The following is a 288,358-nucleotide window of genomic DNA, read 5'->3' on the forward strand; positions in this document are numbered from 1 at the left end:
GGGAGATTCCCTCATACACCGGTTCCATCAGAGGAATTTGATGGTCTATCTGGATCCCAATGAATCTCCAGGTGTGAGATTGAAAGACAGTGTGAATGCTATACATTAATTTTCTGTGAATTCAGATTATGAACAATGTTTTATAAGAAGTTTTAAGGATGGTTTGGAACGCTTGAAAAGTCACCATCACTTGTTCAAGATTAGACCAGGTTCTAATGTTCTGTTAAAGGTAAAGGATGACATGGTGCGAGAGTTGGAGAACCTGAAGCAAGATGAAATAATTGAAGAAGTGGAAGGTCCAATTGATTATTGGAAAAAAGCCGCTAGGAAGAAGGACATAGGTAACGGGCGCTCACAGTAAGTCCATGCAGTCGAGTTCACAGATTATTTATGTCATGGTGCTCATGACAGGAGGATCTTCCTAACTCCTCCAATGTTTCAAAGGAAACTGACAGTAACAACAAACAGCTGTCAGAGCACTCACAAGAGTAAAGTTTTAAGAGTATGGTGATGTAATAAATCCTCTGTGTGAAAGGCAATCACGCCAGGCTCTGGTTCAGGATAAATTTATTTCTTGAAGTAGTTCAATCATAATAGGGAAATGTCCTTGAAATCATGTACAATTAGCCTCCACAGCCAACGTCACCAGAATGAGAGATGTAAGGAATGTAGAACAAAGCATATGTATATATAGAATGAGAGAAAGAAGGAAAGAGAGAGAAAGACCTATTATCCCACAAATATACATTATCAAAGTATCAGGAAGATCAACAAATAAACATAGATAGATATAGATATAAAGTGCCAGTCCTATAATAATAGATATCCCGATCTAATATTGCGCGAAAATGTGTCCCATCAGAGTTTAGACATACCTTAAAGTCAGGTACGGCCTGTGTTCAACGGTACTATTATCGTGGTCTAGGAAATCTATAAAGGCAATAAGTGCGAGTGACTATTGTGATGACTAATAATAATATGATGTCTAGTAGAGTTATTCGTGCCACCACGTCTAATAATAACCAATCTGGTCTAACACTGACCTCGTGTGATGAACGCAGTTAATTATCACATCCCAGTTTAATACTGCAGGAATCCTAATATGTTATCTGGAAACGAAATAGAGGAAACGAATGCCATCATTCCGAATATAGTAGGAAACAACTCAATAGAAAAACTACTCCACGTTGTGCTCGAGTAATTGAGTACACAACACCCCTCAGGAACGCTCACCTTAATCAAATATGCTAGTACCTTTATGGGAAAATCGTAGCCGTGGTCAGATCATTGCACGGCGTTCCCTGTGACCGAGATCTATCATCGTAGAACGGGCGTCTGAGAACCGGCGCTTTTGTTTGTGATCACGTTCTTAATGATAACATAGAAGAGGGACTACAGTCAGCGCGCTGGTAAAAGAACAGGCGCCATCTTGAAAGGGAGTTGATATAAAGTAAATATATAAATTATATGTAAGCGAACAGGTAAAACCTATTTCTGAGCCCAAAATTAGTATCTATCACTTGCAGAATAGTAAAGATACGACTATTAGTCATTGACACCAGCAAATAACTATAAACAATCTAAAAGAAGAAAGACTACCTGCTTAAACAAATACTAATCTATTTGGGACATCGTTAACGTTGGAGCACACTAAAACCATTAAAGCAGACTCCGGGTTTGCCTAGCCTTAAGAGCGGCTGATAGTGACTTCAGCCCAATATCTAGCCCAGAAATGAAAAGAAAGTGTAATGATATAATAACCACTACCTAATACGGCACGAGAATAATGAAGGAAAATCAGAGACAAGATATTACAACAAATGAATAAAATGTCAAAATCGTTGGTTGCAAGGGACACACAATAATCAAGAATCACAAGGTGTATAACCTAAAAGTGCAAATTCTGAGAGAATACGTTACTAGTAGTCAATATATAACAGTATTATTGATAATCTACTATGATACAACCAAGTTAGTCCATAGTGTGACCCTAAAGAGAAGTTTACATATTGTTCATAGACAAATTGATGAAACATCATATATACAATGTGCCCCGTTGGGCAAAATACAACATATTTTCCAATAGATATGGACACAGTTCAGCATAGAAGAAAGTTAGTGAGGAAATCAACATAAAAAGAACAAAATTGGGGAATATGATATACAGAGCAGTGAATAAATATATATGTACAACTTTAATCAATATCCTATTCACCCAGAAAGTACTCCATCTCAAAATTTGTATTCAGTCCATCTTCTACCGCTCTGAGTTTTAAGATCCATTGGCATTCCCTTTTTCTGAGGGCTAACTCTCTGTTGCCTCCTCTAGGATCTTTATTGATACGGTCAAAGCCAAAAAATTCGAAACTACATATATCATTCTGTTTGCGGCAATGCCTAATATGGCTTACTATAGGGTATCTCTCGTCTTCATGTCGTAAGGCTCTGAAATGTTCACTCGCCCTAATTCGCAGAGGTCTGATGGTGCTACCTATATAATAAAGCCCACATTTACAGATGATCATGTAGATGACAAAATTGGTGTCACATGTGATATTATAGTCAATGTTGTATTGTACCCCAGTAGAGCTTGTGAATGTGGTGATCCCAGACCTGGTCCATCTACACATTCCACAATGGCCACATTTGAAGAAGCCTTTTCCACGGCTAATAAGCCAATTAATTGGATTGGGTTTATTGCGATAATTGTAACATAGAAAATTCTTGAGAGTTCTGCCCCTTCTATAAGTGAACACCGGGGTATCCGGAACCACTCTTTTGAGAGTAGGGTCTGCTGTTAGGATGTACCAATGTCTATTCATACATTTACGTAACAGATTGGCAGTTTTGGTGTAACTGGTGACACAGCGGATTGTAGAGTCTCTAGTTCTAGATTTTTTACCCAATGTATCAGACCTCTTTACACGCTTGGCTCTAGTACGGGCTCTGTCAATCACTCGGGTGGAGTAACCCCGTACTTTAAATCTCATGGCCATGTCTTCTATACATGCGACAAAATCCTCATCTAGACTACAATTCCGTCTGGCTCTTATCATTTCGCCAAACTGTATAGAGTTGATTTGATGGACTGGATGTGCACTCCTTGCATGTAAGATAGAATTGCAAGAGGTACTTTTTCTGTAAAGTCTACTCTCAATCTTGTTGTTAAAAATAAAAAGTTCTACGTCCAGAAACGAAATGCTGGAATCACTATGTTCTGAAGTGAATCGAATATTGTAGTCATTGTTATTAAGATAGTTTATGAAGTTATCCAGTTCATGTGGGTCACCTGTCCAGATCATAAGGCAGTCATCGATGTATCTACCCCAATATAGTATATCTGAGACCCATTTACTCCCTTCGGTGCTCCAGATCTTTTTTTATTCAAAAAATCCCATAAATAGATTAGCGTAGGATGGTGCAAATTTAGATCCCATGGCTACACCACGTTTTTGGCGGTACCAGTCATTTTTAAAAAGGAAAAAATTGTTGTTTAAGATCAAATCAACCATATCGATCAACATTTGTGTATGGCCATATAGACCTGCTGATCTCTTGTAAAGAAAATGACGTAGCGCTTCTTTGCCTTGTTCATGAATAATACTAGTATATAAGGAGGTTACATCAAGTGTAACTAGAATCATACCTGGCTCCCAGGTAACGTCTGTTAGTATGCTAAGAATATGTTTCGTATCCCTAATATATGATGGTAAGTTCCCCACAATAGTTTGTAAAAAAATGTCAACATATTCTGACATTTTTTCAGTTGGTCCACCAATCCCTGATACAATAGGTCTCCCTGGGTGGGAAGTGGGGTTTTTATGAATTTTGGGTAATATGTATATACATTGATTTCTGGGTCTGTGTACCCGTAAGTACAAGTATTCCTCTTCTTTGAGCAGTGATCGATCCAAACCATCGTGTATAAGCTTATTAATTTTATTGGCGAGAGCAGGGATAGGGTCAAATGCTATCTTTTCATAGCAGGAAGCATCTGTGAGTTGGGTATATATTTCTTGGTCATAATCTGCGGTGTTCATAATCACAATATTGCCTCCTTTGTCTGCCTCTCTGATGGTAATCTCCTCATTATTCTGTAAAGATTTTAAGTACTGCATTTCTATTTGAGTGAGGTTTTGATGCCAAACATGTTGGCGAGATTTATTGTGTAACTCTAATTTATTTAAATCATGCCAGACCAATTTAAAGAAAGTATCCACACAGTTGTCCTTAGTTAATGTCGGTATCCAATCTGATTTCCTCCTCAAACCACTCGGGAGTGAGTCAGATGGGATATCCAGATCTGATAAAATACGTGTTATAGTGTTAGGATCCTGTTCACTATCCGCAATAGACAGGAGAGTGGCCGTATCTTGTACATCCATAATGGACAAATGTTGGTCGTCATTATGACCAACAAAGACGGTGCTAGTGTCTGTGCGGTCAGGGTGATTGGCAAAAAACTTTCTCAGTTTGAGACGTCGAATAAACTTGAAAAAGTCAATTTTAGTTCTCTGGAAATCACCAAAATCTCCTGGGCAAAAACCTAATCCTTTACTGAGAAGTGACAGACCGTCGGTTGTGAGTACCAGATTAGAGAGATTAATCACATTGATGGAGTCACTGTTGGGTACTCCTATTTCCCCCTGTTCCAAGACCTTGTTCTCATTCCTTTCGTTGAATCTGTATGCTCTACCTCTGCCCCTCCGTATGGTTTTTCTGGTTCTGCTCTGCGTCGACTTCCTTCCCATTGTCCCTGTCTTATTCGTTGGACCTCCGCTAAAAAAGAGGGAGTGCCCTGTTGTTCTATCCTGTCCTGTCTAGAGATGTTCGAATTAGAACTTGTATCACTAATGTTGGTAGATACACTGTTTAGTGAAGATGAGGAGCCAGCATCATAGTTTTTTGGAGGTTCACACTTTTTAACTAGGTGATCATATTTCCGGGAAAATGTAAAAATCCTTCCATTTTTATAATCTAACTCATCCCGCTTTAATTTGCGTGCTTTTCTTTGTGTGATCTCATTTTGATGAAGTTCAATAATCTCATGTAGAATTCTATAATTTTTGGCAGTTGGTTCTTCCAAATTCATATTTTTAATTTCTAGTTCTAAAGCCGAGATTTCTGTTTGCAATCTAGTCACTTTTCTCTCCGAGTTTTCTATAAGAATGTTCATTAGTCTAAGTGAACTAGACAACAGTTCCTGTTCCCAGCTGTCCAGTAAATCTGGGTCAAGGTCGTCAAAAGTGGGAAAAATATGTGAACGTAGCCCTCTCGGTATCCTGTTAAGTTTTACATACTGTTTCAAGGTGGCCCCATCCCACCATTTAGACACTTCTTGCTTCATTAGTTTTTCTAGTTTGAAAAATTTATCTCGGAGTCCCTCTTTCTTCGATTGTTGGGCACCTAATGAGTATGACTTAGGTATAGTTCCTGTCTGCTCTAAACTGCCAAAGATATCTGCAGCTAATTTATCCCGATCCATGTTTACAATATCAGTTACAAACACACACTACAAACAGTATAATAGTACAAATGGTCTGGAGCAGCACCCCTATGTGCAAGAATACAAAATTAGAAAAAAGCCGCTAGGAAGAAGGACATAGGTAACGGGCGCTCACAGTAAGTCCATGCAGTCGAGTTCACAGATTATTTATGTCATGGTGCTCATGACAGGAGGATCTTCCTAACTCCTCCAATGTTTCAAAGGAAACTGACAGTAACAACAAACAGCTGTCAGAGCACTCACAAGAGTAAAGTTTTAAGAGTATGGTGATGTAATAAATCCTCTGTGTGAAAGGCAATCACGCCAGGCTCTGGTTCAGGATAAATTTATTTCTTGAAGTAGTTCAATCATAATAGGGAAATGTCCTTGAAATCATGTACAATTAGCCTCCACAGCCAACGTCACCAGAATGAGAGATGTAAGGAATGTAGAACAAAGCATATGTATATATAGAATGAGAGAAAGAAGGAAAGAGAGAGAAAGACCTATTATCCCACAAATATACATTATCAAAGTATCAGGAAGATCAACAAATAAACATAGATAGATATAGATATAAAGTGCCAGTCCTATAATAATAGATATCCCGATCTAATATTGCGCGAAAATGTGTCCCATCAGAGTTTAGACATACCTTAAAGTCAGGTACGGCCTGTGTTCAACGGTACTATTATAGTGGTCTAGGAAATCTATAAAGGCAATAAGTGCGAGTGACTATTGTGATGACTAATAATAATATGATGTCTAGTAGAGTTATTCGTGCCACCACGTCTAATAATAACCAATCCGGTCTAACACTGACCTCGTGTGATGAACGCAGTTAATTATCACATCCCAGTTTAATACTGCAGGAATCCTAATATGTTATCTGGAAACGAAATAGAGGAAACGAATGCCATCATTCCGAATATAGTAGGAAACAACTCAATAGAAAAACTACTCCACGTTGTGCTCGAGTAATTGAGTACACAACACCCCTCAGGAACGCTCACCTTAATCAAATATGCTAGTACCTTTATGGGAACATCGTAGCCGTGGTCAGATCATTGCACGGCGTTCCCTGTGACCGAGATCTATCATCGTAGAACGGGCGTCTGAGAACCGGCGCTTTTGTTTGTGATCACGTTCTTAATGATAACATAGAAGAGGGACTACAGTCAGCGCGCTGGTAAAAGAACAGGCGCCATCTTGAAAGGGAGTTGATATAAAGTAAATATATAAATTATATGTAAGCGAACAGGTAAAACCTATTTCTGAGCCCAAAATTAGTATCTATCACTTGCAGAATAGTAAAGATACGACTATTAGTCATTGACACCAGCAAATAACTATAAACAATCTAAAAGAAGAAAGACTACCTGCTTAAACAAATACTAATCTATTTGGGACATCGTTAACGTTGGAGCACACTAAAACCATTAAAGCAGACTCCGGGTTTGCCTAGCCTTAAGAGCGGCTGATAGTGACTTCAGCCCAATATCTAGCCCAGAAATGAAAAGAAAGTGTAATGATATAATAACCACTACCTAATACGGCACGAGAATAATGAAGGAAAATCAGAGACAAGATATTACAACAAATGAATAAAATGTCAAAATCGTTGGTTGCAAGGGACACACAATAATCAAGAATCACAAGGTGTATAACCTAAAAGTGCAAATTCTGAGAGAATACGTTACTAGTAGTCAATATATAACAGTATTATTGATAATCTACTATGATACAACCAAGTTAGTCCATAGTGTGACCCTAAAGAGAAGTTTACATATTGTTCATAGACAAATTGATGAAACATCATATATACAATGTGCCCCGTTGGGCAAAATACAACATATTTTCCAATAGATATGGACACAGTTCAGCATAGAAGAAAGTTAGTGAGGAAATCAACATAAAAAGAACAAAATTGGGGAATATGATATACAGAGCAGTGAATAAATATATATGTACAACTTTAATCAATATCCTATTCACCCAGAAAGTACTCCATCTCAAAATTTGTATTCAGTCCATCTTCTACCGCTCTGAGTTTTAAGATCCATTGGCATTCCCTTTTTCTGAGGGCTAACTCTCTGTTGCCTCCTCTAGGATCTTTATTGATACGGTCAAAGCCAAAAAATTCGAAACTACATATATCATTCTGTTTGCGGCAATGCCTAATATGGCTTACTATAGGGTATCTCTCGTCTTCATGTCGTAAGGCTCTGAAATGTTCACTCGCCCTAATTCGCAGAGGTCTGATGGTGCTACCTATATAATAAAGCCCACATTTACAGATGATCATGTAGATGACAAAATTGGTGTCACATGTGATATTATAGTCAATGTTGTATTGTACCCCAGTAGAGCTTGTGAATGTGGTGATCCCAGACCTGGTCCATCTACACATTCCACAATGGCCACATTTGAAGAAGCCTTTTCCACGGCTAATAAGCCAATTAATTGGATTGGGTTTATTGCGATAATTGTAACATAGAAAATTCTTGAGAGTTCTGCCCCTTCTATAAGTGAACACCGGGGTATCCGGAACCACTCTTTTGAGAGTAGGGTCTGCTGTTAGGATGTACCAATGTCTATTCATACATTTACGTAACAGATTGGCAGTTTTGGTGTAACTGGTGACACAGCGGATTGTAGAGTCTCTAGTTCTAGATTTTTTACCCAATGTATCAGACCTCTTTACACGCTTGGCTCTTGTACGGGCTCTGTCAATCACTCGGGTGTAACCCCGTACTTTAAATCTCATGGCCATGTCTTCTATACATGCGACAAAATCCTCATCTAGACTACAATTCCGTCTGGCTCTTATCATTTCGCCAAACGGTATAGAGTTGATTTGATGGACTGGATGTGCACTCCTTGCATGTAAGATAGAATTGCAAGAGGTACTTTTTCTGTAAAGTCTACTCTCAATCTTGTTGTTAAAAATAAAAAGTTCTACGTCCAGAAACGAAATGCTGGAATCACTATGTTCTGAAGTGAATCGAATATTGTAGTCATTGTTATTAAGATAGTTTATGAAGTTATCCAGTTCATGTGGGTCACCTGTCCAGATCATAAGGCAGTCATCGATGTATCTACCCCAATATAGTATATCTGAGACCCATTTACTCCCTTCGGTGCTCCAGATCTTTTTATGTTGAAAAAATCCCATAAATAGATTAGCGTAGGATGGTGCAAATTTAGATCCCATGGCTACACCACGTTTTTGGCGGTACCAGTCATTTTTAAAAAGGAAAAAATTGTTGTTTAAGATCAAATCAACCATATCGATCAACATTTGTGTATGGCCATATAGACCTGCTGATCTCTTGTAAAGAAAATGACGTAGCGTCATGGCAAGAAAAGTGAATGGGAGGTGAGAGTGTGTCTTGATCTTCCGGAGCACAACAAATATGTAATTGTGGATCATTATCCATGTCCTAACTTAAATTAAATATTGAGGTTGTTAGAAAATGCAACCTATTTTTCCTATCTGGATTTTATATCTGTATACCACTAGATTAAGTTGCACCCTTTGGGACAAGGATTACCTTCTTTTATTACTCCATTTGGTACTTTTGAATATGTGTGGATGCTTTTTGGATTAATTTCAGCTTCATCTCTTTTCCTAAGGGCAAGGAAGGATGTATTGGCAGGTATTCCTGGGGTATGGATTTGTCAGGATGATGCTTTATTTTTCAGCAGTACTCCACATAAACATGATCAATAGTTACAGGAAGTCCTTGGTAAGTTAGATGTTAGTGTTGTAACTCTCAAGTTACAGAAGTGTAAGTTTAATGTGTCAGGTATTGAATACCTATGCCACTATGTCACTTTGGGTTGGAGTCAACCCAAGCAGGACTTGTTCAATATCATAAGAATATGAGAGCTTTACTGAAGAAAGATAAGGAGTTTTTCTGGAGTTTTGTATGTGATAGTGAGTATACAAGACTGAAATCATATTTAGAGTGCTCTATGCTTGAGTGAGTTTGAACCTGTTCAAGAAACTATACTGATGACTGTTGTCAGCTTAAAAGGAATGGATGCTGTGTGGATGCAAATAATAGATGGTTAGGAGAAAACCATTCTATTTATTTTCAGAGATTTGAATGGTGTGGAAATAAGTTATTCCATTATCGTGAACAAGGATTTGGCTATTTATTGGGATGTGCTTTAGCAAAAAAATTCTTTGTGGGGATGTGCCTTTGAAATTAAGATGGATCATAATCATCTGAAAGATATTCATGAGCAAAGGCATTGATTTTGTTTTGTGTAGAATTCGGAAGAGGGTAGTAGCTTTGCAGGAGTTCAAATTTAATTTGACATATGACCCCAGGGCGGGGAATGCTGTAGGTAATAGTTTTCTGAGATTATGTGGTCTGGATGATGAAGATTAACCATAGGATGTTTTTGATGGAGAATGTTATGGGAGTGAGTTGAAGATTTGTGAAGTTATGGATGGTGTCATAGAAAAAGATGAGTGGTTGCATGAATTGGAGACTTATATAACTGTGCAAAGTGTGGTGCCATTAGTGGATAGAGATTGGATGCAGAGGAAGGTGTCTGATAATAACTTCAGAGGGTTTTGGAATGTCAATGAGGAATTATCTGTGAAAGATGGACTTCTATTGAGAGAAAGTAGGTTGGTTTCTTCAGCGAGTTTGAAAGATCACATTATTTCAGTGGTGCATGAGAACCATTTAGTTATATCCAAAATTAAAGAACATATTGGTGCTGAATATTGATCATCAGGCATGGAGATGTTGACTGAAATAAAGGTGAGGGATTACACTGAATGATTGAGCAGTGATAAAATATTAAAATGTAGGATGCAACCTATATGTTTTCACAAGCTACCTTCTGGACCATGGGAAAAGATAGCTTTGTACATAGTTAGTCCAATTCACGTGTCCAATGTGTCATGTGTTGCGTTGTATGGATTTGTATTATAGGTGGCCAGACACCAAGAGAGTAAGTTCCATAGAGGCCCAAGTTGTCATTTCCTTTTTGCATGAGATATTTGATTGGGAGGGTTATTCTTCTGTTTTACTAACAGAAAATGGTGTTGAAATCATGTCTAGAGAGATTGAACATTTCTTGAGGAATAAATGCATAGTATACAATAAAACAGCACTGAAGCACATGGTATGACTGAGTGCTTCAGCAAGGTTTTGAAAGAAAGTATTTAATGTGCAATAACTTATGGCAAGGGCTGGAAGGAAGAGTAAAGGGATAAAGTAAAGATGTATAGGTGGACCCCACATACCATGGCGGGTATGACTTCCTTTGAACTGTTTAGAGTGAGGAAGCCAATCTCTATGATGTGGCCCAGTTGGATAAATAGGAAGAAGGGATATGTGGATCGTGTGGCAAGAAGGACTGAATGGATAGGGGAGAAATAACATTTTGTGGACTAAAAGTGAATTTCATAACCAAAAGAAAGCAAAAGTGACCAAAGTGCATATAGGTGATTGGGTGAGGCTAAAACTTCAAAGTGGGAAATGTAAATAACACATTGAGGCCAAAGGCTAAAAGGGGCTGAATTAAAGCACTCTCTGGCTCTGTATTTCATAGTGCACCTGTTGGAAGAACTGATGACATGTGGTCCTCCACACAGTCAAAGACCAAAACAGATAGATGATGAATGGGAGACAATATAATCTGCCCAGGTAATCCAAGGGGGAATATCTGTGCCTCCCCATGCCCTTGACCTCTGTCTACTACATGTGATTATAACATGAAACTGTAACAAGGATATTTAAATACAGTGGAAAACTTGTTATTCAACCTCAGATGACTGTATTCCAATCTCAGGACTATACACCCAGAACTAATTTTGCTCAGAATTGACCTTCAGTGAAGATAAGTGAAAACTGATTCATGGTAAGTTCAATAAAAACCTCTTCATCCCTGACAAAAATGAAAATATACCCACAGAAAATCAATGCTCCAACTATACCCCAAGTTAAACCTATTACCAACACTGAAGCAAGCTAAGTGTAACAGGGAAGACATTACACGATTGCTGCCGGCAACAACATTTGCCGGGGAAACCACAAGAGACAATACATGAAGGTGCCCAGGGGGAACCTTCAGGATGGGAGACTCAGAAACCTCAGAACACTTCTGGGGCCGTGGAGACGCACATGAAAAAAACAAGAGAGACACAGACGGCATGCGTGCGGATGACCGAGAGGGAGAGAGAGAAATTGAGGGACGGCAAGAGGAGACTCAGAAACAGGAGGAGGAGAAAAACTAGGAGAGGCAGAGAGGAAGAGACACTGAGGAGCAGCAAAAGGATGAGAGAGGAGATGTGAGGCAGCAGAAGGACAGACGGTGCAAAGGTGACAGAGGAGGATGGAAAGTGCCATTAGAAGAAGGAAGAGAGGAGCCTGACTGCCAACAACCCAGCCACGTTACTGGAGGGACATGGCTGCACAAGGTACAGGCATATTTGGGGTCAAAATCTCCCACTGGGGGAAAAGGGGAATGGGTGAGAGCAATCCGAGGACTTAACCATATAGAGACATGGGGGAGCGTAAAGAAGAAAAAAGGAGCAATACACTGTCATGGGCACCTATGCATGTTTAATATTTGTGACTCCAGTGTGATCCCTCCTTCACTTCCACACCCACTCCCTTCCCTGGTGAACCTATCCCATACTACAGTATCCCACTTACTTGAAAACAGGATTTGTTTCTTTTCCACCCAGGCATGCTGATACCAGCAGGAAGCTACGGCCGAGGAGCAGAGACATCCCCTATAGAGGAAGGGAAAAGAAGACAAAGACAAAAGAACCTTAAAAAAACATAGTAACTACCCTAATCATAATATAACCAAGAAATAAACACAATAAGCAAATAATGAACCTGTAAAGTGACTTCTACACTAAGTATTAGAGGTTTTATCCTAGAGACAATCTGCTTTATCCCAACGGATCATCATTCATCGAACATATAAAAACACATTTTCTTCTTCAAAAACATATAACACAGACTTGGTGCTTCAGCCTTCAGAATCTCAATTTGAGTCTCTAAATGTTTAAATAACAAAGAAAAGAAAATAATTATCTACTGATCTTTTGTGACAGATAAAAATTAGTGCAGAGATGGTCTGGTCATCCTATTGAAGGTCACACTAGAGTTATGGGCAGAGGAAGCAAAGTCATATATATTACCAAACTAAAGCATAATAAAGTTGAATCAAGATGCATTCTTTGCGATGGAGCCTACAGTAGTTGCCTCAATTTCATGTCACATCCTAAATGCAAAGTTTAGACAATGGAGAATTCTCTTACCTAATAATAAGGGATCATCTAAGTTGCTGTCTACACAGATACATCCATAGAATATTAATACACTTTCTTACCTGGTGTCTTTCCCGCTGTCCTTTTTAATGGTGCTGTCCAGAAAATTATGAGCAGAGATGCACTGAAAGAGCACAGACCATCCCTCCTTCCTCACATGGCCTTCCTTTGTATTGGTGACTCTACAATGAATTCAAACCAGCACTGGAAAAAATAAATGCATCTGTAAAACATTATATATGTACCACTTGAAAATGAGATCAATAGCTCATTCCTGGCCTGCAGGGTCCATCTAGCAACGTGCACGTAATTTTGAGAGTCCAAAACCACCCTTAAGAGTCTCTAATGTGCATCAAACTCCTGAGACACCTGTCAGATTGATGAAGGCTGATATGTGTACACAAGCAGTGCCCATTCAGAATCAATGGGCTGCTCCTTGGGGAATGAGGAGCACATACAAGTCTGGTTGCCCCATCAAATGCTAGAACAAAGTGTGCTGGATATGTGTGGAGTTTTATCCTTCATATCAAACTCCGAAACAAAAATTACTTTACATGAAGGCAATGTGTAGGTACCCATGTGTAAATGTGGATATTTTATTTCAGCCCTGCTGTGGATGGACAAAACTTAGCACATACAAAAACGCTGAAAACCTTGCTTCCTTATCATTGGCAACTGATCCTTAGTGCATATATTATCACCCTGGTTCAGAGCTAAATGAGGAGCTACAGTTATAAGAGAGGAAATGGATGGTAACAATGTTGTCAGACATTGTGAGTAGAGTAGTTCATACCATCCATCCATCAAAATTGTCAGATAAAAACTCTTTACTCTATTTAGGTCTTTCTATCAGATTGACCTGTGTGGCAATCTGAACACATTCCTAAGCTACAGAATAACGTGTAGTGATAGCTCAGCCTTCATGGCCCAAGTAGAAGGCCTTCAGCAACGTTTATCTGAAAGATGAACCCAATTGAAGACATTCAGCAAGCGTACAAAAGAACATTTAACACCCCATGCTCATCACTTGTTGACCCAAAACAAAAATGAAAGAGGGCACCATAATGTTTTGCTCCATGTACGACTCCCCAGTCTACAGAGCTTTGCAATATTATCATGAGAAACTGGTCTTGCGCACAGGGGAAAGAGGCAGGCCCAGACGACACTTGGAATATAAAAGATTTAAAAGAGCTAGCAAGATGAATATGTTGAGAGAGAATCAGCACACACGAGAATTGTCTTAACTCTCTTTATTGCACCAACCATGTCCAAGCACTGTCACAGCTCGGCAACCTTCTCTTCAACTGTCTTTTTGTTCCAAGGGCATAATATTCCAGGTGATGCCCACAAAATTCCAAGAGTTCCATCACCTTTAAAGGAATATCTACAAATATACATAGGCCATAACAGAAAACAAGACTTGTACATTTAAGATCGCTCTCATCTCCTCATCCACAACTATTTTTTCACTACCAAGGGAAAGCACAGCTTTTAGAAATTGAAATGTAATCAATTAAACAAAGCCAGCAAATAAATAACCTTCTTCAGTAGACAATGAATGATACAAGACAGCTTCACTAATTGCAACACGGCCTCTGTCATTTACAATTTCAAATGTAAATGTAATCTATTTCATTTAAGTATGAACATGGAAGTGATCAACTTAAGAACTCAAGAGGACATGAGCACCATCAAAAAGATAAAGATCACTGCTTCTTTAATGTCTCATTTTCATGACGTACAGCATATACCTACAGATTTCTCATGGACATTTCTGAAACATGTTCCACAGACACGCCTCCGGACTCAGGCCCTCATAACAACTTCAGTGGACTTTTGGAAAGACTGCAGTCATCGTGGGCACCCAAAGACCGCCAGTTTTGGTGGTTTGATGACCACCGTATTAGGACTCACCCAAATATTTCAGCCCATTTAAGGGTGGATATCTGACACTGTCGGCGGGTGAGAGGTGGTTCAACCACCAGCATCACCATGCAAAAGGACTCTGCCTGCGGTATTGTAAGGTATAATACGGCACAGTAGTTCCTGCACTGCAGCGCTAGTGGTGGAAACGCAAACACCCATCCCCTCCCAGACGACCACCTCACCCAGACAGATAGGTGGACCGCCCGAGGTGGTGGGGATGTTGTGTGCATTTGTGTGGTGTGTGCATGCATTTGTATGTGTAGTGGTATGGGTGTGCGTGTGCGTGAGTGCATGTATGTGCATGGAGGGTGTGTGTGGGTGAATAGAAGTGAAGGGGATGGCCGTGTGTCCGGGTGCGAGTGAGTAGGTGTGTGTATTAGGATGCATGCGAGTAGGGGTGTATGGATGGGTGCGTGTGAGCGAATGGGGGTGTATGTCAGGGAGTGTGTTCATGAATGGGGGTGCATGTATGAAGGTGTGTTGATGAGTGGGGGTGCCTATCTGTGTGCAAGCTAGTGGGGATGCATGTCTGTGTTTGGTTGGGTGGGGGTGTCTGTATGTATGCGTGTGGTTGGGTTGGGGGGGTCCTGATGTATGAGGTCAGGTGGCGGTGTCTGCAAGTGTGGTGGTGTGTGTCTGCAAGTGTGTGGACATGTGGGGATGCATTTGCCGGTGACAGGAATGTGGATTCCTGTCTCTCAGTGCATTACTGCCAGGGTTTTTTTGGCGGTGCGACCGCTGCAAAAGCCTGGCGGTTTGCTGCCTCCTAATTCGGCCGGTGATCTTAGGCATGCCGCCGACCTGGAGGAGCTCACCGCCAGCCGCACCAGTTCGACAGCGAAACTTTTAATGCAGGACCACATCCATAAGACCGCCAGCGTGAGTGTGGCAGTCTTAAGACCACCACACCCGTAATTAGGGCCTAAGCATTTGCTCCCAAAAAAAGAAGTGAGACTGTATTTCTTACAATTCGTGAAAAACTATGGCATCCATGATGTATAATGCAAGTGACTTTTGAAAGGGAGTTGCTCAGAATAGACATTTGTTCTACCTTGACTTCTATGATTAATATATAGCACACTTCAGTCTGTCATCAAATAATTAACTTTTTGAAATGGTCTTTTTTGATTACTCGCAGAAAACTCATTATGTAGCTTGAGCCTCAGGCCTCATTTAGAGTTTGGCAGGGGACCAGCCATCTGCAAGGGTGGCAGAAAGTATTACCTCTACACCTCTGGAAGAATACTTCCCTACATATTCAGAGAGTTCCACGGGTCTGGCAGAGATCTCTGTGGCTTGAAATATCCACTGCCACGGTGCTCCTCTGAAGGCACTAAGGCCCATATTTAAGAAAAAGTGGCACATCAGAACTGATACACCACTTTGTTTGCACCCTCCTACCGGCACCTAACGACACCATGGTTACACAGTATTTATAATACACAGCACAGCACAATAGCGGCAAAAGTTTTGATGCCAATTTGGCACTTTGCTACACTACCATCAAAAATGTTGATACTAATGTAGCAAAGTGCAAGGAGCCATTTTAGCCATGGGAGCATCCTTTTAATGGGTTTTATGCGGCTGCTCAGTAAACATACATGTTTTGCAAAAACAATCTCCAAAAGTGGGAGCTTTTTGTGTATAACAAAATATTTAAAAAATAGTTAATGACCTTGTCACCCTGGGAGTTTTCTTCCAGGGTGTGAGGGTCACTTTGTTCTGTTTGGAACCACCCAGGTTCCCTTAGCGGCCCTGAAGAATACAAAAAGCATCAGGCCATCTGCTCTAAATATGGCAGACAGTCTGATGTACTAACACCTAAATCCATTGGGCCAATAGTGCAATTTTCTGCAAATGAGGCTAGCTGGGGCACCAAAACCATGGCAGTCCATTCACCTCTTTTTGAAGAGGATATACAGTCAATTTGGTTTCTTGGGATCCTCTACCACACTTGTGGTGAAGTATCCTGTCCACCAAACTTTAAGTAACCCTGTTAGTTATTAGTACTCACACAAATGTTTCACACTCTTCTAGAATGGTGCTTTGTTACAAACACATTACAACTTTATCAAAGGTGTGTTCATGCTCCATGAGAAAAATGCAACACCATTTTCAAGCTACACAGTACACTTCAGCCATCAGTCATAAAGATGAGCTGTCTAGTTAATACTACCCCATGACTACTGTACTCCTGTTACATATATGTCTTTTCTGAAATCAGCAGTGATTAGTTACAATCATGCAGCAAAAAACACAAGCTTACTGCGTCTGGAGGTTTATTTTTTTAATATGATTTTATTCATTTTAAATATAATCAACAAAAAAGTGCACATTGGATGTAAACCATCAATAGATAAACAGATAATAAGTATAAAATTTTAAATCCAATCTTCCCACACCTCAGCATATATATATGGGCAACCTCAACCCTTAAATTCTGCCTTCTCTAGTATGGCACAACACTCCATTCCCTGTTACCATCTATGCACAGTTGGCAACATCCAGGATCTGATTCACAAAAGTAACTTACACCTTTGAGTAATTTACAATTTTAAGTAAGTTTACTACCTTTTGCTAGTCACAAAATCTAAATGTAAATTTACTCCAAGAGTGTAACTTACATTTATCCACCAAAATACAGGGCCTGGGGGCTGTTCTTAAACATTGGGCCTGATTCACAATGTTAACTTACACTTCAGGGTAATTTACACTCCGATTTTGGGAATAGAAAAAAGTAGTAAATTTAATCTAAAGTGGATAGCCCTAGGCACTTCAACTTGGTGGAGACACATAAATTACACTTTTGTAGTAAATTTACACATGCATTATGTGAATTGCCAAAAAGTAATAAACATTCTCAATCGCATAAACTACTCAAAAGTGTAAATTACCATAGTGAATCAGGTCCTATGTGTCTGGAATTAAATAATTAAATTCTATCAAAGTTTTAATATGCCTTGGAAATCCCTCCTCAGGACTTAATTAGAGTTGGTGGTTGCCAGTGGCAGCAACTGTTATTCATCTCATTTTTGGGGATCAGGACATATTTGTCCTCTCATGACATTGAAAGTAGGAAGAGAAAGGCAGAAAAAATGTTGCAACGAGAGACAGCAAGAAGCTACAAGAGTAAGGTAAAGGGCAGGGAAAGTCTGGTGTTGGGTGGAAGAGCCGTGATGTTGACTCAAGATTGCATAGTCTTGGAATTTGGTGCGTTGATGCTCAAAAAGCACTGGCCGCAGGTTTCTCAGCATAGCTTTGGGCACTGCCACTTATTATATTACAAATTAAGCTTTATCCTTCCTCATTTGTTATCCCACATAACATTACTTTCCGACGTGTGGTGACCTGTAACTGTTATCTTGGCTAGGATTCTCACAGCAGAGGATCAACGCCTTTGCATCTCTAACCAAGTCCAAGTGATATTATGAAAATCCTACTGGTCAATCTTACATCTGGAGCATATTTGGGAGGTTCTGCTGCCGATCTTGCTGTGGCTTTTAGGAGAATAATACGCCTGATGTATGTAATTACATTTTATTAGCCTAAATTTAGCAAACATTGCTAACGTACATACCACCATTTCAAATTATCTTTACATAACTTCGTCCAAAGGACCTTTGTCTGCTTCCCATGTTCATTTGACTATTGCTAATCTGTTGGGTCGTTACTAAGCAAGGTACAGTATATTTGAGAGATAAGCTTGCCTCCTTCAATGAGGTCCTTCAGTAATTTATCATGTAATGTATTATAGTTAGGGATCTTATTGAGAGCTTTCACGTGACAATTTTATGCCTGTCTCAACTGAAGGTACTAATACAATTGAGTCTTATATACTTCAAACTCCTCCACTGGATCAGAGAAGGCTTTTACATGATTTATCAGCATAAATCCATGGAAGACTTGCAAACATTGGTTCGCAGACTATCTCTGGATTAACAGTCCAGATATCTCTAACCTTTCAACTCTTTCAACGCACGTTCGTGAATAAAGTTATACTTTTATGCCGAGGTTGGTGAAATTATTTTCTTAAGTGTTAAGCAACTATTCCTATGGGAGTTAAAATGAAACAATTTATTTTTTGACACCATTTTTTGCCTGCACCACTCCATTGAATGATCTGCAGAGAACTTGTCATGCCAGATCCAACCTTAATGAAGGATTGTTTTGAAAGTTTAGTGATGGTGCATCGAACATTGTCAACATTATAAAAAAAACAAAAAACGTTTTAATTAAATTTCTGACCTAGCTATAACTAAAAAGTCTCTATCGCCAATTGACTGTTGTGTGTGTGTGTGTGTGTGTGTGTGTGTGAGTTCGGGTGTGCGTGTGTGTGTGTGTGTGTATAGTTTGGCAGGGGGCCTGCCATCTGCCAGGGTGGCAGAAGTTATTATCTCCACAACACTGGCAGAGTATCGCCCTTCATATTAAGAGAGTTCCACTGGTTTGGCAGAGGTTTCTGTGACTTGAAATATGCACTGCCATAGCACAGTGTATATCTAATGGATAGAAGGATAGATAGATAGATAGATAGATAGATAGATAGATAGATAGATAGATAGATAGATAGATAGATAGATAGATAGATAGATAGATAGATAGATAGATAGATAGATCAGTCTATTTCTTTCATTGGTCTTGCAAAGTGTCATTCATATTTTGCTTCACAAATAGTGCCTGAAGCAATGGCAATAGGTGTGCTTATTTGAGCCATTAGCTGCCTTTACAGTGAGTAGCACAGTTATGCTTGTACACATCCACATAAAGGTAGTCCACCAAGCTGGTGGGCCTGAAAGAACTTTGTATTTATCAATCACTGGTAACATCTTTCAATAACATAATATCTTTACTCTCTTTTCATAATATACAATCAATTCACAGAAACACACATTACAATAGTATCATCATCATAAACCAGAATTAGACCTGTCAAATGAGATGTTTGAAGAGCTTACGAAACCGGCCTTTGCTGTGTGTCATGATATAATTTTGTATTATTAGTGACAAATGATGGCAGTGTATTTTAGAATATCATTGCCTTCTTTCATGACTTGCATAGAATGACACAATAATTACTTTTGTGACCATAGACCAGCATTGCCACACCTATTTAGGATATAGAAAACAAGCACTAATCATTAGAGTGAAAAAGGTGAATATGCCCTTTTATATGCTGAACCCAAGGTGCTGAAAACAAAAGTTCAGTTACGTTTTTCTGCCATTGTTCTGTCCCTCTTTCAACAAAAATAGACACTCAAGGCCATTTGATCTCTTCATAAATCACTTTTATCTTCAGATTGACTGTGCAATGGTAGATACCTCCATGGCCTATAGGGCCAAATGTACTGCTATATTGTACAAACACTTGTCACTTATGATTCGAGCGAAAACTCTAGTGACAGTTATTAATTCACATATATGTAAAACTCCAAAATGCCCTTATTTACCAAATGTGTGTGTAAGACCTATGAACCTTAGCGTAGTCTCCCTTACTTTTAGTTTTTCCCCCTTCAGTTTGCTAAAATCGGCTTTTGTTGGTCTTAGGACTTTGCAAACTTTACTGCTACTTCTAATCAGTGCTAAAGTGCTTGTGCTCACTCCTCTAAACACAACAACAGTGGCTTATACCCAATTGATACATTTCATTTACTTATAAACCCCTAGTAAAGTTACAACATGTGTCCAGGGCCAGTAAATTAAATGCTATTAGTGGGCCTGCAGAACGTGTTGTGCCAGCCACTTAAGTAGCCCTTTAAATATATCCCAGAACTGCCATTGCAGCCTATGTGCAGTTTTAAACTGCAAATTTGACCTTGCAAATAAACCTGTTGCTAGGCCTAAACCTCGCTTTCTAATACATATGCCACTCCTAGAGTAGGCCCTAAGTAGCCCAAATGGCACAGTATATTTCATTTAAAAAGTTGGACATGCACTTTTAAGTTTTACATAGCCTGGTAGGGAAAAACTCCTAAATGTGTTTTTCAGTATTTTGAGGTCAACACCTCTCATGGGGTAACATTGGGTTACCATATTATATTTGATTGAGAGCAGGTAAGAAGTTCATGTTTGGTATCTGAGGAATTGTAATTTAAAACCCCATTTAATGTTAAACTCTGATTTTAAGTCACAATAATGAAAATGACACTTTTAAAGTTAGGGTTTTCTTGTCCTAGCCATTTAATTCATGCAGCCTATTCCTGGGTCACATGGCTTGGTGTAGTTGACATTTGGCCTTTGTGTATTCCTCCTGGACAGTATCACAAAGGAGGGTCTGGGATTTGGCAGGATGGGCCAGCTCTGATATGATGGGGGTGGAGCTGTCACCTATCATACTTGCACTTCAAGCCAACTGGCTCAGGTCACAACACAGGATTTCACATTTGTCTATTGTGCCCCGAAATAACTGGAACCAGGGCAGGGAGGCAGGAAATTCCAGACACCTCTGTAGGGGGAATCTCCAGAAGCTTGTCCCTCTTCGAAGGTGGCACCGGGTATAAATATTGGACCCTTAACCCCAACTTTACAGTACACTTCTGAAACTTGTGGGTTATATGGAAGAAGGATGCTCTGCTCTAATGCAGCCTGAGGACTGCCCTGCTTGCTGAGAAAAAAAGCCGGACCTTCACCCTTCATTTCATGTTTAAGTGTCTCCAACACCCAGGTGACTACAGGGCTATAACAAGTTCTAGAGGCCTTCCTGCATCAGCCCAGCTGACCTACTTCATGGACGTGCAGCTCCAGTTGCCTGAGCTCTGCCAGACTCTGCTGGCATAAGTTCCTGATTCCCAAGAGGAACACCTCATGTTCTGACCCTTGGTGTGGCACAAGTTGAACTCCACCTCAAAGAAAAGAAGAAATCCTGAAGTTACCTCCAACATGAAGCTCCAATAAACCTAACTCTTTGTGCTACAGATACCGCCAGTGACAACTAGCACTGCAAGATTTGCACTTTGAGCCACAGCATCGGCAGCCAGCAGTAACTGCCAATGTGAATCTCCAGCAACGACCGCCTGCAATGCCCAACAGGATTTTGCGATACAGGGACAGCCTTTCATGATTCCCATCCTGCTCTTTGCGCTACGGTGACGACCATCTGCAACACTCTCTATGCTCCTCGGAGCCTCCTCCACTGTGAACACAACTCTTCAAGCTAGACTCTAGAAGGTAACTTTTCCAGTAGGACTAAGCCGATCCCTGTTTCCAACCCATGCTCCATCGGAGTCAGCCTGAACTTGTGACTTTCACCTAGTCTCTCATGACCAGATTGACGCGAGTGGCGCTTTGTGCTTTTAAGAGCTATACGTACCCTAAAATTTCAAAATTGCATATCTCCTTTTCTTCTGATTGGATTTTTTGTAATTTTGTTGTCAAATAATTTATTAAATATTACTCTATTTCTCTAAATTGGCATGGGTTTTCTACGTGTTGTGATGTGACTTTATTACTATTTGTGTGATGCATAACTACTTCACACATTGAGTTAAGTCTGACTGATTTTCTGCCAAGCTATGGGAGGATTAAAATGTAGTGACTTTTGTGGTTTACCCTGGTAGGGATTGTAGCTGTTGCTAGAGAGAGAACTAACATTTCCCTCAGCAAACAACCCAAGTTTTTTTTACAGTTTGAGTTTATTTAGACCACCTCTATTCTTCAGTCAATGTTTTCATATCTAAACTGATCTGATAACCTCCAGATTTCCTTTCCCTCAAGTTATGGACTGCAGCTAAGATCTATTATTCCTAACCAAGAATAAGCCAATTTGGTTTGGGCCATGGTTCTTGGATGAACAAGATATTAGGCTTATTTCGAGTTTGCAGTGTTATATGAAATACATTTTATTTGGTTTTGGGAATCCCATGGTTCAAATAGCTATGGTCGTTGTTTACCTTGGTTAAGTTTAGCACAATATCCATTATTAGCTTCTGTCGGAAGGATTGTTCTGGATTGTTGGTCAATTCACATTTCATAACCATAGAAATGTAATTACAGTCAGTAAGGTCTTCACCTGCTGATTTTTACTGAGGGCCTGGTTGTGTGCCATTATCTGTTCCTTATCTGGTTTGTTGTAATATAGTGTTGTTATCCTGAGAATGACTTCCTTCTACCTTTTCAACATGCTCACTTATGTGCACTTGGGCTACATGTTATAGCTATTTTACAGTATGATTTGGGGTCATTTCTTGAATGGATCTGCTTAACAAGGCTTTTTTCTGTCTTTCATCATTTTTTTACCATTGCCAGGTGCATGATTCATTTCAGTGTGAACAGTTGTATTTGACTTTGTCTATCTTGCTATTTGACTTGTTTCAATAACTAACTTGCTTTCTTCACATATTAATTGTGTTTTATGTAGGATCGCCTTGTCTGCATTGTGTCTGTGACCGTAGGCCTTTCATTATGTATTCCATTGGTTGTTTGCTTTTTTTAGCATTTTTGCTTTGTCAAGTATGAATTTGTGCTTGGTATAGCAATCTCAATTGTGCTATCTTTACGTGCTCACATTCATCAGATTTATTCTTCACTAGAGCTTTATTTTTTACTACTCACTACTGTTCAGCATTATGGCCTTTCTTGGGATGATAGTCTTATTCCTCCCCAGTGGAGGTGTTCCTGACAATCAAAGCTTTTTGTCCTAGGATGACCAGCAGAGTGCCTTTTTTTAATCTTTTATGTTCATTGGTCAGGGTATCTTGAGAATCACTAGTTCCTTAGATGTTAAGCTCACTCAGTACCCAATTTCTTTTTGGAGCCATATACATTTTACCCATAACCCCATCTTCCTTTGCTGTTATTTTCTTTCTATTATTTTGGGGGTGTTAAAGTTGCAAGTGCTCTTGGTTGCTTTATTGCAAACCATTTCATTATAAAGCTGCTAGAGATTTCAATCAAAATAAAATCTCTTTAATTAATAACCTGTATAACTGAATTGTAGTACTAACTAAATGCTGTGTTTTGAAGGTGCAATTCCCTTTCTAAACTTTACATGATCCCTATTTGCTTGACTTGCTTATTTCCATACTGCTTTAGTTCAGCAGAAATGTTTCTATTGTGACTTTTGCATGGCATTTTTCATAATGCAAACTTCCTATGCTAACAAAGAAAGGTATAATTTCTATTCATTATTAACCCCTTCTGTGCAGCGGACGTAATGGTTACATCCCGCGGCACAGCGCTCATGTGCCCAGGACGTAACCATTACGTCCTGGGCACTGAGCTCAGAGGGAGCACTAGCGCTCCCTCTGTGGGCTTCCCTCCCAACCCCCCAAGGCAGGGATGGAAGGGGAAGCCCTTCCCCTTCCACCCCCGCACACACCACCCCCTTGTAATGACATCAGCGCGCGATCCTCTTAGACACCAGGGATAGTGTGTGTGTTGGGGAGGGGGGGAGCCCCTTGGACAAGTTGCCCCCCCTTTGGGGGCACGTGTACCAAGGCCATTTCTGCCCCCTTGGGGGAAGATTGGCCTAATATTTTTATAAACCTCTAGAACACCAGAGATTTTTTTATGTTTATTTATGTGGGGGGACGTCCCCTTGGGCAAGGGGGGCATTGAGCTGTTGCCCATTTTTGCCCCCCTTGGGGGCAGATGGACCTATTTTATTTAGGCCCATCTGCCCCCAAGGGGGGGCTGAAGCCACTTAGGCACCAGGGATAGTGTGTGTGTGTGTGTGTGCGTCTTTTTTTGGGGGGTAGTCCCTTGGGCAAGGGTCGCTCCCCATGGGGACACACTACTAAGTGTATTTTCTGCCCTCCTTGGGGCAGATAGGCCTATTTTTTAGTAGGCCCATCTGCCCTTATGGCAGAATCCACTTAGGCACCAATTTCTAAATGCTTGATGGTTGGATGTTTGTCAATTGACAAAGTATTTGTGTTTGTGATTACAATTTTTTATCTTTTTTGTTCTAGTTCAAAGCTTTTGCTTTTTTTGCTGTGGCTTCTTGCAGTTTTGGCGGTGGTTGACCTGCGGTTTGCGTAGTTGCATGTTTTAGGTAAGTAAAAACAATTTACTCCAAATGAGTATTGTTGCCATGCATAAATGACATGTTTGTAGGTGGTGTACTACATGCAGGTTTGTGTGTGAAATTGTCCTTAGATTTGTGCACAATAATATTTGTGTTGTCTTATTTCTAATTTGCTTTTCTTTTTTTCTTTTTAGTGGGATATCATTGGTGATTGTTGTGTCTGTGCAGAGTAGTTGCTCGTGAGTCAAGCTTTTTCAGGCAAGTGAGCGGTATAGTTTTTGAGTTTATAACTCTTACTGATAAAGCTACACTTTATTACTTATCTTACATAGTGCTGTTTGTTGGTGGTGCATTTGTCCAGTTAATTTCCGTCGGAAAGATCATGGCTAGCTGCATTATGACCGCTCAGCAAGTGGTTAGAATACTTTTTGAGTCATTATCTGATTTAGATTATGAGAAGGACTCTGCATCTGAGGCAGAGGAGGAAGTGAGAGATTCTGGCAGTGAAGTTTCTGTCAGAGAGGAATCTTCTGATGTGGAAGCCACACTCAGTGCAGATGATGGGCCTGTTTCAGAGGAGGACACTGATGTGCCATTAGTGCAGCAACCTGGAGCTGAAAGGTTTCCCGTTAGAAGACCTGAACTCTGGGTTGCCCGAAACATGGAGCAGCCAGATTTGCCTGCCTTTACTGGTCTCCCGGGGTGTAGAGTCAATACAGAGAACTTTTTTCCTGTCAATTTCTTTGATTTATTTGTGGATGATGTGTTTTTGGAAGAGATTGTTGAGCAGACTAATTTGTATGCAGAGCAGTATTTGAGGGACAACGCTGCTAGACTTAGGCCACACTCTAGAGCTACCCAGTGGATTCCCACAAATTTGGAGGAGATGAAAAGGTTTTGGGGCTTGAATCTTTTCATGGACTTGATAAGGAAGCCGTCACTGGCTTCTTATTGGTCTACTAGTCCCTTGATGGCAACAGCTATATTTCCTGCAACCATGAGTCGTAATCGGTATCTGCTGCTTCTTAGGATGCTGCATTGTGATGACAATGCATTAGCCTTGCCATGAGATCACCCTCATTCTGACCATCTTTTTAAGATTAGGCCTGTCCTTGATCATTTTGTAGATCGGTTTTTAGAGATCTACGTTCCAGGCAAAGAAATAACTATGGATGGGTTTTTGGTCCTCTTCAAGGGTCGTTTGGTTTTTAGGCAGTACATTCCCAGTCAAGAGGGCACGATATGGAATTAAATTGTATATGCTATCTGAAAGTAGTACAGGATATGTGTATAGTTTCTGTGTCTACACTGGTAGGGATTCCAGTATTAACCCCCCTGGTTGTCCTCCCACTTTTGGAGTTACTGAGAAAATTGTGTGGGAACTTGGTAGACGACTGTTCAACAAAGGTCATCATTTGTGTTAGACCTGACAGCCTTAGGGTAGTCACCCCTAACTTTTTGCCTGCCTCCCTCCATTTTCTTGGACACTGTTTTTGCTGGTTTATAGACTCTGCGCACTTTACCACTGCTAACCAGTGCTAAAGTGCATATGCTCTCTCCCTTAAAACATGGTAACCTGGAATCATACCTGATTGGACTATTAATTTACTTATAAGTCCCTAGTAAGGTGCACTTTATGTGCATAGGGCTGGTAAATTAAATGCTACTAGTGGGCCTGCAGCACGGGTTGTGCCACCCACTTAAGTAGCCCCTTTTTCCTTGTCTCAGGCCTGCCATTGCCAAGCCTGTGAGTGCAGTTTCACTGCCACCTCGACTTGGCATTGAAAAGTACTTGCCAAGCCTAGATCTCCCCTTTTTCTACATATAAGTCACCCTTAAGGTGTGCCCTAGGTAACCCCTAGGGCAGGGTGCTGTGTAGGTAAAAGGCAGGACATGTACCTGTGTAGTTATATGTCCTGGTAGTGTAAAACTCCTAAATTCGTTTTCACACTACTGAGAGGCCTGCTCCCTTCATAGGCTAACATTAGGGCTGCCCTCATACACTGCTGAAGTGGCAGCTGCTGATCTGAAAGGAGCAGGGAGGTCATATTTAGTATGGCCAGAATGGTAATACAAAGTCCTACTGACTGGTGAAGTCGGATTTAATATTACTATTCTAGAAATGCCACTTTTAGAAAGTGAGCATTTCTTTGCACTTAAATCCTTCTGTGCCTTACAATCCACGTCTGGCTGGGCTTGGGTGACAGCTCCTTGTGCATTCACTCAGACACACCCCAAACACAGGGTACTCAGCCTCACTTGCATACATCTGCATTTTGAATGGGTCTTCCTGGGCTGGGAGGGTGGAGGGCCTGCCCTCACACAAAGGACTGCCACACCCCCTACTGGGACCCTGGCAGACAGGAGTAAACTGAAAGGGGACCTGGTGAACTTCTTAGCCACTCTTTTAAGTCTCCCCCACTTTAAAGGCACATTTGGGTATAAAACAGGGCCTCTGCCCTACCTCATCAGACACTTGCCGGAGAAGAAACCTGAACCAGAAACTACATCCTGCCAAGAAGAACTGCCTGGTTGCTCAAAGGACTCACCTGTCTGCTTTCTACAGAGGACTGCTGCCTTGCTGTTGCCCTGCTGCCTTGCTGAACTCTTGTCTGGCTGTGAAAGTGCTCTCCAAGGGCTTGGATAGAGCTTGCCTCCTGTTCCTTGAAGTCTCAGGACCAAAAAGACTTCTTCCTTTCACTTGGACGCTCCGTGCGCCGAAAATTTAGACGCACAGCTTGTTTCGCGGTGAGAAAAACGCCGCACACCGACGCTGATCAACGCGACGCCCTCGGGACGCTCGAGACTTCGACGCACAACCTCGCAAGGACAACGCCGCCCGACTTTCCAGGAGAAATCGACGCGACGCCTACCGTGAGTGCGAAACTTTGACGCACGGCCTCGCAAGGACAACGCCGCCCGACTTCCGAGGAGAAATCGACGCGACCCTGCCGTGAGACCAAAATTTCGATGCACGGCCTCGCAAGGACAACGCCGCCCGACTTCCAAGGAGAAATCGACGCGACGCCTACCGTGAGATCGAAACTTCGACGCGCAGCCCCGCAGAACGACGCGCAGCCGGAAAACAAGTCGGAGAATCCCCGCACAGACCCGGGACATCTGGTAATCCCCGCGACCCACGAAAAGAGACTGTCTGCGCGCCGGAAAACGACGCCCGACTTCCCCGCGTGGAAAAGAACGACGCAAGTCTTTGTGTGCTGAGAAGAAATCGACGCACACACCCTTTTTCCACGCATCTCTTCTCCTGTGGCCCTCTGAGGAGATTTTCCACTCCTAACCCGGTACTTGTGCTTGAAAGAGACTTTTGTTACATTCTAAAGACTTAAGACACTTTATATCACTTTCCTGTGATATTTCTACAATTTTCCATTGCATCTTTATTCTTTTTGACCTACAATTATCCTGATAAATATTATATATTTTTCTAAACACTGTGTGGTGTATTTTTGTGGTGCTATATGGTGGTATTGTATGATTTATTGCACAAATACTTTACACATTGCCTTCTAAGTTAAGCCTGACTGCTCGTGCCAAGCTACCAGAGGGTGGGCACAGGATAATCTTGGATAGTGTGTGACTTACCCTGACTAGAGTGAGGGCTTTTGCTTGGACAGAGGGTAACCTGACTGCCAACCAAAAACCCCATTTCTAACATTGGTGATCAGCGGTGAGGATAGGACTTGTATTTGTGCAGTGACATACAGTAGCTAAGTATTTCACTACCTACCCACAGTTGAAGGTCAACTTGGTTTTTATCTCTTTTTGAAAATCCGTTTTTTCCTGACAATTTTCAAAAACTAAATCCTCACTCAACATGTCTCTGACTGGGTCTCAGACAGGGGACTTTGACCTAGTCCAGTTGGATACATACACGGTCAAACAACTAAGAGGATTCTGCAGGGCATTAAGGGTACCCACCCAAGGGGCCTCCAGAAAGGAGGACTTTCAAGTGGCGCTGAGGGCCTGGGCAGAAGCCCATTTAGAGGATGATGAGGAAGGGGAGCCAGAAAATGGCCCCTCAGAAGGATTTTCACTATCTATGGATGGTGTTACCACTGCAATTGTGCACCCTTCCGGACCAGGGAGCAGTGTCTCCATGCAAAGCCTGACCGCAGAGGAAAGGAGAGAGGAAAGGGAGTTCCAATTGCAAATGGCAAAACTGAAAATTGAGGCGCAACAGGAGGAGAGGAGGGCAGAAAGAGAAGCCAAACAAGCTGAGGCTGAAAGAGCAGCCAAACAGATTGAAGCTGAAAGAACAGCCAAACAGATTCAAGCAGAAGCTGAAAGGGCAGCCAAACAAGCAGAAGCTGAAAGAGCAGCCAAACAAGTGGAAGCTGAAAGAGCTTTGGCTGAAAAGAAACTATTGTTGGCTCATGAACTGAGTCTCAAGGAGCTGGAGATCAAGGCAAGACAGTCTGAATCCAGCAATAATGGTGGCAGCATACAGACAGGACCTGCTGGAGAAAAGAAGGTTCGTATACCCAAAAATGTGGTGCCCAGTTTTGTGGTGGGAGATGACATAGATAAATGGTTAGCTGCTTATGAAGTTGCACTAAGGGCTCATGAGGTTCCTGAAGGGCAATGGGGGGTAGCTATGTGGGGGTATGTGCCGCCATTGGGGAGGGACACACTTCTCACATTGGATCCACCGGATCAAAACACATACCCACTCCAGAAAGCCACTTTACTTGCCAAGTTTGGGCTGACCCCTGAGGGATACCGTCAGAGGTTCAGGGACAGCACCAAACAAACCACACAAACATGGGTAGATTTCTTTGATTTCTCTAGTAAGGCACTGAATGGATGGGTGCGGGGCAACAAAGTAGCAGATTATAAAGGTTTATATGACTTGATCCTGAGAGAGCATATGCTTAATGTTACTTATACAGATTTGCGCCAGCACCTAGTGGATAGTAAGCTGACTGATCCGAGGAAGCTTGCTGAGGAGGCGGACCTCTGGGTTAGCACCAGAGTGTCCAAAAAGATACCTGGGGGGGACTCCCACAAAGGTGGTCAGGGTTCCCAACAGAAGAAAGAGGGGGGAGATAAACTTACAGATAAGGAACTCTCTAAAGGCCCCCAAAAGAATTCCCAGGGAGGGGGTGGCAACCCTTCCTTTTCCAAATTTGGGAAAAAGCCAGGGACATTTGACAAGTCAGGAAAATCTAGCCCCAAATGCATGGAGTGTTACCAATATGGTCACTACAAAGGCGATCCACAGTGCCCCAAGAGGGCACCGTCCACTACCGGACAGGCACCTGGGTTGACTAGTGTAGCACTCGGGGGGGAGATGGACCCAACTAGCTTTGGGGAGCAGGTAGAGATTTCCCTAGTGTCCCTGGGAGAAGGAGAAAGGGTGCCCAAGGCCCACATGCCCAGAAATACTTCCAAGTACCGGCAGTGGGTCACCATTGATGGGCAGAGGGTGGAGGCTCTGCGTGACACAGGAGCCAGTATGACTACTATCAAGAGTCAGCTGGTGTCAGCAGAGCAGATAGTACCTAATACATTCCACCAGGTCAGAGTCGCTGACAATCGCGAGAGTCACCTACCGGTGGCTCTGGTTCCCTTTGAGTGGGGGGGGTCTCTGGTACTCTGAAAGTAGCTGTGAGTCCTGCCATGCCTGTAGATTGTCTGTTAGGCAATGACCTTGAGCACACTGCTTGGAAAGAAGTGGAGCTCAGGTCTCACCTGGAGATGTTAGGGTTACCTGAGTGGGTCTGCATGACCACACGGTCCATGGCTGACCGAGAGGGAAGTCAAGGGCATCTGGAGCCTGGAACGATGGCCCAGAGAGCTGCCAGGAGGAGGGACCAGGGGTGCGGGAAACCGGCCCCAGCTGTTCCCACAGTGGCTGACGGGGCTCCTGAGGAGGATGCTTCCGAGCCTACTGGGGAAGACATTGCCGCCCTAGGTGACTTACCTGAGCTTGCTGGCTGGCAAGTTGAGGGTGGACCCACCAGGGAGGAATTCTGCAAGGCGCAGAAAGAATGTCCCACTCTAGAAGGTTTGAGGAAACAAGCCTCAAACCAGGCAGCCGGCGACGCCTCTGGCGATCACCACCTATATTGGGAGAATGATCTCCTCTACAGTGAGCCTAAGGTTCCGGGCTTTGGGGCAGCACGTGTGCTGGTGGTCCCCCAATGTTACCGAACCTTCCTACTGGGTCTGGCTCACGACATTCCCCTGGCAGGACATTTGGGGCAGGGCAAGACCTTTAACAGGCTTGTCACCCACTTTTATTGGCCCAAAATGAGGACACACTCAGACAAGTTCTGCAGGTCCTGTCCTACCTGCCAGGCCAGTGGTAAAGCAGGAAAAAGGGTTAAAACCCCCCTGATTCCACTTCCTGTCGTTGGCACCCCCTTTGAAAGGGTGGGCATCGACATTGTTGGTCCCTTGGACCCCAAAACTGCCTTAGGCAACAGGTTCATCCTGGTTTTGGTGGACCATGCCACCCGTTACCCAGAGGCAATCCCTCTGAGGACAGTAACTGCACCGGTGGTGGCCAGAACCCTGATGGGGATATTTACCCGTGTGGGATTCCCCAAGGAAATAGTGTCTGACAGAGGCACTAACTTCATGTCTGCATACATGAAGTCTCTGTGGGATGCGTGTGGTGTAACTTACAAGTTCACCACACCCTATCACCCCCAGTCGAATGGTCTTGTGGAGAGATTCAACAAGACCCTGAAAGGCATGATTGGTGGCCTCCCCGAGGCCATGAGGCGTAAGTGGGACGTCCTCTTACCATGCCTTCTCTTTGCTTACAGAGAGGTCCCCCAGAGAGGGGTAGGGTTCAGTCCCTTTGAACTTCTTTATGGGTACCCTGTCAGGGGACCCTTAAGCATTGTCCAGGAGGGATTGGAGAAAGCTCCAAAGACACCCCCTCAGGATGTGGTCAGCTATATGTTGGCCCTCTGCAACCAGATGACCCGCTTCTGGAAAGAAGCCCAAGATAACCTTGAGGCCAGTCAAGAGGTGATGAAACAATGGTATGACCAGAAGGCCACCCTGGTAGAGTTTCAACCTGGAGACAAAGTGTGGGTAATGGAGCCAGTAGAGCCCAGAGCTCTCCAGGACCGCTGGTCTGGCCCATTTGAAATAAAGGAGCGGAAAGGGGAGGCCACTTACCTAGTGGACCTCAAAACCCCTAGGAATCCCCTAAGGGTGCTCCATGTGAACCGACTAAAAGCTAATTTTGAGAGGTCGGAGATCAACATGCTTCTGGTCACAGATGAAGGAACGGAAGAGGAGAGTGAACCTCTCTCCGACCTCCTCTCTGCCCAAGAAGGTGATGGGTCAGTAAGCGGGGTCATTCTGTCTGACTCCCTGACTCTAAATCAGAAAGGAGACTGTTATGAGCTGTTGGAGCAGTTCTCCCCCCTGTTCTCCCTTACTCCTGGGCTGACCCACCTCTGTGTTCATGATATTGACACTGGTGACAGTCTCCCTGTGAAAAACAAAATTTACAGGTTGTCGGATAAGGTGAAGGCCAGCATCAAGGAGGAGGTCTCCAAGATGTTGACTCTAGGGGTCATTGAGAAATCCAGTAGTCCCTGGGCCAGCCCAGTGGTATTGGTCCCTAAGGCTACTGCCCCCGGTGCGAAGCCAGAACTCCGGTTCTGTGTGGACTACCGGGGTCTCAACTCAGTCACACGGACGGATGCTCACCCCATCCCCCGAGCTGATGAGCTCGTGGACAGGCTAGGCGCTGCCCAGTTCCTGAGTACGTTTGATCTTACTTCAGGGTACTGGCAGATCGGCCTAACTGAAGGGGCCAAGGAAAGATCCGCATTTTCAACCCCGGATGGCCATTACCATTCCGGGTGATGCCGTTTGGGTTGAAAAATGCCCCCGCTACCTTCCAACGGTTGGTTAACGGGGTCCTAGCTGGCAAGGATGCCTTCTGTGCAGCCTACCTGGATGACATAGCTGTCTACAGTTCCAGCTGGGAGGACCACCTGCTTCACCTCAAGGAGGTGCTTCAGGCCCTGCAACAGGCAGGCCTGACCATCAAGGCCAGTAAGTGCCAGATTGGGCAGGGTTCCGTGGTGTACTTAGGACACCTAGTGGGTGGTGGCAAGGTGCAGCCACTCCAGGCCAAGATTGAAACTATCAAGGCCTGGCAACCACCCCGAACACAGACGGAGGTGAGAGCCTTTCTAGGCCTCACAGGATACTACCGCCGATTTGTCAAGGGCTATGGTACCATTGTAACACCCTTGACAGAACTCACTTCCAAGAAGCAACCTAGGTTGGTGAATTGGACAGAGGCTTGTCAGAAAGCCTTTGACGCCGTGAAGGAAGCCATGTGCACGGCCCCCGTACTCATGGCCCCTGACTACTCCCAGGAATTTATTGTGCAGACAGACGCTTCAGAGCATGGCATAGGGGCAGTCCTAGCACAGCTGAATGAGGAGGGCAGAGATCAACCAGTAGTCTTTATTAGCAGGAGGCTATTACCACGGGAACAGAGGTGGAGTGCTATTGAACGAGAAGCTTTTGCTGTGGTCTGGGCACTGAAGAAGCTAAGACCCTACCTGTTTGGGACTCACTTCCGGGTTCAGACAGACCACAGGCCCCTCAGATGGCTCATGCAGATGAGAGGGGTGAGAATCCAAAACTCTTGAGGTGGTCCATTTCCCTACAGGGGATGGACTTTACGGTGGAACATCGCCCAGGGGTTGACCACGCCAATGCTGATGGTCTCTCCAGGTACTTCCGCCTTAGCGATGAGAGCTCCCAGGAGGTCGGGTAGCTCTCCCCACTTTCAGCTGGGGGGGACACATGTTAGACCTGACAGCCTTAGGGTAGTCACCCCTAACTTTTTGCCTGCCTCCCTCCATTTTCTTGGACACTGTTTTTGCTGGTTTATAGACTCTGCACACTTTACCACTGCTAACCAGTGCTAAAGTGCATATGCTCTCTCCCTTAAAACATGGTAACCTGGAATCATACCTGATTGGACTATTAATTTACTTATAAGTCCCTAGTAAGGTGCACTTTATGTGCATAGGGCTGGTAAATTAAATGCTACTAGTGGGCCTGCAGCACGGGTTGTGCCACCCACTTAAGTAGCCCCTTTTTCCTTGTCTCAGGCCTGCCATTGCCAAGCCTGTGAGTGCAGTTTCACTGCCACCTCGACTTGGCATTGAAAAGTACTTGCCAAGCCTAGAACTCCCCTTTTTCTACATATAAGTCACCCTTAAGGTATGCCCTAGGTAACCCCTAGGGCAGGGTGCTGTGTAGGTAAAAGGCAGGACATGTACCTGTGTAGTTATATGTCCTGGTAGTGTAAAACTCCTAAATTCGTTTTCACACTACTGAGAGGCCTGCTCCCTTCATAGGCTAACATTAGGGCTGCCCTCATACACTGCTGAAGTGGCAGCTGCTGATCTGAAAGGAGCAGGGAGGTCATATTTAGTATGGCCAGAATGGTAATACAAAGTCCTACTGACTGGTGAAGTCGGATTTAATATTACTATTCTAGAAATGCCACTTTTAGAAAGTGAGCATTTCTTTGCACTTAAATCCTTCTGTGCCTTACAATCCACGTCTGGCTGGGCTTGGGTGACAGCTCCTTGTGCATTCACTCAGACACACCCCAAACACAGGGTACTCAGCCTCACTTGCATACATCTGCATTTTGAATGGGTCTTCCTGGGCTGGGAGGGTGGAGGGCCTGCCCTCACACAAAGGACTGCCACACCCCCTACTGGGACCCTGGCAGACAGGAGTAAACTGAAAGGGGACCTGGTGCACTTCTTAGCCACTCTTTGAAGTCTCCCCCACTTCAAAGGCACATTTGGGTATAAAACAGGGCCTCTGCCCTACCTCATCAGACACTTGCTGGAGAAGAAACCTGAACCAGAAACTACATCCTGCCAAGAAGAACTGCCTGGTTGCTCAAAGGACTCACCTGTCTGCTTTCTACAGAGGACTGCTGCCTTGCTGTTGCCCTGCTGCCTTGCTGAACTCTTGTCTGGCTGTGAAAGTGCTCTCCAAGGGCTTGGATAGAGCTTGCCTCCTGTTCCTTGAAGTCTCAGGACCAAAAAGACTTCTTCCTTTCACTTGGACGCTCCGTGCGCCGAAAATTTCGACGCACAGCTTGTTTCGCGGCGAGAAAAACGCCGCACACCGACGCTGATCAACGCGACGCCCTCGGGACGCTCGAGACTTCGACGCACAACCTCGCAAGGACAACGCCGACTGACTTTCCAGGAGAAATCGACGCGACGCCTACCGTGAGTGCGAAACTTTGACGCACGGCCTCGCAAGGACAACGCCGCCCGACTTCCGAGGAGAAATCGACGCGACGCCTGCCGTGAGACCAAAATTTCGACGCACGGCCTCGCAAGGACAACGCCGCCCGACTTCCAAGGAGAAATCGACGTGACGCCTACCGTGAGATCGAAACTTCGACGCGCAGCCCCGCAGAACGACGCGCAGCCGGAAAACAAGTCGGAGAATCCCCGCACAGACCCGGGACATCTGGTAATCCCCGCGACCCACGAAAAGAGACTGTCTGCGCGCCGGAAAACAAAGCCCGACTTCCCCGCGTGGAAAAGAACGACTCAAGTCTTTGTGTGCTGAGAAGAAATCGACGCACACACCCTTTTTCCACGCATCTCTTCTCCTGTGGCCCTCTGAGGAGATTTTCCACTCCTAACCAGGTACTTGTGCTTGAAAGAGACTTTTGTTACATTCTAAAGACTTAAGACACTTTATATCACTTTCCTGTGATATTTCTACAATTTTCCATTGCATCTTTATTCTTTTTGACCTACAATTATCCTGATAAATATTATATATTTTTCTAAACACTGTGTGGTGTATTTTTGTGGTGCTATATGGTGGTATTGTATGATTTATTGCACAAATACTTTACACATTGCCTTCTAAGTTAAGCCTGACTGCTCGTGCCAAGCTACCAGAGGGTGGGCACAGGATAATCTTGGATAGTGTGTGACTTACCCTGACTAGAGTGAGGGCTTTTGCTTGGACAGAGGGTAACCTGACTGCCAACCAAAAACCCCATTTCTAACAATTTGTATGTAGATAACTTCTACACTGGAGTGCAATTGTTCAAGGAATTGTTCAGAGTGGACATTGTTGCTTGTGGCACAATTCATTGTAACCGGAAAGGCTATCCAAGGGAGCCTGTCTGTAAAAAACGTGAGAGGGGACAATGCAGTGCCTTGCGGAATGATGAGCTGCTAGCTTTGAAATTTTCAGGCAGGAGAGATGTCTACATGCTAAGTACCATCCATGATGAGAGTACTTCCCCCGTGACTGTTTGGGGCCAGGTTGCTGAAGTGTGAAAACCTGTGTGCATTTTAGATTATAATAAGCACATGGGAGGTGTAGATAGAGTTGATCAGAGGTTGGAACCTTATACTGGTATTCGTAAGTTTTACGTTTGGTATAAGAAGTTAGCAATTCACCTCTTCCACTAAGCAACTTTTAATGCTTTTATTGTGTTTAAAGATAGTTCTCCAGAGTCAAAGATGAGGAGTCAGTGATAGAGAGCCTTATTGTGGTGGAACAGGCCAGAGTTCCTAGAGAAGTATTGGTGGAGGATGTGGCTAGATAGAAAGATCGCCACTTTGCTGAGCACATTTCTCCCACACCCATAAAAGACTTTCCAGCTAAGAAATGTAGAGTGTGTTTTCGAAGAGGTATCCGGAGGGAGACTCGAATGTACTGCCCAGATTGTCCTTCAAAGCCTGGGCTGTGTGTGGGTGGTTGTTTCAAGAATTACTACACCCAGAAGAATTACTGGGAAAAACCATGAGTGTAAACTGCCTGTTTCGTAGTTTCATGTGTTCAGTTTCATATTTGGCATTTCTGTCATGTACTTAGTTAGAGCTATAGTGTTTGTAGTTTTGTAATTATTTCTAATTAGTCAGTGGTTTCTTTGCTTAAAAAAAAAAGTGATGCCATTGTGTGTGGAGTGGCGCTTGGCTGACAGTGTACATATTGACTTGCTGTTGGCTACAGCAACACACTGCCAGCCAAACGCCAGTCCACACACTCCCATCAGGTGGTGTGATTGCTGTATCAGGCATGTGGGCATATGTAAGTGATGGGCCCTTGAGTGGCGCTGTCTGTCGATACGAGTGTTGTAATGTGCTGGGCCCGTGGCTGGCGGCGTGAATGGTCTTGTGCATGTCATGTATGAAAGGGGTGTGAATGGACTGTAAAGCGGTTGGTGCCTTGCCGTGGCTTTACAGCTCACGAGGTGTGAGTCATTGGTTCAGTTTTTTGGCCTTTCAGTTATTAATAGTGCATTTCATTTTTGTGAAATCTCTTATTAATAAAATTTGATCCACTGAACCATCACTCACCCTTGTGCCAAATCCAACCAGTATGTGTGGTAAAAATGACAAAACCTGCTCTGCTGTAATCAGGCGTCGCAGCACACCTGCGACACACTAGGGGGGTCATTCTGACCCTGGTGGTAATTACCGCCATGGCGGAGGTCGGCGGTAGCACCGCCAACAGGCTGGCGGTGCTCCGCCGGGCATTCTGACCGCGGCGGTACAGCCGCGGCCAGAAGCGGAAAGCCGGCGGTGTACCGCCGACTTTCCGCTGCCCATGGGAATCCGCCATGGCGGCGCAGCTTGCTGCGCCGCCATGGGGATTCTGACAGCCCATACCGCCATCCTGTTCCTGGCGGTTCACCCGCCAGGAACAGGATGGCGGTATGGGGTGTCGTGGGGCCCCTGGGGGCCCCTGCAGTGCCCATGCCAATGGCAATGCCAATGGCATGGGCACTGCAGGGGCCCCCCTAAGAGGGCCCCACAAAGAATTTCAGTGTCTGCTTTGCAGACACTGAAATTCGCAACGGGTGCAACTGCACCCGTCGCACCTTCCCACTCCGCCGGCTCCATTCTGAGCCGGCTTCCTCGTGGGAAGGGTGTTTCCCGCTGGGCTGGCGGGCGGACTTTTGGCGGTCGCCCGCCAGCCCAGTGGGAAAGCCAGAATGACCGCCGCGGTCCTTTGACCGCGGAGCGGTCTTTCGGCGGGAACCGCTTGGCGGGCGGCGACCGCCGTCCGCCGCGGTCAGAATCACCCCCTAGGTGTCTTTGGTGGGACCCCGATGATGAAGCATGCCACCAACTTGGTTGGTGGGTAAGGGGTCTTTTTAACATAACCTAAGTGCGTTTCTTTTCACAGTTTTAGTGTTTGGAACATCACATAAGTATGTGGACACACCAAAATGATCCATTGCAAAACTACCTGTGTTTGGTGGAGGACCTATGTTTTTGGTCCCGGGTGAGGCCTTCATCTAGGGAAACCTACCAAACCCAGACATGTTTTAAAAAACACCCCAAGGAGGTGTGGCTTGCCTGGATCCCCCAACATTTTCTTACCCAGACTCCTCAGCAAAACTCAAAATTTGCATAAAAAATCATATTTTCCTCACTTTTCTTTGTAGGATCACCGCTGCAGCACAAATTTCCTACCACCCAGCATTCCCCTCAGTCCCCCAAGTAAAATTATATCTCACTTGAATGGGTACCCAAAGCAGAGTCAGCCTAAAAGATGTATAAAAGAAAAATATGTGCTTATCAACTTGCTGTGCTAGCCCCTCAATCTCTACAAGTTTTTGGCCTTTTTCTGTTGCAGGCACCTGGCCCACCCACACAAGTGAGGTACCATTTTTATTGGGAGACTTGGGGGAACGCTGGGTGAAAGGAAATTTGTGGCTCCTCTCAGATTCCAGAACTTTCTGTCACTGAAATTAGAGGAAAAAGTGATTTTTTTGGCCACATTTTGAGGTTTGCAAAGGATTCTGGGTAACAGAACCTGGTCAGAGCCCCACAAGTCACCCCATCTTGGATTCCCCTAGGTGTCTAGTTTTCAAAACTGTGCAGGTTTGCTAGGTTTCCCTAGGTGCCGGCAGAGCTAGAGGCCAAAATCCACAGCTAGGCACTTTGCTCAAAACATGTCAGATTTCAATGTAAAAACGTGATGTGACCATGTTGTGTTTGTGCATTAGGCCTACCCAAGCAAGTGAGGTACCATTTTTATCGGGAGACTTCGGGTAATACAGAATAACAAAACAAGTGTTATTGCCCCTTGTCTTTCTCTACATTTTTTTCCTTCCAAATGTCAGACAGTGTGTAAAAAAGACATCTATTTGAGAAATGCCCTTTAATACACATGCTAGTATGGGCACCCCGGAATTCAGAGATGTGCAAATAGCCACTGCTTCTCATCACCTTATCTTGTGCCCATTTTGAAAATACAAAGGTTTTCTTGATACCTATTTTTCACTTTTTATATTTCAGCAAATTAATTGCTGTATACCTGGGATAGAATGAAAACCCATTGCAAGGTGCAGCTAATTTATGGGCTCTGGGTACCTAGGGTTCTTGATGAACCTACAAGCCCTATATCTCCCCACAACCAGAAGAGTCCAGCAGATGTAACAGTATATTGCTTTCAAAAATCTAACATCGCAGGGAAAAGTTACAGAGTAAAATGTGGAGAAAAATTGCTGTTTTTTCTCTCCTCGATTTCAATATTTTTTTAATTCAGCTGTTATTTTCTATAGGAAACCCTTGTAGGATCTACACAAATTACCCCTTGCTGAATTTGGATTTTTGTTTACGGTTCAGAAATGTTTAGCTTTCTGGGATCCAGCATTGGTTTCATACCCATTACTGTCACTAAGTGGAAGGAGGCTGAAAGCACAAAAAATAGTAAAAATGGGGTATGTCCCAGTAAAATGCCAAAACTGTGTTGGAAAATTGGGTTTTCTGATTCAAGTCTGCCTGTTCCTGAAAGCTAGGAAGATGATGATTTTAGCACAGTAAACCCTTTGTTGATGCCATTTTCAGGGGAAAAAACTACAAACCTTAACCACCGGTGGCCCCCCTTCTTCTCAACTTCCTCGAGCCATACTGGCCTGGTAAGGTTTATCCTTGATATATCAAGTTGTGAGTCATTTTTCACCAGGAGTTTCTTTGTGCCACTGGGCAATTAGTCCCCCCTTTCACTCCGGCATGTTTCACTTTTCTCTATGTGTTAGACCTGACAGTCTTAGGGAGGTCACCCCTAATTTTTTGCCTCCTCTTTTTTGACACTGTTTTTGCTGGTTTTAGGACTCTGTGCACTTTACCACTGCTAACCAGTGCTAAAGTGCATATGCTCTCTCCCTTAAAACATGGTGACATTGGTTCATACCCAACTGGCTTATTTAATCTACTGGTAAGCCCCCAGTAAAGTGCACTACATGTGCCCAGGGCCTGTAGATTAAATGCTACCAGTGGGCCTGCAGCACTGATTGTGCCACCCACATAAGTAGCCCCTTACCCATGCTTCAGGCCTGCCATTGCAAGGCCTGTGTGTGCAGATTCCCTGCCACTTTGACTTGGCATTTAAAAGTACTTGCCAAGACTTAAACTCCCCTTTTTCTACACATATGTCACCCCTAAGGTGGGCCCTAGGTAACACATAGGGCAGGGTGCTATGTAGGTAAAATGCAGGACATGTACCAGCGTAATTTATATGTCCTGGTAGTGTAAAATTCCTAAATTCGTTTTACACTGCTGTGAGGCCTGCTCCTTTCATAGGCTAACATTAGGGCTACCCTCATATACTGTTTGAGTGGTAGATTCTGATCTGAAAGCAGTAACAAAGTCATATTTAGTATGGCCAGGATGATAATACAAAATCCTGCAGACTGGTGATGTTGAATTTAATATTACTATTTAACAAATGCCACTTTTAGAAAGTGAGCATTTCTCTGCACTTAAATCCTTCTGTGCCTTACAAACCCCATCTGCGCATTTCACTCAGACAACCCCAAACACAGGATGCTCAGTCACATCTGCACACATCCGCATATTGAATGGGTCTTCCTGGGCTGGGAGGGTGGGCAGCATGATACTGACATGTCAAAGGACAGTGGCCTTCCCTCACACAATGGACTGCCAAGCCCCCTACTGGGACCCCGGCAGACAGGATGGAACTGAAAGGGGACCTTCTACACTTTTAAGCCACTCTTTGAAGTGTCCCCCGCTTCAAAGGCATATTTGGGTATCTAAACAGGGCCTCTGACCCTACCAACTCAAACACTTCTGGACAAGATACCACTGGGGGAAAAAACTCCTAACCAGACCTGCAACCTGCCAAGAGAAGCTGCCTGGCTGCCAAAGGACTCAACTGGCTGCTTTGCTGAAAAGGACTGCTGCCTTGTGGTTGCCCTGCTGCCTTGCCCTCTGGCTCTGCTGAGAACTGCTCTCCAAAGGCCTGGATTGAGCTTGCCTCCTGTTTTCTGATGCCTCAGGGCCAAAAAGACTTTATCTCTGCAAAGAACTCCTTGTGCAGCAAAATTTTGATGCACAGCCTGCCAGAAACGAGGTACAGCCTGCATCACGGTGAGAAAATCACTGCACGCCGAACTGGAACGATGCAGCCCGGCACACCGAGTGGAGGTTGACGCAGAGCCAGCGTTGCAACCGGAATTTCGCCGCACAGCCCACTGGATCAACGCATAGCCGAGCGGAATGATGCAGCCCGACTCCCTGCAAGAATAATCAATGCAGCTGCTGCTATGCAAAATAAATTTGCCCGCATCGCCCACTGGATCGACGCAGCTCCTGTAACTTCATCATGCATGACCAAGATTTCTCTGCATCGTCCCTGGAGTGTCCAAGTACCCCGCAACCCAAACAGGATCCAAGTCTGTGCGCCGGAAATCAACACAAAGCCATTGTTGTGTGAAAAAACATTGACACATCGTCTGTGTGCGCCAAGAGAAACCGACGCACACCTCCCCATTTTCCACACATCTCGTCCTCTGCGGTCCCTTGTGGATAATTTAGAAGCAAACCAGGTAATTCGTGCTTGCAAGAGACACTCAATCGTTTTGACCTTATTTTATCCAGATAAATATTCTATATTTTTCTAAACCTGTGTGGTGTATTTGTGTGGTGTTTACTCTGTGTTATTGCATTATTTATTACACAAATACTTTACACATTGCCTTCTAAATTAAGCCTGACTGCTCAGTGTCAAGCTTCCAGAGGGTGGCACAGGATAATTTGGATTGTGTGTGATTTACCCTGACTAGAGTGAGGGTCCTTCTTTGGACAGGGGGTAACCTGACTGCCAACCAAAGACCCCATTTCTAGCACTGTGGCATCCAGATTATATGGTTTTGCAGGGGGTCCCTTGTCCACACTGCATGCTTTACTGGTCACTTTCATATTCTTATCATCTATCTTTTGGCGCATGATGATGGATTTCTATTGGTCTCCCACATTGCTTTGATTGCCATCACTCAGACACCCAGTCACCCCCCTCACTGGATGTTTTCATTTTTCTTTGTATACGACTCAATGCAATAATCTCATTTTCTCCTTGGTCCTTCTCCTCCTAATTTCCTCTCCTGTCTCGCTCTTTCTCCTGATATTTATACAGGTATTGGTTTCTTGTGCAGCATTCCTCAGTCTCTCATGCACATCTCATGTCATGATGATGGTACTAATTGTGGGATCGAAACGTCGTCAACTAAACTTCCCTGACTCACAGTGTTGCAAGTAAGTTAACGTGTATGAGCATGGGCAACATATATATGTGACATTCTATTTTCGGTTATGTCACTATGAACTTGTCTGAGGACATTTGCTTTTAATGTTTTTGGTTTCCCACATTATTTCTCTATTTAATAAATTCAAATACCATTTTCAAACAACTTTTTCATCTGTTTTCATAGATTTCATTGCAACTTTATGATTATTTAGTTCCTCTTATTTAATTCAAGGGCCATTGTTTCTTTAGAGCTACCTTACCCAAGGACCCTGCTTATTTACAGGCTCCCTTGTTTTTTGCAGCATGGTTTTTGTAGAGGCAGATCTCTTTCATATCCTGCTTCCAACAACTGTGTTTTTATACATTCAAGAGGAACGGCGTAGTCTCACCTGCAAAGAAGAATGCCAACTACTCTGACCATCTCCCTCACAAACTAAAAGGTATTTATGTCTTTAAACAAATGTCTTCTGTGATCTGCAACTTTTCATATATCCTCGGGCTAGCTATATGATCTAATGCATCTGCATTTTATATTTGTTGAAAATAATGTGTGAACCACTTTTCAAACATAGTTGCACATTTCCCTATGTTAATGCAATCACATATTCTGGGAATAAATTTATTATTATGGAGGGTTTGTGTATAGGTGTATCATTTTGTGATGTAATTTGTTCCACACTAAATATAAAATTATGATAATGCTGATCATATTGTGATCTATTGATAGTTTGGGCTTTGTATTTGAAGGGAACCACTGGTTCTCTTTCTATAGAAAGTGAACCAGTGCAATGAAGGCGAATATTACATGCGGGCTACAGTTTAGATTTACACCAGCCTCACGAGTGAATATATAGAAGCATGATTTAACAGATTGCAACTGTGTATTGTTGTGAGGAAAACTTTATCAAGCATGTGTAAAGGAAACACTTTTGAACTGTTTGAAAATCAAGGCAGTAGCTAAATCACCCAAAACTTTGGAAGTAATTTCCTATAGTATAAGCACAATCTCCACATGTTGGGTTAGCAATCACCAACAGAAATTACCTTTGCAATAGTTATATAAAAGTCATGTTCAGTGCTAAACATAGATTTTGTTTAATATGCTGCAAGTACGGTTTGATAAAAATGTGTCGATCTATGTAGAAAGCTTGAGCATTAATTTATTTATTTCTTATTAGAGTTTCTTTACCACAGTGGTTGTAAATAGCTATTTCATGTGATGTGAAATGTCTTTCTTGGAACAGAGCAAAAGGTTAGATGTACTATCTAGATTGGAGAAATGAGTTCCACTGTTTGTTTTATTAGCAAGTATGAAAGGGAAGTGGGCAGAAATATCCCATGGCATAAGGAAGACCAGACTGGTGCATCGGACGTTAAGAGTTGGAGACTGACACTGGGTTGCTGACATTTTGGAAGACTACCAGTGCAAAGGTTCTAGAGATGATTTACAGTAACACAACAGGAAGTGCTGCAAAAGAAGGCTGGTTTAGCTTGGAAAGTTTTTATGACTCGATCCGCAATTATCATCAATCATTGGTAGGTAGTCTTTGTAAGAAGAACTACTTATCCCTTGTGCTTCAGGACACAACTGGGCTTAGAGGAGAAACAAAAGGAAGAATCTGATCCCCAGTGGAAGGGCAGAGTCCTTGGATCCTTCGCCCCATTTTACCCAAATTTTGGAAGTTCTGCAAAAGAGTCAAACTTGATGGCCTTTCGTAGTCTCAGGAAACTGAAGGGCAGATGAAGAGCATTTTGGAAGATGAACCAGAAGACCGATTGAGACTGGGACCTGTGCTGGAAGCTGTAGATGGAAAAAGTGGTTCAAGCTCCTTCCCACAACTGACTATGGCGTAAGCCGCTGATGCAAAGAGGAAATGGTAAACAAGACATAGGGGACCCAAACTGCTGCCATATAAAAAATACGTATGTAAAAAAAAAAACTAATAGAGAAAGTAGCTGTGCCAGGAGTAGGACGCATTAAGTGATGAGCACAACAAAATAAGTCACATTTTGCACGCATATTTAAGGTTGAGCAATTACCTATGTGCGGCATGATGAGCGGAAATAGAATTAAAAACACTTGAAGAAAGACAATTCTACAGTTCACCAACTGGAATATCATGAGGACTTTTTCGAAAAAGCATAACTTTAGAAGCCTTTGCCCGCGTGCTGAACGTGCATCAAAACATTAACAACAAACTAGTGTTATCCAGTTAACTTACTTTTCGAGGGACTCAGAAAGCAGTACAAATGTGGATATCTAGAAGATGTTAAATGCTGTTCGCATAAGATGGATATTTCCCTGGCAGCGAGAGACACACAGTTTAGGGGTTTTCGAAAGTAACAGATAGAGGAAATAAGAAGCCCTGGGTGTCATTCTTCAGGAAATGAAGAACGTCCTGACAAAAATGTTGTCTCAATTGTTCAGCGCCTTTTCATCCACACAGGGTCAATCTGGGATAGAATATGGTTCAAGTAGGGTACAAAAATAAAATAGGACCTTATAAGAGAATCAGACGGCTACAAAAGTGGCTCATGTTTCCAAATAGGAGCAGATTTGAACTTGTAAAGACATGCTCCCTGTGTTTTCGAAAGGTGAGGGAGTCTGCGGGCATTTGTGCATGCTGTAGGCAATGTTTAGCGTTATTTAAGGGAAAAGAACTGTAAAACGGAGCCATTTTCTCATAAAAAGGCCCGCAAACAGTAAGAAAACCTTCACTACAGCTGTCAGACATCCCTGTTGGCCCTGTCAGATTGCACTACAAACCAGCACGTCCTTGCATCCTCAACCCTCTTGATATATATCCGATACAACAAAATTGCTTATTGGGCAGAATGACATTTATTCACAGGGTTGGTCATTGAGCCAGGGCTGACTGGACCTTTATAAAGTCCCAGGTGATGGGGTAACGGGGGAGAAGAAAATACTGAGCATGAAAGCTCTTCACGGGCCTATAAATCAGGACATGACCCCCTGAGTGAACGTCTGCTGAGAGAACGTTTGGTATCAAAAGAAGGACGATTGACTATTTGCCAATATGATAGTTGACAGCAAACAATTGCTAAACAATAAACATTTATAGGTCTGTAATTGATAGACTGATCATAAAAATAAACAACTTCTGAAGGAGCATCAGCAGTAAGATCCTGGTCTCTTCACAGGAATCAGCAAACTTAGGTTAAATTAGGCTGATCTAGAGGTCTCGTCCTACTTTCTTTGCATCTTAGATGAGGAGGCCTTTTTTAGCACCTTAGATCTCCACAGAGCCTTGTCCATTTACCTGGAAAGAACATCATCTATTAGGAAGGCTAACTTTCTATTTGTCACGTTTGGCCTTGCAAACACGAGCAATCAACCCACGACTGCAACTCACAATTGTTGGGTTTATGCTCTTGTTTAGGTCATGATTTTCAGGGGTGATCCACCAGCGGTGTGGCTTCTCATGAGCCGCCTTCGAGGGTTCATATGTAGAGGATATTTGCTCTACCACCACCTGAGTGACTCCCCCCCAGTTTCATCACACACTATAAATTGAGAATAGGGGAAGTCTTTTCTTCTTCGTTTGGTACAGCATATTACATTATAGTTCGTTAACGTGCTTCTGCGTGAATGTAATGAATTTCACTTTGTGCTGCAAAACACTATTGTGTTGTCGTTTTCATTGCAATTAATTATTTTTCATAGAGTACTTTGGTATACACTCTAGATATAAGGGTTAGGTCGAGGACGACGGACAAGTTATGTAATGACTCGGGGCCAGATGTAGGAAGCCTTTTGCATGTCGCAAACTGCGAAAAACGCAGTTTGCGACATGCAAAAGGCCGAACGCGATGCTCATCCTCAAATTGCGAGTTGGTACCGACTCGCAATTTGAGGATGCGACTCGCAAATAGGAAGGGGTGTTCCCTTCCTATTTGCGACCAGCAACAACAATGCTGAGTTGCTTTGTGACCGTGAATGCGGTCGCAAACCAACTCGCAGTTACCACCAGTGTCACACTGGTGGTAACTCATTCGCAAAAGGGAAGGGGTCCCCATGGGACCCCTTCCCCTTTATGAATGCCGATTTTTTTTTTTTTTCAGAGGACCACTGCCTACTCTGAAAAAAACGAAACCAAATGGTTTCGGAAGTTTTTTCTTTTTGCAACTCGTTTTCCTTTAAGGAAAACGGGCTGCACAAGAAAAAAAAAACTGCTTTATTGAAAAAGCAGTCACAGACATGGAAGTCTGCTGACTACATCAGGCCACCATCCCTGTGAGTGCAGGGACTCCCTATGGGGTCGCAAACTGCGACCCACCTCATTAATATTATTGAGGTGGGTCTTTGCGACCCCATAGCGAGTCGCAGAAGGTGTCTGACACACCTTTCTGCATCCCATTTTGCGAGTTGCAATTTGTGAGTCGTCAGACTCGCAATTTGCAAGTCGCAAAATTTTCCTTTCCTACATCTGGCCCCAGGTTACTTAATATTTATCTTCATTTCTCTAAGTCACAGTCTTCCTTGTCCCAGGCCTAGATTCCCTCCCTTCTCTCACTAGGGGATGGTAAAAACAAAAGATTTAATATTTGGCTTTCGTTGTCATTTAAGCTTGTTTTCAGGGAGTCTTCTGGCCCTATCCCTCCTATTGGTGGCACAGGACAAGGTTTCCCTTTGGTGGCCATATTGGGAGAGGCATGAGTCTGGAGTTTTAAAAACTGGGCGAATTCTGTGCAGGTGCGAGACAATGCTCTAGGTATAAGGACTGGGATGGGGGAGACTATGACTCAGAATAATGAAGATTACTAGTAAGTAAACGATTTAGTTCAGTCGCTAGGCTCTTTTATGCACAAACTTGACATATGGGGCCTACTTCAGAAAGGTAACTTATGAGTAGTAAAGTTATGAGTATGGGGTCTCCACATTTTGGGTGGACTCTGCACTCAGGGTGGAGGCTCCACATTTGAGGAGGAATCGCCTCACTGTGCACTGGAGAGAGTGCGCACTGCAGAGATTCCACCCTGAGTGTAGAGACTCTGCACCTGCACCGTACTATTTGCAAGTTACTTTTGTAACTCAGGCCCAATGTGAGCTAAGTATATCATTTTACGGTTATCATCCGTGCTTTTGGTTACACATGACTTTTCTTCCTCACATTAAGAAGTATTAAATGGTAAACTAAATATGAAGATACATGCAATGCCTGGTATGCATGCCTCCCTGTTTTAGTCATATTATATTGAAACAAATTGAAACAAATCGCTTTTGTTTTTAATGCTTCAAAACAAACCCCATATTTTCAGCAACCAATTGTACAAAGGTCCTGCCCATGGATATCAATTGGGGTTCACAAGTCCTGCCCTTTGCGAACCCTGCAGCTTTCCTTGCAACCTCTGGCTTCTGTGGATATTTGCCCCGAACATATGAATACACCACTTTCAAAGTCAAGTTGACTTAAAATAGCTGTGACTGTGTTGTCATGCAGTACAAGGTTGTGACACATGCATTAGTCGCCTCCGCATTTGTGCTCATGTACGTGGCTAGGCGGGTCCGTATCAAGTAGAGCAGCAGCTTTAGCTTGGTTTCTTAGTGCATAGTGTTCACTTCATACGCATCGGTACCTGCGAGTGCGACATGTGCTGTGGCCACCCAGGGCCCTGCATTTCGGCACCACTGACAGTTAAGCCGCGGCCCAGCGACTAAGTGGCATGTGTCCGTCCCCGTTTAGGCTCTGCAGTGACATTAGGGCTCCTTGGAGCCCCAGCGGACCGCAGAATACTGACTCCAATGAGCAAACAGATAGGCCATGAGGCTGAGGTAATAGTTAAGCTGCAGTAGTTGCACTGTGCTTTGTTACTAGTCAAAGAAGATACGTGCTTCACTGTAGTCGAATTATGATATTTTTATTTTTTATCTTGAGATGAATAACTACTTTTACGATGGTCGGTGCAGATGCATCCTTTTCTTTGGAAATTCCTGATCATTTCGTTTCGCAGAATACCGGGTACACAGTGCTTAATTTGTGCTTGTTGTTTCCAGTGCTGAGCATCGGCACTTATTTTTGAGGGCCGGCGCTTATTCTTCTGCCTTAAGCATTTCCTGCGAGCAAAAGAAACAGAAAAACGAAAAAGCTTCACAAAAGGAGAAAGCAGAAAGCTGCTATATTGAGCTGGAGGGACAGGGAGTGCCTTTCGATGGATTGAAGAGGCCCGAGGTGGCTTCAGGATTACGCCGCCTCAGTATTCTGTGTTCCCACACTTAATTGCAGCAGCCGCATGTTTAAGAGGACGGTTTTGAGCACGGCACCTTTTCATCTACAAATTAAGCACTGTGGGCACATATGCATGTAGGCCAGTGGTTCCCAACCTCTTGGATCCGCACTTTATCATTGCTGAAACTTGGGCACCCCCACTGAATCAATATTGGAATCCAGGAACCCCCCACCATTGAGTCATCACTGAAACCCGGTGACCTCGGTCGAAACATTGTTGATGATTTGAAACAAAAAACAATACACAAAAAATACATAAACAAGCATTCATCAAACATACACATCAAATGATAACACATTTTGTTTAATTTGCAAATTAATATAAGTACACAAAATTAAAAATAATTATTTTAATAAGATCTTTGGACCTTTTCCAAATTCAGTTGAAGCCACATATTGCCCATAACATATTCTGTTTGATGCACCTGCACTGCTCAATCTGAGGCTATTAATTCAATTTGTCGCCTCCAATTTCAAATTCCTTGTCCTTTAGAGTCCCTATCAACATTTCCAGTTGTACATTTAGCCACTTTATGTATGTACACTTATTGTGTTAATATTATTTAATTTTCCAAGCAGTCGCGGACATCCGGAGGAGGCTTTGTGGACCCCCCCCCTATCGTCACCGGACCACACGTTAGGAACCACTGATGTGGGTCACTGAAGGGATTGTTCTATCTAAAACCAGGAACGTCTAATTAATACTGTATCTGTTTAATTTATTGTCTTATGCAAATGGAGAGGGGGTACTTATTTAGAGGTTTAATACTGTATCTCTTTAATTTAATGTCTTATGCAAAAGGAGAGCAGCGACTTATGTAGATGTTTATAGGGTCAACTTAAAATTGCCCCTAAAATGGATTACAAAAACTGTGTTTCAACAGTATCTGAGATAAAATAATGTCAGGGAGCTTTTATTTAAAATTCAAAATCAAGTCTGTGTGATGTCATCGACCATCACGCGTGCACTGCTGCCTGAGAGAGCTGCACTGGCAGAACTTTACACCACAGCATATCCCTAGATGTCAGCACACAGCTAAATCAGATCAATATAGCATGATTAGTGAGACAGTTTGTTGAAGGTGTCATTATAGCCTGAGCCCCCACCATCGCCATTTAACTTCTGTAATATGACAAGAAAAGGAAACTCAGCAGTGAGTAAACAGGAAACTTGGTTCCTGCAACCAGGGATTGGGGTTTATTGCATCATAACAAGGGCTAGTCATTTCCGTGATCACCAGCTTTAATGTACCTAAAAGGGTCGTTATGACCTCTACACTCCAGCAGTGCCTACCTCTGGCTCTTCTCATGTACAGCCTACCACTCTCCCTTCCACACCTTTCAAATAGATTTCTCTACTGTCAGTATCGGAGGGAAACCACATAAAAAGCGCAGTCTGGGTGAAAAGAAGTAAAATTTGAAGCTGCCTCTGCACACCAAGATTTAGAGGACCTCACTGCATGCGAAAGTACGCACACCAAATACATGCAATGCATACCTCCTGTCCCTCTCCACTGACCAATCCTGTCTTCTGTATCTCCAAGCCAAATTTCCATGCATGGAGGTTAGTGGTGAATATTAGCAAGGTATATCCATTGATGAGATTGCCTTACCAGAAGCACATGGTGCTGCAATCAACTTCTGTTTGCATGCCTTATAAAAGTGCTGAAAATGTGGAGTAGGGTCTAGAAACAGACAAGACAGCGGGTATGTTTGCCTATGGTGGGAGAGGGTGGGCCTCTGTGGCATTATTGCACAAGCCATACTGGATGATGACAACATCCACTTACCACTGTGTCAGTCTCCCTCAGCTTAGTTCCATTATGTGCAATAGACAATTACCTGCTATTTTCAAAGCAGCTTTTGTTAATGAACCCACCACATGGCAATAATATGTAAGATTATTAGTCATTACAATTACGAATAATGCTACAAACTGCACTACTCAACATAATTCACAGTATTTCTATGATTCGTCACTGGGCCCTATTTCTAGATCTGGTGTCCGATGAATCTTTCCTTTTTCAGTTCTGAGGGGTGAGGAGACATACATCAAATTATTCAAAATAATTACAGTGTAACTCAATGAGCCACACATTGACTCCAGAGACCAAATTAAAATTTCAGTGGGATTTCTTACAGACTCAAAGTCAAACTTACATAAATTAGTCTCAAAACTATAGATAGTATAGATATACAAAATTACCAAAGAAGAATTAAAGCATTGCACAACATTGATTTTAATCAGCATGTGCAGAACCAATATTTCAATAGCGATAATGCAGAAAATGAGTAAAAGCGTCTGATGATTCGAATGCAAGCTCAAGTTCTCCTGCATAACCACTGAATCTAGATTCCTAACTATTGTAAATACTGAAGGGATTTAAAAGAAAAGCATCATCATGACAGAAATCTCTGTCAAGATTCTGTTCAGAGGTGTGCATAGTGTAAAGCCACTTAGAAAAATAGAGTAGGAGCGCTGCACCTAACATGGGTGCTCTTCAGTCAGGTGGCACAGGAAATCTGCATCTTCAACTTTCTAAACCATCACTTAAATCTCAATTCTTCCCAAAGCTGACATCATAGTCAAATCTTTCCACTGAAAACAAAGTTACAAATGACACGTTTTAATTGGCATCTTCGTCCTTTCAAGTTGTCTGCATTGGACCTAGGTGCACCCTCACATCAGGAATTATAGAAGAGTTATAGCTGCCAACTCAGGATACTCATTTCATACTTGGTAACACTTCTTCTCAGGCTCCCTTATCTCTACTTTACAATGAGTTCCTCATTAACCCCAAGATTCATACCATGACACCCGCAGCTTGGGAAAACATGCAATAAAACACGCTTGCACGATGAAGGTTAGTAATACAAAACGAACTCGAGCCTTCACTTTGGCCAAGCCAAAATAAATATGAAAACTTTTAGTTTGATTGATTTTTCACACGTTTCTCATGGTGAATATAAAATAATTGTGGAAATAACATTTCTCAAATACTATAACATTAAACTACTTACAAAACGATAAATACATGTGTTTTACATGAAAAGTTATATTCATACGTACACCTCACTCGTTTGAATCTCTGTGTACCACGTTTAAATGAAAAGAGAACATGTTACACAGGAACTGATTCTCCTTTACGTTTTAAAAAGCCTAATGACACAGCCGATTTATGCTTGCTCAACCCTCCCTCTGACAAAGAAATTGAGTGATCATAAACCCACTTCATTCTTGAACGAGACTCTCTGGAATCTTGTCGTTTTCACCATCCTCCCCCTGGTTTCTTCCAATTGTTTTATACCTTTGTAATATTTATACTGATTGTCTTCCAACTCAATCTCTGCTCTCTTCCTCTTTTTGTCTTTCTAGAATTTTAGTCCCTGGACAATCTTATAGCCAATCCACAAAACTATTTATGCTATCAAAATAATCAACAGTGGTCCCAACACAAAACCTACAATTCCACTTCCCAAATTCCTAATCCATCTGCCTACAGCAGAAAATCAATCTCCGGTAGCCTGCCATGCACCCGTCTCTTCCAACTCCTTCAAGTCCTTTGTCAACCCTGAAATATTCTGGATATACTTATACAATTCCTTACTCTTGTCTGGAATATAAGTACAACATTGCAGGACCTTCAGCATTTGACAGACTCTGCCCTCTTTTGAAAGCAACAAATCTAGTGCAAGTCGATCTTGTAAAACTATTGATCTTATCGCTACCATCTCTGTGTTTACCAACAACAATTAATTCACTGTGCTAATAACTAACTTATCAACTCTTGTAGACAGCTTTCTAATAGGTCATTCAGAATCACTCCTACAGATGGGTTAAATGCACCAATACATCTACCACTATTTCAGCAGCAATAACTCCTCACTGAGTTCTAGGTTTCATCTTCAACACAGCACCTTTTATGTACCTACACTTATTTTTAGGTCAAGCCTACAGGCAGCGCGCATGCACTGTCGCTATGGCGATGATCTATTGTATCTTAGGGAAAAAAAAGAAACTCTACAAAAAGGGCTTTTAGCCCACCCATCACTTACAATTTGCTACCACCATTACGACTCTTGTTTGCTGCCTTCTAATTTGTCAGTCTGTGGCATGCCGTCACTTCCTTGTCGCTGTATGGAGTATAGCCGAAGTACAGATTAATTTAATTAGTCTCCCTCCAACCCTCTCGCTGCGATTGTGGAACTAGTTCCTTTTGGTTTGTAATTTTAAGTAGCGCAAACTCAGCCCGATTAAGTGGCGGTTTACTTGTTTAATGTAGGCAACAATGTGATTTCCCTTCTATGCCCTGCAGATACAATGCATAGCTGTAAAGCTGTCTGCTCAAAGAGCGATTTCGGGTAAAATTGGTATTTTTTTCATGACATAAATACTTCCCCTAAAATCACATGCAAGTCTCGAGGCCACCCTGTCATTTCAAGCCAACACATAGGTTTCATTCAGCACAGGACATGTCAAACATTTTACAGACTTATTTCTAATTCTGAAAGTCTTGGTTATAGTTCAGGTCCATATTCCTGTTCAATTAACATATGCTTTATGTTTTACTATAGTTCTTCTTTCAAACCTTCGAGGTTACACTGAAAATGCTTAGGAGAAAACATATAAAATTAACAAACTTTTTTCCCACAGGATGTCAATTTGCTACTGTAGACAGAACCGTTTATCTGAGAACCATGTGTGAGGTTTTTGTTTCTTCAGAAGCTGCTGCAGTCAGCAATTATAGCTTTCCTGGAAATATTAGGCATTTCATTTTAGGATAGAATGCACCATCATGATAAAAATACTTATTTTAAGATAAACTGGTCCACGCAAAATTGTCACTCTGAGTAACCAACATTAACTCTGTTTTATTGTGGTGCCTTCCCATATCAGCCCCTCTGTGTTCCTCCTCAAGTAACTAAGGCAATTTAATTATTTTATGAAAACCATAGTTAAATCAGAAGTTCCATCATTTACCCTTCGACCTTAGTGATGTACCAGGAAGTGACGTTGCTAGAGCTTTGGGAGCGATACCAGGTCTTCATATATTTATCCAACCTGTCGCTACTAAGAACTAGAGTTTGGGGGTTACATCGTCTTATAAAACAGTTTACTAAATCTATAGTGCTTTACATTAGTTAGATTGGTTAAATCATAGGGCTTCAGAAAGATGAACATTCGAGTCAATGCACTGTAAAAGGCCATATTTGTAGACCACATTATACAGCTTTTTAGCGCTCCTATAACCTTTAATGAAAATGGCAATATACATTTTAACATAACAAAAAAGCAAACAAAGCCGAAATAATTGCATGGTTAGGTAAGAGGTTGCATTGAAAATAGTTATGGATATTAGATGTATTTATATGCGTTCATGCCACGCCAGTGAAAGTAAATGTGTCCAAATAAAACATGTTATTTGGAACAAGTGTACTAATACACACACCTCACTCATTTATGAATAAAGTGCTAAAGTCACACAGGATATCTTACTCTATAACATTTCCTTCATTACCTGCCAGTCAGGAAATTAAGCTCTTCTGATACCTATTGGTTTGCATTTCAAGATGTAGACACTCCAGGAAATGAGGACGCAACTTCTAAATTCTGGCAGCCAAAGCATGGAACCTTCTCCAGTTGAGTTTACACACCACACACGATCAAGCGCTTTCTAAACAATTCAGAAAAACTTTATTTTCCACTTGTTCATTTTTAGGTTTTAGTACTGGTTTTCATTTGTCTTCTACAGCATCTGGACACGTCTTTGGAGCAGATGTTGGCCTCTCAATCTCATTCATTCATTCATTCGTTCATTTCTCATTCTTGTCAGAGTACGGTATAACTAATTTAAGAAAACAATGGTGATTGTCTCACAGATTACGATCTATAATCAACTACAGCAGAAAACAGCTAGGGCCTTGCAAGTAAAGCTTTGTTATGTATTGTGATTTTATGTCACTGCATGAATTTACCCTCTTTAGCTGTGGATAAGGATGCATGACATTGTTTATAACTGCTGCACACTAACAAAGCAGCATGGCATAAACCAAACATGTGGCTAACAGAGGGGCTCTTTAGTAGCATTCTTGAGGAAGTGGAGGGGCTTAATGACTCACTCAAGGCTCTTCCTTTCATGAGTCATGGCCCCTCCCCACTCTCAACAATGTTAATAAATAGAATATTACACTTGAGCATCTGTGTGTGTGTTTGTATCAGCACCACTGGAATTATGTGACAGGAGAGGGCTAAATTATGCAGCAAGTCTGACTAAATTAAGTGGCAGGAAAATTCAAATATGCAGCATAATGCAGCACATTTTGTGATGGTATTATTTCATTGTCATTTTTAGGTCGAGCTCGCAAGTGGTCAGACATGTTGTAATCTATCGGTGGCCTTTTAAAAACGACCACCGCACACCCATCACTATCACTGGTTCATGGGCTTGCCTTTTAAAAATCCTCCTTGTGGCGATTTTGTTACTGCCTTAGCCATCTACCCTATTACATGGATAATTGCACATTTGACGATGCGTTTGACTACAAGCAAACTTACTTTTCTTTTGTGTCTCTCTTTCACTCTCATGGTGGCCCTGGCACTCTGAATTGGCTCGATTGTGTCAACTGTTCTTAATATGTTTAGGTGACCCTTGTAGTTCATTTCTCTCGTTACTCCTCCGTGGCTCTCTTGTGTCTTTTTTAGGGGGAATTGTGCTAGCCAGCCAGCAACTCTGATGGTGGGGTGGTGAAAGTGGTATTATATTGCAATCAGCATGGCAGATTTAAATTAGGATGCTAAATGGCAACATTTTAACTTTTGGCTGCAGATAGAGGAAGAAGGTAAATGTAAGTGCTTATTTATATGCAGGTAGACTAGAATTACGTGTCAGGAAAAGACAAAATTATGAGGCAGGGTTGACCAATTTACATGGCAAGAAAAGTCGAGTTAGGAATTTACAATGCCAATAGCTCTAACTCAAGCAAATGCGAGACCTATTGCATTGCAAATGATTGTTCTTATTTGACTTCATCACATCTTCAGAATCAGATCTATTATCAAATAAGCGCAGCAGCAGCAACAAATATTTCTTCATTGATTTCACCAATGTAAACAACAAAAAGAGTTCAAATGTTCAAAGTTCCTTTAGGAACAATATACACATCTTCATGAGACTTCCCTAGCCCTAGTCCGTTTTCTTCTAAATGACAACTGTTGCTCAAATGTGGATTTACCTTAAAGAAATGAAAGACAAGAGGCATTAGGCAGGAATAGTTGTTTTAATTAAATGCATCAGCAGGGAGACCACAGTACTAGGTCAGGGTCTGATGACTGTCTCTCAAGATTTCTGAGTACCATTTTATAGAATTCTTTAAGGGTTATAAAACAAGTCTATAAATTATTTGTGGAAAGGAATCCAGGCCTAGTCGTGGAGTCGTAAATCTGAACATCTGAAAAGTGCTCAGATGAGTCTCAACCTTGCAAGGACAAAATGCGGTACAGTGGGTAACATGTCCAGATGTCCGTCATGAGGAGAGTTCGATTGCTGTGTGTGTGTGTTGTGTGCTGATTGGCTGAGTGTTCCTAACTTCATTTGGCATCTAACTTTTATGGTGTTTTGGGAATGCACACCCCTCCATCAAAATGTGCTTTATTTGGGGGGCAGTCTCCTTTGACTACTGTGGTGTTGCTGCCTATTTGAGGGATCTATCTCATCTATCTGGGTTTTTCTGGTTCAGACATTTGTCTACGTGCTAAGTGTCACCCCATCTGTGATCTGTCACCCAGTAGTTTCAGGCCTAGGTCGCAGGGCTTACCTGACCACACATTTCTGACTTGGGGTTGACCAGGAGGTCACATCAGATAGAAACAACAATAATAATGCAAGGTTGTTGTGATGTGCTCTCATATTATGACGTATGTTGACATAATTTTGATCTCTATCAACATTTCTGCTCTAGTTGAATTTTCAACTACTTTATCCACCCCGTACTTCATGACAGTCATGTTATTTGAGATTTAATGTTTTTCTGTTGAGTCCATTACTGTTTTCCTGTTACTTGCATTTTACCTAATTTGAGGATGGTGTTTTTACAGCAAGAAACCTGCAGTTGTAGGAAACAACACAAAAACAGCACAGGAACGAGGATCATAAGTAGTGATATGCACAGTCTGGTCACTGACTGGGGAAGCCAGGAAAAACAATCAAATGTTTTGGCACCTCCCTCCTTCTTCATGTCGGCTTGTAGATGATGCAGTGCTTGAATGCCGAAAGTCAGTGCCCCATTGTCCAAGTCGTTACAAGTAAACATACAACAGGATGTGCAGATCTTCGCACACACCCCACCCTCCATGGTGGCAAAAAGTCCAACACATACTGATGTTGCATCATCACAAGGCAGATTAATCTTAGTTCTTCCCGAATAGCTTTTAGGCTGAGCTCACTATTGTTGATCATTTTAAACATTTCTCATCTGGCTATCTGTAACCAGCGGGCATTTGCTTTTGTCTGTAATGTGAAGAAGGGTATGAACTCTTATGCATTTACTTGAGAGTCAGTGAGTAGTCTAATTTTTTCTGCTATGTATTTGTACTGAGACCAACCCCAAATAATCAGCAGTTCTTTTTTCTCAAACCTAATGCATCAGAGTTGTTTTCTTCTGTAGTGGATGTTGGAACAACTCAAACAGGTCTTCTCCAGGGATGACCAGGGTCAGGTTGTGTATGGTAGCAGTCGTCCTGTCATCAGGAGATGAGCTGAGCATAGGCAAATTCTCCACATTGCCACCAGAAGTCCATCAGCACAGAGGTGCCCCAGTGCATGTCTGGTACGTGCAGTATTGATTCAAATTTTTCATTTGCGACAAGCGTGATCATCCCTTTTTCTCTGAAATACAAGGAATAAAGTGTAAATTTCTATACAATTAGGGGTTGCCCCATTCCCTAAAAATCACTTGTACCTATCAATCTCAGATTTCCTGACATGTGGTATCTATGCTGGTTTTCAATCCTCTCCATGAGACTCGTTTCCCCATGTATCACTAAGATGGATGGCCCTACACAGGAACTCCATGTCTGGGGTCCATTTGTTATTAAAGAAGACTGCCGAAGACATGCTGAGGGCCATCCTGGGGCCACAGAAAGAGGCAAGAGTGGATGTGTTTGACCACTGGTGTGGCGGTTTTGCTACCGCCAAGAACCACTTTTCTGGAAAGTCTTGTGGCCAAACAGTGTCTCCCATTACAGTGTCCTGCATGCACATCCTGTCTAGCTGGGTTTGAATATCGCTAGGCTCAGTGTAAAGGTACAGTCCAGTAGGATTTGTCTCCTATTGAGTGACGTTTACTACTACAATATGGGGTTTCACTCTGCTAGGTTGCAACTTGGCCCTAATTCTACAAAGGTACAGATGGACAAGGCATTTTACTTTCTCTGGGGCCACCCCCTGGGAGAAATAAAGCCTATCTGCACCTACAGGGGGTGGTATCAGGGAACAGACATAGCATGATCTGGCTGATGTCTGGGCACTCATGGCAGTCATGTGCTGACATTATGTGTTATGTAAAAGTGCTCTGTGTAGTGCGAATGCAATACTAACATTAGGTTCAGTGTAATTGTAAGTGATGTGGAAAGGTCCCTACACAAGTGCTGTAGAAGCATTGAGGTGGACTCCCTGTGACTAGGCAGATTTCTGGCTATGGATGGATGTAGCATCACCAACAACAGAGGGTAGAAAATGGTGCAAGAATACATGACGTTTGGAATTTTGCAGGTCTTGGGATGGGTTTCTGGGGAAACATTTGTGGTCTTCTGGCAATTGAGGCGTTGCTGCTCTGGCAAATGCTGATGTACCGGGGGTGTCAATGTGGTTGTCCCTAGATATTCATGCAATACTGTTTTATTGTGGTTTGCTAAAGGGGGTCAGAGAGGTGCTCCCTGGTCTCCATATGAGTTTGATGTGACAATGACTGGGAACAGACCTTTTGCTTTCCCGGATGGTGTGTGTGTTTGTGTCAGAGTCCTCGTGTGATCTGACTGACAGGCTGGGCGCGGTGGTGAGCATATCTGTGCACCTCACTTGGGGCTGTGATGGACATTTACAGAGTGCCATTTTCTCCCAGCACCCTCCTCTCCTCAGATCCAGGATGTTTTAGGCCTGCTGCCCCTGACCGTGGCTAGAGACTTCTAACCAGTGACCCGCCAAGCTCGGTGTTTTGGAAGGACATGATCAGACGAACACACTTAGGATGTTATAAAACCCTTTGGGGAGAGAGCGAGAAGCAGATCATTTGCTTATGGTGAGAGTTAGGTGTGCGGCCAGGACTCGTTGAAATGTGCCCAATACAGGTAATGAACTGGGACATCTGATTGCTCCGGTGAATTCTCTACTGACTTGGTGCCATGTTATTGCTTCATAATCCAGATTCGTGTAAACTTTGAAGTTTTTATGGGGACATTATTATCCCAAGTGCATGGAAAACGTGGCTTCTAGCACTGGAACATAGTTTTGTTTTGGAACTCAAAGGGGGCCTTCATTAGCTGGAGGCCTGTTTGTTGAAGAATGGGGCCCTTTCAACTTGGAGCCCATTAGCAAGGACTTGGTTGCAGCGACCTAGATGCCTGCTATTATGGACAGTTGGGGGGTCACTCTGTCTCCTCATCAGACTGCCCTCTACCTGAGCTGTGGCCAGCCAACATACCCTGGGGAACCAGCAGTGGCACACAAATGGCACACTCTAGTGTGGATTCCTGATTGACAGAACATACAGCACCCCTAACTTTTCCCTAACCTAAATAAAGGTATGCGTTTTCTCATAATGTTATCACTTTTCTTTATTTTTTAGATGAGTTTTGAAGTGAGTATGGTGTGAATGAAAACCTATTGGTGATTTCGGACCAACTGCGTGCTTGGACTTTGTGATTGTGTAAAGACACTGCCTTCCCAGACAGCTTCTCCTCCCTTCCATGGCTGTGGCCCCTGTCCTTGCGGGGCTGGGTTCCCTGTCTGCTGTTGCCAAATGCTTGGTCAATCACTTGGTCCCTGCTGAAGTGGTATGGTGGCTACCTGATTTCTCTGTGGCTGAATGTAGGATGCATTTGGATAGACCTGGGCTTGGTTTTGTGGATGGGGATTTTGCAGCAATGGCCAAGGCTTATCACTTTTTGCTCATGAAATGTGTTTAGGTGGCATTGATCAGCCATGTGGCCCACTCTGTGGCAATAGTAACACTCTCTAAGGTCTGGCTGCTGCAAGCCTCCCGGACCTCTGCTGCCAAGATTAGGTGGAAGCCCTCTGGGGTTCTGAAGTGGATCCGTCTTCATCGCTGGTGCCATTTGCACACTTGCAGCCAGTGGATCGTCCTCGAGGGCGGCCTTATTAACCTTTTTTATGACCAGCTTAGTGGTATCTCTCTGGGCTTGCTCCTGCTTTTCCCTGTCCTTTCCCTGTTTCTTTCTATAGTAATGTAATATGTGGGCCTGTATTTCATGCAAAGGCTTGATGTCCAACCCTACTATGCTGTCCAGCCCACTCTGCATTTCGATGGGCAGCCCCTTTTTGAGGATGTTGATAAAGAATGCAACCTGGGGGCTTGTGTCACTCCATGGCTGTCCTGTCTCTTGTCACCATCGTTCCCTCATTCTGTCTCGAAAGTCAGTCATGGTTTACCTAGGTTTCATTCTCTTTCACATTAATCCTCCTACGTTTGGGCAGTCAGAGAACATTTCCCTTAGGGCAGTCATTATCTGATGTCTGAATGAATTGAATGTGGCCCTTTCATACTTGGTGTTAGTCAGTGTGACTACTGGGATGTGGGCTTGAGAAAACAGTGTTAGTCTGCTCTCTGATGATGCTGCTGAGCAGATTATCGACATCACCAATTGCTAGGGTTATTCACTTGGTATTTTTCTCAAAACATGAGATCCATTTTCCTGCCCCATCAATCAGTAGGGATAACTTGGCCCTGAGCCCTTATTTTTCATTCTGCGCCCATGTCACATAGATTGTCCCTGACATGCCCTTCTGTAAAAATGGGCCTATAGTGGCTCAAAGTACTCTGTGGGTTTTTCCTTAACGTAAAGCTCCTATCTTCTCAAGCATTCTTGCATGCAGGGAAAGTTCCATTTGGTATCTCCTCCGCCATGCCAAATGCAGTCTTCCATCACTGCCATGTCCTCTGGTTTGAAGGATCTCTCTTCTGTCAAGGGTTTATCTTTCTGACCCTCACTTTCGGTCCATCAGGCCAGCAGTTGGCAAAATGGTCATGCAAAGACCTTGACATCTTCTTTAGATACTACCCCTCTAGGGGTCAGTCTGTCTGACCTCCACGTTTGGGGTAGCGGCGGATGGCTTCATTGCTGCTGTCCTTGTGTGTGTGTAAAGGTGCTATTTTGCTTCTCCTGTGGCTTAGTTGAGTTTGGACTAGGCTTCTCTGATCCCTCGGTAGGCCTCTCTCTTGCAAAGACAGTCTGGTTGGGTTCCCGATCAGGACCTCCCTTCTGGTTCTATTTCAGACTCCTCTTCGTGCGGAGCTCAGCACCTGGCTCCACTCCCCTCTGAGGCAGGGGCACTGCTCTATTCTCCTTTTGCACTTCCCAGACGAGAGCTTGCTCACTCTCTCCTCATCCCTGCTTTTCTTCTTACTCTTACCTGGGCTGCCTCCTTCGCTCAGTGCTGTTCATGCTTCTCCTTGGTAGAAACACACCCTCAAGCTCACTTTCTACTGTATTTTCCTGTACCTGGGAATACTTTGGGCAGTGTACTCTCTGGCTCCCTCTCTGACATCGGACACTGGAAGGCTGGGAACTTTTTCCTCCCCTCCACTATTGGTGTCACTGTCCAGGATCGCTACGAACCTCTCAGTCACCTGATAATATTCTTCTGTCCGGGTTGGTGACTATGCTCCCCGGGCTGCTGGGGTTTGAATGATGGAGCATGGCAGACAGGCGGACAAGCTTGGTATAAACTTAGCACCAACCTGGGTTGGGAATGGCATCCCGCCAGCCAGGGACCAGCAGCTTGCTGCCTGGTGGGGTGCCCTCCGGGCCCCACAACCAGTGGATTGGTGTAGCCTACTGTGGGAACAGCTGGGATAGCAGGCATCAGAGAGAGCACCCCTGTGCGTACGTATGGTGGGGGAGGTGAGAAAAACTTTCTTGTGGGTTCTGGGTTGTTACAGGTCAGGACCACCTCGAAGATGGCCCATAGTTCTTACAGTGCCTCTCTTTTAGCCTTCTTTCACCCTACAAATTTGGTCCGAATGCGTGTGTCCCTGTTTGCTCAATTGTGTTGATGTCGAAGGTTCCCCTCTCTGACCAGGAATCCCATGTCCCTTAGTAGGTATGTGCAATTCACAGCAGTATTTATCTGGCTTTTTAGCCTGCATGGGGAATCTAGTTTGCATGTGGCTTGACAGCGACTTCATGATGTGTTGGGAACCTTTTTTAGGGGACTGGTACAGTTCTATCTTTGTTAACTTGTAGATAATCCTAAATTCTACTCCCATCATGGGAAAATAAGTACACAGGATTATGCAGACAATAACTACTCGCTATGAGCTCAACTTTAGACAGGGTTGCATCAAACACACTTTTCACAATACATAAAATAACACATATGAAACAAGCACTTGCAATGCAATCGGTCTTGCATTTGCTCCAGTTAGAGCTATTGGTGCTGTAATTTCTTAACTGGACTTTTCTTGCCACATTACTTGAAAATGAAAAGTAAAACATTAGTTGGCAAAAGCGAGCGGATTCACAGCACCATGGCCGCCATGAGCATGAACACAAAGGAGCAACGTAAAAGGAAAAAGAAGTTTGCTTATAGTCAAACATATCGGCAATCGTGCAATTATCCATGTAACAGGCTCAGTCTGCAAGGCGGTAACAAAACTTCCTAAGGAGGGACAAACTTAAAGCATTTACCAATGATAACAAAGGGTTTTTGAAAGGCAAGTCCATGAACGAGTGAAAGTGATGGGAATGAGATGGGCGTGGTTAAAAGCCCACAATTTTGGCAACAGGTGAAAGCGACTGCGTGCTCGACCTAAAAATGTGTGGCAAAACTGTGACTCATTTTTCCAGCTGCAGTAAATGTAATTTTATTAACTTCAAAAATTTACTTCTCAATGCCCTGAACATGTTATATTGACAATATTTTGGTGTGGGTGGACTAGATTCTCGCCTTCCTAAAGTTTGAGCACAGCAGAGAGAGGGTTAGTGTGGGTCAGCAGTTTGAAGCTTGAAAGAAAGCACATACAGTGCTTTCTCACAGATAACGTGAAAGCAGCCTCACTGATAATCAAGCCCAAATTGGAACGTGTGGAAACTTGCGGCACTGGGAGCAGTATTGGGTGGCTTACAGTGGTGTAGGGGCAGCCGAAGGAAGTTTGCAGAAGTCGTAAATATAAAAATCTGAGTTATCCAGTTTGTTTTAAATACACACGGCTCAAAGGTAAAATGTCATAGTAAAGATTAAAAAACATACATCTGTGGCCCACAACCAAAATTGTCTGTGTCACCTGCCAAGCACCTTCGAAAGGTTCAGGAGTATGCATTTCACAAAATGGCATTCCGGCACATGTGTGCCATGTCCTGTGTGTCCAAGTGCACTAAATGCCACTGTCACTCACACTTTTGTAAGTTTTAAAGCTTAAGGTGCAGTGCAAGAATGCTGCACTTCTACTGAATCGTCCACAGAGGACAAACAGATTTTCAGGCTTTGTCACATAGCATTCAGGTTAGCAGTCTTGTAAAGGAATGAAGCAGGAATACACAGGGCAACTTATTCAGAATTCAGTCACGTCATCTTTTACAGTTGTCATTGAACTCAATGTTTCCCCTCGGGTTAGCCCATTTAAAAAAAACATCTTTCCATATTGTATTCAACCTAATGGAATTATGCGGTATGTCAACTCATTGGTGTAATAGTAAATATGTGCCACGGTTTTGCTGGGTAAAATTGCGCGTCACTCATTTGACTGTCGCTAGGTTAGGCACTACGGCTATAATTAAATGTTCAGTTTTTCGCAGCTTCTGCCAATAAAAGATTATGAGCTGGTCTTGTCACTTATCAACCAAATACTAAGAGTGATGGGAATGGCGCCACCTGATATCATGGAAACAAGTTACTGACAAAACGAAAATGCCAAGTTAAAATGCTACCTAGATTACTTCCCCGGTGAGGGCCAGTCAAATTATAAACAAAAACAAGACACAGCGAAGGAAAACAGACAACCACGTTATGACGTCATCGCCCATGACGTGCGGCCGCCATGTTCAATTGGAGAGGCGGAGGAAAACAGATGGCCACATCATGAAGTCATCGCACATGACTTGCGGCCACCATCTTCAATTGGAAAAACATATAATTTGAATATTCTATCAGTAGCGATTTTCTCTACAGATCAGCAGTGTGTAGGAAAATCAATAACAAGTGCGAGCTGGCCCTGGAAAAGTCCCCCTCTACTGTTGGTTTCAAGTTTTCAGAGGGAGCTGGTGGGGAGGAGAGATTGAACAAGCACCCAGAGTGTAAGACGAACAGGCAAATACTAAAAGAAGTCCCATATAGAAGAGATAAACAGGACATAGCGTAATTATACTGTAGTTTGTGCTGCTCCCAAAGTGAAAAGGGTAGGACAAAGAGGCAGAACTGACCACTAGTAATCAAGGATTTTCAAAGGACACTGGAACCAACAATTGAAATAGCTTTGAACCACAGTATAAGTATACTTATATTTAAAAGTATACAACACGTCAAATGCTAAGCTCGACCTAAAAATCACAGCCTGAAAGAAGGTGCAATGGTTGATATCAAAACATTATGAAACATAACATTTCAACATGAACTGTTTTCTAGCAGCGGGGTAGCAGATATAAAATAACTGTGAGAGCAAGTTAGCAATTCCTTCACACACACATTAAATCACTTAACGAGACATAACATTTCAACATGAAATACATTTGCAAAAGGTTATCAGCACCACAACATCAAGAATGCATCAATTGAAAGTCACAATGGCAATAAGGAGAAAAAAGAGGAAAAAATGACAGAGAAACAATGATGACTTTGTCCAAAAAACACCCCTTAGCCCGCTCCTAGCACATGCTGCCCGATGCCAAAGAGGGGCTCTGCATGGTACAGGTGACTATGTGAGCCAGATAGTCTGTCAATATCAGCTCGGGTACAAGAATAGCAAAAACTTACACAGAGAAGAAGGAACAACTTTGCACCAAGCTACACCTAATCTCCTAGGTACAAATCTTTCTCTATTGTCTGAAATTGCACCATGTTTCACACCAGGGGCTTAGTGCACCATCTGTGTCACACCCAGTGCTCCAAACAAATAACACCTCTCACTTCTTCTTTCAGACACCACCAGTGATTAAGAGACCAGTAGTGCTGCAAAACACATTTTAGACTAAAAAATAAGATTGAGGTTTTGGCCTTAAATCACACCCAGTGCCTATGCTTACCATCTGTGTCATCCCCAGTAGACCAAGCATTGAGGCTTCCTCCCTATGTAACCCCCCAGAGGTCAAGTGTACCAGCTGCCCACGTGGAGCCATATATCACATCCATGGTCAGGTGTACCATCTTTAGCTCACCCAGTGGTCCAAGCAGAGCCCTATATCACACCCAGGGTCAGGCGTACCATCTGTGTCTCACCCAGCGGTCCAAGCATAACCCTAGTTCACCATCCACCAAATGCTGGACTAAGGATCAGATGTGGTCTTTTACCCATTGACAGCAGCTTCGCTTCAGGATCGACCTCCACCCCGTGGATTCAACAGAACTTTTGTAGTCAATCTTAGTTTGTTTTAAAGGGATACAGGAGTTAGCTTAGCCTTTGGCTTGCAGACTTGTGCCCCATCACCTAGTGACTTTTACCCTAATTAGATTGCTCTGTTTTAGCACATTTATTTAATTAAATCTTTTAAGATGGCTGCCTTGTTAGGCCATGTTTTAGTTGTGTGTTATCAGTGCCACCGTGCTAAGGCATCAATATCAAGCGACAAAGATAAACAAACTGTAGATGTTCACATTAGGTACTTTCCCTCTTCACGCTTTCAAAGGGAATTATTTATATAAATTACCGTCCCAAGCATGTCTTGTTATCTTTTGTTTGGGAACATACCTACCTCGGGGGTCCAAGCAGATCTGTAAAAATACTCCTCACTTAAACAGATAGTCTAAGGGATTCTGACCAGATGCCATTGTTGCTATCGATGCTGCACGTCGGCTTGACGTTAACCCAGTCTTCGTGTCCCTATGGAGTCTGAGCTAGAGACCTCATTCCAAGGTAACAAGGGTTGGGGGCTCTTCTCATGGACAGGACATTGGCAGATTAGGTTTAACTTACCTAACTCTCTTTTAGGTTAGAGGTTAGGTTCATTACACTAGGGTATTAGGACATATTTCAAATCTCATGTAATTTCATGTTCCTGCAAGATGGTAAGGGTCTTTGTATTAATGGCTTTTGTCTTTACCATTGTGTTTCTTGCACTGTTCATTATCTGATCATCGCAGCCCATGCAACTTATCACAGATTGCATTTGTGTTAAATAAAACCTATTGAAACTTTACTGCATCTTCTTCATTGCCTGCATTTGATTGAGACATGTTATTCATGTGAGAAAGGGGTAATCTCAGTTTAACCAGAACACTCCCTGAGATATCACACTCTTGAGTCCATGCATAAAGGCTCCCACAAACCACCTTTTAGTGTTTGGGTTTTTGGTGAGATGCTGCTTGTGAGCCAGCAGGATTGGGACGACAGTTGTGACTTGTAGCACTGGCATAGTCACCTACAAACATAAGTACTGTCATCCTTAAACCAGCAGTCTTGCCTAGAGCAAGAGTCAAACTACGACACCTTCAACCAATTGCAGCGTCTCCTCTTCTCTCTTGTTTGCACAGATGTAAATCCCTGCGGGTGGGATCCCCTTCCTTTGGCTCCAGTCTAGGCTCAGAGGACCAATCTCTCCTGGCTGGATCACCAAAACTTTGCTTGAGTTCAGATTTACCCTAAAGAAATGAAAGACAAGAGGCGTTTGGCAAAATAGGAATTGTTGGTTTAATAAAATGCAGCAGCTGAAAGAGCACAGTACAGAGTTGGGTCTGATGACTGTCTCTCAAAGTTACATAGCTCTGAGTGCCCTTTTATAAAATTCTTGAAGGGTTATAAAAAAATGCTATATATTCTTTGTGGAAAGGAATCCGGGCCTAGTCATGGAATCGTAAATCTGGCCATCTTACAAAGTACTCAGCGGGGTCTCAATCTTGTGTGGACAAAATGCTGGCCAGTAGACAACATGTCCAGATGTGCGGCATGAGGAGGGCATGATCACTGTGTGTCATGTGTGTACTGTGTGATGTTTGGCTGAGTGTTAGTAACCTAATGTGGCATCAAGTTTTAGAATGTGCATCCTTCTGGCGAAATGTGTTTTATAAGGGGCCAGTCTCCTATGCCTATTGTGAGGTTGCTGTATATTTGAGGGATCGCTCTGAGTTTTTCCTGTTTGAGCATTTGCTACGGGCTTCTTGTCACACCACCTGTAATCTATCAATCAGTAGCTTCAGGCTTAGGTCACAGGGCTTGTCTACCCATGCATTTCTGACTTGGGGTTGATGAGAAGGTCACATCAGGTGGAATCGACAATAGTAATGCGAGTTGTTGTTATGCGCACACACATCATGGCATACATTCACATTGTTTTTATCTCTATCAAAAAACACTTCTTCTTTTTCTACTTGGGCTATTTAGCCTTTTCAATTTCCTTTCTGAGTCAATGTAAATGTCTTTAACATTTACATAAATTAATATCACCAATGGCAATGAAAATTGAAGATAGATTTCAACCAAAAGGTTCAGTTCATCGAGTTCAGCTGAATCAGTATGTTGACTCCAATATTCCCAGAACTCTATCTGTGTCATTTATGAAGTAGGTCCACTCAGTTGAAGAATACCTATGAATAGGCACTCTTGTTCTTTTAGACTTTCTCAGTACCACACTTTCATCTTCACTTTTGCTCAAGTCAGAGTTATCTGTCTCTTTAGCAATCATCAGTGGCACATGTTCTTTAAGCAGGCTCACTTTCCCCCAGTCTTGTGTTCTGGGCCAGTTGTCTCTAGCTTCCACTCACTTTTTCCAGCACTAAATACTTTGTCAAGGTCTGACTCTAAATTTGACTCATTCACCACAGGACAAGACTATGTTGTTTCTGCTTCAGCTTGATCATGTCTTGCTCAAGACCCCTTTCAGACTGATCAAGTATTTTTTCAGGCTCAGTTTGGTCCCCAACAGCTCGACCTACCGCTCCTCTCTCTAGCCACTGGTTCTTCTGAAACAGGTATCAAGGGGACATTCAACTCTGTGAGTATGGCAACCATGAATCCAGAGGGGGAGACCTCAACACTTCACAGAAGTGGTTGTGACTTGGATCACTTGGTGTGGCTCATGCCAATGGGTTCCAGACACGTGTTTCTGATGTGTTTCTTCACCAAGACCCAATAGCTGGCACTTCCTTCAGTTGTCATCATTTTTTTTTCTCCACACCAATACCGTGGGCTGTTTTTCCCAGTTTGGAGCTCTTAAAGTTCTTAGAGTAGAACAGGTAGCACCAATGTCAACCAAGAATGACTCAGTACAGCCATCCACTTCACTATCTACAAATGATCTTCTCTGGTCTACCATCAAGGCTGCGCAAATTGCGCAGTCTTTCTCCCGTCTCAGGCACTGTCAGGCTGACTGCTCTTATCTATTCCTCTCATTCGAATCAAACAAAGGGAAGTGTCAGAAAAGATTATTATCTTGTGTCACATTCACATTCATCCTCAAATCCTATTTCATATTCTGTCATTGCCCAACAGCATTATGTTGTGGATTAGGAGGTTTTGGGGCCTGCATCATTGGAGCTTGGGGCACATAAATTTTTTGACTCCTGGGTCTTTGCACACTTTGCATCTGATTGAGATTAATATTCTGTGAGGGTACAAATCATGCATTTTGAATCTGATTAGCTGGATTTAAACAACATTCCCACTTCCAATGCCCCAGCTTATTGCAGATGTCACAAGGAGTTGATCTTTTTAGAGTGTTTCCTTCCATTCCTGTACCAGAATCTGTAGGAAATCCTCAACCTATACCTTGCATTGGATTCAGTGTTTGCCGATATACACCTTGCATTGTACTTACATTGTTTACTGCTGCTGGCATCTGGCTAGTTCTTTGAGCTGCTTTCATTTGAGAAATCATCAGCTTCTCCTTAAGATTTTTCAGTTTAATTTCTATCTCATTGTGACAGTATTTAGCATAACACATTATTTATTCAATTGACTTATTCTGCCAACAAATCAAATGTTGCTGTATCATCATGATGATCTCTTGTCTCAATCCTGGCACAAATCTCAACATAAAGGCCCTCATTATGAGTCTGGCAGACACAGGCCTGCTACACCGGAGGTGACAATCCAACTGCCAACAGGCTGGCAGTGCAGACCTCCATATTACGACCGTGGCGGTGAACAGGCCAGTACACACCCAGTACAGCACCTGTAAAGCCAGTGCGGGCCGACCGCCGCCGACCGCGGATGCCATCTACAGGGCAGAGGAAAGGACCTCATTACCCATCATATTAGGGATCAGCACACCGCCACAATTTCTGGGGCGGGCCAACCTCCACTCAAAGCCTGGCAGAAAGGAACAGTATATAAGTAAACACTCACCGTAGGGACACAGAGGAGGCCGCCGGTGACATGGAGCGTGAACTGGTGATCTTCCAGATGCTGGTACTTGCAATCCACCTCTAGTAGATACATCGCTGACGAAGAAGACAATGGTGAGTACCCCGCCTACCACGTAAGGGAGAAAAGGGGACAATTACACACCCACACACCACACGCACACCGAGTAGCATGCCCACATACAAACACACCCACAGCAACGCCCCTAAACACATACGCACACATATGCACACATACAGACACACACACTAACAATAAACTCACGCACAACCAGAACACACACCACACCCTACATACACAACACTCACACACCAAACAACACCAACCATAAACATGTCACAACACTCATACCCAGCCACACCCAAACTGATCACAAAACCATGGCCAACACAGACACCAGGCAGAAGATGGCATAACAGACATACGCACACAACCACAAGTGCCATCCAATCATAAACTGGTACCATACCATGACGCCATCGTCCATACCACTCACTCCACCCACACCCTGCACAACAAGTGAACACATATCACAACCAATAACCCATACACATACCATCAACACCAACTTAGAAAACCATCACCACACAAACACCATTGCACACACAAATACAGACAGGGGCAAAAGTGAAAAATAGAAGTGATGCACCCACACAAGCATAATACACATGCACAGATGGGGACAATGTTACACATACCTGTGCACATGAGGCAGCCATAGTGAAATGCAAGACAACTTGATCAAAGTGCACCAACTGTGCAGGTTGGCCAGATATGTTAAATGTAAAATATGAAAGGGGAACCCAGAACTGTTTTCAAATCAGCCAATTGGGCATCTCTGAGGTCCATGACCATGCGGCCAAACAGTCACAACAAGGCCCCAACTTGACTCCTGACACAACTGTGTCTCCACAGAGCAGGAGCATCAATGGGGCAGGCACCTCAGGGCTCAGGGGGAGGGGCTAGTGGTGGGGACTCATGTCATGAGGGGGGGCTTCGGCTTCAGCTTTGGAGGGGTGGCTTTGGCTTCAGCTTGAGAGGGGAATCTTGACTTTAGATCTTGATGGAGAATGGTAGGTGGTAGTGGGATCAGGCCTCTTGACAGGTGTTTTCTTGGAGGGGAAGGGACATGGGAACTGGAAGGAAGGTCCAGGCAGGAACCTAAAGCAGAGGTACTGGGTTTGGGAGGAACCTAAAGCAGAGGTACTGGGTTTAGGGAGAACACAGGAATGCACAGGTACAAGACAGGGTGGGCCAGGAGGTTCAAACAGGCCAACACAGGAAAAGAAAAGATTTTTAGGGGTTTGGGGATGGGCTGTGGAAACAGGTGTGGGAGTAGAGGTAGACAGAGTGGACATAGAACGTGTAGGTCTGCTGGACGTGAATGCAGGTGGATGCTTAGTCTGCTTGTGTGTGGTGGATGATTGTGGGGTGCCTGAGTTAGTGCGTTTATGTGTGTTGCAAGGTGGGTGAAAAAGGGTGGGAGAGGACAAACAGGTTGTGTGAATGTAAGTTGTGGGGGTGCCTGAATATCTGGTGCGTGTGCTGCATGTGTCTGTTATGGTTGTTGTGGTGAGTGCGGTGTGATGTCAGGGGTGCGTATCCGGGTGGCTGTGTCAATGGGGGCAGGATCTGGGAGTGAGGATACAGTCCTTTTGGTTGCGTGTGGTGAGGTCACAGTAAGGGAGGACGGGGTGGGGGACACAGTGGAGGACGTGGCTGTTGTTGAGTTTGCATCTATATGTTGAGTGTGTGCATGGCTGCGGTGTGACTTGTGGTGCCTGTGTGTGTCCTTGTGTGGTGTGTGTGTTGTTCTGTGTGCATGCTATTTGGCTTGTGTGCCTGGGATGAGTGAGGGGAGAGGGGTGCTGGATGGGGCACAGGTGGTTGGAGTGGGGACGGAGGTACCAGGGACACTGGCTATTGTCAAAGTGGAGGCCAGTGCCTGAAATGATCTCTGAAGGCCAGACAAGGCACCGTAAATGCCTTCCAGGTAGGCAATGCTCTGCTGCATCTGGGATGCCAGCCCGTGGATGGCATTCATGATGGTTGTCTGTCCCACAGAGATGGCCATCATGAGGTCAATAGCCTCCTCATTGAGAGCAGCAGGGCTGATTGGGACAGGGGCTGAGGTGCCTGCAACAAAGGAGATGCCCACCCTCCTGGGTGAGCGGGCACAGGCAACACAGTGGGAAGCTACTGGGAGGGTGGTGCTGGTAGGGGGGCGGTGAATGATAATGTCTTTGGGGTGGTCTCAGAGGGGTCTGCCACCACCACCAGGGAGCTGCTATCGGAGGACGAACCAGAGTCTGATATTCCAGTGGTATTAAGGATACCCGGTGGTGCTTCCCTCACCCTCCAACCCACTGGTTCCCTCGGCGTCAGTGGACTGTGCCTCCTGGGTCCCGTGGGCTGCAGCATCCCCACTTGCCCGTTCCTCTGCTCCTTCGCCTGATGATGCTGATGCACAGAAGGACACAAGAAAACAGAGAGGGAGGTGGGAGACAAAGAAAGGGATGCAGGCTGTGAGCAGCTCAACTATGATGCAGGCAGGCACACATGCAGTACACTTCAGCCTCAGAGCTCACCTTACCATAGCCTTTACACTACAGGAATGTACCACTGATAGGGATTATACCTGCCTCTTTGGAGAACACTACACTGAGAGTAGCACCCTACAGCTTCAATACACATGTCCTTCAACTCCAACTGAGGTATCCATTTAATGCTCAGATGTATTGAGTACCACTACGTCACTTAGCAAGATAACAGGAACACTATCTGACTGACCGTACTAGCCAATTTCCACCTTACCTGGGAATACATGTGCTCTACGCAACAAGGTAACGTAACCCAGCCAAAAAGCTGAATACCTCCATACCCTGACACCTGTGAGTCACTGTAACAGCAACCTTTCCCCACATTGCCTACCATCCCCCAATACAGTTGGCATGCAGGACAGTGTGAGAACTCACCCCTTTGTTGCTGCTGTGATGCCTTCAAGCACACATCCAAGGCTGGGTAGGCTACCCCCAGTATGCAGGCCATTAGGAAGGTCAGGGTCCAAAGTGCACCCCTCCCTCGTTGGGAGGCCGTCCAAAGCTAGGCCTCCACTGCATTACAGGCCCAACGTCTCAGGTCCTCCCACCGTTTCCTGCAATGGGTGCTCGCCAGCAATAGACCCCCAGGGTCTGCACATCCTTGGCAATGGCCCACCATAACCCCTTCTTCTGATGGGTGCTTACCTGCATGGGAGACATATAGGAATACACATTAAGGTAGACTGACCACACGCATGCTGACATAGGGTACAATCACACTGACAGTAGACAGCCATACATTCCATCATCTTCCTACAGGTACACATTGATGGCCTATTCCACTACTCCTACATGCTTGGTGATCCTACATTCACACACATATGCACCCAAGTAATCACACTCACTGTTAATCCACTTACCTGCTCCTCTGGTCGCCCATACAACTTGGCATACAGGGGTGGGAACCCATCCACAAGCCTCATCCCGTCCTCCTGGGTGAAGGCTGGGGCCCTCACCCCTGTAACATGTGTCATCTTCACAACCAGATGCAGACACACATGCAGTACACTTCAGCCTCAGAGCTCACCTTACCATAGCCTTTACACTACAGGAATGTACCACTGATAGGGATTATACCTGCCTCTTTGGAGAACACTACACTGAGAGTAGCACTCTACAGATTCAATGCACATGTCCTTCAACTCCAACTGAGGTATCCATTTAATGCTCAGATGTATTGAGTACCACTACGTCACTTAGCAAGATAACAGGAACACTACCTGACTGACCGTACTAGCCAATTTCCAACTTACCTGGGAATACATGTGCTCTACGCAAGAAGGTAACGTAACCCAGCCAAAAAGCTGAATACCTCCATACCCTGACACCTGTGAGTCACTGTAACAGCAACCTTTCCCCACATTGCCTACCATCCCCCAATACAGTTGGCATGCAGGACAGTGTGAGAACTCACCCCTTTGTTGCTGCTGTGATGCCTTCAAGCACACATCCAAGGCTGGGTAGGCCACCCCCAGTATGCAGGCCATTAGGAAGGTCAGGGTCCAAAGTGCACCCCTCCCTCGTTGGGAGGCCGACCAAAGCTAGGCCTCCACAGCATTCCAGGCCCAACGTCTCAGGTCCTCCCACCGTTTCCTGCAATGGGCGCTCGCCAGCAATAGACCCCCAGGGTCTGCACATCCTTGGCAATGGCTCACCATAACCCCTTCTTCTGATGGGTGCTTACCTGCATGGGAGACATATAGGAATACTCATTAAGGTAGACTGACCACACGCATGCTGACATAGGGTACAATCACACTGACAGTAGACAGCCATACATTCCATCATCTTCCTACAGGTACACATTGATGGCCTATTCCACTACTCCTACATGCTTGGTGATCCTACATTCACACACATATGCACCCAAGTAATCACACTCACTGTTAATCCACTTACCTGCTCCTCTGGTCGCCCATACAACTTGGCATACAGGGGTGGGAACCCATCCACAAGCCTCATCAGCTCCTCCTGGGTGAAGGCTGGGGCCCTCACCCCTGTAACACATGTCATCTTCACAACCAGATGCAGGACACAGCAGAACATGCAGTGAAGCTGAGGTTGTGGTGATTGCAGGAGTCAAGTGCATAAGGGAAATCAAAGTGATGGTTAGGACCGGGCCCGTCTGCACCGAAACCGCCTGCGCCAATCATGATTGGCCTCTGTTCCCCATAGTCACCAATGTTAACCAATGGGATATTTCACGGCGGTACAGACCACCTAATGCAATGACGACTTACGCCAGCGGAGTCATGTCACTTCCATCTGTCCTCAGCATGTAGGACAGACGACCACCATTTGAAATGTAAAATGTAATAGATTGCAATCTCTAGGCACCCTCCATGCTGTCATATCTTCCTGTATATGTTAGGCACACCAGTCATATACAGCAATACATGCCATATGTAATGTGTGGCATCAGCTAGCTGCATTTGTAGGTTGCATAGCACCATGTTCACACGTTGATTGTCGAAGTGTTAGCTGCATACAGCCCTTCCATTATGTGAAGACTACGTTTGTGCCGTTGTGTGTGCGTTGACATCATCCGTAATGTGTAGGTGTGGTGAAATATGTGTGTTGTCCATCCCTAGGGATTGACCCCTTCAGAGACTGAGAAATGCACCAGTGTATCGGCCCCTAGTTGACCTTGCAACCATGGAGGAACGACACATCATACTGACCTACAGTCTGAACCGGATGACCATATGTGAACTGTGTTCCCAATTGGAGCCATTTCTATTGCCAGCTCTATGTTAACCCTATGCTATTCCTCCAACTGTGCACGTCCTATCTGTGCTACATTTTTTGGCCACTGGGTCATTTCAGGCGACAGTCCCCTTGGCAGCAGGTCTGTCACAGCCAGTGTTGAGTAACATCTTAAGGAATGTCCTGACTGCCTTGCTGAAACACCTCCACAGCTACATCAGTTTTCCCCAAACTGCTGACTTCCCCACTGTGAAATGTGATTTCTCTGCCACTGCACAGATTCCACATGTGATTGGGGCCATAGATGGCACACATATTTCCTTGATTCCTCACAGGGTAAATGAACAAATGTACAGAAATAGGAAAATATATCACTCAACTAATGTACAGGTGGTTTGTCTTGCAGACCAGTATATCTCCCAAGTGATTGCCAAATTCCCCGGATCTTTGCATGACTCTTACATTTTGAGGAACAGCAGTGTCCAACACCTGATGTCACAACTAAAAAGAGAGAGAGCCTGGCTTGTGGGTGAGTGAGATGTGAGAGTGCAGTATCTAACAACCTTCCTTTCGTACTCTTTACCTTCTACACAATGCTGACGTGTGCTATGTATTCCCACTCTTCCCACGTGATTCTGGCTATCCAAACATGTTCTGGCTGTTGAGACAAGTGAGGTATTCCAGGTCGGGGGTGACATTCCCTACAATGAGGCACATGGCAGGACAAGAATAATTATCAAAAGGACCTTCAGTCCACTGAAGGCAAGATTCTGGTGGCTGCATTTGTCAGGTGGATCCCTGTGCTACCACCCAAACAAGGTTTGCCAGATCATCGTGGCCTGCTGCATGCTGTACAACTTGGCACTAAGGAGACATGTACCGCTACTGGAAGAGGAGGAACAACCTTGTCCACCGGTGGCAGCTTAGAGGACAGAGGACAGCGATGAGAAGGGAAGGATGATGTTGACTCCAGAACTCAGCCCATCAGCTATACTTCCAATGAGTTGAAGGTACATTTTGCCTAATGTTTCCCATAACATTTCCTGCGTAGATTTGTGTACAATTGTAAGAATGTACAACCAGTGCTGGAGACACAGCAGTGTGTGTGTGGTGCAATGCGTGTGCTGTCACATACTGCTTCATGTGCTTGATGACTCCCAAAGGTAGTTCACATTCAGACGTTTTGTTTTTCTGGATGTGTTTCCTGCCTTCAAATATATGGACTGTTTGGACATGCTGTGTGGATAGAGGGTGTGGGTAAGTTTTGCTGACAGTACTTGTGACACCACATCTCCTCAGTACTTGCACATCAACCTGGCATCCCTCACAATGTGGGTGGAGGTCACCTCAGCTGAAGTAGATGTCCCTACAGTTGAACTAATCTGCCAAGCTGCATATATGAGTGCATAACTGGTGTGTAGTGCAACTTACAAATGGTAATGCTGGTCAGTCAAGAAGTGACAGTACTCTGGTAATGATGTCCAACTTTGGACACAAATCAGGTACATGTGTCATTGAACAAACTGTACCAAAATGTATGCTACATATCTGTTCCTACAAGGAGGATTAGGACATTCCTGGTGCAAGTGTCAGGAAGCCATTTCTCAGATTTGGAATGTTACATGCCTGCAGACATTCGCCCTAGCCAATTTCTGGTACTGTTTTAACATTTGACATTGTGAAAGTAATACGTCACATGCATGCATTATGAATAAAGCACAGATACATTGGGTGTGAATGTACAGTTTTCATTAAGTGCAGCAAAATAAGGAATGGGGAAATACAAGGGAGTGGGCAGATGGTGGGCAAAATAGTCAGTTTGGTGTTCAAAGCTGTTGGTAGCACAGGTCCAGAGTCCATGAGGCCATTGGGAAATGGAGCACGGACAGTAGATGGTCAACAAGATGTGTCAGTGGCACACAAGGTAGACAGTTCAAGAAGGGATCACTTCCTGGTGGTGCGATTGGTCATGGCTACAGTGTCTGTGATATGTCTGGATCGATGGCCATGTTTGCAAGGGGGTTCTTGGGCAGCAGAGGATGGGTTGCTGGTGTCCTTTGAGTCCCTTGGCAGGGCCACCAGTCCACTACCAGCGGCAGATGTGGAGGGCTGGGGTGTCTTGTGTCTTGTGGACGGGGTCTGCATGCAGGTGGAGATCTCAAGCATGACTCCAGTCATGTCCTGCAGCACCCCTTTGATGGAGGCCATGGTGGAATTGTGGGCCTGCAATTGCTCCATTACTCCTGATGATGTTCACTCTGCAGCCTTTGAATTTCCTGCAAAGTGGGCAGTATCTGGCCCATCCCGTGCTGGGTGTGCTGGTATGCTGACAGAATTTGGGAAATTGGCCTCCCGGCCAGTCGCTACCCTCATTTGGCTCCCCCCTTGTCCCACAGATGGCCTCTCACTGGCCCGGGCACCCTGTGCCCATGACCCCATTACAGTCACCCCACTCCCACTTGCACCAGAAGCTTCATTACCTTGCCTGGTGATGGGTGGTGACTTCAGTCCCTGTATAGGTGAGCACACAGTGGCTTAGCCAGGGACACTGGTTTTGGGGCCATTGGGCCGCAGCTGTTGGTAGTGGCTGTATAGTGGGGGTCTTTCTGGTGGGCTGGGTGGGGCTTCTGGAGGGTGACTGACCAGAGGCTCCCGATGGGCTAGGCTGCTCATCCAGATCCAGACATCCCACTGTACTGTCATAACTCAGGTCTTCTTCTGCTGTGGGACTGGCACTTCCTGGCACCTCATGGTGGCTGCCATGAACTGTGTCACCTGTGGAGTAAAACAAATAAAATTGATTGTGTGTCCTGCAGAGCATTTGACTGTGCGTTAGCTGGTTTTGCAGTAGTGTTCAACATCTTCAGGGGATCTGACATTGACTTTCAGTTAGTTGTCGATGGTGGACATTGCACATGTGCATTGCTTGCACACATTAGCAGTGGCTTGTATTTCCTTCTGTTTCTGTCCTATGATTGCCATTTCCCTGTCAGCATCTGCCACCAGTTTCTTGTGCTTACATCCCAATACATGTGCATGCAGGACTCCCATTGGGATGGATGCAGTGCATGGAATTAGTGGGATGGGTGATGCATTGTGGGATTTGTTGTGTTTCAAGCATTACATGCAGGGACTGGTGGTTGTGGGCACATTGGTTGGGTAAGTGTTAGTGCGATGCGTGGGCATGCAAGGGGTGGGTGTGGGTGGTTGATGGGGTGGATGTAAATGGGATAGGGTGTCTTGGGTTTGGTACAGGGGGAGGGGGTGACATGCTTTTCCGTTGCAGGTGGTGAGAGGGGTGTGTCATTGACTTACCAGAGCCAAGACCTCCAGTGAGTCCAGTGAGGATCTCAGAATGCAGTATAGCCATGACCTTCTCCTCTCACTCAGTCAACTCAGGGAGGAGGTGGTGGGGCACCACCACCAGTCCTCTGGATGGCATTCTGGTGTCCTGATGCCATTGCACGGACCTTCTGCCAGAGGTTTTTCCACTTCTTCCTGATGCCGTCCCTTGTACACACAAGTGGGATGGTTTCCCACTGCATTCCTGCTGTTGATCCTCTGCCGTAGCTCCTTCTTCCTCGCTATAGATGTCTGCTGGACGTGTACACCAAACAGCTGTGGCTCCACCCAGATTATTTTGGCCACCATGGTCTGCAACTCCCTGTCGGTGAAATAGGGGGCTCTTGGGGTGCCATAGATGATTGTGTGGGGCTGTGTGTGCTGTGATGTGGTGGTGTTGTTTGGAGTAGTGGAGTGTGTGAGTGAATTGTGGAAGGTGTGATGATATTTGAAGGTGCAGTTGTGGGATGCATGGTTGTGTGTTTGCGAGTTATTTGTGGCGTGGGGTGTGCAAAAACATGACGAGTTTGTGGTATCCCTTTCCAGCTGGCAGGTAGTTGTGTGGCAGCAGTTAGGAATAGCTAGGGATTGTGGGTATTGTGGGTGTTTGTTTTACAGTGGGGTATGTGGGTGTGTGAAGTGTGTGTGTATGTGTCTTAGGTGTGGGGTTTTCAAATTGACCAATGTGGGGTGTTGTTGGTGAGTCCATTTCGTGGCTGCGGTGGTCCATACTTCCAATGGCGTACCATCGTTGCTCGTGCTGATTTCTGATTAATTTTTGGGAGGGCGGTTTATTTTTTGTCATGGCGGTGGGGGATTCGGTGCAGTCTGTTTCCCACGGTCGTTCGGCCTGGCGGGCCGGATACCTTTCTCTTTTCTGGAGGATTTTGCTTTGGGATCATATTACGCTGGTGAGTTTCCCACATCCATGCCGGTCTTTTGATGGCAGACTGCACCGCGGTGGGTGGTAATTCCCGCCAAGCTCGTAATGACGGCCAAAATGTCCCATATCTTTAGCTCCATACCACTGTACAGTATGAATGCCTGTAACAACCTCTCATAGTAAGCATGGATGAATTTCTATGACTCTTGAGTTGTTCTGTCAGTCATAAAAGCTTTGTTTGTTCAAAAGAAATCATGAAAGCACACAATAAAATATACAATTTCATACACAGTATAAAAATACGTCAATAAATCAGAAATTTCAATGTCAACCTATGGACTTCACTTTTGTATACGTATACTGGTCATTGTAACTGTCTATTGTAACCCTATCAACATCTTGTGGAGGCACCTTCCCTTTAAGGAATGTCATATCCTCCTGATATTTCTTCATTTCCAATGGCGAAGGACCCTTAGTTATGGAATTTCTAGTCAGTTCCATCTCAGGCCATTGAACAGCCACTTTACATTGTGTCCACAGATCACTCGGAACAATGTCAAACAACGGATCCAAATCAATCTAAAGCACACATTTTCACAAACCTTTCAACCTCTAGATAACATTATATTGGCTTCTATCTTAACTTTGGGAAATCATTGCTAAATGATGCAAGATCACTTCTGCTCCACAGTACATGTGCATAACCTCCACCGGGCACTTCTCTCATGAGAAAGGTTGTAACCCATCCCTCTGCTTCACTTGGAGGCAGTTCACCTGCTACCTCCTTCTTTTTCGCCCATTTAGTCTCCCACTTGTCTAATTTATTTGATTTCCTAATATTATGAATTAGTTCTTTAATTTGAGTTTTCAATCCTGGAGGTCTCATGTCAGCAATTCCTCTTTCAACGAAACAAACTTGGTAACTCTTCTGTAAAGCCTTAGTTTTATTTAGGTCTACTTCATATTTCTGAGACTATTCTGCCAATGTATTGTGAACTTGGCCCACTTGCTCAGTGATACCCTACACATAAATGCGAGTTCATCTTCTTGATAAGTTTCTAACTGTTCCAGGCCAAGATTGCCTATAACTATTGCATCTAATTTTACAGTAAACATTTCCACTTCCAAAGTTCTCTCTTTTGGTGCTGATGTAGTTCTTCCCTGACTCATTTCTGTACTCATACTCTCTCTAGATGGAGTGCTTCCACTAAAAATTTCACCCAGTCATCTATTTCCTTCGCACTTATGGACTGAATCCCTGCCGGAATCTTCGGTATGGAATCATTTTATTTAGCACCCAGTCATCTATTTCTTTGGCACTTATAGGACTAGTCACTACTGGAATCTTAGGTATGGAATCATTTCATTGAGCACTATCTCCCAAATTTAAAGGTGGTTCCCATTCACGAGTTGTACGGTGAGCACTTTCTGATAAGTACATATTGATGCATCCTGACATATTCAAAGTTGCATCTGCACTTGCTCCACATGGAGTACTAGTATGTGGTAGAATCAAAGGGACAAACTCCCTATCATCTGGACAATTTGGAGCTCCGCTCTGTCCTTCAGCATTATTGGGTACAGTCATATTTTAAGTATTTTTGCAAGAATTTTTTGATTTAGATGTAGTAACTACTGGGCCAATAGTTACTGGGAATGTAGGAGCCTTAACAGTACTCACAGCACAGTCAACTGGGACACATTCTCTGAAACATTCAGTCATTCACAGGACATGTTAGCTGGAATGACTTCCATGGGATTGGGAGTCATCTTAGAAGGAGCAGTTGCAAACATAATTGGACCATTACTACCAGTACCCTGATTTCTACTCTCATTTCCGGTTTTGTTATATGGGGGTTCACGTTCAGATAGCAACACATCAAGAAGACTATCTTCAGAGTCCTTATCACTGTCTACACTCATGTCATCAGGTTCTTTTTGTTTCTTCTCTTTCTGTTTTCTAATAATTTTCCTTTCCTCTTCTTCCTCAACCACATTAGTGATCAAATCAGGTATAATCTAACTCATTCTATTATGGCTGTCCTCCATCTTTTCTGCTCAGCATCCCATCTAGCATCTGCATACGTATGTGCAGATTGTTTTGCTCTAACCTAGTACTTCACTTTTTCTCTGGCATGAGCAGTACATTCCCAAGCATTAAGTTCTTCATTATGCGCGGGTTTAGGTGGTGGCTTCATTTTATACAATATCCTCCTTAAGTTTTTAATAATTTGCAAATTAAATGGGCCATATTGTGGGAATCTCAATGGAACTTCCTTTTCTGTGTCATTGACTAAGTCAAACACATGAGTGACACACTACATTAATTACCGTATAGTGGCCTGGAGTGCCCTCAGGAGGCACTGTTTCACCTTCTGTACTGGTGGTATGAAAATCACCTCCAAACAAACCTCACATAACTTTAAAGCATTTCATTTTTCAACAATTAAATGTCAACAATGATAGTAAAATTTCAACTCAAAACAGCTTAGTATCCACCATCCCTTGCTAGGAAGCAACCACCAATCACAGTGCAACTTCTTACGCTGTACTCAACCAATAATAGCATAGCCCTAAACCAACTGATCTATAGCAGCGTGGAACACAGGGACATAGATCTCACTCCTCGCAGCAGTTCCCCTCCTTTACAATCTGCACGCACACTCGCTCGGCAATGTTACACACATAAAAAATACAATACACCAACCTTTTTCTGCTCCACTAATGAATGAATAGTTCTCAAACACACAATAAAGTTACCAAAGACTTTGGATGAAACCCTAACCTGTGGGGTATCATCTAGATCAGTACAGTTTCTCTCTGTGCATTAAGATCCTCTATACCAGTCCCTCACATTCACACAAAGTAATTCCCTATCTTAACTGTGCCGTTGATAATATCTCACAACAAACACAACCTCATAGCAGAAAATATAATATGATGTCTTCTACACCTTTTAAACTATCCCAGGATCCTAGGCCATGTCAGACCTGATAACCATTTCAACTTCTTTATAAATCAACAGACTCACTTAACATTCAAAACCTCTCTGCAAGACACCATCCAACCTCACAATCACCGCAAACCAAATATGAACTGCTGTGATCCACATCCCTATTAATACTCACACTTCCACAGCCAATTTGACTCTCTTTCACTTCTCTGTGATTTCACCGATTTTCCAAGCCTGGACATGGGCACTGTACATGGGGTTGGAATCTGGGGACTAACTACTTTAGAATATTGTTAGACCTGGCATCCTTTGCCTGATCTCCCCTGCCTTTTTTGACTCTGTGCTGGACTCTGTTTTTGCTGCTTTTGGTACTCTGCTGACCAGTGCTAAATTGCAAATGCTCCTGTTTAAAGTGTATGTGTTATTGGCTTTTCCCTTATTGGCATATTTGATTTACTAGTAAGCCTGTAGTAAAGTATACTAGAGGTGCCCAGGGCCTGTAAATCAAATGCTACTAGTGGGCATGCAGCACTTACTGTGCCACCCACATTAGTAGCCCTGTAAACATGGCTCAGACCTACCACTGCAGTGTGTGTGTGTGTGTGCAGTTTTAAACTGCCAATTCGACTTGACAAGTGTACCTGCTTGCCATGCCTAAACCTTCCCTTTTTGTACATGTAAGGCACCCCAAAGTAGGCCATAGGTAGCTCCAGGGGCAGGATGCAGTGTATGTTAAAGGTGGGACATGTACTGATGTGTTTTATATGTCCTAACAATGAAATACTGACAAATTCGGTTTTAACTGTTGCAAGGCCTATATCTCTCATAGGTTAACATGGGGTCTGCCTTTAAATATCCTAAAAGTGCAGTTTACCTTTAAGAGCAGATAGAAATGGGGAGTTTGGGGTCTATGAACTCACAACTTAAAAATACATCTCTTAGTGAAGTTGTTTGTTAGATTATTAGTTTGAAAATGCCACTTTTAGAAAGTGGGCATTTTCTTGCTCAAACACTTCTGTGACTGCCTGTTTGTGGATTCCCTGTCTGGTTCAGACTGACAGCTGGACTGTTTATGAATCCCTTCCAGACAGTGAGACAAAGGGAGCTGGGGTGTAGCCTGCATATCCTGATGAGCCATCTGAGCTAGAGTGGAGGTATGAGTGGTCACTTACACATGAATGGGCTTTGTCCGCCCTCACACAAATCAGTCTTCAACCTGTGGGGCCTGGTGTGGGCAATTTAGGATCTTTTGAATAACAGAGACTTTCCTTTGAAGTTTGCCTACTTCAAAGGTAGAAAGAAGTCTAAGTAGTGGACCCAAACCCCCAGATTTAGATCACTTCTTGAACCTAGAGGAACCTCTGCCAAGGAGAAGAGCTGAAGAGCTGAGGAGAAGTGCTACCCCTGCCAGTGAGTGTGCTTTGTTGGGCTATCCTGCAGTTGCTGATTCTGCCTGTGAAAAGGGAAAAATACTGGACTTTGTTGTACATTCCTGCTTGAGAAGAATCTCCAAGGGCTTGAACTGAGCTTGCCTCCTGTTTTGAAGTTTCAGGGCCATCAAAGACTTCCTCTGCCAGCACCTGGACTCTCTGCTGAGACTCCTGCCCTATCCAGTCCCTGCAACCTTGGAAGTGAAGTTGGCAGACCAAGGCCTGAAATCCATGCACAGAACGCCGTGCGGGGAAATTTTCGATGCACCATCTGCAATGTGGCTAATGAATGATGCACCACCCACTTTGCAGCTAAAATCGATGCTCCACCTGCAATTTGGCTTTGAGATCGATGCATCGCAACTGGAGAAAGGATGCAACAACAACTTGTGGCTGCTGATAAGGGCACAAGACCCACGCAGCGTGGTTTTCTACCACTGCGCGACCGGATTTCTCACGCATAGTCGCAGGTTGTCAAAGTCATTGTGAACCTGCGCGGATCCGAGGTGCCTTGTCTGGAAATTGATGCATTTCTCTCTTGCGAGGGAGAAAACGGAAGCATCACCTAACCGACCGGAGAACAAATGACGCACGGCCTCGCTTGCGAGTAAGGAATGGACACATTGCTGACTTTTATGATGCACATTCACCTGTGCAAATTTATTTGTGATGCAAACCAGGTACTTTGTGTAAAATCAACGTTCCCATTTATTTCAACGGAGAAAGACTCTTATTATTTTGAAAATTAATATTCTACCTTGTGTATGTTGGATTTTTGTTGTTTTGGTCTTGTTTGTTTCAGATACATATTGCCTATTTTTATAAACTGATGTGGTGTTCATTTTGTAGGGTTTCACTGTATTACTGAGTGTGTTGGTACAAATACTTTACACATAGCTTCTGAGATAAACCTGACTGTTTGCACCAAGCTACCAAGGGGGTAAGCAGGGGTTATCTGGGTGTGCACCTCTATTGCCCTGACTAGAGTGAGAGTCCTTGCATGGACAGAGTGCAAACTGAATGCCACCCAGAGACCCCATTAGCAACAATACATAATTAATTGTTATACACAAGAAGCAGATTTGTAAAATGCAGCACTAAAAGGAATACACTGTCAGCAAATTCTGAAAACACCCTGCATAAAAGCAGAAGTGTGAAGTAAAACACCCAAAAATATTTTAGGCTTAAAGAACTGTAAATAACTATTTTATCCCATCCTTAAAAAAAGAATACAAATCCACCCCTTCACCCACAACTGGCCCAGTCCTGTCCCCAAACAGATGCCCCTTTCCCCAACTAATGCTCCAAACAAAACTTATCCTAATGCCAATGTTGCATAGAAGAATTTTTTTTAAAAGTCCTGCAAAATCCCATTCCCACCCTTTCCACCTCTCAACCCACAACAAATCCAACACACTAAAATAAAAGGTAAAAAAAAAGGCAGAGGAGGCACTAAAGGCAGGCCAGGATTCTCCTGAGAAGCCCCATCACATGCGTCTGACGGGACTCTAACTGATCCAGCCTTTGAAGGACATGGCTTTGGAACACAATCTCCGAGGGGGGGATGATACAACAGCAGGCTTCTGCCCTGGCACTGCAGAGGAAGTGTCCCTGGGCATGCAGGGGCCTGGCTGGGACCCTGAGTACTGGCAGCAACTGCTGCTGCCTCATCCTTCTCTTCCTCGAAGATTAGCAACCTCTGGTACTCGGCCCTTATGGCCTCCAGCTTTGTCTGCCACAGCCGGGCAGCCATTTCTTGCTGTGATGGTAGACCAGCAGGAATATTTGTATCAGAAAAGAAAAAAGAGACATTGTAAACAATGATCTAAGCAAAACACTTGTTTTAAAATCATGTAGTACAGTGGCACAGTCGTAGTACATATAGTAATAGCCTCTGGACATTCAATTTTCAGGTGATGGCTGTCACAGCCATAACATACACTGTGGAGTACAGGCATTCTTCTTTCTCCTGTTGTGCTGAATTAATGGTGGCACTGCTAGCTCAGCAATCCACACACAGAACACAGTGCAGGGAAATGTTTGACGCACCATCTGCAAAGGCAGCTGATAAATGACGTACCACCCATTCACGGCTGAAATCAATGCTCCACCTGCATCGCGGCTGGGAGATCGACGCATCGCGACTGGAGAAATGACGCAACACCCACTTGTGGCTGCTGATAATGACGCAAACCCCACGCAGCATGGTTTTCCAACACAGTGAGACCGGATTTTTCATGCATCGTCGCTGGGCGTCAAAGTCATTGTGAACCTGCTTGGATCCAAGGTGCCCTGTCCAGAAATCAAGCATCGAACTGAAGCGAACCCACCTTCAAAACTTGGTTGCTAAGAGACGGAATCCCCAACTCTAAAAAGAGTAAGCCAACAGATTCAAATTACATGCATATATCTCTAATATCCAAAGAAATATTTTTTAAATGTTAAATGCTAGACTTCGGATACAATGCAGTTTCTTAGGTCGTGGTCTATAATATGTAGTGCAATGATATGGACTAATGTCTATGTGTTCTTGTGCACTGGGATTTTTTTTAACCTTTCTTATTGGCTTTAGTTTTTCATGAATAACATCTCACACAGTGACATTCAGGCATTGTAATACAAAATGTGTGGCTAAAAGTAAAGAGTATTATACTGAATGCATAGTGGTCCACTCCTCAGTTGATCTAGTGGCTATGAGCAAGCTTCTCCATCTATATAGAGTCATCCTATAACTCTAGAGGGATGGATCTCATTGGTCTTGATTTATCACACGTCTAGGGCACAGTGCACATCTTGCATAAGGGTGAACAATAAACAGTGATCAACTAGAATTTGTAACCTTTCCAGTCTAGATAGGTGTGTAGTCGCTATGATACTTACTCCATCACTTGCTTACTCAGTCGATGTCCCTAAGGGTCTGTAGGGAGTTTAAGTACTGTCAGTGTGGTGGAGGGGAGGGTAAGGCCTGCCAGGAACCAGGGGTTCTCTCCTGGCAACGTAGTACCAGTTGTCACTATCCACAGGAATTTCAGGGTGCTACACGTCTACTCATCATCTCCATCCACAAATCTGTACATTACCACCACCCACAGTTGTGCCAATGGGGCCCTACAAATCCCTCTCCTCTCCTCATCCCAGTGGGCCTCTCTTTCTGCTCTCACCCAGCTCTCAAAGTCTTTTCTCCACCTACTGTGTGGTGGACCAGTCAGGGACTACCAGTGGTGTGGGATATCCCTGTGGGCTACTCCTAATACCAGGTCCATGAATCTATTACCTGCTTTGTTCTCTGTCTGGCTGTGGAATAAGACTAAAACACATGTCTTTGTCCTGAATTACTGGTGTCTGCTAAGGGTGCATTCCATATCATTCATCACAAGTGTCCAGAAGCATGCAGTCATTGGGCAATCCCACACCACGTGCACACATCTGCATCAACAAGGGTGCAGTGGGGCAGCAGATATTTGCGATGTGCAACATCACAGTCAGCCTATGTGGTGAGAGATGAGTGCAGTGTAGGTAGTTAAACTGTGTGAATTTGAATTTCATGTTATGGGTGGGCATGTAGGTGCTTGATAGAGTCTCTTTCCATTCATTCCCCATGAATTACTGCCTGATATAAGTCTCCCGTCTCTCTTGCAGTGCAGGCAGGGCATCCACTATAATTTCCTGTGACATTGTGTATAACCATGAGACTACGAGATAGATGCCCTGTCCAAATTCTATGTGCAAGCGGTCATGCGTGGGTGAACCTGAACCTGAAAATCTCTGCTGCACACACATTGCTGGGGAGTCCTGAAGTGGCGGGACAAACATATCCAGGTTGGAGTGTCAGGGCCAGTGGAGAGTACATGAGTGACAGCATCAAAGAGAGGGCCTCCCCCACATTCAGGACATAGATACTACCCAGCAGGATCCAATAACCAATGAGTCACCCTGCCAGGAAGACATAGCATCTTTCCTGATCAATGTGTGTCACCCAAATTAATGCCCTTCTGGAGAAGTACCAAATGGTACCAAATGGAATAGATTTGTCCTCAGCATCACCTTTGTAGTCTAGTCACCTCTGCCCTCACTAAATACATCTTCTGATGGTGCACCACATCTACGCCTATGCATCGTAAGATGGACAGTACCTTCAGTCGCTTAGTGATGGAGCCAAGCCCCCAAACATTCCAGGAGATGAATGTCCATGGTGTTGCTAACCCTGGCATTCTAGGCAGGTGTATCATTCACATGAGTATCATCCCTGGCAGCCAGTGTCCCTCCATCCCATTCACCCAACAGGAATCCAGCCATCGATACCCAACGGCATTGTTAGAAGCACTGTTAAACATAAAGTGGATGTACTAGGCTGGGCTTCAACAAAGAAATAAACCCCACCTCCCCTACCCCAGGTCAGAGAAGCAACACCCCCAACCAAAACAATAAACAAACAACAATTGTTTGTACCAAATGCATGACAACATAATATTGGGAGAGGGGTTTCTGTGAGGTGTAGTACTACCGCCACAGCCACCCAAGAGGCCAATCTGAGCTCTGACTTCTTTGTGTTTGCATCAGTGAGGGATTCTGTGCAGCAGCAGCCACCTCGTAAGCGCATGTGACTCACAGCTAGTCAGGCAGACCACATCAATCTTGCAGTGAATGTTAATTTGTGCAATATTGGCATTCATATACCAATCTTGTCCTCTGCTGTGGCTGTATGGCCCTCAGAGGCCATCCGCCATCCTCATAGTTACAGTAGGTCCACACAGGTGGCCCTCTGGGGTCTCGCCTGAGTCAGAGCCCTCTAACAAAGAAGCAATGCAGCATATTTCAGATCTTGAACCAGGAGAGGTCTGCAGGGAAGCAGCCTTATTGAATGTATTAGTTCTCTCATTACTTGGTCCTTGACAGTCCTGTGTGTTGCTTAGAGCCTGCTTGGCACCTTCTCTGGCAGCACTTCGGATGGGGGGTCCTGCACCTCCTACTATCTGCTCCTGCTCTGTATTGCTTAAGCCAGTCCCAAGTGTCAAAGGGATCAGTAAAAAACAGGCTCAGTCATCCACCAGGGCTTTGAGTCACGCAGGGAAGAGCAACATGTAGCAGATACCAGCATTTCGCAGTTTCTCCTTTACCACTATGAAGGAGGCTCTGTGTCTTTGGACCGCTAGGGCATAGTCTGGAAAGATAGAACTTGATGCATCGTCCAACCTGAAGCTTTTGGCCTCCCAGGTGCACCATAGTACACAGTCTCTGTCTCTGTAGTAAAGGGGACATGCCACCACTGGGTGGGGGGGTGCCCAGGAGGTTTAGGGTAAAGAAGGGTGCAGGGGACCCTCCTTATCCAGCCAGTCTTCTAAAAAGTCTTCTAAAAAGGCAACCATGCCCTCTCCCTTTCTATTCTCAGGAACCCAGATGATCCTGTTATTATTGGGTCAACTTCACCCCTCTATGTCCTCTGCTCGGCACTCTAGGGCCTTTATCGTTCGTGCCAGGTCAGAGACTTTGGCTTGCAGAGCCTTAATGTTGGGGCTTAGCTCCTCAAATTATGTCTTTTCCTTATGAGCTAGAACCACTAAGAAGCTATCTATTTTGCCCTCCAATATCTCCCGGGATGTGTGAACTGCAGCCATGATCAAATCATATATGTCCTTCAGAGTCCGGGACTGGGTGAGCTCAGCTAAGGCAGGCTCCTCCAACACTTCCAGATCCACAGCCCTCTGGAGGCTATGCTTTCCCTCATGGTCCTCTCCCATCATATCTCTTACCGTTTTTGCTTATCCTATGGTGACTCCAGCGTTACGTTGTAGGAAAGTTAAAGTTAAGCGCAGCACTCACGACCCCTAGTCCAGGTCCAGTGAGCGTCCACCAGATGTACCCATACAAATGAGCACACCAGGCTTCCAATCCTCCAAAGTATTCTTCAGCGGACAACTGCTGCCCTAGGGGGTGGGAGAGAGCATCTAATCCTGCAGCACAGGGCAGCAGCTAGCAGGGTCTAGGCTGGGATACACATCTGCTGTGGCCACTGAACAGGCCTCACCTGTGCTCAAGCAGCTTCACCTGTGTAGGTGAGGGCCCTTTGTGCATGATTCTCCCCTCATTTAATGATACCGGCTCATGCAGGGGTTACGGTGCCTCTTTCTATCATCAGTGGGCTAAGGCTTGTTACCTTTGATTGCCACCAGCTCCTGGGGGGCAGGGTGGGCAGCGAGTCTGTCTGTAGTTTGTCAGGGTACCAGCACTCCATGCAATCATCGTCTCCTTAAGTGCAGAGCGTCCCATCAACTCTGGGAGGTGTCCTTAACTGGGATCTCACTGAAGCAGACCCCCCCAAGCACTATCTTCACAGGCAGGCCCCAACACACCCAAGCACCACACAGTCAGTTGCCCCTCCTCTCTCATCAGGGGCAGCCTATCAAATGCCACAGGTTCAGTACACTCTGGGACCCAGAGAAATGGTCTCCAAGGCTGCTGGCACCTCTTTGTCTGTTGTGCCCCCAATCTGTTGGATGCCACTAACTCACCATGCTTCTCATCACTCTGGAGCAGCCACTGTTATTTGGGTAGCAGCAGGTCTCTGGGGCCATGAGCTGCCATCTGCAGCCTCCTCAATGATTCGGGCTGCATCCGACTTCACATGAATCTGCACTCACCCTACTAAGGCCCATCTTCCTGCAATAATTTTGGGGGCTCCAAGCTCTACTGCTGTTGAAGAGTCGGAGGACATTTCAGGAGCGTCTCTAGTTTGCAGGCATCTTGGCATGTGGTTGTCCCCTCCACGCAATCTAGGGCACTGGGATTTGTTTGATTCTTTATAGTGTACCATGGTAGGTTAGTGCTCCTAGACTAAAATGCAGTACAACGAGTAAGTGTTCATTGTTTTTAGTGGGATATCAACCCAACTCTGGAGTGCAACTTTCTGGTGTAATTTCCCTTAATGAAGCAGGGAATTAAAGTCCTTTAAGTATGGTGCAGTATATTCATTTATCACGGTTTACTAAGCCACATCTTTACAGTGTGCAGGATCGACTTTAGGGCAGTGCGACCTAGACCTGTGTTGAGGGGCGCGCTGTGTTAGAAATAACGTATTTCTTTAGAATCACTGCTGCGGAGTTCCTTGTGTCCAGCATTCTTTATGCAACAATAGAAATTTCAAGATAATTGTGGTGATAAATATTCCTTCTGGAGAGAGATTGGAGTTTTGACTAATGGCAGTTTTGACTCATCCAAAAGTAGCGCAGATGGTTAATGTGCCTGCTTCAAAGAATGTGAAAAATGTAGATCACGGAACGGGATCCAGGTGAACTATGAGTTTCGCTGTAAAAATTAAATGTATGTCAGAGAGGGGCGATGGTGATATGAGTGGCACTGTTAAACAGCGGTGGCTCCTCTGTTATGACAGAGGAGCGTCTCCCCACTCGCCAGCAGCAGCCACAGAAAATCCTTTAACAATGAAAGGATAATAAAATAAGGCCCTCATTATGACATTGGTGGTAAATCCCGCTTGCCGCCACGCTGACAGCTGCCAACATACCGCAGCGGTGGCAGACAACCATTTGGCATGTTACGACACACACCAAACTGACGGAATACAGCCACATATGCAAAATCGCCAGCCCAAAGATCAGGGCTAAAGTGGAGGTCCCAATACCCACACTGTTATGCCAACAGAACAATGCCCACCACATCATAACCCACGACTCACCTCAGTGGATATTCAACGGCGGTAAATCAACGGTTTACCATCGCCCTCAGAATGGACACCCAAAAACTAAACAACACAACATTGGCCAATTGAAACAATACACACCTGACACCTCTACACACACCACACCCACCCACTCACACCACAATAAAACACACACCCAAATTACCCACAACCCTTTACGAATACAAATAATTTCCACCAGACAGACATCAAGACCACTGCGACAAATACACACACCCATACATCCCTCACGCACTACACTATGCACACTCAATCACATCACCCAACACACACACACACTCACACACAACACACAACACTCATGTCTCTTCAAAGGCACCCCCGTTTCATGGATGAAGAGTTGAGGGTCATGGTGGAGGAAATAGTCAGGGTAGAGCTACAGCTGTTTGGAGCACAGGTACAGCAGATATCCATTGCAATGAAGATGGAGCTGTGGGAGAGAATCCTGGACAGGGTGAATGCCGTGTGACAGCCTCCAAGAACAAGGGACAACATCAGAAAGAGGTGGAACAACCTACAGGGGAAGGTACGTTCTGTGACAGCAAGGCACCAGCTCGCCATCCAGAGGACTGGTGGTGGACCCCCGCCTCCTATCCTATAGCTCGCAGGATGGGAGGAGCAAGTCTTGGCATACTGCATCCTGAGGAACTCACTGGAGTAACCAGAGGACTGGACAGTGGTAAGTCAACATTTAACACGTATCACCCCCCTACCTGCATGCCATCTCACACCCTCACTCCCATCACTCCACTCCATCCAACACACTAAACCAACTCAGATGACTAACCCCAGTGCCAAGCCCTGCATGCCATACCCAAGCATGGACCACCCTCCCAGCTCTGCATGGACACCCATCACCAAAGCATGCACAACAGAGTGGAACTAACAATCCCACAATACATCACCATACACAATCAAAGGTGACAGGGCAAATGCAACCATAGAGGGAAAGATAGGGGTGTACAACATGCCACAGACATTAATCATAATACATCTCTTACATACCCACAGATGCCCTAGCCATCTCAGGGGAGAGGAGGTATCATGAATATCCAGTCCCCCAAGAGAAGATGCCCCCAGTGATGACAGTAACTCTGGACTCCAGAATCTGGATCAACAACCTGGCCCATCAGGGACCACTGGACAGTCGGTCACCCCAGTCCACTCACAGTCCACCACAGAGCATCCCCCATCAGTTACCAACACCACAGCACCCACCCAGCGTACCCACACCTCTGTCCCCAGGACACGTCAATCAGCAGTGTGTCCACCTGTGCAGGGACCCCAATCCACACCTCATACCCAAGACAATCAGGGACCTGGGGTCAGTAGCAGTGGGCACACTGTTCAGGGGACAGGGGCACAGGGCAACAGGGAGAATGGGAGAACCTCTGTGGACAGCACACCAGCGGGCCCTACCACTAGCCAGTCTATTGACCAGTCCTCCAAATCCGCTGCAGCTAGTGGACAGGAGGCTCCGCCACAGGATCCACAGGCCACCACATCCCTACCCCTGCAGAAGGTGAACCACCCTGCAAACGTTCCCTGCGAACCAGACAGAAGCCAGAGACACTTGCCAAGACCACCACCAGGAAATGAGACTCTCCTGATTGTCCCCCTTGTGTCCCACTGTGTCGCCTTGTCCACTTTAAACTGGCATTGCTCCCCTTCCTATGGCCCCTTGGACACTGGACCTGTGCTGCAAACTGACGGGCAAAATACCCTGGACTTTCTTCCACCATCACCCCATTCTATTGCACTTTACTGTGAATTATAAAGCACTACAATAAACACCCTTGAACATAGTTTGAGTAACACTGTTTTATGTGTCCGAAATGTGCATATCTGGGAACAGTCACATCGAGAGCAAATGATCTGAACACTGTGATAGCTAACAAATAATGACCTGAACAGTCTGTAGTGATCACATCAGGACAATGTTGTCATATTACCAACATCTGGAAAATGAGAAGCCATAGGTGACAGTAAGTTGAGATGCAAAGGAAGTGAATGTCATCATGCCACAGGCACACAGATAAATCAATAGTCAGAGTAATGGTCAGTTCACCTGTTTGTCATTGGAAGTATTGTCGTATAACTGATGTTCTGTTGTCCTCATCCTCATCCTCTGCCACCTCATCCTCACTGTCCTCAGGGATCACTGCTGCCACAGGGTCATTTCCAGTCCCCTCCTCCTGCAATAAAGGCACATGTCGCCTGAGGGCCAGGTTGTGCAACATGCAGCATGCCCTACTATCTGGCAGAACTTTCCGGGTGAGTAGCACAGGGATCCACCTGTCAGATGGAGGCACCTGAACCTGACCTTCAGGAGGCCGAAGGTCCGCTTGATTATTCTTCTGGTCCGCCCATGTACCTCATTATGATGGTCCTCAGCCCCCGTCCTGGCATTCCTCACAGTGGTCAGCAGCCACAATAGGTTTGAGTAGCCAGAGTTACCTGCAAGGACTGAGGGACAACATTTAGCCTAACACAATCCTATGGGAGAACCCCGGAGGGCATATACTAACATAGAGTGTGTGGGGGATCCGGCTCACCTATTATCCACACCCCGTGCCTCTGTAGTTGGGCCATCACATTTGGAATGCTGCTATTCCTCAGGATGAAGGCATCATGCACAGACCCAGGATATTTGGCAGTGACGTGGAAATGTATTGGTCCACCAGGCAAACCATTTGCACATTCAATGAGCGCAAACTCTTCCGATTCCTGAACACTTGTTCATTCTGGCAGCGGGGAGACTAACACAATATGTGTACTGTCAATCGCACCAATTATATTGGGGATATGGCCCAATGCATATAATCCTGCCTTTACAGTGGCCAAATCATCCACCTGGGGGAAAGCAATGTAGCTGTACATGTGTTTCACTATGGCAGAAAAGACCCTTGCCAGCACAATAGAAAACATTGTCTGTGACATTCCAGCTGCCATGCCCACTGTCACTTGGAAAGAACCAGTTGCCAGGAAATGGAGCACTGATAGCACTTGCACAATAGGGTGGATCCCGGCGGATGACGGATACCTGATATCAGGTCAGGCTCCAATTGGGCACACAGCTCTGTGATTGTGGCCCTGTCCAGTCTATAGGTAAGCATAATGTACCTGTCCTCCAGTGTAGCCAAGTCCACAAGGGGTCTGAACACGGGGGTTCCTCTTCTCCTCCCAATCATCTGCAGCGGTAGGTATCTAAGGGTCACAAGAGTGAGTAGGCTGTCACAATTTAAACAATGGAACTACATCCTCAGTGTACATGGTGCCTCTATGCGATGGGACAGTGGTAATGACGGGTATGTGCAAATCTAGGCAGTGATGCAGTAATGGTTAATCTGATGTTTGTCCATCTCCATGAGATGGCGACCTCCTTACCTGTATGTAGGGACAGGTGGAAGTGAGGTAACTCCGCCGACATTGGGCGTCGTGGTGGAAGGCGGTCTTGCACCGCTGTGCAACCTCTCATTGGATAATATGGGGCTCTATGGAGTACAGTGGCCAATGGGGATCAGCACCAGCGGTGGCACTGTACACTGCCGCGGACCTAACCACTATTTTCTATCTGATTCCTAACTTGTTTCCTGACTTTTAACAGGAGAGCACCTACACAGTGTATGCTGCTGTGACCTGTGTCTGGAACCTACCATGGTCCGTGTGACCGGGGAAAGGGCCCCTGCCTTCACTGCGGAGGAGTCAGAGCGATTGGTGGATAGGGTCCTACCCCAGTACGGACTGCTGTATGGACCTCCAGACCAAGAGGTGAGTACACCTTGGCACGATGCATGTGGGAAGGATGCATGGAGATGTGTGTGCAAGCATCTTGTCATGGGGGATGTAATGTGGTGTTGTGCATGGTATGCGCCGAGCGATGTGTGTGACAATGGTGACGGAAGCGGGACTGTGTGACAGGCTGGATTGTATGTGTAATGGTGTCCTCCCATCTGTATCGCCTCTGCAGGTCAGCGCCCATCAAAAGAAGGGATTATGGTGTGCCATCACCAAGGACATGCAGACCCTGAAGGTCTACAGCAGGTGGAGCACCCACTGTCAGAAATGGTTGGAGGACCTGAGACTTTGGGCACGGAAGACCGCGGAGGCCCAGCTGGGGATGGCCTCCCAAAGAGGAAGGGGTGCCTGTCGGAACCTGACCCCCCTGATGGCCTGAAAACTGGCGGTGGCCTACCCAGAGCTGGATTGGCGCTTGAGGACATCACAGCAGCCACAGGGGGATAAGTACAGTAGGCATTACTACATTAATTGGTAGGTGGCATGGGATTCAGGTGGTGCATGTCAATTAGCGGGTGCACCTTAATGCCAGGCCAGACATTGCAGCGTGGTCCAGCTCTAGGGTGATGGTTGAAAGCTAAAAGAAGGTAACCTAGCTATTTTGCATTCCATGTCAGACATGGCTTAATGGGTACCAGGGGGCATGCAGTTGGCCTTGTTTGGCCCTCATTTTGCTGTGGCATCTAGCCAAATCAATGGCATTGTAATGCATAGTGCTCAATCCTGATACCTGTGTGTGACGGTGCTGTGTATGCCAACCGTACTGTTGGTGCTGCAATTGACCCTGTGTTCTCTTTCTCTCTCCACCCCTTTATCTTCTGAGATCCTGTCCATGTGTGCATTAGCATCATCTGGTGGAGGAGCAGGGGCACCGGCGACAGAGGGAGCTGCATCCCACAGGACCCAGGCAGAGTCCACCAACGCCAGTGGAACCAGTGGGATGGTGGGCGAGGGGAGTACCGCAGCGGAGACAGGAGGTGACAACACAGATTCAGATACCTCTTCCGATGGAAGCTCCCTGGTGCTAGCAGACACCTCTTTGACCACCCCAGATGCAGGTGCAGCCGCCACCCCCGTAGCAGCACCACCCTCCCAGTAGCCCCTCAGAAAGTTGTCCGTGCCAGCTCACCCAGGAGGGTGGACATCTCCTTTGCCCCAGGCACCTCAGGCCCTGCCCCAGTGAGCCCTGCTGCCCTGAGTGAGGAGGCTATTGACGTCCTGAGTTCCATCTCCGTAGGGCAGTCAATCATTGTGAATGCCATCCAGGGGCTGGCATCCCAGATGCAGCAATGCAATGTATTCCTGAAGGGTATCCACAGTGGATTGGCAGCCCAACAGACCTCGATTCAGGCTCTGGCCTCTTCTCTGATGCCAGCCATTGTCCCTGTCCCTACTGCCCCCCCCCCCAACTACCACTTCCTGGTCTCCTTAATCCTAACCCATCCCACGCACACATACAGACAAGCATGCACACAAGACAATACACAAGAGTAGCACAGTCAAACATAGGCATCACACTTCAACACACAAACACTCACGCAAACACCAGACATTTGCAGACACAACCACATCCACTGCCTTCACTGTCTCTCCTCATCCTGCTCCTCTACCTCCCTCAGAGTCACATCCACTCTCAAACCAGCATGCACTGCTTCAACAACCACCACTAGCAACACCACACCAAGCAGCACACACCTCACTAGCAGATTCCTCCACAACATCGATTCACGCGTCCCCTGTGTCCTCTCGAACCCTGTCTGTCCCCCTCCTAATGCACACAAATACAAGCACTCAGACATCCAACAGCCATCCACCTCACATCAGCACACTCCCCATGCACCAGCACCCAAGTCCAGCAGACGTACTCCTCCAACATCCAACAACCACTCCCTCAACCTTCACTCCTAACCCTCCTCCCTATTCCCACACCACCATCCTTAAAAAGTTTTCCTTGCCCAACTTGACCTCTTCCATCCCCCGTCCTGCCCATGAGAGCAGGGTCCCACTGACCCAGCCCAGCACCTCCACCAAACAGTCCATGCGGACAGTGGAGGCACCTCCTAGTCATGGAGGCAAGAAAGTGATGGTTCCCACCCCACCAGCCAGGTAGGGTAAGGATCCCACAGCCAATACCATGAAGGGGGAAAAGCTCTCGACTCCTGCCATGAAGGGGAAGGAGGCCGCACCTCCTGCCATGAAGGGGAAGGAGGCCGCACCTCCTGTCATGAAGGGGAAGAAGCCCTCGACTCCTGCCATGAAGGGGAAGCATCCCTCCACTCCTGCCATGAAGGGGAAGGAGTCCCCACCTCCTGCCATGAAGGTGAAGAAGCCCTCGACATCTGCCATGAAGGGGAAGAAGCTCTCGACTCCAGCAGAGGCTGACAGGATGACACCACCACCATCACCAGTGGTCACAGAGTCATCACCTCCAGCAGAGGCAGTGCAGCTCACTCCTCCTGTAGAGGCTGCACCTTCACCTGCTAAGACAGTGCAGCCCTCACCTCCAGCAGAGGCTGCCCAGGAGGCACCCTCACCTGCTGACACAGTGCAGCCCTCACCTCCAGCAGAGGCTGATAGGATGACACTACCACCACCACCACCAGTGGTCACGGAGCCCTCACCTCCATCTGAGGCAGTACAGCCCACTCCTCCTGCAGAGTCTCCACCTTCACCCGCTGAGACAGTGCAGCCCTCACCTCCAGCAGTGACTGCCCAGGAGGCACCTTTACCAGCTGACACAGTGCAGCCCTCACCTCCAGCAGAGGCTGGCAGGATGACACCACCACTAGTGGGCACAGAGCCCTCACCTCCAGCTGAAGTAGTGCAGCCCACTCCTCCTGCAGAGGCTGCACCTTCACCTGCTGACATAGAGCAGCCCTCACCTCCAGATGAGACAGTGCAGCCCTCACCTCCAGCAGAGGGCATGTAGGCTACCCTCCTGCAACTGCTGTACAAAGAGCCCCCTCCAGAAGTAGTGGGAAGTCACCCACCTGAGAGACTGTGGCCTTGTATTTGTATTTGATATTTATAAAGCGCGTTCCGGCCAAAGCATCGAAGCACTCCAAGGAACAGAGTAAGTGAGCAAAAGGAAAAGAAATGGAAGACTGGATTAACGCGGGAAGAGACAAGTTTTGACTAACTTCCTAAAGGCCAAGAATTTTGTTCCTCCCTTATAGACAGAGGAAGTGAGTTCCAGCATTTGGCAGCAGCTACCAAGAAAGCCTTGTCTCCCCATCTAACCCTATAGGTGCGAGGGACCTGAATCCGAAAGCCTTCCATAGATCTAAGTTGCTGGCTGGTTCTGTACTAACGTAATGGCGAGGATAGATATTCAGATCCACTTCCATGCACAGCCTTATAGGTCAGACATAAAGTTTTGCACCTGATTCGCTTTGCTACTGGTAACCAATGCAATTGTTTCAAGCTGCCACTGCAGAAGCTGAGCAAGGGAGATTAAGTATAAAACGAGCAGCTGTGTTCTGAATGAGCTGAAGCTTCTCCAGTAATGCATTATCCAAGCTGAGCATCAAGGCATTACAATAGTCCAATTTAGATATTACCAGTGCCAATATAACTATCACTCTCCACTCCCTTGATAAATAAGAAAATATCTTTTTCAACATTCTCACAGTCCAGAAGCAGGTTTTAACAACATGGTTCACATGCAACTTAAAAGAGAGACAATTGTCAAAGATGACACCGAAATCTCTAGTGGCCACAATAGGTGCAGGAGGAACTGCACCCTCTGCCGGCCACCAGCGTGAATTCCATAATTCTTTGTCAGAACCGAAGCACAGAATTTTGGTTTTGTTGCCATTTAGTTTAAGCCAGTTAAGGCCCATCCACCTACTGACTTCTTGCCTACAGTTATTAAAGCGGACAGCCAATTCCTCCCAGTTCTTTGAGACATGGATGATCAATTGAGTGTCATCAGCATAGGAGGTAGGCGTAAAACCAAATGTACAAATTAATCTGGCTAAAGGTGCGACATGCAGATTGATTAATGTGGGGCTAAGTGAGGAGCCCTGGGGAACACCACATGGTAAGCAATATGTTGGTGACTTAAAGTCTCTGCAAGTCACTGTGATTGATCTATCTTTAAAAAAAAATTAAAGAATCTTCAAAGTAATGTCCCTAATGCCTGCTTGATAGAGGCAGGCTGTCATGATCTGGGGCGAAATAGTATCAAATGCTGCAGATAAGTCCAGTAGGACTAATATGGCTCCTTGCCCTTCATCCACCAGCCTGCAAATCGTATCTGAGGTGGTGATAAGTGCAGATTCAGTACTATATGCCTGCCTGAAACCGTGTTAGGCAATTAGGAAATTAGCTAATTCCTCACTAATGTGTTTTTCGAAACTTTTACCTTGAAAGGGAAGTAAAGAAATAGGCCTCAGATTGCTCAGATCCTGTCTAGCTCCATCAGGTTTCTTTTTCAAAGGAACCACAGTTGTGTCCCTCCAAGATGGAGGGTAGGCTCCCGTGGTTAAGACTTCTCGAAAAACTGGGGTAAGAGCAATAGAGACGGGATCAGGGACCTGTTGAAGAATATGGGCAGGACAAGGGTCTTTAGGGGAACTTGATTTGATTCCTAACATTAACTTTTAATTGTCTCAGGAAGTAGTGGTTGAAAATTAGTTAACAGAGGATAGTCAACATCTGATGTGCTGTTGACAGTATCGAATACACCATCCATCCCTTCAGAATGATTAAAGCTAGAGTATATTTGTAGAACTTTATTTACAAAGAAGGAAGCCACCTTATTACAAAACTCTTGTGAGTTCTCCAGCTCTGAAGGGGGAATTGGGGTTGTCAAGGAACTTACAACTTTGAATAGTTCTCTTGGGGCATTAGATGCCCCCTTAATCTTCTGAGGGAAATACTCAGATTTAGCTTTAATACTTGCCTCTTTCTAATTTTCAGGAAAATTTCTTAGTTTTTCTTTCTCAACCAAGTTGGGATCTAACTTCCATTGCCGTTCTTGTTGACAATATTTCCTTTGAAGTATCTTGAGGTCCTTAGTGAACCAGGGATGACTGTATTTTTAGTTACACGCAAAGCAGATGGTTTAAGTGGGGCCAGTTGATCAATAGCAATAGATATTCCCTGATTAAAACTGTCTGTGGCTGGCAGAGACAGTTTATTAGTGGCTGCCCAGCCTGCCTCCAAAGCTGGTCCTAACTCTTGCTTCTTAATACGGTTCCAGTGTCTGACTAATTTCCCCTTGGAACTGGGTTGCTTGGATAAGTACATCTCAGTAAATCTGAAGGTTAATAAATAATTATCTGTCTAGCTAAACAGAGAGTTTGTCAGCAGCAGCTGATCCTTGGTGCGAGTAAATATCCCATCTAGCAGATGGCCTGCTACATGAGAGGCAGAAGTAACTTTTAGTTCCCAGTGTAAAGCTGTCGTAAAACTTAAAAATTCCTTAATATGTGGATTCTGGATGTCATCAAAATGGAGATTAAAATCCCTTAAAATAATAGCTTTAGTTGACATAGTTAGAGGTTCTAGTAAGTTGGGCCAATGCTGCAAAAAGTTGGAATATGGGCTAGGTGGCTGATAAACAAGAAGTCATTTTAATAATGTGGAATAATTTTGGCATATTTTAAAATACATTGCTTCACATATCTCAGAAGAGGGAATAATCACATTCCATTGGCATGTGAGATGAGACTTACAAATAACTGCTAATCCTCCTCCTCTGCCAGTGGTTCTATCCAATCTATAATAAGCAGATCCCAAAGGAGTAGCCTCTATGAAGTCTGGATTAGAGTTATTTTTTGCCCAGGTTTCAGTAATAAAAAGGCAATCAAGTTTGTGCTGCCCAATTAAATCTTCAATCTCCATTTTATGCTTAACTAAAGAACAAGCATTTATTAAAGCACAGGTCAGCATATCCCTGGTTAAGATCGAACCCTTTAATTGTCTTCTACATACCATAGATGGGAGCATGCCGGGAGCCCTTGAGTCACCTAAGGTCTGGGGTGTCAAGTTGCACAGCTTATAACTCCATTTATTTAAATTATCTAGGGTTATTTTGTGAGAGCACAGATTGCCAGCTAACGAATGGAGGAACTGGGGTGAATAATAAAGGCGGTCAGGGGCTACCAGGTGAGGGGCATGGTCACCGGCCCCCGGTTGCAGTCGGATGCAGATAGGCACAGATGGGCTTGTCTTAGGCATGCCCGCTGCGTGCATCCCCTGCACGGCCACATCCGGTCTAAAATATAACAGCGCCGGATCAGAGGAGCAGAAGCTCATGTGACCACCAGCAGATAAACTGCTAACCACAGTCTATAACAAATGAGAGTGGTTAGTGAAGGAAGGGCTCTAACAGGCCCTCAACCTTTGAGAATAAAATAGTTGTGCCTATTATTTAAAATACTTAAAATGCTAAAAGTACATAGATAAAACAAAGAGAAAATAATGCCCCCATAGGAAAACAATTCCCCAGTTCCCAGAAACAATCAAACTACACGGACTAAAGCAATCAGCACTCACGCTTTCCTTTCAGCGCGCTGCAGCATTCGGTCTAAAATATAACAGGGCCGGATCAGGGGAGCAGAGGCTCACGTGACCACCGGCAGCTGAACTGCAAACCACAGTCTATACCAAATGAGAGTGGTTAGTAAAGGAAGGGCTCTAAAAGGCCCTCAACCTTCGAGAATAAAACACTTGTGCTTATTGCACTCCCCAGCACAGTGAAATGGGCATGGAGTCCCCTCCAGAACCAGTGGGAAAGTCACCCACTCCAGAGACTTTGGTCTTGTGTAGGAGGCTGGCCTGGCTTATAGTGGGTACCTTGTGGTACTTACACCTTGTGCCAGGTATAGTTATCACTTATTAGTAGAATAGAGGTGTTCTAGCAGCTTAGGTTGATAGAGGTAGCTATAGCAGAGCAGCTTATGCTGAACTAGGAGACATGCAAAGCTCCTACTATACCACTTATATCATATAGCACTATATCACAAGAAAACACAATAATCAGAGTTACTAAAAATAAAGGTACTTTATTTTAGTGACAATGGGGGTCATTCTGACCCCGGCGGTCTGAGACCGCCGGGGCCAGGGTCGGCGGGAGCACCGCCGACAGACCGGCGGTGCCCCGCAGGGCATTCTGACCGCGGCGCTTTGGCCGCGGTCAGTGCAGGAAAACCGGCGGTCTCCCACCGGTTTTCCGCTGCCCGTCAGAATCCTCCAAGGCGGCGCAACATGCTGCGCCGCCTTGGGGATTCTGACACCCCCTACCGCCATCCTGTTCCTGGCGGTTCGCCTGCCAGGAACAGGATGGCGGTAGGGGGTGTCGCGGGGCCCCTGGGGGCCCCTGCAGTGCCCATGCCAATGGCATGGGCACTGCAGGGGCCCCCGTAAGAGGGCCCCGCTTGTATTTCACTGTCTGCATAGCAGACAGTGAAATACGCGACGGGTGCAGTAGCACCCGTCGCACCTTCCCACTCCGCCGGCTCGATTACGAGCCGGCTTCATGGTGGGAAGGTCGTTTTCCCCTGGGCTGGCGGGCGGCCTTTTGAAGGCCGCCCGCCAGCCCAGGGGAAAACTCAAAATACCCGCCGCGGACGGTATTTTGGCGGCTCCCGCCGGGCGCGCGGTGACCGCCCCCAGCGGGAGTCAGAATGACCCCCAATATGCCAAAGGTATCTCAGAGGATACCCTCACTTAGGAGGTAAGTAATATACACAAATTATATGTACACAAACCAAAATCAGGTAAGTAACAGTAAGAAAAGTAGTGCAAACAATGTAGAATCACAATAGAATGCAATAGGTAGAAATATACTCCAAAAGTGGAATGCGAATCACAAATGGACCCCAGGCCTATGGTAGGTTGTAGAGGGTCGCTGGGACTGTTAGAAAAAACTAAGGGTGTCTAAGATACCCAACCCGAAGACCCTGAAAAGTAGGAGTAAAGTTACCCTACTACCCCAGAAAGACAGTATAGTCGAGATAGGGGATTCTGCAAGAACAACAACTGCCAGCAAAACACTGAAGATGGATTCCTGGACCTGAGGACCTGTAAAGGAAGGGGACCAAGTCCAAGAGTCACGCAAGTGTCCAGGGGGGACAGGAACCCACTAAACCCCGGATGAAGGTGCAAAATGGCTGCCTCTGGGTGGAAGAAGCCAAAGATTCTGCAACAATGGAAGGTGCCAGGAACTTCTCCTTTGGTCAGAAGATGTCCCACGGCGTGCTGGAGGATGCAGAGTTGTTTCCACGCAGAAAGACTGCAAACAAGCCTTGCTAGCTGCAAGAGTCATGGTTGAGGATTTTGGGTGCTGCTAGGGACCAGGAAGGACCAGGATGTCGCCCCTTGGAAGAGGAGACAGAGGGGGCATTCAGCAACTCAGAGAGCCCCAGCAGGAGCAGGCAGCACCCACAGAAGTACCCGAACAGGCACTTAGAAGATCTGAGGACAGCGGTCGACTCAGAGCCACAAAGGAGGGTCCCACGATGTCGGAGTCCAACTCAGCGAGTTGGGCAATGCAGGACGGAGTGCTGGTGACCTGGGCTAGGCTGTGCACAAAGGAAGTCTTGGAAAAGTGCACAGAAGCCCGAGCAGCTGCAGATCACGCAGTAGACAGGATTAATGTCTGGCGAGGACTTACCTCCACCAAATTTGGACAGAAGGGCCACTGGACTGTGGGAGACACTTGGACCCAGCTCCTGTGTTCCAGGGACCACGCTCGTCAGGATGAGAGGGGACCCAGAGGACCGGTGATGCAGAAGTTTGGTGCCTGCGTTGGCAGGGGGAAGATTCCGTCGACCCTCAGGAGATTTCTTCTTGGCTTCCAGTGCGGGGTGAAGGCAGACAGCCCTCAGTGCATGCACCACCAGGAAACAGTCAAGAAAGCCGGCAGGATGAGGCGCTACAATGTTGCTGGTAGTCTTCTTGCTACTTTGTTGCGGTTATGCAGGTATCCTGGAGCAGTCAGCGGTTGATCCTTGGCAGAAGTCAAAGAGGGAAGTGCAGAGGAACTCTGGTGAGCTCTTGCATTCGTTATCTGAGGAATAGCCCAGAGGAGAGACCCTAAATAGCCCAAAAAGGAGGATTGGCTACTGAGAAAGGTATGCACCTATCAGAGGGGGTCTCTGATGTCACCTGCTGGCACTGGCCACTCAGAGCTTTCCATTGTGCCCCAACACCTCTGTATCCAAGATGACAGAGGTCTGGGACACACTGGAGGAGCTCTGGGCACCTCCCCTGGAAGGTGCTGGTCAGGGGAGTGGTCACTCCCCTTTCCTTTGTCCAGTTTCACGTCAGAGCAGGGCTGGGGGATCCCTGAACCGGTGTAGACTGGCTCATGCAGAGAGGGCACCATCTGTGCCCATCAAAGCATTTCCAGAGGCTGTGGGAGGCTACTCCTCCCCAGCCCTTTACACCTATTTCCAAAGGGATAGGGTGTAACACCCTCTCTCAGAGGAAATCCCTTGTTCTGCCTTCCTGGGACCAGGCTGCCCTGGCCCCAGGGGGGTAGAAATCTGTCTGAGGGGTTGGCAGAAGCAGTAGCTGCAGTGGAGACCCAGGAAAGGCAGTTTGGCAGTACCCGGGTTCTGTGCTGGAGACCTGGGGATGCATGGAATTGTCCCCTCAACACCAGAATGGTATTGGGGTGACAAGTCCATGATCCTAGACATGTTACATGGCCATGTTCAGAGTTACCATTGTGATGCTACATATAGATAGTGACCTATATATAGTGCACGCGTGTAATGGTGCCCCGCACTCACAAAGTTCGGGGAATTTGTCCTGAACAATGTGGGGACACCTTGGCTAGTGCCAGGGTGCCCACACACTAAGTAACTTGGCACCTAACCTTCACCAAGTGAGGGTTAGACATATAGGTGACTTATAAGTTACTTATGTGCAGTGAAAAATGGATGTGAAATAACGTGGACGTTATTTCACTCAGGCTGCAGTGGCAGTCCTGTGTAAGAATTGTCTTAGCTCCCTATGGGTGGCAAAAGAAATGCTGCAGCCCATAGGGATCTCCTGGAACCCCAATACCCTGGGTACCTAGGTACCATATAAACCAGGGAATTATAAGGGTGTTCAAGTGTGCCAATGAGAATTGGTAAAATTAGTCACTAGCCTGCAGTGACAAATTTAAAAGCAGAGAGAGCATAAACATTGAGGTTCTGATTAGCAGTGCCTCAGTGATACAGTTAGGCACCACACAGGGAAAACCTACAGGGCATACATTATGATCACTGGGGTCCTGCCTAGCAGGATCCCAGTGACACATAGGCAAAAACAAACATACATACAGTGAAAATGGGGGTAACATGCCAGACAAGATGGTACTTTCCTACACCTTGCACTCCCCAGCACAGAGAAATGGCCATGGAGCCCCCTCCAGAACCAGTGGGAAAGTCACCCACCTGAGAGACTGTGGCCTTGCTCTCCCCAGCACAGAGAAATAGACATAGAGCCCCCTCCAGAACCAGTGGGAAAGTCACCCACTCCAGAGACTGTGGACTTGCACTCTCTAGCACAGAGAAATGGGCATGTTGCCCCCTCCAGAACCAGTGGTCAAGTCACCCACCTGTGAGACTGTGGCCTTGGATTCCCCAGCACAGAGAAATGGGCATGAAGCCCCCTCCAGAACCAGTGGGAAAGTCATCCACTCCAGAGATTGTGGCCTTGTTCTCCCCTGCTCAGAGAAATGGGCATGGTGCCCCTTCATAAACCAGTAGGATAGTCACCCTCTCCAGAGACTGTGGCCATGCACTCCCCAGCACGGAGAAACGGGCATAGAGCCCCCTCCAGAACTAGTGGGCAAGTGCCCTAACTCAACTGAGGTGCCCCCCACTCCCTGCCCACTGAGGGCCCAGCCCACTTACAAAATGATGCCCCTGCTGAGTTTGGTGCAGTTGATGTCAGGAGAAAAGTTGGGCCTTGGAGTGTGCCCTGTGGCTATGTGGGCCCTTTGTATTTTGGACTGAGCATTGGCCCTTTGTGGGCAATTGTACATATCATGTTCATGTGGTGGCTTTTCTCTTGCTAATACATTTTTAGTACTTCTGAAATCTGGTCCATATTTTATTGTGCTGTGTGTCGTGTGCAATTGGTTTACATGTGCAGCTTGTTGTGTGTATGGTGTGTTTTGTGCATGTGTGTGTCACTCTCGTTTTCCTCCCTCCCTCCCTTGTGTGCTAGGCGGCTGTACTCACCGTTGTCATCTTCGTTGACGTTGGTGTTCCAGGTGGAGCATGGCGTAGAAGAACATCGGGAAGACTTGCAATTCCGGTTCCATGGTGGCGGCAGAGTCCTCTGTGTCATTTTGGTGAGTCTTTTGTTTTCTGTGTTCAGTTTCCGCCAGGCTTTTGATGGCGTTGGCACCGCCCCGGAAATAGTGGTGGTGTGCTGTGTCATAATATGGTGGGCGGTACTTTGTCTTCCGCCTGACTGTTGATGACGACCGCCGGCGTGCGTGGTGTTAACGCCCTGGCAGATGGTGTGGTACATTGGCTGTCTGTGGGAGTTCTCACCACGATGGTCAGAATTTGGCGGTAATTACCACCGGCCTGCTGGCGGTATTTCCGCCACTTTATCACTCACCGCCAATGTCATAATGAGGGCCTAAGTCTGGATAATAAACTGTTAATTATCCTTTCATTGTTAAAGGGGCGGGCATTGGGGATGATGGGGATGAGGGAAGTGCAGTGTGCACTCCCTCAGTGCACATGTGTGTTTGGCTGGCCATCTCAGCCTGTGCTGCCTGCTAAGAACAAGGAGATGCGGCAGTGCGGCATGCAGGTAAGGTTTATTCTTTATATTTGTATTATAAATATCCTACCTCCCCCGCACCGCCTGCCCCTGGTAACTCCTGTGAGCCATGGCTGCTGTTGAAGGGTGGTAGTGAGGGAATTTGTAAAGAAGAGATCAATGGGAGGGTGCAAAAAAGACTGTCGCACCGGGCACCACTAGTGCTAAAGCCAACCCTGAGAGTGTGTTGTGGCAGTTTAGTCATTCTAAGAGGCAGTACAGTGTACTGGGCTAGAGTTCCCATGATTCACTGCAGTGACATGATTTAGGGCCTGATTTAGAATTTGGAGACAATTTGGAGCAACTAGTCACCCAAACTGCAAATCATGCTCTTAGTATACCATGGACTTTGTTCGGAGTAGTGGGCTAATGTTCCTAGAGCACAAGGCATTATGACCGATTATTGTAGGTAGAGCGAAATACAGTATTCTGGCTTGATCTCCCTGGGAAACAGTTCTTTGTGAGAGGTTAGTGTCATTTGCATGTATTGTTTTCGATGTGTGTCCCTAGGATGCAATGCGGAGTGGTGAAGCAGTGCTCAAAGCGTGCAGTGAAGTACTGTGTGGTAGCATTCCTTGATGATTCATGGTGGGCTAAGCGCAAAGTACAATATCCTTGGATGCTCTCTAGGGTGCTGGGTTCGGATAGGATGCAAACATCACATACTGGCGCGACGGTTTCAACACTATTACTGAAACCTTACTGTATGCATGGTACAGCACTGAATGAAGGTCTAGAAGTTATAGCTAAAGGCTCAATAACACATCTGCATAAGCATTTGCATTTATACTCTTTTGTTGTACATCAATTACAAGGCCTTAAGCTAAAGTGATCATTAAGCAGACAGAAAAAAGAGTGAACCCAGCATTGCTATTGCCTTTAATGTGGTACACTCACTTTCAATATGCGTTTTGGAATGTGGTTAGGAGGCCTCTTAATGTCAATGAAAACAAAACGGTACTCTAATGAGGACATTAAAACATTTACACAAAGCATTTTTCTCCACGTTTATGATGGCAGGGATGAAAGATACATATTGACAATCCTCTAACTATAGTAAAAACATGAAAGTGCCATATTTATGGTTAATGTGATCTCATGGTCTTTCAATTTGCAATGCAGAATTTGTGCGGGTGAATATGCACACCCCCTCGCCTTTTCCCCACTGCATATCCGGCCTCACTCAGAGCACATTTACTAAACCTGAACACATTCTCTGCAGCCTCGATGCTCAGTTAACAGCCACAGCCAAGGGCCAGGGGGGCTTTAATACCTCCTTGTTACCATGGCAATAGGTAGAACTACATGGATTAGACAGCCCTGAGCACAGTGTTCAGTTTGTTTGCTCAGTTTTGATGGCCGTTATTTGTTCTTCATTTCCCCCATCCTTTGTAAGGTCTCAAACCGCTAAAGCGGGAGGTGATTACTGGGAGCTACAGTAACTGTGCCATGGACCTGGCTGCATTAAGTGGGGCCCTGCTGTGCTTGATTGGAATGTACTTTTCTGCAAAAGCTCAGGGGAGGGAGTACACTTTAGAAAAAAGTTACATTGTGGCTTGCTGCTAAATTGGAAGACGGGGGAAAAAGATAAAAAAAAAAAAAAGAGTGAAATGTCATAAAACATTGAACATGAAGGATTCATTTAATAAGACTCAAATTATTCCCTGGTGTAAGTTAAAAACCTAGCAACAAAGCTTTCATTATAAAATGTTTATAGTGCATGAACAGTAGGAAACGTGACTCAGTTCACTGGATTCCTAATCACAGCTGTACAATACACATTAAAGAGTAAAGATTTCAGGCAAATACCACTTAATAAAATATAAAATATAACGTGCAATCGCAGCGACGTGATATTAGGAAGTGTGTCAGTATCTGGGAATACTCTGATACCACACTAATGTCACACACTAGTACTTTAACACTTCTTGTAGGAAGCTGAGGGACGCTCCTGTACTTGTCCATGAGGGCAATACTTTTCTGAGAATGGAAAAAATCCTAACTACAGCAGTGCCCCAGTAATCAAAGTAGTGTGTAGAATTTTGAAGAATGTCACTCCTTACTATAAAGCAAAATCTCATTGCTAAAAGAAACATGTTCACCACTGTGCATCAGATGAACATGAAGCACCAATAACTTGATGCTCTAATTCAAAGCAGAAGAAAATTATAAGTTTCTTTAGGGTTGATAAATATGACAATTTTCTTGTAAAATGTGATGTATCATCAAACCTCACTGACATTTTTTTAAAGGCTCTTCATTCATGTCTTTAATTTTTCAGAGTTTTGCATAATACTACGTGCCTCTTTGTGTCTAATTTAAAGTGTTCAACAAGATAGAGAAATGTAACCATACCCAGTAAGTTTAAATGACAGTTAAAGTCCGGTCAGGTGAGAGGTTGGACCTTACTCCAACATTCCTGCATCGCTTTCATGACACAGGTTCAATTAAACACCTAAAAGGTATGTGTGCATAATAATTTAACATCCATATTGCCGTGATAAAGATGCGTCAGTCTTTCATCACAGTATTAAGGTGTTAACGCGTCCTTTTATATTAATTTATACACATTAGGACTTGTTTTAGGCCAATGAATCTTGTGACCCAGTGGTGAGACACCGTAGGAACGAGATAACTGATCAATATGTCGAGCAATATATCAATAATGTCATCAATATTCACCACCACAATACACTTTACTCTAGTTATAGACATTAATCAAATTGTCGACGCAACCATGACCTTTCAGCCATGAATACCCACACCTTTGATAGAATTTTATGAATTTTATTCCCTATTGATTACAATCTACTAGCAAAAGTGTCAATCTCAAAACCAAGAAGCATAAGAGCATAGTCACAATATGGTAACTGTGATAAGATTTCATTAACGCAAGAATCACAAACATAAGAACATAGCACGGCGTGAACATAAATCAGAATACAAAGAATATCATGTAAGTCTCAGTTCAGCATAGCGCAACGTCAGTCCTTGTCTATTTGCGTCAATCAGAGTGATCACCTGTCCTAACCACTAATTAGCATCAGCATGTTGGGCTTCATGCAAAATAATTTAGAATATCAATTTAGAAAACATCTAACTATGGCCTCTATTAAAAAATGAGCAGTTGGTACCTAGAAAGGAAAAGCAAACAGACAAATTACAAATCGTATTGTCATAATTACCCTCCAAGGATTAGGTCAGCACACAGGATCAGTCTTCGTCTTCAGGACATCAGTCGAATCGCCATCAGTCTAACCTTGTCTAAAGGACAGGGGACACTTTCCCTCATAAGGAGGAGAAGCAAAAAGGGCAGTCTATGGGTGAGGATGGTTTATTAAGTCTCAAAGTCACCAAACAAAGTGACAGAGTTTCTGGATAAAATCGACAGTATTCCCTACCTAGTTCTATCGACCCTTCTGTGACATGGGTTTTTATCCCTTTTTCGTAATACCTTCCCCCAAAATTCTATTGGACATTTACTATACCCCACTATCTTTAACCTATCAAATTAAGCATTAGGTAATTCTAATTGTCACCCCATGATAATCCATAACATTTTGATTGGTCTCCGTAATTGACGCCTTCGGAGGTGGCACATCCGGATTTACTTCACCATTCGGCACGTCTTCTCGGGTCATGAGTTTCCTTTGTCCATGGTTAAACGTCCTTGTACAGTACATTAATCTACTTTTGTTTCAACTTTGTATTGAATTTATACTAAACAACGAGCATGCGGGTGAGAACAGAATCTAGGTTGATACATGAAATGAAGAAAAGGAACAAATGCAGGGTCATGGCCCTTTGCGAGTCAGCACACTGAAAAACAGAGAAAAATGCTTTAATATGAGAGCTAGGCAGCTATATCTACAACTCACGCTAACTTAAGGCCTATGAGATTTTTAATACAAATGCAATATCGTAACTGTTAATTTAAAACCATAGCATGAACAGTTTTACTCATCATTGTTAGTTCACGTATATATTGGTGACCACACACATTATAGTCGTAATTCAGATGTGTGTTTAAGCAAAACACTAATTATTGTAGTTTTCTATGCAGCATCATTAAACATTGATATAAGCATTTTACTTTTACTATATGTAATATTTAAATTACGCTCTCTCAGTCCCTCCTCTGATGACGCTCGTCATCACACCAACCTTTCCCTTGACCTTTCACTTTTAATTTTTCACCTTGCGCATAATGCGCATTTCAACATCTTGCCCTTTATGTGAACTTTCCCAAATTTCATTGAACATTTTCTCTCTTTCTCTTTCTTCGTTTCTTCTGGTTCTTTTAGTCCAATTTTTCTTGACTTTGCCATTAATTTTGCATGCCCCCCACAATCCTAATAGACAGGCCAAAACAATTAATAGACCCATTAATATTTTTGCCAGCACCCCATTCCAAATATTGGTAAACCAGCTCCCAACTCTGGCAATTCATTTTCCAAACTTTTCCCAGACCCCAAGTTCCTTCTAATCCTTCAAATATGTACTGTCTCTAGTAAGGTTAGTAAGCATACTTCTAATCTTTTTACTATTGTCCGGAATGAACGAGCAACAATGACGCTCGTTGAGCATCTTGCAGACCCCTCCACTCTCTGCTAAAACAATGTCTAAAGCAAGCCGATTTTGAAGAGTCATAGCTCTTTCTGCAGCAAGTTCAGTATCCATCAGGAGTATAGCCCCTGTGAAGTTTGTCAGCATGTTATCCACAATAGTAGACAACTTTTGAATCTTCATAGAATTCAAAATAACCCCCACTGAAGGGATTATAGCTCCAAATATGTCACCAATGACAGCAGCCACTGATTCTCGTTTTTGTCTAGGATGTTGTAATTCAGACGTTTTAGGTATTTGTTTTAAATCATCAATCTGGTAAATCTTTGGGAAAACTATTCCCAAATAACATGTCCCATACCATCCCTTAGGGAGACGGTAATAAGCATTTAGCCCACAGATATAGTAGATCCCAGGGATCGCTGGATCCTGTCCATTCAACATAAATGTCCATTTACTCTGAAACAAAAACACATGTCTGCATTCACTCGTTCCTACAAACAAATTGTCTTTCTCAGATTTCGGTCTATATATACAAAGCCTACCTACATGTAATGCATCTATAGCTAGTTTGCCTTGTGTTTTGATTGCAGTGTAAACATAATCATTTGCATATGTGCGTTTTTCTAACCCTTTTTCTAATCTCTCCTTCAATGCTTTGCGTCTATCATCAGTGTGATCTAAAAAACTTTTCTCCACAGGTGATAGCAAGCAATTCAAATTATTCCGATGTGCATAAGCAGTTCCAAATGTAAGCGTTGGCTCAAAGAATCCTCTAACTATTTTTATATCGTGTTCCTTAGCTAGTTTGTTCAAAAATTCAATCACAGGCACAAAAGAAAACACAACATCCAGATTTGAATAAAAGTATTGCACATGCTCTTGATTATAGAACCTTGTTAGTAGTAAGCTGCAACTAATCCCATAAGTTATAGGGAGGCTATGATAAGTAACTCCCTCCTGCACAGATAAAGGAATCTTAGTACACACATAACAATCTTTCGCATCCATGGTTTCCACATACTCATTTAGCAAGCGATAGAAGACATTAGTAGAAAGTTCCCCTTTTGAATTAGTTCCCTCATGCAAGTGTCTTGCATCCTGCTCAAATCTTTCCCACGGTGTTAGTGTTGTAGTTTCAGGTTTTGAAGTAGCATTAATGGTCTCTTTCTCTATCCATGGCATTCCCACAATCACTCCCACAATTATTATTGCACACACAACACCTATTATAAGTCCTAGCCAACCACACACCTTACTCCCCTTGTTACTACTTCTATTATAAGCCATGTCTGTATAGAATCAGATAGTACATCAACAATCAACTTAAGGATGATTTAGAATATTTTCTTGCTTTCTGCGTATATTTACAGCGTCTCCACTCACTCCAGGACCCCCTTGTCAAATCAGGTTAGCAGCTTGTCATAATCAGGTTTCTTTAAAAGTCAATCCGGTTCTAGTGTCACTTTCGGTAGTTTATAGAGTCTCTCTTTCAGTTTTCAGATTTTCAATTTTAACCAAGTTTTCTTTGGATTTGCTCAGGTACCGTAGTATTGGCCTGGTACTTCTCGATCAAAACAGAATGCTAGGAATTCTTGTTGCCATTCAGATGTTGTAGCATACACCCATTCAGGACCTGTATATCTTCTGTTTGCGACTCTCTTTCTTTTCAGCCTTCGTTCACCTTGTTGCTCTTCTTCACTTAGGTCTTCCACTCGCGATGTATCGTTCTCCTCTGTTATTGTTTCACTTGACGTGTCTCTTATCTTGAAGAGTGTTTTTTCTGGCCAATTATCACCTATATGCGTCTTCTTTCGATGTGTCTTTTCAGGACGTTGGACAGCACCCTCCTCTTGTGATATGGTGTTTTCACTTGATGGACCTGAAGCTGGCTCAGGAGACTCTGGCGCGCTCTTATTTCTCTCTACAAGTTCTCCTTCTTCTTCTTCTTCTTCTTCTCCTTCTTCGCCTGGGTCTGTGCCGGGTTTGAGTTCTAACCCGTATCTGCCTACTTCTGGGAGAACCTCTCCTTGAGTTCGTTCTCCTGCTGCCTCTAGCGAGATAGGCAGTCTATCACCTCTCTCAAACTCATTCACTGTTTGAGGGACGAGGCTGTTCTCAGTGGGCCCTCCGGCAGTCTCAGTTCCTTCTTGACTGTTTTCTGGCCCTGAGACTTCTCTTCCTGAAGCTGTTGTGCCGTAAACTTCAAGTTCCTCTTCAGCAGGACACGTTACCTTTTTTGTGTGACTGGCATGTATCCAGTTTGGAACTCCGGCACACTTTACAGCAGTAGTAGTTGTCAAGATTACTTGATATGGCCCTTTCCAACGTGGTTCCAGACACGACTTTCTCACGTGCTTCTTGACAACCACCAAGTCACCAGCTTGTAGAGAGTGGCCTGGATCGCCAATTGGTGGCAATGTGTTAGCTTCCACCTGGTGAGAGAAAGAGCGAATCACATCAGCCAGACCTTTGCAGTAGTCCAACACCATATCATCTGTAATATACACTAGAGCATTTGCAGGTACTGCTGGTAATCTCATAGCTCTACCCATTAGGATTTCATGGGGGATAATCCCGTTTTCTTGTCTGGGGTGTTTCTCATTGACATCAGCACTAAAGGCAATGCATCTGGCCATTTCATATTGGTAGCTGCGCACATTTTTGCCATTCTCGATTTCAAAGTACTGTTCTTTGTTCTACTAGTCCTGATGCTTCGGGCGGTAGCTACAATGCAGCTTTTGTTCGATGTCAAGTGCGCCACACAGGAGTTTAATCACCTCATTGTCGAAGTGTCTGCCCCTATCTGACTCTATAGAGACCGGAAACCCGAACCTTGGTATCAGTTCCCTAAGTAGTAATTTTGCAACTGTAAGACTGTCATTCCTACGTGTGGGGTATGCCTCAATCCAGTGACTGAAAACACACACAATCACCAACACGTACTTCAATCCTCCACAAACAGGCATTTCAATGAAGTCCATTTGCATCTTGCTGAATGGACCGCCAGCTCTCCCAGTGTGGCTCAAAGTTACCACGGTTCCTTTTCAGGCATTCATCTGTTGACAGATGATTCACCTGTGACAAATGACCTCTGCAGCATGTCTGAATTTTGGATTAAACCAGTTGATTTTAAATGACCTGATCATTGCATCCCTCCCAAGGTGAGCCTGTCCATGATAAAGTCTGGCAAACGGAGATAGAAGACTGTTTGGCAAGACTAGTTTTCCTTCCTCTGAGACCCACAAATCATCAGCCCTTTGTACACATTGCATTCTTTTCCAAGAGCGTTCTTCCTCTTTGCTTGCACGACTTTGTTATGTTTTTAACTCATCTAACGTGTCAACCACCCGTAATGCAAGGTTCAGACATGTGTCATTTTCAGTTTGCGGTAACAGTTCCCATTACTCTTTGAACGATATATAGTTCAATGCGCAAAACCTTGCGACTTGATCTGCATAACCGTTTCCCATGGACACAAAGGCGGTCATTCTGACCGCGGCGGACGGCGGTCGCCGCCCGCCAAGCGGTTCCCGCTGAAAGACTGCGGCGGCCATTCCGGCTTACCCGCTGGGCCGGCGGGCGACCGCCAGAAGACCGCCGGCCGGCCCAGCGGGACAGCCCCTTCCACAATGAAGCCGGCTCGGAATGGAGCCGGCGGAGTTGAAGGGGTGCGACGGGTGCAGTGGCACCCGTCGTGATTTTCACTGTCTGAACAGCAGACAGTGAAAATCTTTGTGGGGCCCTGTTAGGGGGCCCCTGCACTGCCCATGCCACTGGCATGGGCCCCAGGGGCCCCACTGCACCCGTTCCCGCCATCTCCACCGCCAGAAACAGGCTGGCGGGAAGGGGGTCGGAATCCCCATGGCGGTGCTGCAAGCAGCGCCGCCATGGCGGGTTCCCTGGGCCAGCGGGAAACCGGCGGGAAACCGCCGGCTCCCCTTTTCCGACCGCGGCTTTACCACCGCGGTCAGAATCGCCCAGGAAGCACCGCCAGCCTGTTGGCTGTGCTTCCGCCGCACTCCGCCATGGCGGTCATGGACCGCCAAGGTCAGAATGACCCCCAAAGTCTTGTGATCTAATATGAGCACTGCATTTCACCACAGCAATTTCAAGAGGTAACTGAATTGCATGTAACAAATCCTTTATTTGTTCACCATTTTTCACAGGAGAACCAGAAGAGGTCATGAAACCTCTCTGTGACCAAAGTTGGCCAAAATCATGTACGATTCCAAATCCGTATCTGCTATCGGTATAGATAGTGACCCTTAGATTCACAGCTGCGTGGCATGCCTTAGTAAGGGCAATTAATTCTGCCACTTGAGCGGAAAACACTCTCTCGAGCCAGGAGGCTTCAATAATACCAGCTATGGTGCATACCGCATAGCCAGCTCTTAGTGTTCCAGCAGAATCTCTTAGACAGGACCCATCAACAAACATGATACAGTCATTTTCTTTCAACTGTGTGTCCTGAATGTCTGGACGAGGTTTGGTACATAGCTCAGTTACCTCAAGACAGTCATGTTCAAATTCTTCCTCATTTTTGATTTCAGTGTTTTCAACAGGAAGTAAAGTTGCCGGGTTCAATACAGTACACCGCTTGAGTGAATCATTTGGTGACCCCAATATGATTGTCTCATACCTAGTGAGACGAGCATTTGTCATGTGCTGAGTTTTAGTTTGAGTCAACAGAATTTCAACTGAATGCGGAACAATTACTGTTAGGGGGTATCCCATGACTATGCCTTCACATTGTGTAAGGCACTGACCAACTGCTGCAACTGCGCGCAAACAACCCGGTAAGGCTGCTGCAACAGGGTCCAAGGTAGCTGAAAAATATGCTACAGGGCGATTTGGATCTTCATGGACCTGTGTTAAGACAGACAAAGAACAAGCATCATGTTCATGACAGAACAACAGAAAAGGTTTCGTATAGTCAGGCATTCCTAACGCTGCTGCCTTGCACATGCATTCTCTTAACTCCATAAATGACTCAAGTTCTTCCTTAGAGAAAGTTATGGTATATGGCTCATCCTTGATCTCTTTGCCTGTCAGTTTTATCAAAGGTTTTGAAATGATCGAGAAGTTGGGTATCCACTGGCGACAGTAGACCACCTTTCCCAAAAACATCCTGACATCTCTTTTTGTCGTTGGAGGGTTCATTTGCAAGATGGCTGTTATTATTTCCTTTGATATTCTCCTGGAACCTCTTTCGATCAAATGCCCTAAGTATTTCACCTCTTTCTGACAGTATTGTAGCTTCCTGGGTGACACCTTATGCCCATTTTTTCCCAGATGATTCAGTAATACAATGGTATAGTATTTACAACTGTCCCTAGTTTTGGATGCAATCAGCAAATCGTCAATGTACTGCACAAGAGTTGAATTAAAAGGCAGTACAGGGACTCCAAATCCTTTTTCAATATCTGATTGAAGATGGACGGTGACTCAGAACACCCTTGAGGAATTCTGCACCAACTGTACACCTTATCCAGGAATTTGAAACTGAACAAAAATTGGCTATCCTCATGAAGAGGTATCGAAAAGAAGGCCTGTGACAGATCTATGACAGTAAACCATTCAGCATCACAGGGAACCTGGAACATTATTACTGCTGGATTGGGTACCACAGGGCAACACTTTACCACAATTTCATTTATTTTTCTCAAATCCTGTACAATTCAAACTTTCCCACAAGGCTTCTTTAAACCTATTATGGGAGTGTTACAACGACTGCTCAAAACTTCTTTCAGGACTCCCTGCCTGAAAAAATCTGCAATTATTTGTGACACTTCGATGAGAACGTCTTGGGTCATATGATATTGTGGCACCTGAGGGAATACCACATTTGGCTTTATCTGGACCTTAACTGGTTCTACCCCTTTTATTAGTCCTACTTCCTTTCCGGTCAGGTCCAATACTTTCTCTGTTACCGTCCCCTGTAACTCGACAGATAAATCAATCAAGGTAAGCATCGGGAACAGAGTAATCAAAGGGTAATCTTCATTAGCTGTTCCTGTGTCTTCTTCTGAGAACTGTCCTTCATCTCCCTCATCATCACTATTTGTCTGCACTTCGATTCTGTCATTGGAACAGGTAACTGAACATTTTGTCTTGCACAGTAAGTCCCTTCCCAGTAGGGATACCGGACTCGAGTCACAGACTACAAACCTATGTAGCCCCTGAAAGTTGACGATCTCAACCTGCACTGGATCCGTAATCGGGTTTGTCAGATACTGGTTTGCTACTCCAACCACTCTTATGGTACGCCCTGAAAGGGGCAATTTTGGAACCTCTGCACTTCTGACTGTAGAGCGTGTGGCTCCTGTGTCAACCAGGAATGAGACCTTGTAACCCATCACCTTTCCTTCCACATATGGACCCCTCTGATCCACCTCTAAGGATGCTGCAAGCCTGCATTCTTCACTGTCTGAGCTATCATCTAACCATTCTCCATTCATTCCATTTTCACCTCGTAACGGGAATTGTTGTACTGTATTATTTCGACTCGTTACCTGACCCGTGACCTGTTGAGGAACCATCACCTGTTGCTGTCCCATCGGAGCCATTGGTAATTGCATTTGCTGTCTAGGTACCATAGGAATCTGCTGTTGTACTGGTTGCATTTGCACTGACTAAAAACGCGGCATTTGTATCTGTTGCATGGGCTGTACCCCTTGCATTTGTACTAGATTGTTCAGAAAATTCGGGTTTTGATGCCTCATTTTAGGGCCCCGTACATTTTGTAATGTAACGACATTAGCACTTTGCTGAACAACACCATCCTGCACCAGATTCGGGCACTCCCGTTTCCAGTGCCCCACGCCCCCGCATGCGTGACATGGTGACATCTTTTTCGCTCCTTGTACATCATTTTGAACCACAACAGTATTTAAGTCTGGACCGCGATTCACAAACCCTCAACCTCGACCCCTCGGCTGTGTCTGAAACACACCATTCATTTGCAGTTGTTGCTGTGTCATCTGTTGAACTCCGTTTCCCTGTATTCCTGCCTGTGCAGCCCTTATCTGCATCACCATCACTTTCTCTTTCAGCTTCTTTTGCTTCAGTTCAATCTCATCACTACAGTATTTCGCATACTGCAACACCTCATCAATCAGCTTTGCTTGCCAACAAATCAAATGATTCTTAATCATCTGGCTAACTTCTGGTCTCAATCCTTCGATGAACCTAAATACAAGATGATTCATGTCCTTCGGTTCAATTGTCTCAGTACCACTATAGTGTCTGAATGCCTTTAGCAGTCTTTCGTAGTAAGCATGGATTGATTCCTTAACCTCTTGAGAGGTCCGGTCAATTTTCTGCCAATCAGTCACCTTCGGCAACACCTTTTGCTTCAAAAACTCAATCACCTTATAATAATACTTCATCAACTCTTCAGAGGGTGCCCCGGTCCCCTTATCTCTTGCCGGCTCCTTGGTCGTCCAATCTACCCCTCTCTTGCACTCAAGCCACAAATCAAGCGGAACAATGATCTCAAACAATTTATTCAAGTCTTCCCAGAGACACTTCGCAAGTTTCACAAACCTATCTGTTTGCTGATACCACTCGATTGGTTTCTCTCTCAATCTGGGATAATCGTTAGTAAAAGATAGGATGTCCCTCTGGACGACGGTACATGGACTAAGACACCACCAGCTGACTCTCTCATAGGTAATATTTTTACTGATTCCAGATCGGGTGAGGCCTTGGCTTGATTAGACCCTGGACTGTCACCCTTTTCCTTATCTCTTTTCTTTGCCCACCTGCCTTCCCATTTCTCCAGTGCACCCTACATTTGTGTGCTTTGCAACAATTCTTTCAAATGTGCCTTCATTCCCGCAGACCTCATGTGCTCAAAGTCTTTGGAGTCAAAATCCAATCTGTAACTTCTTTTCATATGTTTAGTATTTCCGATATCAACATTGTATTTATCAGCCAGGTTCGCTAATCTCTGATGCACCTTGCCTACTTCTTTGGTAATTTTGGGGCATAAGAATCTTAATTCTGCTTCTGTGTATGACTCCAATCTATTTACTCCCATTGTACCTTCCACTAATTCAGCAGCTTCTGCTCCTACTCTTACAAAGTTCAGGTATTCGTCTTGTTTTTCTTTTCCTGGTTCGACTGTAACCACTGCAGCCTTTTGTGAAGTATAAGTCTTTTCTAGCCATTCACTTAGCTGTTGGACTGTGAAACCCTGTAGCGAACTGTTCCCTGCATGCATCATTGGGAAATGTGAGGTGTTTGTACTCATTGTCTGTGGAGTTAACACTCCTAACCCTGATTGACGCATTGCTTCGATGGGTGCTCCCACTGGACTAAGGTCCATTAAAGACCTCGGCTGTTCAACTGCTTGCTCTCCTGGTGCCATTATTTGGGGGGTTCCCATAGACCCTCCTCTTATCACGTCTGGAGTCATCACTCCCTGATCACATACACCAGTTTTACCCTGCGCATACAATGGCACTGGTGGACCAACGGTGATTGGCAATGATATGGCAGCAGGTGTCTGACCTGGTCCCAGACTTCGTGGAGCTGTAACTCCATAGGTCTGTTCCAAGGTACCCGGAACAGGTACTAATGGCGGACCAGCTAGTGGGTTATACCCTGGTATCAGCTGTGGTTGCGGTTTGGACAGTAATTTCGGAGTTGACTCAATCTGTACTAACTTTGTTTTTGTGTATATCGGGTCTGGCGGCACTATCAGATTTGTAGTAGTCTCAAGTACTGGAACATCTGGGTACATTCTCCGTATCTGCGGTGGAGGTTGCAACTGTATTGGTATGTCTGGTGCAGTGGGTACACTGACACCATTCTGTATCGAAGCCGTATCACTAGTCTGTACCGTATCAGCAACTCCCTTTTCCTGCGTCTGGTTTCCAGGATCCATGCTAGTGCTTGGAGCACTATCGCTCACCGCATGAGGTGGCGGGCGATCATGTAGTAATCTGTCCATAAATTCCTCATCGTCTGAATCATCTTCCTCTTCCCAAGGTCTTTTATTCTCTTTAGATTTGCCTTAGTCTTTATCTGTCTTACAGGAGGCTTTCTTTCCCTGTGTTTCTTCTCCCTGTGTTATTGCTGGGAACAGTTTTAGTCCGTCAACAATTCCCCTTCTCCACATTTTATTCTCATTATCCCATCTAGCCTCTGCATAGGATTTTTCTGCCCTTCTCAGCCTTCTATGGAACCTTTCTTGTCTATGTTTAAGAGCCAACAAATCCCAAATCGCTAAAGCCTCATTTTGAGCTGGCCTCAGAGGTGGTTTCTGTGTACTTAACATCCACCTTAAGTTTTCCAACACCTTTGGATTGAATGTCCCATGCTCCGGAAACGCTAAACATCCCTCCTTCTCTGTTAGTTTGTGCCACTGTTTCATCCATAAACGTGGCGCAATACCCTTCTCTTCTATAACCATATAAGCTAGAGTACCCACGGGTGGTGTAGACTCCCCATCAGTTGTTACGATATATGTGTCTCCCTTCAGAGCACTCTTAAATGCTTTAACAAAATTCATTTTGCGATTTTCCCTTGTTTGTATTTTTAATCAGAAGTGACTTAGTTGCCAGGACACTCTTCACCCACCTTTCTCAACCTATTGCCTCTCACGGACGGCAGCCAATCCGTGCGCGACCCCTCTCGACAACTGACCTATCTCAGCGCAGCACCACTAACGTCACACTCACACACACTGCAGCTGACAAAGTCTTGCGGCTTGTCCGCTCCTCACTAAATTCATACAAACTAATGCAAATTATTGCGAGCACCTTAAATGACAACACAAATCTGCCGGTTTACTACAGGAAGGGTAACACATTTGCTTCAGAACTTTACAGAGATTTCACTTGAAGCCTCAGCCGCTACTTTCTCCTTGTCAGTTCCCGCATACGCAAGTAGAATTCGAGCCGCAAATTCTACTCTCGACTTGTCAATGGCTCATCCCAGTGCACTTTAGAACTTGCCAAATCTCCATCGAAGGTTTCACACATACGTGTCAACCACGCCCGATTGACCTATTAAACCAAACAGATTACAACATAAACCCAAGTGTCTCCTACACTTGTCAACATACTCCGGAGTCTTAGACCACAACAGGTCCGTACATAAACAACCAACCACGTGGATAATTTGTGAGCATCAAGTGCCACACTCCTATGAAGTACGCTGACTTCCCTACTCTCATACTGCGGAGTACGCCCACTCCTACTAAACAACACATTTGGCCTAAATACACACAAATCTCGCAATCACCTGCAAAAAAGGCATAAGTTAGCAAGAGCAAAACCCTAAACCACACACATTATGGCGCCGAGAACATCCCCAACTCATTTAGGCAGGCTCCGAGATCCCGGGAAAGTCATGGTGAACTTAGAAACCCTTCATACCTCCAATTTGCATTATCACAGAAAAACAAATTAAACAATGGTTCTCCGTCCTAGGGCCCCCAAGGGCCAAAACCGTCGCTCTGCTACCAGAACTGTTAACGTGTCCTTTTATGTTAATTTATACACATTAGGACTCGTTTTAGGCCAATGAATCTTGTGACCCAGTGGTGAGACACCGTAGGACGAGATAACTGATCAATATGTCGAGCGATATATCAATAATGTCATCAATATTCACCACCACAATACACTTTACTTTAGTTATAGACATTAATCAAATTGTCGACGCAACCATGACCTTTCAGCCATGAATAACCACACCTTTGACAGAATTTTATGAATTTTATTCCCTATTGATTACAATCTACTAGCAAAAGTGTCAATCTCAAAACCAAGAAGCATAAGAGCATAGTCACAATATGGCAACTGTGATAAGATTTAATTAACGCAAGAATCACAAACATAAGAACATAGCACGGCGTGAACATAAATCAGAATACAAAGAATATCACGTAAGTCTCAGTTCAGCATAGCGCAACGTCAGTCCTTGTCTATTTGCGTCAATCAGAGTGATCACCTGTCCTAACCACTAATTAGCATCAGCGTGTTGGGCTTCATGCAAAATAATTCAGAACATCAATTTAGAAAACATCTAACTATGGCCTCTATTAAAAAATGAGCAGTTGGTACCTAGAAAGGAAAAGCAAACAGACAAATTACAAATCGTATTGTCATAATTACCCTCCAAGGATTAGGTCAGCACACAGGATCAGTCTTCGTCTTCAGGACATCAGTCGAATCGCCATCAGTCTAACCTTGTCTAAAGGACAGGGGACACTTTCCCTCATAAGGAGGAGAAGCAAAAAGGGCAGTCTATGGGTGAGGATGGTGTATTAAGTCTCAAAGTCACCAAACAAAGTGACAGAGTTTCTGGATAAAATCAACAGTATTCCCAACCTAGTTCTATCGACCCTTCTGTGACATGGGTTTTTATCCCTTTTTTGTAATACCTTCCCCCAAAATTCTATTGGACATTTACTATACCCCACTATCTTTAACCTATCAAATTAAGCATTAGGTAATTCCAATTCTCACCCCATGATAATCCATAACATTTTGATTGGTCTTCGTAATTGACGCCTTCGGAGGCGGCACATCCAGATTTACTTCACCATTTGGCACGTCTTCTCGGGTCATGAGTTTCATATGTCCATGGTTAAACGTCCTTGTACATTACATTAATCTACTTTTGTTTCAACTTTGTATTGAATTTATACTAAACAACGAGCATGCGGGTGAGAACAGAATCGAGGTTGATACATGAAATGAAGAAAAGGAACAAATGCAGGGTCATGGCCCTTTGCGAGTCAGCACACTGAACAACAGAGAAAAATGCTTTAATATGAGAGCTAGGCAGCTAAATCTACAACTCACGCTAACTTAAGGCCTATGAGATTTTTAATACAAATGCGATATCGTAAATGTTAATATAAAACCATAGCATGAACAGTTTTACTCATCATTTTTAGTTCACGTATATATTGGTGACCACACACATTATAGTCGTAATTCAGATGCGTGTTTAAGCAAAACACTAATTATTGTCGTTTTCTATGCAACATCATTAAACATTGATATAAGCATTTCACTTTTAGTATATGTAATATTTAAACTACGCTCTCTCAAACGCAAACACAACAGAACGTGACATGAGTATTCTCTTTGCTGAAAAATCTCTCCTTTGTAGAAGACGTTCTGTAAGAGAATTGGTTCAGCTGTTAAAACCCTCAGCATGAACGTTGGCAGGCTGAACGCTAAACCAGAACTATTGGCCACATGTTCGTACTTTTTTTCTCGTTGCAAATCGGGTCGGTTCACAGAATTGGGCCGTTTTCAACGTGAAAAAAGCATTTTGGTATGCAGACCCATTTTTGCGATTCGGTAATCTATTCACTGAATCACAAAAAGAGATTGTGAATCGCAATTAGGAAGGGGCATTCCCTCCCTAATTGAGAGTCGCAGTCTGATGTAACAATCGCAGTTAGCACCAGTCTCAAACTGGTGCTTACTCATTTGCAAAACGGAAGAGGTCCCGATGGGACCCCTTCACCTTTGTGAATAAATGCGGAAAAAAAAATTCAGAGCAGGCAGAAGTCCCACAGACCACGCCTTCTCTGAAAAAAATGAAAAGAAAACTTTTCATTTTTGTTTTTGAAATGCATTCCGTTTTCCTTTAAGGAAAACGGGCTGCATTTTTTAAAAAGAAAACTGCTTTATTCAAAAGCAGTCACAGACATGGTGGTCTGCTGACCCCAGCATGCCACCATCCGTGTGAGCACCGCCATACCCACTGGGGTCGCAAATTGCGACCTACCTCATGAATATTCATGAGGTAGGTCATTTGCGACCCCATTGCGAATCGCAAACAGTGTCATTGACACTGTTGTACATCAGGTTTTGCAACTCGAAAAATGCAAGTTGCTAAGTCTCGCAATTTGCGAGTCGCAAAACCTGATCTTCATACATGAGGTCCTATATTTCTAGTAATGCTTTTTTCTGCTATGTAAGTGTTAGACTTTTCACCTTGGGGTGGTCTCTCTTAACTTTTTGCCTCTGTATCCCAGGTTGTTGATGTTTGCTGTTTTTGTTACTCTGGGCACTTTACCACTGCTAACCAGTGCTAAAGTGCAAGTGCTCCTTTACAAAATGTGTATGTAATTGGTTTATCCATGACTGGCATATTTGATTTATTAGTAAGATCCTAGTACAGTACAATAGAGGAGCCCAGGGCCTGTAAATCAAATGCTACTTGTGGGCCTGCAACACTGGTTGTGCCACCCACATAGGTAGCTCTCTAATCATGTCTCAGACTTGCCACTGCAGTGTCTGTGTGTGCAGTTTTAACTGTAAATTTGACTTGGCATGTGTACCCGCTTGCCAGGCCTAAACCTTCTCTTTTTGTATATGTAAGACACTCCTAAGGTAGGCCCTAGGTAGCTCCAAGGGCAGGGTGCAGTGTATGGTTAAGTTAGGACATGTAGGCGGTCATTACAACATTGGCGGTAAAAGCCGCTTACCGCCGTGCAGAAGACCGCCAATACACCGCCGCGGCTGCGGAATTCGGCCACAGCTATTATGACCCACATCTCGGAACCCGCCAAAATTCGGACACCCACACAAGTCCGCCACACCAAAGGTCAGTGATAAACTGGTGAAAACAAAACCTCCACAGTCATGCCAACAGAAATACGCCCACACTATCACGACACACGAATCCACGCTGTGGTCTTTCAACCGCGGTATTCCATTGGCGGTACACACCACCGCGCTCAAAATACACGCACTCTTACAAAACACAGCCACATTGGACAATTCGAAATAACACACCTGTTACACATACACACACCACTCCCACACACCCAAAACAATATAAAACACACCCACATCACCCACAAACCCCTACGACAAAAATTGAGAATGAAGCACAGAGAGAGACACCACCAGCAAGTACAACAGCATCCAAAGGCACATAACACCATCACCCACACAACTTCCACGCACCTCACACAACACACCACTACATATCACCACACTTATCATCACACACACCACCCCACACATCACCTACACCACCCCATGGCACGGCAAAGACACCCCAGGTTCTCTGAGGAGGAGCTCAGGGTCATGGTGGAGGAAATTGTCCGGGTCGAGCCACAGCTATTTGGATCACAGGTGGAGAACACCTCCATTGCAAGGAAGATGAAGCTATGGCGAAGAATAGTGGACAGGATCAACGCAGTGGGACAACACCCAAGAAATCAGGAGGACATCAGGAAAAGGTGGAACGACCTACGGGGGAAGGTGCGTTCCGTCGTCTCAAGACACCACCTTGCGGTTCAGCGGACTGCCGGCGGACCCCCACCTCCTCACCCACAACTAACAACATGGGAGGAGCAGGTCTTCTGTATCCTGAGGGCCTTGCAGGAGTAGGTGGAGGAATGGACTCTGGTAAGTCAAATCTTAACTATTACATCCCCCACCCTACCTGCATGCTATCACATACCCCCACCCTCGCCCTCACCCCTATCACTCCAACTCCTCACAAATGTACCAATATCACAAACCACACATCCCAACACCAAGCCCTGCATGCAACAACAAAGCATGGACACCCATCACCAATGCATGGCCACTGCACATACCCATACACCCCCCTAAACCATCATCACACAAGCTCCCACACAGGAATGCCAGCACTGGGGTACACGGTCACCCACCCATTGCACACCGTGCCACACACAGATGCAATAATCATGCCTATCCACCCCTGCAGGACCCCTACCTAACGTCACCAGACAGGAGGGTCCAGACATGTCCACTCCACCCACAGAAGAGGCCCACAGTGATGACAGGACCTCTGTCCAACTGGATCTAGATGACCAGCCCGGACCATTGGGGGCCTTGGGACAGTCGGTTCCCCTCACACAGGCACAGGCCACCACAGACCTTCCCCCTCTGGAAACACCAGCACAGCACCCACCCAGCGGGCCCATACCTCCGTCCCCAGGACACGTCGATTAGCTGTGTGTCCACCACTACAGGGAACCCAGGATAATCCTCCACCCCAACAACAACAGGGACCTGGGGGCAGTGGCAGTGGGCACACGGTCCAGGGGACGGAGGCCCAGGAACACAGGGGAACTGGGATGGCTGCCGTGCGACAGGGGGCAGACAGGGCAAGGGAACCCACTATCCACGAGGCCCTCTCCTCCATCATGGGAGCATAACACCACTCCCAGGAGACAATGGCAACGGTACTGGCCAAGTTTCAGGAGACCCAGCGCATGCAGGAGGAACAGTATATGGGCTTCAGGGAGGAACTCAGAACCATCAGCTCCACCCTGGGCAGCATCGTAGGGGTGCTGAAGGAACTGCTTAACACCAGGAGGGACACTGTGGCACTCCAAGGGGCCCCTGACACTAGCCTGGACGATAAACTGCCCACCACCTCCGCCGGCGCTAGTGGGCAGGACGCCCCACCACAGGACCACCACACCAGCACCCCACCCTCTGCAGAGGGAGAACCACCCTGCAAACGGTCCCTGAGATCCAGGAACAAGACAGAGCACGAGGCCAAGACCCCCGCCAAGAAATGAGACCACCCTGATTGTCATCCAACTGTCCCACTTTGTCACCCTGTACATAATTAAACTGCCCCAGCTCCACTTCCTATGCCCATATGGGCAATGCACCTGTGAGACTAATAGACTGGACTCTACCATGGACACTCCTCCGCCATCACCCCTCACAATTTAACTCCCCCCTCCAATATTTTGCATTTAAATAAACACACCTAAAGCAAAAAATGATCTGGAGTCTGTCTTTGATTTCGAAATAGTGTATTTGCAATTACAGTGACCAAATGTTCTTGAAATAGTAATGTCAACATACCTATGTCACACAGCTCTAGTCCATGAGGAATCTAAGCAGATGACACACGTTGGGACCCACATCTGTGAAACCGTAAGGGAAAGTGACCACTCAGTGACCATACAATGGCTGAAAACGACAGACAGTAGAGAGGTAGTAGTGTAAAAGTACATGTAGTAGGCAGGAATGTATTCTCACCTGTGTTTCACTGGAAATATTGCTGGATCACTGAGTCCCTGTTCTGCATGTCTTCTTCCTCTGCTTCATCCCATCACTGTCCACAGGCTCCACAGCTGCCCCAACACCGCCATCTGGACCATCCTCCTGCAGAAAAGGCACCTGTCGTCGCAAAGCCAAGTTGTGAAGCATACAGCAGGCCACGATGATCTGGCACACCTTCTTTGGTGAGTAGAATAGGGATCCACCTGTCATGTGGAGGCACCTGAACCTGGCCTTCAGGAGGCCGAAGGTCCGCTCGATCCCCCTCCTAGTTCGCCCATGGGCCTCACTGTGGCGTTCCTCTGCCCTGGTCTTGGGATTCCTCACTGGGGTCAGTAGCCATGACAGGTTGGGGTAACCAGAGTCACCTGCAAATGGCGAGGGACAACTGTTAGACACACACTAACCTGTAGGGATAACCCCAGACAACAATTCCCACTGTCTTGCTTCCAGGGGCTCACCTAATAGCCACACACAGTGCCTCTGGAGTTGACCCATCACATAAGGGATGCTCCTATTCCGCATTCACATGGGAGATGTACTGGTCTGCCAAACATACCATCTGTACATTCATCAAATGATAACTCTTCCGATTTCTGTACACCTGTTCACTCCTGTGGGGGGGGACCAAAGCCACATGGGTCCCATCAATGGCACCTATGATGTTGGGGATATATCCAAGGGCATAGAAGTCACCTTTCTCTGTAGGAAAATCCTCCACCGAGGGAAAACGATGTAGCTCCGCATGTGTTGCAGCAGGGCAGACAACACTCTGGACAATACGTTGGAAAACATAGGCGGGGAAATCCCTGATGCCATGGCCACAGTTGTTTGAAGACCCACTTGCAAGGAAATGGAGCACTGATAGCACCTGCACTTGAGGGGGATTCCTGTGGGATGGCGGATTGCTGACATCAGGTCTGGCTCCAACTGGGTACACAGTTCCTGGATTGTGGCACGGTCAAACCTGTAGGTGATTATCAAATGTCTTTCCTCCATTGTCGACAGGTCCACCAGTGGTCGGTACACCGGAGAATGCCGCCATCTCCTCACATGTCCCAGCGGACGGTGCCTATGAAGGACAACAGCGACCACAGAGTCAAACAACTCAGAGATACGTACCCATGGTTTACACAGAACACCAATCATACACAAAAGATGGTCTGTATGTGTGTTGAGACTAGGCCTAGGTATGTGTGACGCAGTTGGAAATTAGGCCATGTGGGCCCCTGAAATGGCAGCTGCCTGACCTGTAAAGTGGGACAATGGGATGTGAGGTAACTGCGCTGGCGTTGTACACCGTTGCGGTAGGCAGTCGGAGACCGCGGCGCAATGCTGCATTGGTTAATATTGGACCCTATAGGTCCCAGGAGCCAATGACGATGTACGCCGACGGTGATAGTACACACCGCCGCGGACGTGACCTCCATTTTCTATCTGTTGAATCACTCGATACCTGATCTTCGACAGGAGAGGACCTACACTGCAAGTGCTGCTGTGACCTCAGTCTGGAAGAGACAATGGCTCGTGCGTCTGGGGAAAGGGCCCCTGCCTTCACATCGGAGGAGTTGGAGAAGATCGTTGATGGGGTCCTCTTCCAGTACACGCTACTCTACGGTCCTCCAGACAAACAGGTAAGTACACAGGGAGCATGTTGCATGTGCTATGCCTGTGTGGAGAGAGCTGGATGTAAGAAGGAAGGGGGCAGAGTTCTGCGTGCATGAACGACGGTGGGTGCATGTGCCACATGGCAAGGGTAGGGATGGGGGCCACTCACTTTGACGGTGCAATTGGTAATGACTTCTCTTCTTCCCCTGTACATTTCATGTAGGTCAGCGCCAAACAGAAGAAAGATATTTGGTGTGCCATCGCAAAGGACGTCCGGACCCTGGGAGTCTACCACAGACGGAGCACCCACTGCCAGAAAAGATGGGAGGACATTTACCGCTGGAGCAAGAAGACGGCGGAGGCTCAGCTGGGGATGGCCTCCCAACGTGGGAGGGGTGCAGGTCGAACCATGACCCCCCTGATGTTCAGGATCCTGGCGGTGGCCTACCCAGAGTTGGATGGGCACTTGAGGGCATAACAGCAGACACAAGGGGGTGAGTACACTCTCATTCAGCTGACTTTGCGCGCAGTGGAGTTGTCTGGGTGGGGGAGGAGGGCTGTGGGTTTCCCTAGGCCAGGGCGAGTTCCGTAGGCTATGCCCCTCCGTAAGGCATGGCCCTGTGTCCCCCCACCCCACCTATGTAGAGTGCCAAGTACAGCTATTCATGCCCCTGTGTCATCTATATGTGAAGATGTCGTCCATAGCCTTGTAGGCCATTTCCCAGGAATTGCACTGTAGAGCCCAAGAGCGCAGCATAGTGCAGGGGGCTTCTGTGTCTGTCTTGTCCGTCAAAGGTAGCGGTAATCCATGCACTCAACATGTCTTTATTCTGTTTCCCCCCCCTTTTTGTGGTCTCCCTGTTCTTGTGTGCATTAGCATCATCAGGCGGAGGAGCAGTGGCACCGGAGCACGAGGGAGCCGCATCCCACATGGCCATGGAGGGCCACACTACGGACTCTGAATTCACCAGTGGGACGGAGGGTGAGGGGAGCTCCATGGCGGGGACAGGAGATGAGACCAGCGACACGGACTCGTCCTCTGATGGGAGCTCCCTTGTGGTGGCGGCAACATCTGTGCCCCCAGCATCTACAGGTATAGCCGCCACCCTCCCTACCAGCACCGCCCTCCCAGCAGCCCCTCAGCCTTCGCCCCGTGCCCGCTCACCCAGGAGGGTGGGCATCACCTTCGCCCCAGGCACCTCAGGCCCTGCCCCAGTCACCCCTGCTGCCCTCAGTGAGGAGGCCATTGACCCCCTCAGGTCCCTCAATGTTGGGCAGTCTACCATTTTGAATGCCATCCAGGGTGTAGAAAGGCAGTTGCAACAAACTAATGCATTCCTGGAGGGCATTCATTCTTTCTGGTCAGGCGGCCCTTCACCAAGCTTTTCAAACTTTGGCCTCAGAACTGATGGCAGCCATTGTCCCTGTGTCTAGCCTCCCCCTCCAACTTCCTCCACCCAGACCCAATCCCCTGTGCCTCTGCCTATCCCAAGCACACCATCAGACCAGCCTGCACACACCTCACCACACAAGGGAAGCTCAGGCAAACATAAGCACCACACATCCCACACGCACTCACGCAAGTATCACACACATGCAGACACACCAACATCCACTGCCTCCACTGTGTCCCCCTCCTCGTCGTCTCCCTCCTCCCTCCCAGTCTCGTCTACACACACACCTGCATGAACTACCTCTACAGCCACTACGTCCCTCACCAGCACACCCACCAGCAAACCCCGCTCACGTGCAGTCACCACCCCCACTACCATTCACACGTCCCCTGTGTCCTCTCCCAGTGTGTCTGTGACGCCCCCTCCCAAGATACACAAACGCAGGCACACACCCACCCAACAGCCATGCACCTCACGACAGCCTCCAGCGCATGCACCTGCACCCAAAGTCACCAAACGTACACCTCCTACTACTACCACCTCTTCCTCCACTCCCAAACCCCCTCCAGCTACCCGTCCCAGTGTGTCCAAAAGACTTTTCCTGTCCAGCCTTGACCTTTTTCCCACACCTCCCCACCCCGTCCATCTCATAGGTCCCGAACTAGCACCTCAGCCACAACATCTCCGGGACCAGTTTTGCCTGTAGTCTCAGGTATGTTGAGTGCACCAGCCACTAGGACAGCCAGTGTGGCACGGAGCCACAGCACAGCCAGTCCCCCCTCTGTGAACCATCAGAAGTTGGCCAGTGCCCGGCGGGAGAGGGGGAAGACTCCAGCCACCAAGGCCGCTCCCAGGGGTCCCGGTGGAATTGTGGACATTAGCTGTGACACCTCCCAAGGTGGGGAAGGGCCACAAGAAACCCGGCAAGTCTGGGAAGAGCAGCACAGAGGAGAAGACCACCATCATCACCGCTGCCCAGGAGGCCACCGCCAGCCCCATCCCCTCTGCCCAGGAGGCCACCGCCAGCCCCACCCCAGCTGCCCAGGAGGGCCCAGCCAGCCCCAGCCCAGCTGCCCAGGAGGCCACCACCAGCCCCAACCCAGCTGCCCAGGAGGGCCACCGCCAGCCCCAGCCCAGCTGCCCAGGAGGGCCCCGCCAGCCCCAGCCGAGCTGCCCAGGAGGCCACTGCCAGCCCCAGCCCAGCTGCCCAGGAGGGCCCCGCCAGCCCCAGCTGCCCAGGAGGGCCCTGCCAGCCCCAGCCCAACTGCCCAGGAGGCCACCGCCAGCCCAGCTGCCCAGGAGGTCACCGCCAGCCCCAGCCCAGCTGCCCAGGACGGCCCCGCCAGCCCCAGCCCAGCTGCCCATGAGGGCCCTCCAGCCCCAGCCCACAAGCCCCGCTGGGCCATGAAGGACCGCCAGCACAAGCCCCGCTGGGCCATGAAGGACCGCCAACTCAAGCACTGCTGAACAGGGCACCGCCAACTCAAGCACCACTGAACAGGGCACCGCCAACTCAAGCACCGCTGAACAGGGCACCGCCAACTCAAGCCCTGCTGAACAGGGTAACACCAACTCGAGCACCGCTGAACAGGGTACCGCCAAATCAAGCACCGCTGAACAGGGCACCGCCAAATCAAGCACTGCTAGCCCATGAGCGGCAGGGGCACTGACGCAACTGGGACTGTCACAGGGTGAGTGATGCACTCTGGGCACCAGTCCCTCTCCAGAACCAGTGGAGAGATCCATCCACTACCTCTGTCCTTCACAGGATGAAGCACTCTGGGCACCAGTCCCCCTCCAGCACCAGTGGAGAGATCCATCCACTACCTCTGTCCTTCACAGGATGAAGCACTCTGGGCACCAGTCCCCCTCCGGAACCAGTGGAGACATGCATCCACTACCTCTGTCCTTCACAGGATGAAGCACTCTGGGCACCAGTCCCCCTCCATAACCAGTGGAAACTGTTATCAACATGAGAGACTGTGGCTTTGTACTCCCCAGGATTGAACAGTGGGCAAACCACCCACTGGAGAGACTTGAGAGACTGTGGCTTTGCACTCCCCAGGATTGAACAGTGGGAAAACCACCCACTGTAGAGACTTGAGAGACTGTGGCTTTGCACTCCCCAGGATTGAACAGTGGGCAAACCACCCACTGGAGAGACTTGAGAGACTGTGGCTTTGCACTCCCCAGGATTGAACAGTGGGCAAACCACCCACTGTAGAGACTTGAGAGACTGTGGCTTTGCACTCCCCAGGATTGAACAGTGGGCAAACCACCCACTTGGGAGACTGTGGCTTTGCACTCCCCAGGATTGAACAGTGGGCAAACCACCCACTGTAGAGACTTGAGAGACTGTGGCTTTGCACTCCCCAGGATTGAACAGTGGGCATTGAGCCCCCTCGTGGATCTGGCGTCGTGCACTCATCCGGCTGAGGTGCCCCCCCCTTCCCTTCCCCCTGAGGTGCCTGTTGTATTTCTATCTGATGCCCCTGCAGTGTTCTCTCTGTTTTGATCTGGTATTGAGTGTGGGCCTCGCCCATGCATTTTGGGCCCAGTGGTCCACGGACTATAAATGGTGCAATACCTGGACTTGTATTATTGGTGTATATATTTGTTTATAGTGTATATATATTTTATAGTACTGTATTTTAATAGATTACAATGGTTACAATCATTTCCTTTGGTCTTTGCATTCTTCCGGGGGGTTTGGGGGTGTTACTGTGATGTATTGATATGCATTTGTGTGTGTTGTGATGGGTGAGGGGGGGGGGTGTTGCTTGTGTGTGTCCTAGTTTTTTGCCTCCCCTCCCCTGTGTCATAGGTGCAGTACTCACCGTGGTCTTCGCTGCCGGCATTCGTGCTCCTGGTAGAGGAGCAGGAAGACTATCGCAGGTAGAATTTGGAGTTCCGGGTCCATGGTGTCCTCGTTCCTCGTGGAGTGTGTAGAGGTGAGCGTTTCCCTGGAAAAGGTGGCGGATTGGCCTGTCATAATAGTGTGGGCGGTACATTGTCTTCCGCCTGTCTGTTGGCGGTGACCGCCGCGCTGTTTGTTTGTACCGCAGTGGCGGTCGGAGTGTTAAAGTGGCTGTCTTTGTTGCCGGTTTCCGCCACGGTCGTAATTGCTAATTTTTCACCGTCAGCCTGTTGGCGGTCTTACCGCCGCTTTAACACCGTCCGCCAGGGTTGTAATGAGGGCCATAGTAATGTGTTTTATATGTCCTGACAGTGAGATATTGCTAAATTCGTTTTTCACTGTTGCAAGGCCTGTCCCTCTCATAGGTTAACATGGGGGCTACCTTTAAATCTTATTAAAGTATAGATTTCCTTTAGGAGCAGATGGACATGTGGAGTTTGGGGTCTCTGAGCTCACAATTTAAAAATACATCTTTTAGTAAAGTTGATTTTGAGATTGTGTGTTTGAAAATGCCACTTTTAGAAAGTGGGCATTTTCTTGCTTATGACATTTCTATGACTCTGCCTGATTGTGGATTCCCTGTCTGGGTCAGTTTGACAGTTGGGCTGGTTGCACCTCACACTGGACAGTGACACAAAGGGAGCTGGGGTGTAGTCTGCATTTCTTGATGAGCTATCTGTGCTAGGAGGGAGGGGAGGAGTGGTCACTCACACCTGAAAGGGCTGTGCCTGCCCTCACACAATGCAGTCTCCAACCCCCTGGTGACTGTCTGGGGCCTGACCTAGGCAAGACAGGATTTCACATTCAAGAGAGACTTTGCTTTGAAGTAGGCCTACTTTAAAGGAGGAGTTGGGTATAAGAAGGGCACCCAGAACCACAGACTTTAAAACACTTCTGGAAACCAAGAGGAACCTCTGCCTGGAGAAGACCTGAAGAGCTGAGGAAGAAGAGAAGCCCTGCCTGTGACTGTGCTTTGTGGAACTATTCTGCAGTTGCTGCTTCTGTCAGAGTCAGATGGACTTTGTGTGCCTTCCATCTTGTGAAGATCTCCAAGGGCTTGATTTAGAGATTGCCTCCTGTAGCTTGAAGTCCCAGGGACAGCAAAGATTTCTCTCTTTCAGCACCTGGAGTCTCTGGAGAGACTCCTACTCTGCCCTGTGGTGCCCATCCAGTTCCTGGGACCCTGAAATGAGAATCTGGCAGCCTACGAGGAAGAAATCCACGGACAGAGTGCCATTTGGGGAAAGGATTGATGCGCCGCCGGCTTCACAGCTGAAAATCAACGCTCACCTGTAACACGACTGAAGAATCAATGCACAGAGCTGGAAAAACGATGTGCAGCATCACTGATGAGGCTAGGAGATCGCATCCCACGCTGCGTGGTTTTCGGATCATTGTGTGGCTGGATTTTCAATGCAAACACCACTGGGCGTGCGAAAACAACGCAAGGCCTGCAAGGACCCGAGAGTGCTGACCGGATCGACAAATCGCTCTCCTGCGGAGAGAAGAAATGATGCGCCCCAACCCAACGAAAGGAGAAACGATGCAAGGTCTCGCTCGTGAGTGAAATCAACACATCGCACACCCTTTTTGACGCACACTCACCCGTGCTGGGTTATTTTTGACGCACCCAAGGTACATTTCACGCTAACAGTGTTAGTTTGTGTTTTTAACTACATAAAGACTCTTTTTGCTTTTTAATTGATAACTTGACGCATATTGTGGATTTTTGTTGTTTTGGTTTTGTTTTGTTTAGATAAATATTTTCTATTTTTCTAAACCTGTGTTGTGTTATTTTGTAGTGTCTTCATTATGTTACTATGTGTGTTGGCACAAATACTTTACACCTAGCACTCTGAAGTTAAGCCTACTGCTTGTGCCAAGCTACCAAGGTGGTAAGCAGGGGTTAGCTGAGGGTGATTCTCTTTTACCCTGACTAGAGTGAGGGTCCTTGCTTGGACAGGGGGCAACCTGACTGCCAACCAAAGACCCCATTTCTAACTTTGGTGGCATCGGTGGGATTGGACTTGTATTTGTACTTGACATACAGTAATTAAGTCTACACTACTGTTTTGAGTTCAGACCACTACGTGACTACATACTACTTGTCTTGTGATTTTTTCTTTTCTCTTTGGAACTTCTTTTTTTTCTATTTATCGCTGATCCCTTGACTGACTTTTTTGAAATTTCATTTGGCAACTTGTTTTTCTGCCTTTGGAACTTTGCACTTGTTTTTGAATCTTCATCATGTCCCAAGCTGGAGATGCATCAGTTGAGCTGATTTTGACCTAGAGAAATTGAAGAGCTATTCCAAGGCTCAGTTGAAGCAGTTTTGTAAAAGTTTTGACTGTCTCATTAAGAGCTCATCCAAGAAGGAGGAGCTGCAAAAATCACTGAGAGCCTGGGTGACAGCCAAGAGCACTGAAGGGCACACAGAGGATGAGGAAGATGAGGAGGAGGAGGAAGAGTGTTCCGTACACAATGGTATTGTGAGTGGGCCTGTTATGTCCAGGGAGAAGGTCTCCAGGTCAAGTAGCAGTGTCTCATCTAAGGGTCTGACACCTGAGGAGTTACAGGACAGACAGGCAGAAAGGGAGTTCCAATTGGAGCAAAGAAGGCAAGCCCTTGAGGAGAGGAAGTTAGCGATGGCTAATGAGCTTAGCTTGAGAGAGATGTATCATTGAAGCCAGTCCAATAGAGATGGTGGCAGCAACCCTACAGTGCAGCCTGAGAGGAGGGTGCCCATTCCTAAAGACCTTGTGAAAGATTACAAGAAGGAGGATGACATATACTTGTGGTTCAAGGGGTATGAGTCTGCTCTCCACATGAATCTGGTCCCTGAAGCTCAAATGAGAGCCGGGTCTGTGGAAGCACTTTCAGGTAGAGGGGAGGGATACACTGACAGCCTAAGGGGATGCTTAGAGTCTCACCTACACTATCATGAAGGATGCCTTCCTCACAAGATATGGTCTCATCCCTGAGCAGTATAAGGACAAGTTTAGGTCCTCTAAGAAAAAGGAACCCAAACATGGTTGGAATGTGTTGTTTCTTATTGTAGGTCACTGGATGGTTGGGTGAAGGGCAGTAAGGTAACTACGTATGAGGGGCTTTACAATCTGATTGCTTGGGAGCACTTGTACAGTTTATGTTTTCCAGAGCTACACCAACACCTGATTGACAGCAAGCTGACTGATCCCAGGAAGCTTGCACAGGAAGCGGACCGCTGGGAGTGCACCAGGGTCCAAAAAGGTATGGGGGAGACCACAGCAAGGGTGGGCAGGGTCGCTCTCAGAAGAAAGGAGGGGTAAGGATAAACAGGGGGAGTTCTCTAAAGGGCCCCAAACTGATTCCCAGGGCAAGGATTCCCAACCACCCAGTGAGAAGAAGCCATGGATCTCCAAATGGAAACCAGTGGAAGGTGGTCCCCCACGTAAGTGCTATGCATGTGACCAGGTGGGTCATGTGAGGGGTGACCCTAAATGCCCCAAAAGTGCAGCAGCACCAACTGGTGCGCCGTCCCATGGTTTGGCCAGTGTAGTGCTTGGGTAGGAGTTGGTTCCAGGTGGGTGGGAGACAGCTAAGATTACCCTTGTCTCATTAGGGGACAGTGAGATGGTCCAGAAAACCCTAGTGCCTGAAAACACTAAGACGTACAGGCACTGGGTGACCATTAATGGACAGAAGGTGGAGGCTCTGAGAGGCACAGGAGCCAGAGTGACTACAATGAGGAGTCAGCTGGTGTCTGAAGAGCAGATTGATCCCAGAGTACTTCACCAAGTAGTTGCAGTGGACAGCTCAGAGTACCTGTGCAGAGTGGCGCCGGTTCCCTTTGAATTGGGGGTCTCAGGTTCCTTGAAAGTAGCTGTGAGTCCAACCATACCTGTTGATTGTTTGCTAGGCAATGACCTAGAGGATTCCCCTTGGAAGGAGGTGGAATACAGGTCTCACTTGGAGATGTAGGTTCTGCCTGGGTGGTATGGGCATCCATCCCGTCAATGGCAGCCGGTCAGGGTAGTCAAGAGCCCCTGGAGCCTGAAACAGTGGCCCAGGGGACCGCCAAGAAAAGGAAGAGCAGGGGGTGCAGGTAACTGGTCCCAGAAGTTCCCACAGTCCGGGAGGAGGTGGAGCCTGAGGGTGATGCCCCGTAGCCTACAGGGGAACAGGTGGCTGTACTTGGGGCAGTCCCTAAGCTGTCGCAGTGGCAGCAGGAAGGGGGGCCCACCAGGGAAGCATTCTGTGCAGTACAGAAGACATGCCCTACTCTGGAGGGTTTGCAGCACTAGGCTGCAGACCAGGCGGCTGGCAAGGAGCCAGGATCACACCTAATTTATTGGGAGGATGACCTCCTGTATAGCGAGCCTAAGGTTCCTGAGCCTGGGTCATCCCGTGTGCTGGTGGTGCCCCAATGCTTCAGGGCCTTCCTACTGGGGTTGGCTCATGATGTGCCTTTAGCTGGACATTTGGGACAGGACAAGACCTTTGAGAGGCTTGTCACCCACTTTCACTGTCCCCTAATGCGCAGGCACTCAGATGCACATTGCAGGTCTTGTCAGACATGCCAGGCAAGTGGCAAGAGTGGGGGGAAATTTAAGGCTCCCCTCCAACCTTTACCTGTTGTCAGGTGAGAGGGTAGGCATTGACAATGTGGGGCCTCTGGGTTCCAAGACAGCCATGGGCAACAGGTTCATCATGGTCTTGGTGGACCATGCCGCCCGGTACCTAGAAGCCATTCCTTTGAGATCAATCACTTCCCCGGTGGTGGGTCATGCTTTGATGGGGGGTTTTACCTACATGGGGTTCCCCAAGAAAGTAGTTTCTGACAGTGGAACCAACTTCATATTCATGTATATGAAGTCTCTGTGGAAGGAGTATGGGGTAACCTACAAGTTCACCACCCCTTGCCACCCCAAAGTAATGGTCTGGTTGAGAGATTCAACCGCACCTTGAAAGGCATGATCATGGGCCTGTCAGAGCCCTTGAGGCAGAAGTGGGATGTCTTCTTGCCATGCCTTCTGTTCGCCTAAAGGGAGGTGCCTCAAAAGGGACTTGGGTTTAGTCCCTTTGAGCTGATTTATGGCCACCCTGTGGGGGGACCTTTGAGTCTGGTGAAGGAAGCTTTGGAGGAAGCTCCTAGTAAACCCCCCCAGGATTTATTTAGCTACATGCTGGCATTGAGAAACCAGACTGCCTGTTTCAGGAGTCTCGCTCAGGAGAACCTAGAAGCAAGCCAGGAGGATATGAAATGGTGGTATGACCAGAATGCTACTCTGGTCGAGCTTCAACCTTGTCAGAAAGTGTGGGTGATGGCGCCAGTGGAGCCTAGGGTGTTCCAGGATAAGTGGACTGGGCCATTTGAGGTGGTGGAGCGCAAGAGTTAAGTCACCTACCTGGTGGACTTGTAGTCTCCAAGGAACCCTTTAAGGGTCCCACATGTCAATCGCCTGAAACCTCACTTGGAGTGAACTGAATTGTCCATGCTCCTTGTGACAGATGATGGGGTAAAGGAGGAGAGTGAGCCTCTTCCTGACCTCCTGTCTTCAGAAGAAAAAGATGGGTCAATGGAGGGAGTGATCCTCTCCCCCTCCCTGACTGAGGAGCAGCAGGGTGACTGTCGCCATGGGCTAGGACAGTTTGCCTCACTGTTTTCCCTGATCCCAGGGGTCACACACTTGTGCACACATGATGTGGACTCTGAGGACAGTACACCTATTAAGCAAAACGTTTACAGGGTGACTGACAGGGTGAGAGGATGAAGTATCCAAAATGCCTACCCTAGGGGTTATTGAACCATCCAGCAGTCCTTGGGCCATCCCAGTGGTATTGGTCCCAAGGCTGCTGCACATGGTGACACTCCGGAACTCAGATTCTGTGTGGACTACCGGGGACTCAATGCGGTCAGCAAGACTGATGCACACCCCATCCCCGAGCTGGTGAGCTCATTGACCAGTTAGGAGCTTCCAAGTACCTCAGTACGTTGGACTTAACATCTGGGTACTGGCAGTTTGCCTTAACTGTGGGGGGCAAGGAGAGGTCAGCATGTTCTACCCCAGATGGACTTTTTCAATTTAAAGTGATGCCATTTGGGATGAAGAATGCCTCTGCCATCTTTCAGAGGTGTTGGCTGGGGTGGATGAGTTCAGTGCCACCAACCTGAATGACATTGCTGTGTTTAGTTCCACATGGGAGGAAGACCTGCAACACCTCTGGAGAGTGTTAGAGGCCCTGCAGAAGGCAGTCCTCACTATTAAGGTAAGCAAGTGTGAAATAGGGCAGGGTTATGTGGTGCATTTGGGACACCAGGTAGGGAGTGGCCAGGTGACACCCCTACAGCCAATAATTTGTACAATTCTGGCTTGACCATGACCCAGACTGAAGTGAGAGCCCTCTTAGGTCTCACAGGATACTACAGGAGGTTTGTCAACGGTTATGGTACCATTGTTACCCCCTTGACTGAGTGGACTTCGAAGAAGCAACCCAGGAAAATGATCTTGACATAGGCTTGATAGAACGCTTTTGATGCCCTGAAGGCTGCCATGTGCACAGCACCTGTGCTGAAGGCACCTGACTACTCCAAGGAGTTTGTTGCGCAAACAGATGCCTCAGAGCATGGTATTAGAGCAGTACTCTCACAGCTTAATGAAGAGGGCCTAGATCAACCCGTAGCCTTCATTAGCAGGAGGTTACTTCCCAGGGAACATAGGTGGAGTGCCATGGAACGTGAAGCGTTTTCTGTGGTCTTGGCGCAGAAGAAGCTAAGGCCCTACTTGTTTGGGACTCACTTCCGAGTTCAGACCAACCACAGGCCCCTCAGATGGTTAATGCATATGAGGGGTGAGAATCCAAAACTGTTTAGGTGGTCCATTTCCCTACAGGGGATGGACTTTATGGTGGAACACCATCCTGGTACAGCGCCCTTAACTTTTTGCCTCTGTTTCTCAGGTTGTTGATGTGTGCTGGACTCTGATTTCTTGCTTTTGTTACTCTGGCCACTTTACCACTGCTACCAGTGCTAAAGTGCAAGTGCTCCTTTACAAAATGTGTGTGTAATTGGCTTATCCATGGTTGGGATATTTGATTTATTAGTAAATGCCTAGTACAGTGCACAAGAGGGGCCCAGGGCCTGTAAATCAAATGCTACTAGTGGGCCTGCAGCACTGGTTGTGTCACCCACATAAGTAGCTCTGTAATCATGTCTCAGACCTGAAACTGCAGTGTCTGTGTGTGCAGTTTTAACTGTAAATTAGACTTGGCAAGTGTATCCACTTGCCAGGCCTAAACCTTCCTTTTTTGTACATGTAAGACACCCCTAAGGTAGCCCCTAGGTAGTCCCAAGGGCAGGGTGCAGTGTATGGTTAAGGTAGGACATAGAGTAATGTGTTTCATATGTCCTGACAGTGAAATATTGCTAAATTCGTTTTTCACTGTTTGCAAGGCCTGTCCCTCTCATAGGTTAACATGGGGGCTACCTTTAAATCTGATTAAAGTGCAGATTCCCTTTGGGAGTGGATGGACATGTGGAGTTCGGGGTCTCTGAGTTCACAATTTAAAAATACATCTTTTAGTAAAGTTGTTTTGAGATTGTGTGTTTGAAAATGCCACTTTTCGAAAGTGAGCATTTTGTTGCTTATACCATTTCTGTGACCCTGCCTGATTGTGGATTCCCTGTCTGGGTCAGTTTGACAGTTGGAATGGTTGCACCTCACACTAGACTGTGACACAAAGGGAGCTGGGGTGCAGTCTGCATTTCCTGATGAGCCATCTGTGCTAGGAGGGAGGGGAGGAGTGGTCACTCACACCTGAAAGGGCTGTGCCTGCCCTCACTCAATGCAGTCTCCAACCCCCTTGTGACTGTCTGGGGCCCGACCTGGGCAAGACAGGATTTCATATTCAAGAGAGACTTTGCTTTGAAGTAGGCCTACTTCAAAGGAGAAATTGAGTATAAGAAGGGCACCCAAAACCACAGACTTTGGAACACTTCTGGAAACCAAGAGGATACTCTGCCTGGAGAGGAGCTGAAGAGCTGAGGAAGAAGAGCTGCCCTGCCCGTGACTGTGCTTTGTGGAGCTATCCTGCAGTTGCTGCTTCTGCCAGAGTAAGAGGGCAAAGACTGGACTTCATGTGCCTTCCATCTTATGAAGATCTCCAAGGGCTTGATTTAGAGCTTGCCTCCTGTTGTTTGAAATCTTAGGGACAGCAAAGACTTCTCTCTGACAGTACCAGGAGTCTCTGGAGAGACTCCTACTCTGCCCTGTGGTGCCCATCCAGTTCCTAGGGCCCTGAAAGGAGAAGCTGGCAGCCTAAGAGGAAGAAATCCATGAACGGAGCTCTGTGTGGTGAAAAGATCGACGCGCCTCCGGCTTTGCGGCTGAAAATCCATGCTCGCCTGTAACGCAACTGAAGAATCGACGCACAGAGCTGGAGAAACGGTGCACAGCATCGCTGACGGAGGCTGGGAGATCGCAACCCGCGTTGCATGATTTTCAGATCATCATGTGGCTGGATTTCCAACGCAAACACTGCGGGGTATGCAGGGGTTAGCTGAGGGTGATTCTCTTTTACCCTGACTAGAGTGAGGGTCTTTGCTTGGACAGGGGGTAACCTAACTGCCAACCAACGAGCCTATTTCTAACAGTAAGGAAATACATACTTTCCAAATTAACTTACCATAACTCTCATATTTGTAGTTGACTGTGTTCAGAGCACCTGCACAGTTGCTTGGAGTGCAACTATGGGGTGCAGGAAAAAGTTGTTCCATCTTAACATTTAGCATGTAGTCGTAAAGGGCAATGCTTTCAAGTCTCCCCAGCCCTCCGTAGGAGCTTCTAACTGCAAGAATAATATCTTGTGCATGTATTTGCTAACTTTAAAGATAAAAGCCATCAAACCCCTCTCCACAGCGTATGGGTAATCTATTAACGAGAGAATTACTAAATTAGTTTTGGATTTTCTAAAAACCTTCTAGTAGTTTGGAAATATGAGATATATTCTGCATGTGTGGGCTCCACATATTAAGCTCTAAGGAGTGTCAAGTCCTCTCTACACCTTCTGTTGCAAAAAATGTAGAGGGGCAGTTTTCAACTATGTGGTGCCCTGTGTAGTTTTGATACAAGAATTATTGAACAGATTACCCAGTGGAGTGAAACCTCTTTCCTTTAACGTTCTGCAGAACTAGCCACACAATACATTTTCCAATGTTGAACTTCTGTAGATATATAGGAGATTGTAATATAGTTGCGGTTATTTAGTGATTTTCCTGAGCTCATACCTTGCTCAACAAATGTCTTGAACCTGACCATTCAGTAGTACAACAAATCACCGAACTTAAGAGTAGAATTTTTTTGTTGCTACGGACAGGCAGCGCTGCACTTGCCTTTATCATCTTCAAACTGAAAAGAGACGCTATTCAATAGTGTGATGTAACTAAAATTGAGTCAGTTTACCTATGTCTTGGTCTCTACTTTTGTTATCAGTCATATACCCATATACATTTACTAAGAAGATCAGATGTCAGATTCACAAGAAATTAATTCTTTGGGATCAAATTTTTAAATAATAAACATCTACTGAACATTGTTTATTTTAGTATTGCACATACTCAGGTCCTCACTTGAATACAAAGTAGGCTTATATTCACTGAACAAATTAATTTTCTTAGTTGAAGCTGTTTGAGAATCAGCTGAAGGAATCAATCAATCAATCAAAAAAATCCTTTATTTGGCATAAGCCTTAAAAGTATAAAAACAATAAAATATACAAATTCCTTAAAAATTTCTATTACATACTACATTCACAAACAAAGTTCTTGAATCATTCTAGTTCTTGTTAACCAGCTCTACTTAGTGTTCATTATATTATCCCAACCTTACACCAATTTCATTTCCCTACTAAATCTGCTGAACAGATTGTGTCAGCCAAATTATCCCGTATACAATTCGTAACAAGGTTCAAGTTCTTACAGTTTCATAAAGTGCAACATGCCAACCAAATTATCCCACCTACAGTTCTGATTAGACTCAGGTCCTTATACTCTCATAAAGTGCAATTTCCGATATAAAGGGCTCTGCATTTTATTTCATATGTCTTTATAACATGGCGAAATTTTCTAAAGTACCATCAACCAATATAATTTTAGAATAGTCAGTTATGGTATAAAACTCTTCATTCCTCTTTATTCCTACCCTATACCGGACCCTAGAAGTCCATTTAAAACCCCTCTTAGGCCATTTAAAAATAGGCCCAGTGCACAGGTTACATTTCAAAATCTCATGTCAATAAGTAACCTAAGCGCTTGGTCCCAGTTAGTAATATCATATTCCTTAAAAATTGGTTTTAAAAACTTCTTACGCACTTCTAAAAAACAGTGACAATCCAAAAGTAGGTGTTGCATGGTATATTTCTGCCTCAAGCCGTATGTACATAGGCCCTGGGTATCCTTAAGAAATGCTTTTACTTTGGGATCCCTATAGCCTGGGTTCAACCCAATTCGAAACTGTAGTACTGAGTTTCTTAATCTTGGGTTGGGTAGAGCCTCTATTTCGGTAAGGTTTTCCAGATTCCTCCACCCTACTACCATAGCCTGAGTTGATATTTTACTCTCTAAGTACTTCAGATCTATTTATCTTGCTCTTTCCTTCACCATTATTCATAGATTGAGTTTCGGAATCTGTGCACCACACCACTGATTGCCGTGTAAGCCTTAGAGGACAAAGATCTTTTCTAACCATCCTCTCATTTGCAACGCCCAATGTAACTCACTTATTGTTACTTCTTTTTTACACAATCTTGCGATCTTACAAATCCCTTCATCTATTATACTTAGTCAGAACTTCAGTGCAGCTTGTGGTCCCTGGTAAGACATCGCCGTCATTTGACATTCTGCTCTTATAGCTTGTAGCATACTTGAGGGGGTCAGTGAGAGCATACACTTTACGCAAATGCTTTCTTCTGTCTCCCAATTTAGTTTTCCAGAAAATGTTAAAACTTCCACCCCATATTGGAACTGGGGACATACCATGGCATTAAAGGCAGAAATAACCGGCTGGAGGGAAGGACCCCCATATTTACTACTGAATTGTTTCAACCCCCAAACTGATGATAGAGCTTTATTTTTAGGGCTTCAGTGTGAGCTTTCCATCTCAAATGTGAGTCAAACCACATGCCTAGATATTTATATTTTTTCTCCTCCTGGAAGGTAAGTGAATGCACTTTTCTCTTTCCCTATAGACATTATTTTTGTTTTCTCCATATTTACTACTATATTTTTACTTTGACAGTAGGAGTAAAAAACTCCAATTTCCTTTGTAGCCCTAACTCCGTCATATCCATTATCACTAGATCATCAGCATATAATAAGCAGGAAACATGCACACCATACATTTTTGGGATTAGGCCTTTAACCTCCCGCAACAACCCTGGCAGGCCTGACAGAAATAATGTGAATAATATTGGGGCCAACACACAACCTTGGCGAAGACCATTCTTTATGGGGATCCTTTTTGAAAGAGAGCCACTCGTGTCTAAAATTACTTGGGCACAATTTTGTAGATGCAGACCCTGAAGGAGAAATATAACATCCAAATCAATCCCTAACTGTTTTAGCATAACCCATAGTAATTTACTATCTACCAAATCGAATGCAGCCCGAAAATCGACGAAACAGCAAAATAGGCTTCCTCGCATTTCAACTGATTTTTTTGCTAATGCCCACAAACTAATGCAATGGTCAATTGTCGAGTGCCCTTCTTTAAAACCACCTTGTTCTACTGGTATCAAATCATTATCGTCTGCCTATTCTTTGATTAACCCCAGCACTAGCTTTGTAAATACCTTTTCACCTACGTCTAATAGGCTTATCAGCCAGTAATTTTTTGGTTGGGTTGGGTCCTCCTTTTTGTGAATCGGTCTTATCATGGCACCCTTCCAACTCTCTGGAAAACGGGCGTAATCAAGGATTTTACAAAACATAGCATGAAATAATTTAGTCCACCAATCGATATTCTTTTTTATAATTATTGCTGGGAGATTATCTGGACCTGCCGCTTTAGTTCATTTCAATGCTGCAGTAGTTTATTTTATTTTTTGTGGGACAAACGCTAATCTCGCATTCTCACCAAGCTTCCTAGTAACACCTCATCATCGGTACCTTTATATATAGAAGACAAATATTTATACCAGTCTTCTTCTCCAACCAAACACCGCATAGTTCCTATCTTTTTCCCCTCCCTTACCAGCTGCCAGAAGCCCCTAATATTCCGTGTTCTTATCGCCTCAATCATTGTATCCCAGTTTTTGTTAACATATTCTCGTTTCCTCTGTCCTTGCTTGCCGGAGCTTCTCTTCTGTATCAGTGGAGGGTCTTATCTTATATTCCCTTTCTAATCTTCGCTTCATTTGTTATTTACGCATACATTCCCAGTTAAACCATATTTTGCTATTATTCATCTTATATGGTTCTCCCTTAATCTTTCCCTTTCGCTGTATTTTTTATTTGATTTTTAAGAAGTTAACCATTAACGCAATGCCCCTATTATAGCCCTTGAATATATCTTTTGGATCATCTTCCATACTAAGGTTTGGATAGTTTACTATCAGATTATTAAGTGCTTCTAGACTACTCTCTCTAAGTCGAGTCGTTATCCTATGGGGATAATCAACTAGCGCTATCAATGCCTTTTCTCTTTCTTTTTGGGTTTTATCGGCTGATCGTATTGTTAAACGGAGTGGCCAATGATCACTGCCCTCTATATGCTCAACTTCAAAGTCTAGTACTTCTCCAAAGGACCAGGTATTTACTAACGCATTATCAATAGGGCATACCTGATTGCCTATTCGAAAAGTCAGTTTTGCTGGGCGATCCATCTTCATACGCCCATTTAGACAGAACATACCTAGAGATCCTATGGTTCTTACTAAGGACAAATCATGGACAGAACATTCTACATTGGGAAAGATGCTGTTAGGGATTTGTGCAGCTACCAATAGCTCCTCATACAAATTATCACTACTGTTAGAGTCAAGTTTATGATTAAAATCTCCCAGCATTAGAGTCAAATATCCTGCTTTGCCAATACATAGTAGTTCCAGATCTTCCTCAAACAAATCCCACTGAATATTATAGTCATACATGTTCCCTGATTGTATATAAACATTCATTATAAAAAGCTGTTTAGCACCTCCAATTACATTGTAGAGATCTACCTGACATGCCAATAATCAGCGGCATTTGGTTTTTATTTCTGTGATCTTGTTCGCTATTCTTGTTGAGGCTAGGATTATTAGGCCCCCTGATGGGCGTCCTAACCCTTACCTTGTTGCTCCCCTAAAAAGCATCATATAACCATCTACTGGTTTGGGTTCTTCGCACAGCCACGTTTCCTGGAAGCACATTACATCATACTTTTCAATCTCTCCTTTAAATAGCTCTTGCTTTAAATGTTTATTGTAACCTCCCAAGTTCCAGGATAAAATTGAATGGCTGTGCGCGGGGCTTAATTCCTAGTCCACATCACTCAATTCTCCCCTACTATACTTATCACAGGGGTTTACAATGGGTTCAAAACAATTCCTCCACTGTGGGTCGTTATACCCTGAGCCTCCACTGTGGATCGTTATAACCTGAGCTGAAGGAAATATTTCATAGGCATTGACAGAGAACATGCATGGATAAACATTTTGGAGGAAAGTAAGAGCTTTGGCAGCTAGATTTCTCTTCATTCCCGTCAACTTATGCATTACATTCTTATAGTGACTATGGGTGGGTGCTGCACATAACACCAGGAAATCTGGGTCACCTTGCATACAACACCCCACTTCTTCCTTGACCCGTTCAGTAAAACCTCATTGCTTCCTCTTTTACATCACACTCTACAATCTGAACCCATTATTCTGAAATTAGCTAACCCTCAAGCAATCTCTCTGTGCCACCTCTGTCACCAAATTATCAAATCTTTGCCACTCTCTCACTATACCCTAACTATACCATTTATTAAGCTCTTCACTCCTCATATAAGTATCCTCCTTTCTCTTTAAGTCTGTCGCTCTTAAACAGACAACACACCCATTTCTCTCATACAAACAGAATGTGATCTAGACTCTCCTTCCAATTATTGCCCAGTCTGTCTAACTCAATGTACTAAACTCCTTCAACTCCTTGTTTTCAAAACAATCACCCACCATTTACTCAAACTCATTCAGCACTTCTAAACAGGTTTCTGCACTGTACTCTAGGTGAGAGAGCCCACACTCATATCTGTCATCAAAGACACTCATTAACTTCCTCGAACCTAGAATTGCTTTGAGACCAAATTGAAGCTGAAATGCTTCATTGACATCTGAGCCTCAGCTGTTCAGTATCAGCTACTCACCGGAACCAAAAATACAAAAACCTTCTGTCATAATGTTGTTAAAATGTTATTCATGTTCACATCCTGAGCAAACTGCAACAGCTTGTTAACGGGATTCCACAATTATTTTCTCTCTACCACTGAGAAACATAGCCGCTAACCCTACCTAGCACTCTACTTACTCTCACACCTACAAACCACTCCCCATACAGCGTTAATGTTGGTTGGCTCCCAGCCAACAAAAGAGTCCAGCTCAAAATACTCACCCTAATGTTGAAAAACAATTTAGTGCTGGGCCCTCCCAACCTTGTAGCATTCCTTACCTGTCACACCTTCTCACAGTTATCACGATCTACCAACCTTCGCCTGCTCAAAAGTTCCAAATCATCCATATGCTCAGCCACCTCTTTGCTCCACTTATGTACTTGGCCCTCTTTACTAATACGCTAGCCCTCTGGGGTTAAGGGCCATTTATACCCTACCCATTATCAATACAACCTTAAAAAAGTCCTCATTAAACAAAGGTTTTACTACAATATTCTAAACAACACATATTTCTATCTTCCTGCACAAAAGCAGCCTAACCAATGCAAAATCAAGTGTAAATCTGTATAATCTTAACTGTTTATCCTCCGTGCAATGGTATCCACAGCCCCATTGCAAGCCTATCACATTTTCTTTAAAAATTATTTGTTATTGAATAAAACAGTTATTATTATTTGTGCCATTTAAAAAAAAATACAATATATCTTGCAGAATAAATAAACAAATAGACCATCATTTGAAGACATTATCCAGATACCTTGACATCATAGCCTCTGCAGCATCCTGACTTTGATTCAGAGGACCATCAGAGGTCCCAGTGGTGGATGTTTGGTAACATCCTTCATACCTACATTTTTGTGAAACAGAAGGGCTGCACAGACTTTCAAGCAGTTTTGTGCTATAGGTTTTCCACCCTAGGTGCTTTCTAGTTCTAAAAGATTTGTTGGATGTGTGCTTGACTACAGACATCAAGGAAGTCAATCGCTTTTTGTAGAATACTTATATCATGGATGAAACTGTTTAGCAGATTGCTCCAGTTGTCTTCACATTGCAGCTGTTGTCACTCCTCCATCTTCAAGACCCATTGACAATTCCTTCACTTCTCTCTCACAGTGTGATAATTGCACTTACGAGGTATGGAGTTTGGATTCGTATCTTCTCCCGGAGTCTTCACCAATGACCTAGCACTGCTTATGAGACTGCTGCAAAACATCAGCATTGTTGTTTTGCCCTTCTCAGGATAACTGCTGTTCTTATTCCTGACAACATTGTGCTCCACCTCACTTAAATGTTATTGTTCAATTAATGTTGCTATTCTTTTCTCATCTGAGGGTATTCAAACATGATGCAATCACCTTGCACGTTATATGGTTGAGAGCATTGCAGCTCGGCTTAGCTGATAAATGAACAATTAACAATAAAGCCTTGAATTGACAAATGAAGAACAAGGCAATTAGAACATCTCATAAATGTAGTCTATCTGAAATATTGACAGAAATATTCTATCATAAATATTGTTTAAAAAATATTACCCACCTGGAGTTAATTATAAAAAATCTCTACCGGAATTAATTAGTACTTTAGTAAACAGTAATTGGGACACAATATATCTCTCAGGTGATATTTGTAAAATAAAATTTCAATGATCGGTCACGGATCTCTAGCCGAACACTTGCATCTCTGAACAGGAGTGATAGGGATGACCTTCCTAAGCAACCTCCCCACTGTCCTCCATAGTGCCTAAAGGACAGAAAGGAGATGGTAGCAAATGGTACCCAACAGAAGTTCAGAAGGAAAGCAGCCAAGATATAAAGATGGAGCTTAAGAGAGGGAAAAAGCACAAGGCATAAGAAACCGCTCACTCCTTGAATCAGACAGTACTGGTTGGAACCCCTTATCCCATTTTTTGGAGACTGCAAAACATGAGTATAAGTACTGTGGATTTTCCCTATATTTTGGGTCACTAATGGACTACTGAAATAGACACAGGAGGCTTCTTGAGGGACTCACCAGGAACCACCTATGGACTGCTGCTGTTGTGCCTATCTGTAACTTGCTGGATCACTAAGAGGACTGCCACTCCCTGCAAACCTTTGTGCTGGCCGGTTTGCTTGGGCCCTGCTGCCCTGTGCCCCACTTTGCTGTCTCCAGGTGTTGGGTGGTGTGCCCCCTATTTCCCTGCATTTTTGTTCCTTCTTTGAAGCCATGGAAGGGTGCTGTACACTTGGATTGACCTAGGGTGGAGGAAGCGCTATGTTCATCTGGCCAGGAGCATGAGGAGTGCTCCATTCTGGCCCTACAGCGAGTAAAGATTGCTTAATGTCTAGGCATTATGGAGCGCTCAACTGTGGCTGACCATGTACTCCTTCGGTGCAGGGGAATCTGTCCCCTGGTGTGTAGTCGCGGCTGCGACCCAGGTGGGTCTTGAGGAGCCGCCGGTCGAGGCGTACTTGGAAAGGCACCCCCGGGGAATAGGAGCACTTGGAACAGTGTCCCAGGGACACAAGCAGGAACTGCTTTTGGGTGCATTCACCGCCGCAGCCTTAGTCTCTGATGAAGCGCATCTCTCCCTCTGCAGGGGACCCACCAACGTGAGCCTAGTTTGGCAAGGAGGGCGGCCGTGCGCCCTTCGGGGACCTGGATGGCTCATAACACTCTCCAGGAGGAGCACACCGCTGAAGTGAACAGTCGCTCTTGCCCAGTCGTGAGCGGCCGTTTAAAGTTGTGCCTCGCACAGGGGTACCCAGAGAGGTCTTCCAGAAGTCATGGGAAGTGTGGCTTCCCTCCCAGAGGAAGTGCACGTTTGGGGGCATTTTCTTTTTGTTTGCTACCCCCAGTTACCCATGGGATGGACACCTCAAAGGAGGCTATCCCCCGACGAGGAGGAACACTGCAGTAATCACTGAAGGAGCATCAGCAGTTGTGACTATGGCCCTCAGTACAACCCTGGTGGTCGGTGATAAAGCTGCGGTAATAAATTGAATCACGACCATGGCGGAAACCGCCAACATAGACAGCCACTTTAACACTCCAACCGCCACGCGGTAGAAACAAACACTGCGGCCGTAACCGCCAACAGACAGGTGGAAGACAATGTACCACTCACAAATCCGCCAGCTTTTCCCGGGGGGGTACCAACGCCATCAAAAGCACGGCAGAAACAGTCTTTGGAACAGAAACCACTCAACTCTCGACACCCAACGAGGAACCAGGATGCCATGGAGCCCGAGTTACAGGTCCTGCCCATGTTGGTTTACCTCCTCTTCTACCAGGAGGAGCAAAGATGCCGGCGACGACCAGGGTGAGTGCTGCACCTAGCACACAGAGGAGGGGGGAGGAAAGAGAGAGGGACACATACACGTAACACGCAACACCCCCACCCCCACCCTCACCCACAACTACATACACAAAAACACATGCAGCAACTTGACATTTACACCCGTCACCCTCTGGAAGAATGCAAGGACAAAATGAAATTATTGTAACAATTTTAATCATCGAAAAGTCATATAGTCTAAAATTTAAATCATCAGTATATACAAATATGTACACCAACTACACAAGTCTGGATAGTAATGCAATCATTGTCCATGGACCAGTGGTCCCAAAATGCATGGGCGAAGCCCACACATGATACCTGACTCGAAATGGAGAGAACACTGCTGGGGCATCAGATCGAAAATAAACAGGCATCTCAGGGGGAGGGGAGGAGGGGCACCTCAGCTGGATGAACGGATGACGCCACTGCTCCACGAGGGGGCTCCATGCCCACAGTTTGGTCCTGGGGAGTGCAAAGCCACAGTCTCTCAAGTATCTCCCGTGGGTGGTTTGCCCACTGCTTTATCCTGGGGAGTGCAAAGCCACAGACTCTCAAGTTTCTCCAGTGGGTTGTTTGCCCACTGTTTTATCCTGTGGGGTGCAAAGCCACAGTGTCTCAAGTCTCTCCAGTGGGTGGTTTGCCCACTGCTTTATCCTGGGGAGTGCAAAGCCACAGCCTCTCAAGTCTCTTCATTGGGTGGTTTGCCCACTGCTTTATCCTGGGGAGTACAAAGCCACAGTCTCTCAAGTGGATGTCATTCTCCACTGGTTCTGGAGGGGGCTTCGTGCCCAGAGTGCTTCATCCAGCCAAGAACTGCGTGAGTGGATGCTTTTCTCCACTGGTTCTGGAGGGGGCTTTGTGCCCAGAGTGCTTCATCCTGCCAAGTATTGGGGTTGTGGATGCTTTTCTCCACTGGTACTGGAGGGGGCTTTGTGGCCAGAGTGCTTCACATGCAGTGTGCCAGGTCCCATTCCCTCACCTGGGTGTGTGTGCCACTAGATTGCCTGGGAACAGGTAGCATGATACTCCATGGAGTCAGAGACACACTCCACCCTGCTGCGACTTCGCCTGCCACCTGCAGGTACAAACAGTGCTGGGTGCTGTGCCTCATGTATGCTATGCAGGGTCCAGGACATCTCCTGCAGCCTCGGACAGCCGCCCACTTGGGATGATAGCCATGTCAGCTATGGTGGCACTGTTTGAGCACGTCGCGGGGCTGGTGGCGGTGGTTGCGGAGGTGTCTGTGGCAGAGAGGCTGGCGGTGGTGAATGTGTCAGCACCTGTGGAGGGACACAGCAGGACGTCTCCTGCAGCCTCGGATGGATGCCCACTGGGGATGATGCTGGGGACTGTTGCTGAGGCAGCAGACGTGCAGGTGGTGGTGCAGGTGGCGGTGCAGGTGGTGGTGTCCACCGCCATACAGGTTGCTTTTCTGGTTACCAGAAGTGGTGACTCTGGTCCCTTAGCTGGAGGCTCCGTGCCTTGTCCTGACTTCTCCTTCACCTTGTGTCCCTTCCCCACCTTTGATGTCGCTGGTGGTCCCTTGGCACTCTCCCCTTTAGGCTTGGAGGAGCCCTTGCTAGGTGGTTGGTGCGGCTTTTCCCTACGGCATGTGGGCACCATCTTCACCTTGGCAGGTGGTGGAATGGGCTGATCCTTGGCCTCGCTAGGTGACACACTGGCAGCCCTCATGGGTGCCGCCCACGATGTGACTGAACCTGCTGAGACCACAGTGCTGGAGGATTTGGTGGCTAAGGTGCTGGGCTGGGACCGGGACATCCTGGCCCTAGGGAAAGGATGGAGGGGAGGAGTAGGGAAGAGGTCAATGTTAGCCAGGAAGAGTTTCTTATACACAATGGGACGGGACGATGGAGGGAGTTTGGGAGTGGAGGAAGAGGTAGTGGTTGTAGGAGGCGTACGTTTGCTGAATTTGGGTAGAGGCGCATGGGCCGGAGGCTATTGTGAGGTGGATGGCTGTTGGGTGGGTGTGTGCCTGCGTTTGTGTACTTTGGGAGGAGGGCTCACAGACACACTGGGAGAGGACACAGGGGATGTGTGAATGGTAGTGGGGCTGGTGAGTGCACATGAGCGGTGTGTGGTGATGGGCGTGCTGGTGATTGAGGTAGTGGCTGAGGATGTAGTGCATGCTGGTGTGAGTGGAGACGAGACAGGGAGGGAGGAGGACGTGGAGGAGGGGGACACAGTGGAGGCAGTGGATGTTAGTGTGTCTGCATGGGGATGGTGCTTGTGTGAGTGCCTGTGGGATGTGTGGTGCTTATGTTTGCCATGTCCACTCTTGTGTGTTGATGAGTGTGCATGCTGGTCTGATGGTGTGCTTGGGATAGGCTGAGCGACAGGGGATTGGGTCTGGGTATAGGAAGTTAGAGGGGGGAGGCTGGACAGAGGGACAATGGCTGCCATCAGTGCTGAAGCCAGAGCCTGAAATGCTTGCTGTTGGGCCGCCAGGCCAGAATGAATGCCCTCCAGGTATGCATTTGTTTGCTGCAAATGCCTCTCAACACCCTGGATGACATTCAAAATGGTTGATTGCCCAACAGTGAGGGATCTCAGGAAGTCAATAACCTCCTCACTGAGGGCAGCAGGGCTGCCTGGGGCAGGGCCCGAGGTGCCTGGGTAGAAGGAGATGCCCACCCTCCTGAAACTCGATGAGGGGCTGCTGGGAGGGCGGTGCTGGTAGGGGGGTGGCAGCTGTACCTGTTGTTGCGGTGGGCACAGAGGTGCCCTCCACAGCAAGGGAGCTCCCATCAGAGGAGGAGTCGCTGTCTCTGGTGTCTGCTCCTGTCCCCATCGTGGAGCTCCCCTCGCCCTCTGTCCCATTGGCTCCTTCAGACTCCGTACATTCATCCTCCAGGGCCATGTGGGTTGCAGCTCCCTCCCTTTCCGGTGCCAATGCTCCTCCACCAGATGATGCTAATGCACACAAGGACAGGGTGACAAAACAAAAAGGGGAGGAAAGACAGAGGAGACACATGGTCAATGCCTGCATCACCACTACCGCTGGCTTACACAACACACAGGGATCAGCCCTATGCCTTAAGCCATGCACTAACAGTGCAGGGGAAAAGCACATACCCATGGGGGACTCTGTCTAGACCCATTTCATGCACAGCTGGGACCCATATGAGCCTGACTAGGAGTAGAGGGCAACTACCACCTTTGGGGTTGGAGTGGGACTGAGCCTGCTAAACAATGGATCTACCTTGGCGCGTCTGCCCTGGCCTAGGGGAGCCCACAACTCACCTCCCCCACCCAGATACCTCGTCAAGCGTGCAGAGTCAGCTGAATGAGACTGTACTCATCCCCTTGTGGCTGCTGTGATGCCCTCAAGCGCACATCCAACTCAGGATATGCCACCGCCAGGATCCGGTACATCAGGGGGGTCACGTTGGGAGGTCATCCCCAGCTGGGCCTCCGCTGTCTTCTTGTCCAGTGGCGCAGGTCCTCCCATCTTTTATGGCAGTTGGTGCTCCATCTTTGGTAGACCCCCAGGGTCTGCACTTCCTTGGCAATAGCACGACAAATACCCTTCTTCTGGTGGGCGCTGGCCTAGAGGAATAGTGAAGTAAAAAGGATGTTACTCCCCCGTATAGTGAAGTAAAAAGGATGTTACTCCCCCGTACAGTTCTTCTCACACATTGGCCACAAACCTCCCACCCTGGCCCAGAATAACATAGACTTACCATCCCCACATGCTGGCCTGTCCCCCCATCTCTTCCATCCACGAGACTCCATACAATCATGTCCCATCCACCATGCACACAGTTTACTCACCTGTTTGTCTGGAGGACTGTAGAGTAGCGTGTACTGGGGGAGAACCCCATCCACCAGTTTCTCCAACTCCTCCTCAGTGAAGGCAGGGGCCCTTTCCCCAGACACTGTAGCCATTGTCGCTTCCAGACGCAGGTCACAGCAGCACTTGCAGTGTAGGTCCTCTCCTGTTGAAGGTCAGACATCAAGTGAGGGAACTGATAGAAAATGGCGGTCACGTCCGCGGCGGTGAGTACCGTCACTGCTGGCGTACATCGTCATTGGCTCCTGGAACCCATAGGGCCCAATGATAACCAATGCTGAATTGCGCAGAGGCCTTGACTGCCTACCGAATGCTGCACAACGCCAGTGAAGTTACCTCATTTCCCCTTGTCCCTCCTTACAGGCCAGGCAGCCGCCATTTCAGGGGGCCACATGGCAGGCCAATTAACTGTGTCACAGCAATTTTGGCCAGGAATACGGACAGACAATGGCACACAGAAATTATTTCACAATTGTGCTAAACAGCCTTGTGAAACCTATGTGGTGTATGACCCTCTGCTCACCCTTCTCCTCCATAGGGCACGTCCGCTGGGGCAGGTGATGAGATGGCGGCATCCTTCGGTGTACAGACCCCTGGTGGGCCTGTTGACAATGGAAGACAGATACATCATTATCACTTACAGACTTGATCGTGCCACAATCCTGGAACTGTGTGCCCAATTGGAGCCAGACCTGATGTCAGCTGTCCGCCATCCCACAGGAATCTCCCCTCTAGTGCCGGTCCTGTCAGTGCTCCATTTCCTGGCAAGTGGGTCCTTTCAAACAACAGTGGCCATGGCATCAGGGATATCACAGCCAATGTTCTCTAACGTGTTGTCCAGAGTGTTATCTGTCCTGCTGAAACACATGCACAGCTAAATAGTTTTCCCTCAGGTGGAGGATTTGCCCACAGTGAAAGGTGACTTCTATGCCCTGGGACATATCCCCAACATCATTGTTGCCATTGATGGTAGACGTGTGGCATTTGTGCCACCCCCCCCCAGGAATGAACAGGTGTACAGAAACCGGAAAAGCTACCATTCAATAAATGTGCAGATTGTGTGTTTGGCAGACCAGTACATCTCCTATATGAATGCCAAGTATCCTGGCTCAGTGCATGACGCTTACATTTTGAGGAATAGCAGCATCCCATATGTGATGGGTCAACTCCTGAGGCACTGTGTGTGGCTAATAGGTGAGCCAAAGGTCCCCACACAGTTTAAATAGATGTGTGGGTATGGGAGCTTTCCCTAACAGTTGTCCCTCGATATTTGCAGGTGACTCTGGTCACCCCAACCTGTCATGGCTACTGACCCCAGTGAGGAATCCCAGGACAAGGGCAGAGGAACGCTACAATGAGGCACATGGGCGAACTAGGAGGATAATAGAGCGTACCTTTGGCCTCCTGAAGGCCAGATTCCGGTGCCTCCATCTGACAGGTGGCTCCCTATACTACTCACCAAAGAAGGTGTGCCAGATAATCGTGGCATGCTGTATGTTGCACAACCTGGCTTTGCAACACCAGGTGCCTTTTCTGCAGGAGGATGGGCCTGATGCTGGTCTTGTGGCAGCTGTGAAGCCTGTGTACAATGAAGAAGAGGAGGCAGAAGAAGAAGATATACACAACTGAAACAACATCATCATGCAATACTTCCAGTAAGACACAGGTAAGAGGATGGCATTGCTTCACGCATCTCATACTACTGTAGGACCTAGCATGAATCTGCCTTTTTACCTCTGTGTATGGACTCTGACATGTCACTTTGGCTTTCCATTTCACAGATCTGGGTCTCACTTTATGCCCTCTGCTATGTTTACTGCTGCCCAATAAATGTGTAACCATGGTATGTGAACATGAACATTGACATTGCTAGATTTCCGAAAGGTTGCAATTACACATTTGTGAAAGTACAGACTGACTCCAGATTGATTTGTGATTCCAGGGTGTTTATTTCTGTGCTAATAAGTGGAGGGGGTGTGCAATGGGCTGGGTGATGGTGGAGGAATGTCCATGGTAGAGTTCAGTTTCTTGGTCTCAGAGGTGCATTGTCCATGGGGGCATAGGAAGTGGAGCAATGGCAGTTTAAGGTGGACAGGGTGACAAAGTGGGACAGAAGGGTGACAATAGGAGGGTTTTATTTTCTGGCGGGGTCTTGGCAATGTTCTCTGTCTTGTTCCTGGATCCCAGGGACCGTTTGTGGGGTGGTTCTCCTTCTGCAGGTGGGGTGCTGGTGGCCTGTTGTTCCTATGACGGGGCCTCCTGTCCACTAGCACCGGCGGAGTTGGAGGGCTGTTCATTGTCCAGGCTAGTGTTAGGGGCCCGTTTGTGTGCCACTGTGTCCCTCATGGTGTTGGCCAGGTCTGCCAGCAGCCCTGCAATGGTGACCAGGGTGGTGTTGATGGACTTCAAGTCCTCCCTGATCCCCAACCAGGTAGTGTTCCTCCTGCAGCCACTGGGTCTCCTGAAACTTGGCCAGTACTGTGCCTAAGGTCTCCTGGGAATGGTGGTATGCTCCCATGATGTTGGAGAGTGCCTCCTGGAGAGTGGGTTCCCTGGGCCTGTCCTCCCCCTGTTGCACAGGAGTCCTCCCAACTTCCCTGTTATCCTTTGCCTCTGTCACCTGACCCGTGGGGCCACTGCCACTGACCCCAGGTCCCTGATTGTCTTGGGTTGGTGGGTTTGCCTTGGGTCCCTATAGTGCTGGACACACTGCTGATTGATGTGTCCTGGGGACAGTGGCATGGGCCTGCTGGGTGGGTGCTGTGGTGGTGTTTCCTGAGGGGGGAGGCTCTGTGGTGGCTTGTGACTGTGGCAGGGGAACCGACTGTCCAGAGGTCCCTGATGGGCCGGGCTGGTCATCTTGATCCAGGTGTGCAGAGCTGATGTCATCACCGTGGGCCTCTTTTGTGGGGGGACTGGATATGTCTGGAACCTCCTGTCCGGTGACGTTGGGTATGGGTTCTGTTAGGGTGTAAATGCATAGTTTTAGTATCTGTGTGTGCCATCTTGTGCATTGGGTGAGTTACCCTCTACTCCTGTGCTTGCCTTGTTGTGTTTGCCATTGTATGATTAGTGTTTTGGGGTCTGTGTGGGTATCTGTACTGGACATGCTTTGGCAATGGGTGTCCATGCTTTGGTGTTACATGCAGGGCTTGGTATTGGGATGGGTGGGTTGTGATAGTCGGGCATATGTGAGGTGTTGGAGTGATGGGGTGAGGGGGTGGGTGGGGGTGTGTGATGGCATGCAGGTAGGGTGGGGGGGATCAATTAGTAAAGATTTGACTTACCAGAGTCCAGTCCTCCTGCTACTCCTGCGAGGCCCTCAGGATGCAGTATTGCCAAGACTTGCTTCTCCCATGTTGTTAGTTGTGGGGGAGGAGGTGGGGGTCCACTTCCAGTCCTCTGTACAGCCATTTGGTATCTGGATACCACTGAACACACCTTCCCCCATAGGTCATTCCACCTCTTCCTGATGTCATCCCGTGTTCTTGGATGCTGTCCTACTGCGTTGACCCTGTCGCCGATTCTCCGCCATAGCTCCATCTTCCTAGCAATGGAGGTGTGCTGCACCTGTGATCCGAACAGCTGTGGCTCTACCCGTATGATTTCCTCCACAATGACCCTGAGCTCCTCCTCAGAAAACCGGGGGTGTCTTTGAGGTGCCATGATGTGGTGTGGGTGATGTGTGAAGTGATGTTTGTTGTGATGTGTGAAATGTTGTGTTGCTGTGTGTTGTTTGAGGTGCGTGGATGTTGTATGAGTGATGGTGTGGTGCGCTTGTGGATGCTGGGTAGTGTTGGCTATTCTCTCTCTGTGCTTCTTCACCAAAATGTCATTGTAAGGGTTTGTAGGTAATGTGGATGTGTGTTTTATAGTGTTGTGGGTGTGTGGCTGTGGTGTGTGTATCTGGTGTGTGTATTTCGAATTGTCCAATGTAGTTGTGTTTTGTAAATGTGTGTGTATTTTGAGCGCGCCGATGTGTACCGCCAATGGATTACTGCTGTTGAAAGACCGCTGCGTTGATTTGTGGGTCGTGATAATGTGGGCGTATTCTTGTTGGCGTGACGGTGTGGGTTTTCCTATCGCCAGTTTATCGATGACCTTTGTTGTGGCAGACTTGTGTGGGTGTCTGTATTGTGGCAGATTACGTGATATGGATCGTAATACCTGTAGCGGATTCCCGCTGCGGCCACGGTATGTTGGTGGCCTTCAGCACGGCAGTAAGCGGGATTTACTGCCAGGGTTGTAATGAGGGCCTATGTGTTTATTACGACATGTGCATTTTGGGTAAAATGTGCTGACAATTAAGTGCATTTTTGGGTAACATTGATGACCTGACTACTACTTGTGTTACAGAATAACCAGTAATCTATATGTTTTATGTGACTACTGCTGGCTTTTGCAGAGTACTAGTAACTGTGTGATGTTCTGACAACTGCTTGTGTAGCGGGTGGTTCTGGCATGTTATGTTTGCTCTAATGATGTTTTCTGCAATACAGTTTGTTTGTAGGTATTGTGTTTCCTTTGTGGTGTATTTATTGGGTCATGTGTGTTGTGAGTGTTGTGTAATCACTTTACACATTGCCTCTGGGATAAGCCTGACTGCTCATGCCAAGCTACCAAGAGGGTGAGCAGGGGTTGTCTTGGGTGCGTAACTCTCTCGCCCTGACTAGAGTGGATGTGTTCTGCCTGACTTAGGTGCATACCCTAGGCAACTAGAACCCCACTTATTACAATCCCTATATATAGTAACTAGTGCTGATAAAACAACCATGACCTGAAAAAAAGCACAGGCATACTCTATTAGCATGCCATACAACATTAAATGGTGCTTCCTGTAACCAGTTATTGTCCCACAGACCTCCAATTACTTTATGTCCTCATAGATAACCAAGAGACGTAAACCCCCTTCTGTTCCACCATCAGCATTTGCCACAAATCAAAGGGTAGAGCATGTAGGGGTGTCTCTTACCAAATGGCCAAGAGGTATGTACACCAGAGGTATGTACAGCACGTCTTGCCCTGCTGTCAATGATTCACCCTCAACCTTCTGGTAGGGTTATAGAAGTTCTTTGTAGATTTGTAGTTCTTTGCATGCATTGTTTTACACACAATGTTCTACAGAGTGAATTTACATACTTGCTTTTGAAAATAGTTTTTATGATGTGTAGACGTGGATTTAATAAGGTGTTTTAGTTTGGCCACTTTTATTGGTGTATTGTCATTTTGAACAAGATCGAAGGTATCTTTGTCACTCACTTATACTTTAACCCCCACTCCTCATCCTTCGCACATCCTCTTCTCACAGGCTCCACAGCACAAGGTCAAGCAGAATTCATCAATGTTTATTTTCACTGTTTAATTTTTCTGCTTATGATGAACTTTCCTCAGTTTGAATGTTAAATTGTTACATGTTTTTATAGTTCCTGTTTCTTTGCACAATCTATTTATTAGAAGAAAGTTGTACTGTCAATGTTTCTTAATATTTCAATATCTGTGGATGGCATTAGCTGAGAGGGTGCTGAATAATTATTCATGAAAGTGCAATATTGAATCTATGTTGAGGTAATTGTGTTTACTTTTCCTGTGGTTTGATTTGTTCAACAAATGATACATTTTCTCACACCAGAATGAATTTACAGAAATGTTGATTTGATATGCAAAGATTGTGGATAAAAACCTTTAATTTTGGAGGTGAGACAGGAGTCTTTCCTACTCAACTAGGAATGTTCCCCATTTCCTTATTGATTTTGCTGCCCATTGGGACTTTTGCATACTTTGTGTAATTCCGCCTTTGGGAACCTTTGTGCTATTGACTTTGTACCGCTTATTTTTGATTTTTTGTAATAAAACTCTTTAACTTTTCATTGACCTACAACTCAGTTCTTGATTGAGCTCATTCGATTGAATCTTTCTATTCAATTGTAATATGGCTGTTTTTGATGTTTTGGGAGTGCCTTAATGCAGGGACATTTTGCCTCATGAAATTGAGGTTCAACACTATCTCCAATCCAGTAAATCGTGGGAGGTTCAGTTGAGGTCAATTTTGGAGTGTTTCAGATTCGGAGTATCCCCAATTTGCTCCCACAGAGTTAGTCCAGTGCTTGGCTCCCCCAGGATCCCTGCACACCAGAATAGATAGTGTGCCACATTCCACAGTGGTTAACACAGTATTCTTACATACAGCCATACTCATTTAACAGCATGGCTCTTAGTTTCATTGGATTTACAAATAATTTGAAAATTCCACAATTGTTTTCTCTAGCACCTATTTTGCCAGGTAGAATCTAGTGGAATTTGTGCAGAGAAACACTGCAAAATTCAGAGTTTTGCGCCTTGGAGGAAGGGGAAATTTGATATTAACTCACATTTAGGGTAAATACCATACCTGAAGGTATTGTTTCTATAGGGTGCAATATTTCCTCATCAAACACCTGGCACTTATAATAAGGCCCTATATACTATTTTTGCTCATTTCATAGCCTCCATGTGCCTCCAATAAATAATCAGCAAGCAAATAAGCCTAAAGAACACAAGAAGTATCAATGGTTAAACGTTCACTAAAATTGTTATACTAAAAAAACAGATTAAGTTTTAGTTTGCATTTTATTATGCCTGGCAGGTAAAGATGCAGTTGTAGCTGAAGCTTCGAAACATGTTGAGCACAGCACATACCAAATTCAATTCCATAATAGATTTTCAGAGTGCTCTGCCAAAATCAGAAGGATATACTAGACTAAGGGCAAAGTATAAAAGGCATGTAGTCACTGCTGATTCAACCAGAATCCGTTTAAAACGCAGAATTTTGTCAGAATGATGACATGCAAATTATTTCATATTTGCTTGTGAAAACATTGCTCTTTCAGAATCATGTCAGGGAGAATCTAGAATATAACATCAATTATTGTTGCCATTGGATGACAAAGACTTGAAAACACTATTCTCTTATATTTACTCCTCTGACCTGTAAATTTCAAAGAGCATTTCACCTTTGTAAAATGTATGCTTCTGCTGAGTGGAAATCTTCTTGAGTAAGTGCATTCATATCTGCTTATTTTTTCACTGTAGGTGACGAGCATTTCTTGTGAAGAAAGCCCTTCACTATGTCCCAATAAATATGCGGGGGATCTCTTCACTCTCCCATTCTGGGACGGCAATTACTCATGCCTTTGACAGAAGTAGATTTACCGGTTGGTCCCTATTCACAATGGAAAATTCAAATATGTAGGTTTACTCGTGAAAATTTACCCTTACATTTTGTAGTACTCAAAAGTGTGGACTTGAGGTGGGGGGTGGGGGGTGGGGATGGGGTGGAAACAAATGAATGAGTGCAAAGATAGCATTAGTGACTTTTCATACATAGGTAGAGAATTGTACCGCCAGGGTGGAGATATCCCTATGGAAAATATAGGAAAATATAGGGAGAAGTAAAAATGTTTATAACATTTTAGGAAATTTAATTAAAATAGTCTAATGTAAAATATTATTGTAAAATAACTCTATATATTTGAAACCTATAACAAATTTTAAAAAGTTACAGCTCTATTTCCTTTTTTCATTTAAATGTATTTTAAAAATACAAAGTTATTTATTTAAAATTGGATCAAAAAGTCATACCTACAGTAAAATGATTATTTTTCATTTAATACGTAATAAAAATGACTAAACGTTATGTATCAAATTAATATTAATTAATTAAATTTCTTTTACAAAAAATTAAGATACATAATTTGTTAAACATTGTTAACATTATAATGACATCATTTTAATATTAAATAACGTCTATAAATATTCTTTGAAAGTCACAATAAATGACATTTTAGGATTATTTTTTGTGGGGCTTTATTTTAATTCCCTGCTTCCATTATTTTTGATGGGAGTGTGTTAAGATACTTGTTAGTGTGGTGTTGGACATACTGCACCACTAAGCTGGAGTATATTTGCAACTGTTTAGGGTTCATTTTGGCTGTAGTAACTTCAATAGTGCAGTTTGCGAATAGTAATGGACTTACACTTTTGTGGGTGGGTCCATGTCCGTACCTAAATCCTTCCCTAAGATTCCTTCATCCTCCGCCCACTCCACTCTAAACCCTTCCCATTTAGTAATAAGTATTTTCCATTGTCCAGACATTCCACTCTGTCCCGCGCACCTTACTACTGAAATTTAAGTGTACATGTGCAGGGATCCCTTCAGTCAAGGCAGAGATATATGGGCCTCATTATTAGTGTGGCGGCCTGAGGACCGCCACACTTGCGGTGACGGGCGGATGTCCATGGCATGGGCAGTGCAGGCTCCCAGCCCGCCCAGAATGCATACTGTCTAATTTGCACACAGTGAGCATTTTGATTGGTGCTGTTGTGCTATGGTATTGGCTTCGACTCCCTTAAGGGAGTCAAGCCCAATATTGTAGCACTGTTCCCGCTGGTCAGCCTGGCAGGGATGTGTAATATAATGTTCCTGCTGGTCAGCCCAGTGGGAACGTTGTAATACGCTTGGGGGGACGCCACAGGTATGACAGTGGTATCCTGCCTGCAAGTTTGGCAGTTGGCTCGTCCGACCACCAAACTCGTAATGAGGACCTATGTGTAGAAACGATAGGAGAGGTGGAGACAGAGACCTCTGTACATAGGCATGTGAATAGCATTTTGTAGTACATGAGTAGTGTTATTGTAGTGCCTCTCTGTGTTCCAGAAAATGCAGTTTGTGAATACTCACCATTGTGCGGAGATCTCTGCAATTGGGCAGAGAGGTTTGCATAGAAAAGGAGCGGCAGAGAGAAGGTCTCCCCATGTAATCTAATGAAGAGCATTTTGTAGTACATGAGTAATAGCAATGGTGTCCTACTAATACAAAGTGCACTTTATGAATGTGCTCCCTTTGTATGCATACTGATACGCATGCATGTGGTACTTTTATAGAGCAAACATAGCAAAAAGGTAACAAAGCATAGTTCAAGGACAATGGTAAAGATTCATTCAATTAGTAATTGGAGGGCTAGCTAGGTACTGAAACTGGAAGTGGATTATTACAATGTTGTGGCCTAATGTTCCTTACAAATGTGTGCATTCCAGAAAAGGAGCTACATTTGGGAGGACCTGAGTGATGCATGGATTTTATTTTTCACTTTTTAACCTTTGGTCTCATTATGTCCTAGCTACGGACTTGCTGCGAGGGAGTAAGTATGCTAGACAGATAGGCAAGGGAACTGTTCATCAGTGTAGTACCATTAGGTTGGGGGTGATGTGGTCATATTTCTATAGGCCCTTGATGAGGCATGCTGTGGGCTGAAGGTTTGGGATGCAATTTGAAATATGTGAGGCTGTATTTGGGTTGTTATTGCCATCCAGATGAGAGAGTCAAAAGGGCTGATTATGAGTTGGCAGTCCCAGGACCGCCAGGGTGGAGTTGGTGGTCCTACCATCATCGATCTGGCGGTTGGACCGCCGTGTTATGAGTTTAGCTGTGGTACCAACCGGCACCACCAGGCAGCACAGACCGCCACAGTCACCAGGAATCACAAAGAGGAAAGCGGAGCCCATATTTCCACCGGACTCATTATGAGGTTGCTCACCGCCAATGTGACTGTGGTAGTCCAAACACCATGTACAAGCTGGTGGGAACGGACAGTATAAAGGGAGACACTCACCTGCAGGCAACCTTACACGTCCAGTGGCACCATGAAGCCCTTCACAACAGTCATGCCGCTGCTGATGATCATCAAAAGACAACAAAATCCACACCGCCATGGACATCAACAACCATAAGTACACGCACCTAACTGTGTCATTAACTTTAAAAACAGCCTGTAGCACCAGCTTACAGGTCATATGGGGGGCACACCAGTAGCAACAGGTACACATCTCAACCTATACACACTCAGTAACATAAATCAACATGAACACTTAATCAGTCACAATACACCCCATTTGGGAGACACACTCACACTGCACTGCAACACTACACAAATACACAAGGCCACACAGCTCAGGCATAGGGGGGCTGAAGGCTATACAACATTGTCACACACATCAACAACAACACACCTACAACACATATACAAATACAACTCACACACTCAAATTCCAGGGACTGTCCCCACATAAAACACATAAATGTATTGATGTGGCATGGAACACAAACAACACCACCATTAAACAGTGTTTAGCCCTGCAATGGACACACACATCACACACATCCCAGAAAACTTACTACATGGGATGTACCTCTACAGGAACAGCTGCAAGGGATACACACCTAAATGGACACATGGACAGTGAAATATAAACACAGCTAGCACAACTTAACACACTCCATGTCTGCCCAAACAAAACTTAAGGTGACACACAAAACATGAATACATTTGCCATATCAGGGGGACAAGTCTAACACCATACATGCCCACATTGGACAACACAAAAATAAATACTCACCATACCAAACAGTACACAATGCCATGACACCAACATTGCATTTACACACAACATATACGCTTCTCTTAGGGGACACCAGGACTGACCACAAAGTCACATACTGAAAACAACAGCACATGGAGCAGCAAGCAGGCTGAAACACACACAACTGGAGGCACACAACCAAAATCACTCAGAAACAACATAAAACTAGAAAAGGAATTCCAGGACACATGTGTACCCAAAACAAAACAACTGTTTGGGTTTATTCCAAAACTAAATGGGAAAGGTCTAAGGCCATTGGCCAGTCCATCAGATTTTTTACGTGCACAGTACTATGCCAACACTTGACTCCTTTTACTGCCAGGGAACCTCCACTTGAAGGGACATCAAGGTGGCAGGCAGGCACCTCAGGGATTGTCTGGGGGTGTGTCGGGGAGCCAGATCAGATTTGGAAGGGGGAGTTTGGGCTTGGGAGTAGTGGTCTTCTTCTTAGGAAGGGTGGGCATTTTCTTGGGGGAGATGTATGGCTACCTACATGGGGTGCAGAGGAGGCCTTGGAGGTGGAAGGGTTACCCTAGGAGTTGGGTGAGGTCCTTCTTTGTCAGGGAGAGGTGTAACATGGCAAAGTTTAAGATCACACAAAAAAGTTTTTTTGACACACTCTTAAGACAACCCCTGCTCACCCCCTTGGTAGCATGGCACAAGCAGTCAGGCTTATCTCAGAGGCAATGAGTAAAGTATTTGTACCAACACACACAGTAATACAGTGAAAACACTACAAAATGGATACCACACCAGTTTAGGAAAATAAGCAATATTTATCTAAATCAAACAAGACAAAACTAACAAAAATCCAACATACACAAGTCAAGATATGAATTTTCAACAGAATTGACTCTTACTCCAAAAAAACAATGGAAACATTGTTTTTAAACAAAGTACCTGGTTTGTGCCAAAAATAAAGCTGCATGTGCGAGCGTGCTTTGGAAAAAGCCAGCGATGTATCAATTCCTTACTTCACAAGTGAGGCTTCGTTTCTTCTCCAGTGCGTCATTTTTCTCTCCTGCAAGAGAGAGATGTGTCTATTTCCGGACAGGGCACTTAGAATCGGCAGAGGTTCACAATGACTTTGATGCCCAGCTATGTTGTATGAGAAATCCGGTGCACGATGATGGAAAACCACACTTCATTGGCTTTGCATCATTATCAGCATCCGCAAGCGGATGTTTGCATTGTTTCTCTAGTCACAGTGCAGGTGATGTGTCACTTTTCCAGCTGTGATGCAGGGGGTGCATCGATTTCAGCCACAAGGTGGGTGGCAAGTCATTTTTACACGGCATGTTGCAGGTGGTGCATCAAAATTTTCCCTGCACGGCTTCCTGTGTGTGGAGTTCTATCCTTCTTCTACCAGCTTCAACTTACAAGGGTCCAGGGACTGGATAGGGCACCACTTGGCAGGGCAGGAGTCTCAGCAGAGAGTCCAGGTGCTGGCAGAGGAAGTCTTTGATGGCCCTGAGTCTTCAAAACAGAAGGCAAGCTCAGTCCAAGCCCTTGGAGATTCTTCACAAGCAGGAATATACCATAACGTCCACTCTTTTTGCCCCTTTCAGAGGCAGGAGCAGCAACTCCGGAATAGCATAACAAAGCACAGGCAGGGACAGCACTTCTCCTTAGCTCTTCAGCTCTTCTCCTTGGCAGAGGTTCCTCTTTTTTCCAGAAGCAATTCTTGTAGAAATCTAAAAGTCTGGGGTTTTGGGTCCAATACTTATACCCCTTTCTGACCTTGAAGTTGCCCAACTTAAAAAAAAAAAGTTTCTGTTGCTTACAGGATCCTTCCTTGCCCAGGCCTGGCCCCAGACACACACCAAGGGGTTGGAGAATGCCTTGTGAGAGGGCAGGCACAGCCCATTCAGGTGTAAGTGACCACTCCTCCCTCCACTATAGCTCTGATGGCTCATCAGGATCGGAGACTACACCCCATCTCCCTTTGTGGCACTGTCTAGAGGGGGTTCACAAACAGCCCAACTGTCAGTCTGACCCAGACAGGGAATCTACAAGCATGCAGAGTCACAGAATGGTTAAAGCAAGAAAATGCCCACTCTCTAAAAGTGTCATTTTCAAACTAGCAATCTAAAAACTAACTTCACTGAAAGATGTATTTTTAAATTGTGAGTTTGGAGACCCCAAATTCCACATTTCTATCAGCTCTCAAAGGGAAATTACACTTTAAGGATATTTAAAGGCAGTCCCTATGTTAACCTATGAAAGAGATAGGCCTTGCAACAGTGAACACCGAATTTGGCAGTATTTCACTATTAGGACATTTAACACCCATCAGTCCATGTCCCACCTTTAACATGCACTGCACCCTGCCCATGGGGCTACCTAGTGCTAGCTTAGGGGTGCCTTACATGTAGAAAAAGGGAAAGTTTAGGCCTGGCAAGTGGGTATACCTGCCAGGTCAAATTGTCAGTTCAAAGCTGCACACACAGACACTGCAGTGGAAGGTCAGAGCCATGTTTACAGAGCTACTAGTGTGGGTGGCACAACCAGTGCTGCAGGCCCACTAGTAGCATTTAATTTACACTACCTAGGCACCTCAAGTGTACCTTACTAGGGACTTGGTAGTAAATCAAATATTCCAATCATGGATAAGCCAATTTACACATATAATGTATACAGGGAACACTTACACTTTAGCACTGGTCAGCAGTGGTAAAGTGTCCGGAGAAAACAAAACAGCAAAAACAGAGTTCAACACACAGAAACAACCTGGGAAGCAGAGGCAAAAAATTAGGGGAGACCACACCAAGGACGCCAAGTCTAACAGTAACCCAACTACACCAGAGGAAGTCGCTTCAACGATGCCCATGGAAGAATACAGCATGTCGTGCAGCAGATGTTTGGGCTCCTGAAGGCTAGATTTAGGTGTATGGACAAGACAGATGGAGCCCACCTCTCTCACCCAGAAAATTGTGTAGGATCATTGTGGCCTGATGCATGCTCCTCAACATTGCCCTGCAGAGGAGTAGCCCATAGATCTCAGATGAAGGGGAGTTAGCAGTGGCACTGGGTGAGAATCCTGAAATGCCACGTGAGGATGACAGTGATGAAGAGAAAGGTGAAGACTTGCAGGTAAATCTCATCAATCACTACTTTACCTCACTGTATGTAATGTTATGTAATTACTGTGAATGTATGAGGAAACATAGTTGGCAGGATGTGTGGAGTAGGGTGTTTTTCCAAAACACTGGGGATCTAATGCTTTGCATTGTGCAGCCAAAGGTTGCGTGCTAAGTCAGACTTGCACATTTCACAACCTTGATTAATTGCTTTGTTTGTGTCAGTCTCATTGAAATGTAAGTGGTTCTACTTCTGTTTGATATGAGGTTTTGGTCATAGTTATCATTTTCAAACCTAAACCCCCTGTATTGTTTTTATCCAGGTACCTTCATCATGACATCCTCATGTGGGCATTTCAGAGTTGTGACATTGGCAGGTATCCAATGCTGTTCTGATATAGGAAGTAGACATGGATTAATCCATGTAATGTTGGTCACAGATTTAGGGTGTATGAGTCCTGTGCCAAAGCAGCTTAGACAGTGTGGGGGTGGAAATCTGCAGTGCACAATACACTTGTTTGATGTGGTGTGCTGTGCCAATTGTCTCATGTATGTGATCATGTGGTCTTGAAATATGTTGTCATCAAGTCAAATCCAGGCATTCACCCTTCACATTGTGTCAACAATGATCTTGTATAACCTATTTGTAGCCATAGATGTGTTTGTCATTGCAGACCACATTGCCTGTGCCACAACACTGGCTTAGGTTTGTGTCATACCACCAGATGCCTGGTAATTGTAATAGGATGGACCTATGATCAGGGACTGTTATACTGCCCTCTGTCTGTGCCATGGTTTACGTGATGTTAGCAAGTCTGGCTTTGGTATGTGATAACGCTCAAGCTAGTGACAACATCCACCTGTCTGTTAGCTTATTCTATGGGACGAAGTCTGACAAAGTCCTTTCTTTTGTGGTCTGCAGGACTGTACCTTGGTATAGCTACCTTTACTCAGTATGGTTCAACCATTATTGACTATGACAGTTCAGACACTTCGATAGCCTATGTACTGTACAGTGCCATTAAATGTTTGGTGTGACCAGGTACTTGTATGAGTGTGTTGCTAGTAACACTCAGCATGACACCACCTGTGAGATATCCTTCATTCCATCACCATCTTGTGTCTTCCTCATGCACACCACATGGGCATACATCTCAACATTTCAAAATGTGTAACATAAGCAAGCAGGCAATAATTTTCTGATAGTTGAGTTTATTGACATAGGTGCAGGAAATAATAATTAGATGCAACACAAAAGGAAAGTGAAGGGATCAGTCATGGTGGATGTAATCATTTTAGTAGATGTCACAACAATTTAAGCCCTAAGTCTAGTGTCCTACTGACAAAGAAAATGGAAGATGGTTAAAGAACAATCAACAGAGTGAATATGTGGCACACAAATTAGTTCTTTCAGTAAGAAGTCACTTGCTGGCAGTGGTTGGTGTCTTGTCATCTGATGCTCCTGGATTCTTGGCTAGATGTCACCACTTGCAGAGGTATCTGCTGATAGACATCCAAGGGTGTCTGAGGTGAGTTCTTTCTTCCACTGGCTGCCACAGATGTTGAAGGGACTACTGCTGTTTGGTCAAAGGAATGGGTGTGGTGTTTCTCATGGTCCCTGATGAGGGTACTGCTCATCTCTCTGAACACCCATCATAGGGAGCTCAGGATGGTATTGGTGGCCTCCCACTTTTTCAGTGACTCATGATGGAAGTCCCTCTGCAGCTGCTTCTTTTCCCTGACTTCCACAAGTACCTGGCCCAACACGCCTTGGGATTCTTGATAGGCTCCCAAGACTTGGCTGATGGTGCCATGGCCAGGACCATGCCCAGTGGCTTTATGCCGCTGGCCCACAACATCCCTCCCACGCATCCTAGCCCCACCTGCCAATGCCCTTGCCCTCTACCCCTGGTTCCAGGACCATCATTGTTGGACATGTGTTGCTGTGACTCATGATCCTGAACTGGGGGGCACGAGATGGTTCTCACTGTCCTAGGGACACAGGTTGGTGGCGAATGGCTGCCTGCAATGTTGATGCAACCGGGCTGGGAGGACTCGATGTGGTCACAGTGAGGCTCAGTGGTGTCATCTGACCAGGTTGCCTCTGATGGGCCAGAACCGTAATCAGACATCCAGAAGTGTTGTCATCACTAAGGGCTTCATCCATGGGGGTAGTGGCAGTCTGTTCAGTGGGCTCAGTGTTCCCAGTGGCAGCACGACCTGTTGATGTGAGAGATACAATGTTACTGGTTGTATTGTGACATCTACCTCAAATAGTTTACAGTGACATTTAGCAAAGGCAGTGTACACATTGGATTTGCAGGTTTTTCTAATGTGACAGGTACACATGCTACCAATTGTGTTGACCTGACATTGTGGAACATACCAAATCCATTTCAGTCAACCAGCTGCAGAATTTAGGAGTTCATTATCACTTGGGAGGATGTGCATAGATTTTCATTTTGCCACCAATGCTGGCAAAACAGTGGCTGGGAAGGATGTGGCTTTGATGATTTTAAGGCCTAGTTGACCTTTATGCAGGCAGGCCCAGAACATTGTTGTATATGTGGTTGGAGTCATCATGTGGTCAGTGCATTGTGAATGTGTCTGCTTCCAATACCATTCAGGTGATCTTGAGGCCTTGGGTCCCTATTTTGTTGCACACAGGTTGAGCTGTCCTTCCTGTCCATAACATTTTCATATTGGCTTAGCTGCTCAAGATGGATCTAGGTGGTTAGCCACATCACAGAGTGTACCATGATCTGTATCTTGGTCCCTCCCAGGTGAACAAACAAAATTTGTGATTTCACAGAAAGATGCATTATGGCATATGGGCACTATCCTGGTGATTGGAGTTACAGGGACTGGCCCTCCTGGGATTTACAGACATGGCTCTCCATGTACTACAAACAGTATACATAAGTTATCCTCCCAGGTGAGTACACTTCCATTGTGAGTTAACAAACAGGGGTATTTAGACAGATGCGCACTGGGCTTGAGTTTGGAGTTGGAGACACAGAGACTCCTGGCCTTAGCAGTCATGTCACTACATGTACTTCATGCACTTGTTGTATGTCACCCCCCCAGGTGAGTACACTTCTTTTGTGAGTTCCCAAAGAAGGGTATTTTGGTAAGTGTACACTGGACTGGCGGTTGGATTGACAGTGAGGGAGCCTCCTGTGAGTTCCAGCCATGTAGCTCCCTTTATTACACACACTATACTGATAGTTCCCTCCCTGGCTAGTACACGTCAATGATGATTTGATACACAGTGGTATTTTGAGGGGAGAACACAGTTTTGGTGTTTAGTATTGGGGGAACAGTGCGTTCTGTGAGTTGCACTCCTGTCACTCTCACTGCCTCACAATACCTGGCAGATGCCAACTCCCCCAGTGAGTACACATCATATGAGATTTCAAATATTGTGGTCTTCAGAGAAGATGATGCTTTTCTGGTGTTTGGAGTGGCAGTACCAGTGTCTCCTGATCTTAGCAGTCCTGTCAGTGCCTGTACTACACACACCATACAAAGGTCATCCTTGCAGGTGAGTACACTTCAATGGGGAGATCAAAGACAAGGGTCATTGGAGCAGAGAACACTGTGGTGACTGAGTGGAGTGACAGTAGCAGTGCCTCCTGGCCTTAGCATTCCTGTCAGTGCCTGTACTACACACACTATGCAAAAAACATCCTTCCAGGTGAGTACACTTCAATAGAGATGTCAGGGAGAGGGTCATTGCAGCAGAGAACACTGTGGTGGCTGAATGGAGTGGCAGTACCAGTGCATCCTGGCCTTAGCAGTCCTCTCAGTGCCTGTACTATACACAGTATACAAATGCCATCCTTTCAGGTGAGTACCCTTCAAGAGGGAATTTAGGGACAAGGGTCATTGGAACAGAGAACACTGTGGTGGCTGAGTGGAATGACATTACTAATGCCTCCTGGCCTTAGCTGTCCTGTCAGTGCCTGTACTATACACCCACTATACAAACGCAATCCTCTCAGATGGGCACACGTCAAAGGGGAGCTGACAAACAAGGTAATTTTGAGAAGGATACTTTGTTCTGGTTTTTGGAATTGTAGAACATTGCCTGCTGGTAATTGTAGTGATGTCAATCCCTGTACTTTACACAATATACACAGATGTTGTTCCCCCATGTGAGTCTAGTTCACATGTGAGATCCAAGACAGCGCTCTATTGACAGGTGGACACTGGACTGTTGAGTGACACTGAAGGTGGCAAAAAGTGAGCAGTGAGCATGCATGACAATACATTTTGGTGACATATTTTTGAGTTGTGACTTACCAGACTCCACTCCCCCAGGTATTCCTCTCAAGCCCTCAGGATGCAGGATGGCCAAGAACTTCACCTTCAAGGATGTCCTCCCTTGTGCACGGGGTGGGGCCTACAGAATTCACTCTGTTGACTATCCTTTGCCACATTTCCATTTTCCTGGCGATAGTAGTGTGCTGGAATTAGGCTATAAATAAATGTGGCTCTACTCTTATGATTTCATCCACCATGACTCTTAACTCATCTTCAGTGAAACAGGGATATTTCAGGGGTGACATGGTTGTGTTAAAAAAAAATAGTAGGAAATTGACAGGTGACATTGAGTTCATGAAGTTGGGAAGTGCAAATGGATGTGATTGAAATAAAAGTGTGTTGAGGGTGTGGGCTATGTGTTTAGGGAAAGTTGGAGGGGTGCCTATTCTATAGTGTTATTTTTTTGATAATGATCTCTCGCTTAAGTGCTTGGCGCTGGAGATGCAAAGGATTGTGGTGTGTGAAGGTGGGTGTTTTATGGTGTGCTTTGCAGTTGTGGCAATGTGGCAATGTGTGTCAGCTGTGTTGTTTTCAAATCCAGCCAAAGTGCAGTTGGCGGACCTTCATGGCTGGCCACCACTGCGACTTTGAACTTGTAATACGGTCAGTGGTGGGCGATGTGATGTTGGTGCGGAAGTCAGACCACCCATTGCCCATCCTCCACGGTACTGGTAATCTCCCTTTTTTGGCTGGTGGTCAGTGGTCCTGCTTGTGTAACTTGTAATATTGTGGTCCGTAAGACTGCCAATATGTTTGTCTTTTGGCGACTGCCACTATGGTGGTCTGACCGCCAAACTCGTAATGAGGCCCTACATGCTTGAACATTGGTATTAGGCTTGCTTTCTCAGATGAGCAATTTCACAGTGGGAAAGACCAGGCCATCTTAGTTTTCCTAGCAGTCCTTCTTCAAAAAGGGACTTCATACATAAATTAAGTATTGTAAAGAACTCTGTAATGTGCAAAATTGAATTAATTGAAAATCATGTCTGTACCTGTTCATCATACGTTTAGTGTTCAGAACATTTCTAGATTTATCAATTGATAACTAAAAATGCCTCAAGATTGGGTTTGAATTTGTACTACATGTTGCAACAAATGGATGCCAATAACATTTAGTTTTAAGGTATATAGCATCCGCACGATACACCTCTAAATGGAATATATACCAAATTAAGATCAAGTGTGTATCGAGGCTTGCCAGCAATACTCGCCATGATAGATTGTGAGCCAACAAGAAACCCTGGAGCCATGGTATTCAGTTTGTTTTATCGAATTTGGGATAAACCACACTGCTTTGAAATTGGATCTGATGATGCTGAAGTGCACAAAATATATCAAATTGACAGACTCCTCACTAAAGTCATCTGGAAGTGCACAAAATATATCAAATTGACAGACTCCTTACTAAAGTCATCTGCTCCCACATCTTTTAAATTTGCTGCAGTTTATTGTATCATTATGCATACAGGCGTAGCTAATCACATGCTTTCATCAACCCAATTCAAACCATTTGAATACATTTTCTCTTTCACAAAAGCTCCAAAAGCACGCTTGGAAGAGTGTACTCTTACTTTGTGGGCCAATCATATACCCACTGAACAATGGGTACCATCTTAATGATGATGACAAATTGTGTGTCACATTTTGGACAATTTCTATGAGTCCACCTGACTAATTGTTTGCTTGTAACTATAGAAACTTAAACAAATGAATGTATGTACCATAAACAAAATTAAAATGTATATCTTGTGAGTAATGGAATAATGCAGAAATGTTTTTTATTTGTGCAACTGAAAATTTGAATTTCAATTGAAAATGCACTATAATATGTTCTCAATATAATATTATTGTTCATAATATATTAGGTGTTCATATCTACGCCATTTTAATACTTTCCAGTAGAAGTGAACTACAATAGTAGGAGGTATGGATACCTTCTACCAAACTGGAGTGACAGTTATTCCACCCAGGAAGTGTTGTTACATTCGTAGCCCTCCCTGAAAGTGACAACACAATCAGTCACATCACTATGGTTAGTCATGTGACTTTTCAGGGGTCTTGTGACTGGAGGTTGTGATGTCACAATTGTCAGGTGGCCCATGCTGACCACATGTCTTTGCTGTGATTTCACCCACAAACTCTAACCCCAGAAAATCATGTGACCCATATTCAGATGTCACCATAGTCAAGACACCGCCCGTGGGTCCTTCATGCCAAGTTGTTACAGCACCACGCTGGAAAGCAGTCCAAAGCATTGCACAACACCACAGCTTAGAACTCCTGGAGTTTCCATAGTGAAGTACAGGTTGTAGGGTTTTATAAGAACCCTATTTGACAAAGAGTAGGATGTACTGCTGTAGGTGCCTGCAGACGTAAAGCTGCATAAAGGCTTAATGCAACCCTCAAAGCTGCACCCACAGCAGTATCTGGGTCCTATCTGGGGACACTGTGTAGCTCATTCTATCGGCCCCAGCACCTTGTGCAGCAGGTTTGGTGGAAGAAATTGAGACTCACAGGTTTTAAAAGAGTATGTTCCTGAGTAGCTATGTCCAGCAACGTAAGGCAGTCCAAACAGGAAGATTATAATGTGTATAGTGAATGTTCTCTATGCTTGTCTAACTGAGATATGGGTTGACTGTTTATGTATTTGTGTGCATTCCTGCTCCTGTCCACTGCCTGTGTGCTTGTATGAGTAAGCAGATTGGCTGCATCAGTTTTATGTCTTTCATAAGTTTAAATGAGACTCATAACTCAAATCTGGAAGAAGGGATGCACTGCCATACCAAAGTCCCATGCAGTGCGGGGGCCCAACCTCCCAGGGGATCCCTCAGCACAGTACCCTGGTCTGAAAGCTCCTATGTGAGTCCAGAGGAGAGGCCCCTCCAAGTACTGTGAAGGAGGACCCCCGCTAGATACGTTACGCCACTGGTGGGATAATAGTCTGGGATGACCAAAGTTTGAATCACTTCCTATCTCTCTCAACAATGATGGATCTTATTACATATGGACTGATGGCATGGAAAATGAGACACACATTCAGAAAACAAAATGTAAATGAGATGTGTTGAAATACACAAAGGGAACTGGGAAGCACTTCTGTTGCAAACGTTTGGGACAAGGTGATTCTCTAAAGTCACCACTTTTCCGAAAATGTATAAGTGAGATGAGCTGTGCTTGAAATATATACAGAGGTAATGGGGGAACACCTTCCATAAATATTTCCCATTAGAATAAATCATGACCAGGGACACCAAAAGTTATTGCACTCACAAAATACACATTTGAAAAAGCAGCCCTTGGGAGACCACAGGATCATGGAGAAATGGGCCAAGAGACCTGTCCTTAAGAGACAATTCCAGTGAGTCTTACACCTACTGGAGGTAGATGTCACAATACAACCACCAATATTGTCTCCTTCACATCAACAGGTTGAGCTGCCACTGCATCTATTGACACCCCTGAGGAGACAGCCAGTACTCCCATGGTCGAAGCCCTCAGTGAGGGCAACATACCTGGATCGTTGGACTATGAGGACAGTCCTGGCACATCCAGGCAACCTGGTCAGACGACACTGGTCAGCCTCAGCCTGACCACATTGACTCCTCCCAGCCCTATGGCCTCTACATCGCAGGCAGCCAGTCAGACCCTAAACTTGTCTCCCGAGGACAGTCACCAACATCTTGTGCCCTCCAGTCCAGGTTCCTGAGTCACAGCAAGCAAACTCTGACAATGACGGACCTGGAACCAGTGGAAGAGGGCAGGCGGCACCAAGGGCGAAGGCACAAGGGGGTAGGGTGCATGGGAGGGATGGTGTGGCACAGTGGTGAAAAACTGCTGGTGATCCACGTGGCTAGGATACCATCAGCCAGGTCTTGGGAACCAACCAACATTCCTAAGGAGTGATGGGCCAGGTACTAACCAAACTCAGGGAAATCAAGGAGCTACAGAGGGATTTCCATTGGGAAATGCATGATCAGTTGGAGGCCCACAATAAGAACATGGCCTACCTACCAAGGGTGCCTAGGGACATCAACACTACCCTGAGCAGGGATCGATAATGACATCCCACACATTCCTTTGGGGAATCTACACCAGGCCCTTCATCAGTGCCAGACACTGGAAATGAGGCCATGCCAGAGGAAGCAGTTGTCTCACCTGTCTCAGACACCCCTGATTCTGCAGATCCTGAACCCCTCACAAGCAGGGAGACCAGCCAAGCATCCAGGAGGTTCAGATGGCAAGACACCAACCACTGCCAACAAGCGACCACTTCCTAATGTCACTCATTTGTGTGCCACTTTCCATTTTCCATGCTAGTAGGACACTTAACTTTGGCCATCAAATGTTGTGGCCTCTACTCTATTGATTGCATCCACCATGACTGATCCCTTCACTTTACTTCTTTTATGTTTTATTCCAGTATCACTATTGATTTCTGTAGTGATGTAAATAAACACATCCATCACTAAAACACTGTGTACTACCTCTCTTTTTTAACTGTCTGAAATGTTGAATGCTAATCACAAGTGAAGTACTTGAGTAAGACATTAGAAGGTAATGAATGGAGGGAGATGTCTCAGGTAGTGTCATGCTAAGGATGACTAGCAACACAATGTCACAAGTGTATGGTCACATCAAGTGTTTTATTTTACTGTATTGACCATAGGCTATTAAAAGATTTCTGGACAGTCGTAGCCAAGAACAGCTTAGCCATTTTGAGTTAGGTCAGATATCCCAAATATACCATTCTCCAGACCCCCAAGACAGGGCTTTGTCAGACCTTGTCCCGTAGGTTAGGCTAATGTGGGATTTTGTCACTGGTTTGACCATTATCACATACCAAAACCAGGTCTGCCAATTAACTTATGCCAGGGCACAGACAGGAGGCCGCACAACACACCCTGAACCCAGGTCCTTCCCATTACAATAAGCAAGCATCTGGTGGAATTTCGCAAACCTGTGTCAGTGGTGGGGCACAGGCACATTGGCCTGCAAAGAGGAAACACATTGTCAGCCACTAACAGATAATACAGGATCAATGTTAACACGATGTGACTGTAAAAGGAATGGTTTGGACAGGATGACATGTTACAAGACCACATGATCACACACATGAGACCATTGTACCAACACACCACAGCTAACAGGTCTATTGTGTATCTCAGATTCCTGCCCACCCACTATCCAGGCAGCTTGGGCATAGGATTCATACACCCAAAATCTGTGGCCAACATTACCTGGATCAATCCACGTCCACTTCACATGTCAGGCAAGCAGCAGCTACTTTCCAATGACACGACTCCTAAATGCCCACATGAGCATGGTATGGTTAAGGCAGCTGGAGGAAAGAATGATATACAAGGAGTTTAGGCAAGTAGACCCTAACCTAATTTAAAACATGTGTTGATCCACTGACAGTGCAATGTGACTGACCCAAACAAAGAAGATCAACAAGAGAGTCACATTTTCGTGTCTGACTTAGTCAGTAAACCTTGGCTGTATGATGCATAGCATGAGATGCCCTGTCTCCTGAAAACAGAGATACCCTTCTCAATACATCCTGACCCTTACAGTTCCCTATAAAGTCACAGTAACCACATCACATCACATGATTACTCTCAAGTGAAGTAGTGATTGATGAGATCTGCCCCCGGGGTCTCCACCTTCATCCTCATCACTATCATCTTCACTTGGCATTTCAGGAGGCTCACCCGGTGGCACTGCTAACTCACCCTCATCTGGGATATATGGGGTATTTCACCTCCCGGCAATGTTGTTGACCATGCAGCAGGCCACAGTGATCTAATACACTTTTACGGGCGAGTAGAAGAGGGATCCAACTCTCCTGTCAATGTTACGAAATCTGGGTTTCAGGAGCCCAAAAGCCTCACTTCAGGACATGCTGTTTCCTTCCATGAGCCTCCTTGAAGTGAACGTTCCCAGGCATAGTTGGGTTCCTCACCAGTGTTAACAACCATGAGGTATGCAGAATCCCCTGTAAGGGAATGCAGCATGTGCCAAGTCCCAATTATTGTCTCACTAGCAGCAGACATAGCATACAAACACACATAGATGGATGATATGTAGGTCTTCCATGGCCTGAAGATCTGCCAGTGGACGTTACACAGGAATTGGTCTGATCCTTCCCCTCCTAGGGTAACAATGTGGGATGAAAGTAGAGTATAGCCATCATTCAATGTGTCCCTTGCAAGACACATCATACATGTCATTTACAAACAGGCAAGTACACATAAGTGACATGTTTGCCCCTTGATTTTCCACCTATGTGTACACTTCATCTATCTGGACAGTGGCAATATGTGCATGTAACTTGCCATTTGGACTGTGATTCAATGCCCTAAATCCTAAGGTGCCCGTGGGGGAGTGTTATGCCACGGGCCTCCGCAGCTCGGTGCGGGCCTGAGTTGGAGCCACAATCCGTTTACTTGGGCGCAGCACTTTTTTCCTGCTGCGGCTTACGTCATACCCCGCAGTGAGGTCCGGAGCCCAGGATTGGGGGTCTGGCCTCGGCATGTTCGGGGCGCGGCGCGGGCCTGGGAATTAGGTGTATGTGCCCCTCACTTACCTGGTGCCTTGTTTTTGGCCTATTTTCTTCTTCCTTTTTTCTTTCTTTTTCCTTTTCTTCTCTCTAGGGGGGCCTATTCTCTTTCTCCCAGCATGCCTTTGTTCTTGTCTTCTTCCCTGCATGCATCTAGTTCCCTTTCTAATATGGCATCCTCTTCTACCTTGTTCTATAGTTTTTTCCTAATCTAAAATGGCGTTCTTGCTTTTTCTTACATGTCACTTCCTGCTCAGGGATATTTAAGGGATTAGATTCTTGTTCTCCTTGCACCGTAACACTTCCTTTGGTGGTGATCATGCTCCAGTTGTTTTCTTTGTTCCAGCTTTCTTTCAGTTATTTTTCTTGACTTGGAAATCTGATATTTTTTCATGTGTCATTTCTTCTGTTCCAGGGAGTTCCTGTCATAGAGGTTTTTTTCCCTTTAGGGTTTATTTTCCCCTCTGGGACTCCTTCTGGAGGGCATGGACTGCCTTTGATGAACCATTGTCAGCAGGACGTGGCTACCGGAAAGGGACGTCCTTAACTTGGCCAGAGCAGGACCTGCAAGAATTGAGGTCACCCTCCAGTTCCAGCTGACAAAGGCCATAAGCAAAGGGTATATCGTGACAGATTGCAGTGCCCTAAAACCTGTTTTTTGTCAAGCATTATGGAGGACACTCCAACGGCTGCTTCAGAAACAAATCAATCATTACTCCTGACCATCCAACAACAAGCCCAGGAACTGCAACAGTTACAAACTGAAAATGCAGCTTTACGACAAGCCTTGGTTTCCCTAACAACAGACGTTCCCACTGTTTCTGCTACCACACCACGCTTTTCAGGGGATCTCAACAAATTATGTGAATTCCTTGATGCTCTGACAATCTATTTTGAGTTTTGACCTTCACAGTTTGTGCAAGACAAGACTAAAGTAGAATATTGAATCAGTGCCCTATCCAGTCCAGTCCGTCCTTAGCTTGGGCACCTCCTTTGGTGGGTACGAATGATTCCAGATTATCTGACTAATCGGCATTTGTTGTAGCTTTTAAGCAAATGTTTGATCGTTCTGGACTCGAGTCCTCCACTGAGGAAGCCTTATGTGACATCCAGCAGGGTAACCAGGACGTCTTATAATATATCACACGCTTCAGGCAACTGGCAGCAGAAACTTCTTGGGTAGAACGTACTGTTGTTACCCTCTTTCGTAGAGATCTTCAGGATGAAATAAAGGACAAACTAGTACATTCTGCTAGAGTGGAAGATTTAAAGGGTTTAATGGACTTAGCACTCCCCATAGAGTATCGTCTTAATGAACATAGGTTGGAGAAGAGAAAGAATTGTGGACCACCTCATTGAGGGACCTCACACACCATCATTCACCGGTCTGAAGAGATTCGACCTGAGTTTAGAGGAGGTACTGAAGGAGGAACCCATGCAAATAGACACAGCTCGCAGTCCCTTAACTGCTAGTGAGCGTGACACCAGACGACGAAAAGGACTGCATCTTTATTGTGTTGCCTCTGGTCATTTGATTCATACATGCCCTGTTCATCCTGCAAAGTCTTCGGGAAACGCCAACTCCTGTCCTGTGTGAGAAGTGAGGGGACGGGATTCTCTGAGATACCTTATATTTGTTCTTCCAAAGAAGAAACAACATCCCTCTTTCTTTTACACATTATATTGCAGTTACCAGACGGTCTGGAAGAGAGGGCATTGGCATTATTAGATTGGGAGCCAGTGGAATATATCTTGATGAGACACGGGCTATGGAATTCCTTGAATACCTAAGGAGATTCCAGAACAGGTTCAAATAGTTAATGGATCCCTTTTAGCTTCTGGTCCTGTCATCAACACTACTCCCACCTTATGTTTAAGTTTTGGAAAACATCAGGAATATGTTTTTTTTTATCTGATCTCCTCACCTAATCATATAATCATTCTATGAATACCCTGGTTCATACGGCATAATATCATTTGGGAAACCAGAACTATCTCACTCTCTTCCCAATGTTGTCAACACCATTGCTATTCATCAGGAACGTACTGGTCACCAAAGAGAATGCAATTAACACCACAAGAAGTAGGTTGTTCCATAGACTGTATCTAAGGGGTAGGTACCCAGTCATTATCTGGAATATGCAGATGTGTTTCCGAAACCCCAAAGAACAGTGCAACCTCTGCATAGAGAAACTGACTGTGTCATTCCCTTGGAATCTGATGCTGTTCTACCCTTTGGGAGAATGTACTCACTTACTGAACCCCGAGAAGAAGATGCGGAATATCAACAAAAAAATGTACAGAGTAGCCTGATTGCACCTTCTTCTTCACCCGCTGGGGCTCCCCTCTTTTTTGTGTAAGAAGACGACGGATCTACACCCCTGTATAGACTTTCATGGACTTAATAAGGTCACCATAAATGTCCAGTATCCTCTACCCCTTATAAAAGATATTCTGGAGGCAGTAACAAGGGCAAATAAATTGACTAAGTTACATCTTAGTGGAGCCTACGATCTTCTATGAATAAAGGAAGGTGATGAATGGAAAACCGCATTTCCCACACCATCTGGTCATTATGTATATCAGGTAATATGCTTTGATCTAGACCAACGCTCTCTCTGTTCTCCAAAGGTTTATGGATTCAGTGTTTTCTGAGCTTTTAAATCATACAGTTGTTATATACCTAGATGATATCCTTATATATTCCACTCATCCGAAACATCATACCATGCTTGTACTTCAAGTTCTAGAAAGGCTCCTGCAACACCAACTATTTTGTAAACCTGAAAAATGTGAATTCGACAAGACTGCGTTAAAAGTTTTAGGGTATCATATTAGTCAATTTGGTATTTCTATTGACCCAGACAAGTTTCAAGCCATTCTAGACTGGCTACCCCCCTCTTCTATCAAAGAAACCCAGTGTTTTTTGGGATTGGCCAATTTCTATCATCAATTAATCGCAGATTTCGCCCAACAAACCAGCCAAATCACACGAACTCTTAAAAAAGAGAATTTATGGAACGGTTTTGTTTGGACAGAAGCTGCTGAAACGGCATTTCAAAACTTAAAAAGTGCCTTCACTCAAGTTCCTATATTAATGCATCCTGATACCACCAAGCAATTTATAGTAGTCACTGATTCTTCAGAGTGAGCAATAGGAGGCGCATTACTACAAAGGCAAAGTGATGATGGATTCACATAGTCCGTTGTTTTTGTCTACACCGTTCCTTACGCGCACAGCGGGAATTTAAATACCAGACACAACTCGTTGTACGAAGTTTGATATCTGGACGCAGTCCCTCATGTAAACAACTGACGGGCGGCATACACGCATGTCCATCTTTTCTATTTCTTGTCATTTTCATCTCGACATTTACGAGCACAGAGGACATCGTGGAACAACTTATTTTCGTTGTTCAAGTATGGCGGCAAGTGCTCATTCATACACGAAGCCGTCACCGGAATGCCTTTTAACTCATTTTGGCTGGCACCGGGGACTCTTTATCAGTTCACCTCAGTATAAATCCTTTTTGTATTTATATATTTTTCGCGGTCCTAATATATTTATATAAATACCACTTTTTGAGTCTATTCATAATTTGACAATATCAACATTTCCTTTTTGTATTTATATCGTTATGAGCTCTTTCTTTCTTTTCTTCTTCACTTTTTTAGAATCATCTTATACTTGTGCATATATGCACACTGGGAACAATTATTTTGCTTGATCGATACATTACTTCTGGTATGTGCCTTTTTCGATGGCCATTAACTTTGTTTTTCTCTACTTGATCCACTTCTTGTTACCTCATGTTATCTTTTGGCTTAAAGTAGGATCTTGGCTATAGGAACTGGGAGATGTCATCACAATTCTGTTTCAACATTTATAATGGGATTGCACTTGGTCGCTTTTTCTTTCCTTTTTCTCTCTCTTTTTTCTCTCTTTTTTCTCCCTTTTTTTCACTTTTTTCACGTTTTCGTATATTTCTGCTTATGACACAATTTTGGGACTTTTCTCTCTCTTTTCTCTATATTTTCCCTTGCTGGTTCCACTTATCATATGTAATTTGATACTGGTCTCAATTAAGATAAGTGTTTATATATGTATTTCTATTTCTTTTAATCTTGTCAGTAACATTTGAAATATGTTGTCATTCTCGGTACATGTATACTGTATAAATATAATGTCTTGTCTGTTAATATGTTTTGTTCTTGCTACTTTATGTATGCTATTATGTTATTCTATTTCTTTATGGGTATGTGTTACTTTGCAGCCCTGAAGAAGCCCATGGTGTAGGGCGAAACGCGTTGGCTGCTCATCTTTATGAATTTATTGGTGTAACAAAATTCACGTATTGATTAAAGTCTTGTGGAAGAAACCAAGGGATATCACACATCACTATTTGATTGGACTTTTTGTACTTGTTGCATTTCATTTGACGAATTGGAGTGGTGCACCCTCTCATTGTGTTACATCAAAAATAGCTATTAATAGCATTCTATTCCTCTGAAATGGTGGGTGCCTGGCTCTTGGACTTAGCCCTTTTTGAAGGTTCATCCCTAAATGTTTTGCTTCCTTCCTCTTATTTTTTCTGACCTGTATTTGTTAGCATTGGGACTCTGGGCACTTTACACCTGCTAATCAGTGCTAAAGTGTATATGCTTTCTGTGTAAATTTGAATTGGTGATTGGTTTATCCCTGATTGGTATATTTAATTTACTGGTAAGTCCCTAGTAAAGTGCACTAGAGGTGCCCAGTGCCTGTAAATCAAATGCTACTATTGGGCCTGCAGCACTGATTGTGCCACACACATGGGTACCCCTGTAACCATGTCTCAGACTTGCCACTGCAGTGTCTGTGTGTGCAGTTCTGCACTGCCATTTGGACCTGGCAAGTGTACCCACTTGCTCGACTCAAACCATCCCTTTTACTACATGTAAGGCACCCCTCAGGTAGGCTCTAGGTAGCCCCATGGGCAACGGTCAGTGTATTTCAAAGGTTGCACAGGTGTTGGTGTGTTTTACATGCCAAGATAGTGAAATACTGCCAAATTTGGTTTTCGATATTGCAAGGCATGTCTCTCCCATAGGTTAACATGGGGACTACCTTTCAACATCTTTTAGTGCAGTTTCCTATTGGGAGCCGATAGAGATATGGAGTTTGTGCTTTCTGAACTTATAATTTAAAAATACATCTTTTAGTAAAGTTTTGTTTTTAGATTGTCAGTTTGAAAATGCCACTTTTAGAAAGCAAATGTTTTATGTCTTAACCATTCTGTGCCTCTGCCTGCTTGTGGAATACACCTATGAATCAGACTGACAGTTGGGCTGTTTGTGAATTCCCTCTAGTCAGTGACACAAAGGGAGCTAAGGAGTGACCTGCATATCCTAATGAGTCTACTGGACTAGAGTTGGGAGGGAGAGCACCTGAGGGGGCTGTGCCTGTCCTCACACAATACAGTCTCCAACCCCCTGGTGTGTGTCTTGGGCCAGGCCTGGGCAAGGCAATATATTTTAAAACAACAGAGACTTTGATTTGAAGTTTGCCTACTTCAAAGGCAGAAATGGGTAGAAGTGGTAGACCCAAAGCCCCAGATTATTAGAATACTTCTGATTCAAGAGGAACCTCTGCAAAGGAGAAGAGCTGAAGAGCTGGAGGGGGAGTACTACCCCTTTGGCTGTGAGTGTACTTTGCTGGGTTGGCCTACTGTTGCCTTTTCTACCTTAGAGAGGGCAAAGACTGAACTTTGCTGTGTTTTCCTTATTGTGAAGTGTCTCCAAGGGCTTGGGCTGAGCCTGCCCCCTGTTTTGAAGACTCAGGGCCATCAAAGACTTCCTCTGCCAGCACCTGGACTCTCTTGCCAATACTCCTTCACTGCCAAGTGGTGCCCTATCCAGACCCTGGGCCCTTGAAAGGAGAAGCTGGTGGAACCAAGGCTGAAATCCCCACACCAGAGCCAAGAAAAATCAATTTAGCACCTGCATCACAGCTGAAAAATTGCCGCAACACCCGGTTGTCACTGCTGAAATTAACGCAGCACCTGCATCGCAGGTGGAAAATTGTAGCAACACCCGCTTACAACTGCAGCAATCGACGCATCACCCACAAAGCATAGCTTCTTTGCCATCGCGCATCAGGATTTTGCACACATCATTGCTGGTTGTCAAGACCACAGTGAACGAACCTGCACAGTCTTGTGGCCGCTTGTCTGGAAAACGACGCATCGCCTACCTGACCGGAGAAGAATCCAAACACAGCCTCAGGAATTGATGCATCCCTTGCTTTTCCTATGCACACTCACCCGTGCAGCTCTATTTTTAACGCATACCAGGTACTTTGTGTTAAAACAATGCATCCATTGATTTCTATAGATTTAAGACTCTTTTTTGTTCAAAAATTCATATCTTTGCTTGCGTATGTTGGATTTTTATCGTTTTAGTCTTGTTTGATTTGGAAAAAATATAGGCTACTTTTCTAAAGTGGTGCTGTGTCACTTTTGTTGTGTTTTCACATTATTTCTGTGTGTTATGGTACAAATACTTCATACATTGCCTCTGAGATAAGCCTGACTGCTTGTGCCAAGCTACCAAGGGGGCGAGCATGGGTTATCTGAGCGGTGTATCTCCCTCACCCTAACTAGAGAGAGGGTTCCTGCTTGGTCAGAATGCAAACTGACTGCCAACCAGAATCTCCATTTCTAACACTGACCTACTGCAGTGGACATTAGGAACTGCCCACGACTGCCTGCGGATGACATAATTTCGATAGACAGATACTACAGCGGCAGACACAGCCATAGGTCAACATTGTTGCCTGTGGCAGTCTTAGGCCAATGGCTGTTTCCACTGGTGGTGACGCTTGCATACCTGGTGGACATGACCACCATCTTCTGCTGAATACCTCACTTGACTCCCGACACTGCTGCCAGCAAGACATCCACTACCTGAGCTGCCTGCTGTTTACTGCCTCTGGGAGCAATCATGCCACGTCCAACTGGTGATAGGGTCCCAGCCTTCTCGCCAGAGGAGTTGGTGAAGCTTGTGGAGGAGGTCCTACCTCATTTTGTTCTGTACTTTGACATATTTTACTTTTAGATTGCCTAGAGTTTGGCCCAGTTTGTGGAGTCCAAACTCAATAGGAGCTGTCAGTGTGCATCAATGGGTAAGTCAATGGGCATGTTCTGTGTAAAGCGACAGTGCATCCTTAGACAATGTGGTGAGTGTGTATTGAGTGTTCCCTGACCCAACCTGTGTTGGATGCACATGACTAGGTGACGTGTCATAACAGTCATCCGCAGGCAACTGTTAGAAGAAGGTGTTATCAATGAGTGAGCACATGTGATTGCATGACAGCAGGAGAGGTGAATGCATGTTGTATATGTCGGTTGTTTAAAGTTGAGGTCTGTCTATGTTGTGACAGTAGTTTCAGGCCACATCTGGCCTTGGACTGTTGTTCAGAAGCCAGGTAATGACTCACTATGCCTCTCAGCTCTGCACATAGACACCACATGGCAATTGTCTGTAGGCTACATGATGTACTGTTATCCATGTAAGTGTCAGATATGGTGTTTAATGTAGGTCTGTATTCTCAGTTTGCAAAGACCGGGCCTGTCTACTGTTTCTCACAGTAGCAGTTGAAATCTGGGCTGGTGAGGGTTTCCTCTTGCTATGGAAGTGTGACACTGTGCCCACAACCAGTATCCCTGCACAGCATGTTATGATGCCAATTCATGTCTCAGTGGCAGCTTCTTGAGCCTCTGTCCACTGATTAGAATGGAAATGGCATTAGGGGCAGTTTGTTGATCTGTGACTGATTTGCTCTTATGATCTTTGACAATATGTGTTGCATAGCCATGACAGTTCCCTTGATCCCACAGCCCTGTTGTCTCTTTCATCCAGCTGAAAAGTGTCCTATGCAGGGTTCTTGCATGTTGGTCATTGCATTAGTGCACTCAGTCTGTTGTTCACTGATGAGCCATGATATCTGACTGTTGTTTGGGCATAGAGATGGACATGGAGAGTGCATTTTCAGAAGTACTCTAGGTTTAGGGGACACACTTGGATAAGACACAGGCCCCCACCCCTGAAGTGACATATGCCTGCATCTGTCTCTGCATGGGTCCACACAGGGGCAGGCTTGACTGTTTATGTGCTCAACATGTCATTCCTGTCATTGTGAGCCAAGTACGATGGAGCAGTTTGTAGGCTGGGTGTGGCTTGTAGGGACTGCATGCAGAGGGTGATATTCAGAGGTAGTGGAGGCTTCTGTACATTCATGGTTAAAGGGTTTACCTGTCAGTTGCCACTTTGTGTGATGTGTTCCTTAGTGTTTCTGATCAATGCAAGGTTGCTAACTGATGACCCACTAAAGTCACAGTTGGCCTACCTAGTCACTGCAGGTCCAGAGCTGGGTGGTGTGTGGGACAGCCTATTGGGGAGTATATGTAGTCATGTCCCAGTGTCCAACGACTGCTATGTGCCACAGGTGGGCAGGATGGTCAAAACAGGACGTTTTCAGCTTGGCACACTGACATGCATGTGACTCAGCCAGTTTGTACGGGACATGTTGCCATAATTTCCTGTCTTGTCTTTTACATCCATGCAAGTCAACACCCATCAGAAGAAGGGGATATGGAGACCCATCGCCAAGAAGGTGCGGACCCTGGGGGTCTACATCTGGCAGAGTCTCCACTTTTGGAAGACGTGGGAGGACCTGAGGCGCTGGGCCCAGAGGATCACAGAGGCCCAGCTGGGGCTATCCCCCTAGCGTGGGCGGGGTGCCCGTCGGACAATGACACCCCTAATGGCACCCATTTTGCCAGTGGCAAACCTGGAGAAGGATGTGTATTTGAGGGCAGCACAGCAGCCACGAGGGGGTGAGAACACGGAAAATTTCTGATTGACCCTTTGATAGGTGATTGAGTGATGGACCGACTGCTCTCCCTGACAATGAGGGATGTGTCATGTGTCACAGATTATTTGGGAGCTAATTTGTGTAGCTGGTTCATGCGTTTCCACTTGGTGTGCTCTGCCTTTTGGACCTGGAATCTATGACAAAACTGTGGGGACTCCTCAGTCCTTTTGCTTAGCAGGAAGCACATATGGCTGTGCTTACTGTACAGATATTCTGTAGTAATACCTCTGGTGGGTGTTAGTTTTCACCAACAGATCACTCCTCCCAAATGTAGCATTCCAAGGTTTAGTAGGATGTTGGTCACTGTACTCTGTCGTGTGTCTGGGGATATGTGTAGGTTTACATCTGACACCCAGGAGCAAGTTTTCTTATATGTATGATGGCTGCAGGTGCCTCACTACAGTCTGTGATGCGTAGGTGTCCATCAAACATGTGACATGACTTACATGGCTAATTGTTGGCAGCTGTGTCAAACTACTTTCCCTTGGTAAGTGGGGAATGTGCATTGTCATGAGTGATGTGTCATCACTGTAGCCATCATTCCTTGTGTTTACATGTCTGTATGTGACCAGTCCCCTTAGGATACATATCTATGCACTTGATTTAGGCATGTGCTAGCCATGTGGATGGGATTATGTATGGAGTCCTGTTGTTGTAATGGTAAATCTACAGTGGTTGTCCATTTATTGTGGTGCCACAGACAGGAGTGTGTCACCATCATATTTTGTCCGACAGATACATTCATGCCTCATAGTATGTCATTAGTCATGTAGAACTGCAGAAGTTATGAGCGGCATCACAAGTAGGGCCAGAGTACGTATCAACTTCATTTTCATATGTACCCTTGATGTGGAATCATGTTTGGAGGTGACCTGCTCCTGTGTAAAGATTGGGCACTGTTCCCTGAATGTTAGGATGGATCATGGATTGGCTCGCAGTAATATTTGCATCACATGTGTTTGGGGTCAGGGATTCATCTGCAGACAGATGCCATGCTTGCCATGTCTGAGATGTGGGTAGTGATGTTGCGGTCTGTACGTTAGTGTTTGCAAGGTCTGTGTCTCCTTCCTGCACGATAAAGTTGTCTACTACTAACACACACAGACAATGTCATTTTGATGGATGTCAGACATTGGTGGTGGCTATCCTGGGCCTTACAGATTCATTGTTGTATGCATCACTCCATGATATATAGGACCGGACTTCATTGTTGTTCCTTGCAACGCCACATGTGGGGCACATCAGAGTGACCTTGCTACTACCTCATTGTCTCATTTTGGGCAGGCGTCACTTGATGAGCTGTACATTGTTTTGATGAGTCCATAGTGACATGGACATTTCCATGTCAGCTACTCCCAGTATAGCACATTTGTACCAGTGTGTTTTGCATTTCCTTAGCAATATCTTTTTGTGGTCGGTATATTACACCAGTGCAAATTAGATGTGTGTATAGGCATGCGTATGTGCAATTGGTAGGGAGCCTTACAATAGGATCCAATTGTTGGCTACTGATTCACTGGAGTCCGCTGCATATGGCACAGATTTGAGGGTGGATTCATCACCTAGTTGTGGTATGGTTAGTGTGGTTGCTAGACTTCATCCATGCTATTTCAGTTGTCTGAGAGCCTGAATTTCTCTTGTGTTACTTTTGTATTTCCATATGGCATGCATGGGTTTCAAATCAAATCAAATCAAGCTTTATTCGGTCAATTAACCATCAAAGCATCACATACATTAAAGGAAAAATTTCAACTCATTTTATAATCTGTACAATAATTAAATAATTTTATAAAAAAAACACATAAATAAATACATACATGTGATATCAAAGTATTCATCTAAAATCCTGCCTGGGCACGCTTCATGGGTCCTTGATTAAAATGGTGATCACGTATTTGCCATGCTGCCACTAAAGACTTGCTGACTGCTAAAATTAATTAATTTGATCTATGGCTTTTTTAAAACCCTTATTGCTATACTGCAATTTTCCAGCCCCATTTCCCTACAGGTTTTTCGAATCCATTTTGACTGTGGAAAAAAATATGTTGGGCAAAAAAACATAAAATGTTCAACTGTTTCCGGGGCACCGCCACAAGCCGGACATATATCTGAAGTAGTGATTGGCCCCCAGTTGCAAGTTAAAGACAACATTGGTAAGGACCCAAAACGGAATCTAGCACATAAACCTTTGCCCTGTAAATCTAGTATAATATCTAAATAGGATTCATACTGCGGAAACCACTTAAAATCAATAAAAAGATTAGATAATCGACCATGAGTTTTACAACAAATATAATTGTTCCATACATTGGACCAGTAAGCTGATTTCAAAGCAGTTTTATGGGATTTCACTAATTTTTGGGGATTCTCCCAATAATCTCCGAACCCCAAGATACAAAACCAATTGGACACATATTTAATCCAAGGAATAATAGCTGCATTTGGTCTCTTTAGCAGGTCAAGCAATGATGCTTTGTATAAATCCAATTCAGGGTGGTCCAAATCCTTATCCAATATAATAGAGGTCATAGGGAAATTAAATCAGCTACTTGGTTTAGCCCCAAATCAAGAAACATTGGGATCAGTGGTGTACTTCGGGGGCACACTATCAAAGCCCTCGCAAAATTGTTTTCTCCCACAGTTATATTTGTACATACATAGCTTTATTGGTTACTTTCAACCCTAAAAGCAAAACAACCACCGGTAGAAAGATAAAAGATAAGTAAAAATTAAGTTAAAAAGGAAATAAGAGGAATAAAAAAGAACATCCTTTACGGCCTTAAAACACATAAAAACCAAACACCTAATCTCCTACTGACTGTCATTTAAATCAATCATGGGGTATTGTTCCAGTCTAGGTGTGTGGTTAAAATTTGATGACTAAAACATTCCATTGTCAGTTTTTCATGTTGTCCTTATTTGGAAGTAAGTTCCGCATCAGCAACTTTCCCCAAGTGATTAATACGTACATGCCAGGCAGCTGTAATGTACTTACTAACCGCACAGGGCAAGGGGGGGGAACTTTCCCTCATCAGAATTCTTAAGGCAACAATACAATGTCTTACCCCCATATTTCTACACACTGGCCGTAACCACTTTCGACGCGCAATCAAATAGGCAGGACATAAAAACATAAAATGTACAATGGATTCTGGATTATGGGTACAGCTCGGACATAAATCAGATCTTGTAGTTGCACTCCACTTACTGCCATATGATTTGAGAGGCAGACAACCATATCTGAACTGGATATATAAACTCTTACTTAATGGGTCAAGAATTATATCCGTAAAAGATTCAAAAGACGGATACCATTTAAAATCAAAAAATTGTGCATGGGTTTCATATTGGCACATGATTGTGCCACTTAGCTGGCACTTTTTACGGGGGGGCTTCTTGGCATGATGGTATGGTTTGTCTCTCAGAGTTGTGATTGAAGTGTTTTCATGTCCATGTTGAGACCCTATTCCTCTTTCTTTGTCCAGCAGCAACACAGGCAGGCGAAGGAGATGGGGCCAAGCCAAGTGGGGAAGCATCTGGCCACAGGACCTCAGGTTGTCGCGTAGATTCTCATTCTGCTAATGAGGTTACTGGATTTGGGAGACAGGATCACATGGCTGGTGGGTACTGAGTATGATTCCACACCACATGATGCCTGTTGGCCTAATCCAGTTCTCCAGATAACTAGCAGTTACTCATCTCTGACTGAGATGATTGTGGCAACCAGCCCATGACAAGGAAGACTCCTCAGGGGAATCGTGGTCGACCAGATCCCATCCCCTTCTGTCAGTTACTGAAAGTCTCACATAGGCAATGTCACACCCTCTCCTTGACTCCATACGCCCCACTCCATCCCATACAGTGCACCACCCCAATGACCACCCTCAATTGTGTACCCCTGCATGCCCTACCCACTGTAAGCACACCCCTCCCAGCTCTGCATGTACACACAACAGCAATGCATGGACAGCATGTAGCACTACCTATCCCACAATCCATCACCATACTCTACTCAATGGATGGAAGACAACACCAAATCCATAGGCAAAACCAGAAATGTGGAATATGTGACAGACAATGACCATAACAAATCACTTACATCTCCATAGGTGCCCCAGCCAATGTAAGCGGCGAGCAGGTGCCACTGCAACCCAGTCCTCTACCAGAAGATGTCCTCAGTGATGACAGCAACTCTGAAAGTCCCGAGCTGGATGAACTCCTGGGCCCATCTAGGACCACAGGTCAGTCGGCTTCCACATCCCACAGCCAGTCCACCACAGGCACCTGCCTCTGACTCCAACACCACAGCAGCCAGCCAATGTTCCCAAACCCCTGTCCCCAGGACATATCAATCAAAAGTGTGCCCATCTGTACAGGGACCAGAGTCGAGACCACACAGGCAAGACAGTGAAGGTTACTGGTGTAAGTGGGAGTGGGCACACTGTTCAGGGGACACAGGCACAAGGGTCAGGGACAGTGGGAGGTCCGCTCTGCGCCAGGGGGAGGCCAGGCACAGGGAACCGACTGCCCAGGAGGCACTTACACAAGTCCTGGGGGCATACCAAAAATCCCAGGACAGGATAGGACAGGCTATCACCATTATGCAGGAGTACCAGTGGCTGCAGGGGTTACATCACCAGGAGGTCATGCAGCAGTTACAGGCCCTAAATGCCAATATGGCCTCTATTGTAGGGGTGCTGGGTGACACCATGCAGGAGAACAGAGCACATCAGATGCCCACATCCACTAGACAGTCAACTCAACGGCCATTAACATCTGCTACAGCTAGTGGAGAGGAGGACCTGCAATACCACCCACAGGACAACAGCCCCCTCCCCCTGCAGAAGGTGAACCACCACACTCAAACATTCCCTGCGACCCAGACAGACACCAGAGACTGTTGCCAAGACCAAGACCACTGCCAGGAAATGAGTCCCTCCAGAACATCCCCCTTGTTTGCCACTGAGCCACCTTGTTCACTTTGGATTGCCATTGCTCCCTTTCCTATGGCCCCATGGACACTAGACCTGTGCTACAAAACAACTGGGCCACTACACTCAAGTTTTCCTCCACCATCACCGCAGTTAATTGCATTATCCCTTCCCTTTTGTCACCTAAATAAACACCCTTGAACACAAATGTAGTATTAGTGCTTTATCAAACATATATTTGTAATGTGTTGGACTGTATAATACAGTGCAATTGTCCTGTAAGTTGTGAATCCATCAAAAGAAATGTGTGTAAGCAGTCTGTAGTCATCACATCAGTACACAGTTGTGACTACACCAAGATCTGCAAAAAGGTAAGGCATAAGTGACAGTCAATTGACGTAAAAAGGCAGCGATGCGCACAACACACGTGGCACACAGCACTTAGCTTAAATGGCGCTATGAACAGATTGACCTGAGTGTCATTGGAAGTTCTGCTGTATGATATGTGTCCTGTTGTCCACATCCTCCTCCTCCTCCTGACTGTATTCAGTGTCCTTTGCTGTCACAGGTGCATTGTCTTTCCCCTTCTCCTGCAGGTAGGACACATTGCATCTGAGGGCCTAATTGTGCAGCATGCAGCAAGCCATCACTATCTGGCGAACCTTCTTAGGCGAGTAGAAGAGGGATCCACCTGTCAAATGGAGGCACCTGGCTTTCAGTAGCCCAAATGTGTGTTCAACAATCCTCCTGGTACGGCCATGTCCTTCATTGTACCGATGTTCTGGCCCTATTCTCAGATTCCTCACAGGGTCAACAGTCTGGACAGGTTTGAGTATCTGGTGTCACCTGGAAGTAGTGAGGCACACACCTTACTCATTTACAATGACATGGAGTACAACTCCAGTTGTCAAACTCTGTGTAAAGACTCAAGCTCACCTATGAGCCACACTCTGTGCCTCTGTAGTCGTGCCATCACCTGTGGGACGCTGCTATTCCTCAACACATAGGCATCATGCTCATATTTAGGAAACTTGACAGTGACGTGGGGGATGTATTGATCTGCAAGGCACACCATCTGGACAGTCAGAGAGTTGTAACTCTTCCTATTCCTGTAGACCTGCTCATTTGCCCTGGGAGGGACCAAGACAATATAGGTCCCATCAATGGCCACAATCACATGTGGTAGGTGTCCCACGGCAGAGAATCCAGCCTTCACAGTGGGCAAATCTTCACTCTAAGGGAATGAGAAGTACTCGTCATGTGTTTGAGCAAGGCAGCCAATACAAAACATTGGCTGTGACATTCCTGCAGCCCAGCCCACTGTCAGCTGGAATGACCCACTTGCCAGGAAATGGAGCACTGAGAGCACCTGTACTACAGGGGGAATTGCTGTAGTGCCACGGATAGCAGGATTAATATCTGGCTCCAATTGCTGACACAGCTGTGTAATTGTGGCCCTCTCCAGATGATAGGTGAGTATGATGTGCTGTTCCTCCAATGTAACTAAGTACACTAGGGGTCTGTACACAGGTGCTTGCCTCCTCCTCCTCCGCAGTGGTTGGTATCTAAGGGAGGCAAACATGAGCTACGTGTGACTACAGGGAGTATTGACACACAATATCACAGTACACAGTGCATGTATGTATGTCGAAGACTGGAATTGTTTTGATGTAAACAACTGATGCCTAAGAAGTACCTCAATCTGTCCCACATGAGAGCTAGCATAAGGAAATGACAACCGCCTGTCCTATATGTAGGGACAGGTGGGAGTGACCTTACTCCACCGGCGTTTGGCGTCATGGCGGTAGGCAGTCTGCACCGCCGTGCAACTCCTGAATGGCTAACATGGAGCTCTATGGGGTTACAGGAACCAATGGCGATCAACGCCGGTGGTGACGGTGTTCATTACCGCGGATGTGACCACCATTTTCTCTGTACCACTTCACTTGATTCCTGACTATGGTCAACATTTCTACTGCACATGCTGCTATGTCCTGTGTTTGGAACCTGTGATGGCCCGTGCTACAGGGGAAAGGGCCCCAGCCTTCACATCTGAGGAGTTGGAGAAGCCTGTGGATGGGGTCCTACCCTTGTATGGGCAGTTGTATGGGCCTCCGGACCAACAAGTGAGTACATAATGGGTACATTGGATGCGACATGGCTGCATGTAGATGCATGTGTGTGCTGGCAGTGTGCCATTTTGGGAGTTTGGCTGCATGCAGTGTTCATGCAGAGGTAAGTGTCATGTGAGGTAAATGTGGGTCATATACAGTATGTAAGCCATTTGTGATACAAAATGGATTGTTGAGTTAATGGTGTTTCTCTGTCTGTGTTCTCTATACAGGTCAGCGCACATCAAAAGAAAGGATTGTGTAGTGCCATCGCTGAGGATGTGCGGACCCTGGGCATCCATAGCCAGCGCTGCACCCACTGCAGGAAATGGTGGGAGGGCCTGAGATGCTGGGCTTGGAAGACCGCAGAGACCAAGCTGGGGATGGCGTCCCAACGAGGGAGGGGTGCCAGCGGAGCCTGACCCCTCTAATGGCCCGCATACTGGCGGTGGCCAATCCTGAGTTGGATGGGCGCTTGATGGCAGCACAGCAGCCACAAGGGGGCGAGTATGGACTGTGCAGTATTTCGTATATAGTGCTTGCTGTGGGATTTGGGTGCAAGGTTATAGTTAGTGGATGCCCCAATATGCCGGTTTAGCTATTCTGGTGTGGTTCTGCTTAGTAATGTAGGGAGGTATGTATATTTGGTATTGGTAAGTAGCTAGCATACCATGGCAGACATGGCTTAGTGAGTCCCAGTAGATGTGCAGATGGTGATGTTTGGGTTCTTTATTGATGTTGTACCCAGGTAATGGTTTTGTATTGTGGTTCATTCTGCCCAGTGTTAGTCCCAGTGAGGGACTGTGATGAGTATGCCGTATGTGATGTTGGTACAGTGATTGACCCTGTGCTCTCTTTCTCTCTCCCCCACCCTTTCTCCTTTTCTCATCCTGTCCTTGTGTGCATTAGCATCATCTGGCAAAGGAGCAGGGGCACCAGCGAGTGGGGGAGCTGCAGCCCACGGGACCCAGGAGGCAGAGTCCACTGATGCAGAGGGGACCAGTGGGTTGGAGGGCTAGGGGAGCACCACGGGGAGATTGGAGCAACGACTACCCTGTCCCCTCCCTCTCTGTTTTCTTGTATCCTTGTGTGCATCAGCATCATCAGGTGAAGGAGCAGAGGCACCGGCAAGTGGGGATGCTGTAGCCCACAGGACCCAGGAGGCAAGTCCACAGACGCTGAGGGAACCAGTGGGTTAGAGGGTGAGGGGAGCACCATGGGGGAGCCTACTACCACTGGAATATAAGACTCTGATTCCTCCTCCAATGGAAGCTCCCTGGTAGTAGCGGACCCCTTTGGGACCTCCCCAGCTACAAGATCTTCCACCACCTCCATACCGGCACCACCCTCCCATTAGCCCATCACCCAGTTGTCTGTGCCACTCACCCAGGAGGATGGGCATCTCCTTCGCCCCAGGCAACTAAGCCCCTGCCCCAGTGAGCCCTGCTGCCCTGAGTGAGGAGGCTTTTGACCTCCTGAGATCCATCTCTGTAGGGCAGTCAACCATAGCGAATGTCATCCAGCTGCTGGCATCCCAGATGCAACAATGCAATGCCTACCTGGAGGGCATTCATGGTGGTTTGGCAGCCCTACAGAGAATGTTTCAGGCTCTGGCATTCTTTCTGACAGCAGCCAGTGTCCCTGGTTCTTCCGTCCACCCTCCAATTACCTATTCCCAATCCTAAAAACCTCTCCCCCAACCCATCCCATGCACACAATCTGGCAGGCATGCACACAAAACAACAGACAGGACTCGCACAGACACACAGAGGCACCACACGTCACTTCACAAGCACACACACAGCCAACACACAGAAGCACACACAAGAGCAGCCACTGTCTCATCCTCCTTCTCCTCCCTTACAGTCACATCAACACTCACACCTGGATGCACTGCATCATCAGTCCCGGTTCCAGCCACCTGTACAGCCCTTTCCACCGGCAGCACAACATCAGACATGCACCCCACACACCATATGCGCAGTCACCACCACCACCATCACAACCCCATGCAGCACAGCCACCTCACTTGCAGACACCACCACAACATACATACACACGTCCTGTTTGTCCTCTCCCACCCTGTCTGATCCCCCTCCAATTACACATAAACGCTCACACCCAACAGCCATCCACCTCACAAGCGCACAATGTCCATGCACCTGCACCCAAGTCCAGCACACCTACTCCTCCTGCAACCGCTCCCTCTACCTCCACTCCCAAACCTCCTCCCACATCCCAACCCACGTCCTAAGAAAGTTTTACCTTTTCTGCCCTGAGCTCTTCCCTACTCCTGTTTTGCCCATAAGAGAAAAATTCCTTTTCCCGAGCCCAGTACCTCAAACTCCCACTCACCCCTGTTATTCCCCCTAAGACTACACCTGCCACTAAGGGGCACAAGAGTGACACTCCGGCCCCTCACCCCAAACCTATTCCTCCGTCAACTAAACAGAAGAGTAATGAGCCTCCCCCTCCCAAACAAGGGCAAGGACCTCCCTCCCAAGAAGAAAGGTCCCCCCACCACTCCCTGCCCCCTGAGGGGCCTGCCTCCCATCATCAGTGATGCCCCTGCCCAGTGGAGTGACTGGGCTATTAGGAGTCAAGTTGGGCCTTAGACATTGCCCTGTGTCCATTTATTTTGTATTTTGTGGCCAGTGACCCTTGTTGTATATATATATATTTCTAATTGCATTTTGGATTGAGGACGCTATTCCCACATTATTACAGTGGTTGACCCAGAGGTATGTATCCTGGGCAATATTGTTGTTGCTTAACTCTGCAGATTGTTTTCGGTGTGTGGTATGGGTGTATGGTGTATGTTGTGCCTGTGTGTGTGTCACTCTCCCCTCCCTCCCTTGTGTGCTAGGCCTGTGTACTGACCATAGTCGTCTTCATCGGCGATGGTGCTCCTGGACTGTACAGCATCGGCAGGGCTTCCAGTTCAGGTTCCACGGCGGTCACAGACTCCTCTGTGTCCCTGAAGGTGAGTGTCTCCTTTTATATGATGTGTTTCCGCCAGGCTTTTGGAATGCTGGCGGTCTGCTATGTAATAATATGGTGGGCAGGTCAGTGTCTTCCGCCTGCCTGAAGATGGCTACCGCCGTGGTCAGTGGACGGACTGCATTGGCGGTTTGGGTTGTACATTGACTGTCTATGGGAGGGATCATCACCATGGTCATAATTTTGCGGTCTTCACCGCCGGCCTGGCGACGGTACTACCGTCATTGCCGGCATGGCGGTCAGCTGACCGCCAATGTCATAATGACCACCTATATGTTATCACTATACCCGAGTGTTCCAAGGACACATAGCGAGGGTACGACCTATTCATTTTAAAAACCCCCGAGGAGTTAACAAAACACGTGTTTTACCCATTAGTGTCTGCAGGCCACAATAACCACCCACCAGGACGCAAAAGAGATGTGTTAAATGTACCATTCTGGATCCATTCATTAAGCTGATCTCCTTATGTATTTACATACTTTTACCTTTTGTAAAATGTGGCAGAGGTGGGAATACTTGGCGCGTTCAATTCCTTAATGTTTGCCAAGCCTAAACAGCTTGTTTGTTGTACTGTTTCATTTAAAAATATAATTTCAACAGGAATCATACATGCTCTTAATAAAGCTTTTTTTTCTCTTATTTGCCAATTTTTTGTTCCCCACACACTCTTTAAGTCAATTGACTTCAACCAGTACTCATAGCCTTCTATAGCCAATCGGAAAAGGAATCAGAATAAATCAATTTTATGTCTGTCAATAAAATATGTTGACTTTCCATTTCTGGAAATTTAAAATAGTATGGCTCAGCATTCTTATCACTGTGCCCAGAAAAATATACAAATTTTCCAGTATACGTTTTAGAACTCTCTTCTGGTGGAGTCGGGCAGTGTTCCCATTGTGTATATTAAAAAACAGTCTTTGGGTTACTTGCTCTGTGAATTAAATAATGTCCATAATAATTATAACAGAACATATCTCCATAAATTCCTATAAACTGGTACACATCTTCATTTTCAAACACTGTACAATACTGCAGATCAGACATCAGAGCATCAACAGTTTTCACATCCAATCATCAGAAACCTTTCTGGGTGTGATTACATCAGTCATAGAAAGTTTAAATACATATGGTATTGAATGACTTCAGTAGGTCACTATATATCGAATAATACTTTGTTGCAAACAATCCCATCAGGAATTGGTATGGCTGTAATGTTCACTAAAGATAAGTCTCTGTAAATTTTGTGTGATGAAAAATGTGGTTATACGACCTCATCCACCAGTTCAACTGTAGAGCGTTCAGGAAGAAAATTACCATGCATAAGAAGAAAGAAAACAGTAACAAACACAATCCAAAGGTGGAATGGACCCAGGGACCCAGGGACCCAGGGACCTGCTGGGCAGGTTGTTAAGTGCTCTCTGGACTCAATATATAGAAGTGTAAGCCAACTACGACCGTGCCTAATACTCTAGCTGTTTAGGATTGTTTTAAATCTCAATTTTCTTGCTCTACAACACTACTTTCCTCGGGATGAAATGGAGACGAGTAATGCAGTTGGACCCCTAACAAAGCCATAGTGTCCCTGTGAGCCCCTGAGGCAAAAGCAGGGCCCCGGTCCAAATGGATAGCCACAACAGCATGTGTGCTGATAAGGACCTGCAAATCTTTAATAACAGTTTGACCGTCAGCTGAGTGTTTTTGCCAAATCCACAGAAATCTGGAGCATGAGTCAACAGCTACTTAGATGTATTTTGATGCACTATCTGGTGATAAGGGAACACAATGGTCCAAGTACACAATTGTAAATGTTTGCTATAAATTAGGAGGGGTGTCTGCAGTGGGCATTTCACAGTGGACCCTTTTATTTGCTGGCATATGTCACACCAAAGGGCATACTGCTTGGTCTGTTTATAGAGACCTGGCCACCAATAGCGTGATTGTAATAATGAAATTGTGGCCGCCGCACCAGCATAAGCAGGAGCAACTCCCTCATACGTTGCTTTTATTAATCCAGGTCTTAGGTCTTACTCAAACTCCAACACCTGGTATTGTTACTTGTGCATCAAACAAGACTGTCATCCGGTAGGAATATTTAGCAGGATTTGCCTTAGGTAAAGGCATGCCATCAGCCGAAGCTTTCACGGCTGCCAGTGTTTCATCATCCACTTTTAGCATCGAATGAGTTACTGCAGCAACAGAGCCAGGGCTACTGCTGATTTGGCTGCATCTTCAGCCAGAGTGTTGCCTTCAATGTGTATTCCAACACGCTGATGTCCTAGTGCATGTACAACATGGACATTAGGTAGAGTTTCTTTCAGCTCAACTACTTTCCCTCACAGAAGTCTGTGTTTACCGGTGTTACCTTTTGAATCCCTGAACCCATTTTGCCAAGAGTAATGCAGATATTCATTGAAGGACTGGACACAATAGTACAAATGACAGACAACGTCATCTGCGGTGGTCTGACGAGGAGCTACCCGATGATGAAGCATGACATCCTCTCGGATGTGTGAGGGCTCTTGCTCCTGAACTTTAATGTTCCCCTAGTGATTATATTTTTCCATTTGGAACAGTGTACACCTTTTTTGGATGTTCTGTTTCAATGACATCCTCTCCATAAGGGATATTGCTGATGAATTCTGGTGGCCAATTTTTTTCAGCCAGCAAAATATAAATAGAAACAACGTGATCCCAAAAGATGGCATCTATCCTACGTTCAATGTCTCCTTCTAACTGAATAGTTACTCTGTACACCCTGTGAGGTGTGGAGACACTCATGCCTGCAATCTCAACCTGTAAGAAGTAATCAGTTGCTTTCACCTACAGATGCTCTTGCAGATCCTAGTGAACTAGTGCCAGTGGCGACTTCCTGTTCTTCAGTAAAGCCCTCTTTTTGAGTGATATGTTAGATTGTAACTGCTGCCACGTTTTTCTTTTTAAATTTGAGTTTTTGTTGGGGAAGTTTCTCATCTTTTTTAACTGAAACTTCAAACGAGCGTTGTGAGTCCTTTCTCTGTTTCACGTACTCAGTTTGATTTTCTGACCGCCTACCTCTCTCACTGCGTTTTTTTTGGTGAGCCTGAAAGGAATGAGATTGGTGTGTATCAGTATATTGATATCTGTCAGGCGTTTTTATATTATTCCTATTTCTAAGATTATACCCATTTTGTGGGGTCTCCGTATGCAGAGATTCTCCCCTTTCTTTCTTAGGTGTTTGTTGTTTTTTATCCCAGCATTTTTTGCAACCTTCAGGCACTTGCTTGGTAGTATTTGTATTAGATCTGCTTTGAAATTGTCGTTTAATCGGTGTGGCCCCCAGACTATCTCAACTAATACTAGAATAGGTCTCTACAATAATATTTGGTAGTGCACGTTCTTGATCCTGTACAGGAACATCCCTGAGCTGCATGCACACTGCTGGTGCAACTGCTTACCCTTTAAGGTTACTTAATATGATTGAGGATACTGTGGCAAAATTGTCCATTAGTTGCATCCCCAAATCCAGGGCCAGGGCAGCCCCGTATTCAGCTTGAATTTGTTTTAACACCTCTGGAAGATTGGCAAGTGTTGGTGTACCGTGTGCCATAGTATACAGCGTGGCAAATACCTTGCCCCATGTATTGTAGTTATCAACTGTGGGAACCATCCCGAATGGCAAGCACATAGTGAGAATTCCATGTTTATCCTGAGGACCCGTATGAGGAAAAACTGCTTCCAGCGCATTTACTTTTTTGAGCTAACCAAAACAGATTTTCCTCCCACTTGGTGGGTACCTTATCCATGATTGAATGTACATTTCCAGTGTTAATATCTGGCGTGACTGCATGTTGTTGCACTGGGGCAGCACGTGCTGGGTTAGTATTTAATGTTTGATGACAAACTACACTAATAGTCTGTATATCATCACAAGCTCTATATATAGGCAGCGAACCTCAGCTACCGCTAAGGCTACTGCATCAGGGTGTGATGTATATGTGGCCAATAAAGGCCCAGTCGGGCCATCATTGCTCAGAGGACCTAACCTAACATGTAATATTGTATGTGGTACTGCGCATCAAGCCAGTTATTACGGTCTTGATAAGATAAAGGTATTTCTAAATATGCATAAGCTCTGTATTATCCAGGTATGTTTGCAGGTGTGTAGTGGTGAAATGTATTTGTGTTCCCATCTACTGCTGAAAAAGTGACCCAAGAGTAAAAAGGTTCTGCTCTATAGGCTGGGTGAGCCTCAACAACAAACGTAACTGGACCCCCCTGGGCAGTTACACCATTAGCCAATACATGTGCAGTTAGGGGTGGTCGCATATTTACTGCAATTACTACCCATTGTGAGTTGGCCATTTTAATGGTAGATCTATGTTCAGAGATAAGGACTCCAAGTGGGGGTCAGTCATTTTAAGGTTCAAGCTTGAACAACCTACATCTCTAAATAGGTACTACCTATTTAGCTGAGGAGGAAATCCTCAGTACCACGGACATCTCCGTATATTGTATGGAGGTGTCTTTAGCTTTAAGTGAGACAGAGATAATCAGCAGGATCCGAATATTAGTGCCTTACCAAACATTGGGGGTGTCATGTTCTCATTCTGCTAGTGAGGCTACTGGGTTTTGGAGACAGGATCACATGGATGGTGGGTACTAAGTATGATTCCACACCACATGACCCCTGTCAGCCTAACCCGGGTTCTCCAGCTAACTATCAACGCCTCATCTCTGGCCGAGATTATTTTGGCAACCGGGCCCACAACAAGGAAGATTCCTCAGGGGAATCGTGGTCGATCTGATCCCATCACTTTCTCTCAGTTACCGAAAGACTCACATAGGCAAAGACAACAGAAGCAGAATATAGTTCAATAAGGATCATTTGAATTAATTGCCTCTTATATAAAAAAGGCATTTATTGCAAAAACTAGGATGATAAAACGTAATAAAAGCAAGTAGGTGACTAACAGAGTAAAACACAACAACAGTCCTACCATACTGCCACTAGGAGTATATATATATATATATATATATATATATATATATATATATATATATATTTCTCCTACCTACTCTATGTTTGAGCACAGTGTAATAAGCCTAATTTGCCCTTCGGGTTTCCCCCCCTGGGGGTGCATCATCCCTTATACCTGGAGAAAGGAGCCTGTAGTCTAGAGAGACACAGGCCCATATTTATATTTTTTAGCACTGCATTTGCGTAATTTTTTAATGCAAAAGCAGCGCAAAATTACAAAATACAATTGTATTTTGTAAGTTTGCGCTGCTTTTGCATCAAAAAGCGATGCAAATGTGGTGCTAAAAAAGTATAAATATGGGCCACAGTCAGTATGTGGATCAAGGGACAAGCTGTCTAAGCAAGTAGCTGCATCGGAGCAATCAGCAATCAGCATACAGTCATGGTCATTTGGCTGGAATCTCACTTTAATGTGTCAAGGACCAAGGGGTGTTTTTATAATAAAACAGCTGACATTCTAATAAATAGTCCCCATGTATGAGTATGTATTTTCTGTGAATGTTTGAGACACAGCATACCATATTTGTCGGCAACCCTATCTGACTGTAGTCTTGGAGAAAGCACAAAGTGAAATAAATGCCCTACTAAGAACGTGATGCTTTCCTAAAAGTACAATGAGATAAAGAAATTAAAACAGCACCAAAATGTTGCTATCAGTAGAAGAATAAAGCAATGCTGAATAAAATGTAACTGGATTAAAGTGCAATGTGGCAAGCCTAGTTAACTAAAACAACGTGTCTAAATCATGGCTAAAAAAACTATACAACAAGGTCAAGACACCACTGACACAGAGTGACCTAGTGGTCCAGAGGGTAAGGGGAGTGCCACAGGGAGACCGGATCTCAGATTCATCCTCCAGTGGTCACTACCTAGTGGTGGTGGACCCCTTGGGGATTCCCCCAGCACTAGCCTTGTCCACCATGCCCCATTCTATCACCACCCTCCCTGTTGCTCCCCACCCAGTTGGCTGTGCCTGCTCACCCAAGAGGGTGGGTGTCTCCTTTGTGGCAGGCTTCTCTTCCCCGGCACCTGTTACCCCTGCTGCCCTCAGTGATGAGGCTGTTGACCTCCTGAGGTCAATCTCTGTGGGTCAGTCCACCATTGTGAATGCCATCCGGGGATTGGCAACCAGAGTCCAGCAGACCAACCCGTTCCTGGAGGGCATTCACAGTGCAATGGCTGGCCTACTGAAGTCATTTCAGGCTCTGGCCTCCACATTGACAGCAGCCAGTCACCCCTTGACTTCCACCCCCATCCATCTTTCCAGTCCAAATCCCCCTTCCCTTTCCTAGCCAAAGCACACAGACATACTCTCATGCATCCACCTCAACAGACAAAGGTAGCACACACGAACACAAGCATCACAAGACACACCAGCACATACACAAACAGCATCTACCCGCAGACACAGCAACAGTCACAACCTGTCCTGACACCACCCCCAGCATCACACACACAACATTTGGCATACTTAGAGTCATCACATCATCCTACCCACAGACACACCCCAACAGACCCTCAGACATCCACCTCAGTCACCACACCCGCAGACACCACAACAGACACACCTGCACGCACTATATCCACCCTACCTGCAGTCTCCACCCCAACAGATACCCACCCACCCACCACTGCATCCCCTAGCACCTCCACCCCCCTCAGTGCAAGATATATAAGCGGTGTTACTCACTCACCCAACAAACACCCAGCACACATAAGCATACTTCCCACAAGCACAAGCACATACCCAAGACATCTACTATTACACTTCAGACAACCACTCTCTTAACCTCCAAATCCCAACCCCCTTCTGATACCAATCCCTGTGTGTCAAATAAATTTTTCCTGCGTGACCTTGACCTTACCCCTGTTTGCCCCCCTCTGTTCCACACCGAAACAACTGCAACCCTCTCTAAGGCCATCCCTTGCACCTCCAAGGCCTTCCTGCCCCCTGCTAGCACACAGGCCCCTCCCTCAACAGTAAGCAGACCAGCTTTCCACAGAAGGATTCCCCTTCCCAAGCCCGAACACAACCACCCACCAACCCCCCGGATAATCCAGAGTTCCCTGTCTGCCTCTTTGATGCCCCTTCCTGTGGAGGTTACATGGCACCCAGGAGTCAAGTAGGGGCCCAACACTGTGCCATATGGGCACGCAGAATAGACTGGCCTATGGCCTTGGACATATGGCCTGGTCATTTGATAAACCCAACCAGTTCCTGGTTTGTTGGGTACACCTTTGTCCAGCAATTTCTTACCTAGCTTTTTGTTATTCCTGAGTGACTTTGGTTGTATGCCTGTAGTTCTGTGTGTTTGTGCCTGCTTTCTGCTCCATGTGGTGTTGTTTGCATTATGTGTGTTTGTGTGCTTTGCTGTTGTTCCCCAAGAGAAGAACTTATGTTGTGTGATGGGTATGTGTGTGTAGAAGCACTGTTGGTGTCATGGCATTGTGTTATGTCTGTCATGGTAAGTATTTTCTTTTTGTGTTGTGCTATGTGGACATGTATGGTGTTGGACTTGTCCCCCTGAAATGGCTATTGTATACATGTGATGTGCATCATCTTGAGTTTTGTTATTGCAGACATGGAGTGTGTTCAGTTGTGCTGGGTTGCTTTGCATTTGGATGTGCATGTGTCCATTTAGGGGTGTGTCCCTTGCTGCTGGTTCGTGTAGGGGTATGTCCCATGGAGTGGGAGTTGTGTGTGTTTAGTTGACTTGCCCTTCCCCATTGTGCAGCTGGACATGACAATTGCTTTTTGTATTGTTTGTCTGTGAGATCCAAGTATGGCCGTTTCCTGTGCACCTGGGGTTTGAGGGCTCTATTCTACATGATATGTGTCCCACTGCACCCCCTTCCATGTATGGTCCAGATGTTCTCATCCCAGCTACGCAAGTTTTGTTGTAGTGGTGCCCTTTGTCCAGTTTGTCCATTTGTCTTTCTGTGTATTGTGAATGCCATTGTGCTTCCATTGTGGTGTTATGTGTGTGATGTGTGAGTCCATTGCAGAGTTGTTTCATGGTGGTGTTGTATGTGTTCCGTGGCACATCGATGGATATGTGTGTTATATGTGTGGACAGTCCCAGGCCAGTGTTGGGTGTTAGTGTGTGTATGTAATTTGTATATGTGCAGTTGTTGTGTTGTTGTTGCTGTGTGTGAGAATTTTGTGTGGCATTCAGTTCCACTGTGCCTGTGTGGCTGTGTGTAACTATGTAGTGTTCCCATGCACTGTGTGTGTGCTGGCCAAAGTGTGTGTATTGTGAGTGTATCTGTTAGTGTTGATGTATGTCAGTGAGTGGGTGTTGTATGAAAGTGTAGCTTGTGCTTGTGGCGTACACCCTCTATAATGTGTTTGCCGGCGCAGCGTGCTGTTTTAAAAGGGTTAATGTTACAGGTAGTTGTGCGTATATACGTTTTTCTGTTCTCCATGGTGGAGTTGATTTTGTTGTCTTTCGGCGCGCAGGAGCAGCGGCATGACATTTTCGAAGGGCTTCATGGCAGCTCTGGCCATTTGTAGCTGTCTGCAGGTGAGTGTCTCCCTTTATTGTGTCCATTCCTGCCAGCTTCTACATAGTGGTTTGACCACCACGGTCACATTGGCTGTGGGCAGCCTCATAATGGGTCCGGCAGATACATGGGTTTTGCTGGCCTGTTTGTGCTTTTGGGTGACTGCGGCGGTCTGTACTGCCTGGGGCTATTCTGTTTCTACAACCCCAAACTTGTAATATGGCGGTCCGCTCTGCCTAGGCCATTGGTGGTTGGACCGCCATCGCCAAAATGGCAGTCCTCGGACCGCCAAACTCATAGTCAGCCCCAAAGTGTAGTACATACAAAATCGGGAGACCGTACCTAACTTGTAACAACAGAATTTCATAATTAAGACCCTTCACATGTGTTCGTAGGTGGTACACCAATTGCTGTTCCCTATTGAGGAATGCTTGTTGATATTGCCTTTTGTGGCGTATGAATTTCCTCTAGTGCTTCCCAGCAAATATCATTCTCTATGTGTTCAAGAAGGTGAGTTGTCATCATAGTAGTGTACACTGCATCTTTGCTCAATGATCCTGATTCAAACCTTCTAATATGCCATGCCCACATATCTCAAACCAAAAGGAGAAGCGGTTATGTAGCTCACGTTTTCAGTATTGCGGTTGGTATGAGATTTGAAAATCCAAGGATAGTCTGTGCCAATATCTATCTCCTTATATGCCACTCTGAACATGCAAACAGTGCACCAACCACACAAATAATGTCTGGTGATAGGGAGAAAACGTCACAAAGTTGTGGTTTTGGTCATGGTTTGTTTTTTAATTAGGTATGCACCAAATGATCCTTGAGACTGCTGCCTCCGTTAAAAGAGAATAAATGTGGCATTCTCTGGAAGCCCAATGCACGAAGGACATTTTCCTTTTCAGTTTTAAAAAACATTTACAAATACAGTGGTTTTCTTGTTCTTTAAGGGTCTCTTCTGACTTCCTTTGTGAGTGAATTGCAAAGCACTCTTCAATTTTTTCACATGGTGCAAGTGCTCTCCTCCCCCTTTATTTGTTTTGTTTGTTCTTTCTGTTTTGCCTGTGCCCAAGCCTCACATTCTTTTGGGGTGCCTGTTCATTTGTTCAGCAACAGCTAATGAAATAGAATTTACTACAGCTTGGGCATTGTTAGTGGTACTGCTTTAATGTGGGACTTTGCAATATCTTCATTTCAAGAAAGCCATAGCTCTTCAAAATAAATTATGAGAAAATCTCCCTGTGCTGTGCATAACAATGCCACCCTTAAAGAATGAGGTCAGACATATCTTGCTTACCGATGACAATAGTCCCTATACAGAGCATGGTTGCTGTATATTTTTATGAAACCCCAGATGACTTATTTAATATTTGTCGCCTTAAGTGAAGCTTGACAGTATATTTTCAGTAGTTAAAGGTCATTGACTCAGACTTTCATCCAATATCTTGAAGGCCATTGTGTCAAATTAGTTCTTAGAAATCGGTAAGTAGCCGGGTTAAATATATCGAATGTTAACATTCATGTTATTTTTCCCTCTTTACCTTTATCTATCTTAAGAAGGGGGAATAGTTTCCCCTGACCCTCTGTGGCTCTATGATATTGCTATGTACATAGAGAGTATAGAACCTACCATTATTATTGGGACACATAGGATCTGGCAGTACAGTGCTGTTGTACAGTCCGTATAACTATAGTTATTACACCTGTACAAATAAATGCTGTATCCAGCCTGGAGTTCTCAAAACATGTTTCCTTTGATGTTATCTAAAACTAGTTGAATAACTGAATATGTGTTGATGTTGCTGGAGATTTTAACCTGTTAGCTGCTGGGCCTCCCTCCGCCCCCCTCCCCTCACCCTCACCGAGCCCTTTTTTGGCTATTCAGGGTAGTTTGCGCTTAGGCCTTCATACCTTTTTGTCCACGTAAGCTATCCACGACAAATTTGAGTTCTTTTTTTCCAACATCCTAGGGATTCTAAAGGTACCCAGAGTTTATGGGTTCCCCTGGAGGAGAACAAGAAATTAGCCAAAATACAGCTTTGGTAATTTGGGAAAAAGGGCCACCGAAGAAGGCTTGTGGTTTTTTCCCTAAAAACAGCATCAACAAAGGGTTTGTGGTGCTAAAATCACCATCTTCCCAGCTTTCAGGAACAGGCAAACTTGAATCAGAAAACCACCTTTTTCAACACAATTTTGGCATTTTACTGGGACATACCCCCTTTTTACTATTTTCTGTGCTTTCAGCCTCCTTCCAGTTAGTGACAGTTATGGGTGTAAAACCAATGCTGGATCCCAGAAAGTGAAACATTTCTAAAAAGTAGACACTATTCTGAATTCAGCAAGTGGTAATTTGTGTAGATCCTACGAGGTTTTCCTACAGAAAATAACAACTGAAATGAAAAAATATTGAAATTGAGGTGAAATAAATCAGCCATTTTTCTCCACATTTTACTCCATAACTTTTTCCTGCGATGTCAGATTTTTAAAAAATCAATACACCGTTATGTCTGCTGGACTCCTCTGGTTGCGGGGACATATAGGGCTTGTAGGTTCATCAAGAACCCTGGGTACCCAGAGTCAATAAAGGAGCTGCACCTTGCAATGGGTTTTCATTCTATACCAGGTATACAGCAATTCATATGCTGAAATATAAAGAGTGAAAAATAGGTATCATGAAAACATTTGTATTTCCAAAATGGGCACAAGATAAGGTGTTGAGAAGCAGTGGTTATTTGCACATCTCTAAATTCCGGGGTGCCCATACTAGCATGTGAATTACAGGGCATTTCTCAAATAGATGTCTTTTTTACACACTGTCTTACATTTGGAAGGAAAAAATGTAGAGAAAGACAAGGAGCAACAACACTTGTTTTCCTATTCTGTGTTCCCCCACGTCTCCCGATAAAAATGGTACCTCACTTGCATGGGTAGGCCTAATGCTCGTGACAGGAAACACAACATGGACACATCACATTTTTACATTGAAATCAGACTTTTTTTTTTTGCAAAGTGGCTAGCTGTGGATTTTGGCCTCTAGCTCAGCCGCCACCTAGGGAAACCTACCAAGCCTGTGCATTTCTGAAAACTAGACACCTAGGAGAATCCAAGATAGGGTGACTTGTGTGGCTCTCAGCAGGTTCTGATACCCAGAATCCTTTGCAAACCTCCAGATTTGGCAAAATAAACACTTTTTCCTCACATTTTAATGACAGAAAGTTCTGGAATCTGAGAGGAGCCACAAATGTCCTCCTACCCAGCATTTCGCAAAGTCACCCAATAAAAATGGTACCTCACTTGTGTGGGTAGACCTAGTGCAAGCAACAGGAAATGCCCCAAAACACAACGTGGACACATCACATTTTCCGAAAGGAAACTTACCTTTTTTATGCAAAGTGCCTAGCTGTGGATTTTGGCCTTTAGCTCGGCCGGCACCTAGGGAAACCTTCCAAACCTGTGCATTTTTTAAAACTAGACACCTAGGAGAGTCCAAGATGGGGTGACTTGTGTGGCACTCAGCAGGTTCTGTTACCCAGAATCCTTTGCAAACCTCCAGATTAGGCAAAATAAACACTTTTTCCTCACATTTTAATGACAGAAAGTTCTGGAATCTGAGAGGAGCCACAAATGTTCTCCTACCCAGCATTTCCCCAAGTCACCCAATAAAAATGGTACCTCATTTGTGTGGGTAGACCTAGTACAAGCAACAGGAAATGCCCCAAAACACAACGTGGACACATCACATTTTCCGAAAGGAAACTGACATTTTTTATGCAAAGTGCCTAGCTGTGGATTTTTGCCTTTGCTCGGCCGGCACCTAGGGAAACCTTCCAAACCTGTGCATTTTTTAAAACTAGACACCTAGGAGAATCCAAGATGGGGTGACTTGTGTGGCTCTCAGCAGGTTCTGTTACCCAGAATCCTTTGCAAACCTCCAGATTTGGCAAAATAAACACTTTTTCCTCACATTTTAATGACAGAAAGTTCTGGAATCTGAGAGGAGCCACAAATTTCCTCCTACCCAGCATTTCCCCAAGTCACCCAATAAAAATGGTACCTCACTTGTGTGGGTAGGACTAGTGCAAGCAACAGGAAATGCCCCAAAACACAACGTGGACACATCACATTTTCCGAAAGGAAACTGACCTTTTTTATACAAAGTGCCTAGCTGTGGATTTTGGCCTTTAGCTCGGCCGGCACCTAGGGAAACCTTCCAAACCTGTGCATTTTTTAAAACTAGACACCTAGGAGAGTCCAAGATGGGGTGACTTGTGTGGCACTCAGCAGGTTCTGTTACCCAGAATCCTTTGCAAACCTCCAGATTTGGCAAAATAAACACTTTTTCCTCACATTTTAATGACAGAAAGTTCTGGAATCTGAGAGGAGCCACAAATGTTCTCCTACCCAGCATTTCCCCAAGTCACCCAATAAAAATGGTACCTCATTTGTGTGGGTAGACCTAGTGCAAGCCACAGGAAATGCCCCAAAACACAACGTGGACACATCACATTTTCCGAAAGGACACTGACATTTTTTATGCAAAGTGCCTAGCTGTGGATTTTTGCCTTTAGCTCGGCCGGCACCTAAGGAAACCTTCCAAACCTGTGCATTTTTTAAAACTAGACACCTTGGAGAATCCAAGATGGGGTGACTTGTGTGGCTCTCAGCAGGTTCTGTTACCCAGAATCATTTGCAAACCTCCAGATTTGGCAAAATAAACACTTTTTCCTCACATTTTAATGACAGAAAGTTCTGGAATCTGAGAGGAGCCACAAATTTCCTCCTACCCAGCATTTCCCCAAGTCACCCAATAAAAATGGTGCCTCACTTGTGTGGGTAGGCCTAGTGAAAGCAACAGGAAATGCCCCAAAACACAACGTGGACACATCACATTTTCCGAAAGGAAACTGACCTTTTTTATACAAAGTGCCTAGCTGTGGATTTTGGCCTTTAGCTCAGCCGGCACCTAGGGAAACCTTCCAAACCTGTGCATTTTTTAAAACTAGACACCTAGGGGAATCCAAGATAGGGTGACTTGTGGGGCTCTCACCAGGTTCTGTTACCCAGAATCCTTTGCAAACCTCAAAATTTGACAAAAAAACAAACACTTTTCCTCATATTTCGGTGACAGAAAGTTCTGGAATCTGAGAGGAGCGACAAATTTCCTCCTACCCAGCATTCCCCCAAGTCTCCCGATAAAAATGGTACCTCACTTGTGTGGGTAGGCCTAGTACCCGCGACAGGAAATGCCCCAAAACACAACATGGACATATCACATTTTCCCAAAGAAATCAGAGCTGTTTTTTGCAAAGTGCCTAGCTGGGGATTTTGGCCTCTAGCTCAGCCGCCACCTACGGAAACCTACCAAACCTGTGCATTTTTTAAAACTAGACACATAGGAGATTCTAAGATGGGGTGACTTGTGGGGCTTTCACCAGGTTCTGTTACCCAGAATCCTTTGCAAACCTCAAAATTTGGCAAAAAATACACTTTTTCCTCACATTTCGGTGACAGAAAGTTCTGGAATCTGAGAGGGGCGACAAATTTCCTCCTACCCAGCATTCCCCCAAGTCTCCAGATACAATTGGTACCTCACTTGTGTGGGTAGGCCTAGTGCCCACGACAGGAAATGCACCAAAACACAACGTGAACACATCACCTTTTCCGAAAGGAAACTGACCTTTTTTTTTGCAAAGTGCCTAGCTGTGGATTTTGGCCTCTAGCTCAGCCGGCAGCCAGGGAAACCTACCAAACCTGTGCATTTTTGAAAACTAGACATCTAGGGGAATCCAAAATGGGGTGACTTTTGGGGCTCTCACCAGGTTCTGCTACCCAGAATCCTTTGCAAACCTCAAAATCTGGCCAAAAAAACAACACTTTTTCCTCACATTTCGGTGACAGAAAGTTCTGGAATCCGAGAGGAGCGGCATATTTCCTCCCACCCAGCATTCCCCGAGTCACCCAATAAGAATGGTACCTCACTTGTGTGGGTAGGATAGTGCCCACAACAGGAATGGATCACACAAGGAGCAATGGTAGTCCTTGTAAGAGGGCTACTGTTAACCCTGGGGTGGTCCATTCCTGACACAGGCACTAGGCACAGGCACATGCACACAAGTGGGGTTGTGTTTTTATCAGGACAAGTGGAGAAACACTTGTGTGGGTAGGCCTAGTGCTCGCGACAGGAAATGCCCCAAAAAACGTGGACACATCACATTTTCCCAAAGAAATCAGAGCTGTTTTTTGCAAAGTGCCTAGCTGTGGATTTTGACCTCTATCTCAGCCGCCACCTAGGGAAACCTACCAAACCTGTGCATTTTTGAAAACTAGATACCTAGGGGAATCCAAGATGGGGTGATATGTGGGGCTCTCACCAGGTTCTGCTACCCAGAATCCTTTGCAACCTCAAAATTTGGCAAAACAACCAACACTTTTTCCTCACATTTCGGTGACAGAAAGTTCTGGAATCTGAGAGGAGCCACAAATTTCCTCCTACCTACAGTTCCCCCAGGTCTCCCTATAAAAATGGTACCTCACTTGTGTGGGTAGGATAGTGCCCACAACAGGAATGGATCACACAAGGAGCAATGGTAGTCCTTGTATGAGGGCTACTGTTAACCCTGGGGTGGTCCATTCCTGACACATGCACTAGGCACAGGCACACGCACACAAGTGGGGTTGTGTTTTTATCAGGACAAGTGGAGAAACACTGGGTGGTAGGAATTTTGAGGATCCCTGCACATTCCTGTAGTTTATGTGATGAAAACACAAGGACAAATAGTGTTTTTAATCAAGGTTTCACTTTTGTTGGGTATTCTGGGTAAGAAATCTTTGGGAAATTCAAACACGCCACACTTCCGTAGACTGCCTTGGTTGCAGGTTTTCAGAAATGCCTGGGTTTGGTAGGTTTCCCTAAATGGCTGCCGAGCCCAGGACCAAATCCTCAGGCGATTGTCTAACAAAACAAGGCTGTTTTGTGGTAAGTAATTTTGATGGCTCCACAATCCGTTTTGGGCTCTTCCCTGTGGTGGTCACTTGCCCACTAACTAAATTGAGGCAGTTTTTTGCTGGAGACTTAGTGGAACGCTGAGTGGTGGAAAATTTGTGGCTGCTTGCAGATCCCTGGACTTCTGCTCACTAAAATGTAAGGTAAAAGTGTTTTTTAAGCAAATTTTGTGATTTCAAGGGGATTCTGGGTGAAGGAAAACTGGTGAGAGCCACGCAAGTCCTGCACCCTTGGACTCCCCTGGTACTAGTACGTTAATGTTAACCCATCACTCAAACTGGTTGGTTTTCGCACCTCCAGAAATTATGGTTTCTAAGTATCTGAATATTGAAATCAAGCCTTCTGAAGGTGGGCCATAAAGCCACGTCGAGGCACCACCATCTTTTTGGTCCATTCACACGCTATTCACGCACAACAAATAACCCTTTCATATCGCCATCCACAGGCCCAATCCAACCAATCACTTTACTCACATTAACTTACTGCTGCCAGACAAGGGCCCATCACATTCACACATCACAGAACAGAATAAGTTTGTCTACTTTTTACCACCTGTCAAGTAACCGCCTCCGCCTTCCTGAACATTACCGAATGCATGCGTAATGAACCTTTACTAGTGACTCCCATGACAGCCACCCGAGGCTCAGGAAGACATGATTTTCATGCACCTTTAATGCACTCACTGTGTTATTCCAACTCCTTCCAGTTTGTGAATGCAAGTTGGGGGTGTCCGACTATGCCATACAAAGCGATTTTTCGAACTGAGTGAGCATATCTACCTTTGAAACTAAGGGAGACATGCTGGGGAATTCTCGTGATGTTCCCTAAAGAGAAGGTCATTAGCTATGAAAAAGGGTAGTGTTTGGCACACAGGGGAGTCCGTGAGAACGTAGCATATGTCCCAGCGAACATTATGTGCAGTGCTCTGTTTGTAATGCACTTATCATACAGCAATCTGAACATCTAATAAGTTCTGATGGAGGATGAACAAGAAAAGCAGGTCAAACACTGACCCATATATGTCATTGTCCTTCAGTGCTGGGATGGCACCAATGGGTTTGAATCCATAGGTGTAGATGATGTACATCTGTACTACCTTTACTATCTGCCTTCTACCTGTGCAATATCCCTGTGAAGGTACACCTACCATATGCTTTCCTTACCCATTCATGTCTCTGTTCTCATCAGAGTCCTGACTAATCCTGTATAAATGCCAAGTGAACCAATACTAGATTGTGGATGCAAGTTTGGGGTGTCCAACTATGCCTTGGGAGGCCTATTCCTCAAAATGAGAGAGCATATTGACTGTTGAAACTAAGGCAGATATGCTGGTGAAGAAATCCTAGGTTCTCTAAACTAAAAAGTCAAACAAATATCCTGTGGGACTCATTCACCAACACTTCTGCTTTTGCTTTGAAAGTGAAGCTGCAAATTGAGTTTGCTCAATTTCAAACAAGTAGAAATGACGGTGAATATGTCTGACAGGACTTTGACTTATTACACTTTAGTTCTCGTTGGCAATCATGGTGGTCCTTGTGTAGTATACATGTTACCTAACAAGCACTTCAAAACTCAGTCATGCTTTTAACATTCTGCCACACAGAGTACTCCGTGACAATGTGGCATATGTTCTGTTAACTAGTATATGCAGTATGGGGACTATAATGCACGTTAATTGAACAGAACACCTACCACGTTCTGACAGTGGATTTATGTTTCAAGCAGGCCATAAGGAAGTCCATGATTTCCTGAAGTAGATGAAGTATAATTCTGTGGCTCCTTGCCTAACGAAGCAGTGGCCCTTGGACGTTCGGTATCCATGCACTGCCACTGAAAGGATTACCCAACGGCAGCTCCACCTCAGTCGATTTACCAGAACTTTGCTTTAGTTTGATACAACGTCAAGCAAGTGGGGACACAGAGGCCTGGTTGTGATGGGCACTGGGGAAAGTAATACCGACTTTCCTGCCGCTTTCCATGCTTCAAGCACACTTTACAGCGACGGCATGGACGATCCTTTTTGGGTGTTTTAGGAATGCGATCAGCAAAATGTCGCTCCTGCAGCCTTGTCACATCCTCCAAAACATATGAGGTGGAGGCTGCTGCTGCTTCTGTAGCAGCAGTGAGGCTTTCAATTACAGACAACTGGAAATCAAGGAAAGTCATGAGTCTTCCTGTGATTTTCTGACGGTAAACAACATATGCATTGTATGTTGCCATCTGGATCAGGTGGGTAAACCGTTTATTGTACCAAGTGCGAGTTTTACGACACGCATTGTATGGTTGAAGAACCTGGTCGTTCTTGTCCACTCCACCCATGTACTTATTGTAATCAAGTATACAGATGGGCTTGTGGACTTCGGCCATCTGACCCCAAACCGTGATGGGGGAAGTGCTCTCATCATGAATTGTAGTGAGCACGTATACATCACGCCTATCCAAGAACCTGACTGTGAGCAGTTCATTGAAACACACTGCAGTACTCTGGAATTTTTGGAGCTTCTTGCAAACAACCTCCTGTGGGAATGCTTTGCAGTTACAACTAACTGTACCGCAGGCCACAGTGCCAGCTTTGTAGAGCTCACGTAACAGTTCTACTCCTGTATAGAAATTGTCCACATAAAGGTTATAACCTTTGTGAAGAAGTGGCTGGACAAGTTCCCAGACAATCTTACCTGTGACCCCTAATGCGGGAGGGCAACTGACAGGGTTTTGGGTAGAGTCCTTCCCTGTATACATTCTCAAGCTGTACACATAGCCAGAAGAGCTGTCACTCAGCATGTACAGCTTTATGCCATAGCGAGCTCTTTTGCTCACAATGTACTATCTGAAAAGCAGCCGGCCTTTGTGCAGGATCAAGGACTCATCGACTGCTATATTCTTTCCAGGAGTATAGATCTCTGGAATCCTGGAACCTATATATATGTAACGAGAGACTAATATCTATAGATATGTATGTGTGTGTATATATATATATATATATATATATATATATATATATATATATATATATATACATGTATATATATGTACTGCCAAGCAAAAGGTCAGTATCATTGCACCAGAGGATTTTTTAACCCCCTCCCTGGTGTCGGCCACTGGTCATGACCCGCACCAAAGGGGTTAAAGATGGCATTGATCACTGCTGCAATGGTTCAGTAGGACCTGGGAGGAAACCCTACATGGGCAACCATCACCTTCTGGACACGCTTAATAGTAAATTTTCCATCATACTTAGCAAATGTATTCCAGGCTCAAAGGTATTAGCTTTAGGTGAGGGCGATCTCCCAATCCCCTTTTGGGTCCAAAGATGTAGCCAGTTTCACAGTAAACTTAGAAATGTGATTGTTGTGGAGTATGTCTTTTGATGCATTGGAAGGCAAGATGATATAAAATGCTACATAGAACTATATATTCATAAATCTTTCAGAGAGAAAGCCAGCACCCAAATGTTCAATTTCTCATACCAGCCCCTCTATTTGACTAATGCCAGTTTCTTCCCCTCTACCTTTCTGTTTTAGAATCGTTTCAACCCTGTAAACCCTGTGAGTGTTTGGACAGAATATTGATGAAAAAATATTGGGCCTTATTACAACATAGGAGGTCCAAGGACTTTCAATGCTGAGGTGGAGACCATATCCCGGCAATGGCGGTGGTCCAACCACTACATTACGAGGTTGGTGGATAGACCCGCCAACCGACTGTCGTCCTCACCAAGATACAAGATCCCAATGGGCTGACAGTGGTTGCAGGTTGGAATCAGTCAAAGCCGCCCTACTGATTGCAGCCTTGTGCTCTTCCAGCCTTTTCATGGCAGTGCCACCGCCATGAAAAGGCTGGCAGAGAACAGGTGCCCTGTGCAGAAGTGTGCATTTCAAGGGTTCTGGTGCCCCCTGTGCGCAGCAGCATTGTCGTTGGCTCAAATATGAGCTGGCAACAATGCTGCCGCCACTTTTCCCACTGGGCTGATCGGCAGGAGGGTTTCCGCCAGTCAGCCCAGTGGGTAAGTCATAATGGAGCCAGTGGGGAGGTCGCCAGCAGGGAGGCGACCACCCAGTCGGGTGTTTGGCAGATGGGCGTTCTCGTCCACCAAACTCATAATCTGCCCCATTCTGTGGACAAAATAGTGCGTCAAGGATATTGAGGAGAAACGCAGGTTTCTATTTGAAAGCAAAGTTTACTATGCTTACTAACACAGATATATACCTTGCTGATTCCTATGGTGTTTGTTTTAATTACTGAATACAAACATTTGTGTAAAAAATAACAGGATGTGGACATTAATACTGAAGGCAAGATTGTAATTTTAAATGTTGTTTTTTAACATTGTAGTAAATATTGCTAGATAAAATATTATTGTATTGAAAATTGTTTTTTGTTTTTATATAGATCTTTTTGTATTTTTTATTGTTTGTTAATTTGTCAGATTAGTGTGTTTATAAAGCAATTTATTTATGTGAATTGCAAATTGCTTTACCAGTTTTATTAATGTGTTTAATACATTTTAATGTTATTGTGTTAGAGTAGAAGGATGTTGGATTTTTAGAGGAGAAGGTGGAGAGATGTTTAAAATGTGTGCATTTTAATTAGATTTTGTGAGACCAGACAGCCTTAGGGTAGTCACCCCCAACTTTTTGCCTGCCTCCCTTCACTTTTTTTACACTGTTTCTGCTGGTTTTAGGACTCTGCCCACTTTACCACTGCTAACCAGTGCTAAAGTGCATATGCTCTCTCCCTTAGAACAGGGTCACATTGGTTCATACCCAATTGGCATATTTGATCTACTTGTAAGTCCTTAGTAAAGTGCACTAGATGTGCCCAGGGCCTTTAGATTGAATTCTACTAGTGGGGCTGCAGCACTGGTTGTGTCACTCACATAAGTAGCCCCTTAACCATGTCTCAGGCCTGCCATTGCAAGGCCTGCGTGTGCAGTTTCACTGCCACTTTGACTTTGCATTTAAAAGTACTTGCCAAGCCTTAAACTCCCTTTTTCTCAATATAGGTAGGTCCTAGGTAACCCAGAGGGCAGGGTGCTGTGTAGGTAAAAGGCAGGGCATATACTTCTGTGCTATGTATGTCCTGGTAGTGGAAAACTCCTAAATTTGTTTTCAACTGCTGTGAGGTCAGCTCCTTTCATAGGCTAACATTAGGGCTACCCTCATATACTGTTTGACTGGTAGATTCTGAAAGGAGTAAACAGGTCATATTTAGTATGGCCAGAATGGTAAATCAAAACCCCTCTGACTGGTGTGATTGGATTTTATATTACTATTTTAGAAATGCCACTTAAAATCCTTCTGTGTTTTACAGCCTGTTTCCTATCCACGTCTGAGCTGGACTGGTTGATAGCTTCCTTGTGCATTTCACCCAGACAATATCAAACACAGGATGCTCAGTCACACATGCACACATTTGCATACTGTTCCTGGGTTTCCTGGACTGGAAGGGTGAGGGGCTTGACACTCACATTTCAAAGGCTAGTGGCCTGCCCTCATACAAAGGACTACCACACCCCCTACTGGGACCCTGGCAGACAGACCTATACTGAAAGGGGACCTTGTGCATTTCAATGCCACTCCTTGTAGTCTCCCCCACTTCAAAGGCACTTCTGGGTAAATAAACTGGGTCCCTGACCCCACCAATTCAGACTCTTCCAGGGACAGATACTCTGAACCAGACCCTGCAACATTCCAAGAGGAGATGCCTGGCTGCCCACAGGACTCACCTGGACTGCTTTGTTGTGAAGGACTGCTGCCTTGCTGTTGCCCTGCTGCCCTTCTGGACTCTGGCTCTGCTGTGAAGTGCTCTCCAAGGGCTTGGACTGAGCTTGCCTTCTGTTTCCTGAAGTCTCAGGGTCAAAAAGACTTCTTCTCTTCAAAGGAACTACTTGTGTGGTGAAAGTAGATGCACAGCCTGCCGCAATAGATGCACGGCATGCCTAGTGGTGAAGAAATTACTGTATCGCCACTCCAGAACAACGCAGCCCTGCTCCCTAAGTGGAGATCCATGCACACCAGTGACCAGATATTCGATGCACAGCCCACAGGATTGACTCATCGCCAAGCAGAAACAACGCAGCCCGACTTCTTGCATGAGGAATCGACGCAGCGCCTGCCTTGCGACAGAAACTACGCTGCATCGCCCACCGGATCGACGCAGCACCTGTGACTTCATCCAGCATGCCACGGATTTCCCTGGGTGTCAAAAGATCCCACATCGCAAAGAGGATTCAAGACTGCATGGCAGAATTCGACGCAAAGTCCTTGCCGTGTGGAAAAGAATCAACGCATCATCTGTGTGTGCCTGAAAATTCCTTTTCCACGCATCTCCTCCGCGGTCTCCGAGGGTGTAATTTTGACGCATACCAGGTACTTTGTGCACACAAGAGGCAATCGTTGCTTTTAAAGACTTAAGACTCTTCTTATCATCACTAAAGTGATTTTCAACTTGTACTTGATAGTTTTGACTTTAATTCATTCAGATAAATATCTTATATTTTTCTAAACCTGTATGGTGTATTTGTGTGGTGTTTCCCTGTGTTATTGCATGATTTATTGCACAAACACTTTACACATTGCCCTTTAAGTTAAGCCCGACTGCTCAGTGCCAAGCTACCAGAGGGTGGGCACAGGATAATTTGGATTGTGTGTGACTTACTCTGACTAGGATTATGGTCCCTACTTGGACAAGGGTGTATACCTCTGCCAATTGGAGACCCCACTTCTAACAGATTTTATGTGTAGTTTTTAGTATTCTGCAAATGAATTGTTAAATGATTGTTTTAAAAAAATAAAAGGAGTTTATTATTGAAAAACGTTACTACTATTAACTTGTGTATTAATCGATTACGTAAACTGAACAAATGCCTGCATGTATCGTAAGCTACATAATTATTTTCAGTTAATTTAGAAAGAATTGGAACATAATGTATTTTAATTTTGAATTGTGTAATGTAAATATTTATGAATAATATACCTATTTATTTTAAACATAAAATTGATAAATATATTTTTGGTAATGTAAAGGTCTCATTACGTCTTTGGTGGTCCCAGGACTGCAATGTTGGTGGTGGTGGATATACCGCCAACAGGCCGGCGGAGAAGACTGCCATAATATGCCAATTGTGTTATTCACAACAGATTACAGCCAAAGCACTGGTAGCACCGCCACTGTGGTCTAGCCGCAATGGACAACGGTAGCCACCTGCAGGCCGATGGGTACCATGTTTCCATCGGACAGATTTGCACACGCCCAAGGTTTACACCCCAGTCACACCACCATGGAAACCCAAGCAGAAACCAACTGCATAAAAGGAGACACCCACCTTCAGGAAGCCATACTCGTCTGGAGCCGCCATGGAACCAGAACTGCATGTCTTCCCGGTGCTAGAGCTCGCACAAAGAGTTCGGAATCTGCAATTTTTCTACTCACATACAACATATTTTCTGGAAGGGGGTGCGAGGGTGACACTCACACCAAACAGCACACTAACACGCACACTCACAGACAGCCACACACACACACACATGTATATATACAACAAACACGGCACGACCACCACACACACACAAATACATACAAACGTCACAAACACATGCAGGTACACACAGTAACACTGCACAGGCACACACTCACACAGGACCATGTAACACCACAATACATCACACACCATTTCCAATCACTTGGAAGGGACTCACAGGGGACACTACCCAGAGACACTTCACAGAGACTTCACAACGTAACACCAACAGGCAAAACACTCATACAAATGAACAATCATACTACTTACTGATCGACCTGCAAAGAACTCTGGCCCTCATTACAACATTGTCGGTAAATCCCGCTTACCGCTGTGCAGAAGACCGCCAACACACCGCTGCAGCGGCGGAATTCCGCTACAGCTATTACGACCCAAAGCTCGGAATCTGCCATGATCCAGACACCTACACAAGTCCGCCACACCAAAGGTCAGTGATAAACTGGAGGTAACAAAACCGACACCGTTACGCCAACAGGAATACGCCCACACTATCACGACCTACGAATCCACGTGGCGGTCTTTCAACCGCGGTATTCCATTGGCAGTACACACTGCCGCCCTAAAAAAACACACACATTTACAAAACACAACCACATTGGACAATTCGGAATACACACACCACTACCACACACCCAATCCAATATAAAGCACATACCCACATCACCACACACCCTTACTACCAAAATTTCGACAGAAGGCCAGAGAGAGACACCACCAGAAACAACACTGGCATCCACAGACACACACCATCATCACTCACACAACAACAACACAACCCCTCACACATCACAATGCATACCACCTCACACATCACCCACACCACATCATGGCACCTCAACAACACCCCAGGTTCTCTGAGGAGGAGCTCAGAGCCATGGTGGAAATCATCCGGGTAGAGCCACAGCTATTCAGATCACGGGTGCAGCACACCTCAATTGCTAGGAAGATGGAACTATGGCACAGAATCGTCGACAGGGTCAACGCAGTGGGACAGCATCCAAGAACTAGGGATGACATCAGGAAGAGGTAGAACGACCTAAAGGGGAAGGTGCGTTCTGTGGTCTCCAAACACCAGATTGCAGTACAGAGGACTGGCGGTGGACCCCCACCTTCTCCCCCACAACTAACAACATGGGAGGAGCAAGTCTTGGCAATACTGCATCCTGAGGGCCTTGCAGGAGTAGCAGGAGGAATGGACTCTGGTAAGTCAACTCTTAACTATTATATCCCCCACTCTACCTGCATGCCATCACAGACCCCCACCCTCACCCTCACCCCATCACTCCAACACCTCACATATGTCCCACTATCACAACCCACCCATCCCAACACCAATCCCTGCATGCAACACCAAAGCAGGGACACCCATCACCAAAGCATGTCAACTACAGATACCCACACAGACCCCAAACCAAATATCACACAAGGACCTCAACAGGAATGCAAGCATTGGAGTACAGGGTCACTCACCCATTGCACACAATGGCACACACAGATGCAATAATCATGCCTTTACACCCCTGCAGGACCACTACCCAACGTCACCGGACAGGAGGTTCCAGACATATCCACTCCCCCACAGAAGAGGCCCACAGTGATGACAGCAGCTCTGCACAACTGGATCAAGATGACCAGCCCGGCCCATCTGGGACCTCGGGACAGTCGGTTCCCCTGACACTGGCACAAGCCACCACAGAGCCTCCCCCCTCAGGAAACACCAGCACAGCACGCACCCAGCAGGCCCATCCCTCTGTCCCCAGGACACATCAAGCAGCAGTGTGTCCACCACTACAGGGAACCCAGGCAAACCCACCACCCCAAGAAAATCAGTGGGCACACGGTTCAGGGGACAGAGGAACAGGAAATCAGGGGAACTGGGAGGACTGCTGTGCGACAGGGGGAAGACAGGCCCAAGGAATCCACTCTCCACGAGGCCCTCTCCAACATCATGGGAGCGTACCATCATTCCCAGGAAACAATGGCAATGGTACTGGCCAACTTTCAGGAGACCCAGCGGCTGCAAGAGGAATACTATCTGGGGATCAGGGAGGAACTCAAGTTCATTAACACCACCCTGGTCACCATGGCAGGAGTGCTGCAGGACCTTGTCAACACCAGGAGGGACACTGTGGCACAACAAGGGGCCCCTGACACTAGCCTGGATGACGAACAGCCCTCCACCTCTGCCAGCGCTAGTGGGCAGGAGGCACCGCCACAGGACCACGACACCAGCACCCCACCCCCTGCAGATGGAGAGCCACCCCGCAAATGGTCCCTGAGATCCAGGAACAAGACAGAGAACATTGCCAGGACCCCCACGAGGAAGTGAGACCCCCCTGAATGTCACCCTTCTGTCCCACTTTGTCACCCTGTCCATCCATCAACTGCCCTTGCTCCACTTCCTATGCCCCTTTGGACAATGCACCTGTGAAACAAATAGACTGGACTCTGCCATGGACATTCCTCCAACATCACCCCTGCCCATTTTACAACCCCCTCCACTTATTTGCACAGAAATAAACACACCTCAATCACAAAACAATGTGGAGTCAGTCTGTGCTTTCACAAATGTGTAAATGCAATAACAATGGAATATAGCAATGTCAATTTAATTGTTCACATACCGATGAAACATAGCCGTAGGGCTGGATGAAATATAGCAGAGGGCACAAAGTGGGACCCATATCTGTTAAATGGAAAGGCAAAGTGACAAGTCACGGTCCATACACTGAGTGAAAATGACAGACTTATGATAGCTCAAACAATAGTATGAGATGTGTGAGGCAGTGACATCTTCTTACCTGTGTCTCACTGGAAGTATTGCTGGATAACGTTGTTTCTGTTGTCGACATCCTCTTCTTCTGCCTCCTCTTCTTCACTGTCCACAGGCTCCACAGCTGCCACAAGACCTCCAGCTGGACCCTCCTCCGGCAGAAAAGGCACCTGTTGTCACAAAGCCAGGTCGTGCAGCATACAGCAGGCCACGATGATCTGGTACACCTTCTTTGGTGAGTAGTAGAGAGAACCACCTGTCATATAGAGGCACCGGAACCTGGCCTTCAAGAGGCCGAAGTTCCTTTCTAACACCCTCCTAGTTCGCCCATGTGCCTCATTGTAGCGTTCCTCTGCCCCTGTCCTGGGATTCCTCACTGGGGTCAGTAGCCATGAAAGGTTGGGGTAACCAGAGTCACCTGCAAATGTCAAGGGACAACTGTTAAACACACTAACCCGTAGAGACAACCCCATACCCAGACAACTATTCACACTGTATAGGGTCCTTGTCGTCACCTATTAGCCACATACGGTGCCTCTGGAGTTGACCCATCACATAAGGGATGCTGCTATTCCTCAAAATGTAGGCGTCATGCACTGAGCCAGGAAATTTGTCATTCACATGGGAGATGTACTGGTCGGCCAAACACACCATCTGCACATTCATCGAATGGTAGCTCTTCTGGTTTCTGTACACCTGTACACTCCTGCGTGGGGGTACCAAGGCCACATGTGTCCCATCAATGGCACCTATGATGTTGGGGATATGTCCCAGGACATAGAAGTCACCTTTCACTGTTGGCAAATCCTCCACCTGAGGGAAAACGATGTAGCTGCGCATGTGTTTCAGCAGGGCAGACAACACTCTGGACAACATGTTAGAGAACATTCGCTGGGACATCCCTGATGCAATGGCCACTGTTGTTTGAAAGGATCCACTTGCCAGGAAATGGAGTACTGACAGGACCTGCACTGGAGGGGGGATTCCTGTGGGATGGCAGATAGCTGACATCAGGTCTGGCTCCAACTGGGCACAAAGTTCCAGGATTGTTGCACAATCAAGTCTGTAGGTGACTATTACGTGTCTCTCTTCCATTGTCGACAGGTCCACCAGCGGTCTGTACACCGGAGGATGCAGCCATCTCATCACCTGCCCCAGCGGACATGCCCTATGGAGGAGAACAGCGAGCAGAGAGTCAGCCAACACTGAGGTATCACAATGTGCATTTTACAGAAACGTTATTAATCCGTAATGTGCCTGTTACTGTGTGTATGCAAAGCCTACATCGGTGTGACGCCTTTAAAATTAATGCCATGTGGCCCTCTGAAATGGCGCCTGCCTGACCTGTAAGGTGGGACAAGGGGGTATGAGGTAACTGCGCTGGCGTTCTACACCGTCGCGGTAGGCGGTCAAAGACCGAGGCGCAATCCTGCATTAGTTAACATTGGACCCTATGGGTCCCAGGACCCTATGACGATGTACCCCGGCGGTGACGGTTTGCACCGCCGCGGACGTGACCGACATTTTCTGTCTGTTCACTCACTTGATACCTGACCTTCAACAGGAGAGGACCTACACTGCAAGTGCTGCTGTGACCTCAGTCTGGAAGCGACAATGGCTCATGTGTCTGGGGAAAGGGACCCTGCCTTCACTTCGGAGGAGTTGTTGAAACTAGTGGATGGGGTCCTCCCCCAGTACTCACAACTGCACGGTCCTCCAGACAAACAGGTGAGTACACTGTGAGCATGCTGCATGGAGTGGTGTGGATGGAAGATACATGGGGGGAACTCAGGCCTGCATGAGCGGACGGTGAATATCTGTGCATCAGGGCAAGGGCGGGAACATGGGCCAATGAGTATGACGGTCCGGAGGGGTAAAGATTTTCCTTTCCCCCTGTACTATTCCTCTAGGTCAGCGCCCACCAGAAGAAGGATATTTGGCGTGCCATCACCAAGGACGTCCGGACCCTGGGGGTCCACCACAGACGGAGCACAAACTGCTGTAAAAGATGGGAGGACCTTCGCCGCAGGAGCAAGAAAACGGCAGAGGCCCAGCTTGGGATGGCCTCCCAACGTGGGAGGGGTGCCCGTCACACCGTGACCCCCCTGATGTTCCTGATCCTGGCGGTGGCATATCCGGAGTTGGATGGGCGCTTGAGGGCAGCACAACAGCCACAAGGGGAGGAGTACAGTCACATTCAGCTGACTCTGCATGCATTTCGAGGTGTCTGGGTGGGGGAGGTGGGCAGTGGGTTCCCCAAGGCCAGTGTGAGCTTGTTAGGCAAGGTCCCTTGTGAGGCAGGTTCAGTGGAACCCCAACCCCACTAGTGGTTAGTGCCATCTACACCTAGTCAGGCTTCTTGGACCCCAAGGGCATGTGATAAATCTAGGAACTATAAGTGCATAGCGTAGTGCAGAGGGCTGCTGTGTCTGTAGTGTCCGCCAACGGTAGTGGTGTTGCATGCACTGAAAATGTCTTTCTTGTGTCTTTCCCCCCCTTTTTGTGGTCTCCCTGTTCTTGGGTGCAATAGCATCATCAGGCGGAAGAGCAGTGGCACCGGAGCAGGAGGAAGCTGCATCCCACTTTTCCCTGGAGGGTGACACAACGGAGTCTGAAGCCACCAGTGGGACGGAGGGCGAGGGGAGCTCCACGGCGGGGACAGGAGGTGACAGCAGTGACAGCGACTCCTCCTCTGATGAGAGCTCCCTTGTGGTGGTGGGCCCCTCTGTGCCCCCAGCATCAACAGGTACAGCCGCCACCCCCCCTACCAGCACCGCCCTCCCAGCAGCCCCTCAGAGTGTGTCCCGTTCCCGCTCACCCAGGAGGGTGGGCATCTCCTTCACCCCAGGCACCTCAGGCCCTGCCCCAGTCAGCCCTGCTGCCCTCAGTGAGGAGGCTATTGACCTCCTGAGATCCCTCACTTTTGGGTAGTCTACCATTGTGAATGCCATCCAGGGTGTCGAGGGGCATTTGCAACAAACAAATGCATACCTGGAGGGCATTCATTCTGGCCAGACAGCCCAACAGAGAGCATTTCAGGCTCTGGCCTCAGCAGTGATGGCAGCCATTGTCCCTGTGGTCCAGCCTCCCCCCTCCAACTTCCTCAACCCAGACCCAATCCCCTGTACCTCAGCCTATCCCAAGCACACCATCAGACCAGCATGCACACACATAAACACAAAAGGGTGGCTCAGGCAAACATAAGCACCACACATCCCTCAGGCACTCACACAAGCTTCATACCCATGCACACATAGCAACATCCACTGCCTCCACTGTGTCCCCCTCCTCCACGTCTCCCTCCTCCCTCCCAGTCTTGTCTCCACTCACACCTGCATGCACTACATCTTCAGCCACTACCTCCATCACCAGCGCGCCCATCACCACACACCGCTCACGTGTACTCACCACCCCCACTACCATGCACACATCCCCAGTGTCCTCTCCCAGTGTGTCAGTGATCCCTCCTCCCAAAGTACACAAACGCAGGCACACACCCACCCAACAGCCATCCACCTAACAACAGCCTCCGGCCCATTCACCTTCACCCAAATCCAGCAGTCGTTCACAACCTACAACCACTACCTCTTCCTCCACTCCCACACTCCCTCCATCTACCCGTCCCATCTACTTTTCCTGGCTAATATTGACCTCTTCCCTACACCTCCCCCCCCCGTCCTTCCCCTAGGGCCAGGTTTTGCAGGTCCCAACCCAGCACCTCAGCCACCACATCCCCAGGTACAGTGGTGCCAGCAACTGCGGGCTATTGGAGTGCGCCAACCATCAGGGCTGCCAGTGTGCCACGGAGCAAGGGCAAGGACATCCCACCACCTGCCAAACTAAAAAAGTTGCCCACAGGGAGACTGCGAAAACACCTGCCACCAAGGGGTCAGGGAAAACGAAAGGGGATAGTGGCAGGACAGCTGCGCCACCTTCAAAGGTGGGGAAGGGCCAGAAACTGAAGGGCAGGTCAGGAGAGGGCATGGTGGCACCGACTGAGGGACCAGTGTCACACCTTCTGTCCACGTTGACGCCAACCTGTACGGCGGAGAAGACTGCCACCTGCACCGCCACCTGCACCGCCGCCAGCACCGCTGCCACAGAGCCCACAGCCAGCACCACTGCCACAGAGCCCACAGCCAGGACAGCCGCCAGAGAGCCCGCAGCCAGCACCGCTGCCACAGAGCCCACCACCAGCACCGCCGCCACAGAGCCCGCAGCCAGCACCATTGCCACAGAGCCCGCAGCCAGCACCGCACCCACAAAGCCCGCAGCCAGCACTGCTGCCACAGAGCCTGCAGCCAGCACCGCCACCACAGAGCCCACAGCCAGCACCGCCGCGACTGACACCGCCGCAAGCACCGCCACGACTGACACTGCCGCAAGCACCACTAGTGGCCTCGCGACATCCTGAGCCAGTGGCACCGCCGCAGACATGGCTGCCATCCCCAGTGGTCATTCGTCCGATGAAGCACTCCGGGCACGAATTCCCCTCCAGAACCAGTGGAGTATCACATCCATTACCTCTGTCCTTGGCAGGATGAAGCACTCTGGGCACAAAGCCCCCTCCAGAACCAGTGGAGAAAGGCATCCACTACCTCTGTCCTTGGCAGGATGAAGCACTCTGGGCACAAAGCCCCCTCCAGAACCAGTGGAGAAAGGCATCCACTACCTCTGTCCTTGGCAGGATGAAGCACTCTGGGCACAAAGCCCCCTCTAGAACCAGTGGAGAAAGGCATCCACTTGTGATACTGTGGCTTTGTGCTCCCCAGGATACAGCAGTGGGCAAATCACCCACTTGAGAGACTTGATAGACTGTGGCTTTGCACACCCGAGGATAAAGCAGTGGGCAAACCACCCACTTGAGAGACTTGAGAGACTGTGGCTTTGCACTCCCCAGGATAAAGCAGTGGGCAAACCACCCACTTGAGAGACTTGAGAGACTGTGGCTTTGCACTCCCCAGGATAAAACAGTGGGCAAACCACCCACTGGAGAGACTTGAGAGACTGTGGCTTTGCACTCCCCAGGATAAAGCAGTGGGCAAACCACCCACTTGAGAGACTTGAGAGACTGTGGCTTTGCACTCCCCAGGATAAAGCAGTGGGCAAACAACCCACTGTAAAGACTTGAGAGACTGTGGCTTTGCACTCCCCAGGATACATCAATGGGCATGGAGCCCCCTCGTGGAGCAGTGGCGTTGTGCGTTCATCAGGCTGAGGTGCCCCCCTCCATCTCCCCCTGAGGTGCCTGTTTATTTTCCATCTGATGGACCCCAGTGGTCTCTCCGTTTAGAGTCAGGTATCTAGTGTGGGCTTCGCCCATGCATTTTGTGCCCAGTGGTCCACGGACAATGATTGGTGCACTATCTGGACTTGTGTAGTTGGTGTACATAATTGTATATACTGTATTTAGAGTTTTGACTACTGGATTTTTCTTGATTACAATCGCTCAAATCAATTCCTTTTGTCCTTGCATTATTCAAAGGGGGGTGGGGGGGCGAATATGTAATGTTGCAGCATGTATTTGTGTGTATGGTGTCGTGGGTGAGGGGGGTAGGGGTGTTGCGTGTTGAGTGTGTGTGTGTCACTCTCTTTTCCCTCCCCCTCTCCTGTGTTGTAGGTGCAGTACTCACCGTGTTCGTCGCCGCAGTCTCTGAAGCTCCTGATAGAGGAGCAGGAAGACCATCGCCGGCAGGATCTGCAGTTCTGGCTCCATGGTGTCCTGGTTCCTCGTGGGGTGTGGAGAGGTGAGTGATTTCCCCTTCTGTGTATTGTTTCCACCGTGTTTTTGTTTGCGTTGGTTCCGCCCCGGAAAAGGTGGCATATTGTGATAGGGTGGGTGGTACATTGCCTTCCGCCTGTCTGTTGGCGGTTACCGCTGCGATGTTTGTTTGTACCACTGAGGCGGTCGGAGTGTTAAAGAGGCTGTCTATGTTGGCGGTTTCCGCTGTGGTTGTAATTCCATTCATTTTTCCGCCAGCCTGTTGGCGGTATTACCGCCGCTTTAACACCGACCGCTAGAGTTGTAATGAGGGCCTCTGTGTCTAACATTCCAAGCACATAACACTCACACAGTCAACACACACAAAGCCACTCAACACACCAACAAACAAATCAAAACACCAACAACACAGAACACCATTACAACTAAACCCCTTTGTTAGACTTTTTCCCTTTTGCAGGATCATCTCCAATCTTTCTGCCTCCTTCCTCCTATTTTTTTATGACCTGTTTTTGTTGGCTTTAGGACTCTAGGAGCTTTACCACTGCTAACCAGTGCTAAAGTGCAAATGTTCTCTGTGTAAATTGTTTTGTTTATTGGCCTATACATGATTGGCATATTTGATTTACTGTCAGTGCACTAAAGGTGCCCAGGGCCTGTAACTCAAATGCTAATAGTGGGCCTGCAACACTGGTTATGCCACCCACATTAGTAGATCTGTAAACATGGCTCAGACCTGCCACTGCAGTGTCTGTGTGTGCAGGTTTAAACTGTCAATTCGACTTGGCAAGTGTACCCACATGCCAGGCCTAAACCTTCCCTTCTTGCATGTAAAACACCCCTAATGTAGGCCCTAATTAGCCCCATGGGCAGGATGCAGTGTATATGTAAGGTAGGACATATACTAATGTGTTTTATATGTCCTGAAATATGTTCTGCTAGTGAAATACTGCCATATTCTGTGTTCACTGTTGCAAGGCCTATCTCTCTCATAGGTTAACATGGGGGCTGCATTTAAAAATAATTAAAGCATAGATTCCCATTGGGAGCAGATATATATGTGGAGTTTGGGGTCTCTGAACTGACAGTTTAAAAATACATCTTTTAAGGCTGGTTTGATATTGTGTGTTTGAAAATGCCACTTTTTGAAAGTGAGCATTTTCTTGCTTAAACCATTCTGTGACTCTGCCTGTTTGTGGATTCCCTGGGTTAGTTTGTCAGTTGGGCTGTTTGCACCTCTCTCTAAACAGTGACACAAAGGGAGCTGGGGTGTAACCTGCATATCCCGATGAGCCATCTCTGCTAGGAGGAAGGGAAGGAGTGGTCACTCACACCTGAAAGAGCTGTGCCTGCCCTCATACAATGGAGTCTCCAAACCACCTGTGTGTGTCTGGAGCCTGCCTGAGAAAGGCACAATCTTACAAACAAGAGAGACTTTCCTTTGAAGTAGGCCTACTTCAAAGGCAGAAAGGAGTATAAGAAGAGGACCCAAAACCCCTGAAAATGTGATCACTTCTGGAATCAAGTGGAACCGCTGCCAAGGAGAAGAGCTGAAGAGCTAAGGAGAAGTGCTGCCCTGCCTGTGACTGTCCTTTTTTGAGCTATCCTGCAGTTGCTGCCTCTGCTTGTGAAAAGGGGACAAAGTCTGGACTTTGTTGTGCACTCCTGCTTGTGGAGAATCTCCAAAGGCTTGAACTGAGCTTGCCTCCTGTTGTTGAAGTCTCAGGGGAAGACTTCCCCTGCCAACACATGGACTCTCTGCTGAAACTCTTGCCCTGCTAAGTGGTTCCCTATCCAATTCCTGGGCCCTTGAAAGGTGAAGCCGGCAGACCAAGACTGAAAATCCATGAATAGACCTCCCTGTGGGGAAATTTTTGATGCACCTTCCGTAACGTGGCTGAGAAACAAAGCACCACGGGCTTTGTAGCTGAAATCAACGCTCCACCTGCATTGTGGCTGGAAGATTGACGCAACTTGGCTGGAGAAACGGCGCGCAACACCTGTTAACAGAGGCTGATAATAACGCAAACCACACGCAGCGAGGTTTTGTGATGCCATGCAACCCGATATTCAATGCAACGTCGCTGGGCGCGGAAAAACAACGCAAAGCCTGCACGTACCCAAGGTGCCTGTCCGGATCGACGCATCGTTCTCTTGCAGGAGCGGAAAAACAACGCACGCCAACCCAACCGGTGGAGGAACGAATCACAGTCTCACTTGCGAGTGAGAAATCAATGCATCGCTGGCCTTTTCCGACAAATATGTGCCTGTGTGGTGTTAATTTAAAGCTACCCAGGTACTTTTGCATCCTAACAGTGTTCTCACTGCTTCCTAAAGGATTTAAGACTATTATTCTTTAAAAATGTGTAACTTGACTTGTGCGTGTTGGATTTTTGTTGTTTTTGACTTGTTTTGTTTAGAATAATATTATCTATTTTTCTTAACTTGTGTTGTGTCATTTTGTAGTGTTTTCACTGAGTTACTGTGTGTGTTGGTACAAATACTTTAAACCTTGCTTCTGAAGTTAATCCTGCCTGCTTGTGCCAAGCTACAAAGGGGGTGAGCAGGGGTTAACTGAGGGTGATTCTCCTTTACCCTGATTAGAGTGAGGATCCTTGCTTGGACAGGGGGTAACCTGATTGCCAGCCAAAGACCCTATGTCTAACACCCTTGAACACACAAATCTGCATCACACAACACATACCCTACTACTTTCAGACAAAATCACTGGACACATCCTCACATACTGCCTAAACAACACTCGTAGTCCAAGCAGAACACACACACACACATACAGACACGCAACCAATGTCAGTCAGGAACAACTACATACTACGGGAAGAAATGCATAACAAAGATGTAACCAGGAAACCAACAGCTTGTTGGTTTAACTTATTATTTGTAGCTTCAAATTTGAAAAACAAAGGGCATAGGCCAGTCCATTTGCAAACGTACACAATGCACACAGTGCTCATTTGTGTGCCCCGAACTTGAGTCCTGACTGCCATGGAACCTCCACAGGAATAGGCATCAATGGGGCAGACAGGCACCTCAGGGATTATCTGGGGAGTCATGGGGGATTGTTTGGGTTTGGGTTTTGGAGGTGGGCATTTGGGATCTAGCTTGAGGGGGTTTGGGCTTGGACTTAGGTTTAGTGGAGGGTTGGATTTTAGGTGGAGGGGCAGACTTCTTGCCAGGGGGATGGGCATGAGAACTTGCAGGGAGGGCAGGGGAGGTCTTGGAGCTGGAAGGACTTAGAGGACTAGAGGTATCACTGGGTGGGAGAGAGGTAGGGAAAAGGGCTAACTCTGAAAGGAAAGCTTTTTTAGACACACAGTCAAAGCAAAAGGGTTTGGGTGTGGAGGTAGATGAAGTGGTTGTCTGAGGTGTGTGTGTGGATGTTTTGGGTGCATGTTTGTGCAAAGGTGTGCTTGTGGATGGTGAGGGTCTGTTGGGTGGATGAGTGTGGGCATGTATGTGTTTTGGGAGGAGGGAAGGTGGACATGCTAGGAGATGCTGTGGCGGGTGGGTGGTTGAGTGTCAGTTGGGGTGGTGACTATAGTTATGGTAGATGTGCAGAAGGTACGTATGTCTGTGTTTGTGGTGTCTGCGGATGTGGTGACTGTGGTGGATGTCTGAGGGTCTGCTGTGGTGTTGTGTGGGTAAGATAGGTATAGAGGCTGGATCTGTGAATGTTGGTTTGGTGTCTGCAAGTGTGTCAGGTGTTGTGTTTGTGATGCTGGGGGTGGTGAGGGTGTCAGGGCAGTTCGTGACTGTTGCTGTGTGTGCAGGTATATGTTGCTTGTGTGCATGCCAGTGGTATGTATTGTGGTGCTTGTGTTTCTCAGAGCTACCCTTGGATGTTGAGGTGAATGCATGCTTGTCTGTCTGTGTGCTTTGGCTGGGACGGGTGAGAGGGGTTTGGGATTGGGAAGAAGAAGTTGGATGGGAGAAAGAAGACAAAGGGTGACTGGCTGCTATCAGTGTGGAGGTCAGAAATTGAAAGGATCTCTGTAGGCACGCAAAGTACACAGTGAATGCCCTCCAGAAATGCATTACTCTGTTAGACTTGAGTTGCCAGTCCCTGGATGGCATTCACAATGGTCGACTGACCCACAAAGATGGACCTCAAGAGGTCAATAGCATCTTCACTGAGGGCAGCAGGGCTGGCAGGGGCAGAGGTGTCTGCAGCAAAGGAGATGCCCACCCTCTTGGGTGAGTGGGCACAGCCACCGGGGCGGAGGTGGTAAGGGGGTAATGGACTGAGATGGTGTTGGGGTGGTCCCAGATGGCTCCACCACTGCCAAGGAGGTTCCACTGGAGGAAGATTCAGAAGATGGAGATGTGGATCCTGTCTCTCCTGTGGCCCTCCCCTCACCCTCTGGGCCACTGGGTCTCTCGATGTCAGTGGTATCAGCAATCCTGATCCTGTGGCCAGCAGCTTCTCCACTCGGCTGTGCCCCATCTCCTTTGCCTGCCAATGCTGACGCACAGAAAAAGAGAGAGGGAGAGAGGGTAATGACATGCTTAACACACATACATTACAACATACACAACAGTAACAACACATCTATGTCACCTAAACCGCCAGGTAGGAACCATATAGAGCCTCCATCATGTCACAATTCCATACTTCCAATATTACCCTAAGACCACAATCTCACCCGCTACATAAGCCAACCATCGGACCACTACATTACCATTCCATCAATTCAGCAGTAACTCAAAAAGACCATGCACAAGATTAATTGGCTAAATCTAAAGTGTCTCCCCATATGGATCATCACTGTGTATCAACAAATCATTCTTGGGAATTGCAGTTTACTAACAAGACAATATCTTGCCTCCCCCTAGACCACACTTGCCCAGACCATCACCAGTAGTCATGTTCAATGAAACTAAACTCATTTCACTTCAAATACAACACAGCATGTTGCTTTGCAATCACATACCTAAATTGTGAATCCGTCTATATTGTTCACAATGTCAAATACCTCAGATGAAGACACTACATATGGCATAGCCAAATAGTATGTCTCACAAAATGACATAGCATGTCATTGAAACATTTATCTAAATACTATGTAAAGTTTTCTAAAGAGTTTCTGGACCCACTTATCTAACTCATTGACACATAGACAACATTTTAATGTCCTTCAATTGAGGCCTACTTAGCACCCAGGATACGACCACAGACAACCACAGGGAGCATACCAGCATCTCCAATATAATGGACACCAAACAATGTGCACGAAGGCCACATACTATTGCACTATATATGCTGATTAGAAACCTCTACATGACAATATCTGAACACCTAGATCACAAACAACTGTATAGACATGTGAATCCCATTGCCTGAGTCCAGAACCAATACTAATATAACCAATTACTAATGTAACCATGAATGACACATACACCTAGAGTTAAGAAAATTGAATCACATAAATATAGCATAAGACTAACGTGTATTTCAAATGAAAGCCCTGCTACACAATTAGGTCAGGAAGAAATGAGCAAATCCATTACTAGAACTATCCAAACAGCCTCAGATTAGCAGAGGTTAGTCTGGCAAAGATGAGGTTTCAAATAACAATATGCACGAAGTATCAATTGACACATGATGTAGACACAAACTAGTTTATGTTACACTAATATAGGTATGGTGCTGCACTGTGTAGCATGGACAATATACATGGGTTAAGGGATCAGCAGCCTGGCCACTTACCTGCTCAACACCAAATATATTAGAATGAAAGGTATTTGAACACATGTCAGTGTTACGCCTTGAAATGTCAATGTATTGTTACCACCATGATTTTCAGTATGTAGGATGTCCACCCTTATCTAAATTCACATTTCCAATGTATGAATCTGACAACGGGGACACTTCCTAAAACCGCATAGGGAGTATAGCAGGTTTGCCACACCAAAATCCTGATAGGGGAGACAGCCTCACATGACGTTACCATCTATTTCATGGCACAGGATAACTTGGACCTGTTACTCATCTGTCGGACCCAATGTTGCACATAGAGCAAGATCCAGTGGAATAGGACTGGTCAGAGACCAAAGAGCAATACAACTTTCCATTTGGGAAAATGGACTTGGGAAAACTAGGCGGGAAGGATGACACTGCAGGTTACACATATGGATAGCTGAGTAGAGTTACACATATGACACAGTCACATGTGCATCTCCACATGCAGTCATATTATTTGGTTGACATAGGTGATTAACATGTCCCATTACACAATGTAATGGTCACATCTGTGTTTTAATGTTGGCAACTGTAGTACTATGGGGCATATTTATACTCTGTTTGCGCAGGAATTGCGTCGTTTTTTTTGACGCAATTCCGACGCAAAACTAACTCCATATTTATACTTTGGCGTTAGACGCGTCTAGCGCCAAAGTCCATGGAGTTTGCGTCATTTTTTTGCGTGGACACCTACTTTGCGTTAATGAGATGCAAGGTAGGCGTTCCCGTCTAAAAAATTGACTCCGAGGCATGTGCGCCGTATTTACACTCCCAGGCAAAATTCACGCCCGGGAGTGGGCGGGTCCAAAAAAATTACGTACGGCCGCTTTTGCGCCGTTTTTTAGCGCCTGGAAAAGCCAGGCGTTAAGGGACCTGTCGGCTCTGAAGGAGCCCAGAGGTGCCCTCACATGCCCCCAGGGACACCCCCTGTCACCCTTGCCCACCCCAGGAGGACACCCAAGGCTGGAGGGACCTATCCCAGGGACATTAAGGTAAGTTCAGGTAAGTGTTTCTTTTTTATTTATTTTTGTGGCATAGGGGGGCCTGATTTGTGCCCCCCTAGATGCCACTATGCCCAATGACCATGCCCAGGGGACAGAAGTCCCCTGGGCCCGGCCATTGGGAAAGGGGGCATGACTCCTGTCTTTGCTAAGACAGGAGTCATTTCTATGGGGGTTGGGAGTCGAAAAAAATGTCGCAAATCGGGTTGAGGTGAAAAATTTGCCTCAGCCTGACTTGCCCCATTTTTTGGCGCCCAAGCTCCATATCCCCCTACGCCGGCGCTGCCTGGTGTACGTCGTTTTTTTCCACGCACCCCAGGCAGCGCCGGCGGCTAACGCCGGCTAACGTCATTGATTAAATACGGCGCCCACATGGTGCTTCAGAATGGTGTTAGCCGGCGCTAATTTTTTTGACGCAAAACTGCGTTAGCGCAGTTTTGCGTCAAAAAGTATAAATATGGCCCTATGTCTTCCTAGGAGACACTTTAACTGTAGCACTTACCATATTGTCACAGCTGCAATACTTAGGCATCACTTAACTGGCAGAGGCATGTACATGGGTTTTGTCTGTACTTACCCTCTGGTGGCTGCTGTGCTGCCTTCAAATGCCTAACCACCTAAGGCTAGGCCACTGCCAAAATGTGGGCCATTAGGGGGTCAAAGTCCATCGGGCACCCCTCCCTCATTGTGAGGACATCCCCAGCTGGTCCTCAGAGGTCTTCTGGGTGCAGCGTCTCAGCTCCTACCACCACTTCCTACAGTGGGGGCTCCAGTGGCTGTCAACCCCCAGGGTACGAAAATTGACAAGGTACAGCAATAACAGGTAAGTGTGTATACTTACGGTTGCTGTCGTCATTGCAGATTCCGAAGTCTTAAGCAGGAGGAAGACATGTAGTTGTGGTTCCATGGCTGCTCCAGATGAGTATTGCTTCCTGAAGGTGGGTGTTTCCTTTTATGAACTGGTTTCCTCTTGGGTTTCTGTGGTGGTTTGACCGCTGTGCAAAACTTGGTGGAATGCAACCTCGTACTCTGTCCGGCAGAAAAATGGTACCCGCTGGCCTGCAGTTGGCTGCCGTTGTCAATTGCGGCTAGACCACAGTGGTGGTGCTGCCAGTGCTTTGGCTGTATTCTGTTGTGAATACCACCATGGTCATATTATGGCGATCTTCTCAACCAGCCTGTTGGCGGTATGTCCGCTACCGGCAAAAAGGAGGTCCTGGGACCACCAAACTCATAATAAGCCTCTTAAATGTTCAAAAATATATTTATGAATTTTATGTTTAAAATACATCGGTATATTATTCATAAATATTTTCATGACAAAATTCAAAATTTAAATATTTTATGTTCCAATTCTTTCTAAATTAACTGAAAATTATTATGTAACTTACAATACATGCAGCCATTTGTTCAGTGTATTTAATTGATTATTACATGCATTATTAGTATTTTTTTCAATAATAAACTCCTTTTTTTATTTAAAATAACCATTAAACATTTCATTTGCATAGTACTAAAAATTACACATAAAATCTGTTAGAAATTAGGTCTTTAGTTGACAGAGGTATAGACCCTTGTCCAAGTAGGGACCATAATCCTAGTGACTTACACACAATCCAAATTATCCTATGTCCACCCTCCAGTAGCTTGGCACTGAGCAGTCAGGCTTAACGTAAAAGGCAATGTGTAAAGTATTTGTGCAATAAATCATGCAACAACATAGTGAAATCTCCTTGAAAATACACCACACAGGTTTAGAAAAATATGAGATATTTATCTGAATGAATTAAGGTCAAGATTTGTTAAGTACAAGCAAAAATATCACTTTTGCGATGAAAAGAAGAGTCTTCAGTATTTAAAAAGCAACAATTGTCTTGTGTGCACAAAGTACCTAGTATGTGTCAAAATTACAAGCTCGGAGACCGCAGAGGAGGAGATGCGTGGAAAATTAAGGGTGTGTGTCAGATGTTCGGGTGTACACAGACAATGCGTTGATTCTTTTCCACATTGCAAGGACTTTGCGTTGAATTCTGGCACGCAGGCTTGAATCCTCTTTGCGTTGCGCGGTCTTTTGACACCCAAGGATGATGCATGGAAATCCTGGGCATGCTGGATGAACTCACAGGTGCTGCATTGATCTGGTGAGCGATGCAGTGGAGTTTCTGTTGCACGGCAGCTGCGCCCTCAATTTCTCACACAGGAAGTCGGGCTGCGTTGTTCTGGCTCGGTGATGCGTCGATTCTGTGGGCTGTGCATCGAAGTTGTGGTCGCAACGCTGGTGCTGCATTGGTCTCCACTTAGGGAGTAGGGCTGCGTCGTTCCAGAGCGGCAATGCAGTGATTCCTTCACTGCTAGGCATGCTGTGCATCGATTCCGGCAGGCTGTGTGTCTATTTTTGCCACACAAGGAGTTCCTTTGAAAAGAAGAAGTCTTTTGGCCCTGAGACTCCAGGAAACAGGAGGCAAGCTCAATCCAAGGCTTTGGAGAGCACTTTGCGGCAGAGTCAAAGGCCAGTAAGGCAGCAGGTCAACAGAAAGGCAGCAGTCCTTCACAGCAAAGCAGTCCAGATAAGTCATTTGGGAAGCCAGGCAGCTCCTCTTGGCAGGTTGCAGGGTCTGGTTCAGAGTATCTGTCTCAGGAAATGTCTGAGTTGGTGGGGTCAGAGACCCAGGTTATCTACCCAAAAGTGCCTTTGAAGTGGGGGAGACTTCAGAGACTAGTTTTGAAGTGCACAAGGTCCCCTTTCAGTACAGGTCTGTCTACCAGGGTTCCTGTAGGGGGTGTGGCAGTCCTTTGTGTAAGGGCAGGCCACTAGCCTTTGAAATGAAAGTGTCAAGCCCCTCCACCCATCTAGCCCAGGACGACCCATTCAGTATGCAGATGTGTGCAAGTGTGACTGAGCATTCTGTGTTTGTGGTTGCCTGGGTGAAATGCACAAGGAAGCTATTAACCAGCCCAGCCCATATGTGGATTGGAAACAGGCTGTAACATGCATAAGGATTTTAAGTGCAGGGAAATGCTCACTTTCCAAAAGTGACATTTCTAAAATAGTAATATAAAATCCAACCTCACCATTACCATTCAGGCCATAATAAATATGAGCTGTCTACTCCTTTCTGATCATGATCTACCAGTCAAACAGTATTGGAGGGTAGCCCTAATGTTAGCATATGAAAGGAGCAGGCCTCACATTAGTGGAAAACAAATTTAGGAGTTTTACACTACCAAGACATATAAAACATACAGGTATATGTCCTGCCTTTTACGTACACAGCACCCTGCCCCTCAGGTTACATAGGGCCTGCCTTAAGGGTAACTTATATGTAGAAAAGGGGAGTTTAAGGCTTGACAAGTACTTTTAAATGCCAAGTCAAAGTGACAGTGAAACTGCACACACAGGCCTTGCAAAAGCAGGCCTGAGACATGGTTAAGGGGCTACCTATGTGGGTGGTACAACCAGTGCTGCAGGCCCACTAGTAGCATTCAATCTAAAGGCCCTTGGCACTTGTAATGCACTTCACTAAGGACTTACAAGTAGATCAAATATGCTAATTGGGTATGAACCAATGTTACTATGTTTTAAGTGAGAGACTGCATGCACTTTAGCACTGGTTAGCAGTGGTAAAGTGTGCAGAGTCCTAAAACCTGCAAAAACAGTGTCAAAAAAGTAGAGGGAGGCAGGCAAAATGTTGGGGGTGACTACCCTAAGGCTGTCAGGTCTAACATGTGTCCCCCCTGGTGAAAGTGACTGTCATCGCTAAGGTGGAATTAGTTGTAGAGACCAACAGCATTGGCATCCTCAGTTCCCAGGTAATGCTCCTCCGTAAAGTCCATCCCCTGTAGGGAAATGGACCCCCTTAAGAGTTTAGGATTTTCACCCTTCATCTGCATGAGCCATCTGAGGGGCCAGTGGTCTGTCTGAACCCGGAAGTGAGTGCCAAAGGTATGGTATCAGCTTCTACATTGCCAAGACCAAAGTAAATGCTTCTCTTTCACTAGCACTACCTATATTCCTGTGGTAATAGTCTTCTGCTAATAAAGACTACCGGTTGGTATAGGCCCTCCTCATTCAGCTGTGCTAGGACCACCCCATGCCATCCTCTGAAGCGTCAGTCTACACAATGAATTCTTTGGAGTAGTCAGGGGCCTTGAGCATAGGGGCTGTGAACATGGCTTCCGTCAGGGAGTCGAAGGCGTTAAAACAAACCTCTGTCCAATTCACCAACCTAGGTTGCTTTTTGGATGTGAGTTCTGTCAACGGGGCCACTATTGTGCCATAACCCTAAACAAATCTTCAGTAGTATCTGGTGAGACCTAAGAAGGCTCTCAACTCTTTCTGGGTTCTAGGTGGTTGCCAGGTCTCGACTGTTTCAATCTTTGCCTGGAGGGGCTACATCTTGCCACCACTCACTAGGTGTCTCAAGTACACCATGGAACCCTGTCCAATCTGGTACTTACTGGCCTTGATGGTCAGGCCAGCCTGTTGCAGGGCCTGAAGCACCTCTCTGAGGTGGAGCAGGTGTTCCTCCCAGCTGGAACTATAGGTGGCAATTGCCAGCTAGGACCCCGTTAACCATTCATTGGTAGGTAGCGGGGCATTTTTCAGTCCAAAGCGCATGACCCAGAACTGGTAATGACCCTCAGGAGTAGAAAAAGCTGATCTCTCTTTTGCCACCTCAGTCAAGGTGATCTGCCAGTACCCTGACGTGAGATCAAAGGTACTGAGGAACTTGGCAGCACCCCTCCCTCGTTGTGAGGACGTCTCCACCTGGTCCATAGGGGTCTTCTGGACGTGGTGTCTCAGGTCCTCCCACCACTTCCAACAGTGGGTGCTCCACTGGCTGTCAACCCCCAGGGTTCGCACTTGCTTGGTGATGGCAAGCCAGATTCACTTTTTTTGATGGGTGTTGACATGCATGGATGACACAGACAAATGGGAAAAATTCAGATCTATGTGCATCCTACATATTTTAGTGGACAGAACACTTTAGTAACAGCAAGTAGGCAAACATTCAAAACCTCTCAGTTGTCACTCATGTACAAATTATCTTCTGCATGCAACAACAACATCACTACTTTATATTTCAGGTACACCATCAGACACCACTCATTTCACACATAGGTAAAACATTGGACTCACCTGCTCCTCTGGTGCACCATATAGTTGTTCATACAGGGTAGGACCTCCTCCACGGGCTTCTCCAACTCTTCAAGGGTGAAGGCTGGGGCCCTATCACCTGCAGGATGTGGCATGATAGCTTCCAGTGCAGTACACACCAGCGCAGGCGGTGGAGGTCTTGCTGGCAGCAGTGTCAGGAGTCAAGTGAGCAATACTGCAGAAGATAACAATGACGTCTGTCATGTACAGGACGGTCACTGCCGGTGGACATCACCATTGACCCATATATGCCAAAGGCAGCAATGTGTATGAATGGTAATTTCCACAGCGGTTGTGGCCACCTACCCCCATGCAGAGTTAGGTCACTTACACATGTCCAGCACAGTAGGTGAGGCAGCTGTCATTTTGGGCACATTTCTTGTATGGAAGAGTTATGTAGTCTGCCCTATAATGTGCAGTATATCTGGAAGTACTGCCTTCATGTTTACTTCTCTATTTGTGCATATGAGCAGTAAAAGCTATGTTTAATTAAAGGACATGTGGTGATAGCAATGTACACCTATTCTGAGGATCCTGTATGCATTGTTCATGTAGATAATGTGCAACAATATGTGTACGACATGTCAAGTTGATTGGACCAAACAACAAATACAGTCACAGATGATCATGCATGTGCAGTTCATTAGGTAAGTGAGGGAATGTGCACCAAGGAGAGTGTCATCAGATGAATAGCTATGTGCTGTACTGTAGCTATCAGAGGTTGTAACTAAACTCAACAGTAAATATGTGTGACTTGTATATGGATATTTACATGATGTATGCATACTTCATGTCACATATTATTTTACATGTTTCCACATAGTTACCCTGCCATGAGGAGAGGTAGACAACCACCAGTATACCATCCACTTGCAGACCTGAACACAATGAAGGAAAGACATGCAATGCAGACATATTGCCTGAATCAGCATGCTATCATGGATCTTTGTGATTTAGTTGGAGTCAGATTTGATGCATGCCATACGCAATCCCTATAGCATACCTCCCATCATTCAAGTCATGTCAGTGGTACATGTCCTGGCCACTATATCCTTTTAGAATACAGTGGCCATAACTGCAGGGAGGTCTCAGCCCATGTTCACTCTCTTTTTGAAGGATGTATTGTGTGCATTGTTGAAACACCTTGACAGCTACATCAGGTTTCCCCCAACGTACAAATGTGGCCTATGTGAAGGCAGAACTTTATGCTATGGGACATATTCCACATGTGGTTGGAGCCATAGATGGCACCCATGTAGCCTTGGTTCCCCTCAGTGCTAATAAACTGGTATATAGGAACAGGAAAAACTACCACTCCATCAACGTTCAAGTGATGTGTTTGGCAGACCAGTACATTTCACAAGTCAGTGCTAAGTATCCAAGGTCAGTCCATGATTTCTTCATCATGCATAACAGAAATGTCCCACCACTGATGATACGACTCAACACAGAGAGAGCCTGGCTGGTTGGTAAGTTACAATTGAAATGGGTGTTTGCAAAGTATGTCTCCTGTCATCACAATGTTGCATGTCCCACATTTATGTTTGTGTTGTTCTACCTAATTGCTTACAGGTGACTCTGGCTATCCTAACCTTGGTTGTTAACACCTGTGAGGTACCCAATCATGCCAGGGAAGTCTGCTACAATGAGGTCCATGGGAGAACAAGGTGTCCAGTGAAGTGGACTTTTGGGCTTCTGAAGGCACGATTTAGGTGTTTAGACACTTCAGAAGGAGCCCTCCTCTACTTACTTACAAGTATGTCAAATAATTGTTCCCTTCTGCATACTCCACAATCATGCCCTGAGACATCAGATACCATTTCTACCAGAAGAGGGGTGGCCGTTGCCTGCAGTACCTGTGGGTGGACATTCAGATTTGCCAAGTGATGATGAGCCAGATGAGAATGAAGGTAGCTGAAATGCCTATGAGTGAGTTGTGCATGCAGACTTTAATGTGGTATTGTGGGAAGAACAGACTTGTATACAGTATTTCATTAGTTCATTAGGTAATTGAGGGAATATGCACCAAGGAGAGTGTCATTGGATGCATAGTTATGTACTGTACTGTAGATGTCAGAGGTTGTAACTAACCTCAACAGCAGATACGTGTGACTTGTATATGAACATTTACATGATGTGTACATACTTCATGTCACATATTATTTTACATGTTTACACATAGTTACCCTGCCATGAGGAGAGGTAGGCACCACTAGTATACTGTCCATTGTAGACCTGTACACCATGGAGGAAAGACATACTATCCAGACGTATATCACCTGAATTGGCATACTATCATCAATCTTTGTGATCAGTTGAAGTCAGATCTGATGCCTGCCATACGCAATCCCTATAGCATACCTCCCATCATTCAAGTCATGTCAGTGCTACACTTCCTGGCCACTAGGTCCTTCCAGAATACAGTGGCCATAACTGCAGGTATGTCTCAGCCAATGTTCCCTCAAATTTTTTTCCACTGTGTGCGGCAGTGTGAGGTCTCTGTGCGCTGCAGCCAAGGATACGTGCGCCAAGAAATTGACCATTCACGCGAACGCAGCGCATAACTACCAAGATCTTTGGCATTAGCCTCTCCATACCACTCAAGCAAAAAAGGGATATTTGTATAAACATTACTCCATGCATTAGGGCATTAACGCAGTTTAGTGACCTGGTAGCGCACCGCAAGGACATGACCTGTTAAGTGCCACCTATACCCCAGTTAGAGAAAACAGAAATCAGGAGGTTGAACCATTATGAAACTTTAATGAATACTCTCAGAGTGCTGGAGAGGGCCCTGCACATCAAATACAGCCAGTTGTATAATTAGTTAACAGTTACAATTTGATAAGCACACTGCTGATAAATGCTATTATGCCCCTGCCAAGATACAGGCTGAGAAATGTTCCTACTCCACCCCCACATGGACTGTAGGAGGAGCTGCATCATGGTTTACACAAGTCAGGTGCCAACATTAGATGTGTGACATGTTTGTTTTTCTCGCCGGTCCTTGCCATTCTTCCAGTGCTGATAAACTCGGTCTAAGTCAACTTTCCCATTTGAGAGGTAAGCCTTTGTCCTCATCAGCAAATCTAGGTGACTCTCCTCTAGTCTGTTTCTTAATTTGGACTTGATTGAGTTCATGAGGCTGAATCCTCGTTCGCAGTCTGCACTTGAAGCCTGGAAAGTTGCACAGACATCAACAAGCTGAGATACAACACTATACTGTGCAGCATTACGCAGAGTGAAATTCACCATGTCTTGGAAGGTCCTAAACAATCCGTTTTTTATATGCGCTGCCACCACATATTTATAATCTCTGTACTGCCGAACAACATCATCAGAGGTGTCACAATCACCCAGGACCAAGACCTTCTTATACTTTTCAACAAGTCTTTGTACATTCTCAGTCCCAAAATCAAACTGTGATTGTCTTGTGACTGTATGGAAATCAAAGCTTGTCCATTCCTTCAATTCATCTTCTGGGAACCTTCTTTCCATGTGCTCATAAAGAAATTTAATGAAAGATAACATTGGCTCACTATCATACTCTCGGTCCTCTCTGCACAAAGCCATCAGATCTCTTACTGTGTTGCTCCAAAAGACAGTGTCGCCCAAGTACTGTTCCTTTATTTGGGTAATTTTTGCTCTTGCGTACTGCACAGCTTCAACGGTGGTCAAAGAGCTTTTCTGAAACAACTTGCACAAAGATGTAAGTTCACCCAGAATGTCATTTAGTGCTGCAAAGGAAATGTGGAAGTTTGAGTCAGATAGTTTTTAGTAGCAATATTTAGCAATTGGGTCATTCTCCTCAACTCTTTCATGATCAAAATATTTGAGAGCAACCTCGTAATTACGCAAGAGTGCACCAACAGCTAAATGCCTGGAAAGCCACCGCACCTCATTGAGTGGCCGAAAGGAGACCGCTTCACATTCAGTGACCAAAGCAATTTCATCCAGCTTGGACTTCCTTAACGGAGAGCGGGAGAACACAGTGTAGACAGTCCTCAGTAATGTTTCCATTTCCCTGATCATCGGCACTTTTTTCCAGGCATCATCAACTCCCAAATCTTCTCTGTGCGCAACACAGTGCTGCTCAACTATATGGGGAATGGATTGTTTGAGGCGGGTAGCAACACCATTGTTCTTTCCCAGCATCACTGATGCACCATCTGAAGTTAACATGACCATTTTCATAAGATCCAGCTTATTGGCAGTGTAGAAGTCTTTTACAGCTATAGTGATAGCCTCCGCATTGCATGCACTCAGAGTTACAATTCCCCCAAACACTGTTTTGTGCTCTGTTGATGTTACAGATCGGAACTTGAAGTATAGGATGAGCATTTTTGTAACTGAAATATCTGTGTTCTCATCAATTATCAATGTCTGATACCGAGCACCGCGAAGTTCTGCCATGAAGTCAGAGCGTATCACACTGTTGATGGCCTCTAAAAACTCAAAGGCATAGTTCTTGCTCCTCCAGCTGTCCGGTATCTTCACATACAATGCAACATGGTCATGGATGTCTTGAACAGATAACATTGACGTGTTCATTTTGACTGCTAGCAACACATTGTTGATGAGAATCTTTATCTCCTCAGGCTGGGATCTTTGCCGTTCAACCACTTCTAGTCTGTTTGCTCTGTCACTGGCGGTTTCCGTTAGCATGGTGCACACTCCAAAACCCAGCCTGGCAGCAGCACTTTTATTTCTCAGTGTCACCAAAGCAGATTCATGAACTTTGCTACATAGATGGCGTTTCAAGTAGTCCAGCTTCCAGCCATCACTCCATTTCTTCCCAGTAGAAAAGTCCCCTGCAATCTTTGCTTCTGCACATACTTTGCAGATCAGGCCTACTTCTGGATTGTATAGAAATAGCTCTCCCAGTTGTATGCGAACCTTGCTCCGGGACTTCTGTGTCTCAGTCTCCACAATTTCTTTCAGCCATTCTTCTTTGAACACAAGACAGCATTTCTTCCTTTGTGGTGAAGCACTGCTCTCTGCAGAAGTCAATGCTTTGCGCTTGAACATTTTGGTGGTAATCAGTCTGAGCCTTCTGTGCCGCAAAACCTGCAAAAAAAGAGGGACATTATTTAAAGTGAGGAACATTACTTAAAGTTGTTTTTTATGCTATTGAATGCAGTCTTCCAGACAAGGCTGAGCTATCTCTTGGAAAATGTTGCAACTAGCAATAGTAGCGACTAGCGAGTAATTACCTGGGGTTTTCTGTTTGATCTCACACCTGCCTGTATATGTAACACTGTCTAAGATCCCTGCAATAGAAGAACAAAATGGTTACAGAACATGCTTGTATTCCAGTATTTCAGATGTACTACAAGGACAAACTACTAAATAATTACCTGGTCTTTCTGCTTGTAGTCAAGTCTGCCTTTTCTAACCAATGTTAGCACTGTCTGAGATGCCTGCAGCAAAAGAAAAGATGGTTAACAGTTGGTTACAACATGTTGTCATATTATAATGTGCCAGGTGACCCAGATGGGGTACCTACCAAATAATTACCTGGTCCTTATGCTTCTACACATGTCGGTCCATTCAAATCTATAACTTGCTCGGTCTGACAAACCTGTAATAGAAGCAAAGGTGTGGATTATGAACGTGATTTATGTAGAGACCCTTAATCCCACCTGGAACGTCTACAGAATTACCTGGTCTTCCTTGGTACTCACGCCTGCCTGTTCAAATCCAAATGTTGGCCGGCTGTAATTGGAAAGAAGATATTTAGTATAGGTTATAGGAGTTGCAAAAACATTATGCATGACAGTTTCAGAGCAAGTGAGTAGTTACCTTGGCTTTCAGTTTAGATGAACTCTGTTTCCATATTATCATCCGTTTGGAAACCTACATCACACGTTAGACATTCGATGATGCAGCCTTTACAGGCCTAAAGTTATCTGCTTAGCCACTCGCTATGACTAATCAGATTTTTAAGGGTGAGATATTTTTAGGCCTACTGGCTCGTTCTGGCAAGCTGACAAAAGAAAAGTGTTCTGTTCATTCGGACAGTGAATGAGCAATGAAGGTGCCTTTAAGTCTTGTTGTCTTGTCACGTTTGCTGTGGGTTCAACGACATAAGTCCAGTGCCAGCTTATGTCTCCTTACAATTTGCTGCTTATTTTATCCTGAAGATTAATGGTTACTTTTATGCTCTGACTGCAAAGTTAGAGGATTTAATAAAGTGTGCTGTGGAGTTCAGTTTGCAAGGGGGCAAATTAGGCAGAGCATTACACCATAAAAAGGACTGTAAAACTATTCCTGTAGATAGCTTTTGAATGCATCAACATGTTAATACTATGTGTAAAACAGTTTTCCTGCTTTCCATTTGCTGGTTGTTTTAGGCTGTCCACTTGCAGTTTGTACCCTCCCCAAACCTTATTTGAATCAACCTTCTGAGTCCTTTCTGTAAACAGACCTGTAGATCGTGTTCTTATCGCATCACATTTGCTGTGCAATGAATGGTCTTTCAAGGATGCTTGTTTACTTCTCTCTTTGGCTTCAAAGTGAGGATTTACACTGCCAATCTTGCTAGATAGTTGCATACAAAAGGTTTTTTTAGCACAGCAACTTTTAAAATGAACCATGCAAGTATTTTACAATACTTGCATTAGGAACACAAATGTAGCACATGGTTATTTCTGAAGTGCAGTGAAAACACTTGATCAAAACAAGGCATTATACTGGGTGAGGCAGGTTACACTTCACTGTGAAGATTAAAAAAATGTGCTAATAGACTGAAAGCATGTTGACTATTGGCGCTTCACACCACTGCACTCAAGTCCACACCACTACATGCTACACCTGTGCCAATGCTCTCTTCACCACTACATCAGTCCCGGCCACACAACTCTGCACAACTCCACTACACCCCTGCACTATACACCATTCCACTGTGCTCCACTCTAATATACTGACACTGAATTCTACAACACTGCATTGTACTCCACTTAATTCAACACCATACTCTGCAATAATACACTATGCCACTCCAATATACAACACTGCCACTCAATTCCACAATGCCAACTTTCTAGCCACGCTGAAATGTAGCCATGCTAGTGCACATGGGTAAAACATTGTCAGAGCCAATCGATTTTGCATATGTACAACCTACTGGCTTTGCCAATGGGTGGTAGGCTGATGGTGTTTCACATTTCAGAGGCACATTGTGTATGGCTAAGCATTTAGTACCTTCACATCAGATGCTCCCTCAGTATTACGCAATTTATTCGTTTGTGTTCAAAGCCATAACTTAAAATTTTCCAGTTCAAAAACTGACTTTGGTCACACACCAGCCCCCTTTAAAGCAAAATAAGCTAGTCAAGGAATAAGATGACAGCATGCCATTTACAGTATTGGACACTGCTTGCTTTAACCGTGCCTACAGGGAGGCTGACTGTGCCTTGCCTTCCCAACATGGGAAATCTGGTTGCTTACCAGTGCAGAGGGCGCAATCACTTAGGCAGTGGACTCGACATGATATGCACAGTCAGCTTTCGGATCGTGGCAATCAAAAAATGTGGTCTTAACAGCCTACATCTAATATCTCCATCATTCACTCTGGCTTTGCACCCAGTAGCAGTCACTATATAAACCCGTTTCCTGGCAGGCACATTTTTGCCAGCAAGCAACAGGAAGGCCACATATGTCCCCATCTAGAAAGAGACAGCTGCAACTGGCATTCGAGTACTTAACCTAAATAAACAATTTGCAATCCGATAGGTCTTCATTTGTGAGTTAGCTACTGGTGTTGTACACGCATAATTGGACTTGTCACAAATTGGTCAACTCTGCCTCTTAAGTTGGTACTTTCCCACCACATAATTCCAGGGACCCTGCATATAACTAAATCACTTACATTTGACTTCCTTAATCTGCAGGACAAATTCAAATGTCGCCATTTAGCATCCTAAATGAGGCCTACCATGTTATTTCTGAGAAAATTCCACTTTTACCACCCCACCAGTAGAGTTGCTGGCTAACAATTCCCAAAAAGACAAGCCCGCACAGAATTGAGAAATATACTAGAAAGGTCACCCCAAAGTGTTCAGTGTAATTAGGATGTTATGTTGGCCTGAATTGCATAAAGGAAAGATTAACAGATACACCCCACTCCAAGCAGGACACTTCTTATCATTTGCCATGTGACCCACTACACCACACCTGAAGCATTTTTCTGTAATTTTTTTAACTCATCCCTTGGAATGGTTTCACCCTTGTTTTTACTTATACTGTGAACGTGGTTCTCTCTCTTAATCCCTCAGCCCCTCCTCCTACCCTACGTCCTGTGATAATGTATTTTGGAAGCAGTAGGCTGGGGGAAACTGGGATAGCATGCTAGTAAATAAGAACGTTGTGTTTTAAGGAGTCTACATATGTAGGTACATTATATTAAGATATCAATGGACTGCGTGCATAAGCATTAAGGGCCAGATGTAGCAGAGGGTTTTACCCATTCTATGTCTATGGGAAAATGTGTTCGTACATATGGCCCTAAGATACATATTTTTATTTTATTTTTTTGTATACTTAAAAGAGGGGCATACATATATGATGCATTATTAAAATTACACAATGCAATAATGAAATTAGGTTCTTTGAACATAGGCATGCTGATGTCATTGAACGAAAATTGATTAATGTACAGTTGGTCTGGCCATAATTAGTTAATTGGTAGCCGACAATGGTGAACACTTTGAAAACTAACAGGATCAGCGTAAAAAAAAGCTGTAGTAACACAAGCTCCGTGGATCCATCACACTGAAATACCCGGTGGCGAACAGAAAGGTGCAGTCTAAGATCGCGAATACGATAATATTGACGGCGTTTTATCACAACGTTTATTTAAAATGTCGAAGCCCGCACCCATAACTGGGCGCCACTGTGTCTAGATTACTTTAACGTAAGTGCCGTGGTGCCTTGTGCTTTAAAAACATTGCACTACAAACCTTTGCTTGCTTAGTACAACTAAGACGCTCTCGATTGCATTAGTGTGGCAATGAGGTTATGCTAAGCTAACGCAGCGCTGACGTCCTCTCCCGCATATGCAGGCAGCGACGTAACATTGCATAAACTTTGCATGAACGTGCGCGCTTTAAAAAGAGGCATGCGTGGTGAGGGAATGAAGGGTGCGCGCGCGCCCGTGCGTGCACCTTACGGGGAACATTGCTAGTGACATCTAACTTATAGGCCCTGTGTACACAGAGCCCCATGTACTAAGAGACCTATAGGTAAATTAAATATGCCAATCGGGGATTAGCCAGTTCTACATCTTTTCAGGGTCAGAGGACATGGAAGACAGTGCCTTAGTGTTCAGAGTCCATACATCAGCAATAAAATTTACCAAAAAGTGGATGCATCTTCCTACAAGCATTCATAAGACATTTGGTGTTGCTACTTACTTTATTTAAACTAGTGTTCCAGTTTATGCAACAACTGCCTGGTTACCATTTCTTCCGTCATAAGAATTAACTTGAATGCAAATATTGAAAAGGATGTAACTTAGTGGTTGGTTTCCTTTTACCTCAATTTAACATTGATGCTTCTGTTAATTTTAAATGGTATAAATTACTGAAGCCATTAAGTAGACCTCTTGTTAGACTGCAGATACAACACAATGTGTAGTTTATAACAGAGTCAGTGTTTCTCATGTCATTAATTTAACTTGAAAATATTAAAAACATTTTAAATGCTGATATGTGTTTTTTTGTTTAAGAGGTGTGCTGTTTGGATGATCTAGCATAGCATAAAACACAATGGTGTTAACTACCAACTATAATAATGTCCATTTGTCAAATGCATATACTAATCAATATTTTGCTGTGGATATCCTTTATATTCACCACTTTTAATGCATATTTCATTTTCTAGCTCCTTTTTTAATCTTCTATGCAGGCACACCTTAACTCTGCTAGTGCAGCCTGTCCAGCAAAGGAGACCTATTCTTTGTTGATGCCCATGTATAGATGCGGGTATGCTAACTAGGTCGGTACACGTTAAAAATAGTGAGACAGAAGCTTTTGCCTTACCACATTAACAACTGTTTTCTTCCGTGAATGCACGCTGGTCACTCAGAGGCCTCCGTAATTTTTGTGAGCTGGCACACAAGTAGGCACAACATTTTAGCTGGGAAGGTTCCTGTCCTAAATCCGCTTTAGACTAGCCAGGTGTACTCGCATCGCTGCATGACGCTGAAGAGCGCGAAGGGCCCTGCAGCTCCACGCCCGTCTCCTGCACCTATCTGTCTCATTTGAAACGGACTTGCCGCAGGCTGCGTCCCTCAAACCGATGAATACCGCAACCTCGCTCAGAGCTAGGGACACAGTCCTTAAAGCTATGTCACTCTCGCACACAGAAATACAGCCCCTGGGGGAAAAAACACCTCGCAGTACAACAGATTCCGGCATATCTCAAAAATCAAAGAAAATACACGTACCTGTTGAATGGAAGAAGCCAGTTGTTTCCGTCCTGCTCGCGAAGTGACCCTGTTTTCACGCTGCTTCAGTTTTTTAAACGCAGCGCTGACGTCCTCTCCCGCATATGCAGGCAGCGACGTAACGTTGCATAAACGTTGCATAAACGTGCGCGCTTTAAAAAGCGGCCTGCGTGGTGGGGGAATAAAGGGTGCGCGCGCACCCGCGCGCGCACCTTATGGGGAACATTGGTCTCAGCCCATGTTCACTCTGGTTTTGAAGGATGTACTGTGTGCATTGTTGAAACACCTGGACAGCTACATCACGTTCCCCCAACGTGTGGATTTGGCCCATGTGAACGCAAAGCTTTCTGCTATGGGACATATTCAACATGTGGTTGGAGCCATAGATGGCACCCATGTAGCCTTGGTCCCCCCCAGTGCCAATGAACAGGGATATAGGAACAGGAAAAACTACCACTCCATCAACATTCAAGTGGTGTGTTTGGCAGACCAGTACATTTCACAAGTCAGTGCTAAGTATCCAGGCTCAGTCTGTGATTCCTTCATCATGCGAAAAAGCAATGTCCCACTGCTGATGATATGACTCAACACAGAGAGGGCCATGCTGGTTGGTAAGTTATAATTGAAATGTGTGTTTGAAAAGTATGTCTCCTGCCATCACAACATTGCATGTCCCACATATATGTTTGTGTTGTTCTACCTGATTGTTTGCAGGTGACTCTGGCTATCCTAACCTTGGTTGTTGACACCAGTGAGGTACCCAACCACGCCATGGGAAGTCTGCTATAATGCAGCCCACAGGAGGACAATGCTTGTTGTGGAGCAGATGTTTGGGTTTCTGAAGGCAAGATTTAGGTGCTTGGACACTCCAGGAGGAGCCCTTCTCTACTCACCCAACAAGGTATGTCAAATAATTGTTTCCTTCTGCATGCTCCACAATCTTGCCCTGAGACGTCAGACATCATTTCTATCAGATGAGGGGAGCATGCAGTACCTGTGGGTAGAAATGCAGATTTGCCAAGTGATAATGTATCAGATGAGAATGAAGCAGGAGACTCCAGGGCAGATCTCGTCAATCAGTACTTTAACTGACTTAAGGCATGTGATGTATTCCTGATGCTGTGATTAAAGATATTAAGCTAGTGTTGATGTGTAGCATGTCTCCTCCTCTTGACCATCAGCTATGGTGTATTAGGTAGCTGAAATGCCTATGAGTGAGTTGTGCATGCAGACTTTAATGTGGTATTGTGGGAAGAACCGACTAGTATACAGTATCATGTATTGTTAATGTACTTACAATGACACTCTTGTGAACATGACGTGTCTGCATTGAGGTATATTTTCTGGCATGTCGTATCTATCATCTATGTCAATCAGAAATTTGTCGACTTATAGTTTGGCCCATCATCAATGGCAAGCCACAGTCAATGTCAAAGGCAGATGGGAATTGCAGGCACACTGGGGAGAAATGAACATGGCTGAAACCAGGTACTGAATGCAATGAGTCCGTGGAGTATAAGTTACATGGTAGACTTTCAGGACACCAGCCTGGAATTGTGTCTACCCCTCAAGTTTAACCGTAGGGTACTGGAGGTAGTCAAATGGTGTAATTGGTGTATCCATTTGTACCTGCCACATGTGGAAATGTGGAACCATAGCCTCTATCATCACAATGTTTATTGTGGTATATAACAGTCCCTGGACCTAGCTGTCAGATTGTTCCTACTTTGTAGAACAATGTACATGTATCTGTGGACTGATATGGGTGAGTGGCAAGCTGACTGGTATGTGACCAATGTAAGAGAAAGATCCCTGGACTAGGGACCTCAGCACTGATATCCTTGTGTACCATGGGGTATGTACATTAGGGAGCAAAGGTATGGTCATGTGAGAAGGCTTTACCAGGTGATACAAAGGAACATTCTGTATGCCTTCTGGTTTGTGGGAAGACAGATATTTCTCGAACTACTGATTTCTTTGGATTAGCAGTGTCTGCCAACTTAGCAGACATCTTGATGTTACTGTCAGTTATTTTCAATGTGCTGTTTGCATGTCTACCAATAAATGTGTGTGGATTTAACATACTAGAGGTTTTGAATCTATCCATGTTTGAATCCTAATGTAACGAGTCTTATGCTGATAGTGTCTACGTGTGGCACCCATGACATAGGGTGTACAATAAAGTGGGACATAATGATAGCAGAGTTGCCATGCATTGCAGTTGTAGAATGGTAGATTAAAGACAAGTACACAGGACCTGTGTTACAGTGTGATTTATTGTGAACAGTTGAACAATATGTGTGACAAGAATTCTACAATGACACAATCTAAACAGTGAAGTGTTCAGGCACAGTGGCTGGAATCATAAGAGTAGCTGCTACACTATTTGGATACACAAGTCCAGTGTCCTAGACCCATAGAAAAATTGAGTTTTCTTTAAGAACAGTCAACAGGGTGTATCTGTGGCACACAAGGGGAACATGTCAGGAGAGGTTCACTTCCTGGCAGTGGGATTTGTCTTGGCATCTGCTCCTCCGGGATGTCTGGGTGGATGTCCACATTTGTGGGGGTTCCTCTTCTACAGACTGTGGGGTGTCTAAGGCATGTCCTTCCACTGGCAGGGCCTCCATTCCACTGGCAGCTGCAGTTGTAGAAGGGCGTGTAGACTCATTACTAGTAGAGGAGGCCTGATGTTGTGCTGCAGTCCTACACAGGGTAGTGTTGATGTCCTGCAGGACCCCAGTAATGGAAGCCAGGCAGGCATTTTGTGCTTGCCACTGCTGCATGACTTCCTGGTGATGGTCCCTCTGCAGCTGTTGGATTTCCCCCATCATGCCTTGGGAATTTTGATTTGCTCCCAAGACTTGGGAGATGGTTTCTAGGGCAGTATTGTCCCTTGGAGCCCCCATCCACTGTCCCATGGCATCCCTATGTAGTGAAATGTGTGTTTTGACCACTGACTTCGTGTTGCACCACTTTGCACTTGGCTTGGCTGTCCACCGTCACACTAGTGATCACCAGTTACAGACTCCATTTTGTATTCAGTTAGCCTTAGCTTCATTCTGCCTATTGACTTTATCGTAGCTTTAGACACTGCCATGTTAAAGGCTGCCCATGATTTTCCACGTTGTACAACGTGCTCTGTCTTGTTTTCATTCTGTCTAGTTTTCGTAATAATTCCCACCAAGGGCTTTGGCTGATAAGAATGTACTGAGACAGCAGGGAGCAGCCCTGCTTTGACTTGACATCTTGGGATTGTGGCCAAATCCCAATGTGTTATTTTCAAAGCATACCTAAACTAACCAGCATGTTGGAATACTTCTTGCGCCAGCAGGAAGGGTTTTTCCAGAAATCTCCTTCCTCATTTTTTAAGATATAAAAGAGACCCAGATCGACAGTAGGAGATTCAGAGACCTCGATCAGGATTCAGACGTCAGATGCCTGATGTAGATTTCCCGTGAAGGTAGAGAGCTATCTTTCTCGCAGTCGAAAGGGGTCATCGGCTTGCTGGCAGGAGAAGGATGAAGCACCTGACAGGCCCTACCATGATGCATTTTTAGTTCATTATTTACATTGCATTATAAAATAGATACATATATTTGTTGTGTATAGTGCAGTGGAAAATCATTCATGTATGTTTTAATTTCATTGTTGTGCCTATTTTTAAACATGTGCTTTCAACATGCTAATCTCCTTTTAGGAACCTTGCGTAGTGAAATAATAGGGCCCATATTTATACTTTTTGACGCTAAACTGCGCTAACGCAGTTTAGCGTCAAAAAATTTAGCGCCGTCTAACGCCATTCTGAAGCGCCATGCGGGCGCCGTATTTATGGAATGGCGTTAGCCGGCGCTAGCAGACCGGCGCTGCCTGGTGTGCGTGGAAGAAAACCACGTAGACCAGGCAGCGCCGGCGTAGGGGGAAAATGGCGTTAGGGCGTCTTAAAATGGGGCAAGTCAGGTTGAGGCAAAAAAATCGCCTCAACCCGATTTGCGCCATTTTTTTCGACGCCCAGACGCCATTTAAATGACTCCTGTCTTAGTAAAGACAGGAGTCATGCCCCCTTGCCCAATGGCCATGCCCAGGGGACTTATGTCCCCTGGGCATGGTCATTGGGCATAGTGGCATGTAGGGGGGCACAAATAAGGCCCCCCTATGCCACCAAAAAAAATTAAAAAAAATAAAAAATTATACTTACCTGAACTTACCTGAATGTCCCTGGGATGGTTCCCTCCATCCTTGGGTGTCCTCCTGGGGTGGGCAAGGGTGGCAGGGGGGGTCCCTGGGGGCAGGGGAGGGCACCTGTGGGCTCATTTTGAGCCCACAGGCCCCTTAACGCCTACCCTGACCCAGGCGTTAAAAAGTGGCGCAAATGCGGGATTTTTTGACCCGACCACTCCCGGGCGTGATTTTTGCCCGGGAGTATAAATACGACGCATTTGCGTCGCCGTCATTTTTTTAGACGGGAACGCCTTCCTTGCATCTCATTAACGCAAGGAAGGCGTTCACGCAAAAAAATGACGCTATTTGCCCATACTTTGGCGCTAGACGCGTCTAGGCCAAAGTATAAATATGGCGTTAGTTTTGCGCCGAATTTGCGTCGAAAAAAACGACGCTAATTCGGCGCAAACGGAGTATAAATACGGGCCTAAATGTCTTCATTGGACTCAGAAGTGCATTCCAGAGATTTTTTGTCAGTGCATGAGTATTTCAGCTCGGTCATTAGTGAAAAGCGAAACACCCTCCCATGCACCCTACCCCCATGTGCCTGTGCCCTTGGCACAATGTGCCTACTCCCAGTGGAGTGGTGGCAGGACCATCAATGTCAAGGGCAAGGGTAAGAGGAAGCTCAGGTACCTGTACTGTGGGGCACACAATGGATGATAGAGTCCTTGGGACATAGGTTTGAGGGCAAATGGTTGTCTGTGATGTAGATGCAACAGGGCTGGGAGGAGCTGATGTGGGCAGGGTGAGGCTGACAGCTGCTGACTGGCCAGGTATCCCCTAATGGGCCAGCTTCCTCTTCAGTGTCCACATATCCAGGGGTGTTGTCCTGACTGGGGCCTTCATCCAGAGGGGTTGTGGTAGTCTCTGGTATCCTGTGTATAGTGGCATTGGCAAGGTTACCTTTGAGAGAAGTGGGACACAGAGTTGCTTTTTTATTTAAGATATGGTTGATGTTGTGTGAGACACAGACACTGCCTTAGCATGATCTTCATACATTGCAATGATAGCTGCGGCACAATCTTGCTTAGTTCAACATGAGACTCTGTAATTTTCATACCATACACCATGCTTGTGACTGTTAAATAATGATGGTAATGATTGAACTGCTGCTACCATCTTATGTTGTCAGCTTATTGCCATGTGTATTTATCTTTGTTGCCTTCTGAAGTGTGTTATGATACATGGCACAACAAAGAGGTGTACAATGTACAGTAATGTCAGAGAAGTAATACAGTATGGGAGAATGCAATAGACATTGACCTGTAACTGATTGTGCTGCATGTACATCCAGCTTTACATCAATATTTCCATCCCAGGTGAGTACATGTTGATCTTCTGTATTTTAATTCTATGGGCATTGTGATTGGGCACTCAGCTATAGCTGTGTTTTTTGGTGATGATAGTGGGAGTGGTCCATTGCATTGCTATCATTGACATTCACTGTTACACACTTGCACAATCAAGATGGCTTATATGGTTAGTTAGTTTCACAAGCATGACATCTCACATTTTGTGCACTGTTCTGATTTTCCCGATGGCGGGTTCTTGCTTTCTGGGAATTGTAGTGCTATGAGTTGCCAATACTTCATGTGCCCTTTCCAAGGGCTGTGGAGCTAGGTGAGTTTAGTAGACATGTAGCATGCCAGAGAGGGGTATTAGAACATTTGGACAGCGTTGTGGTGGGTGGTATGTGAATTGGGGTGGGTTAAGGTGGTGAGGGAGCATGCAGGACATGACAAATGGGTGACGTATATTTTGTGGGGACTTACCAGCCTACACTCCCCCAGGTAGTCCTGTCAGGCCCTCAGAATGCAGTATGTCCAAGACTTTCTCCTCCCAAAATGTGAATGTAGGGGGATGAGGTGGGGGCTCACCACCCGTCTTGAGTACTGCCAGCTGGTACCTGGAAGCCATGGACCGTACCTTCCCTTTCAGGTCGTTTCACCTCTTCCTGATGTCCTCCTTTGTGCTTGGATAGCTCCCTACAGAGTTGACCCTGTCGACTATTCTTTGCCACAACTCAATTTTCCTGGCAATTGATGTTTGCTAGACCTGTGCTCCAAACAGGTGTGGCTCTGCCCTGACAATTCGTCCACCATGACCCTCAACTCCTTATCCATGAAACATGGGTGTTTTTTTGGAGACATGGTAGCAGTGGTGAAGACATTGTGTGGTTGTGTTCAAAGATATAAGGCTGGAGTAAAAGGTAAGTGGTGAGGGTAGGTGCTTTGATGTGAGAGGGTGACAGTTGTTGTGGATTGTGTGTGGTAGTAAAATGTGTGTTGTGTAAATTGTGCAGGTGTGTGATGCATGCATAGTGAAATGTATGTGGATGCCTAATATCTGTTTTCCTATTTCGATGTACGATTTTGCTTGTCTGTGGCTGTGTGTGGAGTTCAGGTTGCAAAGGATTGTGGGTTGTGTAGGGTGGGTTATACATTGCTGTGTGTAGGTGTGTTGTGTGTGTGAATGTGTGTCAGGTGTGGTGTATTCAAACTATCCAATGTGGTGCTGTGTTCATTGTGCTGTGAGTTGAGACTGCCGTGGTTAGCACCGTCAATGGTTTTCCACCAGGGAAGTACCGCTGTTGTGATTTCTGAATCGTAATCTGATGGGTGGAATTCTGCCTGGCTAGTGGGACTGGTGGTCGGACCACCTCTTTTCTGCCCTCCAATGTCCTGGCGGCTTTAGGAATTTGGCTATTTTTGGCTGACTTCTCAGTGTGTCCCTTAATACAGCAGTCGGGTTAACGCCAACATGACAGTCTTTTGGTAGCTGCCTGCGGAGGTCTTAGTATCAGACCACCAAAGTCATAATGAGGCCCTAAGTGTATTAGATTTGAAATATTTTATTTTCATTTTAATCAGTTGTGAATTGAATACATTGTAATATGTACATTTGAATATAAATTATACTCAATATATATGCTAATTATGAGGCATCTATCAAAAACTATATCCATATTTAGATTTTATATATATATAATATTTTAGAAAAAAATATTTTTGTTGGTAATGAGAAATGTCATTTTTATATTTATGTATAAAATAGGTAATTTAGAAAATACATCATATTTGTTATTTGATGTTTAAATAATATATTTGAGAATATTTTATTCATTTTAATAATTTTATGTAATGCAAATATTTGCAGTAATTACTAAATATTATGTGTAATTTCATATTTTGTCATGTAGTAGAAAAATATTTAATATGTTATTGGTTCATGTTTTTAGGTAATAGTGTGTTAAAAGTAATGTTTATATTCTGTTTTACTATGGAGTGTGTATTTTGTATGTAACACTTTTATTGTCTACTACCTTCTCCTATTTGGTTTTGATTACAGTAGGATTACTAAATGTGACTCTTTTAGTGTCCAACACCCTCCCAAAAATGTTTTAGATCGGAGTAGGAAGAGCAAATGTGACCCCTTCAATGTCCATCACTGTATCCTTTTGTGTCCAAAACCTCCCCCAATATAATTTAAATTAGTGTAGGAATACTGAATGTGAACTCGTCAATGTCCATCACCTTCCCCAAATGGTTTACATTGAAGTGGGAATAGAAAATGTTTGATTGGAGTGTGTTAGACCTGACAGCCTTAGGGTGGTCACCCCTCACGTTTTTCCTGCCTCCCTCCACTTTTCTGACACTGTTTTTGCTGGTTTTAGGACTCTGCACACTTTACCACTGCTAACCAGTGCTAAAGTGCATATGCTCTCTCCCTTAAAACATGGTGACGCTGGTTCATACCCAATTGGCTTTTTAATCTACTTGTAAGTCCCCAGTAAAGTGCACTATATGTGCCCAGGGCCTGCAGATTAAATGCTACTAGTGGACCTGCAGCACTGATTGTGGCAGTCACATAGGAAGCCCCTTAACCATGCCTCAGGCCTGCCCTTGCAAGGCCTGTGTGAGCAGTTTCCCTGCCACTTCGAATTGGCATTTAAAAGTACTTGCCAAGCCTTAACTCCAGGGTGGAGGGCCTGTCACTCACATGTCAAAGGACAGTTGCCTTCCCTCACACAATGGACTGCCACACCCCTTCCTGGGACCCTGGCAGACAGGACAGAACTGAAAGGGGACCTTGTGCACTTCTAAACCACTCTTGGAAGTCTCCCCTAATTCAAAGGCACATTTGGGTATTTAAACAGGGCTTCTGACCCTACCACCGTAGACACTTACTTGGAAAGAAACTCTGCACCAGAACCTGCACCCTGCCAAGAAGAACTGCCTGGCTGCCCAAAGGACTCACCTGACTGCCTTTCTGCAAAGGACTGCTGCCCTGCTGCCTTGCTGTCCTCTGCCTCTGCTGAGAAGTGCTCTCCAAGGGATGGGATAGAGCTTGCATCCTGTTCCTTGAAGTCTCAGGACCAAAAAGACTTCATCTCTGCAAAGAACTCCTTGTGTGGCAAAAATTTGATGCAGAGCCTGCAAGGAACGATGCACAGCCTGCATTGCGGTGAGAAAATCACCTCACACCAAACTGGAAAGACGCAGCCCGGCTCCCCGAGCAGAGATCGATGCAGCACCAGCATTGCAACCAGAACTTCGATGCACGGCTCACTAGATCAACGCATAGCCAAGCTGGAAAGATGCAGCCTGAATTCCTGCAAGAGGAATCAACGCAGCACCTGCCGTGAGCCAGAATTTCCATGCATCGCCCACCGGATCGACGCAGCTCCTGTGACTTTGTCCTGCACACCCAGGATTTCTCAGCATCATCTCCGGACATCCAAAAACCCCACTACCCAACGAGGATCCAAGTCAGCGCATCGGAAATCGATGCGAAGCCTCCTCTGTTTGGAAAATTATCGATGCATCATCTGTGTGCACCCAGAGAAAACGATGCACATCTCCCCATTTTCCACGCATTTCCTCTTCTGCGGTCCCTTGCAGAGAATTTGAACGCAAACCAGGTACTTTGTGCTTGCAAGAGACACTTGTTGTTTTTCAAAGACAAAAGATTTTTTAACTTTTTTTTAATTATATTTCAACGTTTACTTATTGAATCCTGATAGTTTTGACCTGCATTTAACCAGATAAATATTGTATATTTCTCTAAACACTGTGTGGTGTATTTTTGTGGTGTTTCACTGTGTTATTGCATGATTTATTATACAAATATTTTACACATTGCCTTCTACGTTAAGCCTGACTGCTCAGTGCCAAGCTGCCAGATGATGGGCACAGGATAATTTGGCTTGTGTGTCACTTACCCTGACTAGAGATAGGGTCCTTGCTTGGACAGGGGGTAACCTGACTGACAACCAAAGACCCCATTTCTAACAGAGTGGAATAGTAAAGTTTGTCCATTTAGGGGGTCATTGTGAGTTCGACAGATGACTTGCGACGGGGAGGTTGCTGCCACACAGGCTACCTCCCCACCGGCCCCATTAAGAGTTTCCTACTAGGCTGGCAGGCTGAAACCTTGGTTTCTGACCACCAGCCTAGTAGGAAACAGGCTACAGCATTGTCACTGGCTCGTAATCGTGCTGGTGTGCTGGTGGCAAAGCTGTAGTCCGCAAGGTGCACCAGCACCCGCTCAATGTTCACTGTCTAGAAGGCAGGCAGTGAATGTTGCGATGGTGCTGGGCAGGAGTACTCATGCATTGCATATGCCAAGTGCATGGGCAGTGCAGGGCACCCATTTGTGGCCCCCTGCACCTGTTCTCCCCCAGCCTTTTCATGGTTGTGATACTGCAATGAAATGTTGGCAGAGTACGATTAGGATCCGTCCCCGCCAGGATCCAAGATCCTGGCGTTTCTGGCAGTTCCTTGGTGGTCTGACCACCGGGGATTGAATGTGGTGGTCGGACCACTGCATTGACAGTGGTCCAGACCACCACTGTGAGTGTCCAATGCCGTCCCCAAAGCGGTTTAATTTGGTGTAGGAATAGTACATGTGACCCCTTTGGTATCCCACATCTTTGAAAAATGGTTTAGATTGGAGTGTGACTAGTACATGTAGCACCTTTAGTTTCCAACACTGTCCCTAAAATGACTTAGATTGGATTGGTAATAGTGAATATGATCCCTTTAGTGTTCAACATCTTCCCAAAAATGGTTTTGATAGGAGTGGGAATAGTAAATATGACCCCTTTAGTGAAGAAACACTTTACCAAAAATGGTTTACAATGGAAAAGCAATAGTAAATTTGACTCCTTCAGTGTCCAATACTTTTGCTAAGATGGTATTGTGTGCAATAGGATTAGTTAATGTAATTTAATTAGTGTTAAAGATTTTGAGAAGAATAATTCAGATAATAGTAATAAAGACACATATCACAGTTTGTAATACATTTTTTTCTCATATTTATTTAATGTATATATTTACATTTTCAACATATATTTTTACTTGTACAAAAACATTTAACATTTTCTATTGATATACAAAAAATAGTTTAATACAATTTTAGATGTTAATAAACCATATCAATTATATATTTATATTACAGTTTTGTGCTATATGCATTTTACTTTTCTTTTTTTTTTTAATATGTTAATATAGTTCTTTTAAGTACATTTTAAATATAATTTTTCCATAGCTTGTTTAGTATATATGAAATATGTTCACAGTTTTATATACTACTATTTAATTTATTCTTTACATTTTCGTCACATATTTTACAAAACATTTTTACATGTTGAAAATTGTAATTCATTTTTAAAAAACTTTTTGTTAACGTATTCCCATTGCTTTCTATGGGGAGATAGATTTTTTTAGATTCATTTAGCAGCCATTTATTTATATCTATCTTGTATTTGTTCTCTCTTCATCTCATTTTTAGTCTGTTTTCCAGGAAGGAGGTTGCAGAAAGATGATGCTGTTCATCTTAACAGGTAAGACCTTTTTAAGGTTTTTTCAGGATTGTGAGGGCAGATAGATGTATGGGTAAGGTCTAAAATGTACTTATAGGGTTCTACTTAGGTTTTTTTTAGATTTAGACCCTCATAACGATTGTGGCTGTCCGAAGACCTTCACACTCACGTTGACGGTCGGACCACCACACTCTGGGCTGTCCGACCCTCCAATTACAATCCGGGCAGGTGGACCCGCTAGGAGACCACCTTCTCTGCCGGGAGCATGGTTCCCAATGGCATGACAGTAGTCAGAGTTGTACTCAGCCAGGGCGGCGCTGAACTCAGCACCGCCCTGGCTGATTAAAACTCCCCTCACCGCCAGCCTTTCCATGGTGGTTTCACTGACATGGAAAGGCTGGCAGAGAGGGTGTGCTGAGGGATACAGGGGGAGGGCCTGCATTGCCCATGGCATGGTTAGTGTAGAGGTCCCTCTGCCCAGCACCATCAGAATGCACACTGTCTGGTCGGCCCCATCTGTGCTACGAGATAGCACTCAGCTCCTTTAAGAGAGCTGAGTGCTATCTTGTAGCACTGTTCCTGCAAGTCTGACCGACGGAAAAAGTCTATTGCAATGTTCCTGCTAGTCAGACTGGCGGGAACATAGAAGAAGAGCAGGAGGAGATGCCACCGCCATGTCGGTGGCATCCTCCTCGAGGCTTTGGCAGGCCCGTGGTAGTACCGCCAAAGTCGAAATGAGGCACTAAGGGCCATATTTATACTTTTTGCCGCACAACTGCGCCAAAAAAATGACCCACACCAGGCTGCGCCGGCGTAGGGGAAAATGGAGCTTGGGCGTCAAAAAATGGGGAAAGTCAGGTCTGAGGCAAAATTTTGGCCTCAACCCGATTTGCGCCATTTTTTTTTTACTCCCAACCCCCATTGAAATGACTCCTGTCTTAGCACAGACAGGAGTCATGCCCCCTTGACCAATGGCCATGCCCAGGAGACTTATGTCCCCTGGACATGGTCATTGGGCATAGTGGCATGTAGGGGGGCACAAATCAGGCCCCCCTATGACACAATTTCTTTTTTTTTTTTAATTACTTACCTGAACTTACCTTAAGTTCCCTGGGATGGGTCCCTCCATCCATGGGCGTCCTCCTGGGGTGGGCAAGGGTGGCAGGGGGTGTCCCTGGGGGCATGGGAGGGCACCTCTGGGCTCCTTCCGAGCCCACAGGTCCCTTAACGCCTGCCCTGACCAGGAGTTAAAAAATGACGCAAAAGCTGCTGGACGTCATTTTTTTTGACCCGCCCACTCCCGTGCGTCATTTTTGCACGGGAGTTTAAATAAGGCGCACATGCCTTGGAGTCATTTTTTAGACGGGAACGCCTACCTTGCATATCATTAACGCAAGGTAGGTGTCCACGCTAAAAAATTACGCAAACTCCAAGATCTTTGGCGCTAGACGGGTCTAACGCCAAAGTATAAATATGGAGTTAGCTTTGCGTCGGATTTGCGTAAAAAAAAACAACGCAATTCCGGCGCAAACAGAGTATAAATATGCCCCTAAGTTTTACTTGTTGTTGTGTTGGCCTAGGTGAAGGTAGAGTTTGTTAGTAATAAATTATTTTATGTTATATTATTTTGTGTTATGTGCTTTTTGGTCATTAAGTGTGATGAATATGCCATATTTAATGGTACTTCTTTTTGCTGGTTGATATTGTGCTTTACTGTGCAAGTTTTCTAATTGTCAATGTCTTTTATAGTCCTTTGGAGTTAGCCTTTTCTTTTTTTTTTAAAGGAAATTAGTTTTGATTTGTAGCATTATCCAAAACCTTTTACTTTGATTTCCTTTTTTTTTTCGCAGATTCATTTACTTTCCGAAAAACGTTTTTGGTGGGTTTTTTATAAACACATTTTCTGTGAAGAATACATCAAAGGCCAACTAACAAGTATATACACCTTAAAATGCTTAATAGCATGAATTATAAAAGCCACCGGAGACACCCCTCCTGTCCCTTGAAGATATTCATATACCTGAACACTTAACAAACACACATAGGGTTTCATTACGAGTCAAGCGGTCTCAGGACTTAGAGAAGACCGCCAGTTATGACATTGGGGGCAATCAGTGCCGAACACAGCCAAAGCACCACCGGCACCGCCACTGCGGTATGGCTGCCACAGACGACAGTAGGCACCTGCAGGCTGGAGGAGACCATGTTTCCGGCAGACAGATTACGAGGTCACACACCGCCAAGGTTTCCACCGCAGTCACATCACCATGGAAACCAACTTCATAAAATGAGGCACTCACCTTCAGGAAGCCATAATCGTCCAGAGCCGCCATAAATCCTGAACTAGACATCTTCCCACTGCGCCTGGTCAGCCAACGACTCTGGAATCTCTGATGATGATGACAACAGCAACCGTAAGTACACACACTTACCTGGTACTGTTCCAGATTTTCAATTTTGTACACTCACACAACATATATTTGAGAATGAGGTACGAGGGTGACAGACACATGTAACAGCTCACGAACACGCACTCTCACATATAGCTATACAGACACTCACATATACACAACAACCACACTATGGCCAACACACACACATGTACACATGTCACAAACACACATAGGTCCGCACTGAAACACTGCACAGGCCCACACCCTTAGAGTACCCCACAGCACCACATCACATCCCAACCACAATACAACCGCACCATCTCCAATCTCATGGTAGGAACACACAGTGGACAATACAGAGGGACACATCACACATACATCCCAGTGTAACGCCAAGAGGGAAAAAATACACACAAATACACAACCATACTACTTACCGATTGATTGAAAATGCATGACAAAGATTTAAGCAGGAAACATCAACAGGTTAGCTCTAATGATTATTTGTTAGACCTGGCATCCTTGGCACAGTCTCTCCTGTCTTTTTGCCTCTGCATCCTATCTTGTGATTGTGTTCTGGACTTTGGTTTTGCTGGTTTTGGTACTCTGGGCACTTTACCACTGCTAACCAGTGCTAAAGTGCAAGTGCTCCCTCTGTAAATTGTATATGTGATTGGTTTTTCCATGATTGACATATTTGATTTACTAGTAAGTCCCTAGTAACGTGCACTAGAGGTGCCCAGGGCCTGTAAATCAAATGCTAATAGTTTTGCCTGCAGATGTCAAGCTTTGGCTTACTGTCCATATCAGAGGGAGATGGAGTGTGACCTCGGTTCTTTCTGGTCTGGCTCTGGCCGAGGTAGGGGCGACCCTTTCCGGTAGCCACTGTGCTGTTGACAGTATACGCCAATACAGTCCGTGCCTCCCACAAGGAGTCCCTGAGGAAAAACCCCAATGGGAAAAAACCTCCGGATGGGGACTCCCTGGAAGAAAGGAAGACACAAAGAAAAATCAAAGTCTTTAACCAGGCCAAACGCAGGACAAAAACTGGAAAAAACAAGAGAAAAAACTGGATACCAAAAAGAAAACCAGCAGGAGCATAATCACTACAGAGCAGTGTTGCACCTCAAGGAGAAAAGAAATCAAAGCCTTTTTATACCCCTAAACAGGAAGTAAGAAACAGGAAAAGGAAAGACAGCCATCTTGGATTCGTAAAAAGTAATAGAACAGATAGCAAAGATGCCATAGGAAGAAGGGGACGGTTGCATGCAGAGAACCAGAGAAGATAAAGGTATGATGGGATAGCCATAAGATGGCTTCCCACAAGAAGAAAAAAGAAACAAAAATAGGAAACCCAAGAAAAACCCTTGGTAAGAGAGATGCTGCAGGGGGGTGGCACCCAAGGGCCTATCTATATTCCTCATGCAGCGCAAATGTGCAGCAAGAACAGAAGCCCAATTCCGGGCTCCCGTCAGCTGCAGCAAGGACGACGCGAGGTGGGAAAAAAGGGGCATCGTGGGGACCGCACCACGCGAATTGGACCGCAGGCCCGCCGCGACCCAACCGTGCTGCTGGGACGCGCAGCACAACAGTAGGTACCTCCCCCCGAGGCCCCAGGTTTGTGAGGAAAAAGGCAGAAAAAATGATGGACCAAGAGAGGGGCATGCACCGAAGTGGCATCCTCCCAGGAGCATTCAATCATAGGAGTTTAAACTTATTTTGGTTTAACCGTAAAGGTAAGAACTTAAAGGAAAGCTAGACTTTCTCATTAATTTGATAAGACTGGGCCTCACAACGTCTCCTGTCCGCCATTCTTTTCATTTGTATCTTGGTGGCTTGAAGATTAGACTGTAGGACACGTTGTATGGTGGGTAGGCATTGTGATGGCAGGAAGTGCAACTGATTCTCTGAGCACACTAGGAAACGCTTTAGGACGGTATCCATATGAACAGAAAAATGGGGAAGTTTTTGAAGCACTATGTAAAGCATTATTTTATGAAAATTCGGCAAGGGGTAAATACATGGACGAGTCATTTTGTGTAGCATTGCAAAAACTTTGTAAATACTGTTCAAGTCCTTAACCGTTCTGTTTGACCATTAGTCTGAGGATGGAAACCACAAGAAAGAGCCACATCGATCTTGAGTGTTTTACAGAATTGTCTCCAAAATCGTGAGATAAATTGAGGACCACAAGCTGAGAGGATGACTTGCGGGAGTCCATGAAGTTGGAAGATTTCTTGAATGAAGATGTGACTTAGTTCTTTGGCTGTGGGTAACTTTTTTAAGGCGGTAAAATGTGCCATCTTAGTGAATGGATCTACTGTCACCATTATTACTCGATTCCCCATTGAGGGAGGTAGAGAACACATGAAGTCAGTAGATATTGTGTGCCATGGAGATGGTGGAACCGGTAAGGGATGGAGCAATCCCGCTGGTTTATTATGGGATGTCTTTGCTTGAGCACAGATAGGACAAGGAGTCACATAGCTTTCAATAGGCCACCAAAAGGAGTGCAGAAGGAGGTCTTGGGTGGTCTTGATTCCGTGATGACCTGCAATAGGGGAGTCGTGGCACATCCGTAGAGCTTCTGTTTGGACTATTTTAGTTGGTAAGAACAAGGCTTTCTTATGAAAATAGTATCCCTTATCCTTACGTAATAATGGACGTATGTTATTCATTTCAGGTTCTCCTAGATTACAACACTCAGAGTGAACCTTTTCAAGACAGGATTGTACAACTCCAATGATATTATCAGGTTCAATTAGGTTTTGTGTGGTAGAATCACTACACTCCGAATAGCGTTGTGATAGAGCATCAGCCAGGATGTTTTTGGGATCCAGGGATAGATGTGATGTAAAAATCGTATTGGCTGATAAAAAAGGCCCATCGGGCCTGACGGCTATTGTGACATTGAAAGTTTCTTAGACACTACAGGTTACGATGATTAGTTCTAACCTCAAAAGGTTCTTTAGATCCAATGACAAATTGTCTCCATTCAGTACAAGCTGTCTTTAAGGCGAGCAATTCCCGTTCTAACACTGAGTAATTACGTTCAGAGTCGGAGAGTATGTGAGAGAGGTAAAATACAGGATGTTCTAGCCCATCATCATTTTGTTTTTGGAACAGAGTAGCCCATATGGCTCTTTCTGAGGCATTAATGACTACAATTAATTGTTTTGTGGTATCTGGATGCCGTAAGATAGGAGCTTGAGTGAAGGCGTGTTTTAACGTTTGGAAAGCTGTTTCTGCGTCTTTGGTTAAATGAAAACCTTCCAGTAGACTTTCTTTTTTAAGGGTTTGAGTTATATGACTGGTCTGCTGGGCGAAATTAGCTATAAATTGACGATAGAAATTGGCCAGATCTAGAAAACACTGAGTTTCTTTGATAGAAGTTGAGATGGCCAATTCAGAATGTCTTGAACCTTGTCTGAATCCATAGCAATTCCTACTTGGTTGATATGGTACCCCAAATATCTTTCTTCAGACTGATCAAATTCGTACTTTCCGGCTTGCAGAAAAGATGGTGTTGTCTAACCTTTTTAATACTTGGAGCACATGCTTCGTGTGTTGTTCAGGATGCGTAGAGAAGATAAGTATGTCATCTAAATAGACAACCAGTGTTTGGTGTAAGAGATCAGAAAAAATGGCGTCCATAAATCTATGAAATATAGAGGGAGCATTGGAAAGACCAAAGGGCACCACCCGATATTCAAAATGGCCAAAAGGAGTTCTGAAGGCTGTCTTCCATTCATCGCCTTCCTTTATTCTAAAAAAGATGGTAGGCTGATGGCATTATGCTAGGTACCCCATGGGCTGGTGACTATCTTTGTAACTGGTAGTGCATGGCCTGCTGCATAGTGCTGCTGCCAGTGTTATGTGTACGCCAATAGTAGTGTTGTTGCTGGCATTGACCAATTGTATCCTCTGTCTCTCCCCCCCTTTTTGTTTTGGCACTCTGTCCTTGTGTGCATTAGCATCATCTGGCAGAGGAGCAGATGCACCGACGACTGAGGGAGCTGCATCTCACATGGGTCTGGAGGCCGAATCCACTGAGGGTGAGGGTGCCAGTGGGACGGAGGGCAAAGGGAGCACCACAACGGAGACAGAAAGGGACACTACAGACAGCGACTCCTCCACGGATGGAAGCTCCCTCGTGGTGGCAGACACCTCTGTGACCACCCCAACGACAGGTACAGCTGCCAGCATTCACTCTGGTGTGGCAGCCCAACAGAGAACATTTCAGGCTCTGGCCACCGCACTGATGGCAGCCATTGTCCCTGTATCCAGCACCCACTCCAACTTTCTCTACCCAGTCCCAATCCCCTCAACCCCAGCATATCCCAAGCACACCTTCAGACCAGCATTCACCCAAATCAACACACAAAAGTGACTCAGGCAAACACAAGCACCACACTTCATCTCACAGGCACTCACACAAGCACCATCCCCATGCAGACACACCAACATCCACTGCCTCCACTGTGTCCCTCTCCTCCTCATCATCCACCTCCCGTCCGGTAGCGTCTCCACTCACACCTGCATGCACTACATCCTCCTCTACTACCTTCATCACCAGCACGCCCATCACAACACACCCCTCACTGGCAGTCACCACCCCTTCATTGATGCAACCATCCCCTTTGTCCTCTCCCACTGTGCCTGTGACCCCTCCTCCCAAAGTACAGAAATGCAAGCACACACCCACCCAACAGCCTTCAACCTCACAACAGTATCCAGCTCATGCACCTGCACCCAGATACATCAGATTGACACCTCCTACAACCACCCCCTCTTCCTCCACTCCCAAACCTTCACCCTCTTCCTGCCCCAAGGTCCCCAAGAAGCTCTTCCTAGCAAACATTGGCCTTTTCCCTACCCCTCCCCCATCCTTCACAATGGGCCAGGGTGGCCAAAACCCAGCTCAGGACCTCAGCCACCAAATCCACATCTGCTGTGGTGCCTGCAGTTGTCAGAGGCTCAAAGGGGACACCCGTCACGCCAGTCAGTTGGCCACCATCCCCTGCAAACCTCAAGAACATTCCACCACCTGGCAAGGTGAAGAAGGGGACAGCATCCAGCAAGGGGAAGGAGCCACATCCACCCAGCAAGGCCACCTCAAAGACTCCAGCTGACAGAGCCAAGGTGACACCACCATCTGCCAAGGGCAGAAAGGGGCACAAAACACCTGCAAAGCCACGTCAGCTGTCCGAGCCTGCAGCTGAAGGCTTGGTGGCTACTAGCACAACCGCCAGCACCACCACCTGCACCGCCGCAAGCACTGACACAAGCACCACCACCTGCACTACTACTACTGTCAGCAGCAGCAGCCCCAGTAGGCAGCCATCCAAGGCTGCAGGAGAAGGGCTGGAGCCTCCTCCCACCACTGGCAGCACCGCACCTGCACTGCGGACAGCCCCGCCGCAAGCACTGCCACCTGTACTGTTGACAGTAGCACCACTGCCAGCAGCAGCAGCCCCAGTGGGCAGCTGTTAGAGGCTGCAGGAGAAGAGCTGGAGCCTCCCCCCACCACTGGCAGCACCACCATCTGCACTACCAACACTGTACAGCCGTAGCCGCCAGCGGATGGACTGTATCCCTCCCTCCATGGAATATAATGCATCCTGGCCACTGCAAATCTCGTGGCTCTGCCACCCAAGTGAGGGTCTGTGACCTGGCACCCCCCATGTGTTGCATTACTGGGCACCAAACCCATTACAGATCCAGTGGAGAAAGGCATCCACTCACCCTATCCTTGCCAGGATGAAGCACACTGGGCACCAAGCCCCCTCCAGAACCAGTTGAGAAAGGCATTCACTCACCCTATCCTTGGCAGGATGAAGCACACTGGGAACCAAGCCCCCTCTAGTACCAGTGGAGAAAGGCATCCACTCACCCTATCCTTGGCAGGATGAAGCACACTGGGCACAAAGCCCCCTCCAGAGCAAGTGGAGAAAGGCATCCACTTGAGAGACTGTGGCTTTGCACTACCCAGGACCAAGTAGTGGGCAAACCACCCACTTGAGAGACTTGAGAGACTGTGGCTTTGCACTCCCCAGGACCAAGCAGTGGGCATGGCTCCCTACAGGAGCAGTGGCGAAGTACCATCTTCCGGCTGAGGGGCCCCACCCTTCCCCTTCCCCCTGAGGTGCCTCTGTGTTTTCGACCTGATGCCCCTTCAGTATTCTCTCCATTTTGAGGCAGGAGTCAAGTGTGGGCTTTTCCTATGTGTTATAGCCCAACAGGCCATGGACTATGTTTGTGTGGACATTGTGCTTCATTTTGTATATAGTGTATATATTTTACATACTGTTTATTTATTTATGAATGTTTTTCTCTAAATTTCTAATATTGCACTCATTTGACTCCATTCCTTTTGTCCTTGCATTATTCCACAGGGTTACGGTGTGTATATGTAATGTTGTATTGGGTGGGGGTGTTGTGTGTGTGTCACCCTCTTTTTCCTCCTCCCTCCCCTGTGTACTAGGTGCAGTACTCACCATGGTCGTCGTCGCTGGAATTGGTACTCCTGGTAGATGAGAAGATACACCAGCATGGGTAACACCTATAGTTCGGGCTCCATGGCGTCCTGGTTCTTCCTTGAGTGTCGAGAGGTGAGTGGTTTCCCTTCAAAGTACTTTTTCCGCTGTGCTTTTGATGGCAGTGGTACCGCCCCGGAAAAGCTGGCGGATGGGCGGGTTGTAATGGGGTGGGCAGTACATTGTCTTCCGCCTGGCCGTTGGCAGGTACCGCTGCGGTGTTTGTTGCTAACGCTGTGGCGGTCGGAGTGTTAAAGTGGCTGTCTGTGTTGGCGGTTTTTGCTGTGGTCATGATTCCATTTTTGTTAACGCTGGCCTATTGGCAGTATTACTGCCGGTTTTACTCCGAACGCCAGGGTTGTAATGAGGGCCATAGTCACTTCCTGCATCTGGTTTCACGTTCGCTAGCTGATAAGGGTCTACGAGCCATGTCAATTTGCAAAGGTTCTTCCTCTGATGGTCCTTTAGTTTCAGAATGTGTTTCTTCATAACGATGAGGTGGTGCACGAGTACTTCTAGATGATGGCACACGACTTTTCTTCTTTTCCATTTTGCATTCATGAAGACAATATTCTATGACTAGAGTTAAGTCCATCAAACTCTGAAGAGTCTCCACTTTCGCCAAATGTACTAGTTCATCTTTGATCTCCTCCTTAAGCCCCCTTCGATAAAGAGTGACAAGAGTACGTTCTACCCAAGAGGTTTCCACTGCCAGTTGTCTAAATCGTGTGATGTATTGTAATACGTCCTGAATTCCGTGTTGAATGTTGCATAAAGCTTCTTCTGTAGAGGTTTTGAGTCAAGGACATTCAAACCTTTGTTTGAATACAGCGATGAATGCAGGATAATTTGAAAGTCGGGAATCATTGGAAGTTACCAAAGGAGTTGCCCAGGCTAAAGCTGGACTGGATAGAGCACTGATTAAGTATCCAACCTTAGTTTTGTCTTGCGTGAATTGTTACGGTCTAAATGCAAAATAAACCGTGAGATCATCTATGAATTCATGCAACTTATTAGGGTCCCCCGAAAACTTGGGTGTAGAGGTAGAAACCATGGGAACGTCAATGGTCCAGGAGGTCAAGGCTTGGCATAGAGCCACATTTCATTCCGTAGCTGTTGTAATTCATGTACTTGCTGCTGGATAGTCAGGAGCATGGACTTGTTTGTCTGTTCGGTACTTGTCGAGGGGTCCTCCATGGTGCTAGACCATGACCGGAGTTTTTGCCGTTGCAATCTGTCAAGCTTTGGCTTACCGTCCAGACCAGAGTGAGATGGAGTGTGACCTTGATTCTTGCAGGTCCAGCTCTGGCCAAGGCAGGGCAACTCTTTCCGGTAGCCACGGTGCTGTTGAGAATATATGCCAATACAGTCCGTGCCTCTCACAAGGAGTCCCTGAGAAAAAAATCCCAAAGGGAAAAAACCTCTCAATGGTGTCTCCCTGGAAGAAAGGAAGACACAAAGAAAAATCAAAGTCTTGAACCAGGCCAAATGCAGGAAAAAGAACAGGAAAAAACAAGAGAAAAAAACTGGATACCAAAGAGAAAACCAGCAGGAGCGTAATTACCACAGAGCAGTGTTGCAACGTAAGGAGAAAATAAATCAAGGCCCTTATATACCCCTAAACAGGAAGTAAGAAACAGGAAAAGGAAAGACAGCCATCTTGGATTGGGAGAAAGTAATAGAACAGATAGCAAAGATGCCACAGGCAGAAGGGAACAGGTGCATGCAGGGAACCAGAGAAGATAAAGATAAGATAGGATAGCCATAAGATGGATTCCCACAAGAAGAAAAAAAGAAAAGAAAAAAGGAAACCCAAGAAAAACCCCAGGTAAGAGAGAGGCTGCGGGGGGCGCCCAAAGGCCTATCTAAATTCCTGTGTGGCGAGAACAGAAGCCTAATTCCAGGCTCCCGTCCCCGCCACTGCAGCAAGGATGACGCGAGGACGGAAAAAAGGGGCGCAGTGGACCCCGTGGCATGCAAATTGGACTGCGGCCCCCATCGTGACCCAACCCAACCGTGCTGCCCGGACACGCGGCACAACAGCAGAACTAGTTGTGCCACCCACATGAGTAGCCCTGTAAATTTGGCTCAGACCTGCCACTGCAGTGTCTGTGTATGCAATTTTAAACTGCCAATTCAACCTGAAAAGTGCACCCACTTGCCAGGCCCAATCTTCCCTTCGTATACATGTAAGGCACCCCTAAAGTAGGCCCTAGGTAGCCCCATGGGCAATGTGCAGTGAATGCTGAAGGTAGGACATGTACTGATGTGTTTTTACTTGTCCTAACAGTGGAATACTGCCAAATGTGTTTTTCACTGTTGCAAGGCCTATCTCTTGCATAGTTTAACATGGGGGCTGACTTTAAATATCTTTTAAGTGTGGTTTCCCTTTGGGAGCTGATAGAGATATGGAGTTAGGGATCCTAGAATTCACTTTTTAAAAATACATCTTTTGGTAAAGTTGTTTTTTAGATTGTCAGATTGAAAATGCCAATTTTAGAAACTAGGCTTTCTCTTGCTTAAACCATTATGTGACCTTGCCTGCTTGTGTATTCCCTGTCGGGGTCAGACTGACAGTTGGGCTTTTTGTAAATCTCCACTAGACAGTGACACAAAGGGATCTGGGTATAGCCTGCATATCCTGATGGGTCATCGGGGCTAGAGGGGAGGGAGGCGCTGACACTTACTCCTGAATGGGTTGTGCCTGCCCTCACACAATGCACTCTCCAACACCCTGGTGTATGCCCTTGAAAGAAGAAGCTGGTAAAAAACCAACAAGAATCAAGTGCACAGACTTTGGACGATGCCCAGACTTACGCTGCTGCTGTATACCACGTCGCTGCCTGAAACTGAGGCCGGGGTCCTCGTCGGAGTGTGATGACCCTGTAGGCCCGATGCTGCCGCTGCCTCACCAAAGTCCATGACTCTCTGAGTTTCGAAGTATTGTGTCACCAACGTCCATGACACCCAACTCCGCTGCTACACCTGCAGTCCTGTGGTGTGACACTGTGAGGTCGCCACACCACATCATGACCGTCAGATAACGACCCAGCTGAAAAGGCAAGGATCCAATGCTCTGCACCAACGCTGCCTCACACCCACAGCTCCGAAGCAAGAACCCAGTGCCTCGCAGCGATGCCTCTGCTCCTCGGCTCCGCAGCCCTGCAACCAACGCCGCACTCGCTCTAGTGAAGCCCTGATCCCCGACTCCATGCACTGGCTTGTTTCCTTATTTTCTCAAGGAATTGTTCCTGGGGATCCATTGGATTGTTGAGAACGACTCCGTTACGATGCTTTAATATCACCAAATTGAAGCATTTGTGTTTCTAAGAGCTGCATTAAAGTTTAATCTTAAAAAAGTCCTAACTTTGCTTTTGTATGTTGGATTTTTGTCATTTGGGTCTTGTTTTACTCAGACAGGTATTGGCTATTTGTCTAACCTGGAGTTGAGTTTCTTTGTGGTGTTTTCACTGTGTTACTGTGTATGATTGTACACATACTTTACATATTGACTCTGAGATAAGCCGGACTGCTTGTGTCAAGCTAATAAGGGGGTGAGCAGGGGTTATCTTGAGTGTGTATCTCCATTGCCCTGATTAGAGTGAGGGTTCCTGCTTGGATAGAGTGCAAACTGACTGCCAACCAGAGTCCCAGTTTCTAACATTATTGAATCCAATAATTTGGAAAAACAAAGGCCATAGGTCAGTCCATACTTGACAGTGCCAATGCACACAGTGTACGTATGTGTTCCCCGAAATTGACTCCTGACTGCCATGTAAGATCCACAGGTAGGGGAATATATGGGGCAGGCAGGCACCTCAGGGGTTATGGGAGGGGTGACAGGGATGGTTTAGGTTTTGGAGGGGGGCCTTTGGGATTTGGTTTGGGAGTGTTTTTTTAGCAAAATCTTAGGTTTAGGGGAGGGTTGGGTTTTCTGAGGAGGGGTAGACATCTTGGCACAGCTAGGGGCATGGGTACTTGCAGGTGGGTCAGGCGAGGGCTTAGCGGTAGTAGGGCCGAACTTAGGGAGGGATACAGAATGTCTAGGGGTATCACGGGTTGGGAGCGCAGTAGGGAAAAAGGCAATCTCTAAAAGGAAAGCTTTTTTAGATACACAGGATGGTCATAGCAAAAGAGTGTAGGTGTGGAGGGACAGGGAGTGGTTGTCAGATGTGTTGGTGTGGATATAATGAGTGTATGTTTGTGCGAGGTATGTTTTTGGGTGGTGGATGGTCTGTTGGGTAGGTAAGTGTGAGCATTTATATGTCCTTGGATGAGGGTGGATGGAGGTACTGGGGGATGCCATGGTGGGTGTGTGACTGTCTGTTGGGGTGGTGTCTGCAGATATGGTGGATATGCTGCATGTAGATGTTTGTGGTTTTGGTGCCTGTGGGTGTAGTAACTGGGGTAGATGTCTGAGGGTCTACTCTGGTGCTGTCTGTGGGTAGGATTGGTGTGGTGGCTGAATGAGTGAATGTTGCTGTAGTGTCTGCAAGTGTCAGGTGTGCTGTCAGTGATTCTAGGGTGATAGCAGTGTCAGGGCAGGTTGTGACTGTTGCTTTGTGTGCATCTGAATGTTGCTTGTGTGCATGCCTTGCAGTGCTTGTATTTGTCTGAGCTACCCTTGGACGTTGAAGTGGATGCATGTCTGTCTGTGTGCTTTGGCTGGTTTGGGTTAAAGGGGTTTGGAATTGGGAAGAGAAAGGTGGAGGGGGACAGGAGACAAAGGGTGACTGGATGCCATCAGTTTGGAGGCCAGAGCCTGAAAGGATCTCTGTAGGCCAGCCAGTACACTGTGAATGCCCTCTAGGAATGCATTACTCTTTTGGAACTGAGTTGCAAGTCTCTGGATGGCATTCACAATGATCGACTGACCCACAGAGATCGACCTCAGAGGTCAATAGCCTCATCACTGAGGGCAACAGGGCTGACAGGGGCAGAGGTGCTTGCGGCAAAGGGAGACACCAACCCTCTTGCGTGAATGGGCACGTGGGGAGCTAGAGGGAGGGCAGTGGTAGTAAGGGGGTGGTGGACTTAGATGGTGCTGTGGTTGTCCCAGATGTGTCTACCACCATCAGGGAGTGTCCACTGGAGAAGGGTTCCAAAGATGATGCATCCTGTCTCCACCGTGGCCCTACCCATGCCCTCTGGGTCCCTCGGTGTCGGTATTATCAGCACTCCGGGTCCCATGGCCAGCAGTTTCCTCTCTCAGCTGTGCCCTCTCTCCTTTGCCTGCTGATGCTGATGCTGATGCTGAGAAACAGAGAGAGAGATAGGATCATCACATTCTTTACATATACATACATTACACCATACACAACTGTAACATAGGGGGTCATTCTGACCCTGGCGGTAATTACCGCCATGGCGGAGGTCGGCGGTATCACCGCCAACAGGCTGGCGGTGCACCGCTGGGCATTCTGACCGCGGCGGTTCAGCCGCGGCCAGAAACGGAAAGTCGGCGGTGTACCGCAGACTTCCCGCTGCCCTTGAGAATCCTCCATGGCGGCGGAGCGCGCTCCGCCGCCATGGGGATTCTGACACCCCCTACCGCCATCCGGTTCCTGGCCGTTCTCCCGCCAGGAACAGGATGGCGGTAGGGGGTGCCGCGGGGCCCCTGGGGGCCCCTGCAGTGCCCATGCCAATGGCATGGGCACTGCAGGGGCCCCCGTAAGAGGGCCCCGACGAAGAATTTCAGTGTCTGCTTTGCAGACACTGAAATTCGCGACGGGTGCAACTGCACCCGTCGCACCTTCCCACTCCGCCGGCTCCATTCTGAGCCGGCGTCCTCGTGGGAAGGGTGTTTCCCGCTGGGCTGGCGGGCGGACTTTCGGCGGTCGCCCGCCGGCCCAGTGGGAAAGCCAGAATGACCGCCGCGGTCTTTTGACCGCGGAGTGGTCTTTCGGCGGGAACCGCTTGGCGGGCGGCGACCGCCGTCCGCAGCGGTCAGAATCACCCCCATAATGTCTCTGTGTAAAACACCCCCGGGTAAGAACCACTTTGAGTCAACATCATCTCACAACAACATACTTACCACAATCCTATATGACAACAATGTCGTACCCAACGTAAGTCTGCTATCTGACAACTACATCACCATCCTATCAGTACAGCTAAAACACAAACTATCCCTACACAAGAGGATTTGTCAACATAAAAGGTGTGTCCCTATACAGTGCATCACTGTGAAACAACAAACCATCAATGGAAATCAGTGTTCACATTGATTTTAAATTCATATCTACTCCAAATCTGCACTTGCTCAGTCCACTGCCAGATGCCATGTTCTATGAAAGTTACCTCATCACATTCCAATTACAACACAGCATGATGCTTTGATATCACATCTCTAAAATGTAACAGTGTCTAAAACATTCACAATGGCAAACTACTCAGATGCATCAATACCAAATGGCATATCCAATTTTGAAGTATTATAGACTCCCAAACCATTTTTCCAACACATGTATCAACTGTGTTTTTGCAAAGGATTGCACAGACATTCAGGACCTACTGATCTTAGTCATTCTAACATAATAAACCAAGTCATGTACATCCATGGGGGTCTACTTAGCACATAGGATACACCCAACCACAACCACAGGGAGCATACCAACACCTTTAATACAATGTACACCTGTTGTGTGCATGTAGGCCACGTACAATTCCACTAATCATGCTGAGTAGCAACCTCCAGATGACCCGGTCATATGAATAACATCACTATCAAAACTTCAGACATGAGTCACCTTACATCTTTGGAGTACAGTTACATTGACTCAGACCACTTCTAAAGTAACTATGATTGACACATACACCTAGAGTCCAGCAATTAGACTTACAACATATACCATTCCACCAACATGTAGCTGTCAACTACAACACCTTCAACACTATGTGGTCATAGTAAAATGGGCTCCTCCATACTAAAATGCTTCAAAACATATTCAGAATAGGAAAATAAAGTATGCCAAGCTAAAATCTAAAATCTTACAAATGGCAGGAGATACCAATTTACACATGACTTTTGAAAAAAACATTGGATGCAGTTCCTATAAAGGAAATGTCCTGCCCTATGTAGCATGGTCAAAATCATTTGGCTAAGTGAATAGCAGGCTAGCCAGTTTCCTTCTCAATAACATGCACGTGGTACAGATAGTCTGAACTCACATGTCTATGATATGTCTTGCACTAGGAATGTATGATTACTACCATGCTTTTTGCCATGTAGGATGTCCACCCTGATCAAACATCACATTTGCCAATGTACAGTCCACACTTGACAACTGGGACACCTCCTCGCACCACTGAGTAAGTGTAGCAAGTATGCCAGGTGAAATATCTGAATGAGATAACACCCTCACATAAAGTTGACATCTATTCCGCAGCTCAGGAATATTTGGCCTTTTCTCACCTTTCAGACCCTATGTTGCACATAGAGCTAGAGCCAGTGGAATAGGAATGGACTGAGACCAAAGAGCTGGACAACTTACCAACAGGATATCTGGATCAGTACGTGGGAAGGATGACTCAGCAGCTTACACATATGTATTGCACTGTAGAGGTAAACATATGACACAGTCACATGTGCATCACCACATGCTGTCATACAATAGGCTTGACATAGGTGAGTTGTATTTCCTGTACACAATACCATGTCCACATCTGTGTACCAATGGTACCAACTGTACTTCTATGTGTTCCTAGGAGACCCTTTACCTTTAGCACTTACCTCATTTGTTACAGTTTAAATACTTTCACATTAGACACCGAGATGGAAGATGGATTTGTAATGTCTATAGTCAGTACACCCTTGTGACTTCTGTGCTACCCTCAAATGCCAGTCCAAATGCCACCAACAAAATGCAGGCCATTAGGGGGGTCAAGGTCCGATAGGCACACCTCCCTCATTGGGAGTACATCCCCAGCTGGGCCTCTGCGGACTTCTGGGCCGAGTGTCTCTGGACCTCCCACCGTTTCCTACAGTGGGTGCTACATCGGCTATGGTTCCCCAGGGTCCACACTTCCTTGGAGATGGGATGCCAGATTCCCTTTTTTTGATGAGTATGGACCTGCATGGATGACACAGACAAAAGGAGAAAGTGATGTCCACATGCACCATACCAACACAAGTGGTCAAAACACTTCAGTAACAGCAAGTAGGCAAATAGTCCTACCCTCTAAGTTCAAAAACCTTCACAATTTAGCATCTGCAGGCACCCCATGTCTGAAGTGGAGTTCACATGCAACATGCATGATCAGTACCTGGTATTGACTACACAAATATGTCCAGGCCACGTGATTGTCCTTACATTGAGTGTCTAATAAAACGTTTCTCACAATATCAATGTTGTCCATGCTGCAATCTATACTGTGCATGAAGGAAGTTATATTACACACTGTCTGCCATGTGACAGTTCTGTATGTCTGCCTATGCACATATACACATCTCCATACACCCAGACATGAGTTGCGAAACCTTTACTAATTTGCATTTCATGTACACCATCATACACTCCAGCTTTCACACATCGGTATACCATGGGACTCACCTGCTCCTCTGGTGCACAATATAGCTGTTCATACAGGGGTAGGACCTCTACAAAAAGCTTGTTGAGCTCTTCTGGGGTAAAGGCTGATGCCCTATCACCTGTAGGATGTGGTATGATACCTCCCAGAGGCAATACACAGCAGCTCAGGTAGTGGAGGTCTTGCTGACAGCAGTGTCAGGAGTCAAGTGAGAAATACAGCAGAAATTGGTGGTAACGTCCATCACGTACAGGACCATCACTGTCAGAGGACATCGCAATTGGCCCAAGTCTGCCAAAGACAGCAATGTGTTCCATTGGCAATGTCCACCACGGTTGTGACAGCCTACCGCAATGACGACATGAGCAGGCGGAGTGAGTTCACTTCCTTGTGTCTAGTAAAGTGGGTCAGGCAGCTGCCATTTTGATGCAATTATATGTATGGAAAAAGTATGGGAATCTGTGTCAGTATACCATTTTTTATATTGTGCACAATATCAGTGAATACTGCCTTTATATTTAGTAGTCTAGTTGTGCATGTGAGCAGTAAAAGCTGTGTCACAGAGGGAATGGTTGAAATGGAAATGTACACCTATTCTCAACATCCTATGTGCATAGGTAATGTAGCATAGGTGCTACATATATGTTGCACATGTACAATAAGTTGGACTATCAAAGACTGACAGTCACAGATATGTATGCATGTATAGCTTATTAGAGGATTCTAAGAATGTGAACCAAGAGGAGTGTCATAGGATGCATAGCAAGCTGCTATACTTAAAATATCTTATCATAATTTGTCTCTGACATTGACAGCAGATATGTCTGACTTGTATATGAACATATTCATTATGTGTACATTTTAAAAGTCACCTACAATCTATTTGTTTTTCCACATACTTACCCTGGCATGAGGAGAGGAAGACAACCTCCAGAGTACAGCCCACTAGTAAACCTGCACACCATGGAGGACAGGCATATCATACAGATCTATGGCCTTACTAGGCAGACAATCATGGACCTCTGTGATCAGTTGGAGCCAGATCTAAAGTCTGCCATTCGCGATCCCATAAGCATACCTCCCATCGTTCAAGTTATATCAGTGCTACACTTCCTGGCCACTGGGTCCTTTCAGAATACAGTGGCACTTACTGCAGGCATGTCTCAGCCATTTGTCAGTATAGTTTTGGACAGGTATGTAAAGTTTCCCAAACATGCACATTTGGCCCATGTGAAGGCACACGTTCATGCTATGGGATACATTCCACATGTGTTTGAAGCCATAGAAGGAACCCATGTTGCCTTGGTTCCCCGAGTGCCAATAAACAGGTATACAGGAACAGGAAAAACTACCACTCCATCAACGTCCAAGTAGTGTGTTTGGCAGACTAGTACATTTCACAAGTCTGTGTGAAGTATCCAGGATCGGTCCATGATTCATTCATCAAGCGCAACAGCAATATCCCGCTGCTGATGACACAACCCTACACAGAGAGGGACTGGCTGGTTAGTAAGTCACACTTGACATTATGTTTGCCAAGTTTTTCTCTTGCTTTCACAAATGTGCATGTACCAGACAGGTGCTTGTGTTGTTACACCTACTCCTTCCAGGCTATCCAAACCATCCTTGGTTGTTTACACCAGTTGGGTACTGTTAGAAATGGGGTCTTTGGTTGGCAGTCAGGTTACCCCCTGTCCAAGCAAGGACCCTCACTCTAGTCAGGGTAAGTCACACACAGTCCAAATTATCCTGTGCTCACCCTCTGGTAGCTTGGCACTGAGCAGTCAGGATTAACTTAGAAGGCAATGTGTAAGTCCAGTTGCAAGAGAGAAGTCTTTTTGGTCCTGAGACTTCAGGGAACAGGAGGCAAGCTCTATCCAAGCCCTTGGAGACCACATCTTCACCACTGCCAGGTAGCTGCAAGGCAGCAGGGCAACAGCAAGGCAGCAGTCCTTCACAGAAAGAAGTCAGGTGAGTCCTTTGGGCAGCCAGGCAGTTCTTCTTGGCAGGATGCAGGTTCTGGTTACAAGTTTCTTCTCCAGGAAGTGTCTGAGGTGGTAGGGCAGAGGCCCTGGTTTTATACCCAAATGTGCCTTTGAAGTTGGGGAGACTTGAAAGAGTGGCTTAGAAGTGCACCAGGTCCCCTTTCAGTTCAATCCTGTCTGCGAGGATCCCAGTAGGGGGTGTGGCAGTCCTTTGTGTGAAAGCAGGCCCTCCAACCTCCCAGCCCAGGAAGACCCATTCAAAATGCAGATGTATGCAAGTGAGGCTGAGTATCCTGTGTTTGGGGTGTATCTGAGTGAATGCACAAGGAGCTGTCAACTAAACCCAGCCAGACGTGGATTGTAAGGCACAGAAAGATTTAAGTGCAGAGAAATGCTCACTTTCTAAAATAGTAATAGTAAATCCAACTTCACCAGTCAGCAGGATTTTGTATTACCATTCTGGCCATACTGAATATGACCTTCCTACTCCTTTCAGATCAGCAGCTACCACTCCAACAATGTATGAGGGCAGTCCCAGTGTTAGCCTATGAAGGGAGCAGTAGTGTAAAAATGAATTTAGGAGTTTTACACTACCAGAACATGTAAACTACACAGGTACATGTCCTGCCTTTTACCCACACAGCACCATGCCCCAGGGGTTACCTAGGGCACTCCTTAGGGGTGACATATGTAGAAAAAGGGGAGTTTTAGGCTTGGCAAGTACTTTTAAATGCCAAGTCGAATTGGCAGTGAAACTGCACACCCAGGCCTTGCAATGGCAGGCCTGAAATAAGGTTAAGGGGCTACTTAAGTGGGTGGCACAATCAGTGCTGCAGGCCCACTAGTAGCATTTAATCTACAAGCCCTGGGCACATATAGGGGGTCATTCCTACATTGGCGGGCGGCGGTCGCCGCCTGCCAAGCGGGAACCGCGAATTACCGCACCGCAGTCAAAAGACCGCGGCGGCCATTCTGGCTTTCCCGCTGGGCCTGCGGGCGACCGCCAGAAGCCCACCCGCCGGCCCAGCGGGAAACCCCCTTCTACGAGGATGCCGGCTCCGAATGGAGCCGGCGGAGTCGAAGGGGTGCGACGGGTGCAGTGGCACCCGTCGCGATTTTCAGTGTCTGCTTTGCAGACACTGAAAATTTTATTGGGGCCCTGTTAGGGGGCCCCACGACACCTGTTACCGCCATCCTGTTCCTTGCGGTGAAAACCGCCAGGAACAGGATGGCGGTAAGGGTGTCGGAATCCCCATGGCGGCGCTGCAAGCAGCGCCGCCATGGAGGATTCCCTGGGCCAGGGGTAAACCGGCGGGTGCGACGGGTGGCACCCGTCGCGATTTTCAGTGTCTGCTTTGCAGACACTGAAAATCTTAGAGGGGCCCTGTTAGGGGGCCTCTGCAGTGCCCATGCCAGTGGCATGGGCACTGCAGGGGCCCCCACGACACCCGTTACCGCCATCCTGTTCCTGGCAGTGAAAACCGACAGGAACAGGATGGCGGTAAGGGGGTCGGAATCCCCATGGCGGCGCTGCAAGCAGAACCGCCATGGAGGATTCCCTGGGCCAGGGGTAAACCGGCGGGTGCGACGGGTGCAGTGGCACCCGTCGCGATTTTCAGTGTCTGCTTTGCAGACACTGAAAATCTTAGATGGGCCCTGTTAGGGGGCCCCACGACACCCGTTACCGCCATCCTGTTCCTGGCGGTGAAAACCGACAGGAACAGGATGGCGGTAAGGGGGTCGGAATCCCCATGGCGGCGCTGCAAGCAGCGGCGCCATGGAGGATTCCCTGGGCCAGGGGTAAACCGGCGGGAAAACGCCGGTTGCCCTTTTCTGACCGCGGCTTTACCGCCACGGTCAGAATGGCCAGGGAAGCACCGCCAGCCTGTTGCCGGTGCTTCCGTCATTTTAGCCCTGGCGGTCGCCGACCGCCAGGGTTAGAATGACCCCCATAGTGCCTTCTACTAGGCACTTATAAGTAAATTAAATAGTCTAATTGGGTATGATCCAATGTTACCATGTTTAAAGGGAGAGAGCATATGCACTTTAGCACTGGTTAGCAGTGGTAAAGTGCGCAGAGTTTAAAAACCAGCACAAACAGTGTCCAAAAAGTGGAGGGAGGCAGGCAAAAAGTTAGGGGTGACCACCCTAAGGCTGTCAGGTCTAACAGGTACACGACCACGCCAGAGGAAGTCTTCTACAATGAATGACAAGGTGTGTTATTGAGCGGAGCTTTGGGTTCCTGAAGGCAAGGTTTCACTGCCTGAATATAACTGGAAGAGCCTTACTCTACTCATCCAACAAGGTATGTCAAATAATTGTTGCCTGCTGCATGTTCTACAACTTTACCATGAGATTTCAGATACCATTCATACTAAAGAAGGGGGGAGCAGAAGATCCTGTGGGCGGAAATGCAGATTTGCCAAGTGATGATGAGCCAGATGAAGATGAATCTGGACTGGAGACTCCAGGGCGGATCTCATCAATCAGTACTTCAACTGACTCAAGGTATGTGATGTCTTCTTCATGGTGAGATTTCATTTTCTAACCTAGTATTGATGGCTGGGATGACACTTCCTATTTAACATCATCCATGAGCTCTTAGGTAGCCATGAGTCAGTTGTGCATGCTGTTTGTAAATTGGTATTGTATACAGAACAGAGTAGTATACAGTGCCCTGATTTGTTACTGCGCATGCAAAGTCACACTTGTGAAAATGACTTGTCAGAATTGATGTATGCTTACAGCTATGTCCTATCCCTCATTTCTGTCAATCACAGATCTGCTCAGTTTCTGTTTGGCTCTTCATCATTGGCAAGTCACAGACAGTGTCAGAGGTGGATGGGAATTGCAGGCAGCCATGAGAGGTGGACATGGATGAAACCAAGTACTGATTGGCATGAGTATGTAGAGTGTAACTAATATGGCCAGCCTATCAGGACACTCGGTGGAATTGGGTTTTCCCACCATGAAGACCTGCTTGGTGTTGGAGGTGGTCAAATGGTGTCATGTGTGTGTCCATATGTGAGACACATGTGACAATGTTGACCCAGAGTCTCTATCATCATAATGGTTTGTGTAGTATGTGATGTACCTGTAAATAGCTGTAAGTGTGTTCCTACTTTGCAGACCAATGTGTATGTCTCTGTGGACTGGCATAGGTGAATGACAAGCCTACAGGTACAAGACCAATGTAAGTGAAAGGTCCCTGGACTGTGGACATTAGTAATGATTTCTATCTGCATAATAGATATAATCATTAGGAAGCTAAGGTGTAGGTATGTGACACAGCTTTACATGGTATTACAAAGGACCAATCTGTGTGCCTCCTGGCTTGTGGGAAGAATGACTTGTCTCTAACTATTCTGTCCTGTGGAGTAGTAGTGTATGGCACCTAAGCTGACAATCATAAACCACTAGCCGTACTATTCAATCTGCTAATCTAGGAATAAATGTGTGGAGATGTAGGCTACAGCTGCATTGGCTTCTGTCTATGTTACAATCCCAATGTAATGAGTCTCCTGGTATAAAGTACATGTGTGTAGAGAAGTGTGGCACAATGGTTAGAGAGGCAGACCCTGATGCAGAATTCTAGCCCGGGACCAGGGTTCATTCTCAGCTCCGCAGTTCTTGGGCTCAATTTCCCTTGATAGGATATTTCTCACCTCAGTGCCTAATCTAATTCATGGGTCTCACTCTGCAACTCTGGGCAATAGCTTGCTTAATCTCCACAATGGCCAAACAGTGCTGGGATGCCTGGCATCACCTTGGGGGTTGCCCAGGAGTGGGTATCTCACAGGGAAAAGCCAGGAGGGGTTCCACAGCGGTATGCGTTCAGCTCCTCGATACCTTAGGGGTCGGAGTGCGCTTTACAAGTACAAATTTACTTTTACATAACAAAGGGCATACAATGAAGAGGGACAGATAGACACTAAGTTGCCATTCATGACAGATGTACCTGGCTGAGGACGTGTGTAATGTGTTATTTATTGGAGAGTGCACAACAATTTGTTTGAATAGACACAAAAAATACACAAAGTGAACAGTGTAAGGTTCAGTCTTGGTGGCTGAAACCGGCACGGTAGCTGCTAGACCATTAAGAAACACAAGTCCAGTGTCCTTGGACAACAGGAAAATGGAGTTAGGTTTAAGAATAGTCAACAGGGTGTATCTGTCATACACAAGGGGAACTAGTCAGGAGAGGTTTACTTCTATGCAGTGGGTTTGGTCTTGGCATCTGCTCCTCCTGGATGTCTGGGTGGATGTCCATGTTTGTGGGTGAGGGTTCCTCTGCTACAGAGGGTGGGGTGTCTGAGGCATGTCCTTCCCCTGGCAGGGCCTCTATTCCATTAGCAGCTGCAGATGGTGAAGGGCCTGAAGAGTCTTTACTATAGGAAGAGGCCTGATGTGTTGCAGACCTACTCAGGACAGTATTAATGTCCTGCAGCACCATAGCAATGGAAGCCAGGATGGCATTTAGTGCATGCCACTGCTGCATGACTTCCTAGTAGTTGTCCCTCTGCAGCTGTTGGATTTCCCATTATGTTGACTACCTGGACCATCATGCCTTGGGAGTTTTGGTAGGCTCCCAAGGCTTGTGAGATGGTTTTGTGGTCAGTATTGTCAGTTGGAAACCCCATCCTCTGTCCCACACATATCTCCCACACACCCAACCATCATGTACCGGTGCCCCTGGCACAGTGTGTCCACTTCCAGTGGTGGCAGTACTTGTACTGGGGGGCTCACAATGGATGAAATAGTCCTTGGGACACAGCTTTAGGGGCGGATGTTTGCCTGTGAGTTGCTGTGGGCAGGGTGAACCTGACAGTTGTTGACTGACCAGGTGTCCCTGATGGGCCAGCTTTGTCCTCAGTGTCAACACATCCAGGGTTTTTTTCCTTACTGGGGACTTCATCGAGAGGGGTAGTGGCAGTCTCTGGTATGCTATCCATGGTAGAAATGGCAAGGTAACCTGTGGGAGAAGTGGAACACAGAGTTGCAGTAAGTGAAACAACAAGTGATGTTTCATTTAGAGCGTTACTGATGTTGTGTGAGATGCACACAGTGCATTAACAAGATCTCCAGAAATGACAATGACAGCTGCTGCAAACTCTTACTTAGTACACCAGAAGACTCTGTAATTTCAATACCATACTCTATGCTTAAAGATGTGAAACTACGTTGGTTGTCATTAGACTGCTGATAGAGTCGTATGTTGTCTGACTATTGACATGGGTGTTCATCTTTGTTGTCTAGTGAAGTATGATACACGGCACAATAAATGCTGGACACTGCACAATAGCATCAGAGTAGGGACAGAGCATGAGAGTATGCAGTAGACATTGACCTCTTTCTGGAAGTGTTGCATGTGCATCCACTTTGGCATCTATATTTTCAGATGCCAAAGTGGCATCAATCTTAGGTAAATTTGTTCTAAAGGCAGTATGATAGGGGCACTCAGCCATAGCTGTGTTTTGCTTGTAATGATAGTGGCAGTGGGCCTATGCATTGCTGTCATTGCCATAAACTAATTCACAGTTGGACATTCATGATGGGTTAGATTGGTAGTTAGTTTCACATGCATGACAACTCACTTTTGGTGCACTGTTCAGGTTTCATAATGGTAGGATAATACCTTCTGGGAGTTGTAGTGTTATCATTTCCCAGTACTTCACATGTCATTCCCAAGGGCTGTGGAGCCAGATGAGTTTAGTGGACATGCGGTATGCCAGTATTAGGACCTTTGGACTAAGGGGTGGTGGATGGTTTGTTAATTGAGATGCAGTGAGGTGGTGGGGTACATGCAGGATGAAACAATTGGGTAATATGGATGTTGTGGGGACTTACCAGACTCCACTCCCCAGGTATTCCTGTCTGGCCCTCAGGATGCAGTATATCCAAGACATTCTCCTTCTAAGATGTGAAAGTAGGGGGAGGAGGTGGGGGCCCACCTCTGTTCTTCAGTACCACCAGCTGGTGCCTGGATCCCACAGAATGCACTTTTCCCAGGAGTCACTCCACCTCCCTTGTGCGTGGATAGGTGCCTACAGCACTGACCCTGTCAAC

This window comes from Pleurodeles waltl, chromosome 2_1 (genome assembly GCF_031143425.1).
Source record: "Pleurodeles waltl isolate 20211129_DDA chromosome 2_1, aPleWal1.hap1.20221129, whole genome shotgun sequence".
NCBI classification, from domain to species: Eukaryota; Metazoa; Chordata; class Amphibia; order Caudata; family Salamandridae; genus Pleurodeles; species Pleurodeles waltl.